Source organism: Armigeres subalbatus, chromosome 3 (genome assembly GCF_024139115.2).
Source record: "Armigeres subalbatus isolate Guangzhou_Male chromosome 3, GZ_Asu_2, whole genome shotgun sequence".
NCBI classification, from domain to species: Eukaryota; Metazoa; Arthropoda; class Insecta; order Diptera; family Culicidae; genus Armigeres; species Armigeres subalbatus.
The window spans coordinates 190,279,179-190,567,536 of NC_085141.1; the positions used below are offsets into that span (position 1 = coordinate 190,279,179).

The 288,358-nt window shown below is 40.8% G+C and overlaps 4 protein-coding genes and 1 non-coding gene across 9 annotated transcripts; all 5 read right to left on the bottom strand.

Moving 5' to 3' along the window:
- Window positions 1–2,072: 2,072 nt before the first annotated feature.
- Window positions 2,073–2,145, bottom strand: Trnak-cuu (transfer RNA lysine (anticodon CUU)). The gene has a single exon. It is a non-coding gene; the product is annotated as a tRNA-Lys (tRNA).
- A 76,150-nt stretch (window positions 2,146–78,295) lies between these two features.
- On the bottom strand, window positions 78,296–201,600 carry LOC134219910 (uncharacterized). Of its 5 annotated transcripts, none has more exons than XM_062698811.1 (8): window positions 200,836–201,600; window positions 130,070–130,392; window positions 111,758–112,117; window positions 111,482–111,681; window positions 110,466–110,679; window positions 98,729–99,047; window positions 95,891–96,015; window positions 78,296–79,732 (listed from the first exon to the last, which is right to left on the bottom strand). In XM_062698811.1, exons 2-8 carry the CDS (start codon window positions 130,149–130,151, stop codon window positions 79,620–79,622), a joined length of 1,413 nt encoding a protein of 470 aa, XP_062554795.1. In that variant the 5' UTR covers window positions 130,152–130,392; window positions 200,836–201,600; the 3' UTR covers window positions 78,296–79,619. The 5 variants fall into 5 exon arrangements, with proteins under 5 accessions (XP_062554795.1, XP_062554792.1, XP_062554796.1 ...); XM_062698808.1 differs by having other exon boundaries at window positions 130,070–130,659; XM_062698812.1 differs by having other exon boundaries at window positions 200,832–201,600.
- Window positions 183,922–185,019, bottom strand: LOC134222193 (uncharacterized). Its single transcript, XM_062701336.1, has one exon. The coding sequence runs from the start codon at window positions 185,017–185,019 to the stop codon at window positions 183,922–183,924; it is 1,098 nt and encodes a 365-aa protein (XP_062557320.1).
- Window positions 201,601–233,869: 32,269 nt separating the features above from the next.
- Window positions 233,870–236,992, bottom strand: LOC134222194 (uncharacterized). Its single transcript, XM_062701337.1, has one exon. The coding sequence runs from the start codon at window positions 236,990–236,992 to the stop codon at window positions 233,870–233,872; it is 3,123 nt and encodes a 1,040-aa protein (XP_062557321.1).
- On the bottom strand, window positions 236,989–239,211 carry LOC134222195 (uncharacterized). The gene has a single exon (XM_062701339.1). It carries the CDS (start codon window positions 239,209–239,211, stop codon window positions 236,989–236,991), a length of 2,223 nt encoding a protein of 740 aa, XP_062557323.1.
- Window positions 239,212–288,358: the final 49,147 nt, after the last annotated feature.

Sequence of the window (288,358 nt, forward strand, 5' to 3'; positions counted from 1 at the left end):
CCATCTTGTCGACAGTGTAGGCATCTCGCTGGCATGTTGCATTGCTGATATCCTTGTTCGTCATGATTCTTTCCACACGTGTCACATCTCTGCCTTGATCGGCAGTTGTTGGTGCGATGGTTGTACCGAAGGCAATTCTGACAGAACACTGCCTTACTGATGAACGGCCTTACTAGGTTTGTACAGCAGAACATACGAATTTCTGTGGGCAGTTGGTTGCTGCGGAATGTAACGCTAATCCTAGCCGTTGGAATCTTTCGCTCGTTTTCGTATCTGTGCAGCCGTGCTACACCCATAACTGGCACTTTGCAGGTTATGTTGTCGAGTATTTCTTCTGTTGTCATTTCAACCGGGACGCCAGTGACCACTCCCGAGACTGTCAGGAAATGTTTTGGGATGTATGCCTTGAAGTTCTGCGCTAGAAGAGATTTGTCTGCCTGGATTTTGTTAGCTGTTTGCGGATTCTTCACTAGTACCAGCACTTTGTTTTTTCCCATCGGTTTGAGGTTAAGTACGTTCGCCTTGTACTCCTTGGTTTTCACAAGCGCTTTGCCTAAAGCGAGTTTGTTGATGTGTGTGTCCTCTCTCGCCTCGTTCAGCTGAACGACCACGCGATATGGTCCTGTGTCCGTTTCTTCGTATTCGTAAGTCAGCCATTTTCTTTCGTCTCCTCTTTTCGATTTTCCGCCACCCGGATCCGGGTTCTCCGGCTCCGCCATTTCTCCAATCTTCCTACTTTCCTCTAGATTTTTTTTTCACTCTACTGATTAAAAATGTTTAGCCACCGAGCAAAGAGCAAAAATTTTCACGACCTTCGCTATCAGAAGTTAAGAAATTTTTTTTTCTTCCAAAACACGTGTGTCTTCGTCGGCATACTTCGACTGAATGGAACGCAGGTTCGTGGTTGCAAACAATCCCATTTGATTTTGCCGTGACAGCTGCTCGTGGTTGCAAACAAACCGAGTAAAAGTGTGAGTGAAATGTGCGTGTACGTACACGATCGCTGAAAGCCTAATTGATTGGCAAGTGTCGCGAAACACACAGAGGTGTGTATGCTCCTGCTGAAGGTGAGTTTCTTTGGTGAGTGGTAGGTATTACACGGAGAACCTCAGAAACTCATTAATGAGTAAAATTTCACTCATTTCGAAGAATAAGTGGATCTCCTCATTTAAAGAGTAAACATGCTTTTACTCATTAATGAGTAAACACCATATACGTCAAAAAATGTGGAATATTTACCCGCTTTTGAGAATGAAATAATGTGCAAAAGTGGGTAAAAAACCCCCACTTTTGAAAAAAAAATCGTGCAGCTTAAAATATTCTTTTCAATTGCAATGGAATGAATAATTTCCAGGAGTAAATCAAATTGAATCGTACATTTATTTAAATATTGTTCCATTGATACAGTAGGTTTGGATTTAGCAACTCATACATTTTTATAAAAATATTTTTTAACCTAACTATTTGAAAAAAAGATGATCGAAACGGGTCGTCTATTTCGTTGGATAAGCTGTGAATTGATGTACCAATCAGCATGTGGATCCGCATAGATGATAAGTCGATTTACATGCTAGACTCTGGGCGTGCTCCTAGGGCGTGCTCCGTGTGGTCTTTCTAGAAGCTGCTGCAGCTGCTCTGATCCTGAAAGGGTAGATTTTTTTGTTTAAAAACAACAATATTCAACTATACCACATTTTTACTTACTTGATTCTAGCTTTATACACTGTTGTCCTTGTTTAGTTTTCCGCTAGGTTTTCTGTTTATTATATATTAAATAAAAATGTTCCGCAGTATCAAGTTTGAAATAAAACTGCACAAGTATTTTTTCACCCATTTAAGTGTTTTAAATACCCCGTTTAAAACGAAAACTTCATTCTTGAAATGAGTATTTTTTTACTCATTCTAAGTTGTCAAAATTTCCCCATTTTTTGACGTCTTCATACTACAACTTGAAATGAGTACTTTTTTACTCATTAATGAGTTTTCGAGTTTCACCGTGTACGGTCAGAAGAGTAATTGACCCTGTAATTGTCTCGTTTCCTAGCTCCGGTAGCTAGCGGGTAACAATTTGGCGCCCAACGTGGGGCCCGAACCCACGACCCTGAGATTAAGAGTCTCATGCTCTACCGATTGAGCTAGCCGCGCGTGTTTCCGTTTCCGTGTAAGGGAGACCACGAATCACAAGTTCATACACTATCTCTTCACGTTCGAGATGATGTAGTAATAAATTTTGGTATAATAAATCGAATTCAACGTCCATCGCGATTTATGGATCGATTAGACCGTTCTCAACTTCGAAAAATAAACTCTTCGTTTGGAGGACGAAGAAAACTAAACAGGACTCTGTTTTTGCTCCTCCTGGAAGGGTGGGGGTGGTAATGTAAAAGAATTTAAATTTTAGCTGGGCGCCAAATTGTTAGAACCGTCAAATTCCAAAAATTTGGAAAGTTCAATTTGGAACCACTGGTTACAATATTTAGGCATTTCTCATCCAAATTCACATGTACCAAATGTATATACCAAAATAATCGTCAGCTAATAAATTTTCCGAAACTGACCTCAGGTTGAAGATCGGCCACACCTACATCCTGTAATCATCAGAGGAAGGATCGTCAGTTGACCACTTTTATATTGACGAAAATTGCACACGAATATCGCGAATGAACGGTTTTATTGCTGTTTTTTTTCTTAAAATGTACCCAATACTATTTCAGTGATGACGAATCATGAATGCAGACAATATTTCTACAAATGTTCTAGGTTCTCCAAACCATTCCGGATTTTAGAGCCCTGGCCTACCGGGTTGTCGTGTTTTTGGAGAGTACAGTAAAACAGCGTGTTTTCTCTTCGACCGACTATAACAGAATGACGTTTTATTTCATCGTATCAAGGTACATTGATCATAACAGGTAGGACAAAGTTATAGAGACTAATATAATAATAGATTGGCGATCTAACTACTAGTAGATCATAACATCTCTTCCTCCCTAACAACTGTTCTTAAACAGATACATAGTCGTAAACATACAGTACATGTTAGTGAGTTAGTGACATCATTACAGATTGAGCCTGTTTGGTGGCTTCCTTACTCTGGTTGATTTTCTTGTTTCTTGGCCAGCAGTGTCTGTTACTAGTCTAGGCTCTTCCAAAACCGGGTTGTCGTGATTTATCTTGGTGATAGGGCTTTGAGGGATTTCACTAGATGGAACTGGACCAGCTAAGGGCATATGGGGTGTGGAAAGCGAAGGTTCACTTGATTGCTCAATAGCATTTCGGTTTTGTACCAGCGGTACGTTTTCATACGCGGAACTACGCTTAGGTAAACCATCAAACAGCTGAGTTTTGACTAAGGGACCTATTCGAAGCTGATCAACATGCCGCTTCCACAACCTTCCGTCATCAAGCTCGACCATATAGTGTAACTTACCAACGCGCTCGGTCACAACACCAAAACGCCATTTTTCCGCAGATAGAAAGTCTCTTGCCGCCACCCTATCGTTTACCTCGAATGAACGAACTGCTATCTCTTCCCCACGGGTAGAAGAGCCATCTCCTTTCGTCGGAATCATCAAATCAATGCGTGACCTGATCTGCCTACCGAACACTAACATAGACGGACTGCGACCGGTTGAAGGGTGAACAGTTCGCCTGTATGCCATCAAGATATTCTGTAATTCCGTTGAGATTTCTGAGCGAGAACAACGCAAGGTTTTGATCTTGTCTTTGAACGTTTGGACATATCTCTCAGCTTGTCCGTTTGTTGCTGGGTGGTATGGAGCACCCATTTTATGGACGATTCCGTTTCTTTTCAAGAACATCTGGAACATATCGGATGTAAACTGGGATCCTCTATCCGTGACAAGAACGGACGGTAAACCGAATGTGGCAAAAAATTCTCGCAAACGGTTGATAGTAGTATCTGTTGAAATATCTGGGATTATTTTCACCTCTGGCCATTTACTGTATGCATCAACAATAATCAGAAAAAAACAACCCATAAACGGCCCGGCAAAATCCGCGTGAATCCGTTGAAATGGCCCTGATGGTCGCTCCCAACAATGTACAGGAACTCTCGCTGGATCAGTTCTTGTTCTTGCGCAATCCGGGCAATCGCGGGCCATATCCATGATGTCCCGATCAACGGTTTCCCACCAGCAATAAGACCTAGCGAGAGACTTCATGCGAGAAACTCCGAAGTGTCCGAAGTGCAGCTCTTGCAAAACCCGCGTCCGAAGTGTTTCTGGAATATACACTCGAATTCCTTTCATCAAACAGCCGCTTTGTAGTGTAAATTCGGTTTGATCGATGCCGAATCTGTCACGACCCTCCACGCATCTTCCGGATTTCAACCCTTGAAGTAGGTTCTTTACGCTTTTATCGTTGCTAGTGTGTTCTTCCAACTCCTCTATATTTATGGGTAAAGTTTCTATCTGTTCGAGTTCCAACACATCAACTTCTTCTACCATTTCTCGGATACTTATTCAAAAGGACGTATGTGATTTTGTAAACAAAGTTTCAAACGTCGATTAGTCCAATCTGATGGCATTCCCACGCAAACAAATACCACCAACAGGTAGCCGAAGGCTGCCCCTGCCTGTATGTTGTGATGATTTGCGTGGGAGTGCCATCAGATTGGACTAATCGACGTTTGAAACTTTGTTTACAAAATCACATACGTCCTTTTGGATAAGTACCCAAGATTTTATTATTGACGACTTCCGAAATCGGTAAACGAGACATTCCATCAGCATTAGCATGATGTTTGGACGGCCGGTATCGAATTTCAAAATCAAACGACTCTAGAAAAACTGCGTAGTGTTGCATGCGTAATGCAGACAGCGTTGGAAGACCTTTATCTGGTGAGAAAATCTGGGTAACCGGTTTGTTATCCGTAACAAGTACAAATTTCCGACCAAACAAATATTGGTGGAATTTTTTTACGCCGTATATAATCGCGTAAGCCTCTTTGTCGACCTGAGTGTAGTTCTGTTGAGTAGTGTTCAACGTTTGGGAAGCGTACTGAAGTGGATGCTCATTTCCGTCAGGGTAGATGTGACTTAGGACGGCCCCAACCCCATACGGTGATGCATCGGTTGCTAGCACGAGAGGAAGCGTTGTATCATAGTGTACCAGAACACGATCTGATTGCATCTCCGCTTTGACCCAGTTGAAAGCCAATTCGCATTTGTTATCCCAAATAAACGGTGTCTTATCTTTTAACAGATTATTGATAGGATATATCCGAGTGCTAAGATTCGGCAAGAACCTCCCATAGTAGTTTACAAGTCCGAGAAAGGCACGAACTTGTTCACGATTTTCAGGATGAGGCATTTCCTGAATGGCAGCTACTTTTTGCTTCGTTTTGTGAATACCGCGACGGTCAACGGCATATCCACAATATTCAATAGTGTCCGCAAAGAATTCACATTTAGAAACGTTCACCCGCATGTTATGCTCGTTGAATCTACGTAAAACCTCCCGCAGACGTTCCAGGTGGGTAGCAGCATCAGGACCAGTAACTTTGACGTCATCCAGAAAAACCGAGACTCCAGGAATACCTTGTAGTATTTGGGATATCTCGCGTTGAAATATAGCAGGCGCAGACGCCACACCATACATCAGCCTAGTAGGTTGAAACAAACCTAGATGCGTGTTGAGGGTAAGCACTTGTTGGTCCTCTTCGCGAACGCCCATTTGCAAATACGCTTGCGCTAAATCTAATTTTGAAAATTTCTCTCCTCCAGCCATATTTGAAAAAAGTTCGTCGATTGTGGGTAGAGGATGCTCGTCGACTAACAGGTTTTTATTTACCGTTAGCTTATAATGAATCGCCTGCTTTGAGCGTAATTACAGCGGCACACTAGGAGTTAACTTTCTGAAATCAGTATGGCGAAAGGCATCTAAGGTTCGATTTCTCAAAATTAAGCACCTTCATCGAAAAAATATTTGGTAGGCGTAGTAGCAGACACCTTCCTACATAACCGGTACCAAATAGTTTTTCATGAAAAGTTCCTAATTTTGAGAAAACCCGCGTTAGATGTCTTTCGCCATACAAATTTCTTGCGGTTAACTTACGCTGGCTATTTGCGCATATACGATAGCGCCTGGAAGTGGAAGCGGCGAGTAGCAAATCAGCCACTGCCAATAATTCATTGCCACACAGACGCACTTTATTTCCAGACTTCATAACAGGAACCACAGGTGTGCCCCAGTTGCTGTGATTGACTTTAACTAGCACTCCTGATTGCACCATATCGTTTATCTCCCGCTCAACGACGTCGCGAATAGCAAAGGGTAATGGACGAGCTTTAAGAAACACAGGCTTACAGTTTTCTTTCATAGTAATGGAAGCTTCAACCCCTGTTATCTTACCAATTGATTCACTGAAAACCGAAGAAAACTCATCCAACAACAAATTTAAAGCACTGGGGAAAGGAGAACGTTCAACATTATTGACATTGGAGACAGATGTACCCATGATATCATTCCAACTCAATGAATCGACTGATATCAGCGTGCTTACAGTGGCACACTAGGAGTTAACTTCCTGAAATCAGTATGGCGAAAGGCATCTAAGGTTCGATTTCTCAAAATTAAGCACTTTAATCGAAAAAATATTTGGTAGGCATAGTAGCGGACACCATCCCTCATAACCGATACCAAATAGTTTTTCATGAAAAGTTCCTAACTTTGAGAAAACCAGCGTTAGATGTCTTTCGCCATACAAATTTCTGGCGGTTAACTCTTGCTGGCTATTTTGTGCATATACTATAGCGCCTGGATGTGGCTGCGGCGAGTAGAAAATCAGCCACTGCCAATAATTCATTGCAACGATCGCATCCACTCGCGCCCAAGAAGAGGGTGTCGATCTGTACTAACGACGAACAACCGCATAGACTTATTTGTTCCTTTGTACGAAACATTGACTGAAACCGTTGCATACACTTCGATTACATTCCCACAGTAACTGCGAAGCTCCATAGATGTCTTCGAAGTGGGAGATCATGAAAACATTTGATTTTATCACCAAGACTCATCAACGACACCGGCGAGCCACTGTCAACCTCAAATTTAATTGGCACATCATTGAGCTTAAGTTCAAGGAAAATCTTTGACAGCGAATTGTCATGTCCCCCCTCTAACTTACATACATCGATCATGCAGATTTCATTTACTTCAATGTTATCAGAGTACTCATCCTGTTCATGTTCTTCGACCATATTGGTATTGAACTTCGGATACTTGTTTGCAATCAAATTTCGTTTCACTGCAGGGGCATTATTAGATGTAAAACTGAGACACACACGCTTCAAGTGTCCTTTCTTTTTGCAGTAACTGCAAACTGTATTTCTATGAACACAAACATTAGCCAAATGTGTCTCACTTCCACACCTAAAACAAGATCTGTTAGTAGTATTAGTTACCTTTACGTCAGCAGTACCAGCGGTTATCTGGTTTGAAGAAGCGTGTCGTTTCGATTTCCTTTCGTCCATCAGATTTACGTCCTGCATCCGTCGGTTAATCACATCGGCTCCTTCACCTGATGCCTCCATCGACAAAGAAATTTCCTTGGCTTTCTCAAATGTCAAATCTCGCTCTTCGATCAGCCGCGTTCAAATCCGCTGATTCCGCACTCCGAATACTAATTGATTCCGTAAAGCTTTCGTAAGATAGGTCCCGAACTTGCAATGTTTCGCTTCTCGTTGTAGGGCGGTGATAAATTCCGGAATAGTTTCTCCTTCACGTTGATTTCTGGACCGGAATCTCCATAGTTCAACCATCTCCAGTGGTTCGGGATCAAAATAGTTGTCCAGCGTAGCCACAATTTCGTCGTATGATTTTGTTTCCGGCTCGGTAGGAGAAAGATGATCGCAAAGCAGGTTATATGTATCCGATCCCATGTAGTACAGCAACATATTCTTCTTATTGGCATCCGGCACACCGAAAATTTGCATCGCACTCTCGAGGCGCTTTACCCAGCGGCACCATTTCGATTTATGTTTTTCGTATGGTTCGAACGCGAAGGTGGGTGGCACAGCAGGGGCAGTATCGTCATCCGAATCCGGCATTTTCTGTAGTCTTCTCTCTCAGCAGCAGTACACCAGCAAAACTTTCACAAAACTTCAGCAGTCAACAGCACTTCCTCCTTCTTCCGCAAGTGAACCAGCAAATAGCACGACACTCTTCCAGTGTATGGTAGCAAACAGCAGAGATGTTTTCACGTAGTATTGGTAGAAGCAGCAATGATTTCACATCAGTCCACACCTTCTTTGTATTAGTAGCAGCAAATCATAACCTCTTTCGTCTTCCGCATTTGTCGAACAGAATTGCGAACTGATCGGCTCGTAGCGCTAGCGTTCCTCCCTTCAATGGGTTGTATCCCATCCGACTCGTCGCCAACTGTCGTGTTTTTGGAGAGTACAGTAAACAGCGTGTTTTCTCTTCGACCGACTATAACAGAATGACGTTTTATTCCATCGTATCAAGATACATTGATCATAACAGGTAGGACAAAGTTATAGAGACTAATATAATAATAGATTGGCGATCTAACTACTAGTAGATCATAACACGGGTCAATTACGCTTGGTACGAAACCAATAGCAACCTATGGTGCCCGTACAGGCCCTTGAAGTGCATGCGCATGATTAATGATTAAGATGTGTCCCAACCGGATGTTCTAAGATCTCCAAATCATTCTGGAGTCCAGACGAATTGCTCTACCAAGATTACTGGGCTCGATATCAAGCCAATAACAACCCATACAGGCCCTTAGAGGTCATACGCATGATTCGCGATCTATCTATGTCCGAACCGGATGTTCTAAGTTCTTCAAATATTCTGGAGTTCAGACGAATTAGTTTGCCAAGACAACTAGGCTCGATATCAATCCAATAACAACTTATACAGGCCCTTAGAGGCCATATGTATTATTTACGGTCTAGATATGTCTAACCCGGATGTTCTAAGTTCTCCAAATCACTCTGGAGCTCAGACCATCTGGTCTACCAAGGCAACTGGGCTCAATACATAGCCAATAGCAATCCATGATGTTCATATAGCCGCCTTGACACCATGCGCATGATTTACGATTCATATATGTTCAAATCGGATATTCTAAGCTCTTCAAATCATTCTAGAATTCAAACCAATTGATCTATCATATCAACTGTGCTCGGTACAAAACCAATAGCAACTTATGGTTCGAAATATTTTAAATCACTCAAGAGTTCAGATGAATCGATCTTCAAAGTCAACACGGCGTAAAACCGATAGCAACCCGCCGTATTCAGGCTACTATCGGCCATGCTTGCAATTTACAATCTTGGTTCGTCTAAATATGATGTTTTGAGCTCTCAGGTTATCGTATGGGAACATATCTAAATTGTGTGTTGCTATCGGCTCTGTACCTAGTGTTATTACCATGGTGGACTAACTGGCCTTAACTTCAAAGATTTGGAGAACTTGGAACGTCGAATTCGGTTATTTTTAAACCATAAACCTGGCAGATAATAATCAGGGACCTGATTGATAAGGCGATATCGATTTTGTACCGAGCGTAGTTGACATGCTAAACAAATCGTTTTTGCACATATTTGAATCGTAAATCGCATGACTGCTGAAAGCCTGTATGAACATCATGGATTATCTTTGATTTTGTAGCCCAATTGACTTAGTAGACCAACTGATCCGAGCTCCAGACTGATTTGAAAAACTTAGAATATCTGATTTGTACATGTCCAAAGTGTAAATTCTGCGCATGCCCTCTAAGGGTTCATGGGGACAGCATGGTTTGCTACTGGTTTTAAACCGAGCCTAGTTTGCTTGAAAGATCTATTGGTTTAAGCTCCACAATGATTTGGAGAACTTCGAACCTTCAATTTGGACATAACAAAATCGCAAATCATGCGCATGGCTTCCACAGTGAGACATATTCAAATCGTAAATCCTGTCCTGCGTGGAGAATATGATTTGCTATTGATTTTATACCGATCACAGATGACTTGGTAGATCATTTTGTCTGAACTCCAGAATTATTTGGAAAAGCTAAGGTATCCTGTTCGGACATATCTAAATCGTTAGTCGCATGACCTCCAAGGCACTGTATGGATATATTGTATGGGGAAGTCATGGCCTCCACTTAGGATCTTATGAGACATCATATACGATCTTGTGTTGACTGGGTATTGGATTTATATCATGCCCACTCATCTTGGTAGACCAATTTGCTCAAAATCCAGAATGACTCTCCATTAGAACATCCGGTTTTGACACATCTAAACCGCAAATCATACACATGGCCTGTCATGGCCACATGGCCTAGAGGTCTGTTTGGACACAATAGTTTGCTATTGACTTTGTAACGAGGTCACGTTGCATTGGTAGATCAATTTGTCTGAACTCAAGAATGATTTGGACAAATTAGAACATCCGGTTTGGACATATCTAGATCTAGATACCTAAGATTTACTCTTGGCCACCGGAGATGTTCCGGGTTTTCCGAGGGTATGTTAAAAAAGCATTTTTTTCTGCTTGTCATTTTATGTGACTTTAACTACCATCATATTCTATGTTTTCCCCAGAAACTAGAACTTATATGCTGACCAATGCTGGCTGCAGATCGAAAATCCGTTAGAGATATAACCATTTTCGTGAAAACGTTACGGGATTGACCATACACCCTGAGCAAATGTCATTTTCGCAGAACACCCAGAACCTGTTACAAATTGACCAGAGAGTCTATCAGTCCTCACAATGTATTTTTTTAAAGATGCTATATTCATCGTCTTGGGAAAACATGAATTTTGACACCCATATATCCATGGTTCTAGATGGTGCCAAAACCGGCCCCTCCTGGAAGGCCCTTGGAACCTGCTATAAAGGTGGCAGTGGACACTATCATTCTGGAAATGTTTTTGCAATCATCGTCTCGCAAAGCCATGAAGTTAGATAGTCATATTTGCATTATTCCGATCTGTTATCATCTCATCATGTTCCAGGAACCGTTTTTACGGAAATGACCATTTCTCTGCTTAGTTTTGATGGATTTTCGATCTACACCCACCATTGGTCGGCATATTAGTTCTAGTTTTTGGAGAAAGCATAACACATGATGAAAGTAAACGTCATATGAAATGACAAGCAGTTGAAAAAATGCATCTTGAACATACCCTCGAAAAACCCCAAATATCTCTGGTGGTCAATGGCCAATCTGAGGTTTTGCATGGGGTCAGTATACTAGAAGAGTTTCTGCGTCCGAAGGTCTTGGTTTCATCAAAATCGGATCATTCTACGCAAAGTTATGCTGATTTCAACTTCGACAAAATTTTGCCTATCTCAACCTTTTTTGTCTAACCCCTGTATCTAGATCTTAAATTATGGGTTGCTATTGATTTCGTTGGGGCCCTCCTTAGCCGTGTGGTAAGACGCGCGGCTACAAAGCAATACCATGCTGAGGGTGACTGGGTTCGATTCCCGGTGCCGGTCTAGGCAATTTTCGGATTGGAAATTGTCTCGACTTCTCGACATGATATACGAATGCAAAAATGGTAGCCTAGCTGAGAAACCTCGCAGTTAATAACTGTGGAAGTGCTTAATGGACACTAAGCTGCGAGGCGGCTCTTTCCCAGTCAGTGTGGGGATGTAATGCCAAGAAGAAGATTGATTTCGTACCATGCGTAATTGACCAGGTAAACCAGGGCTCTAAAATCCAGAATGGTTTGGAGAACCTAGAACATCTGTAGAAATATTGTCTGCATTCATGATTCATCATCACTCAAATTGTATTGGGTACATTTTGAGAAAAAACAGCAATAAAATCGTTCATTCGTGCGCAATTTTCGTCCATATAAAAGTAGCCAACTGACGATCCTTCCTCCGACGATTACAGGATGTAGGTGTGGCCAATCAGTTTCGGAAAATTTATGAGCTTACGATTATTTTGGTATATAAACATGCGAATTTGCCTGAGAAATGCCTGAAATATTGCTAAGTCAAATCCGAGTAAATATGACCCGAACACCGTACGTGTAACTTTTTTTGGAGCCCTTCAGGAACGTCATACAAAATAGGTCAACGTTCCGGAACATAGTTTTCCATGAAAAAGGAAAAGTGAAAAAGTTTCAGACCTTCACATTGTTGCGTTAAAATGTTACAATTAGAAAATGCGATTCGGGTCATATTGACCCGAACACATTAGGAAGGTTAATAATTTATTATTTATTTCATCTTTGGTTCAAAACCACACAGACTACAGTATCTTAATCCTGTTTTTGAAGACAAGCTTACTAACTAATATCAATATCAATATTATTATAAAATTCCTCAGCAAACGTGCTGGGAATTTTCTCCTACCCCGGGCAATCTGAATGCCAAAGGGGATTAGGCTCTGTGAATCTCATTCGACGGTTAACTTAAAATCCTATAATAGCCTTTCCAACGGGGCCCTCCTTAGCCGTGCGGTAAGACAAGACTACTTGCTACAAAGCAAGACCATGCCGAGGGTGGCTGGGTTCGATTCCCGGTGCCGGTCTAGGCACTTTTCGGATTGGAAATTGTCTCGACTTCTAGGCATTCCCTAGGCATAAAAGTATCATCGTGCTAGCCTCATGATATACGAATGCAAAAATGGTAACCTGGCTTAGAAACCTCGCAGTTAATAACTGTGGAAGTCAGGGGTCTGCGAAGCGGCCATGTTTCTGATGCCAGCATCAAAATCATCGATTAATTTAATACGAAGGCGTAATCATAGTCGTCGAAAACCTGCCATTGAAAATATGTTTTAAATATCATAATATTTTGGGGAAGTAGTACGCTTGGTGCCGATTGAAATATGAAAATTTATTAAAGGTATCAATGTTCTTGATGAAATACACCTCGCATTCATACTTTTGATTAACTTACAATGTGCAGAAATACTTCAAATACTTCATACGGTGCAACATCGACTGTTGTTTCATCCTGGAGTATGTACCATCTCGTCCGTGTCCACCGTTCCCATAACGGTCAAAAATAACTCAAGAGATTTATGCTGCAGACTATTCAATTAAGCATCTTGTTTTTTTTCTGATTTCAATGCCAGAATAGTTAAATATGATTAGGAAATAAATCAGTCTGTGAAATTTACAAATTGAAGACGATGCTCAAATAAATAAATAAATAAAAATAAATTTTAGATTTTTGATAATTCTCATATTTCAAATAATTTTCATTTCATTAATCCAACGAACGGTCACGATTGAAGCTAATATTTCACGTAAATTTATTTGACCGTTGATGACAATGCATTCAAGCGCAAAAGGCCATCACACCACATCCGAAAACGTAAGATGTGTGCGTATTTCGCAAGTTAGAATACGTTGGGGTTATGATATGTTCTTTTAATCACTTGACTGCGTATATACATAGCACGTGTTTCCAGATGAACAAATTGATATTAAATTTGCGAAAAGGAATCCACGTGCCTCGGTGTTACACGTACCCCCGACCTCCTACTTGAGTCACACCGGGACACGTGGATTCTTTTTCGCAAATTTCACATCAGTTTGTACGACGGAAAACGCGTGCTGTATTTAAGAGCAGTCAAGCAATAAAGACATCATGATAAGTTACACGGCCAAACAGCCAATAGAAAAAAATATTGATTTGTTTTTGTTACGTCTTTAAACTTAGTACTTTTCTTCTTTTAATCGTAAGATTGAGTACTAACTTCGCGTTAACAAAACTTCAGTGATTTGAACATAAACCGTTCCGATATTTCAATAACGACCTGTATTAGCTAGAAAGATATGGCTGCATAAATTGAAATGGAATGTTGGGCTTAGAGAAGAGTCAAGGAATTCAGATGTACTAGTAATGATAAAAGTATGGCCAGAAAGCATGGCTTGGAGCTTGTGGTGCTGTGACTGATGAATTATGTTTTATGAAATGCTGCGTATATAACGTATTAAGACATTCTGGACGTCGTAGATATGCACTTCGGTATGATAAAGCGTTCTCTCGTGGCGATAGATGCATCAAATATGGTTTAATTATCTGTGTTTTGTGTCAGTAGCTATACACATTTCTATCCTCGGATTTGTATTAAAGGTAGTATATCAAAAAATCATGTATCTTCAACTCCGAACGGGGCTTCTCTTCCGTCGGCAGCAGCCAGTTAATATCCGTAGGAGAACGTAAATGAATAACGCTCTGTCCCGTTAATTCGAAAATATGCGATTTTCTACACAGTCGACAAAAGCCATAAACACATTTCATCAGAGTGTCATGAAAAAAGAATCTCGAAAACCGGGGATCGTAAGTTGCCGCACAGGCATTGGAAGAGTGGTGCTATACATTTATTACCACGCATCCCTGTAGGCATGACCATAACCACTGGCAATCTGGTTAAGCTTGGAACGGAGCTTCAAAAGCATTGTGAAGAAAATTCGGTAAGTGTGTGGAAAATGTGTTGTGTATCTTTTATGAAAATTTAATCTCATGCGAACGCTGTTTAAGATCGGGAAGGGAATTGAATGGTGGTATTCGGAGGAAATGGGTTTCTCAGTAAAAAAAGATAATACGTAATGGAGTTGATGCATCCCGGAGATATTGGATATTACTTTTATCAATAAGTTTGGTAGAGAAACGTATTTTTGCCACGTAAACGGCTGGTTACGTTCCGTTGGTTTTGGGCGGTTTCACATATCAGATTTCATTTACCCATCAAAAGTTGCTATAGTTATTTTTTGCATTGCCGCATGAGGTTTTGCCTTTTTCGTGTTTTATGGCATTCTCATTATAATTACATATATTTTTCATTTTTGTTCATTAATTATCCTTAAAATAAACAAAAAAACTGGAATTGCGGCAATGCATTAAAATGAATGCAAATAAATGTAATGGGCTTTTATCCATTGACTTGAATGATTATGTGACACTTAACGATGACGGTATGATGACGATCCTGGAAGCACGCACGCCAGGCATTTTCCAGCATTGGATTTTCAAGAAATCGTGGTTGAAACTGTCCGACTGAAAAACATCAAAGCCTCTACAGTTGAATTACAATCAGGACTCGGGAGAGCTATATAAACATGATGGTTAGGCACTGGCAGGGTGCTGCACTGGGCTATAACCAAGATTTGGGAAATAATATTCTGCCGCATGAGTAGATGAAAGGTGTCGTGTCACATGTAAAAACCCAATCAGAACCATTTTTCATCGGATTACTGTCCGACATCCTGGCTACGTGCCTGGCCCACCGCAGTCTTTGAATAGGTTGTCTATTTTACAACGGGCTTAGTTTCATGTTCTTGAAAAATAATCTTTTTCAGACAAAAACGAATATTTTTGATTGTTGGTCACAATCTGCAAACCTATCGCGACCTGTAGATATCCCTATCTTTACAGTAAACAATTTATTTTGCATCTGATTCTATTATAAATCTCCAACAAAATATGTTATTTTTGTGATAAAAATGAAACAAAAATTGTAAGCTTTTTGTTTCAAGTAGAGTATTTTTTTAAATAATAATTTAGATGGTTTAACAACATCCTGCAACAGAAGAATAGCCTGTTATAGAAGAATAGCATAATAACACGTTGCTATAATCTTCATATGTCCTTCTAGTCAGGTACCAATTAATACAACCACCTGATTGTAGCTTTGAACATACGTATTTCAACCTAACTTAACTCGTACTTCACTCGAATAAGTTTGACATCGACCTTTTGATTATTGAAACCTCGATATACTCGTTGTCAAAAGTGCCTAGTTTTGAAAATAAATTCGTATTCTTGTCCCACACAAACTCCATGCAGACAAATACAGACATCTTGCTGAGATTGATACAGACTTATAAAAATTATATCTGGCATTCCTGAGTACTAAAATTTCTCATTTCAGTGAGAGATGTCACGCGATGTGTACGTATCTGCTCTTCTCATTCTCTACAGAAACGCGAAGGATAAAATGCATGGTACAAAAATCTCAATGAGCTAGACTTTACTAAGGTGGCGCAGATCAGCACTGCGCGCCACTAGTTATCTCTTTTATTCTACCGCTGTTGCACAAGAACAACATGAGAATAAAAGAGACAACTAGTGGCACGTAGTGCTGATCTAGACCTGTGCGCCGCCGCCGCCAGTGGTTTTAATCGCGCCGCCGATGCCGACGATTTCGGGTCGGCGCGCCGCCGATCATAATTTTGCCACGCCGGTGACTAATCGCAATAAAAAAAATCAATTAACTTAAGTCCAGTCGAGCCAAGCACGAGACACTGTTTACGGTTTAATAATTGAGGTCGAAATACGTATCTGTGAAGAAATACAGCGTGGTAGAGTTAATTGGAATAGTGCTAAACTAGTCTTATGACAGTTCATAAATGTTAAGGTGGATCTCGTCAAAATTCTATTTCAAATCTACCTCAAGCGATGGTGTCTCTAAGTCGGTGTAGTGACATACATTGTCTTGGTTAACTAATAGGTTGGTTGAATAGTTTGAAAGTTTGAATGAGGCTTTATCTAGTATAACAGCGGTTCTCAACCTGGGGTACATGTACCTCTGGGGGTACCTTCACTGGCCCTAGGGGGTACCTCTAACACAAATTAGTAATGGCGGACGAATTACAATTCCAATCGAAATGTATAGATAAAGTTTTGATAATTGTGTATTTTTTTATTCCAAAACTTGGCCTGAAAGCCTCTTTTGAAGAGGCCTGAAACCCTATTTTCAAGAGGCCTGAAAGCCTTTTTTAAAGAGGCCTGAAAGCCTCCTTTCAAGAGGCCTGGAAGCCTCCTTTCAAGAGGCCTGGAAGCCTCCTTTCAAGAGGCCTGGAAGCCTCCTTTCAAGAGGCCTGGAAGCCTCCTTTCAAGAGGCCTGGAAGCCTCCTTTCAAGAGGCCTGGAAGCCTCCTTTCAAGAGGCCTGGAAGCCTCCTTTCAAGAGGCCTGGAAGCCTCCTTTCAAGAGGCCTGGAAGCCTCCTTTCAAGAGGCCTGGAAGCCTCCTTTCAAGAGGCCTGGAAGCCTCCTTTCAAGAGGCCTGGAAGCCTCCTTTCAAGAGGCCTGGAAGCCTCCTTTCAAGAGGCCTGGAAGCCTCCTTTCAAGAGGCCTGGAAGCCTCCTTTCAAGAGGCCTGGAAGCCTCCTTTCAAGAGGCCTGGAAGCCTCCTTTCAAGAGGCCTGGAAGCCTCCTTTCAAGAGGCCTGGAAGCCTCCTTTCAAGAGGCCTGGAAGCCTCCTTTCAAGAGGCCTGGAAGCCTCCTTTCAAGAGGCCTGGAAGCCTCCTTTCAAGAGGCCTGGAAGCCTCCTTTCAAGAGGCCTGGAAGCCTCCTTTCAAGAGGCCTGGAAGCCTCCTTTCAAGAGGCCTGGAAGCCTCCTTTCAAGAGGCCTGGAAGCCTCCTTTCAAGAGGCCTGGAAGCCTCCTTTCAAGAGGCCTGGAAGCCTCCTTTCAAGAGGCCTGGAAGCCTCCTTTCAAGAGGCCTGGAAGCCTCCTTTCAAGAGGCCTGGAAGCCTCCTTTCAAGAGGCCTGGAAGCCTCCTTTCAAGAGGCCTGGAAGCCTCCTTTCAAGAGGCCTGGAAGCCTCCTTTCAAGAGGCCTGGAAGCCTCCTTTCAAGAGGCCTGGAAGCCTCCTTTCAAGAGGCCTGGAACCTCCTTTCAAGAGGCCTGGAAGCCTCCTTTCAAGAGGCCTGGAAGCCTCCTTTCAAGAGGCCTGGAAGCCTCCTTTCAAGAGGCCTGGAAGCCTCCTTTCAAGAGGCCTGGAAGCCTCCTTTCAAGAGGCCTGGAAGCCTCCTTTCAAGAGGCCTGGAAGCCTCCTTTCAAGAGGCCTGGAAGCCTCCTTTCAAGAGGCCTGGAAGCCTCCTTTCAAGAGGCCTGGAAGCCTCCTTTCAAGAGGCCTGGAAGCCTCCTTTCAAGAGGCCTGGAAGCCTCCTTTCAAGAGGCCTGGAAGCCTCCTTTCAAGAGGCCTGGAAGCCTCCTTTCAAGAGGCCTGGAAGCCTCCTTTCAAGAGGCCTGGAAGCCTCCTTTCAAGAGGCCTGGAAGCCTCCTTTCAAGAGGCCTGGAAGCCTCCTTTCAAGAGGCCTGGAAGCCTCCTTTCAAGAGGCCTGGAAGCCTCCTTTCAAGAGGCCTGGAAGCCTCCTTTCAAGAGGCCTGGAAGCCTCCTTTCAAGAGGCCTGGAAGCCTCCTTTCAAGAGGCCTGGAAGCCTCCTTTCAAGAGGCCTGGAAGCCTCCTTTCAAGAGGCCTGGAAGCCTCCTTTCAAGAGGCCTGGAAGCCTCCTTTCAAGAGGCCTGGAAGCCTCCTTTCAAGAGGCCTGGAAGCCTCCTTTCAAGAGGCCTGGAAGCCTCCTTTCAAGAGGCCTGGAAGCCTCCTTTCAAGAGGCCTGGAAGCCTCCTTTCAAGAGGCCTGGAAGCCTCCTTTCAAGAGGCCTGGAAGCCTCCTTTCAAGAGGCCTGGAAGCCTCCTTTCAAGAGGCCTGGAAGCCTCCTTTCAAGAGGCCTGGAAGCCTCCTTTCAAGAGGCCTGGAAGCCTCCTTTCAAGAGGCCTGGAAGCCTCCTTTCAAGAGGCCTGGAAGCCTCCTTTCAAGAGGCCTGGAAGCCTCCTTTCAAGAGGCCTGGAAGCCTCCTTTCAAGAGGCCTGGAAGCCTCCTTTCAAGAGGCCTGGAAGCCTCCTTTCAAGAGGCCTGGAAGCCTCCTTTCAAGAGGCCTGGAAGCCTCCTTTCAAGAGGCCTGGAAGCCTCCTTTCAAGAGCCCACGAAGCCTCCTTTCAAATGCCCTTGAAGCCTCATTTCAAGAGGCCTTGAAGCCTCCTTTCAAGAGGCCTGGAAGCCTCCTTTCAAGAGGCCTGGAAGCCTCCTTTCAAGAGGCCTGGAAGCCTCCTTTCAAGAGGCCTGGAAGCCTCCTTTCAAGAGGCCTGGAAGCCTCCTTTCAAGAGGCCTGGAAGCCTCCTTTCAAGAGGCCTGGAAGCCTCCTTTCAAGAGGCCTGGAAGCCTCCTTTCAAGAGGCCTGGAAGCCTCCTTTCAAGAGGCCTGGAAGCCTCCTTTCAAGAGGCCTGGAAGCCTCCTTTCAAGAGGCCTGGAAGCCTCCTTTCAAGAGGCCTGGAAGCCTCCTTTCAAGAGGCCTGGAAGCCTCCTTTCAAGAGGCCTGGAAGCCTCCTTTCAAGAGGCCTGGAAGCCTCCTTTCAAGAGGCCTGGAAGCCTCCTTTCAAGAGGCCTGGACGCCTCCTTTCAAGAGGCCTGGAAGCCTCCTTTCAAGAGGCCTGGAAGCCTCCTTTCAAGAGGCCTGGAAGCCTCCTTTCAAGAGGCCTGGAAGCCTCCTTTCAAGAGGCCTGGAAGCCTCCTTTCAAGAGGCCTGGAAGCCTCCTTTCAAGAGGCCTGGAAGCCTCCTTTCAAGAGGCCTGGAAGCCTCCTTTCAAGAGGCCTGGAAGCCTCCTTTCAAGAGGCCTGGAAGCCTCCTTTCAAGAGGCCTGGAAGCCTCCTTTCAAGAGGCCTGGAAGCCTCCTTTCAAGAGGCCTGGAAGCCTCCTTTCAAGAGGCCTGGAAGCCTCCTTTCAAGAGGCCTGGAAGCCTCCTTTCAAGAGGCCTGGAAGCCTCCTTTCAAGAGGCCTGGAAGCCTCCTTTCAAGAGGCCTGGAAGCCTCCTTTCAAGAGGCCTGGAAGCCTCCTTTCAAGAGGCCTGGAAGCCTCCTTTCAAGAGGCCTGGAAGCCTCCTTTCAAGAGGCCTGGAAGCCTCCTTTCAAGAGGCCTGGAAGCCTCCTTTCAAGAGGCCTGGAAGCCTCCTTTCAAGAGGCCTGGAAGCCTCCTTTCAAGAGGCCTGGAAGCCTCCTTTCAAGAGGCCTGGAAGCCTCCTTTCAAGAGGCCTGGAAGCCTCCTTTCAAGAGGCCTGGAAGCCTCCTTTCAAGAGGCCTGGAAGCCTCCTTTCAAGAGGCCTGGAAGCCTCCTTTCAAGAGGCCTGGAAGCCTCCTTTCAAGAGGCCTGGAAGCCTCCTTTCAAGAGGCCTGGAAGCCTCCTTTCAAGAGGCCTGGAAGCCTCCTTTCAAGAGGCCTGGAAGCCTCCTTTCAAGAGGCCTGGAAGCCTCCTTTCAAGAGGCCTGGAAGCCTCCTTTCAAGAGGCCTGGAAGCCTCCTTTCAAGAGGCCTGGAAGCCTCCTTTCAAGAGGCCTGGAAGCCTCCTTTCAAGAGGCCTGGAAGCCTCCTTTCAAGAGGCCTGGAAGCCTCCTTTCAAGAGGCCTGGAAGCCTCCTTTCAAGAGGCCTGGAAGCCTCCTTTCAAGAGGCCTGGAAGCCTCCTTTCAAGAGGCCTGGAAGCCTCCTTTCAAGAGGCCTGGAAGCCTCCTTTCAAGAGGCCTGGAAGCCTCCTTTCAAGAGGCCTGGAAGCCTCCTTTCAAGAGGCCTGGAAGCCTCCTTTCAAGAGGCCTGGAAGCCTCCTTTCAAGAGGCCTGGAAGCCTCCTTTCAAGAGGCCTGGAAGCATCCTTTCAAGAGGCCTGGAAGCATCCTTTCAAGAGGCCTGGAAGCATCCTTTCAAGAGGCCTGGAAGCCTCCTTTCAAGAGGCCTGGAAGCCTCCTTTCAAGAGGCCTGGAAGCCTCCTTTCAAGAGGCCTGGAAGCCTCCTTTCAAGAGGCCTGGAAGCCTCCTTTCAAGAGGCCTGGAAGCCTCCTTTCAAGAGGCCTGGAAGCCTCCTTTCAAGAGGCCTGGAAGCCTCCTTTCAAGAGGCCTGGAAGCCTCCTTTCAAGAGGCCTGGAAGCCTCCTTTCAAGAGGCCTGGAAGCCTCCTTTCAAGAGGCCTGGAAGCCTCCTTTCAAGAGGCCTGGAAGCCTCCTTTCAAGAGGCCTGGAAGCCTCCTTTCAAGAGGCCTGGAAGCCTCCTTTCAAGAGGCCTGGAAGCCTCCTTTCAAGAGGCCTGGAAGCCTCCTTTCAAGAGGCCTGGAAGCCTCCTTTCAAGAGGCCTGGAAGCCTCCTTTCAAGAGGCCTGGAAGCCTCCTTTCAAGAGGCCTGGAAGCCTCCTTTCAAGAGGCCTGGAAGCCTCCTTTCAAGAGGCCTGGAAGCCTCCTTTCAAGAGGCCTGGAAGCCTCCTTTCAAGAGGCCTGGAAGCCTCCTTTCAAGAGGCCTGGAAGCCTCCTTTCAAGAGGCCTGGGAGCCTCCTTTCAAGAGGCCTGGGAGCCTCCTTTCAAGAGGCCTGGGAGCCTCCTTTCAAGAGGCCTGGGAGCCTCCTTTCAAGAGGCCTGGGAGCCTCCTTTCAAGAGGCCTGGGAGCCTCCTTTCAAGAGGCCTGGGAGCCTCCTTTCAAGAGGCCTGGGGCCTCCTTTCAAGAGGCCTGGGAGCCTCCTTTCAAGAGGCCTGGGAGCCTCCTTTCAAGAGGCCTGGGAGCCTCCTTTCAAGAGGCCTGGGAGCCTCCTTTCAAGAGGCCTGGGAGCCTCCTTTCAAGAGGCCTGGGAGCCTCCTTTCAAGAGGCCTGGGAGCCTCCTTTCAAGAGGCCTGGGAGCCTCCTTTCAAGAGGCCTGGGAGCCTCCTTTCAAGAGGCCTGGGAGCCTCCTTTCAAGAGGCCTGGGAGCCTCCTTTCAAGAGGCCTGGGAGCCTCCTTTCAAGAGGCCTGGGAGCCTCCTTTCAAGAGGCCTGGGAGCCTCCTTTCAAGAGGCCTGGGAGCCTCCTTTCAAGAGGCCTGTGGGTCTCCTTTTAAGAGGCCTGGGAGCCTCCTTTCAAGAGGCCTGGAAGCCTCCTTTCAAGAGGCCTGGAAGCCTCCTTTCAAGAGGCCTGGAAGCCTCCTTTTATGAGGCCTGGAAGTCTCCAAGAAACCTGGAAGCCTCCTTTCAAGAGGCCTGGAAGTCTCCTTTCAAGAGGCCTGGAAGTCTCCTTTCAATAGGCCTGGAAGTCTCCTTTCAAGAGGCCTGGAAGTCTCCTTTCAAGAGGCCTGGAAGTCTCCTTTCAAGAGGCCTGGAAGCCTCCTTTCAAGAGCCTGGAAGCCTCCTTTCAAGAGCCTGGAAGTCTCCTTTCAAGAGGCCTGGAAGCCTCCTTTCAAGAGGCCTGGAAGCCTCCTTTCAAGAGGTCTGGAAGCCTCCTTTCAAGAGGTCTGGAAGCCTCCTTTCAAGAGGCCGAGAAGTCTTCTTCCAAGAGGCCTGGAAGTCTCCTTTCAAGAGGCTCGGAAAGTTCCTTCCAAAAAGCTCGAAAGCATATTTGGAAGCCTCCCTTCAAAATGCTCGGAATTCTACTTTCAAGAGGCTTGGTAGCGTATTTTCAAGAGGCCTGAGCGTTCTTTCAAGATGCAAAGGAAGCTTCCTTTTAAGTGGCTCGAGAGCCGCCATTGAAGAGGCTAGGAAGCCTCTCTACAAGAGGCCCGGAAGCCTGTTTTCGGAAGGCTCCTTTCAAAACACTCGGAAGTCTGCTTTCAAGAAGCCCGGAAGCCTCGTTTTAAGAGGCCTGGAAGACTCCTTCCAAGAGGTTCGAAAGGCTCCTTTTAAGAGGGTCGGATGCCTTCTTTCAAAAAGCTTGCTACTCAAAAGCTACTTTTAAAAGGCTGGGAAGGCTCCTTTTAGGAATGTTCGTAAGGCTTCTTTCAAAAAGCTCGGAAGGCACCTTTCAAGTGGCTTGAAAGGTTCCTTTCAAAAAGCTCGGAAAGCTCCTTTCAAGAGGATCAGAAGCCTCCCTTCGAGAAACTCGGAATTCTACCTTCAAGAGGCTCGGAAGCGTCCTTCCAATATGCAAAGCCTCTCTACAAGAGGCACAGAAGCCTCTTATCAAGAGGCGCGGAAGCCTACTTTCAAAAGATTCAGAATGTCCTTTCAAGAGGCGCGGAAGTCTCGCTTCACAGGGCTCGTAATTATTTTTTAAGATGCTAAAGAGGGGGTACCTCAATTAATGAAAAACTTCGAAGGGGTACCTCTCAAGAAAAAGGTTGAGAACCGCTGTAGTATAATAATACATAAATTGTTTAACTGGTCTATGGAATGCGTTAAGCCAAGGCCTCATTTAGTCGGGCACCTATTAGTTTAAAACTTGTAGGTGACTCGCAAAATGGATTTGTTACGGGGCCTGGATATATGCCCAAAGCTTCCCCATTTTTAAAGGATCTGGCATTGCATTGGTGCAGGAAAATCATTGCAGTTTAGAAATTCTAAGTCAAGTTTTTTTTTATTTCTTTATTAAAGTGATTTTTAAACTCAGTCAAGTTGCACATTAGTTATTTTGACATTTTTTTAAATTTATTTAAATCAACTTATTTAATCAGTTTTCTTTGTTTTAAGATTTGTGCTATTAGGACAGTTGGCTTACAAGGCAAACTGATTTAGCAAAATAATTAAATCCCAACTGTGAATCCTTTTCGATTTTTTTGTTCCAACTCCCGAGTAAGTAATTTATATTTTGAAATCAATTTCTGAATATAACTGACAAAACCACTTGGTGAGTATCAGCAAATCTTCTTCTTCTTCTCCTTCTTGTTCTTCTTCTTCTTCTTCTCCGATGGCTCTACATTCCAACTGGAACTTGGCCTGCTTTTCAACTATTATTCTATTAGCATTTCCTCATATACTAATTGAAAGCTTTTTTATGCCCGCCATTGCATAAGTATGTATCTTGTGTGGCAAGTACAATTGATACACTATGCCCAGGGTGTCGAGAATGTTTCCAACCCGAAAACATCCTAGACAAGACCGAGAATCGATCGCCATCTCTGGATTGGCAATCCTACGCCTTTGCTCGCAAGGCTACTGGAGACCCCAAATATTGCTGAGCAAATATTACGAGCATCAGTTAAAAACGCTTCTTATTTTCTTATTCACAGCCATTGTAACCCAGAACTAAGGCGTTGTCGCCTCGCTGCAAAGTATTTAGTCAAATTATTTAGTTAGAACGTCAGGTATCTTCAAACATCACGAAAATTTAATTTAATTTTATTGTCTTGAAAAGCCTTATTGTGAAATTTCAGGAATTTCTGCGAATATTCGAGGAAGTATCGTTTAAACATTCATTTATGAATTCCTTCGAAAAATACTCCAGAAATTAGTTTGGAAATAAATCATGGAATTTATTTGATAATTCTTCCAGCTATCCTTCGAAAAGTTTCTTTTAAAAAACATTAGAAGATTATTTTAGGAATTCTTCCTAATTTTTTTGGGTATTCCTTCGGAGATTCCTTACAAAAGAATTTAAGAATTTTCAATACGAATTTCTTTAGTAAATTGCTTAAGGAATGCTTTCGGATTTTGTTCCACGAATTCCTACAATCTCCTTCTGAGACTTTGAGGAATTCCTTTAGAAGTTTCTTCAGCAATTCCTGCGAAAAGTTCTTAAGAAATTTCTTTAAAAAAATCCATTCGTTCTTTTGAGAATTTTTTCGGATTTTTTTTGAGAATTTCTTCGGAAATTTTCCCTTTTGAAATTGTTTGGGCGTTTATTTCATGAATCGCTGGAAAAAAATTCTTCTAGATATCCATAAGAAATTCATTCAAAATTTGCCTAAGGAATTTCTTCAGAACTTCTTCCAGCAATTCCCTTTAAACATTCTCCGGGATTTTTCCCGGAACTTCCTGCAGGAATTTCTTCGAAAATGCCTTCATCTTTCCGAAAGTATTTGTTTGTTTGTTGTTTATTTTTGTATTTTTTAGAAAATTCAATAAGTAACTACATCGCAAACAACTTATTTTTCAATAAATTTCAAAGGATTTCCTGGAAGATCTTCCGAATAAAAAATCTGGAGAAATCTCCGAAGGAAATCTCGGAGGTTTTTCGAATAATCTTTTAAAGAAGTCCCTGGAGAATATCCGAAGGAATTCCGGGCGGTATTTTTTTATTATTAAAGAAATAAAATTCTGGAGGATTTCCCAAATAAATTATTGGATGCGTTATTTAGGAAATTTGTGTTGGGCTTAGTGCAGGAATTTCCAAATAAACTTTTGAAAGTATTTCCAAAAGAGAACCTGAATGGATGTTCGAAAATAATTCCTAAAGGAACTTCTAAAAGAGTTTTTGAAGGTAAAATACTTCCCTAAGGAATTCCTAAAGGAATTTCCAGAGGAAACGATAAAGGTACTTTTGGAGCATTTTATGATGCAATTTCCGAAGGAATTTTCAAAGGAAATTACGAAGAAATTCCTAATAGAAATTCCTTATAGAATGCCTACTGGTTTTTCTAATGTAATTCCTAGGTTTCTTCAAGAATTCCTTTGAATTTTTTTTCCAGTAATTTATTCGCAATTTCCTCCAGAGATTCCTTTGAAGATTCGTCCAGGAATTCCCTAGGAAATTGCCTCAAAAAGTTCTACTAAACCTCCTCAGTAAACGAATTCCAGAAAGTTCTTCGGATATTCCTTAAAATTCACCTCAGGAATAATGTCAGAATTTCCTCCACGTAAACCTTTGTTTAAGAAAACCTTAGGAAATTCGTTAAGGTTCGTTCTTTTGGAAATACCTTTGAAAATTTCAAAGGAAATTGCTTTAGGAATTGCTTCATAAAATCCTTTAGGAATTGTTTCGTAATTCCCTTAGAAATTCTTTCGGATATTTCGGATATTCCTTTTGAAATATCGACGGAAAATATTTTAGAATTCCTCTAAAAATTCCTTCAGAAATTCATTTACAGATTGCTTCGGAAATATGTTTAGTCTTTGAAAGTTTGCTTAAAAATTTCTTCGGAAATTAATACGGAGGATTATTTTAGGAATTCTTTCAGATTTTTTAGAAAAAAAAAAAAACGTTGGAAATTTTACAGAAATTCCTCTAGGGGTTTCCTAACAAGTTCTTTGACAACTTTTCCTGAAATTCCCATAGAAATTCTTTCAGAACTACCTTAAACAATTCCTTAAGAATTTCTACGGGAAATCCTTTGAAAATTCTTTGGTAACTTTAGGAAGAAGTTCTTGGACATTTCCCTCAATAATTCCGTCACAACATTCTCCATTTCTTATGATTTTTTGTCGGGAATCTCTTCAGAAATTAATTCAAAGAAATTTCTTCGGAAATTGCTTTTGGGAACCATTCCGAAATTCTTCTAGGAATTCCCTAGAACATTTTTTCGAAATTTTCTGAAAAGATTCTTTCGGATTTTTCTGTGGGAATTCCTTCGGTTCCTCAATGTAAACTGTTTTTAAAATCGGTGCTACCGGGAAAAATTATAAAATACCTATACATATAATAAGCAAGACCTGCGTGCCCAAACCTTTGTTATGACGAATAAACGAGTCTACATTTAGCAAGCAAACATGCTAGTTCGGTTTAGTATTTTCTTAGTGTGATTTGTGGGAAGTCAGTGGTGAGATCAATAATGAAGTTGGCCAAGTTCGGATGAAGTATTTTCAGTTCTTTCGAAAATTATTTCAAAAATTTTGCCAGAAATGTCTTTATAAACTCTTTTCGATATTCCCTCGGAAAGTCCTTTCTGAACCTTTTCGAAGATTTTTTTCGCAATTTCTTCGGAAATTGTTTAAGGAATTCTCTCGGAAACTATTTCATTCCTTTATGAATTTACGAATGCAATCCTGAAAGAATATTCTATGGTTTTACTAAAGGAATTTCCCAACGACAACCTTAATGGCTTTTGAAAAAATGTCTATATGAGTTTTCACAGAATTTCTTATAGGGTTCTACAAAGGAATTTCTAATGAAACTTAGAAAAAAATCGTAGTTTCTTCCAGAAATCCCTTTAAGAACTGCACCAATAATTTTTATGGCATATTTTACCAACTTTTGAGGAAAATATTCAATTTAGTTGGTCATCATGCCCCAGTCTACAGCCACAGCTCATTTTAGTTATGTTGATCATCTATTGTGATTTGTGCACACATGAACGCGAGGTGGGGAGTAAACTGTCCATTGTGGATGTCATTAGTGGATTCCATCGTGAATCTCCTTCCACAGGGTCACAGCAGGTGAAGGAAGTAGCACTGCAAATTCTCTAAACATACTAGATATGGAGCCGCTCAAACATTGCTCAATTGTATATGTAACTCAAAGAATTTTTCTGAAATTTAGATATATTGAGAAGTAAATCGACTGGAGTTAGCCAAAATACTGAATTGAGAAAACTTTAAAAAAAAAATAACAAATTAGTCCTATGACACCGAAGTCTAATTCTCAATACTGCTCAAGGGTTACGAAAAGTGAAGCAAGATTCGTTGTTAAATTTTGATTCTTAAAAATCAGAGAATAATAAAATAGTCATTGGCGTAACTACGGGGGGGCTGGGGGGGGCTATAGCCCCACCTAGGATCTGGCTAGCCCCCCCTAGAAAATTTGTGACTTTGTATAAGTATTGCTCATATCTAGTCCACTGATTATATACGGGGGAAATGCAGAGAAAGGATTGTCTTCATTATCCAATCCCTCTCTTCGAAACACTACAGCAAGTTGAATCTATTCGCTCAAGTTTTTGAACTTCGAGCAATTGTTTTAAGGCTTGCTCACGACAAAATCAGGACCCCTCAAAACACGTTATAGCTTTTAAAATACCAAAGGAAATACCTTATCAATAAGTGAATTAAAATATATTATTTGTTAGTCTTACAAGTACTTAATGGATAATGGACAATTCCTTGAGATATTCAAGTTTTTCCAAGGTTTTGTAAGTAATTGTTATCTAAATCGAGCGTATGATCTTAACATTCCTAACTAATACCAATCCTAAAAGCTGCAGTGCATTTTAATTATCACTGTAGGCTTCTTGAGGAAGGTTCGGTAAAACTCTTAGATTTCAAGTAGAGGTAACTAAAAGTTGAATAAGAAAGAACTTTGTATTCTTTCTGATGGATTTTAGAACTCCGCATGCTTCTTAATTCTCTAAACTCCTATTGTCACTGCAGCAATGAAACCAGTGAAAATGTCTCAGTAGGCGTGAAACAGACCTACTGAGAGAAAAGATGTGTTAAATGTTCCTATGTGTTAACAAATGCTGTTATAAGTTAATTTGAAAACTAAATTGAAAATTAACGACCAATAAGTTGTAATGGGATGTAAAACTGGTTTTTTTACACCATCCTAGAAGTTATACTAACAGAAAAGAAAGGTTAGTTTGTTGTGGTCAGATCGCCGCTTGAAAGCTCGTAGGAATTACCAGGCCACTGAATTAAAAGCTGGCGAAAGGAGTTTCATTAACTAATTTATCCAATATTTAATTTATAATGTATTCTAGGTTCGAAGCAAATCAAAAACTCCTTTAAAAATCAGGATCGTGCTTGCCTCGGGCTGAAAGTCTCGATAATAAAAACAAAAAGGATCGTACTTCACATTATATTTACGGCGAGCGCAACACCTATAGTTTTCTGAACCTATCAAGGATTTTTTGAATCCTACGACATTTATGGTTTTTAAAAACAGGGCTGAGCGTCGATGAACATCGTTTGAAATACTTAAGTCGTCCATTGATATCTGGTAGGCCAACTTGCGAACAATATACATTAGTTGAATCGAGCGAAAATGGTAAACTTTCTGTGTTAGGTGTGATAAAATAGAAAAGTTTAACAAAAAGGTAGCCCCCCCTAGAATTTTTCATTAGTTACGCCAATGAAAATAGTTTTAATTTAAATAGCATTTTGAGATCAGGTACTTATTAGTGTCGCTGGTAATTTACGAAGTATGGAATGTGGTGTTTGATGATCGACAAACACAGAATATTACAATTTTATTCCACTGAAGTCGATTTTTATACGGGCGATTCGTACGGTGTGAATCAAAACCGCGTGAATTAAAAAATCCGCGTTTAATTGATTTTTTTAGCCATTAATTTTTTCCTCCACGCTAGTTCACGCCACCGCAGCCAACGGCGCGCCGCCGTGACGCCGCCGCCGCCGGGGCAAAAGTGACCACTACGCCGCCGTTGCCGATTATATGACCGACGCACAGGTCTAATCTGCGCCACCTTAGTAAAGTCTAGTCCCTTGCAAAAATCTAACACATTTTTATTCCGTGACAGGGCACGAAGGTGTGCAATCTCAGCTTTATTGTTTATTATTATGTGGTAATTTTCAACTCGGTGAATTAAAGGAATTCGAAAATATGTAATGTCGAAACATTCATTGTTCATACTAGTCATTGTTCTTTGCATATATCTACTAAAATAATTTATAAATTTTAATTTTCATCCTTCCATGAAGGCTTTTCAAGCGAAATTAATCAAAGAGCCCACAATTCTTTAATTTGGTCGCCAGAGATAGAACAAGGCGCTTTGTTCTCTGTCTTATGACGATCACGACTTTTTCAGTTATGATTGCAAGAGTCACTCGTTATGCTAGAATCGAATTCACTTTCATGCACATTTGTGAATCTCAATATTAGAAACGCCAATAATGATGTTTATCACTCCTACGAATTTAATAAGCTGCTACCAAGGTTCTCGGAAAATGTATCGTTTGCTGTAAAATGAAGGCATTCAAATGTGCTTTCAATGAGTGATTTTCATTTTGAACGATATCCCATTCTGTAAACAGTTTAGACATGAGATTTTGTTTTCGCCGAGCATACTACAACCGTGATACGATACCAAACATTAATTTGAATGGAGCTTGAATCCTTTAGGAGGTTTTGTGTGCCACACTGACTGCATGGTGCTGTTTGGGCCGATGCTTGGGACATTTTATCAGTAACAAGCGCCCGGATTGCATACGAAACCAGATCTTGTAAAAGTAAACATTTGCCCTGTAGGATATTGTTGTGCTTTGCAAATTGATCAGACATTCGAGTGCTACTGTCCGTCCGGACGGAAAACTCATCTGGAGAAGAAAGCTCAGTGTGATGCAACAGCTGTACAAATGGTTCGCATGGATATCGGACCGTACAACGGTACATACATGAAATCCTTGCCCTGGGTAAGCCTCAGCAATGTCCCATTAATTTGAATACTTCGAATTGCCCATCACCGATGCAGGGACTAATGCATGATTATTGCGTGACACCACACGAGGACGGTTCAATAGGATGGTCCCGCCTTTTGTGCGCGCATACGGGCAGCTTTTCTGGAAACTGTCGTACGGTGTGGTAACGTTGGACACTTTGACGAATTGACGATTGAAATGAGAAAGGCATCGTCACCGCTAGGTGGAATCATCTTAAGTTTAAATAATAGCTTAGAGACCTCATGTTCCGGATTTAGATTTGCTGTCAAATAAGGCTAATAAGTGAAACAATGTGTGAGGAATAGCTTGAGAATCGACGCACAGAATAATGAGAAATTCAAAACAACTAGCAATCGACGAACATGGTCTCTAAGAGGGACCAGTAAAGAATCGTCCTTAATTTCCGGCTGAGGGGAAAGCGTCGAGCTTAAAATATTCATCTTCATGAAGCAACTTCGGTCCGAAATTTGACAAACATCGCATGAATATTCAAAACATAGAATGACATAGTCAGACGACTACTCCACGAACTCATTCATTCGACTGTCACTGAGTGTGTTTACTATGTACAGAAAAAAACATAATTAGCATTGTTTATGTTGATGTTTACCGTTGAAAGTGCCTCGCGGATGAAAATCGGATTCAGTCCTATGTGATAAATCATTTTACTCATTTGAAACGTGTTCAGATTTCAGATAGGGTAACCGGCGGTAATGTTGGCCCTGGATGTAACATTGGCTCATAACGCAAATAAATCAATATTTCAGCGATAATAAGGGAGATATTAACCACTGCTTATTTAGAAAAGTGTATCAAACATATAGCTGCTTCATAACTCTAGATTTATACACTTCTTAAACTATTAAAAGCAATTATCTAGCGTGAAAAATCACTTTGACTCGGTTTTTTAGCAGCCATGTTTCGTCGACTTATGCAGGCTGGCTGTGCTAGAGTTTTCCATTTGCCAAATAAAAGAGTTTTCTGAATGAACATACCTGCTTTCGCACATCAGATGAATGGATAACAACCACACTATGGCAGCTATCATTTTTATTTCACAATTTCCATTAGTATAGCGACATAATTAACCAAAACTTTTTTGGACAATACTGGGGGCAACCGTAGCTAAATGGTGGCATGCGCTTTCGATTTGTAGCACTACGCTAGTATAGGTGAAACTCTAAAATCAAAACATTCTCACCAATAACCCGTACTGGAGAAAATAACCGAAAGCTGCAGATAGAATATCCGATGCTTGCGATTAGGTTGCTGAGAATTTTTGTAAAAATAGATTAATCCACTCAACCGTTAAGTTTCTTTCGCAAAATACATAACGCTAAACTATTGTCAACCCACACCCAGCCCCTAGTAACGCTTCATATATGGTAGAGTTCCAAAATTTATAAAGTCCTTAACGCTCAGACAAGTACCCTCCCACAACCTAAAACGTCGTGTAGTTTGTTAATGGGCCCTCATGATGCTTTTCTCGAATCACGATATAATCTTTCATTCATATAAGCTTTCATTCGCAGAACATACCAAAAATAATTGCCTTCCTTACGGCTTCCAAACACGATTCAAGCAAAAGCGATTCAAGCATCAACCTTTCGAGGTTCGATGCACAATTTTCTTCATAATTTTGCAAATAAATTATTCAATTAGTGTATGAATATTTAGTTTTATCATCTTTCGCACGAATCCTACAAACATTTTCTCACTTAATAACGGAAAGATACAATGTATCGTATGTTTCATTAGATAAACTTTCAACGTCATTTCATGTGAATAATTTCAAGTCAAATTACTTGATAAATACCTTCATCATAATTTAGATCTATTATTGCTTGCAAAAAGTATTTTGATCTGTACAATGATACCGAAAAAGTATTCTTTCAACTCGGGAAGTTGAAACACGTGAGAGTTTTGAGAGGATTCACAACAGCTGATCAATATAGAGAGGAGTGGAATTAAACGCACGTACCAATCATGAAACTTCAATGCAGGCAGAGCTAAAAACAAGCATCCAATAGGGACACGGCAGGTATTTCCGTCCTTCGTCGTAGGGGCTAAAACCAAAGAAAGCAACGTACATTTGCTAGAACTCCACTATAGTAGAACGTTTCTCCTGAGCTTACGATTTGGTACGTATGAGTTTTACAAAAAAGCGTCTTTTGTATTGGTTTTCGAGACTATGACGAACAGACGAAAATACCTGCCGTGTCCCTAATTGTATTTATGAATAATTGTGTAATAATATCAGGTAGTTGGCACAGTTATAACTGTTTATGCACAGTACAAAGCAAGGAATTGCCTAGAATAAGTTTTACAATTGGCTTTCTTCAGTAGTGCGTTGTGTATCATCCCCACCTAAAGCATTGTTTACGTTTTAGAAAAAAGTTTCTTTGAGAGTATCGCGAGAGAAAGAGCAACACAACTTCCATGGTTTCAACTAGCAGTAAATCTCAAAAATATGCGGCAGCCAATAATTAACGTATGTAATTTCTTTGAAGGCACAACATGAGGGCTAGAACATGTAGCCTTTCCACAATTGCAGTTTTTAATACAGTTTTCATTTTTCTAAACTTCTTCACTTGCAAATATGGTAAATATTTGGGAAATAAATGATATTGTCTGTTTCCTTGGTAACAAAACGCGCCGGCCATTTTTTAGGCACTATCAAAATCGTCGCCAACATCTTTATTCTAAAATTATGTTAGTTTTATTAGAAAATAATGTCAATCTGCATTAAAAACAGGGCTCAATTTTGGGAAATAATGTGATTATTAAGTATATAAAATTTTGTTCACAGTTGATTTGACAGATCTTATGGCCATTTCTGCTGGCGACGATTTTGGCGTCAATTTGTTTTGCGACGATTTCAAATCGTCGCGGCCGATAAGGTGGGAAATTGATAATACATATAATAGTATTTTCGTTAGCAGTCCTTGGTAATCGTGCTATTGGGGGAATCGAAAACGCACTAGTATTTTACATGCAACCCATTAGAATTCACGCTCAATAGGATGATTTGATTTTCTCTATTTGTTTGCATTCTGCCTTTATTCAACGCAAGCAAAATGACTGGTACTATGAACAGCAACCCATCTTTATCTTTCGTATGTTCGAAATCAATAATCACTCGTCCCAAGTGGGCTGAAAAATTATCCACATGGTAGGGACACGGATGCCGATATTTTGGCCATTTCTCTCGAGACTTTCGCTGGTTTAAATGAGATATTGCGGACATTCATCGTCGTTTTTTGCTATTTGGCATAAAAACCAAATGTAAGCAAGCCGGCTGGTGGAATAATTCTGGTTGGAAATGCAATATATGAAGATTTATAGCGATAAATGTGCTCAGCCGTAGCATAATGGGCCAAGGTTTGAGCCGTTACCCCTAATTTATCAATTTGTAAAATGTGCATAAATATCCAATGACTAATATTCAACTGAATATTGACTGTCCAGAGCCGACTATGAATGTGTCGGAAGTGAACTGACAAATGAAGGAAAATGGACTTCACCAAAAAATTTCGATTATTTCACACTCTGGCCAAGCGTGCAAAACAGTACTCGTTCTTTGTGAATCGTGAGGAATCTGGCGACCGGCATAAGGGTCGCCTAGTGTGGAAAACACGTTCATCACTGTAGTGAAGTGAAGTGAAAAGTGAAATCCCGGATTCTTGAGGAATCCTAGTTACTAAGTATTTTTAAAAAGTGAGTCCATATCACGATCCCCATATGTTAGAAAAAATAGAGCAAAACGTCGAGTGTCAATCAACTTTTTTTTGCACATTTATAGGGTAAATCCGGGTGAGATGCCGCGTCGGTATAGATGCCGCACTTCAGAGATCTGGTAGAAGGAACTTGATTTATTAGCACAAATGTACGTGAGAGTGTGTCTTTTGTAGCAAAAACAATAACGTAAGTAGTAATGGCTCCTTCTTATCAGTCAAAAAAGTAATATGATGGCTATACACTTTCATTTATGTGGCAGATGCCGTAAAATTTCTAACGCTATTTTTAAAGAAGATTTTTTGTACGGTTTTGCGAAAATTCTTATGAATCCACATGTCTATTTCATTATGTGAATCCTCTTAAAAGCTTGTAGGTTGTGTTTGTAAGTGGTTTACGTTTCTGAAGATTTTTTCAATTTGAGAGGGTGCAAAAAAAAAAATTCTTCTAAAAATGGCTATGTCCAAACTGCCTAGGATATTTGTTCTTTTCTTAGTAACATGCTCCAAAATTAATGATATTTGCACAAGGGGCGATTTCGACTTAATCTCCGTCATTTTTTTATTGCTTTCATGCCCACTCACTATTGAAAATATCACAATATTGAGAAATATTTGCGTTTAATCCTTCTATTTCAATTGTTATTAATATGGGCACTAGAGTGATTCAAATTTTGACTTTTTTGCTCCCCTATGCTTAAACGATGGCATTTGATATTTTAATAATCGTCCTAAATTTTTAGTTAATTTGGATGTAATTTGACTGAACACAAGCAATTCGAAGCTTGTATGAAAATTACTATGAAAACAGCAACTTTTGCGAAAAACCGTTCCCCATCAGTGCCCATTAAGCTCTAAAAATGTATGAATACGTTAGCAATATGGGAAATTTAACAAGGGAAAATGTCGTCTTTGTTGCTAAACGATTTAATGCTGGCAACAAAAGTTATTATAGGGAAATACTGAATCGTGGGAAATTCAATTTAACTCGTAAAAGAATAACATCAATATCAATTTTTGTTTTCTTTATAATTTTTCTCCCAAAAGTCAGATTGCTTCGCAACAGCATCTGACTTTCAGCTAAGGATCTATTCTATGATAGCGATGCGATAAATATATTCAAATAGATTCTGGGATGCTTCACGAAACGATCCTTTACATAAGTGGCAATTCTAATAGTAATTTTCATATAACCTTCAAATAATATAACCAACATCTTTATTCTAAAATTATGTTAGTTTTATTAGAAAATAATGTCAATCTGCATTAAAAACAGGGCTCTATTTTGGGAAATAATGTGATTATTAAGTATATAAAATTTTGTTCACAGTTGATTTGACAGATCTTATGGCCATTTCTGCTGGCGACGATTTTGGCGTCAATTTGTTTTGCGACGATTTCAAATCGTCGCGGCCGATAAGGTGGGAAATTAATAATACATATAATAGTATTTTCGTTAGCATGTTCTTGGTAATCGTGCTATTGGGGGAATCGAAAACGCACTAGTATTTTACATGCAACCCATTAGAATTCACGCTCAATAGGATGATTTGATTTTCTCTATTTGTTTGCATGCTGCCTTTATTCAACGCAAGCAAAATGACTGGTACTATGAACAGCAACCCATCTTTATCTTTGCACAATCAAATTACATCCAAATCAGCTAAAAATTTGGGAGGACTATCAAAATAGCTAAAACAATCGTTTAAGCACAGGGGAGCGAAAAAGTCAAAATTTGAATCACTCTAATGGGCACATGTTATGAAACGAAAGCAGATACGAAACAAAACTAGGAATAGAAGAACAATGCTCCGAAGAATGTAAGGCCATCTTATAATGTTAGACAAGTTGAAAAAACCTCGTGGATATATAAAAAGGCAATATGTGCAATTTTTGCTGATTTGTGTGATTGATTGTGAGAGAAAACCAATAAAATAAAAGCCAATTATTAAATAATATCCTCGACTGTGTATTAAAAGGTTCTTTGTTACCAGCAAAATATTCGAAAAAACCCTGATTAATTCAAGCGTGTTTTGGGCATAAAAAATAGTATTTTAGCCATAACTTCTGATCCTATAGTCCGATATGGCCAATTTTCAATAGCAAACAATGGAACAAGATTTCCCGTCGAATGGAACCTGTTGCAAGTAATGCTAAGTTCCAAAAAGTGTGTCTACAAAATTTATACACATATACACATACACACACATACATATGCACATGCAGACATCACCTCAGTTCGTCGAGCTGAGTCGATTGATATATAACACTATGGGTCTCTGGGACTCCTATCAATTTTTGGAGTTATCATATAGCCTTTCGGTACAACTTTGTTGTACGAGAAAGGCAAAAATGATGTACGTTTTCAATACTTTTATTACTACTTTACATATTTTATTGACATTTTCCGGAAATTGTACTTGGTTCCAAAAGTTAAAGAAAATCATGTCTTTTACAAAACTATGAACTATCAATCGAACCGAAATACGAGAGCTGGTTAAGGTGCAAGAAGGTGGCAAATGGAAGAAATTTTTGAATGATTTACCACCAATGGTGTGTCACCTATCTCTTACAGTCTTCCGAAAAAAATCGATTCCTCCTTAATTTAGAGCAAATCTACCATATTCCATAACATGCATTACTAGGTTAACTACCAATTTCAATCTCGTGCAGTGCTGAAAAAGTTAATTACAAACCTGCAGTAGGTAATACAGCAATTCTTGAGCTGTATCTTGTTTCAACTTACCGACATGAAACAAATCAACTTTGCCATAAATCAATGTTTGGAAAACAGTCAGTCAGTTTAAATTATGTCCTTTTTGTCATAATAAATCTTGAAAACTAGCCCAATCTGGGTCTCCAGAATCCAGTCACATTCAGCGTGATCTACTTTGTAGCAATTCATTTTTTCGCTGAATCAGGAATGTTCATGATGCAAGACGCAGTATGATAATCTTAGTTTCTGAATTAAAAGCCCAAGTAACTTCATTTTTAAAAGATTTATCAAAAATCAACACTTCTATCATTATTTGGGGTACAAAAAAAATATCAGAATTGGACACCTAGTATCCTAGTAATATCCTTTTAATCCCTGGAATTTCGAACAGAATTCCAAAGTTTCACTTACGAGTCCCATATTCTCAAAATATTGTCTGATACTCATAAAAATAATAATTTCGAAAATTTACAACAATTTTGAACGTTTGTTTTTATTTTACAATGGCATAATATTCACATTGAGGCATTTCCGAAAAGCAGCTCAGTGCTTATTAGACTATTCTATGGTTATTAACCCCGATGTTTCGAAGCCAATCGATTGTTTTGACATGCATATCTTGAGGCTAACACGTTGAAATGGAACTCTTATGCCTAGGAAAGTCAAAAAAGAACTTCCTAACCCAGATCGGGATTTGTACCCAGCCGACTTCGCCGTGGTCTTGCAGCGAAAGACTAATATTTTCAGGAAGTTTGATGCAAGATCGACTGTAACTTTTATATTTAACGTTACGGCTACGCAGTCTTTTTTATGGAAACGGGTTTATTTATTTCCGAACGTTTCAACACGGGGTTTGTGTCATTCTCAGTGGGTAATTATTAGTGTCGTTTCACGTCGAAGGTTTTTTCTGAACTGTTTTATGTTGGTACATTATTACGGTACACTACAAATCGTGATTTAACAGTACTGGTCAATGTACCTAAAGCATTTTTATTTTTCAACGAGGTTTTTGGAGCTACGTCAATCAACAGAGGAACGAGACTGGTCTACCTACAGTCATGTTCATGGGAAGCAACGAATGTTCATCTCCAGAAGGAATTTGCGATTTGTTTCTAAGTAATTTTTCGAGTGTTTTTACGCAAGAATCACTTGGTTTCAGCCATCTTTCCAAAGCCGCCATTTTCATTCGACCGCGTCCTCTAGTAGGTGAGGTGACCATCCTTTAGTTGAACCGGTGCCAGTGAAAGTGGTACATAAACCATTTTTGTCGATTATGTGTTTTTTTACACCAACGGAATCAGTTAGCAAATATCTAGTAAGGGAATAACGAAAAACTGTTTTTTGACCACTAAATCTGGAGATATGCACTTTTAATTTCTGGTATATGTCACAATGGCAATTTCGTTGCCAGGAAAAGTGGTACATGTACAGCTCTGCCCACTAAAATCAGCTTATTGAAAAGAAAATATGACAATATGGATGTTGGGAATAATAGAGTGCATCAAATTTTTATTGTTCAGATTTAAGACTTACCGGATTCTCCCCTTTTCTCGGTAAGGCCTCATTATGATTACTCAGTGTTACTCAGAAATAATTCATAGACTGAGGTCGCTTTTTACGCGTTATTTTTTTTTTTTGGGTATTTATGGCATTTGAATTTGAAAGAGTGAACTCTACGAAAAAATCCACTAAAAGTCGAAGGAAAAACAGCGTTTGGCATAATGGCCGTTTGGCATAATAATAATGATGCATCGGATTTTACGAGCGATTTATTTACTTTGTTTTCACCCCGAACAGACTGAACACTTAAACACCTAGCATGAGACAGCGCCAGTGTTGGGAAATGTACAGTAAAACACTGTGATTATGCGAATGTTTACATTTTATCCGGTCAAATTTCACGCACCACACAAACCGAAACAGTTTTCCAAAAAAAAATGTACGCCTCATTATGACATTTTTTTACCGATGAGGCAAACTGTTTGTATGTTCCTGCCTGCTGCTGCGTGAGAGTCGAGCCGTCGGTGCAGTCAGCAGATTTCTTGTTTCGGTTCGTGCGCAGCGCAAACAGAACAGAATCGAGTTTAATTGCCTGTGGCGCAAAGCCTAGAAAGAATGCTAGCCGTTGGTACTAATTCATTAGTTCTAATCTTTAAAATGAGCAAGTAGTAAAGAAATAATCATTTACCACCAAAAACGGTCATACGTCGTGAAATGAGCGTACAGAAACATTAATTGTGGGGAGAGAAAATAATAAAATCATATGCTGACTGTCGTCTGCTTGGTCGTGGCTGCTGCTGCGGCTGCCGTGTTTTTGTTTTTCTTTTACTTCGTGGCAGATTGAATGATAAAAAGAAATGTCAACCGTTCCCGTCCCTGGCACAGCGGACACATAAGACACAGTGGACCAGTGGAGAATTTTTCGATCTCGAAAAGTGTCCTCCTTACCGGGGCGGGAATCAAACCCACACGCCATAGCAAATGCGCCTAGACGATTGACGTCGCTATTCGCACGGTCACGAAGCCCACAAACCCCCTCTTTTGTAACTTGCCTTGCATAAGAGGAAAAATACCAAAGGAGTATTGCCAAAAAATAATAAACAAAATACTTCAGGCATAACACACTCTTTTATTATAATACCAAACGCATAACAAATTATTATTCGTTTGCTATTAAAATGCCTAAGCATGTTATGCCTGAAGTATTTTGCATAAAAAGTTTTGGTATTATTTTTAAGGTATTTTTCCTCTTCCTCTTCCTCTTCCTCATACCAACTTCTGTTATCGAGGTCGTCACTCCTGCTCGGGACCATATGGACAATAGGTTATAACAGGAGGCATGATTATACCACGTGACAAAAGAAGAATAAAGATATGGAAATTATGGGTTAACAGGAAAACTGTTCTATTGTGCATTTTCCCTTTTAATAGGAAAAAGATTCATATTCTTTTGAAGGTTATGACAAATATTTTTTAAGAATAATCACGTTGTCGCGCTCTTCTAAAACGCTCATATAAACAGATTCATTTCATTTTTTTAGTTAACATCTAAACAGATAACACTGAATCAACAATTTGACGCCACAATGCACGGTTCGAGGCCGCATCTCTCCATCCTCGGATACGCCCCACGCTCGCCAAGTCGTTTTGCACCTGGTCTGCCCATCTCGCTCGCTGCGCTCCACGCCGTCTCGTACCTGCCGGATCGGAAGCGAACACCATCTTTGCAGGGTTGCTGCCCGGCATTCTTGCAACATGTCCTGCCCATCGCACCCTTCCGGCTTTAGCTACCTTCTGGATACTGGGTTCGCCGTAGAGTTGGGCGAGCTCATGGTTCATTCTTCGCCGCCACACACCATCTTCTTGCACACCGCCAAAGATGGTCCTAAGCACCCGTCTCTCGAATACTCCGAGTGCTTGCAAGTCCTCCTCGAGCATTGTCCATGTTTCATGTCCGTAGAGGACAACCGGTCTTATAAGCGTCTTGTACATGACACATTTGGTGCGGTGGCGAATCTTTTTCGACCGCAATTTCTTCTGGAGCCCGTAGTAGGCCCGACTTCCACAGATGATGCGCCTTCGTATTTCACGACTAACGTTGTTGTCAGCCGTTAGCAAGGATCCGAGGTAGACGAATTCCTCGACCACCTCAAAGGTATCCTCGTCTATCGTAACACTGCTTCCCAAGCGGGCCCTGTCGCGCTCGGTTCCGCCCACAAGCATGTACTTTGTCTTTGACGCATTCACCACCAGTCCAACTTTTATTGCTTCACGTTTCAGGCGGGTGTACAGTTCTGCCACCTTTGCAAATGTGCGGCCGACAATGTCCATGTCATCCGCGAAGCAAATAAATTGACTGGATCTGTTGAAAATCGTACCCCGGCTGTTACACCCGGCTCTCCGCATGACACCTTCTAGCGCAATGTTGAACAACAGGCACGAAAGTCCATCACATTATCTTAGTCCCCGGCGCGATTCGAACGAACTGGAGTGTTCGCCCGAAATCTTCACACAGTTTTGCACACCATCCACCGTTGCTTTGATCAGTCTGGTAAGCTTCCCAGGGAAGCTGTTCTCGTCCATAATTTTCCATAGCTCCACGCGGTCTATACTGTCGTATGCCGCCTTGAAATCAACGAACAGATGGTGCGTTGGGACCTGGTATTCACGGGATTTTTGAAGGATTTGCCGTACAGTAAAGATCTGGTCCGTTGTCGAGCGGCCGTCAACGAAGCCGGCTTGATAACTTCCCACGAACTCGTTCACTAATGGTGACAGACGACGGAAGATGATCTGGGATATCACTTTGTAGGCGGCATTAAGGATGGTGATCGCTCGAAAGTTCTCACACTCCAATTTGTCGCCTTTCTTGTAGATGGGGCATATAACCCCTTCCTTCCACTCCTCCGGTAGCTGTTCGGTTTCCCAGATTCTAACTATCAGTTTGTGCAGGCAAGTGGCCAGCTTTTCCGGGCCCATCTTGATGAGCTCAGCTCCGATACCATCCTTACCAGCTGCTTTATTGGTCTTTAGCTGTTGAATGGCATCCTTAACTTCCCTCAAGGTGGGGGCTGATTGACTTCCATCGTCCGCTGAACTGACGTAGTCATCTCCTCCGCTGTCTTGACTTTCACTGCCTGTACTCTCAGCGCCATTCAGATGTTCCTCGTAGTGCTGCTTCCACCTTTCGATCACCACACGTTCGTCCGTCAAGATGCTCCCATCCTTATCCCTGCACATTTCGGCTCGCGGCACGAAGCCTTTGCGGGATGCGTTGAGCTTCTGATAGAACTTGCGTGTATCTTGAGAACGGCACAGCTGTTCCATCTCCTCGCACTCCGCTTCTTCCAGGCGGCGTTTCTTCTCCTGAAAAAGGCGGGTCTGCTGCCTCCGCTTCCGTCTATAACGTTCCACGTTCTGCCGGGTACCTTGCTGCAGCGCGACCGCCCGCGCTGCGTCCTTCTCCTCCAGAATCTGTCTGCACTCTTCGTCGAACCAATCGTTCCGTCGACTTCGACCCATATACCCGACGTTGTTCTCCGCTGCGTCGTTAATGGCTGCTTTGACTGTATTCCAGCAGTCCTCAAGAGGGGCCCCATCGAGCTCACCCTCTTCCGGCAACGCTGCCTCGTACTGCGCGTATGCAGTGGCGACATCAGGTTGCTTCAGTTGCTCTAGGTCGTACCGCGGCGGTCGTCGGTACCGAACATTGTTGATGACGGATAGTTTTGGGCGCAGTTTAACCATCACCAGATAGTGGTCAGAGTCGATGTTAGCGCCACGATATGTCCTGACGTCGATAATGTCGGAGAAGTGCCGTCCATCAATCAGAACGTGGTCGATTTGTGATTCTGTCTGCAGTGGTGATCTCCAGGTGTACCGATACGGGAGGCTGTGTTGGAAGTAGGTGCTGCGAATGGCCATATTCTTGGAGGCGGCGAAATCAATTAGTCGTAGGCCGTTTTCGTTCGTCAGCCGGTGAGCGCTGAACTTTCCAATAGTCGGTCTAAACTCCTCCTCTTGGCCAACCTGAGCGTTCAAATCTCCTATGATGATTTTGACGTCGTGGCTTGGGCAGCTGTCGTACTCACGTTCCAGCTGCGCGTAGAATGCGTCCTTATCATCATCAGTGCTTCCGGAGTGTGGGCTATGGACGTTGATTATGCTGAAGTTGAAGAACCGGCCTCATATAAACAGATATTACTTCTGAATATGTATCAAGATAAATCTATTGGTAATTTACTATTATGGAGCTCCGGGCTATTTGTTCTCTTTCTAGAGAGGACTCATACATGTTTTCAAATAAAGAATCATAAAAAGGGAAAACACTTGGTTTCTAATACTTGAGCACGCGCCCTGTTGTATTTTGTAAAACATTAATGAAAAACATCGTTCGCAATACACAGCACGAGCGAGCGATACACAGCACGTTCCAGGACCACACGCGTGCTGAAGGTAAAATGCAATCATATTCTATCTTGCAATATGCCGGGCAAATGCATTCTTCGAAAGAAGGGAGCATACATTCTCTTGCCTTAAAACAAGCAAATGCCTGAATCGAAGGAAGAAACCATATCCTCTCTTACATTTTGCCGGACAAATGCACCATTTGGAAGAAATGATCATATCATCACATACCGAACGATTGTCTCGATCACATACCGAACGAACGATCTCTTGACTTTTGCATTCTTTGGTAGAATTTTAATTGGAAATTGCCTTAAGAGCGAGCAAAGCCAAAATATAAAGAATGAACCATATCCTCTCTTGCCTTCTGCCGAGCAAATGCATCCTTTGGAAAAATTGATCTCTTGCATTAAATCCGAGCAAATGCCTGAATTCAATGAAAAAGACATATCTTGCTTCTTGCCATATGACATTACGCCAATCGACCTTTATGCCAAACGGCATTATGTCAATTCCTTTATGCAAAATGACCCACCACCGACCGAGAGATTGATAAAATCGAACCGTGTAAAAAGCGACACTGCAAATAATTTTCTCGTAGCATCCGCGTAGCATCTCGTAGCACCAAATCGCGAAATATTTACCTGATCTGCATTAAAACTTCCCTGTATTTTGAGTCAAAGTTAAGGACATTTATTTCAAAATGTTTTATCCAGATGAGATAATTTTGTAATTATAGGCAAATTGATATTCTCAAAATGGTTTATTTTTTTGCAAAATTGCGCATAACTTCCTACTGTACAAGTTCTATTCTACATCTGCAATGTCGTTTTAATTGTTCTACTTGTCCGATCTTTAAAAAAATAGCAAGAAATAGATAATTAAGCAAGTAGTAGTAGTGCAACGTAAGTAGTTAAACCTCCAAGGGGCCATCCACAAAGTACGACACGCCTCTAGGGGGGAGCGAGGTTCAGAGCAGCGCGACGATCAATACAAACATTTTAGAGGTTCGTTACGAAAAGGGTGACAAAGGGGGAGGTGGGTTGAAAATCGCCAATTTTTGCATGACGTACTTTATGGATCTTACCCAGTGACGGGAAATGTTATATCGATGTCATGGGACTAACTTGCTAATAACTTTTCCCACAATTCATTTACAATTATGTTTTCCTTATAAACATGTAGCCCTTAAAGGACCCGAAAACTTTTTCTAACAGGTAATTTCTCTAAATATGATATTGGAGGCGTGAGAGCCGAATTAGTGTCGAATGGCATTAATGTCATGACATTCCGTGACATTTTTTAAATCTTGCTCTCATGGCTCTCACTTTGTATTTAGAACAATGATCTGTTCGACAAAGTTCTAGGACCCTTTAAGTACTACATGTCAATCAAAGTCCGAACCGTAAATGACTTTTGAAAAAAGTTATTAAGAAATTAGTAATAGAAATGCCATGACATTTTTTTTGACATTTCCCATCACTGATCTTACCCAACAGGATGTATCAAGTTTAACATTACCTATTTATTTTTCAGTTGACTAGCGGTTTTATGAAGATTACCAATAGAAGTTCAAACTTGAAGTTTCAATCTTGTTATCTTATTGAAGCTGTAATTCATCATTTGAAATTTGAATTTTTAAATTTTCTAATTGATGAACCTTGGAGAATACAGAGGGAAATGTGTTACATATTCAAAACTTCAACATCGCGTTTAAACTTTAAAATCGTTTACCAATTATTTCCTGAAGCCACCAACCATAATATAGAGAAACATTATAATTTGTGTACGTGCATCACGTAATTAGTATCTGTTTAGAGTTTTCGGAAGTCTGCTTGAATATTCAGGTGGAATTTACGTACATAATCGTATAAATCCCAGTGTACAGCGACTCAACCTTTTCAGACCACGCCAGGACGTGCCCTGGTGAAGCCTTTTCAACAAAGGAAATTCTTGGTGGAGGACTCCAACTAAGTAATGGAGTGCATGGTTCCAATTATTCTCTTCGTCAGCATTTCCTCCATCGTAAAATTTTGAAATTGATTCGTAAACATTTGTTCGAGTTATGTTTCCGGTCGGCGAAAAAGAGAGCATCAACGGGGAAATGCTGCAGGGCTGCCATTTTGTTTTAGATAGGCTTCATTGTTCTTTTTTCGGTATACTTGCGCAAATCATTCGCAGGAGCTCTTGGGATGCTTAATACAAGTTGCCATACAAACGCTTGCAAACTTGAAAAATTATTCAATTACCAGATGTGATGAAATTTGTCCAACAGATTTAGTCACTAGAAGTTGATGCACCAATCTAGTATATTGTATATGTTCCCCCAAACACACACGACGCGATTCGCTTGGTGACTGCGATTCTGTCACCGTCGGTATGGAAGCGTGAATGGAACAATACCTTCAGCGACCCAACGATAGAATCGCAGAGACTAGCTGTCGCCTTCGCTTAGGTATGAGGGAGCCTTAGGCCTGGGGGAGCCTTAAAATGTACCATGCGTCTCCATATGCTCGTATGCTTATGACCTGCTTATGACTATTCTTACCTTTCCTGCCGCCTGGGAGGGCAATGTTCTCTTGAAAAACACATATGATATTATCCAAATAGTCCAGGAAAATTCAAAATTGATGGTCACTACTTTGTAACCAAATAATCTCGGAATTTATCAAATCAATCAATTTGGGCTAGTCAGTCACCAGTCACTTTTTGAGGTCGTGAACTACAAATGCAGTTTATAAGCATCACGAATACTGTACATTTATTTCAATTTTGTCTTTTAGTGTTATATGTTATATTTTGTAGTACACATTGCTCAAAATAATTAAATAGTTTGTTGGGGTTTTGGTCACCGTGAATTTGTATATGCTTTGTTTGTTGATTTTTCTTGGTGATAAAAGACACGCACATAATTGTTTTTTTTGATAACGTTTCGGCTTACTCGGATCACACTGGTGGTATGTGTACGTTTTTGAATATCTGATGATGGCTGAAAGGAGTTAGCCGAAACGTTATCAAAAAACGAATTATGTGTGTGTTTTTATCACCGAGAAAAATCAACAAACCAAGCATATAATTAAATAGTTTCGATATATAACCAACATAAGAGATAAGAATGCAAATGAAATATCCCGATTTAAATTGTTGGCTTATAATAATGCATCTTGTAGAAGCACGTAGACAAATATAAAATTGAAATATATTTTTGCTCAGCGCTGCTGTATCAAAAGCACTTCATACCACGGTCCATTTATTTCGCGAGGCCTACGAATACTCTGATTCACACCAATGCAGTGCCATCCTGGCCAATGTATGAAAATACTTATTATTGTAATGGTGCAGCTGTTCGTCAGGCTCGATGTGTTTATTTGTGCGGCTTTGGAACGGTAAGTATAAATTTGCATTTTGGCTATTGAATTAGTTCTATGATGCTTACTGTTCAAGTTCGCTGTAGCATTTCCTTTGCGTCGGTTCATATTATCAGATGGGTTTAGAATAGTTGTGCATAGCATTTCGCTGTTTTGCTTACTGGCTCTCAAGCTCGTTTTTGCGGGACAGTCTGCAAGGCGAAAGACAAAACCATTCAAATAAGAATTATAAAATTCAAGTAACATTTTCGGTTTAATAATAGTTTTGAAAACCGTTGTTTGCTTCAGAAGACTTATCTTAAACCAGTTTAAAGTTAAAATGTTACTGAAGAATTATGTTCTCTTATCGGTTAGCACCGATTTTCACTTCCTTGGTTCAATCTCACCCCACAGAACCCTGCAGACGGCATAGGATTTTTTTTTGCAAATACCTGATCAACTTGGAAGTGTACTAACCGTTCGTACATATTGCTTGAATGGAAACAGCATTTTCTTATTCGTAATCTGTACACTTTTCTCCATACTATATTATGTCGTGCTTGGAATACAAATTATATTGGATAATCTAAACAAAATTTTCCTAACACGTCTTGTGGCTAGTGCTAATCTTTAGAATTACTGAAAATCCGATCAAGATCGGTGTAAAAACACAAAATAAGTGGGTGTACGCCAAAACGCTTCTCCCACATGGGCACGACAAACAAAAATCCCGCTATCGCTCACGTCGGTGTATTCTGTTGTTTTGGTGAAAAATCTGTTTTGGGGGCATGCGTCGGGCCGTAATGGCCCACTGACACATAAATACCTATAATTAAAAGATTATCACATTCCTTCGCGAAAACCCACTTTCTTCAGCAAATCATATCTAATTTGTTATGTACACTCAATGAGCCAAACGATGTTTGGTTGGATATCGGATCTTATACCCTACATACATAATTGCCTCAAGCTTGCGGCTCAAATGCTAAACCAAACAGGCAAAAACTCTGGCATAGAATGGCAATCTAATTAGTCCTGGTTTCATTCGTCTTCAATTCGTAGGAAATCTCCGTATGAGAATCAACCTGCGGCAGTCATTGCTCCCTAGCTCTTTGGTAAGTTGCGAGCGATGCATTCGGTTTCTGCCGTTGTTGTTATGACGAGCGATGGAGCCAAAATAGTCAGTGTTATGGAAACACGTTTTTGCCTAATGGAACACGTTTCGTACAGAACAAATGCGAAACAATTCGGTTTTATGCCATGATGATGATTATGTGATTTCACAGGGTGGAAAATGTGTGGAATGGCAAATTTCTGGAAAATTCATCTCACTTGAAGTTTAATTTTTGTGGAACGATGTGGGAATACGACATTATCCATGCATGTTTGGTGGTTTAATTTGTATCTTCGAATCAATTTAATTAGATTATTTGAGTAGAAGTTCCAGTCTTTCCATTGGCATTGGCACACAATGACATTGTTTAGAGCGAATACAAGTTTTGTGCACGTGCTGTTGAACATTGCTTAATGAAGCATCAACATTTCATTTTATGGGACAATCTTGTCCAAAATCGCATGTTTGTTCCATATGAATAGGAAATCCAGCAAAGATAGGACTGTTATGCCATCATAAGCAGTATACCTACTTTAGTTCAACACTAATTAATTATCAAATTTTACTTTCAATAGATGTACAAAATCAAATCTATTTCTGTCGCCGATACAAGGTTCCAAGACATCTATTACACGCTGAAAGATTCACGGGGTCCTGCCATGAAAGATGTCTTAATGCGAGCCTGATTAATAGTTCTTGGGCACGCTCGATTATCAGATTCCTTGTTACGTAGATTGGTGCTTAGCCCATACAATAGATGAGCTTTAAAATATTAGCTCTAAGAGTGAACAATACATTGCCTTCAGAAAGTGTGGATCGGTGAATTCCTTTTCAATTTTAGTCACAAAGCCAACTTGAAGATTATCCTTGGAAATAATCGACGAAAAATGGTAGCGAAAGCTACCTTCTTGAGGCAGTTAATGTTGTTGTAGTTGAATATTATCCTATTCTACCAAAGATGGAATGTAATCATAGCACATTTTGAAACACTGATCACAAGCCTGTTTTCTTGACACCAGAGAGCGGACATATGATTCAGCATGTTTAAATGAGATCATTTGTCAATGCAACGCACTACCATGTTTATTTCTAGATTACACGCATGAAAGATTACAAATTTATTAGATTGTTAGATTAAAATGTTACATAACAATTGTAAGTTCCTAGCTATTCAGTTCAACATATGACAAACAATAACGACATAATGAACGTGAGGCATTCAAATCGTCCATAGCTCCATTTTAAGGTTTAGCATTAACCTCTGGTATTCGGATGACTATCGATTGACTCCTCAGGAGTCACTCAAACTGTTGCATTGCTAAAACCTAAATTAATAATAAATTAATTAATTAACATTAGACCGTTACAAATATTCAATTAACATTATGTCCTATTAGTCTCCGGAAGCTCAGGGGGGGGGGGGGGGTTATAATAAAAAAAATAAAGAAAAATAAATAAATAACTATAAAAATAAATATAAATAAATGTTTTGAAAATTCTCCAAATTATCCAAATTTTATTTTCTCGCCCCCTTCAAAATATTATTTTTTGGCAAAACAATCAGAAGGGGGGGGGGGGCACAATATTTTTTAAATATTTGTAAATGTCTTAATTAATTATTAAATCATATGGCCTGATAGAAGGCCTGGAGCTTCATAATGCTATTTACCAATAGATGCAGCTTGACAAATAGAAGTGATGTCTACATGTATGAACGTTTTGGGAGAGGGCCAAAATAAGATTTCTTCTTCTTTAAAAAAAACTTACTATAACGCATGAGAGAATATGAATTCCTTGCATAATAAAAGGGAGAAATAGTCAAATTTTTGGTGCATACCCTCACATGGCATGAAAACAAGCCACCAATGTCAAATTAATGTAATGTTGATTTATCTTGCTGGTAGGTGTGTCAACATTTAAAATGTTCCCGTCCGTACAGGAAGCTTCTTTATTCTTAATTTGCCATGCATCCAATTGTTCATATGATAACAACAACGCAACTGAATGGCTCGACAAATCTTACTTATTAATCACAGCTAAAATAACAATTATGCCAAACGGGGTACAATCGTTAAGTGATCATTGTTGCCGTAATTTTCCGATGGTGTCTTGCCGGGACGTAGAGTCGTGGCCTCTCGAGGCTGTTGACCAGCCATTGGAAAATTCGGAAAATTATTTTATTAACTCGTTATTACAGGACGGGGATAGAATCCAACCGAACTGATGCTGCTGTTGCGTGGGGAAAACGCTGACCCACTGGTGTGACCGTCCGTCACCGCGAACGACCGAAGAATGAGCCGTGGTGCTAATATACCACAGCTGAAATGCTCTCGCTTCTGTGGGAGGAAGAAGACCCGTCCGACCTACTGCTGGTGTTGTGTGGAAGTGTTGACCCACTGGCTACGAAGTTATTATTATTGTTATCTTTATTAGTGAGGTTTTCGACCCTGGGCCGGTACACCTCGTAAGCTACGAAGTGTTCAGACCGCATCGTGCTTTCGTGCTGTGCGGTTCTTTCTCTCGTTGCGGAAGGAAGTTTTTAATACTACCCGAAGCTATTTTAATTTCAACGGTGCTTCTTAGCGCTATTTGTACCCACTGATCCCGTTACGATCTTTGCAAGGACCCGTGCCTTCGTTTTACGTTGGACCCGTTTGCGGAAGTAAAATTCCGACAAGCGGTGGTAATCCTGCAGGTACACTGTTCTGGGAAAAACCTCTTAGAAGGTCACGTCTACACGCTCAGCAATGAGCATTAATAAAAACAAGAGGAAGGAGTAGTCTCTGAATTCTCCACTTCCTTTTAAGAAATAAAGTTTCAAGACCGTCCAGCCAAAGCGCGGAAAAAATAGAAGGAAGCTGGAGACTTCAGATATTCCTTCAAATTCTAACATTGGAAATAATTCCTCCCCAATCGAACTGAGCAATCAGTTCGATTTGATTAATGATGAAATTGAGCAAATCGAATATACCTCTAGCCCAGGTGATTCGATTCATGCGAAAAAGCAAAGGATTCCGCCAATTGTGGTATCTGTTGCCGAGTTTTCTGGCTTCCGGAATGAGATTTTGAGTAACCTTCAGGGGATCAAGGTTTCATTTCAGATTGCTAGGAAGGGTGACTGCCGCGTTTTGCCGGGATCCTTTGATGATCGCAAACGTCTTCTTCAGTATTTAACTGAGAAGCGCCATAAATTCTTCACATACGACGACAAAACTGAACGATTGTTCAAAGTCGTCTTGAAAGGTCTCCCCAGTGATGATAAATCACTGGATGAGATTAAAATTGAAATTTCTCAATTACTTGGATTTTCACCAGTCCAAGTAATTAAGATGAAAAAGAAATCCCACTCTGGTACTTCCCAGAGGGGCATTTCTCAAGAATTTTATTTAGTTCATTTTAACAAAAGTGAACTAAATAATATGAAAAGTTTGGAAAAGGCCTGTATTATGTCCCATGTCCGTGTTACATGGGAACATTTCCGCAGGCCTGGGGAAATTTCCAAAACCCCACCCAGTGCCGTAAGTGCCAAAAGTGGGGTCATGGAACCAAACATTGTCACATGGATGCTAAATGCATGATTTGTGGTGGAACCTCTCACGCCAAGGACGCATGTCCTGTGAGAGAAGATTCCAATAAATTTAAATGTGCAAATTGTGGGGGCAATCATAAATCCAATTTCTGGGAATGCCCTTCACGCAAAAAAGTTTTGAATTCCCGTGCAAAATTGATGACGGGAAATTCAAATCGGATCCCAGATTCGACGGGTAGAAATTTTTCAAACGCTCAAATTTCGAAACCGGTTACCGGTCGAGCAATTCATACCCACCACAATTCACAAACAAATTTTGCCGCTCGTCAACGGGTAGCAAGCACTTCAGTAAATTCCAATTTTTCCAATGTACCTACGTATGCAAACATCGCTGCTGGTAGACAAAATTTCTCTTCTCAAAATGAGGTTTATACCCATGTCCCAACGGAAAATAACGCTCATGTTGCCGATTCAGGTAGCATGACTGCTTCCGATTTTGATTTTTTAACTGAACAATTGCATCACATGATTGATGCAATGTTCAAAGCAAATACCATACCAGAAGCTGTTCAGGTTGGTATAAAGTACACACAAAAAATTGTTATTGGACTCCGTTTCAATGGATCTAAATAATTGTGTGAAAGTTCTAAATTGGAATGCCCGCTCTCTAAAGGGTAAGGAAGATGAATTATTCAACTTCCTAACAGTTCATAATGTGCATATTGCCATTATAACTGAAACCTATCTAAAACCAGGACTCTCCATTAAACGAGATCGAAATTATTTTATCTACAGAAATGATCGTCTTGACAGCGCCTGTGGTGGGGTCGCCATTGTCATCAATAGACGTATCAAACATAAATTATTTTCTTCGTTTGAAACCAAAGTTTTTGAAACCTTGGGAGTTTCTGTTGAAACAAATTTTGGTCAATTTTCCTTCATTGCAGCCTATTTGCCTTTTCAATGCAATGGGCAGCAAAAGAATTTGTTGAAAGCTGATCTTCAAATTCTGACTCGCAACAAATCAAAATTCTTCGTAATTGGTGACTTCAATGCCAAACACCGTTCATGGAATAATGCTCAAAGCAATTCCAACGGCAACATTTTATTTGAAGATTGTTCTGCGGGATATTATACTATTCAATATCCCAGTGGCCCAACTTGTTTTTCATCCACTCGAAATCCTTCGACAATTGATTTGGTTTTAACGGATTCAAGTCAGCTGTGTGGCCAATTGGTAACTCATGCTGACTTTGACTCTGATCACCTTCCTGTGACATTTGAAATCTCACAAGAAGCCATTTATAATCCAATCAGCTCTACTTTCAATTATCATAGGGCTGATTGGGATTTATATAAAACGTATATCGATAGGAATTTTGATGTTAATATTCCTCTCGATACCAAAAGTGATATTGATAATGCTCTCGTATCTTTGACAAATTTAATTGTCAAAGCCAGAGGCATTGCAATTCCGAAATGTGAAATTAAATTCAACTCCATTATTATTGACGACGATCTTCAGCTACTGATCCGTCTTAAAAATGTGAGAAGAAGGCAATACCAAAGAACTCGCGATCCCGCGTTGAAAGTTATTTGGCGAGATTTGCAAAATGAAATTAAAAAACGTTTCGCTATTCTGAGAAATACCAACTTTGAGAATAATGTCTCGAAGTTGGATCCCAGTTCGAAACCCTTTTGGAAATTAACGAAAATTCTTAAAAAACCTCAAAAGCCAATTCCAGCGCTTAAAGAGGGAAATAACATTTTATTAACAAATGGCGAAAAGGCTCAAAAACTTGCTCAGCAGTTCGAGAGTGCCCATAATTTTAGTCTAGGTCTCACTAGTCCAATTGAGGATCAGGTTACACGAAGCTTCGAAGACATTCTCGATCAAGATAATGTTTTGACCCTTCGTTGGGAACTAATTTGGATGAAGTGAGATCTATTACTAGAAAATTTAAAAATATGAAAGCCCAGGTGATGATGGTATTTTCTACATACTTATCAAAAACTTCCTGAGAGCTCTTTATCCTTTTTGGTTAATTTATTTAACAAATGTTTTCAATTGGCATACTTTCCAGATAAATGGAAAAACGCCAAAGTTGTTCCAATTTTGAAGCCGGACAAAAATCCAGCTGAGGCTTCTAGTTATCGCCCAATCAGTTTGCTTTCTTCAATAAGCAAACTGTTTGAAAAGATTATTTTAAATAGAATGATGGTTCATATTAATGACAATTCTATTTTTGCTGATGAGCAATTTGGTTTTCGCCATGGGCATTCAACCACTCATCAGTTAGTAAGAGTTACGAACTTAATTCGGCTCAACAAATCTGAAGGATATTCGACTGGAGTTGCTCTTCTTGATATAGAGAAAGCATTTGACAGTGTGTGGCATGAAGGTTTGATTGTAAAATTGATGAATTTAAATTTTCCTCTGTACATTATTAAACTGATCCAAAATTATTTATCAGATCGCTCACTGCAGGTAAACTATCAGAATTCTAAATCTGATAGATTACCTGTAAGGGCTGGTGTCCCCCAAGGCAGCATACTGGGGCCCATTTTGTATGACATTTTTACTTCTGACTTACCTGATTTACCACCAGGGTGTCAAAAATCTTTGTTTGCAGATGACACGGGCCTTTCAGCCAAAGGGCGAAGCCTTCGTGTCATTTGTAGTAGATTGCAAAAAATTTGGATATTTTCTCCACTTACTTGCAAAATGGAAAATTTCCCGAATGCTTCCAAAACTCAGCTTATAATTTTCCCACATAAGCCGAGAGCTTCTTATTTGAAACCTTCTAGCAGACATATTGTCACTATGAATGGGGTTCCAATTAATTGGTCTAGCGAAGCTAAATATTTAGGACTTCTGCTAGATCAAAAATTAACTTTTAAAAATCACATTGAAGGCCTTCAAGCCAAATGTAACAAATATATTAAGTGTCTATATCCACTTATAAACAGAAAATCAAAACTTTGTCTTAAGAACAAACTTTTGATTTACAAACAAATTTTTAGACCTGCCATGTTGTATGTAGAGATGGGCAAAACAGCTCATTGCAGTGATTGGATCTGATCCGTTCAGCTCATTGAAAAGAGTCAGCTCCTTGGATCAGCTCATCAGTTTTTTAATGCTACATATAATAAAACATAATTGTTAATATTATTATTTTAATTATTGTTCAAAAATTTGAAAAATTTATGTCATTCATTAATTTATTCATTCATTCATCATTCATCTATTTACCTTTCTTTGAATTTTTTAAAATGTTTAGCTACAGTGAGGTAATAATTTCTATTGAAAAACCGACAATTTTAAACTAATAACATTTAATACGCTTTTTCTGACCATCTAGTTTTGAAGTCTAGGAGAACCATAACATTTATTTCTATACAAAAACTAACTCAACATTATTTTCTATTCATAATTCTAAGTTGCATTTTATTGATAACGTTTCTCAAATCGTTAATTTAAATAATTCAGTCCCTAGTCTCTGATATGTATATGAACCATATCACGTGTCATAAGTTTTCTCTTCATACTGGGTGCAGTAAATCAATGCCTTGTTTGCGCGCGCTTCTAACCCTTCTAACCATGCGTAGTTGACATTTTCATACAAGCGAGCCCATTCATCTATATTGGTTCCCGAAATGCGAGAGAAATAAAAACAAGAGAGTAAAAAATACAGAGCACGGTGCTACAAACAAACCGAGTGCACATGTAGCAGTATGCTGGCGGGAAAACCCGTCGCAAGCAAAAGATCCGCTCCGTGCAAGACACAGCACCCAGCTCGGTTCGTTTGAACCACACGGTTCGCTCGCTAGAATCGGTCGCGACTGATCCGGATCGAGATCCGTGTCGCACGGATCTGAGCTAGTGGCGCAGCTCTCGCTTCCATGTCACAGCAATTTCGAGCTGGACGACGACATGAGCGGAACTGAGAGTTGTTCGGATCTTCGGATCTTTTGCTTAGTACGGTTCGTTCGCTACCGCACTACTAGGTATCTTTTGTGTTTCCGTTCGTAGCGCCGAGTATGTGGGTATGGGTTAAGAAATAGGCGGCAAGCTAGATTATTTTTGCTTGTGTGTTTCTTATTCCTCTCTGCAGCAGAAATGATTTCTGTTGCTTTGCTAGATGGTTCTGTCGCTTGGCTTGATGGTGCTTGAGGTGCAAATAATAAACGATCAGCACGTGCGCGGTACTGGACTGGAATGCTCATACAAGCTCGCTTGTGTTGTGTACCGCGAGCATGGTATTTTCGTTTGTGCTGTACAAAATACAACAGCGCGCGTACTCGAGTGCGTACGCTCGAGGGAGTTTCTCTAGGCGCGTGTTTGACAATGATTTCATCAATTTAAAGTGAGCTGCTGAGCTGGGCTTCTTTAAAAAAGATCCATGGCTCATCAGCTCAATGTAAGGAAGCGAATCTTTGGAACAGCTCCTGAGCGGAGCGCCCACCTCTAGTTGTATGCTGTGCCAATATGGACTAGTTGCTGCAATACCAGGAAGAAGGCACTTCAGAGGATTCAAAATAAAATTCTGAAAATGATTCTGAAGTTGCCTCCGTGGTATAGTACCAATGAACTTCATAGAATTTCTAATATTGAGACATTGCAACAAATGTCCAACAAAATAATTTCCAATTTTAGACAAAAATCGTTGCAATCTTCTATTGCAACGATTAGCTCCTTGTACCCTTAGTATAAATTAGGTTAAGTTTAGTTTAAGTAGAAAACATTGTAATTCCTACATGGTTTAATTCAACCAGAGGAAAAATTCTAACTGCCAGAGGCAATTGAAATGTATTAATAATAACTAAAAATATAACATAGCAAATAAGGATGATAGTGTTAAGAAAACACGGAACACCTAGTCTAAGAGATGAATGCATGTATTAGATAATTAGCAAATAAAATTAGTTAAAAAAAAAAAAAAAAAAAAAAAAAGCTACGAAGTGTTTGTCACAGCGTTCGTTGAGTGAATTTCGCAGAATGGTGATACTCTTAGTTTAATATCTACAATTTAGTATGTAAGGCTCCGCCCATTTTGAAGAGTATTGCGCAATTCCGTTAGAAGGCGATTTTTTTTTCGATGCAAGCGAACAAGGTTGTTAAAGAAAATGGAATTCTCATTCAATGGGTACAAATTAATTCAGTGCATAACGGTTTATTGGTTTTTTAGTTACATTATCTTTATTTATTAATTTTTTCTTCTTTAAATATCCACCGCCCGTTATTACTACAATTGTCGATACAAACGAGCTTTCATTAATATCATTGGCGTAACTACAGGGAGCTAGAGGGGGCTATAGCCCCACCTAGGACCAAATTAGCCCCCCCTAGAATTGTGGTCTTTTTCCATTAATATTGCTCATATCTAGCTCTCTGTTCACATGAAGGCGTAATTGTAATCAATGGATTCTCTCCATCATCTCTCTACGAGCTAGTTGAATTTATTTTATTAAGTTTTTAATTTTGAACAATTATTATGTTTTGCAATAAAAATTCTGAAAACGAAGGATATTAGGCTCCCTTGATTATCCAGCACCAGAAATCATTACTTAAGGAGGTATGAGTAGGAACAGTTATTTTGAGCTGATTCAATGCTAATTAATAAATAATAGAAGTAACAGATTGAAAAAAAAAACCTACACCATTTCTGAGATTTTGATTGAATGATGAAAATTCAAGGAAAATACTGAATCTTAATATTTATTCAAACTACGTAAATTTTTTGGCACATTGTCTTAAATAGATTCAAAGAGACATGGGATGTTTAGATCACCGATTTTTTTTAGTAAATTCTGATTTCTAATGAATTTTTGCAGCAAATGATCAATCCTTTAATATTTTTAAGTTATTTTCAGAATTAATGCTTGGCGACTGTGGATACATAACGGAGCGTGTAATTTTCGGTTGTTACAGTCTTGTAACGCAGCAAAAATAAGTTTATTTATGCATCTGACGGTTCCGGTAATTTATTTTACTTTTCTCTAGGATTAGATGTACAAAAAAATCTTCCAATCCTTGAAAAGGGTAAAATAAATTATCGAAATCGTCGGATGCTGAAATGAACTCGTTTTTGCCGCGTTACAAAACTGCAACAGCCAAAAACTACACGTTTTGGGAGTGTTTTTTACTAACTAAACGTGTGATCTTTAGCTTTCTGACATGGTCCCAAAAGATGCATGGCCTTTTTAAAAGGATTAGCCCCAAAGACATCCCCAGAGATTTCAAGGAGAGGCAACCTAAATTTAAATGTGGAAGAACTTGTAATTCTTTCAGATGAATTTATTGCTAAGTTCCTTCAAAACGTACCAAAGTTTTCTAGAGCCCTAAGACATCTCTAGATTTTTAAGGTCAGCGCTGAACCTCGATGAACATTATTTGTAATGTTCAAGTCGTCAATAGATCTGTTGAAATAGCTGAAGGTCAGTTTGCAAACAGTATAGGGCAACTGTCCTATTTTGGACCCCTAGAGGAAATGCATCCCAATACATGCTTATATCTATTGAAATACAGGTTCGATATGGGCGAAAATGACACCATTTCAAAGATGAAAGTCTTATTTATGAAATAGAAATTCGAAATGAGCTTCAGTTATTGATAAATCAGTGAAATTTGCCATTTTCTGAAATAAAAATATTCTTCGTTTTGGACAGTGCAACATATTTTGGACCCCCAAATGTACACATTTTGGACACCCCCAATTTTGTCTCTTCAAAATCGAATTTCTAATTTACCCTGGTCAATTAAGTCGAAGCCGAGTCTTATCTTTCGATTGGCATGCATCAATGAGAAGATTCCTGCTTTTTAAATTCACAATTTCGACAAAAATTTATTATTGTGTACGAGATTTTCAGTGATGTATACTTTTAAGCGTAATGCAACGTACACACCAGTCAAGCAGTTTGACGAACATTGACTCCGCCCCCAAGAAAACGCTTCGGTTGCTGCTTTGTTTGAACGTGTGAAGTTCAAAGTTTGAAGTTGTTCGAACAACTATTTGACAGTTGGCGGCTCGGTTGGAAAAAATTAAAACGGTTTGATTTTGGTTTGAGTTGTCGGGGGTGGAGTCAAGGTTCGCCGAACATATTTGAGCATTTGTAGTGAAGTTGCTCAAACCCCCATATATTTTTCGATGGTTGGTGCTCAAGTTGGCGTTTCGGTCGTTCGGGTGTGATATTGTTGGTCGAATAAATTGATTGTTCGTGCCGCTGTTGGTAAAACTTGATGGATGTTTGAATAAACGAGAGGTGGAGTCAATGTTGGTCAAACTGCTTGACCGTGTGTACGTTCCATAACGCATTGTAACGCTTGCCGTCTTGAACAAAATAATTTCCCCAAAATTTCATCTAAATATCGCTTTTTCGCACGGGAAACCAGTGAAATAGATGCTGAACCAGAGCGTTAATGAATAAAGCTTCCAATAAATGATTAAATTTGTTATGATTAAATCATTTAACCCTGTGATTAAAGATTATGATTGATGATTAATCAGTTGTCAATAATGATTAATGATTAAGATTAACGATTAAATACCTTTTTGACAATGATTAACGATTATGATTAATGAATAACAAATTTTGGGAATGAATAACGATTAACGATTATGATTAAATATCAACACAATATGTCTATGAATAATGATTAATTATCCATATGATTACGATTAATACTTATGATTAATCAAATTTAATGATTTGCATAGTGATCAATAATCAAGAAACCACGCACACTGAAAAAATAAGAAATATTACGTACAAAGAAAACATTTTCAGATTTTAGTTTCAGCATTTTTTCAAAGGTACTTTCAAAGGTATGATTATGAATAATGATTAATGAATAAACACGATGAATATTGTGATTAAGATTGACGATTAATGATTAAACGCTGCAAAATTATGAATATGAATAACGATCAATGATTAAATGTAAAAGTATCTGATTAATGATTAGTGAATAATGATTAATTCTCATTTTTGGGTGATTATGATTAATGAATAATAAATAAATATCCCATTATTCATTAATCATGATTAAATCTATGATTAATCACTAATGCTCTGTGCTGAACAATGTTATATTCCTGAAGCCAATGGGGGAATTAGCAGCGGCATTGTTTTTAGTACAGAAATCAGATAAATGTCGCCAGGAGGGTCCAAAATGTGTAGGGGTTCAAATCAAGTTGGTTACCCTACATTATTTGGGTCGACTTTTTTTTATGTTTATGAAATTTGAAAAAAAAAAGTTAGCCCCCCCTAGAATTTTTCGTTAGTTACGCCAATGATTAATATATTTACGGATTTAAGGCTATTTAATTTATTGTAGGAGTTGTCCTGTCGCGTGTGTATGAGGAAACCAGCCAATTTGTGCAATGATCCGCATGTTTGTTTCCCTTAAACATGTGTTTGATTTTGGTATGTCTACATCTCAAATTACTTTTTAAATATTAAATATTTTGTTGTTTAGGCATTCTCATTACGACTTTTTTCATTAGATTAATGAAATAACAAATAAGTCCCTCCTTAGCCGTGCGGTAAGACGCGCAGGCTACAAAGCAAGACCACACTGAGGGTAGCTGGGTTCGATTCCCGGCGTCGGTCTAGGCAATTTTCGGTTTGAAATTTGTTTCGACTTCCCTGGGCATAAAAGTATCATCGTGTTAGCCTCATGATATACGAATGCAAAAGTGGTATCTTGGCTTAGAAACTCCGCAGTTAGTAACTGTGGTTAATGAACACTAAGCTGCGAGGCGGCTCTTTTCCAGTGAGGGATGTAATGCCAATAAGAAGAAGTATAAGAAGAAATAAATAAATTTTTTAGCGGTCGTCGGTTTACTTTCGCTTAACTTGGTTTGATGAACTTCACTAAAAGTCGTTTTGCTCGACTATTCATTTCATTTATTTAGTTTACATCTAAACAGATAACACTGAATCAACAATTTGACGCCACAATGCACGGTTCGAGACCGCATCTCTCCATCCTCGAATGCGCCCCACGCTCGCCAAGTCGTTTTGCACCTGGTCTGCTCACCTCGTTCGCTGTGCTCCACGCCGTCTCGTACTGGCCGGATCAGAAGTGAACACCACCTTTGCAGGGATGCTGTCCGGCATTCTTGCAATATACCCTGCCCATCGTTCCCTTCCGGCTTAAGCTACTTTCTGGATACTGGGATCGCCGTAGCGCTGGGCAAGCTCGTGGTTCATTCTTCGCCGCCACACACCGTTTTCTTGCACTCCGCCAGAGATGGTCCTAAGCACCGTCTCTCGAATACTCCGAGTGCTTGCAAGTCCTCCTCGAGCATTGTACATGTTTCATGTCCGTAGAGGACTACCGGTATTTTTAGCGTCTTGTACATGACACATTTGGTGCGGTGCACATAGGAGTAAATGAGGTAAATTCCTGGTCATAATGATTTAGTGCTTTCATTGATGTTATTTACAATTGTATGAAGTATAACTAATGTTACTAATTGATTCTGATCATTTTTGTCGACAGTTGATTCTTAGCTTGATTAAGGGTATATGGTATGTATTTTAAATTGGCGATCTATATAAAAAACACCAAACATCAATAGTTTTGAGTATAACTTGTTGGATAACATATTTTATTATTAGTATATCATTACTCGTTATAATACATAATGAAATTATGGATTTCTTGGCGATTCCTATGTGCTACAAACAAATACCATTGAGAACCTAACTTTTTATTAAAACTAGTATAACTATGGAGTTCGGACGAGTTCGGATGAGCTCTTGACAGCAATGGAAGCGTGGAAAAGCTATCTTTCATTCTGTTCTGGTGTCATAATTTGAATCTATTTGAGAGAAATTATTAGCGTGTCTTAACAAGTGTTTAAAATATGCTTAGAGTGCATATACAACTTAAATAAACTTACATATTATTTCATTATGTGATCTAACATACCTCAAACTAGAAAGCCCACGTTGAAAAGTCCATCAAAATAGTAAATAACGCTGCAAATAACTCATTTTATGAGCATATTGTAATGGAGAAAAACACCACCAATTTTATTTCAAAAACAACAAACGTTCATCGACTATCTTTCATATAGACCAATGTAGACTTCTTTTGCCCTTAAACCCCCTCATAGTTATTCTACAAGCTATATATTATGAAATGGAGCTATATTTGTTTCGGTTTATTCAATTTCATAAATTTGGTTTATGGCCAGGTACTGACTATAATTACTCCTTAGTGCGGTGGTGAATCTTTTTTGACCGCTGTTTCTTCTGGAGCCACAGATGATGTGCCTCCCACAGATGATGCGCCTTCGTATTTCACGATCAACATTGTTATCAGCCGTTAGCAAGGATCCAAGGTAGACGAATTCATCGATTTCACCTTGAAGGTATCCCCGTCTATCGTAACACTACTTCCCAGGCGGGCCCTGTTGCGCTCGATTCCGCCCACAAGCATGTACTTTGTCTTCCATGCATTCACCACCACTTTTGCAAATGTTCGGCCGACAATGCCCATGTCATCCGCGAAACAAATAAATTGACTGGATCTGTTGAAAATCGTACCCGGCTGTTACACCCGGCTCTCCGCATGACACCTTCTAGCGCATAGTTGTACAACAGGTACATCACCTTGTCCTAGTCCCCGGTGCGATTCGAACGAACTAGAGTGTTCTTAACACAGTTTTGCACACCATCCACCGTTGCTTTGATCAGTCTGGTAGGCTTCCCAGGGAAGCTGTTCTCGTCCATAATTTTCCATAGCTCTTCGTGATATATACTGCCGTATGCCGCCTTGAAATCAACGAACAGATGGTGCGTTGGGACCTGGTATTTACAGCATTTTTGAAAAGTTTGCCGTACAGTAAAGATCTGGTCCGTTGTCGAGCGTCCGTCAACGAAGCCGGCTTGATAACTTCCCACGATCTCATTCACTAATGGCGACCGACGACGGAAGATGATCTGGGATACCATTTTGTAGGCGGCATTAAAGATGGCGAACGCTCGAAAGCTCTCACACTCCAGCTTGTTGCCTTTCTTGTAGATAAGGCATATAACCCCTTCCTTCCAATTCTCCGCTAGCTGTTCAGTTCCCCAGATTCTGACTATCAATTCGTGCAGGCAAGTGGCCCCTCAAGGTGGGGGTTGGTTGGTTTCTATCGTCCGCTGAACTGACGTAGTCATCTCCTCCGCTGCCTTAACTTTCACTGCCTGTACTTTCAGTGCCATTTAAATATTCCTCGTAGTCAGGGCCGGATTCAGCCGGAAGGGGGCCCCCAAAAAGTACAAAAAGGTTGGTTTTAGTACATAAGACTTGTGGGGGCCCGGGCCACAGGGCCCCCCTTAATCCAGGTCTGCTCGTAGTGCTGCTTCCACCTTTCGATCACCACACGTCCGTCCGTCAAGATGCTCCCATCCTTATCCCTGCATATTTCGGCTCGCGGCACGAAGCCTTTGCGGGATGCGTTGAGCTTCTGATAGAACTTGCGTGTTTCTTAAGAACGGCACAGCTGTTCCATCTCATCGCACTCCACTTCTTCCAGGCGGCGTTTCTGCTCCTGAAAAAGGCGGGTTTGCTGTCTCTGCTTTCGCCTATAACGTTCCACGTTCTGCCGGGTACCTTGCTGCAGCGTGACCGCCCGCGCTGCGTCCTTCTCTTCCACAATCTGTCTGCACTCTTCGTCGAACCAAACGTTCCGTCGACTTCGTCCCACATACCCGACGTTGTTATCCGCTGCGTAGTTAATGACTACTTGAACTGTATTCCAGACATCAGGTTGCTTCAGTCACTCGACCGCGGCGGTCGTCGGTACCGAACATTGTTAATGACGGATAGTTTTGGGTGCCGTTTAACCATCACCAGATAGTGGTCAGAGTCGATGTTAGTGCCACGATATATCCTGACGTCGATAATATCGGAGAAGTGCCGTCCATCAATCAGAACGTAGTCGATTTGCGATTCTGTCTGCAGTGGTAATCTCCAGGTGCACCGATACGGGAGGCTGTGTTGGAAGTAGGTGCTGCGAATGGCCATATTCTTGGAGGTGGCGAAATCAATTAGTCGTAGGCCGTTTTCGTTGGTCAGCCGGTGATTGCTGAACTTCCCAATAGGCGGTCTAAACTCCTCCTCTTGGCTAACCTGAGCGTGCAAATCTCCTATGATGATTTAGACGTCGTGCAAGTCGGGAAGCTGTCGTACTCACGTTCCAGCTGAGCGTAGAATGCGTCTTTATCATCATCAGTGCTTCCGGAGTGTAGGCTATGGACGTTGATTATGTTGATGTTGAAGAACCGGCCTTTGATCCTCAACCTGCACATTCCTTCATTGATCGGCCACCACCCGATCACGCGCCTTTGCATATCGCCCATCACTATGAAAGCTGTTCCCAGCTCGTGTGTGGTGCCGCAGCTCTGGTAGGTGGTATGATTACCTCTAAACGTTCGCACCATTGATCCCTTCCAACAAACCTCCTGCAGCGCTACGATGCCGAATCCATGGTCCGATCTGTACTCTCTTGTTGATTATTCGTTGCGTATGTTTTTTTAAAGGCTGGCTTGCATGGCCTGACACCAAACCCCCTAAATTTCCGATGGACCATTCCTTCTTATTCCCGGTGGACCATGGTGCAAAGTTTTACTTAGAGTCCCTCGCTGGCACTCGGACGATGAACAGCCGCCCCTATCATGGAGAATAAACGCTGTTGTGAGCCGGTCCTGACATGGAGAACATACGCCTAGTAAGATTTGCACCTCCGGAGAGGAGCGAACCCTCCCTTCCCTGACAGCATACTACCATAGTTCCCACCGGGGTTGGTTACCCGATGTTCCCTAAGGTTGCTCGTATCTCGGCCAGCACCACGAGGAGGTAGGGTTAGGAGTTGCTGGGTAAGAGGCTAAGCACCGCGAGATGGGGTCTATTTTATTCCTCTAGGTACGCGAAGTACCAATGGTACGCTTTACCCAGCATTTGCCGTGCCATGACTAAGTCGACCCTAAATTCCATGTGATATTCAAAATCATTTTTCCTAGAGAAGCACATTTTGCAGTCAGTCATGTAAACGAATAAAATAAAGAGTTGGGACCTGTATATTCATGTTAATAAATAACAACCGCACACGGTTACTTAAGTATAAGCTAAATTTAGCCGAGTATAGCATACAAGTGGCCTAGAAGTAGGCAACTTATCATAACAGTTAAATTAAACAATCATACATTTGTTTTATTTAGAGAATATGAATGCTCTCGAAAATAACAGAATGTTGCATGAGAGTTATTGTAGATAGCATGCGTGTTTCGCTTTCTTCTCTAAAGCCTAGTATCGTTGATGGGTTAAGACTTTGGCTCCTCTGGTTTTTGCTCGATCATCGGTGATCCATCTTCTTGTACGCAGATTATTCTCGCTGGTGACAATTAAGGCACATCTTGATGGCGGTCCATTGATCTTCCCCGATGCTACCTTCCAGAATATCTGCAGCAGGAATCTCCAGTTTTTTCTTCTTTATTTAAGTGATTTTTTAATTCGAGTCTCCACTTCTTCCACGAGGACCGACAAATCCGCACAATGCACGGGCGTATTGCACCTATGATGAGGTGATGTTCAGACACGATATCGGCACGAGGGAGATTGCTATGGTACCTTTCATGCCGCTTGTGTTGGGATTTCGGAGACAAGTGTCTGCTGCTTGAATAAAAATGTTATATGGTTGTGTGATTGTTGCCTCTCCATATTCCACGTTCGCCAGCGCAAACAAATCAACACGGCTCGGCTTTCTATTGCTGCTGAACTGGACGAAATCAAAGCAAAAATTTCAGCGTTATCGGAATTGTTTGCATCTATGGATTTCATCGAAACTAGTCCAGAACCCATTCATTCCACCCCGATACATCCGATAAATCACCATGAAGGGCACGTGCTGAAACTAGCCACCGTACATTGCAAGCATCTCTTACTCATTCGACCACCAATTCAATATGTGAAGGAAATTTTTCCTTGTTTTTATCAAATGTGCATGGACAAGTGACAGAGCGCGAGATTAGTGATTTGGTATCACAAACGCTCGGAGCTCAAGCTGATTCTTTGATTAACGTCAGAAAATTAGTTCCGAGATGAAAGTCGTGTGATGAAATTGACTACGTATCGTTTAAAGTAACATTAAGTGAAAAGTACAAACAAAAAGCACTGCAGTCTCAAACGTGGCCATATGAACTGAAATTTCGCGAGTTTGTCGAACTGCCAAAAAAAACATGGAAGCCAATTTGAACGAATAATGCTATGTGTAACTATTTTTTCAAACTATTTTAATGATCGTAATGATTAATGTTGTAATCTAATGGTTCGAATGGTCGGATCCGATCTTCGCATTGGAGTCACCCGCATTGAAGTCTTGCAGATTCGCAGCATCGGTTGGCATATAACTTAGGATTATAGTTAGGTTTCGGACCCGTGATCTGAGTCTGGAAACAAGGAATCCTACTGCACAATGCCCGGGGGGGGGGGGGGTGTTCACATCGTCAACCAGAGTATATCACTATTTGTCCCGATGGCCTTCTGTGTTCTCCAAATTTGGCCAACGGACTTCACTCAGCTCCAGGATCTCAAGCTTCATACAGCTTGCCTCATTGACAAGTTGTGAAGTTGTGCCAATTGAGCCGGCAGATTCTCGTATTAGGTTTCCTATCCACTGGGAAGAGGCTGCCAGGTTAGATATAGCTTTTGGGGGATAGCATATCACATTCAGCCGCTGGATGCCAAAACAGACGCTGTTGGAACCGCTCCTTGACAAACATACGCTCAATCAGTCGGTTCAATACTGTTTAAGGCTACACTGCCAGATAAATACGCAACACTTAACTGGTGGTGAATTGTCATCGGAAGACCCGTGGAAGCGTAAGTATTGGAACTTGTAAGGACCAGAGCTATGTTAGGTGCTTTTTCTCGGATGTCAACTCACTGTTTCGTAGCCCATTTGCACCTCAGGAGAGAAGCAATCCACCTTTTCCAGTCAGCAAACGACCGTTGTTCCCACTGTGATTGGTTACCCGTTCTTCCACAAGGCAGCTCGTATCTTGACCACCACCACTTCTTCTTTTCTTTCAATGGCTCTACTTTCCAACTGGGACTTGACCTGCTTTTGAAATGTATTCTATTAGCATTTCCTCAGTTATTAAATTAAATGGGTTCTACCTTTTATTCTTTCAGGTGCACGAATTACACATGACCTACCGGTGTACACATTACCTAGTAAATAGTAACTGGATAGTTCGAAAGCTATTGTAATCAATCACCACAATAAAAATTAATACTTAATACATTGATTTTGTTCTAAAAATGAAAACGTCTTAAAACGATTGTAGGAAAATTATCCGGGAACCTATTCTCTGAATAAGAGTTGATCCGATGTTATGTTTCAAGAAATTGTATTTTCAGGCAAATACTCTTTTCGGGAAATGATAACAGGGTATTGTAATTTTCGCGAAATTATTATTTTTGGGCAATTGCTGTTTTTGAGGAAATGGCGCTTTCTTAGAAAATGTCATTTTTGGGGAAATACAATTTTAGAGGACGGGTTACCTATATTTGGAGAAATTTTCAATTAGGGAATTGCACAATCCTAAAGAATTTGGTATAATTAAAAGAATGGGGAATTTAAATTGTACATAACGTCCATTAAGCCTATCGTACATTATGCCTAACGTCCGTTATGTTTAACATGCATTGTGCCTAACGTCCATTATGCTCAGCCACAATGGCAGAAGATGATTCTGATTCAAGTGGTGAATGTGCTTTCTTCATAAACAAAATGCGTCATTGCGGACTAAGGTAATGATAAATGTGATCCCTTCTGTGGACTTTTGCTCAGAATAAGGCAATGATGTCTGATAAGAAAACTATTTAGAGCTTTTAGTGGAATGTCTTCACTTGTTCTAAGACGAGCTCGTACTATCCCATTGAATTCCACCACTTGATAACTTTATCAGATACGTATTTCGACCTCAACAGTAAAGCCTTACTGTTGAGGTCGAAATATGTATCTGTTAAAGTTATCAAATGGTGGAATTGAATGGCTTAGTACGAACTCGTCTTATGGCAAGCAATTTTATCTTTTATTCCTTAATAGAAAAGCATTTCCGTGGAATAAGCAATTAGTGAATGTGATCCCTTTTTTATTAAAAGTACGCATTCACGCGGAATAGGACAACCGATGATGGGGCTCCTTCTGTGGAAGTGCCCGGAAAAAGTTAATGGTACATATAATTTCATCGTAGAAAACATTAGTCCGTATTAGGGAGATGTGGGTGTAGATTTTCTGATATTTTCATTTCGGATTTTATACATGCCACGTTTTTAATTCTATGTTTTTGCGTTTTTTGCATGACAAAGTTGAACCAAAAGGCTATCATTTTTTTTAAATCTTTATTTATGTGATACTAGAAGACCCGACGAACTTCAATTCGCTTAAAATTGATCTATTCTCTGATTAGTTCTCAAGGTATGCAGAAATGTCTGTTTCATTTGTATGGGAAACCCCTTTCCAAAGGGGGGAGGGGTTTTGAACCATCTTAAGAACCTTCCCCGGCACCAAAAACCTCTGCATAATTTTTTTTTACGCCGATCGGTAGTCCGAGTCTATAAGGGTCAAACAAACACACGAAAGGCTATCATTTGCTTTCGACAGGGGAAAAACCTATTCATCACTAATGAATTTGATAACGGTCGGCCATTGTGTTTATAAATTATGAAGAAAATGGTGTTTCAAACCAAAACGGTTGGTGTCTTGCCTGAATGTGAGAAAGACAGTGTTCCTACTAAGTGACTTAATTTGTCCTCATACATCCAGTTTTCCAGTTCCTTGTAAACCATATATCGAAAACTGGAATGATTATATTTTGGCTGTTACGCTGTTTTCAAATGTTGATCTCGAAATTGCTAAATTTTATTACCGATCAGTCATACCACTTTTGGTAAAGCTTATCAATCACAGAAATTCTTTGTACGATATGTTTGCCATACAAATGAGTAAATGAAAATAAAACGATTGAGTTCGTTTTCAGCCGGCAGGCTGTAGCAGGTTGAACAGGCCGGAAAGTCATTCACATTTGGGGTATCAATCAATACACAACCTTGAAAGTGACTTCAAAAACAATCAACAGAGCGCGAATCGAATCAAATAGCTATCAATCATCGAAAAAAAGGCGTAGAAGCAAAGTCAGAAGCCAAAAAGAGAGACGAAACAATGCTGCAGAAGTGTGATTGAAATCTCGGAAAAATGGGGGAAAAACATTCAGGTTGAATCTATCATTTACTCGACAGGCATTGAAATGAACGCCGGAAAATACTTTTTACATGGAAAAGTGCTCACCATGATGCTGGTGGCATTGCTGGAAGGACGGAAACGTAATTAGATTGTGATTCTATAATCAGCAGCATCTACTGAAAAAAGCGCAAAAAATATTTCCCAGAAACGGGATCCTCCTGTTCGGCGTCAGCCAAGATATGTCCGATTCATACAACTGGAAACGCAGCGTTTTCCGTGAAGGTTTTCCACAGATAGAAGCGATGAAAACGTGAGAAGCATTACAACTTGAACATGTGGGTGAAAGGCGAATCAAGTCGAATCAAAGAGTTTACAACTGGAATTTTTAATTTTACTGATGAAATGAACATGCATGAGCTGCAAATAAGTAAATGTGAAGTCTGAGCGGGGGAAGCATTACATGGTAACATTGTGATTCTTAATGTCAAGTACAGCTTTGTTCAGGAAGTGTAGAGTTAATAATTATTTTCCCTTTTCCTGGAAAACTGTCAACTGCGAATAATTGTTTCAGAGATGATGTATACCAAGAATATTTGTTTCGGCTTATTAATGTCACTTTTGGACAGGTTATTGGATACGAAAATAGGAGATAGGAATAGATTTATATCATGCAGTGATATGATATTAGATATTAGTAGTATTATTATTGGCAGTATTATTAACAAAGGCAAACACTTGGTTAAGGTTGTTGTTATAATATGTGTAATTTATAACAAAAGATAACTAATTTTGTTGTTATTCTTTTGGAGAAAATGCCGAAACAAATTTTCATTATTTATTCATATCACCGGTTACAACTGTGCACTGTGAAAAGCCGTAGCGTAGAATCTAACCGTTCTTTGCGAAACATTTCCTATTTAAAATGTGCAATATTTTTCATTTTGTTCTCTAAATGAAAAATATTGCACATTTTAAGTAGGAAATGTTTTGGATCTTACCTAAAAGAAGTAAGATTAAAAGGTTTTGTGGTTCACTGCAGTGTTCGGATCAATATGATCTGTATCGCACCTTTAAATTGCAATAATATTTTATGTATGAATTTGAACGTTTGAATTTTCTAGACATTTCCTATTTCGATGATTTTGAACGTTGACCTACTTCATACAATTATTCTGGAGGCTCTATGAAATAAGAGAGGAATAATTAAATGAATGTTTTCCATTGAAAATCGATTATTCGTTGTGAAATTATTCCACGAAAACATTAATTTTTGTCAGCATTGCAATGCCTGCTATCGTGGTGTCGTTTATTTTACTGCTCGAAGGAATTAATGGCAGAAATCCCGTTTCTGGTGAGAAGCAATTCAAGGAGCAACATGCTGAAAATGCTGGAGATATCTGCTGTAAAACAATTTGAAACGGAATGATTTAGGCTTTGCAATGATTAACAGCACTCGATCCTACCAAATGAATGAACGATAAAAAATTACAGCAAATGAATAAAATAAGCAAGCCAATTGAGTAACGACTACGTTTCAGCACAGATGCCCACCTTGCCGGTGGTGTTCGATAGAGTAATTGCGCGAAAGTGGCAGCAATCCTGCGTATCGCTCTTTTACGTAGGACACATGACGCCTTATCCTATTCCATCTACTTCTGTGGAACCGTCTCTCGCAATTTCAGTAATTACTTAGTGTAACGTTCTGGGATTTGACTTTTGAATTTACGCCCACTTGTACTAAATGAAGTTATTTTACGTAAAAAATAGAAGGTAAATTGAGCACGGCTATTGAAGCAACAAGCAACATGCGATGGGTCAATTTGACCGATGCAGAAGTGGACGATTCATTTGGCAAATAGAGACGCACTCCAATGACTTGCAAGCGGGCCGCCAATCAAATCGATGGCAAATAAATCTAAAGCAAAGGCACTCGTTCTGTTGAATTCTAGTAACCATCCCGGAGCAACAGTGCCAGCTCGAATGATGAGCAGGCGGATGACACCGCCCTTTGTTTGTCGAAGCAAAGGTCGAAGAACAGTTGTGCAGCTTCCGCCACCGCTAGCAGTTATTTTCAAACACATTTAGGAAAAGCTTGTGTGAAATGAACTTTACCTAATTGAAATGTGTCCTATATACGTCATCCAACTAGAACGTAAAACGGTTTTATTCATCTGTTAATGTTAAAGCAGTACCCGCATTTAACCTGAACTTAATTCTTCACACGTAGCAGAGCAGAAGCATTTACATCGTCTTGCATCATTCGACGGGCAGTTATAAATGGTTTTGCGCCTGAACCCGCCTCCGAACCGCCCGCTGTAATCGTAATCCAGCTACATTTGTATGCTGTCTGTAAAAACGGAACCATTATTCATCATAAATATTTAATGGCTATTTGATACAATAATGACCGCTTCATGCCATCCCACTGGCACTGTAAAGAGCATCAACAAAAAACCAGCCCCCACCACCCACGCCTTATCACGGCCATAACATTGGCAAACACCTTCCATAACGACGGACATCCGACTCGTCTGTTTCTCTCCCTCTCATCATCTCAGCTGAAGCACAGACGGAATCGGCATCCATTTATTGGATATACGACATAAATGATGTTTGCCGATAGAACTGATAACAATGATTTAGTTCTATTGACCGAACACCGGCCATAGCCTTCTGACCGAGGCAAACGGTGCCATTCAGGCTTGCACCGTGTGGGACTTCCATTCTTGTTGTCATAATTTCACGTTCAACTTCGTGTTGTGTATCACTCGGATCGGATAGTAAATCTGCTAATGATGTCGCACTTTGCATCGACCATCAGCGATTGTACCGGAGGCTCACTACGGAAGCATGAATCAATATACGACGAGTGTGCGAATCGTTGCTAGAGGTCAGTAATTTTCACTACGGTAATAATTAGCGTTTAATGGGACTGTTGGGTTGTGTTGCATTTGACCGAAAACTAATGGCTAGAATATATTTGCTATAATATATATTCTGCGCAACAGTAAATAATAATAATATATACTCATTTGAAATCGACACCCCAGTTTTGATGATTTGTAAAGTTCTGTGAGTCTCCAGTTAGCCTTGCGAGCAAACGCGTAGGATTGCCAATCCGGAGATGGCGAGTTCGGTTCTCGCTCCGGTCTAGGATGTTTTCGGATTGGAAACATTCTCGACTCCCTGGGCATAGTGTATCGATTGTACTTGCCACACAAGATACATACTCATGCAATGGCGCCAAGATCCAGTGGGAATGTAGAGCCATTGAAGAAGAAAATTCTATGACTTTCTATTGTATGAAAGATTGTTACAATAAGAACTTGTAATTGACGCCGTCTCTAGAGGAAGTCTACCATCGAGATCATGTTTTACGCATTCGTTCTAATAAAAGACATATTCAAGTATTTCAAGCAGATGGTGCATTAAAAGCTAAATAATTTGCTCATTGATTCTGACCCATTTGTTACAAGAACTGTATCTAGAAGCTGCGTTGCTTTATGGTGTCTTTGACATTTAATTACAAAAATGCTGTGCGCTACTGTTAGACTGTTAGACAAGAGGTTCTGCACCATGCGTTTCATCTGTTCCAATGTAATCTTGGTACCAGTGTTGGTTACCAATCAGAAAATGTAATTTTCTGTGAAAATCTGACAATCGGCTTTCGGGAAAATGTCCTACGACCATATGGGAGCATAACGAAAGTTAGAAGCAGACTGTAATCAAATACTTGTTGATAGCTATTAACTTATAGTCGCAGCCTCCATATTTCATCACTACACCCAAATAGTGACTGGAAAATTTTCTAGCAATAGGTACCGTTAGAATCAATTTGACGAATTAAGCAAAGCTCGTCTGATTTTTGAACTCAAATGTTCAAAAGAGTCTCTCTTTGATCACTTTCTCTTTCGATTATTACAAAGTCAGTCTTAAAGTACTTGCATTTACATTGAGGTTTTAAGCAGTGATCTGTAGAAAATATGTTTGTCTAGCGAGCTGAGATGAAAATATTGCAACAAATGTAAAACTAGCCCAGATATTAGCGAAAGAGAGCATAATAAAAATAAACTTCACATTTGGACATATGACGTTGCAAAAACATTTGCTTAGTTTTCATATAAAAATCCTAAATCGCAAAAAAATCGACACTAGTTTATGTGACAGATGTTAATGAGACAGTTAATCAGTTAATGACAGACTAGTTAATGAGACAGTATTTCGCGTCGAATGCCATTTTTTGCGAGAATATCGGTTAAAGATTAGTGCCCGAGAAATTATTGAATTTTTTAAACGATGTTTTGGTGTAAAATTGTATTTTGGCAATAGCCTCTAAAACCATTGTCCTAGCTAGCTAATTTTCAATAGGAAACAATAAGATAGGATTCTGCGTCGTATGCAACGCCATATGTTGCGAGTAAATCGGTTGAATTCAATTGCCCGAAAATTAAGTGAGTTTTGTAACGAATTTTTGGTAAAAAAATGTATTTTGGCCATAACCTCTGAGCCCATGGTCCTAGCTGGCCAATTTTTAATAGGAAACATTGGACAAAAATCCCCGTCACTTAGGAGAATTCCTTCGAAATTTTTTAGAAAAAAATCTCCTAAGTGAATTTCGGAAGATTTCCTGAAACAATTTCCGTAGTTTTTACCGAAGAATTTTCCGTAAGAATTCCGACCAAATTACCAAAATAATTTTCAAGGGAATTTTCTCGAAAGGAATTTCCAAAGAAATCTTGGAAGGAATTTCAAAAGAAATTCTCAGGACGCAAGTATTCTTCAAGGATTTTGAAAATGTTTTCCTATAGGAAGTTTTGAAGAAATATCTTGATGAATTTCCAAAAGAATAGCAGGATCTATCCCGAAGTAATATCCTGAGAATTTACCGAAAGAATCCCTGAAGGCAGTTCCGAAGTATTGTCAAAGAAATTCCTGGAGGAAATTCTTGATGAGTTTCTAAAAGAATTCTTAGATAAATTCTTGAAGGAATTTTCGAAAGAATTACTTAAGGAATTTTTTAAAGTATTTCTAAATTCATTAGCGGAGAATTTTTGAAGGAATTCCTTGATGGGAGGGAAGAAATTCACGATGGAACTCTTGAAGGTACGCCTGAAAAAAAATCTAGAAGACTAACCGAATTAATTCACGAGGGTATTTTTTACGAACAAATATTTGGATGATTTTCTGAACGAACTTTTTAATAAATTTATGAAATATCACCTGGATCAATACTGGAGAAATCTCCGAAGCAACTCCTGTAGTAAATTCCCAAGTAAATCTTGAGAACATCCGAAAAATTATGGTGATGGATCGACTGCAATCCTGTTATTTTTGGGTTTTATTGGCAAGTCTTAATTTCAGTTACAACGCAGGGTTTTGTTTTATTACTGTCCGTATTTTCAAAGGAATTCCCGGAGAAATTCCTGACAGAATTCCCGAAGGCATGCTTTCAGATATCCCTTGCAGGAGTTTCTGGAGTAATCTGCTACGAAGGGCTTGGTGGTCATATGGCTACCGCTTCTGCCTCATACGCAGGAAGTCGTGGGTTCAATCCCAGGCCCGTTCCATTCCTTCTACTTTGCATTTTTTCATATATTTCTTATGTTCTAGTTATCGCTAGAACTGAAAATGAGCTTTCATACCGTTTCCAACTTCTATCCCTATACAACTTGATTAGTTCTAGCAGGTAACTGTTAGAACTCGAAATGAGCATAAAAGCTCGGTTTAGCATCCAATTAAGAATATACACCACCTTTCCATTACTATCACATTGGCAACCCGTTAACCAAGGCGAATCTCTACGAGTGACTGCATCATCAATTCCTTCCCATCCCCGATGACCGTGAGGACGTGGCCAGCGCCGTTATCGACCATTCAAAATTCTTAGAGCTCTTGAATTGTGCTTTGTGATTGAGGTTAGAGAGCAAATCCCATGCTTCCATCTATTGGTTCCCTGTGTAATTGCGATTGTTCTGGTCGATCGCGGAGTAGCAACTACGAAATGCACGGTTACCATGCTCATGCTCATCTACGAAGGAATTCCTGTAGAAATCTGGAAACTTATATGAAAATTCCAATATGTATTTGTTTGGAAATTCGATTGGAAATTCTTTCGCGAATTCCTTCACCAAATCCTTCAGAAATTCATTTAAAAAACATTGTTTAAAATCTGTTTAGATTGTTCTTCGGAAATTCCTTCTAAAATACATTTGGAAATTCCTCCAGGAATTTTTTCTAAAATTGCACCAGAAAATACTCAAGAATTTATTTCGGGAAGTCCTCCAGGGACAATTTATTAAATCCCCCTGTAGTTCATTTGAATATTCCTCTAGGGATTCTTTCGTGGAAACTTCTGATAGGCATTTGCAAATTTCTCCAAAAATTCCCTTTAGTAAAACAATGTAAAATTGCTTTCAAAATTTCTGCAGGCATCATTATGGAAATTTTGCTGAAACAATTCACCCGAAGAAAAAGAAAAAAAAAGTTAACCTAAAAGAATTTTCGAAATATTTTTTGAAAGAATTCTCGAAGGAATCCCCAAAATAATATCCAAATGCAATTTACGAGGGATTCATAATAAAAATTCCAAAGGATTCTGTAAACAGATTCCGGAAAAAATGCAAAAATTATATTTCGTTAGTATTTCAAAAGGAATCTCCGAAGGCCTAAAGGAATTTCTATAAGAATAGCTATAAAAAATCCGGAGGAATGACCGAAAGAATACCTAAAAGAATTTTTAAATGAATTTCTAGAGGAAACTCTAAAGAAACTCCTGAGGAAAATTTCGAAGGAATTTTCTTTCTACAGTTTCCAAAAGAATTTCCTGAGAAAGTACTGGCAGAATTCTTAAAATATATTCCGAAGAGAGTCCTAAATCGGTTTTAGAAGAAATTCTTAAAGGGATTTCGGAAGGATTTCTTCTAAAGAAATTTTCGAAGGTATTCCTTAAATAATTACCGTGGGTGTTGTTACTGAACAAAATCCTTAAAAAAAATCGATAGGTAATTTCCGAATGAATTTTTGATTTATTTTTTTTGAAATTTCTTCTTTGAATTTTCGAAGGAATATTATGAAGAATTTCTAATAGAATTTCTGGATTTATTTTCGATGTAATTTCCAGAGGATTTTTGGAAGAAATCCCAAGAAAATATAAAAAAATCTTGGGAGAATGTCTTAAGAAATTCTTGCAGAAATTTAAAAATCACGGAAATTTCTTCAGGTTTTAATTTGGAAATTTCGTTCGAAAATTCCTTTACGATTTTCCTCAGAAATTCCTTTGGAAATTTTCTCAAAAATCATTTTGAAAAAATCTTCGGAATTATACCTAACAATAAGTATAATGAGAGGCCCTCCTTAGCCGTGCGGTGAGACGCGCGGCTACAAAGCAAGATCATGCTGAGGGTGGCTGGGTTCGATTCCCGGTGCCGGTCTAGGCAATTTTCGGATTGGAAATTGTCTCGACTTCCCTGGGCATAAAAGTATCATCGTGCTAGCCTCATGATATACGAATGCAAAAATGGTAACCTGGCTTAGAAACCTCGCAGTTAATAACTGTGGAAGTGCTTAATGAACACTAAGCTGCGAGGCGGCTCTGTCCCAGTGTGGGGATGTAATGCCAATAAGAAGAAGAAGAACCTAACAATAATCCCTCTGAAATTTTCTTTAGGAATTCCTCGGAAAGTCAAAATTATTTTCGGAAATACCTTTCCTAAGAAGTTCCTTCGGCAATTCATCCAAAGATTATTTCGAGACTACTTTCACAAATTCTTTTTGGATTTCTTCCGAAATTCCTTTAGAAATTCTTCCGCAAATTCATTTAAGATTCCTTTAAAATACCTACGAGAATTGTTTCAGCAAAACCTTCCTAAATTTCTTTAGGAGAAATCCTTTCGTGAATTTCTTTACGAATTCATTTGGATTTTGCTTTAGGAATTCCTGCCAAAATTGAACTAGGATCTCCTTAAACTTTTTTTGATGAGTTGCATCAGCAATTATTTCCAGATTTTATTGAATAAATTCTTCCAATTCCTTAAGTAACCCCTTCCGAAAATCTAGAAAAAAAATCTTGGAATTCCCTGGATATTTTTCTTGGCAATTGCTTTAGAATTTTTTTCAAGGAATTCTTTCAACTCGTTTAGTTATCGATCAGCTCAACCCTTCATCGAAATTATGGTTTGTCCAGTGAAAAGCAATGATTAATGGATTTTCTTCTGGATGGTGAATGTGATCCCTTCTTTAAAAATAGAAGTTTTCCCGGAATAACGAAACGAAAATTATCCATGGTCAAATTATCCATCTTGATGTCCTTCTTACGGAGCCATGTGTCCAAAACTCGAATGTCAATATCACTTTCAATTACATCGGAAACAACAAATTTTCAACAAACAAAAAAATTCTGATTTGGAACTTAACATATGAATACATCGAATGCCGGATAAAACAAACCAATCATCCCTTCATAAGCTTTTAAGCAGTGGATAACTTAGTTTCGAAACAGACCTTACAATTAAATTTTAGGGAAAATTTGATTTGATGGGTCACGTGCCCCATCGTGCCCCAGCTTAGCTCTGCCAGTGGTCTATATGCTCAGGGAGTCAAGTTTCTTGCCCGTAATAACATATTCTAGACTAGATCTGGAATCGAACTCGCTGTTTTCACGTCGTTGAATTTAAAATTATTTGCGGTGGAATTGATATTCTAATGAATAATTGTTGGACTCGCTAATATAATTGGAAATCTTATTTTGAAGCAGACGTGCCATATTTCGCATCATACTTTCGATGGATTTGCTACTTTTTCGCAAGAAACCTTACTGTATTTAAATTTGACAACGGCAATTTGGCAATGTGTCTAAAAGTATTTTACTTCAAACGTAAAAATAAAATGCAATGTCAATGACACTTTTTATGTTCAATTAATGGTTCGTCGAATTAAAGTGGATATTTTCCAATAACCATGAAAAAATAGATTGAAAGAACCGTCACCAACATTACTTGCACATTTTATTGTCGTCATAATTGGTCCGCCTGAAGTAAAAGCCGAAGCAATATAAAAACCTCCTGTCGCGACCAGACCAACCAAAGCTCCTCATCGGAGCTAATGCTGCTACCTCCGAACGACAATTTAAGTAGAGAGCAGTTCTACCCGCTCTCTGACTTAATCGTCATCGGGAACTGCTACCTCCGGCGACATTTCGACCAGCAAGGGCGGTGCCACCCGCTTACCCGCTGCCTACCAATGCCACCGGGAACACGGACCTACTCCTGTAGGTCCTCCGCCGCTTGGACCTACTCCTGTAGGTCCTGGTCCAGGAATGGGCACTACGCTATGGTAGTCTCCGCCCAGGTGTACGTCCCACCTTCGATGCGTTCCAACACATCGGTCAAAAATTCGAAACATTCTTGCCTGTTTTACTCATATCTATGGGCATATGAGACATGGTCCACTAGTGATGAGTTAACACTCCATTCGTGCCATTCATACCTTGTTGCCATGTCTTACCATTAATGCCTTCAAGCTCATTAGTTGCAATATAATTGCCTACATTTTGGCGAATTGTCAGCAATACGCACTGAGCTTTCATAACTTGGTTACATCGCATGTTCAAGAATTTGTGATATGCAAAGATGTATAACATTAAAATAATATTGAATTTTGCTTAACTTTAATTTCTTAATATTTTTTAAATAACCTCATTGCTACTACTACACCTCCCACCTGCAATTACCTTCCCTTTCTGTCAACTCAATATTTGATCTTACCGTCAACCATAGGAAAGCATCTTTTTATCGAAAATTCGGGAAATCTTCTAACCTGTTCCTCAGGGGGCTCTCACTCCGGTTGTGGTTTGTTTGATGTAGCGCTCGGTTAGGTATTTCAACACACCAAGCCGTCTTCCAAACGACGTGACCGAAATGTGCCGACAGTTTGCTGCCTACTCCACTGATGATAATTTACCTTTTCTATGAAGTCTACCATCCACCTAACGGTAGAGCACGAGCCAGCAGCCCTTCTGCCCGGAATTTCCGTTGCCCTTCGCCAAGCTGACTCCCGCCAGGTCTTTTCTGGAACGTTCCCCGGTTTACGATGGTTCCGAGAAAGTCATTAGCAGAGAATGAGTCTGATTTTTCGTTATAACTGAACAAACTTGAGTGGACTTGAAAGCGGCGGGATACCCTCTTGAGTGACAGAACTCACTCGCAATGTGTTGTCACGAAGTGTGTTCTACAATGGTGCTACTGCTCTGATCATGAAATTTTGCTGCGTAGAATAGATGATGAATAAATTAATAAAATTTTGTACTTGACGATGTGAATACCTATATTAGAATATTGAAATAGACAGATAACAATTCTGCATGAGAACCTACCAAAACCTGTATAAGCGAGTTGGATGAGAATTATTTATTTAGTCTACTAAGTTCGTGGACACGGTGTATGCACTTACTGTTTTACATCACTCCACTAAATAATCCAGAAATAGTAAATATATTATGCATCGCCATTATGCTGAAGCTCAAACCGTCAAATGATACAAACCAAAAATTGTCCCTATTTAAAGCCTTTAGAACCAATTGCTGCACTTGAGGGTTGCGTTTGCAATCGTCATCAATTCAATACCTAATTGCTTTCGCTTTAAATTTATTGTAAATAAAAATATTTCTTTCTTTGTGCAATGCTTACATTGAAGTCTCAATTTTTGACACGAAATGTACTTACCGGTGATTGACGAGGCGCGATGAACAACGGGCAAGGTGGAAACCATGAAGCGTGAGCAAAATTGGATTCTGATCAGAACAAATAAATAACGAACCGGGTCGGGTCGGGTGCACTGCAAAGGGGAAATTTCCGTCCAGCATACGAGATCCGCCAAGTTTATTTTTTGTTACCGGGGGAGGTTCGGAGCAAAGATGAGAAAACCAATTTTACGCTTCTTCATATACGTGGTACGAGATGTCTCAGTTCTCTTTTCGTATATTTTGCTGTTGTTTCCATTTTCTGGTTTAGTGGTACAATTTTTCATTCAGTTTTTTTTTTGTATTTTTGTTACCTTTTTCGAACATTGATTTTCAGTAGATACAGTTGGTTTTCGTCAAAGTGTTTGTTGGGCTTTGGGGATGTTGTGTATATATATAGAGTTGGTAGTAATGACTTTGAAGATATATTTACCTACTTCTAACACTGTTTTTCTGTCGGTTCCATTCGTAATGCTCGCTCCGATAAAATTGATGAGGTTACATCAATTTCCAAATTCACTATAGATGGACTAGAAGCTGAACATTTCATTCGCTTTATATAGACTTTTTGACTCGGAACATCTTTTTCAACGGCGTACGTGTATTTACATAATCCTTAATAAACGTTTAACAATTCGTTAAAATTCAATCCCTAGAAAATAATGTACATTTTGATTTTGTATTCCTTTTTGATTGGTTTTACTTGCTGTAATGTGCGAACGTGAATAGTCGTCTTTGTCCCGCATTTGCATTTCTCGTTAGGAAGTTGTGGTGGGAAGGAAGACAGGAAGGAATATACTCTGGGTGCGGATTTATGGCTGGGAAGGAATAGAACGGCCTTAGCGTTTCTCAATCGAAATCTGAACGTGATTGACCAACAAAAATGTGAGCTTAGAGTTCGCCAATTTATATGAAATAATTGTAGATGAGCAGATCTTCCTGTATATTGTGCGTATACAAACCCATAAATTCGAAACGTGCCGAAAACGCCAATGATTGCACGAGCAAGTCCCAAAAGATATTCAACCAGATTAATCAATTTCATTGCATGTTCCGATAATAACCATTATTTGTTCGTTCAACAAACTGTTATAAATCCGCGAGTCATACTAAATGAGAAACGCTGTTTTGCCTCAGTAGTATGGCAATGATGCTGAAAACGTCGATTAAAAGAGCTTTCACTGGGGATGATATCGGTCAAGTCGTGCTGGAGATGAAAAATGATACATAAATCATGACTTTTGGGTTTCATTCTGTTCGGTTTTTATCATCACTGGAGGCGCTTCATTATTCTCGTCGCAGCCTTTCCTAATCGGATTCTAGTTGAAAATTCCGCTGATTGTGGCCATCTGCTGGAGAGTGACCGACGTTGATGTCGGATGTCGGTCAGCAATCAGCGAATCGGACAGACAGTGACTTTGCTGCCGGCAAAATGATTAATCTTGATGGTTGCGCCTTTTGAGAAGTGATTGATATATTGTCGCTGGACTGGATGCGGGTTATGTCGGGAACATTACGTATAGGATATGTGCAGTTCAATCCAGCAAATGACACAGTAGAAGACAAGTGCCGTGATAGTTCGCCTTCTGTCCGAACCGTTGTGTTGAACCGCAGCCGGAGTTTCACCTGAATTTTTCAAATTAAATTTGTATTAGCACTCTTAAATCGTGTTAGACGCTGTGAGTCGATGAAAATGGTCATGCATGTAGGTGTATATAATGGTACGGAATCTGCACCCCGAGCAAGAATAGCTTCCAATAATTTACAAAATCGATAACATAATGTGATTGTGTCGGTAACAACACAAGTTAAAATTTGAACCTAATTCAAATTGTTTAATGTACCGTATCTTCCTCTCATAGCTTTAATATTCAACTTATTATAATATATTTAATACAAGATAAATGTACATACAATCTTCTATATAATACAAATAAAATGGTCTGTGTTCGTATCCGCATAATACAAAAACGGCTAGATGGTTTTTATCATTCCTTCAGCAGTTATATTCGTTACAGTTTCCGCCGGGTTTATATGATATGGTTTATCGAAAATCATTACTAAAGTTGAGTAAACCGTGAAAAACTAAAATAAAGATTCGTATGGGAATTTCGCATGGGCATTTACGCCTACTGTGCAGGACAACGTCTGCCGGGTCGACTAGTTTATTATATAGGGCACTGCACGGAAACATCTCTTTCTCCTTCGTTCCTCATAAGTTTTGACGTTTACTGGCCTTGTTGTTTTCTAATTTCTTTGCAGCGAAAAAGAGACAAAGCCGTCCGTGCAGTGCCCTATACGTTATTATACATACTTACAAGTTATATAAATAAAAGAAATGAAAAGTAGACGTGCTTTTATCTTTCATGATTATTTTCAGTAGCGAGCACGCACGTTTAGAATAAAAAATCGATGAAATTGCTGCTTTTTTTCGACGGTAAATAAAACAAATTAAGAAGAAGGGTGAAAAGTGAAAAACAATATTATCCAGACCCAGGGATTGAATTCAAAAGAGAATGAAAAAGTCTCTCACCTATTATCTCTGTATTCATATACGATATGTCGCATACCGTGAGATATTTTTTCGTAAGCTGTCATAATAAAGCCCTGAATTTCTTTTAAAAAGCTCCAAACGCGGGGAGCATTGTTTCTGATGAAGCATTTAACTTGTTCTACAAAGCTTTGTGGATCCTAACACGAAATGAGCGAAAACAAAGATCATGTTCGACCCACTAAGTGGATAATGTCGGTGACGTACCATATATCAATCAGAACGTAGTCGATTTGTCATTTTGTCTGCAGTGGTCTACCGATACGAAAGGCTGTATTGTAAATAAATGCTGCAAATGCTCATGTTCTTGAATGGGGCGAAATCAATTCCGTTTTCGTTCGTCTGAACTTTCCAATGGTCGGTATGGAATACTTTGCCTGGCCAACCTGAGCGTAGAATGCCACCTTATCATCATCAGTGCTTCCGGAGAGGGGGCTGTGGACGTTGATTATGCTAATGTTGAAGAACCGGCATTTGATCCTCAACCTGGACATTCTCTTATTGATCGGCTACCACCCGATCACGCGTCTCTGCATGTCGCCCATCACTACGAAAGCTGATCTAAGCTTGTGTGTGTTGCCGCATCTCTGGTAGATGGTACGATTATCTTTAAGTGTTCGCACCATTCCCACAAAACCAGAATGCATGCTATGCGCACAAATTTCATCGTATACCAATCTCGAAAACGCTTTTTACATACAAAAGTGAAGACGATACATAAACATAAACATAAACATAAACATAAACATAAACATAAACATAAACATAAACATAAACATAAACATAAACATAAACATAAACATAAACATAAACATAAACATAAACATAAACATAAACATAAACATAAACATAAACATAAATATAAACATAAACATAAACATAAACATAAATATAAACATAAATATAAACATAAACATAAACATAAAATATAAATATAAACATAAATATAAACATAAACATAAATATAAATATAAACATAAACATAAACATAACATAAACATAAAATAAACATCAACATAAACATAAACATAAACCTAAACATCAACATAAACATAAACATAAACATAAACATAAACATAAACATAAACATAAACATAAACATAAACATAAACATAAACATAAACATAAACATAAACATAAACATAAACATAAACATAAACATAAACATAAACATAAACATAAACATAAACATAAACATAAACATAAACATAAACATAAACATCACAAACAATGTCCAATAATGGACTCCTGACCAATAGTGGACCCTCCAGCCATATTTACATTATTACATCAATTTTACAAAAAATTCCATCGGGGAGCCTACCTTACATTTAGAAGTATGCGCCGGTATGATATTTGGCAGCGGCGGCGTTGGTCAGAAATTTGGTCAGCGGCGGCGCACAGTGATGCCACTTCCGGAGGAATTCCAGGAGGAACTACCGGAGGAATTCCTGGAGGAACTTCCGGAGGAATTCCTGGAGAAACCTCTGGAAGAATTCCAGGAGGAACTTCCGGAGGAATTCCAGGAGGAACTTCCGGAGGAATTCAAGGAGGAACTTCTGGAGGAATTCCAGGAGGAACTTCCGGAGGAATTCCAGGAGGAACTACCGGAGGAATTCCTGGAGGAACTTCCGGAGGAATTCCTGGAGAAACCTCTGGAAGAATTCCAGGAGGAACTTCCGGAGGAATTCCAGGAGGAACTTCCGGAGGAATTCCAGGAGGAACTTCCTGAGGAATTCCAGGAGGAACTTCCGGAGGAATTCCAGGAGGAACTTCCGGAGGAATTCCAGGAGGAACTTCCGGAGGAATTCCAGGAGGAACTTCCGAAGGAATTCTTGGAGGAACTTCCGGAAAAATTCCTGGGGGAACTTCCGGAGGAATTTCTGGAGGAACTTTCGGAGGAATTTCTGGAGGAACTTCCGGAGGAATTCCTGGAGGAACTTTCGGAGGAATTCCTGGAGAAACTTCCGGAAGATTTTTTGGAGAAATTTTCGGAGGAATTCCTGAAGGAATATACGGAAGAATTACAGAAGGAACTTCCAGAGGAATTCCTGTAGAAATATCCAGAGGAATTCCTGTAGAAATATCCGGAAGAATTCCTGAAGGAATATCCGGAGGAATGCCTGGAGGAATATCCTGAGGAATTCCTGGAGCAATATCCGGAGGAATTCCTGGAGGAATATCCGGAGGAATTCCTGGAGGAATATCCGGAGGAATTCCTGGAGGAATATCCGGAGGAATTCCTGGAGGCAAGGATGTTAACGATCATTCAGTAATATGCGTTCGATTATTTAGTAGTTTGTCAATAACACATTGCAGAAGGTGAATTTCAAAATATGTTGTATGGTGGACTTCTAGTGCGAAGGTTTTTCTACGACTTTGCCTAATGGTTCGTTATTAGAATTCAACTAATAATGGAGTTGGAGCGCTAGTTGCAGTAACTAAAACTGAATGATTGGAGTTTTGTTATCATTTAGTCTAAGTTACTGAAACTATAGCTATAACTCCGTTACTAGTTGAATTTAAACAACGAACCATTAGGAAGAGTTGTAGAAAAACCTTCGCATTAAAAGTCCACCATACAACATATTTTGAAATTCAGCTTCTGGAATATGTTATTGACAAACTACTAAATGATCGAACGCAAAATACTGAATGATCGTTAACATCCTTGCCTGGAGGGATATCCTGAGGAATTCTTTGAGGGATATTCGGAGGAGTTCCTGGAGGAATATCCGGAGAAATTCCTGGAGGAATATTTGGAGGAATTCCTGGAGGAATATCCGGAGGAATTCCTGGAGGAATATCCGGAGGAAATCCTGGAGGAATATCCGGAGGAATTCCTGGAGGAATATCCGGAAGAATTCCTGGAGGAACTTCCGGAGGAATTCCTTGAGGAATATCCGGAGGAATTCCTGGAGCAATATCCGAAGGAATTCCTGGAGAAATATCCGAAGGCATTCCTGGAAGAATATCCGGAGGAATTCTTGGAGGGTTTTACGGAGGAATGCCTGGAGGATTTTATGGAGGAATTCCTGGAGGAATGGAGCAATTCCTGTGGAACCATTGGATGGAATTATTTGAGGAAGGGAGCAATTCCTGGGGAAATATTGAAAGGAAAACCTTGAGGAATATCCGGAGAAACTCCTTTAGAAATTTCGGGAGAAATTTCTGGAACAATAATCAACGCAATTCCTGAAGCAACCCAGACAACCACACATCGCATAAGAATGTACGAATAAAATCGTTTACCGATCCAAATTTCATCAAAATCGCGTTGTGGTGCGAAGCTCATCAGTTTATTTATAAACTTTCCCGCACAGTAGGCTAAATGAAATCGGATTATCTGTCAAACAGAGTTTGTTATCACAAACTACATCGCAATGTATAACGAACAAACTCGTATAAAAATCGTGCATATCGCATACACTGCCGTGCAACGTTAGATAAGAAATACACATATATCGCCTCCACTTTTGAACGCAAAAAGCGTTTTCGCGACTGGTAAGCGATGAAATTTGTGTGCATAGGCATCGCATAACAGAAAAACAATTTTATTATGCATGCATTCTGGTTGTCTGGGAATATTCCTAAGCAATATCTGGAGGTGTATTCGGAGGAATTCCCGGAGGATTATACGGAGGAGTTTCTTAGGAGTTCCTGTAGAAATATTAAGAAGAAAGCGTGGAGGAATTCCTGGAGGAATGTTCGAATGAGTTCCTGTAGGAGTTCTGGAAGAATCCCGGAGGAAGGTTTAGAGGAATATCCGGAAAATTGTCAGAGGAATTCTTGGAGGGATATTCAAAGGAATTCCTCCAGGAGTTCCTCTAAAACTCTTCCTGGAATTTCTCTGGAATTTCCTCAAGGAATTCTCCAGGTTCCTTCTGGAATTCTTCCGGAGATTTCTTCTGGATTTCCTCCAGAAGTTCCTTCTAGAATTCCGCCGGAAGTTCTTTCACGAATTTCTCCGGAAGTTTATTTTGAAATTTTTGCTGAAGTTCGTTTCGGAATTCCTTCGAATGTTTCTTCTGGAATTCCTCCGGAAGTTCCATCTGAAATTTCCTTCGGAAGTTCCTTTTTGCATACCGTTGGAAGTTACTTCTGGAATATCTTTGGAAGATCCTTCTGGTATTTATCCGGAAGTTCCTCTTGGAACTTCTCCGAAAGTTCTTTCTAGAACTCCCCCGAAAGTTTTTTTTTTCAGGATTCCTGCGGAAGGTGCTTCGGAAAATCCGAAGTTCTTCCAGGAATCCCTCTGAAAGTTCCATTAGGAATTCTTGGTAGACCAATTGATACTAACTCCAACACAGTTTGGAAATTTTTGAACTTATGGTTTAGATGAGGAGGTGCGAATCATATACGCAAGCTTTACGGACGTGTATGGACATGACTGGTCAATGTCAGATTTTTATCGAGCGTAGTTGACCTGTTAAACCAATTGTTCCAAACTTCATAATAGTTTGGACAACCTAGAACAGCTGGTTTGGGTATAACTGAAACGAAATTTGTAAGCGTGGTGTCTATGGACATGTATTAACATGAATGATTGATATCATGTTTGTATCGAGCGCAGTTGACCTTGTAGACCGATTGATTCCAGAACATTTTGAGTAACAATACCGGACAATACTAAATACTCATCCTACTTGGTTGGCATGTGTACAAAAATACATGTGTGAGAGTTAGTTCTGAAAATGTATTGCGAGAGTTCAGCTGGTACCTGGTGCTGGGAATTTGGTTTCATCAGTACCCGCTAAGCTGCGGAGGACGACGGAGGTCCTTCGTAGCTTAGTAGGGAAAGCACATTTCTAGCGTACTGGGGTCGTGGGATCGAACCCCACCGTGGGGGAATTTCCTCTCTCATACCATTACCGAACTAAATCTATCACATGTTGTACATATGCATAATCGAGTTTCAGACATAGTAATCTTAATGTTGTCAGATTTGTACTGAGCGCAGTTGACCTGGTAGACCAATTAATCCAAACTCCAGAACAGTTTGGAGAACCTAGAACATCTGGTTGGGGTATAACTGAGTTGAAAAATGTACACGTGGGCTCTTCGGATGTGTGTGGACACGACTTGTCAATTTCATATTGCTATCGAGCTCAGTTGACTTGGTACTCCAAACTCCTAAATAGTTTGAAGATCCTAGAACATCTGATTTAGGAAAAACTGAGTAGAATATCATTCCCCTGGCCTCTACTGACGTACATGGACATGACGGGTTTCTGTAGTTTCCATCGTCAACATTTGCATATCATCTTTCATTAGTATAGAGTTCATTTTGGAGTCGCTAGGGATGTCCAGAAGAAACATTTTGTTGACACATAGTATAGTCAATGCTAGAATAGTGTTATAAAACATTTTTTAAATCTGTAAGTTCCGACTTACTATATTTTGAAAAAAAAAAACATCCTTACTCACTCCCCTCTAAGAAAAAAATTAGCATCCTCAGAAACCTATCTCACCAGTATGATGAAACTAGATGAGATAGGCAAGACATCCGTTAAAGAATTGTGGAAATCGGTCAAAAGACGCTTGTGATACAGCTGTTTGAAAATTTAGTTCCCACGATTTTCTGATCACAGTATTCGGCGTGTTAATGCTTATGTTCACTTCAAGAATGCTATGAAGAAAAATGCTATTTGCGTAGATTTGCGCAGAACAATCATCATATCTCCGAAAAGCTGAATAAATAAGCTTTGAAATAAGCCCAATTCGGCATGCGTGCGATTGCGTGCTCATAGTTAAAAATCATGTTGAACAACATCATTTCTTCACCATACATGTTACAAGCAAATTTAAAAAAACATCTTGATTTGCCAATGGAAATTTTTAAATTTCTTCTACACAGAAATGTTCGGAATATCCACGGAAAGTTCTTGTTGAGTTTCTATTGCATATTTTTCCAAAATAACACATTTTTTTTAATAATTGCAGAAGAGTGCGGCTAGTAGAATGGGTGTTTTAACTTTGGCTTGTTCAGTCTAAAATAATTAAGACAGTTAGTTGGCCATGGTCATAGTTAAAACAGAAAATTCTTCAGAATATCCGTGAGATACTTAATGGAGTTTTCAAAGGAAATTCTCTGAAATTTCCCGGAATTTCTTGAGTATTTCCGGAATTTCTGAAAATGTCAATTACTGAAAGGATAATATGGTCAAAAATGTATACCCATTTGGCCAAATGACGTTAACGACGAAATGGACTTATTGTTAAAAGATCATTGAACGAAATTTCGTAATCTTTCTACTTGGTAACTCGATTTAAGTCAAAAGTCATCTAGCCAAATCCCATGAGGCCGAATTGAACGTATATTCGAAACTGTTATCAGGACGAAAATGAATTGTTCTTAAATGAGTTTGGCCGAAAGCGACATATAGCCGAATGGAACATTCGACCGAACTGGTGATTCGGCCGAAAAAAAAGCACCGTCACCAAAATAACAGTGCAATACAAATGAGTGAAACAGAATACATAACTGAAAAAATATTTTAAGCTCTTTAAGCGATACATATTCTAGATTACTTCTACTCGCGAAAGTAAAACAAATAGTGTATTCGATAAAACTTTTCCTAAAATCTATTTCATAACAATCTCAATACCTCTCAATCTGCAACAATAACAACGTTCATTTTACTCATGTTTTGACAGTTCTAAATGCTCGATTGGCTCACAATGGACGTTTTCGCATATCTCTCATTATAGGATCTCTAGGTAGGACAGTTCATTAAGCATAAAGAGCCACTTGGCCCGAAAATGTCTTTTCTGCAAAACAACAATTTTGACCAAACAGCATTTTCTGCCAAATGACCTATTCGGTTAAATAACTTCGTAGCAAAATGATCAATTCAGCCTAACGACCCTTTTCGCAGAAAATGCCATTCGCCCGGAATGGTTGTTTGGTAGAGAGGACATTTTGGGCCAAATGACCATTCTTACCAAATTACATTTTCAGTCAAATGACCTGTTAGGGCAAGCAACTTTTTCGGACAATTTACCAGTTTGGACGAATGATCCTTTCGGCTGTACTTCAGGCCAAACTACATTTTCGACCTGATAACAGTTTCAGATAAACGTTCAGTTCGGCTCGGCTCAATGGAATTTGGCTAGATGACTTTTGGCTTAAAGGCCAGTATCGACTGGTTACGGAATTTTGTTCAATTGTCATTTGACAAAAAGGCCATTTCGCCAAACGAGTGGCCATTTTTGACCATATTATCCATTCAGTAATTAACATTTGGCCGTATACCAAATAACATTTTCAGCCAGACGACTTGATAGAGCAAACGGCTTTTTTGGGCCAATTTACCAATTCTGCTGTCTGGTGCTTTCGGCCAATCCAATTTCTCAAGACAATGCAAAGATTTTCCAGTAGAAGTCTGCAGAAGATCCTTAAAAATTTCGAGTTGATTTTATTTTGATTTTTGATTTTTCGAGTACATTTTTATTTTGAAATTTTAATTTTAAACAATTGTCTGTGAAAACTTTGAAGAATTCAAGAAAATTTCTAGTGAAAATTCCAGGGAGTCTCCCACGGATATTCCAAAGTAATTTTCAGAAAGAAAGATATTCTTCGTTTTGGTCAGTGCAATATATTTTGGACCCCCAAATATCCACATTTTGGACACCCCTAATTTAGTCTCTCCAAAGTAGAATTTATAATTCACCCTGGTCAATTGAGTCGAAGCAAAGTCTTATCTTTCGATTGGCATGCATCAATGAGAAGATTCCTGCGTTTTAAATTCACAATTTCAACAAAAACTGATTGTGTGCGTTCTGAGATTTTCAGTGATGTATAGAGCGTAGCGCATTGTAACTCTTACCTTCTTAAACTAAATAATTTCTTCAAAATTTCATCAAACATCGCTAATTTCGCACGGGAAACCAGTGAAACGAATGCTGAACAATATTATTTTCCTGGAGGAATCGGCAGCGGCATTGTTTTTAGTTCAGAAATGAAGAAAATGTCGCCAAGAGGGTCCAAAATGTGTGGGGGTCCAAACCAAGTTGGTTACCCTAGCAGTCTTAATTCATCTAGATTGAGAATGTTAACGTGAAGCATTTTTTCTTCCAGTCACTCCAGTTCCTACAATTATGAAGGCTTTACTGTATACATTTTTAAGAGTACTCAACAGGAACTTTCCGCGGATATTCCGAATATTTTTCTGTAGAAACTTGTCTCATGGAAAATCCGAAGATTTTTTCGCTGAAACTCCAAACAATTTCCCTTGGGAAATCCAAAGAGCTCCACTTGATAATTCCAAAGCAATCTCGAAACTTCAAAGTAGCTCCAGTGGAAAATCTGAGTATATTTTCTGAGGAAGATGCTTCCGGCGAAATTCAAAAGATTCTTCCATTAAATTGAAAATATCCAAAATGACCAATTCAGCCGAATGACACTATCGGCCGAATGTCTATTTCGGTGCTTTCTGCCAAACGACCATTTCGGCCAACGGGCATATTCGGTCAATTGAGCTAGTCGGTCAACCGTTATTTTCAAGCAAATTAACGAATAAATGACATTTTCAAACCAATAATTTTAGGCTACTTAGTCTTCTACCAAATGGTTTATTTGGTCAAACGTTATATTCAGCCAAACAACTTCCAGCCTTGTGGTCTTCGACCAATTGGCATCCTGCCGAACAACCCTTTTTCGTTCAAAAATTCAATTTCAACGAGATATTCTTTGGATTTTTACGGGAAATCCTTCGCCATTTCTACACTTTTTTTTTAAGTTTTTACGGAAAGTTTTTCTAAACTGAAATAAGCAATTGTATGGAGTTTTCAAGAAAATGATTGTTTTTTTTCCGACAATTTTCCGGTAGTTTCAACTTGATGTTGTAAGGATCAATCAGGAAACACTACGAAAATTCCATTGAAGCTTGGGCATTTCCACTGAAAATTCTGTGGCCTCCTTCAAATTTGAATTGGCGTGAAAAATTATAGATGAGCGGCGTGACAAATTTTAAACGGCGGCGCGATGGCGGCGCACACCTCTACTTACATTCTGATGATATAATTACATGAATTGCAAATGTTATGGATAGTAAAAATAGATAATTTTTTACAATTTTGTTAAAAATGAACACGAGAGTGTCCATTATAGAAATATTTTGGGGGTCCATAATAGGAAAGAAGAATATCCTGAAATGGAGCATGAAAATCAAATGGAGTGTCGAGTATAGGGATGCAATTTCCTATTATGGACCCCTGAGGGGTCTACTATAGGGAAAATCCAGCGAGACTTTGAAAAACTTAATTGTAACGAATAACGTCGTGTTAGGGGGTCCCGTAGCGTAGTTGGCTACACGTTCGCCTTATAAGCGAACGAATATTTTTTTTTTTTTTTAAGAAGCGCAGTCTGTACGGTGGCGTTTTGGGGAACGCGCCTCACCGATACGGCTGCCTGATGACGACTGACAAAACTGTTCTTCTCGGAGGCACTCCTCCAACGTACTTCAATTAATGGCAACCGAACAAAGCAACGATCACTGGACCCACCACATGGACAAAATGAACACAATGGACACACGGTGATATGGACTGGAAACGACAACGATGACGAGTATTGACATCTAAAAATAGATTCTGCGTGGATTCTGTAGAGTAGAGTACCACCACAGTAGATCACGTGGTCGGTGGATCAACCTCCGTAATGGAGGCAGTTATTGAAGAATAAACATGTTTTGTGACCCCTTCTTGGCATATGTTTATTTTTCATGTAGTTCTTTTTGTTGTCGTGAGTTCCAGGTAATCTACGAACTCCATACAGTCAAGGTCTTCGGAACAATCTCCGTAATTAAGGCGTTTATCGAAGAATAAACAAGTTGCGTAACCCCTTCTTGATATATGTTTGTATTTCATGTAGTTCTTGTTGTTGTCGTGAATTCCAGGTAGTCTACAAGCTCCATACAGTCAAGATCTTCAGATCAATCTCCGTAATGGAGGCAGTTATCGAAGAATAAACAAGTTGCGTGACTCTTTCTTGGTATATGTGTGTATTCCAAGAAGTTCTTGTTGTTGTCGAGGACTCCAGGTAGTCTACGAACTCCATAGAGTCAAGGTCTGGGGATCGACCTCGGTAACGTAGGCAGCGTTTGCAGAATAAACAAGTTTTGTGACCCCTTCTTGATATATGTTTGTATTCCAAGTAGTTCTCGTTGGCTCCAGGTAGTCTACGAACTCCATAGATTCAAGTTCGGTGGATCAACCTCCGTAATGGAGGCAGTTATTGAAGAATAAACAAGTTGTGTGACCCCTTCTTGGTATATGTTTGTATTTCATGTAGTTCTTGTTGTTGTCGTGAGTTTCAGGTAGTCTACGAACTCCATACAGTCAAGATCTTCGGATCTATCTCCGTAATGGAGGCAGTTATCGAAGAATAAACAAGTAGCGTGACCCTTTCTTGGTATATGTTTGTATTCCAAGCAGTTCTTGTTGTTGTCGTGGGCTCCAGGTAGTCTACGAACTCCATAGAGTCAAGGTTGGTGGATCAACCTCCGTAACGGATGCAGTTATTGAAGAACAACTGGGAGGGACGGAAGGTAGCGGTTTTCCTTCAATACCTTTTCCGAAATTAATCTATCACATGTTGTGCATATGCATAATCGAGTTTCAGACATAGTAATTAATTTCCACTCCGGGTGGCTCAATACCCGAAACATATGTTGCCTTGAGCTCCAGGTAGTCTATGAAATAGAGTCAAGGTCGATGGTCCTTAACCTCCTTAATGGAGGCAGTTATTTGAAAATAAACAAGTTGTGAGACCCCTTCTTGGTATATGTTTGTATTTTAAGTAGTTATTTTCATTGTCGTGAGCTTCGTAATGAAGACAAGGCAAAATACGTGAATGGAATTCGTATTTTTTGTCGAAGAGACTTTCAAACTTATTAACAGGTTCTCATAAATGATTCATAATAAGCTACAGGCAGTGAAAGTTATTTCATGAAAATCTTTATTGTTTGCGGCAAATTGGGTCGAAAACGTGATAAAATCGGGTTAGGTAAAATCAGGAGTAGACAAAATCTGAGAGTGACAAAATCGGGTCAACCACATCTGAGTGAATGTACGCACCAAAGATCAATGATGACATGTTATAATGCACATTGTGAAACAATTGATGTAACGATGAGTAAAACTAATCTAAAAAAAGTGTTCTTCTCTAGACAAGTTAGGTAATGACTGAAGTACACATAGACTAGATAATAAGAATTTATTGTACAAAGTATAACTGGTCTACATTTGATTGACGGCAAATAAATAAATAAATCCTAGTACAGTAGCCGTTCAATAACTGCAAAATGTTTACTTTTGAGTTATCGAATGCCGTTCGATAACTGCAACGCACTCTAGACGTCAAACGGTTGTCAATCGCCGTCAGATGCAATAAAAGTGCATCTAAATGTGCAGCGCAAGGCAGCTGTCATTGTCAACTGTCGCAACTATCGAATTGCAGTTAAAAAGCATTGCAGTTATCGAACGTCTGCTGTAGTTTTTGTTTTTGCCATGGTACTAGGTAGTCTATGAACTCCATATAGGAATGATCTGTTCGGAGACGAGCCAGCCTCGGGCTGAAAGTCTCCCTAATAAAGACATAAACAAAAAATAATGATCTGCAAATCAACCCACGAACGGAAGGCTATTGGTATATGTTTGCATTTCAAGTAGTTCAAGTTGTTGTCATTAGCTCTGGGCAGTTATTGAAGAATAAACAAGATGTGAAACCTCATCTTGTTATATTAGCATTCCAAGTAGTTATTGTTGTCTTGTTGTTGTTGGTTCCAGGTAGTATACAAACTTCATTCATATCACTAATATGAAGTTGTCTATCCTTTGTAAATGCAAAATGTAAATAAATTGGAACGATACAACTTCATGCCGAGAACGTGAGGGAAAAAACGGGCTGATATCGCAAAGATCATGTACCATATTAAAATAAGATTAAGGACACTCCTCACGGAATCCAAGTTTCAAAGTGCTCGCGTTTTCGGGGGCACACCAATCGATACGGAGGCGGCGCACAACTGTCATTTTTGTTGGTTTAGCTTTGCTGCGTCGCAGCATGCGTGAAATAATAAAAATGACAGTTGTGCGTTGCTTCCGTATCGAGTGGTGTGTCCCCGAAAACGCGAGCACTTTGAAACTTGGATTCCGTAAGGAGTGACCTTAAAGACCCTCTAGATATTCGTGTAAGCCTAGAAGTCTTACTCCATAAATTTCTAGGATGACCATTAGCATATGCCATGAACGCATTTCATTCATTGACCCCAAAGGCATGTACCAAATTTAAAACAGGCTGATATATCTCTGGTGTTCATCCTAATGCCTTACTTCCGGGTTTTCTTGGATGACCATGAACATTTGAAATGGGTGCATTCTATTCTACATACCATAAAAGGCATGTATAACTATTCAAATAGGCCGAAAGAACTCTGGTTACGCGTGAAGTTCTTGAGGCTTGTTCAAATGTTCTCTTAGATACCCATGAACATATGCAATGAAAGCGGTATATTCTATGTACCACAAATGGCATATGCCACTTTCGAAACAATCCGAAAAGTATCTGGTTACGTGTGAAGATCCTGAGGCCTATTCTAGCATTTTTTTTTGAAGGCCATAAACATATGCAATGGACGTATTCTATTCTATGTACCACAAAGGACATGTACCACTTCTGAAACAAGCCAAAAGATCTCTGGGTACCCATGCAGATTTAAAGGCCTATTCCAGGGTTTTCTTGGATGACCATGAATCTATGCAATGGACGCAATCTATTCTATGTACCATAAAGGGCATGTAACAGTTTTGAAAAAAAAATCTGAGAGATCTTTTGTTACGCGTGTAGATCTTAAGGCCTTGTCCAGGATTTTCATGGATGACCATCAACATATGCAATGAAAGCGCTCTTTTCTATGTACCACAAAGGGCATGCACCACTTTTGAAACAATCTAAAAGATCTCTGGTTACGCGTGTAGACCTGAAGGCCTTTTCCAGGGTTTTCTTGGATGACCATGAACATATGCAATGAAGGCGCCAAAGGACTTATCCGAGAGATGTCTTCGATAGCGCAGAACATATGTAGTGATCACATTTGATTTCAAGATGCGCAAAGAGCATGTACCACTTTTGAGACAAGTCCATAGACCCATGGTTACGAGTGTAGATCTTAAGGCCTTACTCCAGAGATTTCTTGGATGACTCGGAACATATACTGTGAACGCATTCTATGCTAAGTACCACAAAGAGAATGTATCGTATTTGAATTTACATAATAGGCCTTTGGTTACGTGAGTAGATCTTTAGGCTTTACTCCTGAGATTTCTCGGATGACTAAGACCTCATTTCAGGGATTTTTGCATTACCCGAAGCATATACTGTGAACACCTTCAATTCTAAGAAGCGCAAAGAGCTTGTAGCATATTTGAAACTGGTTGAATGGCCTTTGGTTACGCGTGTAGACTCTTAAGCCTTACTTCAAAGATTTCTTGTATAACCATGGGTATAAGCTGTAAACCTTGACAATGGGCAAAAAGTATATGAGTTGCTGTTTCCAAAACTGTCAAAATTATCCAAATCGGTTGAAAATTGTTGAAGTTATGAGAATATCAATTTATGGGAACACGGGTACCCTGTCGGCCATCCACGTGTGTTTTTTTTGTTGGCCGCATAAGGGTTAAGAACACAGAGTGCCTACCAAATAAATATACGAATAAAAAATAAAAAAAACGTCGTATTTTTGAGTGTTTTGTGTATGTATCTAGGGTCTTCAGCAGCCTTGCGAGCACCCTGAGCATAGTGTATACATTGTACTTGCCACACAAGATATGTACATACTCATAGAATGGCGGGCATAGAAAATCTTTCAATCAATAACTGACGAAATGTTAATAGAATAATTGTTAAAAACCAGGCCTAGTTCCAGTTGGAATGTACAGCTAATGAAGAAGATGTATGTACCATGAAGAGGAGATGCAGAACTGGATATTAGATATCACGCGAATTTAACATGTTGAAAATTTCCACTCTTTATGGCAGGAAGAGCAAAATTCCGCTACTAAGGGGTCCACCATTGGGCATTTTACCCTAGACATTTTTTGAGGAGTTTTCGTCTCATTTCTTGAAGTGTAATTAAATGAGTGCACGTTTGATCGTGTTATTGCTCATTACGAATGTAGTTTGCGAGATGTAGAAAAAGGACCAATTTACTTGTTGAAACCTAGTTGCAGCTTGATAATTTGATTTCCCCTGTCCCTCGTCATGGAGCAGGAGGAAAATTAAATGTCAAAGCCAGATCAGAAAAACTCTTGAGTATCGCTTCTAGCCACCTTAAAGTTCAGCTGATATAACGAGATAACGGGATGTATTCTCGACAGGAACCAGATTATGCCCCAGGCCCAAGCCAATGAAAGCCATTGCCATTATCCACTTGCTTACTCAAAACCCTAACGCTGCAGTTAGTTTAAAAAAATAAAATGTAAATTTGCCGTTTAAAAAGCGTGTGTTGGAGCGTAATACTAAGAGTTTAAGGTCACTCCTGACGGAATCCAAGTTCAAAGTGCTCGCGTTTTCGTGAGCACACCACTCGATACGGAGGCGTCGCACATCTGTCATTTTTGTTGATTTAGCTTTGCTGCGTCGCAGCATGCGTGGAATATTAAAAATGACAGTTGTGCGTTTCTTCCGTATCGAGTGGTGTGCCCCCGAAAACGCGAGCACTTTGAAACTTGGATTCCGTCAGGAGTGACCTTAAAAGTTCAGCAGGTTACTGTTGCGTTAGCTCATAAAAGAGTAAATTTCAAAACGTTAATTATTTTACCTTAACATACAACAGAGAGAGAGAGTGATGTTGTCTTCATTTTGACTGGAGGTCTTGTTGTGTTTTTAATTATTAGCAAATCTGTAGCGACTTACAATTTATCAAAATCGGTAAAAATGAAATTCTTGTTCTGCTAAGTGCGTTCTCACTTCCTATCTTGTGCGTCGTAAATGATTTTATGCTTTGCTTCATCAATCTTGTTACTTTGTTATCATTAAAATTTTAGTAACCTTCACTTTTATCGGTTCGCTTTCTTGCTCGGGTGTACGCTGTTCCCAATCCAATGACATCCCCACCGGATTTTGGCTTTCGTGAATCACAAAACCGCATTAGGGCCGATGTCGCATTGAACGAGGGGGGTTTATTTCCTGTGAGTGTGAAAATAACACTAATAGATACAAGTTCACCTACCGTTCAGCACTTGGATCTGTGCGGATGTCGTCTGCTTGTCGGCCACGGTGCAAGTGTAGATACCGCTGTGAGCTCGCTCCGCCTGTATTATGGACAGCCTGCTGTGGAACCATTGTTTCGAAAGGCTGCAAATGATTTGAGTATTTCAATTTAGCACTCGGCAGAAGGGACAATAGGTTTGCGAATTGAATTATCGTAATGGTGTTCGCAGTTTTGCAGGGTCTACCGAAATTGCTATCATCGTCGTTCGTTCACATTCGGAGGATACGCCATGCGACTCTTCGGAACCAGAAATCCGCAACATTAGAGCAAACCGTAGTCATGCTGGCAGATTAATTCGGTGAGTTTGACACACCCAAGCCATAAATTTGTTCTATTGGTTCAATGCTACTGTGTTGCATTTAGAAATGAATAACGTCGTTACTTTTAAATGGGGAAATCTGCACAATGTATTCACTTTGGTGTGATGTTTTAGAGTAGTCACATCCAGACGGATCACAATCTTGTTTCCTCAATTATTTTATGACATACCGGCTGTAGCTTTTCACACTATCATAATAATCAACCGGTTTTGTTTTATACTTTCGACCTACTTTCTCATTATTGTTTTATGGTTTCGCTATCTGAATCATGCCTTACCTGTCTCACCGACTTTGTCATCTTTGAACTAATTACACTTCCATAATTATTATTATAATTAATTGGTCAAAGAACAGTCTTGCTCCGTTGATCTTTTCTCAGTAGCAGTTAATCGATTCAACTAAGTTTGTTATAATTCAATGTAATATTGATTATAAGTAGGTACTCTGGAACCGTGAATTTTGATATCCTTAAATCATTCAAAAGTAGTAATTGATTACAAACAAAATTTGTCCGATTAATCGTGTACCACAGTCTAGCAACAAAAAAAATCACAGAAGGTAAATTTTCAATACAAATATGCATCCTCAAACCAAAATCTATGATGAGTCTATATATGATTAGCCGATAGCTTACCTGCTGAACCGTCAAGACATGCTGCCCCTGTGCCTTCGAAATTGCTTGTTGTTGTTTGGCTCCCTATCCACAAGAAGGCATTCATATAATGGGGGAGGCTCGACGTTCCCACTAACTAAACTATCAGCTTGGAGACCTCTACTCTCCGGAGAAAAATCACGAAGCTTTTCCTGAGCCTGTTCTACCAGTCAGTGGAAAGGTGGAAAAGGCAGAAACTAGTGCTTTTGCCGAAGTCTGGGAAACCATCAGGTGACCGTTTAGCTTATAGGCTTTTTCGTCTAATCAAAAGGACTGGACGGTTTTTAGAGGGGATCATCTTCCACAGGATGACTCCGTATTCTGCGGGTATGGATGGCTTGTCAAGTAATCAATTTGATTGTCGGTGGATTTATCGCCTTCTCAGAAAGGGTAATTTTGCCATTTTGGAAAATTTGTATGCAGAGGTTTTTGGGGTCGGGGAAGGTTCTTAAGATGGTTCGATACCCCTCCCCGTTTTGGAAAGGGGGGCTGTCATACAAATTGAACACCAATTACTTCATAACTCGAGACTAATCAGAGGATTAATGAATTTTAAGCGAAACGAAGTTCTTCGGGTCTGCTAGTGATTAATAAATCTTTGGAAAAAGAAAAATAAATACATATTTTGATCCTAAAAAATCATATTTATGCAGTTTTTAACGTGATGGGGGTCCATAATTTTGGTAATATGATCCAAAAACTGTATGGATTAATTGATATAGTTTTAATGTCCGTCTTTTCAAGTATTATGGATCATATGTCGAATGTTATGGATCATATCACCAGAATTATGGATTATATTTCCAAAATTGTGGATCATCATCACGTTGAAAACTGCGCAAATTTTATTTTTTTTGGTTCAAAATATAGTTTTTTTTACGATCAATTTTCAGAGATTTATGAATTATTTGTAATGCGTTCATAGGAAAATAGCAGGAACTCTCTATCATGTGAAACTGGACATATTATCATATCATCCTATTACTTGCGGGGTATCCCGAACTATTCTATGGGTTTATGGCTGCGTTTTACAAAACAATCAGGTCTTATTAATGGATTTCTCTTCATTTTTTAGTGGATTTTTTTTTCACATTTTATGGTACAAAATATGGGCTGCCATTGGATTGAGCAGGGAAATGTAATACGGTGGGCTACTTGCTCATGTCTGTATCGTTAAACGAGGAACTATTTGTTATGTGTTCGCTGTTTAAAATTCACTCTCACATACTTAATGCTAATGGGATGGTTAACCATTGAGTAAAACCAATGCATGTAATTTCATGGTTATCAGCTCTGCCAATCGTTGAGGTTGTAATGCTGCTATCGTAGAGCCACTATATTCCTAAGTACGTAAGAACATTATAATGTACAAAATATAGTTCGATTAAACCCGAATGGAAAGTCTGAATAACAAACCTTTTTGCCTTTCTCGTTTCAAAATTAATTTTTCTTGATCACCGTTGCATAGAAAAGAGCAATAAATATCGTTTAGATAAGCACAAGTGATTGTACGATTTGATTGCTAGTTTACGAGAATTGCAGCTAATCAAAAGTCCCATTACAGAGTCCCTATATTTCTATAATTAAATACATTTTCTGAGCGCTTGTACTAACTGTTATCGTTCCGTTAAAGAGTAGGAAGCACAACATATTGATTACCTGTTGTATCCCACTGTGGCGTCAAGTCGTTCGGACGAAACTATTATAGAGTCACGTATCACATCCGGGCGATAGAGCCGGAAAATGAACCCATTGATAGCGAATTTCGAAGACCACTAAGCAGAAAGCATGCACGACATGGTTTTTCCAAAGTGTAAGTTTTACCTTGAGCTCAGCTTGATATCCTTCGGTAGTGCGACGCCATCTTTTTTCCAAACGACGTTCTGCGGCAACGATTGCCTGCTCTTATCTTTATTGTTATTGCTAGTTGTCGCTGCCTCGTTGAGGAGCTTAGTGTTAGTCGTTCCCGTTCCGGGTGGCATCAGCTGAAGCGTGTTGGCCGATGCTGGCGGTGGCGCTTTGGTCGGCAGTGTTGCCAAATACGATAACGACACCTGACATGATATATCGATTGTGCTACCTAATTTATAGTACCGATCGTAAAATTCGTACCCCATCTCGTCCACGATCCGGATTGCTGGCTCTGCGGAGTATAAATCAAGACGTGAGAGAACAATGATAAAGATTGATTTATTTGGAAATCTCAAATTGTCTCAAATGTTACAACTAGAGAACCGCTTAGAGCAGATTACGAGATGAAAATTAATTTGATCCACGTTAACGACAAACAATTGACTGCGGATAAACGGCTTCCGACTGGATAAACATCTTCTGTTGGTTGTCTCTTATCGGCGCATAGACGTATTATTGCCCATAAATAACACTCCTCTTAGCGTAGTAAGTTGTTACGCTCAATTGCGTTAATTCTTCACAATAAATCTAGTGGAAAATATGTTTCACGAAAGGTGGTGTGTCGTGATACACAGTGACAGGATCCTTGAATCTGGCTTATCTATTTTTTATTGTTCAATTAATTTTCCTACATACCTACATACATGAGAGTATGAAAAAGAAAGAATCCATAAAAATAATTTTTGAAGAAATTCCTTAGAAAATTTTCAAAGCTGAGGAGAATTCCCGAAGGGATCCGTAAATGAATTTCTAAAGGAGTTTTTAGAGATTTTTTGGACGAATTCTGAAGCTATTGCCTATGCTATGCTATTCTGAAACAATTTCCAAGGGAACTCCTAAAACATTTTCCGGACATATTTCAAAAGGAATTTGCGAAGGGTTTTCAGAAGGTATATCTAAGAATTACTTCAAAAATACCATTAGGCATTTCCTCTGAAATTTTATTAGAATTTTTTTCATAAATTCCTTTGAGAATTCCTCTGGAAATTCCTTCAGAAATTTCTTTATGGATTTTCTTAGGAATTCTTTTGGGAAGTATTTTAGAAATACCTTGTAAAACTCTTTAAGCAGTTGCAAAGGATTTTTTTCGAAAGTCTATTAATTCTCTCTTTTAAAATACCTTCGAACATTAATTTGGAATTTCCTGCACAAAACCCTCCAGGATTTTTTTTTCAAAAAAACCTCCCAAAATTAATTTGAGAACTCTTCAGGATTTTTATTTCTTGAATAATCTAAAAAATCTGGCAAGAATTCCTTCGGATATTTCTCCAGGGATATCTTTAAAAGTTTCATTGAAAAGCCTACGAGATTCCTTCGCAGCTTTCTTCAAAAATTCTTTCCGAATTTCTTCCGGGAAATCTTTTTTTCGGAAGAATAAAACAAAAAAAAACATCAAACACTGATAAGAAAATTATTTTGAGCTTTTTAGTGGAATGTCTTCACTTGTCCTAAGACGAGTTTATACCATCCCATTGAATTCCACCACTTAATTGTATCTTGACAGATACGTATTTCGACCTCAACAGTAAGGCCGTCTTCAGTGTCTCGTACTTGACTCGACTTAAGTCGAGTAAAGTACGAGACACTGAAGACGGCCTTACTGTTGAGGTCGAAATACGTATCTGTCAAGATACAATTAAGTGGTGGAATTCAATGGGATGGTATAAACTCGTCTTAGGACAAGTGATCAAACACTGAAAAAATCGAAGGTACCGCCATCGGGGGTGATAATGGCTCTAGGGAGTGAGAATGGGTCATCGCTCACACCGGCAGTCTGGAGATCGTAGAGCAAAATCGTTCAAAAAGGTCTTCTTGCCTTCACATGCATTCAATCTATTCTACAAGCATTCTTAGTAGTTGAAACATTCTCACCCCCATTTGACCCATTGTCACATCCCAAGAAGGGATTTTCGAAAAAAGTTCTAGAAGAATTCCCGGAGAATATTTTAAAGGAACTGCTCGGGCAGCAGGGACTATGTCCAAGGGCTAGATGATCCCTCCCCAGGCCACCTGCGAGTTGTGGGCTTGCCTAGGATGTGGTGGGGTTAGACAGTGGGCCCTGTTAAATTCCTTTAAAAGCTGCAGGTATCCGCAAGTAGGCTCCACCAAAGCGATATTGTGCCGCTCAAAGCGCACAAGCCCAAGTCCTGGTGTCAGGTGGGACACAAAACAGACCTGACACGACGGCCCTCCGACGAGACTGGAGGTTTGCGCAGGCCCAATAAGCCGCCTGGAAAACCAACAATTACGAACAATATAAGAGATAATGCGACTCGATATAATCAGCAAAGACCTAGGCGACGAATGGATCACGATTGGAAGCTTGGAACATGGAACTGCAAGTCGCTAGGTTTCGCAGGTTGCGACAGGATGATTTACGATGAATTACATCCCCGCAACTTCGACGTCGTGGCGCTATAGGAGATTTGCTGGACAGGACAGAAAGTGTGGAAAAGCGGGCATCGAGCGGGCACCTTCTACCAAAGCATTGGCACCACCAACGAGCTGGGAATAAGCTTCATAGTGCTGGGCAAGATGCGTCAACGTGTGATTGGGTGGCAGCCAATCTACGCAAGCATGTGTAAGCTGAGGATAAAAGGCCGTTTCTTCAACTATAGCATTATCAACGTGCACTGCCCACACGAAAAAAGACCAGACGTCCAGAAAGAAGCGTTCTACGCACAGCTGGAGCAGACACATGATAGATGCACACTGTGGGACGTCAAAATCGTCATCGGCGACATGAACGCACAGGTAGGAATGCAGGAAATGTATAGACCAATCATCGGACCGGATAGTCTGCACACCGTATCGAATGACAACGGCCAACGATGCATAAACTTCGCAGCCTCCCGCGGAATGGTAGTCCGAAGCATATTCTTTCCCCGCAAAAATATCCACAAGGCCACATGGAGATCACCTAACCAAGAAACGGAAAATCAAATCGACCACGTTCTAATCGACGGTAAATTCTTCTCCGACATCACGAACGTCAGCACACACCGCAGTGAATCCGACCACTACCTCGTTGCAGTATGCCTGCGCTCAAAACTCTCAACGGTGTACAACACGTGTCGAAGTCGAACGCCGCGGCTTAACATTGGGTGGCTTCAAGACGGTAGATTAGCCCAAGAATACGCGCAGCAGCTGAAAGTAGCACTCCCAACGGAAGAGCAGCTAGGCGCAGCGTCTCTTGAAGATGTCTGGAGACATATTCGATCCACAATTGGTAGCACCGCAACCGCTGCACTTGGCACGGTACCCCGGATCAGAGAAACGACTGGTATGGCGGAGAATGTGAGGAGTTAGTGGAAGAGAAGAATGCAGCATAGACTAGATTGCTGCAAAACCGCACGAGGGCGAACGAGGCACGATATAAACGGGCGCGGAACAGACAAAACTCGATTTTCTGGAGGAAAAAGCGCCAGCAGGAAGATCGAGACCGTGAAGAAATGGAGCAACTGTACCGCGCTAATAACACACGGAAATTCTATGAGAAGTTGAACCGTTCACGTGCCACGTGCCATAGCCTGATATGTGTAAGGACATAAACGGGAACTTTCTTATGGACGACCGTGAGGTAATCCAAAGGTGGCAGCAGCACTACGAAGAACACCTGAATGGCGATGTGGCAGACGAAGATGGCGGTATGGTGATGAACCTGGGAGAACGAGCGCAGGACATAATTTTACCGGCTCCGGATCTCCAGGAAATCCAGGAGGATATTGGCCGGCAGGAGAACAACAAAGCCCCTGGGGTTGACCAACTACCAGGAGAGCTATTTAAAAACGGTGGTGGGGCACTGGCTAGAGCGCTGCACTGGGTCATTACCAATATTTGGGAGGAGGAAGTTTTGCCCCAGGAGTGGATGGAAGGTGTCGTGAGTCCCATCTACAAAAAGGACGATAAGCTGGATTGTAGCAACTACCGCGCCATCACATTGTTGAACGCCGCCTACAAGGTACTCTCCCAAATTTTATGCCGTCGACTAGCACCAATTGCAAAGGAGTTCGTGCGGCAGTACCAGGCGGGTTGTATGGGCGAACGCTCCACCACGGACCAGGTGTTCGCCATACGCCAAGTACTTCAGACATGCCGCGAATCCAGCGTGCCCACACATCATCTATTCATCGACTCAAAGCCGCATATGATACAATCGATCGAGACCAGCTATGGCAGCTAATGCAAGAACACGGATTTCCGGATAAACTGACACGGTTGATCAAAGCGACGATGGATCGGGTGATGTGCGTAGTTCGAGTTTCAGGGGCATTCTCGAGTCCCTTCGAAACCCGCAGAGGGTTACGGCAAGGTGATGGTCTTTCGTGTTTGCTATTCAACATCGCTTTGGAAGGGGTAATACGAAGAGCAGGGATTAACACGAGTGGTACAATTTTCAATAAGTCCGTCCAGCTATTTGGTTTCGCCGACGACATAGATATTATGGCACGTAACTTTGAGAAGATGGAGGAAGCCTACATCAGACTGAAGAGGAAGCTAAGCGGATCGGACTAGTCATCAACACGTCGAAGACGAAGTACATGATAGGAAGAGGTTCAAGAGAAGACAATGTGAGCCACCCACCGCGAGTTTGCATCGGTGGTGACGAAATCGAGGTGGTAGAAGAATTTGTGTACTTGGGCTCACTGGTGACTGCCGAAAATGACACCAGCAGAGAAATTCGGAGACGCATAGTGGCTGGAAATCGTACGTACTTTGGACTCCGCAAGACGCTCCGATCGAATAGAGTTCGCCGCCGTACCAAACTGACAATCTACAAAACGCTCATTAGACCGGTGGTCCTCTACGGACACGAGACCTGGACGATGCTCGTGGAGGACCAACGCGCACTTGGAGTTTTCGAAAGGAAAGTGCTGCGTACCATCTATGGTGGGGTGCAGATGGCGGACGGTACGTGGAGGAGGCGAATGAACCACGAATTGCATCAGCTGTTGGGAGAACCATCCATCGTTCACACCGCGAAAATCAGACGACTGCGATGGGCCGGGCACGTAGCCAGAATGTCGGACAGTAACCCGGTGAAAATGGTTCTCGACAACGATCCGACGGGCACAAGAAGGCGAGGTGCGCAGCGGGCAAGGTGGATCGATCAGGTGGAAGATGACTTGCGGACCCTCCGTAGACTGCGTGGTTGGCGACGTGTAGCCATGGACCGAGCCGAATGGAGGAGACTCTTATATACCGCACAGGCCACTTCGGCCTTAGTCTGAATAAATAATAAATAATACAATTCCTCGCCGAACGCAACTTGTTGCAAGCAAATCGGATGGACATAAGTGCCAAAAAAAATGATTTTGTGTTGTAATAATGAAATTAGTATTTTGGCCATAACTTCTGATCCCATTGTCCGACCAATTTTCAATAAGAAACAATGGAACAGGATTTTGTTTTGAAACAGATTGTTGCGAGCGAGTCGGTTGAGGATAAGTCCAAAAAACCCAGATCAATCCACCTAGCGTTGGTGGTGCCTTTCTCGCGCATTAAAAAAATATGAAAAACATATAAGAGAGGTCGAAATAGCACTTTAGCGGGATAGATTTTACTTTTTCCATCAATTTATATGCATTTGTGGTCAATTGAATGCATTGCTGCAATCCTTGAAAAAAAATTTTTACGTTTTTGAAAAAAAATTCAAAAAATTCAACAATGTTTTTTCAATAACTTTGGAACGCAATGACCGATCGGGCCAGTTTTCAATAGGAAACACTAGACCGCAATCCGGGTCGATTGCAATCTGTTGCGAGCAAATCGGATAATGCTAAGTATTAAAAACTGTGTCTCACAGTTTTGTACACACACACACAAACATAAATCACCTCAATTCGTCGAGCTGAGTCGATTTGTATATAACATTATGGGTCTCCGAGCCTTCTATAAAAAGTTCGGTTTTGGAGTGATCTTATAGCCTTTACGTATACTTTGTATACGAGAAAGGCAAAAATGAGTGATGCATTTTTCGTATGAAAAAAAAATGTATTTTGGCCATTGCTTATGAGCCCATAGTCCTATCCGGCCAAATTTCAATAGCAAAGCAATGGGACAATGTTCCGCATCGAATGCAACCTGTTGCGAGATAATCGGTTGACAAAAAGTGATTAAAAAGACTTTTTTCCGTGTTTTGTATGGAGTGGCATCACTGTGCGTCGTGGCGCTGCAGGAGACTTGCAGGACAGGACAGAAAGTGTGAAAAAGCGGGCATCGAGCGGGCGACCTTCTACCAAAGCATTGGCACCACCAACGAGCTGGGAACCAGCTTAATAGTTCTGGGTAAGATGTGTCAACGTGTGATTGGGTGGCAGCCAATCAACGCAAGGATGTGCAAGCTGAGGATAAAAGGCCGTTTCTTCAACTATAGCATTATCAACGTGCCCTGCCCACACGAAGGGAGGCCCGACGTCGACAAAGAGCGTTCTACGCACCGCTGGAGCAGACACATGATGGATGCACACTGCGAGACGTCAAAATCGTCATCGGCGACATGAACGCACAGGTGGGAAGGGAGGAACTGTATATACCAATCATCGGACCGGATAGTCTGCAAACCTTATCGAATGATAACTGCCAACGATGCATAAACTTCACAGCTCCCCGCGGAATGGTAGTGCGAAGCACCTTCTTTCCCCGCAAAAATATCCAAAAGGCCACATGGAGATCACCTAACCAAGAAATGGAAAACCAAATCGACCACGTTCTAATCGACAGTAAATTCTTCTCCGACATCTGCGCAGTGTGAATATTGAATCCGACCACTACCTCGTTGCAGTATGCCTGCGCTCAAAACTCTCGACGGTGTACAACACGCGTCGAAGTCGAACGCCGCGGCTAAACATTGGGCGGCTACAAGACGGTAGACTAGCCCAAGGATACGCGCAGCAGCTGAAAATGGCACTCTCAACGGAAGAGCAGTTAGGCGCAGCGTCTCTTGAAGATGTCTGGCGAGATATTCGATCCGCACTTGGCACGGTACCCCCGAATCAGAGAAACGACTGGTATGACGGCGAATGTGAGAAGAATGCAACATAGGCGAGATTGGTGCAAAACCGCACGAGTCCGAACGAGGTACGATATAAACGGGCGCGGAACAGACAAAACTCGATTTTCTGGAGGAAAAATATATTTGACCGGCTCCGGATCTCCAGGAAATCCAAGAGGATATTGGCCGGCAGAAGAACAACAAAGCCCCTGGGGTTGACAAACTACCAGTAGAGCTATTTAAATACGGTGGTGGGGCACTGGCTAGAGCGCTGCACTGGGTCATTACCAATATTTGGGAGGAGGAAGTTTTGCCCCAGGAGTGGATGGAAGGTGTTGTGAGTCCCATCTACAAAAAGGGCGATATGCTGGATTGTAGCAACTACCGCGCCATCACATTGTTGAACGCCGCCTACAAGCTACTCTCCCAAATTTTATGCCGTCGACTAGCACCAATTGCAAAGGTGTTCGTGGGGCAGTACCAAGCGGGTTTTATGGGCGAACGCTCCAGCACGGACCAGGTGTTCGCTATACGCCAAGTACTGTAGACATGCCGCGAATACAACGTGCCCACACATCATCTATTCATCGACTTCAAAGCCGCATATGATACAATCGATCCGGACCAGCTATGGCAGCTAATGCACGAACACGGATTTCCGGAAAAACTGGCACGGTTGATCAAAGCGACGATGGATCGGGTGATGTACGTAGTTCGAGTTTCAGGGGCATTCTCGAGACCCTTCGAAACGCGCAGAGGGTTACAGCAAGGTGATGGTTTTTCGTGTCTGCTATTCAACATCGCTTTGGAAAGGATAATTCGAAGAGCAGGGATTGACACGAGTGGTACAATTTTCAATAAGTCCTTCCTGACGAAATCGAGGTGGTAGAAAAAATTATGTACTTGGCTCACTGATGACTGCCGAAAATGATACCAGCAAAGAAATTCGGAGACGCATAGTGGCTGGAAATCGTACGTACTTTGGACTCCGCAAGACGCTCCGATCGAATAAATAGAGTTCGCCGCCGTACCAAACTGACAATCTACAAATCGCCCATTAGACCGGTAGTCCTCTACGGACACGAGATCTGGACGATGCTCGTGGAGGACCAACGCGCACTTGGAGTTTTCGAAAGGAAAGTGCTGCGTACCATCTATGGTGGGATGCAGATGGCGGACGGTACGTGGAGGAGGCGAATGAACCACGAGTTGCATCAGCTGTTGGGAGAACCATCCATCGTTCACACCGCGAAAATCGGACGACTGCGGTGGGCCGGGCACGTAGCCAGAATGTCGGACAGTAATCCGGTTAAAATGGTTCTCGACAACGATCCGACGGGCACAAGAAGGCGAGGTGCGCAGCGGGCAAGGTGGACCGATCAGGTGAAAGATTACTTGCGGGCCCTCCGTAGACTGCGTGGTTGGCGACGTGTAGCCGTGGACCGAGCCGAATGGAGCAAACTCTTATATACCGCACAGGCCACTTCGGCCTTAGTCTGAATGAATATATGAAAGTTTTTTTTTCTGAAAGTTTTTTTTTTGAAAGCAATTTTCTGAGAATTTTCTAAGATTTTTTTAAAGACGCTTTTTGGAGGAATAACTGAATGAATTTGCAAGGAAATATACCAAGTGGTTTTGTCATTCATATTAAAAAAAATGATTTTAAAACAAAAAAATAAGTTGGTCTGGACAAAAAACTGATTGTTTTTAATGTTATGAAAACTCATATGTGAATATGTACGTTATGTGGAAGATATTGATTTGGAAAATGTATTGGAGGTAACCACTTTCCCTTCGATGGGACTCGAACCCATGACCCTACAGTACGCTAGACTGGTGCTTTAACCAACTAAGCTACGAAGGACCTCCGTCGGCCTTCGCAACCTAGCGGCTACTGAACGAGCTCGAGATTCCCAAATTGGACGCATAGTCAAATCACTCGCAATCCATTTCTCAAGCCAATACTTCCACATGTGTATTGTACACGTCCACATTAGAGGAGCGTGAGTATTTATAGTGAGTTTACTAAACTGATTGATTGTTTTTAGTAAATAAAAAGTAAATTCCTGGAATTCCTGAACTGCAATGATTTGCCTACACCAATGCCAGATACTATAAAAATGGGAGCGCTTAGGGCATGTGCTCAAGCCTTCACAAAAGCTTAAGTACCACAACAAACATAATTTGCGACTCACCTACAGACTAAGGTGCCCGACTGAACGAGGCTTTGGACGAATGAGGCTTTAGACGAAATTCTATGATCAGTTAAATTTTTATGTGTTATTCTTCTTCACGAACTAATCAAATCACCCTTTTCATTAACCAAGACAACGTATGTCACCACACTGTCTAAGAGACACCATCAATTGAGATAGATTTGAAATTGAATTCTGACGAGAACCAATTTGGTTCTCCACGTTGTATTGTTTTAAAGATACGTGTTTCGTCCTCTAACTTTTCGTTCAGTGCCTCGTGCTTTACTCGACTCGATTCAAGTTGATTGTTTTTTTTATCGCGATTAGTCATCGCGACCCAAAATCGTCGGCGACGGCGGTGGCGTGAGTAAAACCACCGGCGGCAGCGGCGCACAGGTCTAGCACTGATATCGAAAAGGCGGAGATGATTAAGTGACGCAGTTCGAAATATTACTTGTATGTGCAATCCCTCAACATTGGCAACCGCTACCAATTCAACTCTTGTGACTAATGTCGAGGTAGCACATAGGTGCATTGCAGCCAGCATTTCGAAACAGGTAGTAGCGAAGCTCTGCTGTTGGAAAACTCATGGAGACAAAACTGTTGGAAATGCCGCCGCTGCTGTGTGGAGACGCGTGGTACATTATAAGCTTTGCGAAGACGTTCTGCCTTCCAAAATCGATAGGGGAAGAGGCCCCAAAACGCCCCCCCGATGCAAAACGCCTTTTGTGGTTTCCGTCATATTTACCGTCATTAAGATAGCCGTAAGAGAACTAGATCTAAAATTATGTAGGTTTAGCGAAAAAAGTTTCAAAATAGTGTATGGGAAGGTCGGAAAAACCGAAAATTTCCACATTTTGAAGAAACATCTAACATTTTGGCGAGGCAAAACGCCCTAGTGGCGCTAACCTACAATGTACTTGCGTCTCCACGCACTATCCATACCAGAATGCTGATTCGCCGACGCATGGTACTTTGTTCCCTAGTAGTTGCCAGCTAAAAGGCGTTTTGCCTCATGAGTTTTCCGGCAACAGAATATCACCACTTTTTTTAAATGTGAATATTATCAATATGATTGAGATTTTTGACAATTTTTGAATGGCATCAACTAGCTATCTTGTTTAACTGTTGCATAATGTAAAAATACCCATGAATAGCGTTACAAATAAGACAATAAATCAGTGTTTGCTTAGCTAGGGCATTTTGCCCCCCCTTCCCCTAGTTGTTTATCCATATGTTGAAAATGGCAATCACTAGGGTTCGTTCACAAATTACGTAACGCTGAATTCAGATATTATGTAGCCCACCATCCCCTACATAACACATTTTGTAAGTGTAGAGTGAAATCCGGCTGTAGACAAGCGGGAACTTGCTGAGCACTTTATGCCATTTGACAGTTCACTACATGTGGCTGTCGACACTTTGCCCGATTGGTTTGATTGCTAATGATGTGACTATCAGTTGTGATTTGGTTTGGAGCAATTGAATATTTCTGGCTTATCTTTTCAAAAGGACCCAAGTAACATTTTTTCATGAATTAATTTGTATATCGCAGTCAACAGGCCAATAAGAAAGCATTTGATCGCAGTACTCAAATTCATTCATGAAAAAATGATTTTGAAAAGTTAAGCGAGATTTACTTTATATAGTAAATGGCACGTGCTGTTTCACTGCCACACAGCAAGTAAGATTTTTTTTTGTTCGTATGAACCATAACGCAAGACCGTGTATGAACTCCCTTCCTCCCCATCCAGCGTTTCGTAATTTGTGAAAGCCCTCCTAGAGAATCACTTGATAGGAGAGGGTCCCAAATTTAGGGGATTGGGATCAAGAATCAATTACAAAACACTCGCATTACATTTAAAAAAGGCATCAATGTTCTTCGAACACTAATTTCACAAAAATCAAAAAATTGTTTTCCAAAACGAATGTAAAGTTAGCTTAAGTGATCCAAATTAAGCTAGTCGCAAAGGTTTACATTAGCAATTATGCTGTACCAATTCCTATATGGTGTCGCTTAATATGAAATATTCAATTGTTTTGTGTTTTTTTTTTCGAAAGAAGCCTGCCACTGTGCGACAGGATAAGCGCGTCGCTTGATCATTCATCTTTAGGGCAAATTTTCGCTTCACGTGCAATACCCATCTGAAGACTCGCAATAAATCCTTTGGTTTCCGTGGTTTCTGCATACTTTTCCCTACCATTTTTCTGTTCCTTTATACCAGTAGATTAATGCCGCTTTTCGCCCACCCCATTATGTGCCTTCGTTTTTGTATTCATTCAGTGTGGCGAAAACGCCCAGAACGGTGAAGCTAGACAATTTTTCAAACGAACGCAAATGAAAGACAGCCGATGAGAATGGAGCAATCGTGCCAACAAGGCCCTATTGTCGCAGCTGCCGATTGTGTGGCAACGCCTTTTGTGTCCGCCGTGTTGGCACCCAGCTGGCGAGGATACATACCCAGCACTGTGAGATTGGTGGCGAATACCCTGGGCGGATGTGTGGATACTTGACACATGTACAAGCCACCGTCGTCATTCTTGATTGGGTTGATATGTAGGCGCCAATTATTCGGGTACTGAAATTTAACCCTTATCCGTGGATCGCCGCTGTATGTGTTGTTGCCTACCGTTAGCAGGGATACCTTATCGGTTGTCCTTCGGATCCACATCACCTGGGGGTCAAGCCCGAGCGAAAAAAGGTCGTGATTGGAAAAGAAGATGAGACAAATGTTAGAATTCAGTTTGGGAAAGTTTGGGTTAATCAAAAGCCAGGATTGATGGCGACGATTTACAGCCTTGATAAAATGTGCTTCGTAATTACACATGTAGGGCAGCATACTCAAATTCCGTGACGATAAATTGGAAAGCTTTGGATCCCTTCCTAATTATCTCATTTTTTGTTTTACGAAAGAATTGAGCATGATTTGTTTAGGATCGAAAATACAATATGTGAGCAGTGCGATACCCAAGATGAACAGATGTTTCTCTGAAATCGATGAAGATTCATTATGTCAAAGTCTCCGTGTTAATTGAAAAAAAAAAAATAAAACCAGTATGAGGATTAATGGTTTACATTATTTCATAGGAAAGCTATTTCGGTAGCACAACGATGTATGGCCTAGATATCTTTCACTCGATTGCATTCCACTTAAATCCTTTTTTTTGCTTCCTACATCATTAGTAACACACATATATTCACTATGTACAGTAAACAAGCTATTTTATCTGTATACTGAGGGATGTACGCTGTAGATCGGAATAAGTGGTGCTACAAGAATAGACTTCCATTCTTATCGTTGGAAATTCTCAGCATTTGCGTACAGCGAAGGACGAAGAGTTATGCAGATACGAGCTGCACTTCAGAAATGCGATTTTCGATAGCGCTTGCCACAACGAGCACGTTCCACCAAGGCATAAATCTAATCATGTACAAAATGGGAAATTAGAGAAAGATTTCCCGATAACCCAACTTACCGTTTTGTCCTTAAGCATTCCTACCCTACAGTTGAGAATTGCTTCCGTTGACAAATGGTAGCCCACTTGCAGTGCACCGGAAGTCACGTTGAGTGGTTCCTCGAAAAATGGACCCCAATGTCGCTCGTGATGATGCTTGGACTGATAAGGCATCGAATGAATAATCCTATGTCGAATATCTGGTAAAGTAGGTACAAGTACTGCAATAATAAATCACCAAATTAGATGCTGGGGAGAGCGTTCAGAAGCACCCGCTTCGACAGCCATCAATCTTACATGGTCGAAAAGTTGTGTACTTTATGCTATAGTTGGTTTTGTATTGATCCATCGATGGTTGTGCCACAGTTGCAGTGACTCTCGGTAGCTCTGCAGTGGTGCTCCGTTGATCGGCTGCAGGTGTGGACTGCAATAGTGCGGCTGCCTCGTGCTGTTGAGGTGTAGAGGACCTTTCCTGGTGCTGCTCAAAGGAGGATGTCACCGTGTCTGTCGTTGTCACATTTAGCAAAATCTTCGACGCCGACGACGACGATGGCACCGACGGTGTCGACAATTTGCTATTGGAAGTGATTTGTTTAGAATATGGTACGTATTCTGTTGTTGTAGGATGTTCGGTTAACATGGTTTGTTCTCTCATATCTGAAATCACGAAAAGAGGAAACATCATGTTCAGTTGTCACGTAACATCCAATTCTGAAATTGTACATCTGACTGGTGGTGAAGGATAGTGAGAACTGTTCTTTGTGTGGGCTTCATCCTGTGCAAACTGAGTTCCGTGAACAAAATTGACTTGGCGAGTTTTGAACGAAGGATGCATTTTTTTGCAAAGATATTAGTTTCAATCCAGTACGTGACTCCGTTCAAAATTGAACGAACGTTCATTCATTCAGGATTGTTAAGAGTGTAATTCTGTCAATGCGGTACTATGTGGTTCTCCACCATAACAAAATTAAAAAAAAAAAATCATCAGTGTTCTTTTAGTTTGAACCAGGGGTATACGCAAAGACGTAACGTGGGGCCTTTTGCGAGATCTTTTTTGGGCGCCCCTTACTTACTCAAAAAATAAATGACCAGTATTTTATCTTACTGTGTTATAAAAACTTAGATGTGAATATGTACATTATGTGGAAGATTTTGAGTTGAAAGATGTACTTTCCTTCAACGGACTCAAGGAATCAATATTTGAGCACCGCCTAACAATATAACCTTTGCCATCAACAGAGTTTGTTATTAACAAAAGCACCTAGCGACAAACCTTTATCAGATCCTGCACACAATATGACAAGAACCATTTGCCTTGCATGCTCTGATATTTCCGAAAATACGATTCTAATTTTGTAATCATTGTTTGATTCTCGAATATTTCCATAAAAGCAAAAACTATGATAGCATAAAACCGAAATTTGCTCTAGAAATAATGCAAAATAACGGGATGAAAAGTTAGCAGCAAGATTGTCTTCTTTTTTGTTGTTGACAAAATTTTTCGGATCTATGTCATTATTATCTCCGATGAAAACAAAGCTTTGTCGTTGGTTCTCTTTTGTCGCTTGTTTCACATGCGTATTCCAAAAAAAAAGATTCCCTGATGGGACTCGAACCCACGACCCTCAGTACGCTAGACTGATGCTTTTAACCAACTGAGCTACGAAGGACTTAGCGGCTACTGAATGAGCCCGAGATTCCCAAATCGTTTTGAGATTGACAACCAATTGCATATATTCATATGATTGTTAGTTCATATGTCACATTCACTGAATTTCACGACAAAAATATTCTTCTTCTGTGGCTCTACATTCCAACTGAAACTTCGCTAGCTTCTCAACTTGATATCCTATTAGGATTTCCTCAGTTATTAATTGAAAGTATTTCTATGCCCAGTATGAGTATGTAACACATTCCGGCGCGGCATTACAAGGTTTTAACGTACTTTCAAATGGTTTTTTGAAGAAAACTTACATAAAGCATCAGGAAACATATACAATATGTATCGAATAGATCAGCGTTTCTCAACCTTCAAGCTTTTACATTCATCGAGGTACCCCCTTTTTTGGCGGTGAATGCAAATAAGCATAACACATAAGCAGGAACGGCAATGGTTGACATTTCTTTTTACCATTTATTCTTCCATGCAATAACAGAAAAACAAAACCACGGCAGCCGTGGTTTGTATTTCTGTAATTGCATGAAAGAATAACTGAAAAATGTCACGATGTCGCGTACATTTTTTTGGAAAACTGTTTCGGCTTATTTGGTGCATGAAATTTGAATGTAAATATTCGCATAATCAGAGTGTTTTAATGTACATTCCCCAACACTGCACATAAGTATGAAACACGGACCAGGAAACAAACAGGATATATGGCACCTCAAAAAGTTGTATGCAATTTTCGCTGTTTGGGAAGCTTTTAAGATGAAATTGGGTTTATACATACTTTGAGGACTTTCGAAATTTTTTCTTGAAATAGCCTTCCGAGCCTTTTGGAAAAAAGTTTACAAAGCTCTTAGAAGGAGGTTTCTGAGCATTTTGGAAGGATGCTTCTGAGTTATTTGAAAAGAACTTCCACGTCTCTTGAAAGAAGGCTTCCGATTCTCTTGAAAGGAGGCTCCCGAGCCTCTTAAAATGAGGATTCGGATCCTTTTGAAAGGAGGCTTCTGACATCTTGAAAGGAGGCTTTCGAGCCTCATGAAATGGGGCTTCTAAGCCTCTTGAAAGAAGGCTTCCGAGCCTCTTGGAAGGTGGCTTCCGAGCCTCTTGGAAGGTGACTTCCGAGCTTCTTGGATGCGATAATGGATAATAAGATGCTCAGGTGGAGGCCATGTACGAATATATTGTATGGGGAAGTACCTATATCGCCTCCACTTTCGTATCGTATATAACATTATAAACGATCTTGACTGGGCACTTGAAAGGAGGCTTTACAGCCACTCGAAAGGAAGATTACGAGCTGCATGAAAGCCTTTTGCAAAGAAACTATTAAACAGTAAGTGGATCAGCCGGTCGTCGAAATTTAGTTTTGCTTTGTGCGGAAGTAGTTTGTAGTAGCTATCGGGCAAGTAAGTACAAAGTAATGCGCGTCCGTTCGGTCGTCCAAAACGTTTCTCCTCCGTTTTCATATGCCACCGGGCGTGCATGGTTTAACATTTTCTCGTGGCGAAACAGCGAATTAGTGTTATTCTCCATCCCATAGATCGCATCACTCACCGAAGTAAATCCAGATAAATTATCCTTTGTAACTAAAACGATATTCTATCCCAAGACAATCGTGGAGATGCAGAGGTATACTCGGTCTCTAGTAGCAACGAGAGTCGGACTAACAATCATTTCCTTTCCCATATGACCATAAGAATGTGACCGGCACCGTTATTGACTTTAGATGTTTGATTTTGTGTTCTGTTCTCATTTATTTTGTTCTCTGTACAATTTCGCAAGTTCAGTCAATCACAGAGTTGCAAATACGAATTGTGCGGTCATAATGCTCATGCTCATGCTCATGCACACACCAAAATTCGAATATTAAACTCAAACGTAAAATCTGTGTTGTTATTCGTCAGTGGAGGTGGGTGTTGGTCGGCCACACATTACGAAAGAGTGGAGATGAAATCTAGAAGCAAGCGCTGGACTGGAATCGAGCAGGACATCTCAGCAGAGGCAGACCCAAGAACTCGTGACGGCGTAGCCTCAGCAAGTAATAAAGGAAGTCGACAGGAATCTGACATGGGTCCATGTCAAGGCTAAAGCAAGCAGCCATCCCATTTTATTTGGAATCTTTTTGCCTTTCGCGTATACAAAGTATACGTAAAGTCTATAAGATCACTCCAAAACCGAATTTTTGATAGAAGGCTCGGAGACCCATAGTGTTATATATTAATCGATTCAGCTCGACGAATTGAGGTGATGTCTGTATGTGTGTATGTATGTATGTATGTATGTATGTGTGTGTACAAAAAAATGTGAGACACACTTTTTGCACTTAGCCTTATCCGATTGACTTGCAACAGGTTGCATCCGACGCGGAATTCTTCCTAATTTTTTGCTATTGATAATTGGCCCAATCGGCCATTGTGTTCCAGAGTTATTGAAAGAATATTGTTTTTTTCCCCATTTTTTCCAGCAACTCCTTGGGAAAAAAATTCAAAATCAATTAATTTTTCAAAAGCTGCTGCAATGCTTTCAATTAAATGCAAATAAGTGTGAATTGATGGAAATAACTGAATCTATCTCCCTAAAGTGCAATTTTGACTTGAGGGGGTTAGAAGCAGAGGGGTGTAAGTGACATTTCGGTCAAAATTGAGTTGGCTACAGCAAAAATGCATTGATCCTCGAGCTTTGTGGCAATGTGTTGATATAGTTTGTACCATGTTTATAAAAAATGTAAAAATTCATAGAAAATTATTAATTTTTTGACTTCCATATAATTTGTATCAAGCGAAAAAATATTGAAAAACTTTGCCCCCGTTTTTCTCAAAATTAACTTTTTGTCACTTACACCCCTTTGCGTTTGACCCCATCACTTCTCTTATGTGATTTTCTTGATACTATTATGTATTTTCTTGTTTTATAGTACACGAGAAAGGCACCATAACCGCTTGGTGGATTATTCTGGGTTTTACAAGATAATTTGACTCTAAATTAGGGCTACATGTTCGCCTTACAAGCACATAGTCATGGGTTCGATTCCCAGTTCCTCCACCAAACCCTCGTCAGTCGCCGGATCCGCAGCCCATATGATGGCGTTTTGGGGGGGTTGGGGACAAAAGGTCGAAAGGCAAAAGGTCGAAAGGACAAAAGGTCGAAAGACAAAAAGTCGAAAGACAAAAGGTCGAAGGGACAAATGGTCGAAAAGGACAAAAGGTCGAAAGAGACAAAAGGTTGAAAGGACAAAACGTCGAACGGGACAAAAGGTCGAAACGGACAGAACGTCGAACGGGACAAAAGGTCGAAAGAAACTAAAGATCAATAAGATCAAAAGGTCGAAATAGACAAGGAACTGAAACGAAGAGAGTCAATCTAGCACCAGAGTTGCCCTACACAGTTAGCAAAAACTCTGCTCTTTTATGTTTTACAAGTTTTAACAATTAAATAAAATTTGTTCAGTGAGTACAACTAATAGATGGATGTTGAGTTTTCTATATGTCACTTCGATCTGTCAAAATGGTCCACGCCGCACATCAAATACACCGGCGTATATTACATGCCGGTGTATTTCCAATCAGTGCGCTTGCGTGGCTGCGGAGTGCACTATTTTGACAAATCGAAGTGACATTTAGAAAACATAGATTTTCATCTATTATTTGCACTCATTGGAAGAATTTCATTTAATTGGTAAAAATAGTTTAGAATAAAAGAGCAACTTTTTTGCCAACTGTGCGCAATACAAGTTTTATTCATTTCCTTAATCAACAATCTTTTTGTCTCTAATAGAACTATCTTGATATTCATAATATTGTTTCATAATAATTACTCCTTCTTTGAAATTTGCTCATTCTTTAACTTTGATTGATGTGATGAGTATTGTTGGCGAACTCACGCCAGCGCGCCTCTATCATTGCGGTATCTACAACAAACCGACGCAAGTACCCCTCACCAGAGTCATCGGTAGGTATCGGAACGAGTTAGAATGTAATGCGATGACAGCCTACTCGAGGACATCGGTGAGTTTGTTTAGTCAGTAAGGAGATAAGAAAGATCGAGAAAAAGGCAAACGATAGATTATGAACTATACATGCACGTTTAACCGCACAAGTGAATTTCTGCGATAGCAATCTTTTTATTATATACATCGTGAATTCGAGGGCTTAAATTATATAAAAGGTAAAAACTTATTACTTATATTATATTGAATCTGTCTTAAGTAAATTATATTAGCTAGGAGCACCAGTGAGTTAACAGTACACTATTCTTAACCTAATTCACGTCCTGAACCTACGACGTAAACAGGTAATTCTAACTAAATCTAAGGAATTACATGCAATACCTATATGCCCTAATATGTTATAGTACGGAATAGTAGTACGAATAGTTGAGCTGGACGAGTTACGCGAGATTCAATTCTAGACTATATTGCGACAGACTGGACAAATACGCTAAAACGGGACTAAACGTAAGTCTAAACATTTTCATGTATTGGCACAGAGCATAGATTAAATTGAATTATTGAAGTGTACATGCAACTATCAATCGGTTATTGACATACAAACCTATTTGTATGATCTTTCAGGAAAATAATAATCCCTCCAAACGTAAACTCTACGCGCCGGTCGTTTCATTTCGGGGTTATTATTTCGGAAACTACCCTATCTGTTGGCAACTTCCAACAAATTATTATTTTCGTTTATATACGGAAAACGTAGTCATGTCGAGTCGCAATCTACGGTCGAAGCGGTCGGAAAAGACGGTCAATGTGGCTGGTGGGAAGAAAAGTGCAAATAGTGGTGTGCAAGTGGTGGTCACGGGTGGTCCTGAAAAATCTCATTCCGGGCATATTTGCCAATGGTGCAGTGAAGAGGATTCGGACGAGATGGTACGGTGTGACGTTTGTTTGATGTGGAACCATTTTCAATGCGTGGGAGTTACGCAGCAGATTAAGGATTTTTCTTGGAGTTGTTCCAAATGCGAAACAGCAAAAGGCGTTCAGGAAACTAGTCCAACTGCAAACGATTCTCGGGGTGGCGGTGAAAAGCAGTCCCTCAAACCAAAGCCGTTGCAAGAACCGGCAGAACATCAGCAGATTCAGTTGGAGAAGATGAGCACAACACCACATTCTTTAGCAGTGCAAGAATTGAACCAGCCGAGTGAAGAGTTCATAACTTCGCGTCAATGGGTTGTGAGCAAAAGCAGACAACCGTCCATAAGTGTTTCAAAAGTTCCGTCTATTGCGTCGACTCGTTCATCTCAGGCTCTTGCCAAGCTACAATTGAAGAAGCTGGAAGAATTGCGGAACATCGAGCGCCGTGAATCCGAACAGCAACGGGCAATTGCCGCAGAAGACGCGAAGAAGGAAAAAGAGTTCCTGGAACAGAAATACCAGTTGCTGGAACAAGCAATTAGTGAAAACGGATCGTGCAAAGAAGATTCCACGAGCAGAACGGAGAAGTGGGTAGCAGCTGCAAGTGTACATCGTTCAAAGCTCGTCGAACCTGACGAACGAGCCAATCCTAACAGGCGTTCGTCAAAAATCTATCTCGAGAACCCAGCTATTGTGAGGAATGGAAGCAATCGTTCATCGCTACTAGAGCCAAACCCTCCAGATCCATTTTTAGCACCGGAATCAATGTTATCATATCATGTGAATTTACCAAACGCTAGCAGACAGTCTGCCATCGGATCACTTAATCATGCTCTGAATGCATGTCAGCTACAACCGTCTGCAACATCAGAACCTCTACGTCAAGTTCTGGCGGCATCATTCTCTAATTCCGATGATCAGGCAGGTGCATTTGGGTTCGCTCCATCGTTGCATTCACCACGAGGTAACTCAATTCCCCATGTATCAGGGCGAGATCCGAGGCATCGTGTTTCGCAGAATATGTCAGTTCCAGCATACCAGCGGTTCGCAGTCAACTCCAGCCGACAACAGGGTCACCAACAGAATCAACCCTTTTCGTCTACTGTGCGCTGTAGTGGTGTCAACGAACAAGAGGAAGAAGATGATCCATGCATGATAACTCGAAAACAGCTTGCCGCACGACAAGCCATCACAAAGGAGTTACCAATATTCTCCGGAAACCCGGAGGAATGGCCTCTGTTTATCTCCACGTTCAACAGCACAACAGCTATGTGTGGATTCACAAACGAGGAGAACAACGTTCGTTTGCAACGAAGTCTAAAGGGTCGAGCGTATGAAGCTGTAAGAAGCAGATTACTACACCCGTCAAACGTCAACGGAGTTATGTCTACACTTAAAATGTTGTTCGGGCAACCAGAGGTAATTGTGCATTCTATGATGTCGAAAATAAATGCTTTCCCTGCGCTGAGGGAGGACAAACTAGAGACACTCGTGGACTTCGCCGTTAGTGTTGAAAACTTCTGCGCAACAGTAGACGCATGTGGATTAGAGGAATACTTTTACAACATAACATTCCTACACCAACTCGTCCACAAGCTTCCGCCATCCATGAAGTTGAGCTGGGCGCAATACAGGCGATCCCTTCCGGTGGTCAATCTCCCATCCTTCAGTAACTGGCTGTACTCTCTAGCGGAGGCAGCCAGCGCCATCACCATTCCGAACATTGTTGCTGAATCCAAACCAGCACGTAGCGAAATACATGCGGTAAAAAAGGGAAGCTCATTCATCAATACCCACTCTGAAGAAACTTCTTCAGTTAATCGTTCAACAGCGTCGTCAGCAAACGCGAAAAATGTAATTAAAAGCTGCCAAGTATGCAAAGGAAGCTGCAAGTCGATTGCAAAATGCAGGCGTTTCCTGGAATTTTCGCGCGATTCTCGCTGGGCAACCGTGCGAGATCTAAGCTTGTGCCGCCGATGTCTTCGTCAACATAGGGGATTATGTCAAGCGAAACTATGCGGGAAAAATGGCTGTGAGCTGAAGCATCACGAACTGTTGCACAACGAAAATAAGGCAGTGTCAACGCCGATAGATAGCACTGCTAGCGACACTTTCAAACCTTCGTCGCTACAGCGGCAAGATGCAGCTTCAACAACGGCTCCAAATTCAGCTGACCACGAATGCCACACCCACCAAGTGTCTTCCAGTGAGGTGTTATTTCGCTATTTACCAATAGTGTTGCATGGGAAACATCGTTCGATCCATACTTTCGCTTTCCTAGATGACGGGTCGGAGCTTACACTGTTGGATAGCTCATTAGCGGATGAGTTGCAGTTGGAAGGAGACACCATGCCGTTATGTCTTCATTGGACAGGAGGAACCAAGCGTCGAGAAGAAGGGTCAAGAAGCGTCAAACTTCAGGTGTCTGCAAAGCACAACAGCGCTGTGAAATATACCATGTACGGTGTGCGAACTGTAGCAGAACTGCTTCTTCCACAACAGACACTCGATTTTCAAGAATTATGTGATCTTTATCCGCACTTCAAGGGTCTGCCGATCAATTCCTATCAATACGTTCGACCAAGGATTCTAATAGGAATGAAGGATCAACATCTCACCTTAGTGCAGAAATGTCGTGAAGGAGCTCAGCATCAACCTATTGCCGTCAAGACAAGATTGGGATGGACCGTCTGCGGAGGAGTAAATCAAGTGAACGCTGAGAACAACGAGCCCTCAGTTTTTCATGTATGTGCTTGCGATTCAACGAAGGACGAGGATCTACAGAAGGCTATGAAGGAGTATTTTGCCGTAGACAGCTTGGGAATAGCACAGTCAAAAAAAACTCTGTTATCCACTGAAGATGAGCGATCACAATTTCTGCTTGAATCCCGAACCGTACTCAAGGAAGGCCGCTACGAGATTTGCCTCCTATGGCGCCATGACAATGTCCGCTTACGAGATAGTTACGGAATGGCTTTTCGTCGATTACAGTGTCTCAAAAGAAGAATGGAAAACATCCAGAACTAGCAGATTCACTTTACCAAAAAGTCGTCGATTTGGTCTCGAAGGGATATGCCAGAAGAATGAGCAAGGAAGAACTGAATCAAACCTTCCTGAAGGTGTGGTATCTACCAATATTTCCTGTCACAAATGTTAACCAGCTTGGGAAAATATGCATGGTGTGGAATGCTGCAGCTACTTCTCACGGAGTTTCGTTAAACTCAGCTTTGCTTAAAGGTCCCGATCAGCTCTGCGTACTATTCGACATACTGGTGCAGTTCCGCGAATGCAGGGTAGCTCTAACCGGAGATGTGCGTGAGATGTTTCTGCAAATTCTCATGTGCCCAGAGGATCAGCAATGCCAACGCTTTCTGTGGTATGATCAAGATGGAAATCTGTCCGTATACTTGCTTCAAGTAATGACGTTTGGTGCCTGCTGCTCTCCAAGCAGCGCTCAGTTTGTAAAGAATTTAAACGCTGAACGCTTCAGTAGAGATTATCCAACAGCCGCCGAAGTAATACAGAAACGCCACTACGTGGATGATATGCTCGTCAGCGTTGCAACAGAAGAAGAAGCTATTCAACTAGCTGAACAAGTTAAACTAGTGCACAAGCAAGGCGGATTCGAGATCCGCAATTGGATCAGCAATTCAAAGAAAGTCGTACAAGCATTACAAGAAGTTCCAACGAAGGAGAAAAATCTGGATCTTTCTCCAGAGATATCCACTGAGAAAGTACTGGGAATGTGGTGGTGCACCGATTCAGATACCTTCACCTATAAGGTAGGGTGGACCCGCTACGGTCGAGCACTGCTAGAAGGCCTGCAACATCCAACGAAAAGAGAAATGCTGCGAATCCTCATGTCCATGTTCGTTCCGCTTGGGTTAATTTCTATGTTCCTCATGTACCTCAAAACTCTTCTTCAAGACGTCTGGCGCACTGGGATTGGCTGGGATGATACAATTGACGATGTTTTGTTCGAAAAATGTCAGACTTGGTTGCAGGTTCTTCCACAAGTTGAACAAATAAGCATTCCTCGGTGCTATCATAGTTGCCGCACAGCGAACATTCAAGACGTCCAGCTGCACACGTTTGTAGACGCTAGTGAGTGCGGAATGGCTGCTGCTTGCTACTTGCGTTTCAGTGAAGACAATATTGTGCAATGTAGTTTAGTTGCTGCGAAAACCAGAGTGGCACCACTAAAGTTCCTTTCAATTCCTAGATTGGAACTTCAAGCAGCGTTGATTGGATCTCGACTATCTCGGTCCATTTCTGCCGCAATCTCAATCCAGATTTCTCGTCGAGTGTACTGGACGGACTCGCAAGACGTATTACACTGGATCAAATCTGATCACAGACGATATTCGCAATTTGTGGCGTTCTGCGTTAGCGAGATTCTCGACACAACTGAGATGAACGAATGGAGATATGTTCCCACCAACTTCAATGTGGCTGATGAAGGCACGAAATGGAAAGGTCTGCCGGATTTGAAGCCTCAAGCACGGTGGTTCAATGGGCCAAAATTCCTCTATCTGACAGAGAATTCTTGGCCGCTCTGGTTGAAAGATCCAAACACTGCTGACTTGGAGCTTCGTCCAAGTGTAATGTCGCATTTCACCGCACCTGATCCTGTAGTACGAGTAAATGAATTCTCCTGTTGGAATCGGTTGATCAGAGTTGTAGCTTTCGTACAAAGATTTCCCAGTAACTGTAAGTTGAAGAGCTTAAAACATCCTATCATAAGCGGACTTCTTTCCAGCCGCGAGATAGGTTCCTCCGAATCATACTTACTGCGCCAGGCTCAACTCGAGGGCTATCCGGATGAGATAGCTCTTCTCCAAAGATCGTTGCAGAAACAAGAGTTGTCTAGGACACCTATACCTACAACAAGCTCATTGCACCAAAAAACACCATGGCTGGACCAAAACGGTGTTCTCCGAATGCGTGGCCGTATCGCCAATTGTGACTACGTAACCGAAGATGCAAAGCACCCCATAATTCTTCCCCGTGACCACCCTACCACTAAATTAATTATCGTGCACTTCCACCGAAAATACCACCACCAAAACAATGAGATCATTATCAATGAGATCCGCCAGAAGTACAGTGTTCCAAAACTTCGTATGGTTTACAACAAAATACGTAACGACTGTCAACGCTGCAAAAACATTCGGGCCACTCCTCACGTTCCAATGATGGCCGACCTACCCACTGCCCGACTGGACGCCTTCACACGCCCCTTTACCCATACCGGTGTTGTTTTTTTCGGGCCATACGAAATAGTTGTCGGCCGCCGATCTGAGAAACGGTGGGGAATGTTAGCAACTTGCCTCACTGTACGCGCGATACACATTGAAGTTGTCCACTCCCTCACCACCGGTTCGTGCGTAATGGCTCTGCGAAACTTTATTTCGCGGAGAGGAAAGCCGAGGGCCTTTTATAGCGACCGAGGTACAAATTTTATCGGAGCGAACAGAGAGATCAAGGAAGCGGAGCATTTGGTGAACCAGAATGAACTAATGAAGGAGTTTATCGACGCAGAAACCAGCTGGAATTTCATACCACCAGCTTCACCTCACGCCAGCTGGGAGCGATTGATCGGCTGCGTAAAAAATAATTTGATGGAAGTCTTACCGGGGAGCAAGTTATCAGATGAAGTTTTACGAAACCTGTTGACTGAGGTGGAGAATACTGGCAACTCCCGCCCGCTAACGCATGTTGCTATAGACGACCACTCAGCTCCTGCCTCAACCCCCAACAATTTCTTGCTTGGGTCCTCCAATGGTTCAAAACCAATTAGCATTCTCGACGACGGTGGTACAGCACTTCGACAGTGTTGGCGGCTGTCTCAGGTTCAAGCTAACCAGTTCTGGAAACGGTGGATCCGAGATTATCTGCCGGAAATAACCCGCCGCACAAAGTGGTTTATCGATACGAAACCAATAGAGGAAGATGATGTAGTGGTGATCGTGGACTTCAAATTACCTAGAAACTGTTGGCCAAAAGGCAGGGTTATCTGCACACATCCAGGACGTGATGGTCAACCCCGTTCAGCTACCGTAAGAACATCAACTGGAATCTACGAGCGTCCTGTAGCCAAGTTAGCCATCTTAGACGTACGGCGCGAAAAGGAGTAAGCTGGCCAGGAGGCCATCGTACCTGGGGGGAGTTTTGGCGAACTCACGCCAGCGCGCCTCTATCATTGCGGTATCTACAACAAACCGACGCAAATACCCCTCACCAGAGTCATCGGTAGGTATCGGAACGAGTTAGAATGTAATACGATGACAGCCTACTCGAGGACATCGGTGAGTTTGTTTAGTCAGTAAGGAGATAAGAAAGATCGAGAAAAAGGCAAACGATAGATTATGAACTATACATGCACGTTTAACCGCACAAGTGAATTTCTGCGATAGCAATCTTTTTATTATATACATCGTGAATTCGAGGGCTTAAATTATATAAAAGGTAAAAACTTATTACTTATATTATATTGAATCTGTCTTAAGTAAATTATATTAGCTAGGAGCACCAGTGAGTTAACAGTACACTATTCTTAACCTAATTCACGTCCTGAACCTACGACGTAAACAGGTAATTCTAACTAAATCTAAGGAATTACATGCAATACCTATATGCCCTAATATGTTATAGTACGGAATAGTAGTACGAATAGTTGAGCTGGACGAGTTACGCGAGATTCAATTCTAGACTATATTGCGACAGACTGGACAAATACGCTAAAACGGGACTAAACGTAAGTCTAAACATTTTCATGTATTGGCACAGAGCATAGATTAAATTGAATTATTGAAGTGTACATGCAACTATCAATCGGTTATTGACATACAAACCTATTTGTATGACCTTTCAGAAAAATAATAATCCCTCCAAACGTAAACTCTACGCGCCGGTCGTTTCATTTCGGGGTTATTATTTCGGAAACTACCCTATCTGTTGGCAACTTCCAACAAGTATGTTATTTCTACTTGAAGTGAAATGCATTTTATAAATTATTTCGGAATACACCTAACTTGTTCTTGATCGACCTTTTGTCCCTTTCGACCTTTTGTCCTGTCGACCTTTTGTCCTTTTCGACCTTTTGTGCCTTTCCACCATTTGTCCTTTCGACCTTTTGTCCCTTTCGACCTTTTGTCTTTTCGACCTTTTGTCCTTTCGACATTTTGTCTTTTCGACCTTTTGTCTTTCGGCCTTTTGTCCTTTCGACCTTTTGTCTTTCAACCTTTTGTCATAGATTCTTTTGGGGTACGCGCCTTACCGTATCTAAAGTAAAAGCTACTATTAGGCCAAAGCGTTTTGATCAAGGTAGATCTTTGTCTGCATAATGCGGATTTGCATGAGAGCATAACTCTGCCTATGGCTTAGCGCTTAGGCTATTCTTTAGTGACGTCTATTATGTCTAACAACGTATACCATAAATTCTCTTTCTATAACACGAATTAGTCCAGTAAATGACTTCTTCTGTAATATGATGGAAGTGGAAAACTATCACGATAAAAATAGTTGAAAAAGTTGCCTATTACATTTTTTTTGCATTTTTTTAGATCCAAATTTCCGTGTGCTTTATTACGGAGAAATGCGAATTAAGATGGAATAAGTACTTATTCGGGTTTCAAAATGGTGAGTTGACATCACGGAAGGAGCGTCCAACATAGCTCTGGTTCCTACAAGCTCCGACGTCACGCTTCAACGTTGCGTACTCGTAGGGTGCCAATGAAAATGACATTTTAGAATTTCAACGACATTCCTCACAAGTTTCATTACCCCAAAATATGACCCCATGCTCAATCTAACATTTGAGCTCAATCTAACATGATTTAGGGATGCTCAAAATTAATCAAACAATTTTTTTCTAATGATATGGAAATGCTAATATCATCTTCCAAACTTGGACGTACATGTTCATGATAGCATTAGAGGCGAAAGTATAGAATTGATAGTTCCGTTAGGATACGGCAGGCATGAAGAATGTTTTTATAGAAGTCGATTTGAAAGCGAGCGGAGGGCAATATTCGTGATGGCACATATCGCACGACCTTCCTTCTGCCAAGCTCCCGTATGAAGGGGGAGGGAAGAATATCAGTGTGGAGGCTGATATATCTCCACTGGCAAAAGGAATGTGGTTTGACTTGCTCATATGCCATCGCGTGCGGAAGGATTTGCTATCGACGAGTACTGTCTCCAAATTTCTAATATGACATCAGCATTCAGTCGAATAGGATTTTTATTGCACAGTTCTGTTTTCTCATTTTTTTCTCTCTCTCTTTTTGATGCTAAAGGACTCAAAATGCATGAAACTTTGAGAATTATTTTTTTGAAAAAAATCGACTGTTTTGGGACTTCGAAAAAAAATCTTATGGCGAAAACAATTTTTCATCGAATTTAAAAACCGGACGTTACGCAAACATTTCCTTAGCCCTAAAATATGCCCCTATGCAAAATTTGAGCTCCATCGGACATGATTTAGGGGTGCTCAAAATCTTGCTATCAAAATTTTGAATTTTTTGTTACTTTGAAAACTTTTGAGATCAGATTTACGGAGAAAATTATCAGATTGCTAAGCAATGTTTATTACACTGAGGTTTATTTTTACGCGGTTATTATTACGCGGTACCGCATGAATTCAAAACACACCGTGTAAAATCAAGAAACTGATAATGTAGAAACACGATTTACGTCATTGCGGAACTTTACCAATTTCCCTATTACCAATCACTTGATTAATTTGTTTTCCTTTTCATACAGCTATCAATGCTTATGTTGTTATTTGCGCACTTTGTTTAGCAGTTTTTTTCTCAGCTGGCAAATGAAACATGAACTTACGACTTACGACGGCAAATTAGATTACTTGAGAAACAATGGTAAATATTCCCCAACAAACAGAATATCGTATATACTATCCTCCATTTTATGAAAAATAATAATAATAAACAGTGCGAGTGCTTTCTCTTCTAAAGTTCAAATAAATACTGGTAATGGGAAATCTTGGATTGTAAAAAAAAAAGTTTTGATTAATTTTGAGCACCCCTAAATCATGTCCGATTTAGCTCATATTTTGCATAGGGTTTTTTTTTTAAACGATTGCGTATCATCCGGTGTTACAATTAGAAGAAAAAACAATTTCATCGCCTGAAAAAATTTCCAAGTCCCAAAAATGTTCTAAGAGAAAAATCGATTTAAAAAAAAAAATCTGAGATACCATCAGATCGGGACGTTTCATGCATTTTTAAGTCATTTGGTATCAAAACCATTTGATACATTCGGGTCAATTGCCTATTCGGGTAAATTACAATACAATTAAACAATTTTACAAGTAAAAACAATTTTTGCATTCCTCGTATGCACAAAACATATACAAGGACAAACAGACAATAGCTCAGTTCGTCGAGCTGATTGTATATAAGACTATGGGCCAAGTCTCCTACAAAAAGTTTGAATATGGAAGGAATGATAGCCTTTTGATACAACTTTTGGAATGAGAAAGAAAAAAATATTTCATATCTGGCAAACTGCTGCCGTAAAAAATATACATATTTGTGTGCATTTTATAAAGGTTCACAGGAGTCTTCTAGTGAGCAAATGTAAGCTATTACCAATTCTTTATCCGCGTATACGCACGGCGGAGTATCCCACTGGATAACAAATAAATTCTATGCATTCATTTTCTAATTCGAGTTGGCTCAATACCATACAATCACGCTGATAAGTCAATATGAAGCATAATCACATAATTCTTAAGTGAAATAAGGTTTTAAACGAAAAATCACACCATTTCTATATTTTTATATACTTACTAATATAAAACTGAATAGATTGATCAGAATCGGGGACACACGTTCCACGATGTTTTGCATTGAAAGCGGCACAAATGCTGGGGTATTGCCTTAATGCCAATGGTATATAAACGGGAACGAGGCGATTTATCACAGACTGTACTTCTTCTCTTATTATAACTCAATTGGTTGCAAAGCAGTTATTTGACTTTGAAAAGTGAAATTGAAATTACATACATAATGTAAAACCAATTTAATAAAAATTCCGCGGAAAAAAAATTAAAGTTTCGTTTCGGAAAATTTCGAATGAAATAGACCCTGATTTCGTATCGTTTCGAATTCTCGAAAGTAAATCTATATTTCGTTTCGTTTCGAATCAACATAGGCATTTTAAATTTCGTTTCGTTTCGTTAGGAAAAAGTGTGTTATCGCATACTCTTAGTGCCAGCATAACTTCTGAACCCATTAACCAAATTTGGAATACATATTCTTTGTCCTAGGGAGGTGATTATAGTCCTGGGGAGGGGGAGTCGTTGGAAAGATGGTGGGTGTGCGGGGAGGTCTTATTGTTTAGCCATCGATCAATTCAGTGTAACTTCTGAGCCCCTGAGACCGAAATCAATCAAATTTGATATTTTTTCCCTGATCTAAGGAAACGATTTTAGTGGTGATGGAAGGGTCATTGAAGAAGGGGAGGATGTGGGGGAGGCGTATTGTTTAAGAGTTATCGAACACTTCAGTATATCTTCTGAGCCCCTTGACAGATTTTTCCAATTTCGGAACGCATATTAGATATGCTTAGAAGACGATTATATAAGGCGTGGTAGGTCATTGGAAAAAGGGAGAGGTGTGTGAGTGGTGTAGAGTGCGAGATTATGCCTAAGTATGTTAAGCATCATAATTAGACATAATGTTCGTTAGGTATAATGGACGTTACGCATAATTTTAATTCCTTATATCTCAGTTCATGCATGGTAATTTGAGATTGTACAATTCCCCGAATACTAATTGCCCTCTACAAATAACATAACATTACAAGCAGGGCCGGATTTATGGGGTGGCCGGGGGGGGGGGGGGCATGGCCCCGGGCCATCACAAATTTTATGTACCAAAACCAACCTTTTTTGTACATTTTGGGGCCCCCACATACCGTCGGCCCCGGGGCCCCCTTCCGGCTAAATCCGGTCCTGATTACAAGCATTACAAGGGAACCTCCTTAGCCGGGTTAGATGCGCGGCTACAAAGCAAGACCATGCTGAGGGTGGCTGTGCTCGATTCCTTGTGCCGGTCTAGGCAATTTTCGGATTGGGAATCGCCACTTCCCTGGGCATAAAAGTTTCATCGTGTTAGCCTCATGATATACGAATGCAGAAATAATTACTTGGCTTAGAAACTTCGCAGCTCGCACTGTGGAAGTGCTCAGTTGCGAAGCGGCAATATCCCAGTGGGGGATGTAATGCCAAAGAAGAAGAAGGCTAGCAATCCTCTACACCATAAAGTTTTCCCGAAATAGTATTTGTAGAAAATAAGAATACCGAGTGAACAGTTTTCCCCCTTTTCTAGAATATAACAAAAATTACTGAATAAATGTTTTTAAAAACTGCCTGTTTTCAAATGATGAAGTATCAATAAAAAACACACAATTATCCTGTTGACCGATTGTAACATAAATTGCGAATCAAACAGGCAATTCCGGGCAACTCCGGATGCATACAGCTAGTCTACGTTAAGTTACTTCTACGCAAATACATTACTGCCATAATTTGAAAAAGTGACGTATGCGCCAAATTATACAACATACTAGTTTTCCATTTGTCTGTTAAATAGCACGATGAGTACTACTCGTTAACACCATTTTCGGAAAATGGTTAAAACTTCACTTTTCCAGATTACGGCAGATTACTGATAAAATTTCCTTGAGAAAAGGTCGATAATACTTTTGGAAGTTCTTTACCAAAGCTGCACTCAGACCAAATATATAGTAAAGGTTTTTCGTTGAAGTGTCTTTGATTTTTCGATTTCCTCACTACTTAGTAAACCTTAAGAAGGACAAAGTAATATTGATGAAATGTATGCTAAATTAGATTGAATGTATGCACAAAAATAAATCAGGAATAATCATACTACTCTGATGGGAAAACGACGATCTTGCACAGCTGATGGAAATATATATCAGGTCATTCCCACTTCCTCATCCCAATGGTAAAACACAAACAACGTTTCTCACTATCACGGCGGTTATGATTGAGTTAAATTATGATGAAACGATCAAGAGCTCATCGCGTACTTACCTATCATCGTCGTGAGCAGAAAGACAATAGTCGCGAAAGCGACATTGTTACATTGATGATGCAAGCAGTACGACGATGTCATCACAAAATATTTTCCCTCTTCTACATTTTCCGCTAGAAGTTGAATTTATCACAATCTCTCATGGCACATATTTCACAATGAAAAAAAGTTTTCACTGCCACATCACTCGTCGTATCTTCTCAGCTTCAGTAGCATCCGATCCCGGCAATGGAACTTTCCTTCTTGGCATCTTTCGAATTTGCCTGTCATCATTGTGGCACTCGTTCTTCACTTCCCGACGACTGGCGTTCGACTTCACTTACTGTAATTGAATTTAGTATCTATACAGCTCATTTTTCTTGGTAACCATGCACTTTCCCCTTTCCCATGGCTAGCCTGCATGGCATCTTGAGTAATATTTATTGTTCTTTATGATCCACTACACTGAATTTTGCTGGAGCTTCATTTCGTTCTCTTCTGCACGTAGCACCACTTTTCGCTGAGTCTTTGGTCCGAGGTGGCGTGGTTCACGTCCTTCGTACTGACGGTTCATCCATATCATTTCCGTTTCCCGTGGGTGGGCGCGAATCTATAAGCATTGACGTGACGTTATGATTTAATCTACGAATAGCATCGTGAGGAGCGGGAAGTCGAGTTGAACCGCTTCCGGGCTGACAAAGGCAATTTATGAAATGCGGGGCATTGTGAAATAGAAATGCTTAACCGAGAGGAATAATCCGGTGAAGCTTCATTGTGAATCATAAGCGGCTTAAACGATGGCATTCGTCAACTGTCCCCGACGGATTGTGTCTTATAATTGACATTACAATAAAAACGGATAAAGAAATAAGAATAGGGTTTTTTGGAATTATGTTATGAGTATCTTGAATTCCTACACAAGCAGGAATTTGGTTGACATGTTGGTGTGCTTCTCGAAAAATTGGTTATGATTTTCAATTGATATTAAATTAGACTAGGGTAAGGAGTCAAGTAGCACACAAACTTATGTATCAAAGAATATATGAGTTGATGCAGCCAAATCAGATTGAAGTGTGCTACTTGAGTAAGTTAACGAGTCAAAGCTAGCAATCACCAAAGGATTTTTTTTTTAAATTTCCTTCCTCAATGACTTCCATAGCTTTACTTTCCACTAGAGCTATGCTTGCCTTTCCATGGAGAGTTCTCTGATTAGGAACTGATGGGTTGCATTTGCCCAATATTGGAAGGCTCTCCAATATTAAGGCCGGAGGGAACAGCATGTCAACCTCCACCACTAGCTAGCTGGCAAGTTATCTTAAATATTTTGAACTCAAAATAATCCAATTAACCATTAGCATGTAAGGACTGTATCGAAAATAAGTTATCCACTTTCAAAGTGTTACTACTCTGAAGCTCATGAAGGTATTGGCCCTGCATTCGATGTATTCATATTTAAGTTTCAAATCGGAATTTGTTTGTTTGTTGAAAATTTGTTGTTTCCGACGTATCGCAAATTGAAAGTGATATTGAGATTCGAGTTTTGGACACATGGCTCCGTAAGAAGGGCATCGAGATGGATAATCTGACCAAGCGTTTCGCTATCCACCCCCAAAGGTAAAAATTCATGGTCAACAAGCTTGCGGAATACTACACGTTGGCTAACATGTAGAGAAAGGAAGAAAATTAAAATCAAGTGACCGGAATTTGGACCAGAATGTAATCATTTTATAAAACGAGGCAATTTTATGACGATTTAACCAGGAAGTGACCAGGAAGAAAAATGCTTGAATAAATGTTGGAATAGTGCGATATTTATTCAGTATTATATTTTTTAATAAAACTTCACAGACATAATGAACATATATTGCTGAACAAATTCTAATAAATTTTTAAAATCCATCCGATTTTATTCGAATAAAATAATGTTGATAACTTATTCTCGATACAGTCCTTAGTTGAATCTTGGTGGTTATTATTTTGGGATCCGCTGTTCAGTTGGTTTCCCCTCCGGCGACTAGGTTGTGAGTGACGTAGTGTCGCCGGTTTAGCTACTTCCTCTCCCTCTCCGCCTGGAACTTATCCAAAGTAATCTGAACAGACCCAATCCTTCCAAAAAGCCTATATTGCCGCCCACCCGATTTTTTTAGTAATTTAGTTATTTGTTAATCGGCTTATCAGTCAGTTCTACTCAAAGTATGAGGGAGTAGATGATCGAAAGGTAATTGAAAATCAACAGATTGAAAGCCGTTCGCTAGGGCGCGAACAAGTATACTCAATCCAGTTGAAACCCGAAATTGGGTGCTAGCGAAGTTGAATTTTTTTGACAATCCGTACGTTAAACCTAACTTCGGAAGTGTTGCGCTGAATAACGCTTCGCGGTATGAAAACAGCGCACCCCTTCCGAAGTTAGGTTTAACGTACGGATTGTGAGAAAAATCCAACTTCGCTATCCCCCAATTATGGTTTTCAACTCGATTGAGAATATAAAAGGGAGGCATGGAGACCATCTATTAAGCAGCACAACAATCGAAGCGTGAATCGTCTTGCCTAACGTCCTGTTTGTGGACGGCTTTGTTAGTAGTATGGAAACCACCGTTCCAAGACATGCTATTCATTCATTTCAATCACGGTCGTAAAATCTGTTTCAATTACTAATTAATAAACTATCCGAAAGTAAAAGTAAAAAGTAAAAGTCGATAACCTCAACTTAATGGATGGCGGCAATCAGTTGCATACTGCCCTCTAAGTGTGTGAGACAAAACCGAGCGCTATTACAATCAGACCGAATAACCATACGCTAGCAATATGAGCAGTAATAGCAGTCATCGGCTGATAAACAAACACACTAGAGGCATTCCACGAAGACATGCCAGTCGATCCTGAGCAACCATTTCGAAAATATCTGAAACTTTGCCCAGTTTTTCAATTTCATCTAAATCGTCATTTTTCGATATCAAATTTTCATATTGTGTCACATATAACTTTTCAAAAAGGTGTATGTGAAAATGATTCAAAAATATTAAAAAACTGCACAGCGAAAACGAAATGTTCGATTGTTATGATTTTTTCAGCCAAGTTAGACAGCTAAATGGCGATTCTTAAGAAAATGTACACCGTAAAAAAGTTTTTTTAGCGTTAAAAAATATCATTTTTGTCACAAAAACTCAAATATCGCAAAACGAAGGAATATTTTACGAACGTAACGGTCCATTATATTAGCTATCTACCATAAAAATTTAGTGATGGTAAACTAATAAACAAAAAAGTTACGACATTTCAAACATTTCACAATTTTTACACTTAGTAAAAAAAAATCCGTGTAATTATTTCGAGAATCACAGTTTCATGCTGATTTTATTGTTAAGGGATTTGCGTGATTTAAACATTTTTTTTCATGATATTTTGATTAGTTAGTTAGAGGAATGCATCTACTAAATGTGAACGTCAAGTGTAGTAGGGTAGTAGCACTGCGGTCAAGTTCCGGTATGTCTTCACCGACAGATAGTTTTCTTCGATATTCATCAGGTAGCTTCGACCATGCCAAATAATGCCGATGGCGCTTTTTCTGTTGTGTTAAAATTTATGTTCCCAAGTCCCTTCCCCGAGCTCATAGACATCTTGGGCCCAGTGGATTGCATGCAGTCAGCAGAAGATAAACGATAAGAATCTAAAGGAGATGGTAGCTCAACACTACGAATACCATGATCAGATTCGTAAGAAAATTAAAATTCAAAACACAACGGGTCTGACAGATTTTCAAAATTATTTTATAGACTTTTATCCATCTCATGTAGTTTCATAATACTGGTATTTTGCCTTTTCAGGGGTGCTCAGTTTTTCCCTGAAATGCCGTGAGCCAGGACACTGGTCATGTAATATTGAGTAGGCACATTTACGTGGTGTGTTACGGGGTAAGTTCCATCATGGTCACATTGCCAACTACAGACAAATCCTGAACCGCTACACTGGGGATATAGATACTTCTGAGCAGTGTGTAGCGTTGTAAATCTGTTTATATTATCAGGAGCACTTCAGTGAAGCTAATAATATGACGTCCCCTAACCCTTAATCCTACGGTATCAAACGACCCGTGCCAAGGGGATCCCAAGTAGCACACGCAACATCTTCCTAAAAGCACCTTGATTCTATTCAGTTTCATTAAAGGCATTGGAAAAACATCAAAGCACGAAAAAGTTGCATCAAAAACGTTCGAATTGTGATCAATGTTTCATTAAAATTGCAATGCAGTACGTGTTTGACATTTGGAAACAAACAAAGAAAGAATACTGCACTTCATGTTGCAAACACGAGACAAAATTATTAAGTTGCATATTTTTAACCATGTAACTTCGATGCGTCTTTCAAAATTTAATTAAGAAAAGTCGAGTCAAGTACAAGACACTGAAGACGGCCTTACTGTTGAGGTCGAAATACGTATCTGTCGAGATACAATTAAGTAGTGGAATTCAATGGGATTGTACAAACTCGTTTTATGACAAGTGAAAATTTAATTGTTTGTTTAAATTAAGTTGCAGATAAGCTGAATGTGTCTTCATGTTAAATTTGGCACGGTTCGGGGAAGGGTCATTTGGCCGAAACCCATTCGGCCGAAAGCCATTTGGCCGAATGCCACTAGGCCGAACAGACCATTAGGCCGAAACCCATCTGGCCGAAAGTCATTTGGCCGAAAGGGTCGTTTGGCCGAAAGGGTTGTTTGGTCGAAAGGGTCATTTGGCCGAAAGTCATTTGGCCGAAAGGGTCACTAGGCCGAATGGGTCGTTTGGCCGAATGGGTTGTTTGGCCGAAAGGATCGTTTGGCCGAAAGGGTCGTTTGGCCGAATGGGTCATTTGGCCGAAAAGGTCGTTTGACCGAAATGAACGTTTGGCCGATTGGGTCGTTTGGCCGAAAGGACCGTTTGGCTGAATGGGTCATTTGGCCGAAATGGTCATTGGGCCGAAAGGGTCGTTTGGGCGAAAGAATCGTTTGGCCGAAATGGTCGTTTGGCCGAATGGGTCATTTGGCCGAATGGGTCGTTTGGCCGAAAAGGTCATTAGGCCGAAAGGGTCATTTGGCCGAAAGGGTCGTTTGACCGAAAGGGTCGTTTGGCCGAAAGGATCATTTAGCCGAAAGGATCATTTGGGCAAAAGGGTCATTCGGCCGAAAGGGTAATTTGGTCGAAAGGGTCGTTTGGCCGAAAGGGTCATTTGGCCGAATAGGACATATAGCTGAATAGTTCATTTGAAAAGTGAGAATTAGCAATGAGAAGAGAGACGTCTTACTTCTCACTCTTCATTTTTTTTTCTCACTGTAAGAAGTGAGAAGCGCGAAATTAGTAGTGAGATGTCTCACTACTCACTTCGCGCTTCTCACTTTTTACAGCGTGAAGTGATGAATGAGGAGTGAGAAGTGAGACGTCTCACTTCTCACTCCTCATTTATCACCTCTCGATGTAAAAAGTGAGTAGTGAGAAGTTGGGAGAGAGACGTCTTATTACCCAATTTTACATCGATAAGTGAGAAGTGAGACGTCTCATTTCTCACTCTTCATTCATAACTTCACGCTGTAGAAAGTGAGAAGCGCGAAGTGATTGGTGAGACGTCTCACTACTCACTTTGCGCATCTCTTTTTTTTACAGCGAAAAGTGATAAATAAGGAGTGAGAAGTGAGACGTCTCACTTCTCACTCCTCATTTATCACTTTTCGCTGCAAAAAAAGAGAAGCGCAAAGTGAGTAGTGAGACGTCTCACTAATCACTTCGCACCACTCACTTTTCACAGTGAGAAGCGAGAAATGAGGAGTGAGAGGTGAGACGTCTCACCTCTCACTCCTCATTTATCACTTCTCGCTGTAAAAAGTGAGAAGCGCAAAGTGAGTATTGAGACGTCTAACTTCTCACTCCTCATTTCTCGCTTCTCACTGTGAAAAGTGAGTAGTGAGACGTATCACTACTCACTTTTCACAATGAGAAGTGAGAAATGAGAAAAAAGAAGTGGGAAGTGAGACGTCTTACTTCTCTTTCTTAATTTTTTTCTTCTCACAAAAAAAAAGTGAAAAGCGCGACGTGAGTACTGAGACGTCTCACTTCTCACTCCTCATTTCTCGCTTCTCACTATGAAAAGTGAGTAGCGAGACGTCTCACTACTCACTTTTTCACAATGAGAAGTGAGAAATGAGAAAAAAGAAGTGGGAAGTGAGACGTCTTACTTCTCTTTCTTCATTTTTCTCTTCTCACTATAAAAAGTGAAAAGCGCGACGTGAGTAGTGAGACGTCTCCCTACTCACTTTGTGTTTCTTACTTTTGACAGCGAGAAGTGATAAATGAGGAGTGAGAAATGAGACGTCTGCGAAGTTGGTAGTGAGACGTCTCACTACTCATTTCGCGCTTCTCACTTTTTACAGTGTGAAGATTAATTTCGGCCAAATGACCCATTCGGCTAAATGACCCTTTCGACCTAATGACCCTTTCGACCAAACGAGCCTTTCGGCCAAATGACCCTTTCGGCCAAACGACCCATTCGGCCAAATGACACATTCGTCCAAACGACCCATTCGGCCATACGACCCTTTCGGCCAAACGACCCATTCGGCCAAACGACCTATTCGGCCAAACGCCCATTCGGCCAAACGACCCATTCGGCCAAACGACCCTTTCGGCAAAACGACCGATTCGGCCAAATGACCCATTCGGCCAAACGACTCATTCGGCCTAATGACCCTTTCGGCCAAACGACCCATTCGGCCAAATGACTTTCGGCCTAATGAACCTTTCGGCCAAACGACCCTTTCGGCCAAATGACCCACTCTGCCAAATGACTTTCGGCCTAATGGTCTGTTCGGCCAAATGGTATATTCGGCCAAGCAACTTTCGGCCTAGTGGCATTCGGCCAAATGGCTTTCGGCCGAATGGGTTTCGGCCAAATGACCCTTCCCCGCATCGTTCAACGTTTTGACAACTCACATTTTTTTCTGTGATGGTGCAATCAAGTAACAGGAAACCCGAGTACAAAGCTTCATAATCGTATGGTTTTTATTGTGATTCAACATGCAGTCCCTTCGAAGTGTTGAATGGTGCTGTGGTAGAGTGAAGGACTATCAGTGTGGCGTCGAAATCCAGGATACCGCGTTTCGGTTGCGAAAAGGTTATGCTGGGATGCAGGTTGCCTCATATCAGGTACCTCTGGCTGACGCCAAGAGGGTACTGGATAAGGCCAAGCCGAAGGTGGGTTGGTCGGTATGCTCGGTGAGTGCAAACCAACAACTTCAGGCTTGTTTCAAGTGCTTTGATTACGGACATAAGTCATATGACTTCAAAGGTCCTGATCGTAGTCGGCTTTGCGTAGGTATGGAGCTGCAGGTCACAAGGCTCACACCTGCCAGGCCGCACCGAGGTGTTTGATCTGTGCTCCTGGCACAGACAACAAACCCCTATCCGGTGGGCAGGCCTTTTCGGCCTCCAGACGGGCTCGGACATGCAAGTAGCTCAGCTAAATTTCAACCACTGCGATGCAGCGCAAGCGCTGCTACAACAGTCGGTACGCAGAATAAGACTGATGTTGCATTGCTGTCCGACCCGTACCGTATCCCAGCTAAAAATAGCAGTTGGTTTTCGGATAAGTCCAGAATAGTGACCATCTGGACTTGCGGGAGGTACCCCATCCAGGAGTGTCATCTCCTGATGATGAGGGTTTTGTTATAACAAAGGTAAACGGAGTTTACTTTTGCAGCCGCTACTGTCCTCCAAGATGGATCATAGAGCAGTATACTAGGGTGTTGGATAATCTTGTAGCGAGACTAACTGGTCTTAAACCATTAGTTGTGGCAGGTGACTTCAACGCGTGGGCAGTGGATTGGGCCTCTCGGTTCGCTAACGCTAGAAGTCATATCCTGCTAAGGTCTCTAGCGGTACTGAACGTAGTCCTGCTGAACGAGGGTCAAGCTTCAACGTTCAGAGGACCGAATGGCGAGTGATGATGATGGTCCCGCCACATACCCCTACAAAGGTTTGAGCTAGACGATTTATCTTTAAGATAATTAATTGAATGATATAATAACAATTTAATCAGATTTGCAAAAACAAAACGATCTGATTACCATCACAGATATGAATTACTTAACTTTTCATTACTATCCAGCAAAAAAGGTAAATTAAGAAAAAAACTGTTGTTTTCATCTACAGATTCTCATAAGCATCGGTAGTGATACTTCGAGTTTATACTAAAATGCAAAACTTGTGATACCTCTCGCACAGATTTCAAAAGTTCCACCAAGAATCGCGTTTCATGTTTATACAAGACCACGTTTATCACTCGTAAGCATCAGTAAAATTAATAATTTAAGTCGTCAACAAAACTAAAACTTGTGTTACCGCTCCGTCGATATCAAAAGTTTCGGTATCAACCACGGGAACAAAACTCTACCAGGTAGCCCATTACTAATCCGAAGAATCATTCAAACAGTTGAAAATGCGCAAGACTGTACATAAATTTTAAAAATCATCCATATCTGCTTTGCGCGCGCGAGACTCAAACTTTTGTAGACTACACAAAAAAAGGTCAAATTACAATTACGTCAATATATATAAAATCCATCATCATCATCGAGGCGAACAAAACAGTTTATCAGTGCCTCAATAAATAAAAAATACAATTGTCCAAACAAACAATCCGTAGGTCAAACTTCGTCAAAATACAAAATTTATTGAATTATAAAAAGTCAACTAAGTAGCTGCTTAAAAGGCAGCTTTTACGTGTGAAACACAAAGTCTCTTAAACTGTGATAGTGTAGTTGCACGTTTGATATGTGTAGGCATCGAATTGAAATAATTGATACCTTTAAAAACAAAGAATTTTGTGAAGCTCCATGCAAAAAGTACGGTGTTCTTATATCTTCCGCGTTTCTAGTGTTATATCTATGAATGTCACTTCCTCTTTCAATTCGATCACACAAATATCGTGGCAGCAATCCGTTAATTACTTTAAAAATGAACACCATTGTCAAATACACAATTCTTTGCTTCACCGAGAGCCACTGCAAAGCATCCAAAATCAAACGCATAATCTTATTCTGCAAACGCTGCAATCTCGATATTTGTGTCTGATTTGCTAAAAACAAAATGGAAGGACAAAAGTCCAAGTGAGGAGAGATGATTGATTTGTACAACTGTATTTTGCTAGCAATATTTAATTCGTTTTTCAGTCGACAGAGGATTCCATACTTCTTGGCTATTTTCTTGATGACATTGTCAATGTGTTGGTCAAATTTCAATTTATCATCAATAATCACGCCAAGATATTTAATTTCCGTACGCGATCAAGTGTCTCGTCATCAATTTTCACAGAGACATTATCTATTGAACGATTTCGCGAAATAATCATATACTTTGTTTTACTAATATTCAATTTCAACTGTTTGTACTTCAACCATCTACTTAAAGAATGCAAATCTTCATTCAAGCGTTCAATCGCATCTTCTAAGTCTCTAGCTGCAATGAATAACACAGTATCGTCTGCAAATAAGTTTATATCACAAAAACGTAAAACCCGTCGCATGTCATTTATGTACATAATAAACAAAAGGGGCCCCAATACACTTCCCTGTGGCACTCATGCATCCATGTGGACTGCGCGGGATGGACGGTGGAGCCTGAATGGAGGGTTCTGCTAGGGACCATCAGGAAATACGTTTATGGTCAGCTATACCCCCAACAAAACCACGAGGCGGATCAGTAAAGCTGATCTAGGATGGCGTACCTACTCAGAACTGCTGGAAGAATCACTACGGTGGGAAAATCGGACTCTAGGCCTTAGTGGGGATGAGTTATTTGATGTCCTAACACGAGCATGTGACTAGAACCAACAGCACACTTCCTGAGAAATCTCCGGAGATATTAGCCAGGATCGTTAAAGGTTTGTTCCCGAAGCATGACTCATCGGACTGGCCCGCCACACAGTACGATCCAGTGAACGTGTCGTTAGTGACTAACGATGAGCTTATCGCCGTTGCAAAAAAACTTAAGCTAAATAAAGCACCAGCTCCGGATTGTATTCCTAACCTGGTCCTTAAGCTCGCGATTCTTGCCGCTCCAGATATGTTCAGGAGCTACCTTTACCGTTACCTGGACGAAGGTCGTTGGAAACGGCAGAAGTTGGTGCTATTGCTATCCCCGGGAGAGCCTTCGGCATACAGACCAATTTGCCTACTCGACACAGCTGGTAAGTTGTTAGAGAGGATGATCCTGAATATATTGACGGACTATAAGGAGTGTGCTGGTGGCTTATCAAGCAACCAGTATGGGTTCCGTAAAGGCCGTTCTACCATCGAAGCAATTCGGTCGGTAACGGAAACGGTTAAGATATCGCGTGGTTTGAATAGGAGAGGTATTAGGTACTGTGCATTGATTACACTAGATGTAAAGAATGCATTTAACAACGCTAGCTGGGTGGCTATAGCTGATTCTCAGGAATAGTTTAGAAAACTTTCATGAAAAAATCCGTGTCATTTCCTTTTGGAATAGTAGTGAACTATTATTTATTTATTTTCTCAGGCTTAGGTCGGAGTAAAGTATTATTCTAGAAAACGATAGATGGAGACGGATGGTGTTTCAGACCTCCAAAATGAAGTGTGGTGGGTTGTGTGTCAGCGAAAATAGTTTGTAACCAAAATATCCGAGGCACCTTTCGATAGGCGCCCTCCATTGTGGTTCAACCAAAGAGGGAAACAGGATATTTTTGGTCCGATCTGGCTATCCGATGCTTCTTCTACCGCATTGTGAGTATTCCGCTCACTAAAGCAGCGTCAGGTTTGCAACACTGCGATATCGAGCCACGATACGGGTATTGACCGGACTCGTTGCTCTTGATTTCCTCATCTTTCTTGTCGATCCACTCGCGTTCTTTCACTTCGAAGACCACTTCACTCAAATTATTATCCCATTCCTCACACTACTGTTGTCTCTACTGGGCGCCCTCCCCAACTAGGGAGGTGAGTGAAGGGTGAGTAGTATCATATTCTTACTCTTCCAACCCGGGGTCCACCCGCGTCAGGTTGCGATCCAGCACAAACGCTAACCTTTTTGGACTTCACTGACAATTTACTTTCTCCAAATTGTCTTCGGCCTGTATGGGCAGGAACAAATGGCAGAAAATCCGGTTCTCCGGTTAAAATAAAAGTACACCACGAAACAATAATTTCTTACACGGACTGTTTGAAATTACAGAAAAAAAAACCGACGGTTAAAATTGAAATGATACAACACCATATGAGTTAAAATTAAACAAAACAAGAGCGTTGCAGTAAAAGATCTTGTCGCGTCAAGATCTAACGAGTAATTTAACGTTGTCAATATCTTAAGAGGAACATTAAGCATTGTTTATATCTAGTTAATTGGAAAATAATACTAATGTTAATCATCATTAAATATTTCATCGTTTGTCAAGTATCGCCTCGTTTCCAAAATTATGAGTAGGTATGTGATCTATAGACGTGAATCGCAAATGAAATCCTAGTCATCTGTGATTAAAATCTCTTGAATTTCAATCCAACGAAGCAAGCTATTGGACCAACCAGGGAAAATAATTGAAAATTCCACGCAATGCTTGCTGCTGGTAGGAAAACCATTTGGGGCACAAATCCCCCAATTTGGGGACTAAATTCCTTTCAATTAATTCCGTTGGGAATATTTTGTATGCATAAGCAATCACAGCGAGCAGTCGGCATCGGTTTTCCATTTCCTTATTGCCCATAACAACAAACCGCTCGAATGACATCAAAAGAATTTCCGCAAATCAGCTCGAGTGTTTTCCAGTTGAATAGGTAGTTCGGTAGCCAGGAATCATACCAGGACGTATGCATTTAATCAGAAGTGCACTTTCCGGAACAATACGTCCTGTCACAACAAAAGGGCAACAACTCGTCTCGGAAAGTACCTACCTGATGTAACAACGGACGGAACACTTGTCGTAAAATCCTCGTCAAGGTTCATCACCGTGCGAGTAGAGCGGAGGGGCCACAAGATTGAGCCGCATGACACACCCGTGACCCAGCCACCCGATCCGTCTGAGGACAATGGAGCAAATGAAATTTAACGCATTGCATTGTGTTTGCGGGTCAGAGCTCAACCCAAAGGCCAATGTGAAAATGAATATTCCGGTGGATCCACAGGGAAAGCATCATAACAAAGGTATCATACCCATCCTATCCCCAGGCATCGGGAGCCGGGCAATGGCGTAGCTAAGAAAAAAACCGCACCTCTATTCTAGGGTCAAAAGTTGTCATACATATTGCTTTATCTGAACGACATTTCGAATTTAATATTGGAAACTTTCCACCCAGGGAAATGTCGGGCTACGTCACTGTTTGGAACACTACAAACATATGTATATATTGTTAACGTGTTCCCGCGGTATGACAAAGGAAGGTAACTTCTATCCCCTCAACTGACATACAGCGACTGTACCAGCGCGCTGAATAACCTACAAAGAACCACAACACACTTTCTAGAATGGTCCAGCTTGACAAAAAATGGCGAGACAGTTTTGTGGAATATGAATATGGACATATAAAATTGGAAGCAAAGATAAAAGTTGATTTGATTGAATCTGAATTATATAATTTGCAAAAATCGCCCGAGATAAATGCAGTCACAATGATTAACACTATTTTGGGAGTGAAGTTATTGCTTCTGAAGATTATTGATCCACGGTGGCCGCCGGATAGTCCTATGTTAGATCCTCCCGAAGGTCTGGTAATTCTTAAAGTTCGTTCTGTCTATCGCATTAGCGGATGATGCATTATTGATGTTATATTACCAGGCTTCGGATTAATTACTCACGCTCCAACGCTTTTTCTGCAAATCCATTTTATCCGGAGAACCTACAGTGCGTTTAATTATGGCTCATGTAATTGTGCGAAAAGTTGCTATTATCCATCCCGTGTTTTGCGAAAATCAAATCTCGCGCTTAGTATCATAAGGGCATAACAGCATTGATCGATTTATCTTCATCGATTTTTTCCATTAATAACTCAACTGTTTTAAAAGTTTCAACAATGATTGTTGCTTCTGGTGCAAACTGCAACTATCCTTTATCACCCCGAACCATACAATCTAAGGTAAACTATCAATGTAGCGAGTCTCAATAGTTTACCTTAGATTGTATGGTTCGGGGTGATAAAAGATAGTTGCAGTTTGCACCAGATGCAACAATCATTGTTGAAACTTTTAAAACAGTTGAGTTATTAATGGAAAAAATCGATGGTGAGTAATCGATCAATACAGTTACGTCCCTATAATTTTAAGCGTGAGTAATGTTGTTCATTTTTAGTTGTTTGGTTTCCATGATGAGTAGAGCAGTAACTTTCAAACAGATAACTTTGTCAGTCATAGCAGTGATCCGTCACCACAGAGCAGCCATCAATTAGCAAGAGTGGCTGAAAGATTCCAGACCTCCAGTCATTTGACAGTTTATTGTTCCTGGCAATTGTTAGATCGAGAACCGTGAAAACCTTGATTTACTTTTTAAGCAATCTTCACAAATGGATTAATTTCGAATCAGTCTAATGTACATGATGCTGCACATGTTATACGTAGTCTCAGTTCTCATGTGGCAAATTTTGCTTCATGATGAATTCTCTAGTATCAAAGCATGGCCCGTGCAGACACAACAAAAAAGAAAACTGTAGGCAAAGGCAGCCATTCTGGTGACAGTAAACCAGTTTGAGCACATGCAAACGTGGAAAATTAAAACTGAAATATAATTTATATTACCGGCACGACGTGAGTGAATTCCCAATCCCGGAAGGCAACGCAAGAGCATCACCCGGAACTCCCTAACCGGCCGCTGTTTTTGTGGGTGATAAAATATACAACTTTTTAGCACGACACGCAGTTTTCCGTTGAGAGAAAAAGCGTAATAAACTCATTACCCATTGCCCTTTTTCTGTGCTGCTGGTCAACTGCCCACCACTGGGCAGAGAAGAATGCCCCTTTTTATTGACTTTTCGGAAGGTTTCCTGTCGCCAGGATTAATTAACCACAGAAAAGCTGCAACGATTCCTGCGAATCCATTGTTGCCCAAAGTAATGGACTTAAACATTTTAGAAACAATAAGCATTCCTGGTATAGGAAACTCACTTAAGAAATACTGGGGAGACCTTCCGAGAAACTGAACAAATTTTCCTGCATTATTCAAAACGGAGAACCTCTTGGCTAAAAGGGTTAGAGCTCTTGAATAAAAAACATTTCTTATTAAATCGCTCAAGACTACCCTGAATGCTCTTCGGCTAGAAATTATTTCTTGTTTTGCTTTGCTTGATTGGAAACAATAATCCTTAAGTAAGAATGCATGTCAGAAATCGAGAGATTTTTTTTTCTTTTTAGTAGAGATTATTCCAATTTTCAAACGACAAGCCCCACTACTCTATGAGAAAGATATCACTTGTCTAGTATTTCCAAACAGGGGTCTCCCGTAGCCTTGCAAATTGATATAATTCTACACCGAAAAAAGCTCTTGAAAAACTTGTTGTGGTTCAGTTCAATCAAAGTTAATTGCCTATGTTCCGGGTGTTAAACCACCCGACTTGGACATTAATTTAGGGTAAACTGGGGTAATATGCACCCCCGGGCAAAACGATCTTTTGGCATTTTTAGCGGCGTTTCAGGAATATTTTCAAGAATGTTTACTACTGAGTTGGTAGTTCGAGATCCGAACTACATGCTCTGTAGTAAATACTATCGAAAAACTGCCGAAAAAGTACTCAAAAATGCCAAAGGGTCGTTTTGCCCCGGGTGTGCATATTACCCCAGTTTCCCCTACAATGTTCTGAAAACTCAGATGTGACAGATTATGTACACTATGTGGAAGATTTTGATTTGAAAATTGTATTGGAGGTAACCCCTTTCCCTTCATGGTTACCTCCAATACATTTTTCAAATCAAAATCTTCCGCATAATGTACATATTTACATCTGAGTTTTCAGCACATTGTAAATTGTTGTGGTTGTTTTCTGCTTTTTAGATTCGGACGTTTATCGTTGTTATCTGAAGCATGAGCATGAGCATTATGACCGCACAATTCGTAGTTGCTGCTCCGTGATTGACTAGAACTTGCGAAATTGTACAGAGAACACAACGAATGGAATGGAGAACACAATGAACAAATATTTAGAGTCAATAACGGCGCCGGCCACGTCCTTACGGTCATATAGGAATGGAAGGATTGTTAGTCCGACTCTCGTTGCTACTAGAGACCGAGTATACCTCTGCATCTCCACGATTGCCTTGGAATAGGATATCGTTTCAGTTACAAAGGATAATTTATCTGGATTCACTTTGGTAAGCGATGCGATTTATGGGATGGGAAATAACACGCCCGGTGGCATATAAAAACTGAGGAGATTCGCGTTTTAGACGACCGTACGGAAGTGCTGCACTCTGTACTCACTTGATCGATGGCTACAGCAAACTATTGAAGAACGCGCTTTTTTCGACCGCGCACGAAATGCGCATAAGCCACCGAACACAAGATAGATATTTTATGTCTTTCCCGCCGCCTAAAACACGCACTGCACTTACTTGTTCGATGGCTAGGGGAGACTGGGGAGACTTGATCCCCTTTTCAGATTTTCGATGTATCACAGCCAAAAATAAATAAACATACGCGATTTCCACACAGACTCTCTAAGAAATATAGTATTTAACTTTATTGTTGTATGACAGTCCTTGAATTTGTTATTGGTACACAATCGATTTTTTGGAGTGCCGTCAAAAATCAACTTTTAAAATATTCGGGGGAAATTGATCCCTTTCCAAGAACTTGCTTTGGTAAAATTAGAAAGGTGTCCTCGCGTACATTTTTTTGGAAAACTGTTTCGGCTTGTTTGTTTGGTGCATGAAATTTGACTGGATAATACGTGAATATTCACATACTCAGAATGTTTTAATGCACATTTCCCAACACTGGCTGTGCGTATACATGAACGATTTTTGTTTTTGAATTCGACGTCACATGCAATTTTAAAATTTGGGGAGACTTGATCCCCTTACTAGGATATCTACGCAATACTTATTTTTTCCTACCAACACTTCATCAAATCTGTCAAATGTACAAAAAATTAGAAGCCTGACAACAGATTTACATTTTTTTAAGTTTTTTCGCCAAATTTTTGTATGGGTGACTAATGGGGGATCATGTGTCCTCATATTGAGGCAATAACTTCAAATCCAAATATCCTAAAACTTTGATGGAATGTTGACATTTTCATTAGTACAGATCATTAAGCATATATATATGGCTTTGTTCTGTGAGAAAACGAAAGCATTTAGTCATTGTTATGAAAAGTTGTTCAAATTTTGCGTGGCCAATAGAAAAATCTTTAGGAAGATCGAAACATTCAAACCGCCCTGCAGAATAAATAAGATTGTCAATCCAAAAAATAACTCATCACATAAAGGTCATTTGTCTAGAGCATCTATACTAAAAAATTCACTAGAACAAAACTACTTTTGTTCTTGATCAAACAGGGGATGATCAAGTCTCCCCGGGAATAAAGTCTCCCCACCTACCCCTCCTTTTTTTTCTTCCTAAACAATGGAGGGCGAATCTGCTCAACAGACATCCTGGGTTGACCAGGAAGTGCGGGGTTAGGGATCACCGAGGGAGGCATGACTACATTCCCGACCCGCTAAACCGTTTCCATTGCCGCCAAGCCCATAGTCCCTTCGGTACAACCAGAAAGTAATGATTCAAAGGGGGGCACCCTCGAGGTTAGCTGCGTGTCCTTGCAGCATCGAACATCGTAACTCGCTTTTTTAGAAGAACACCATGGTATCGTGCCAGCGCGTTGCCGGCTTTCCAGTTGGCCTTACCACGCCCTATGTCCTCGGAAGGTGGGCAGGGTCGACTTCGCGCCTGCTTCCCTCTGCACGACTGGTATCAAGAATGATGATGCCGCGTGCACCCCAAATTGACCTTTCTGCGATATGGCCTATTCGCCAGCACACAGAGGGACTTGCCGACGCGGTGCCTACGCCTGCCCCAGCCTTGACGAGGACCCCTTTCCGTCCTCGGGCTCGGAACCCGCCCGGTTGACCGACGCCGCGAAAGCGACGATACCATGTTGTTCTTCGCGCGGCCACTTGTTCGGTAAAAGGATCGAGTTCGACCACAGAGCATGACCACCGGTATGACCCATGAAGCCGACTCCGATCCCTTGGACCACCTTTTATTTGCGCCTGAACTAGCCATCCTTAAGTCCACGCGCCACCTTCTATGTAGCTCCGAGACGATTTGGGCGATAGCCGATAAAACGGCGTTCCAGCCAACTTCATCTTTACACATCCTCCGAACTAGGTTGTCCGGTGTAGTGTCCAGACCAGATGTGGCAAGCATGTGGTCACGCATTGCGCGAAAACGTGAGCACAGGAACAACACGTGTTCCGCCGTTTCCTCTAAACCTGCGCACACCAAACACTCGGGCGAGGCCGAGCAAGCCAGCTGCGTTACCTGCATTTTGATTTTGCAGCACGCTTAAACGCCGGGCACATCGAACCCCCCATGGGGTGCTTGCTTTTCACAGCTTTGCTGGAACAAATCAAACAATTGGGAGGGTTCGTGCAGCATTGTGCCTTATGTCCCTCTAATCTGCAGCGTCGGCAGAGATTGCTTCTGTCAGGGCCTTTGCAGTCCCATTGCTTGTGCCCCGGTTCCAGGCACTTGAAGCAAACTTCGGGTTGCTCGTATATGCGCACAGGGCATACCGACCATCCCACTTTGACGCTCCCTAACTTGACTACCTTGGAGGCGTCCGCTGCAGATAGCCGAACCAATGTTACCTGCGTCCCTGCCGGACCTTTCCGTAGCCGAACGGCTGCGGTGGGCGTCTCCACTTCACACTGTCGCCACAGTGCCGTGACGAGCTCTTCGACTTCGGTGATCTCGTCCAGGTCTTTAACCCTTAGATTCACCTCCGTCGTGAGTGCCCTCACCTTGACCGTCTCGCCTAGAACTTCCTCCGCCAACTTCTTGTAGGCGGCGCCCTTTTGCGAGACGCCCCGCTTCAGCTGGAGGATCATCTCGCCCATCCGGGTACATCTTATTCGACGTACGTCGGCGCCGAGTTCACCGAGCTTGACGTCACTCCTCATCGCCTTCAAGACGTCCGAGTACTTAGCCTCGTCCGCCGTGATGACTAGGGCATCGCCCCTGGAGTGATTGGCGCCTACACTAGACTTCTTGCTACTCTCATTCGCCTGGGCCTTCTTTTCGGCCCTTGACGTCTTCGGTTTCCTCTTGTTCTTGACCAGGGTCCAGGAGGCGTCATCCCCCTCTATTTCCCTGGTCTGGTGCGGCTGAGAACTTTCAGCCTGCCGTAACCCCTTGCCACCGTCTTTCCTGAGTGGACGGACCTTTCCAGGTCCTTCCTCTCCCGGTTTTGGAGGTACCTGGCCGGGGTTCAGCTTCCCAGCCCCACTACCCTTGTTCGGGGTAGTAACCCTCCGCATTTTGGAGCGGCCCCCAGGTAGCTCATCCCCTGGAGACTGTCTCCCCCGTTTTTGTGTCTGCTCCGTTGGAACAGTCACCCCCGACGTACCCGCAAATACTTGAGCCTCAGTCTGGGTAGACTTTGGCACCACCGTCTTCGCTGGCACGCCTTCGGTCGATTCGACCTTGCCCGAGTCCGCGAATCCTTGGTCCTCAGTCTGGGTAGACTCCACCGATTTCACGGGTTTACACTTGGCCGTCCCGACCACCCTCTCCAGCTTGGCGTCCAGCATCGACTTTCGAAGTTTTTGCAAGCTCCTCTTGAGGTCCTTGCTGATATTATGCTTCGATGACGCAAAGTCGATGATGGCGTCCAGCTGTTCCGTCGCCGCCTCGAAGGCCGAAAGCCCATCGCGTTTGCGGTTCATCGCCTCCACAAGCCATGGGCCGTCAATAACCCCTACCGGCGTTTTTCTAGCCGAGAGGAAGGTTGAGTGACCCACGCTGGCGCTGCGCACTGAGCTGGCGACTATTGCCTCTGGCCTCCTAGGCGGAGACCTGAACAACCCACCTCTTGCGAAGGGGTTGTCGCCCACACTACTACCACTAATTGAAGAATTGACTTGGTTTTCCATTTTGGTCCCACGAGTTGCTCGGGAAAAGAGGTCCACCACGTCAGAGCCCAGCATGACGCGGTAAGGGACAATTACTGTAGAGGGTGCCCAGGTACCCCACAGGCTCCGTTAAAGGACTAGCTCATTATTTCACCCCCCTGGCCATGCATCCCCTCGGCACGGGTCGCTTGACGCCTTGGGATTAGGGGTTAGGGACGATGGTCCCGGTCTAACTCGCAGTGGCCATGGGGAGGGGTCGTCAAGCCCTTGGACAAAGTCCCACCTACCCCTACTGTGGATATACAACAGTAAACCACATGTAACGATTGGGCAAATCAAGCATCCGAAAGACATTCAATTTGCGTAAAAAAGCTAATCGAGGTGGAGGGTGGTACTCGGATTCTGATGGTTTTTTCGCAATCGTGACCTTAAGGTAGTATTGTTGTGTAGGGGTTATCACGCTTGTATAGAGAATAGAAAGTTTGAGTACCTCCAAGACACCAGCCCTTACCAGTTTAACCGGCACAGTCCGAAATATGAATCTTTGTAAGAAACCGAACAATATCATGTGGACTGTTTGAGTTTGAAGCAAGATTCACAGAAACTAGAGCCTTAAGCTTTGGATTAAATTGTGTTTCAGTATAAATAATCAAAGCTTTTTGCACGAAACCGCAAATCTACGCATTTTTGGGTTTATTTCACCAAAACCCGCTCTTTCGTGGAAAAGTCAAAAGTATGTTAAAATGCAAAAACTGCCGGTGGATACTTTGCCTCATTGACTCTCGTGTTAAATTTTAACCCTCCAGTACACCTAACCGGTGATTGTTAGATATGTTAACAATTATGTATAAGAACCTACCAAAACCTGTATAAGAACTGGGTGTATGGCACGGCAAATTCTGGGTGAAGCGTACTTCGTGTACCTGAAAGAATAAAATAGATCCCATCTCGCGGTCCTTAGCCTCTTACCCAGCAACTCTTATCCCTACCTCCTTGTGGCGCTGGCTGGGATACGAGCAACCTTAGGGAAGATCGGGTAACAAACCCTCGTCCGAGTGCCAGCGATGGAAATTGTGCACCTTGGTCCACCGGAAATAAGGAGGAATGACCGTCCGGACATTTAGGGGGTTTGGTGTCAGGACTTGCAAGCCAGCCATTAAAAAAACTCACGCAACGAATAATCAACAAGAGAGTATGGACCAGAACAATCCGCGAAGACAACTACGACGAAAAGACACTAGCGATTGGAAACTTGATTCGTGGAACTGCAAATCTCTCAACTTCATCGGGAGCACACGCATACTCGCCGATATGCTAAAGGACCGTGGATTCGGCATCGTAGCGCTACAGGAGGTTTGCTGGAAGGAATCAATGGTGCGAACGTTTAGAGGTAATCTTACCATCTACCAGAGCTTTCATAGAACATAGAACAGCTTTCATAGTGATGGGCGATACGCAAAAGCGAATGATCGAGTGGTGACCGATCGATGAGATAATGAGCAGGTTGAGGATCAAAGGCCGGTTCTTCAACTTCAGCATAATCAACATCCATAGCCCACACTCCGGAAGAACTAATGATAAAAACACAAAGGTGCAGCCCAATTGGGTTGTACTTAGCTATACGAAATGGATGGTATTTGCCATTATGATTTGTGTCTCTTTATTGACATTCAACAAACTGCTCTGAGGTCAACTGAATAAAGAAGCCGAATATTAGCTCCCAGTTGGATGGACTTTGAGTCTCCAACCGTGGAAAAGGGATTAACGCCACTCATCGGCCGCATCTCCGCTGAAGCCACTCGACTGGCTTTTAGTGGAGAACATCACAATCCTAGACGACACCATCCTCATAAATGTTCGAATTAAATCAGAAATAAACAGAATCGGAAGTGGTGCAAAACCAAACGCAAATAAACGGTTTTAGCCCGCGATGGAAGCGTACGTGTATCGTTTTCTATGGCGCCGGTGGCAAAATAAGAGGAACTTCAAGAATTAATTACACACAGTCCTTTTCAGGACTTAAACTATTTATCCAAGAAGAGGTATTGACCGTTGGGAAAAATCTTCATCCAGACAAACAGACTTAAGTTTTCGAATTTATCCGTTTAAACGACAATGACGATTCTGTGAACGGTACTTAATTTTTAATAATGCGCCATTTCAAACACTATCCAAGTAACAATCTCCATGCTTGTTGGATTTATTCAATTCTTATAGAGGATTTAAGACAGCAGTCACCATAGCTAGTAAATTCGCTGAAAAAGCTTAAGCTTGAGCTTGAGCTTGAGCTTGATTGACTGCTCGTAGTTGCTACTCCATTATGACCAGATCAGCTGTTCTTGTACAGGGAACCAACAGATGTTTGCTTGGGACTAGCTCACATCTTCAATGTACAAGTACTGGTGATCTCATTTGTTAGGTCATACTGGCACCTGCAGGGGCAGCAGGGACAGCAGGGACAGCATGATGTCCAAGGGCTTGACGACCCCTCCCCAGCTGTCTGCGAGTCAGGGAGAACTGCCTAGGGCGTGGTGGGATTTAGCAGTGGGCTCTGCTAAAATCCCTCCCAAAAAACCACAAGTGCCCGTAAGCGGACTCTATCAAAGCGACTGTGTGCCGCTTCAAAAGCACAAGCCCAGGGAGGGAGTGCCAACTGGCATGTGGAGTGTCCCTACTTCGGTAGGGTAGTGCGTGAGCTGCTTCGGCAGGGAGTGAGTGATCTGTTTGTGCTGAGGCAGGAGTGTCATAGCGAGTCGCCGCCGCTATGGCAGCCTCGAAGCGCAGCAGAAGTCTGAGTATGGACTGCACATGCTAAGGTAAGAGTGTCGTAGCGTTGCTACCGCTATCGACACCTCGAGGCATGGCAGTGGAGTGTTAGAGTGAGTTGGGGAGTGTCCCTACTTCGGTAGGGTAGCGCGTGAGCTGCTTCGGCAGGGAGTGAGTGATCTGGTTGTGCTGAGGCAGGAGTGTCATAGCGCGTCACCGCTATTGTCACCTCGAAGCGCAGCAGAAGTCTGAGTATGGACTGCACATGCTGAGGTAGGAGTCGAGGGACCTATCGACACCTCGAGGCATGGCAGTGGAGTGTTAGAGTGAGCACCCGAAAAGGGTCACATGGAGCGAATGGTCTTTGGAGAAGCTGCTTCGGCGGCAGGGTAGCAGTGGGTTGTACCCACACACCTACAGTTGTGCACATGTGGTGCATGGGGAGTGTCCCTGCTTCGGCAGGGTAGCGTGTGGTCTGCTTCGGCAGTGGTGTGATTGATCTGCTCGTGCTGAGGCAGGAGTGTCGTAGCGCAATATCTGTAGGCCCAGGCAGTTACCGCTATTGACACCTCGAGGCATGGCAGCGGAGCGTCCGGGAGAGCATCCAAGTAAGACTCAAATGGAGTGAATGGTGTGCGAGCACCCAAGTCAGTCTCGCGTGGGACGAGTGCCTGTGTGAGCGATAATGAGCGAGTACGCTTAGTACTGCCGTCCCCCCAGAAGTAGTACTGCGAGGTAGTTCCTGGGGGAAACGATGGTGGAGCCCAAGGGAGTTTAGTCGGTATTACCGGTACGGTCGAGTCCGACACTCCAGTACACTTCCGTGTGGTAGTTTGGCAACTACAATGCACGTGTACTGGGTTAGTGTGTAAATGCATTCTCCCTTGTAAAAAAAAAAAAAAAAAATACTGGCACCTGCCACGTCAGAATGCAAGTCAATGTAGGGAAGGGAAGGAAATGATGATGTAATCACTCGCCCACTGTAAGCCGAATATACCTCTGCACTTGCCACGAGATCATACGGAATTTTATTGGATTTTTTTGGGTTAGGCTCGAGAGGCAGAGGTCCGTCTTGGTTAACGAGCTGCCAATGTGATAGATAGGAGAAAGCAACTGATGGAATTTCTAATTGGATGTTTGGAAACGCGCTTTTTATAGTTCATTTCCAAATTCTAGCAGATTACTGTTAGAATATTCAATTTGAAGGTATAGGAATTGAGCTGGAAACGGTATGGAAGTCCATTTCCAGTTCTAGCGATTGCTAGAACATGAGAAATATAGAGAAAGATACAAAGTAGGAGAATGGAACGGACCTGGGATTGAACCCACGACCTTCTGCGTATGAGGCAGTAACAGTAGCCATATGACTACCAAGCCCGTAAATTCGCTGAAAAGCTTAAAACGCCAAAAGCCGATTGATCTTATGAGCAGCTTTACGGTTGTAATGAAGAACGTAATAAGTACTATTTTCAATACTCGATCAAATTCAAATTTTTTGGTTGTAATGTGGTCAAATGAATCACCACAATAAGAATATTTACATTGCAAAGAAAAAAAAATTCTGTTTGAAATCTATGATGGCCACATTGAAAAAGGAGACGCAATTTTAAGTCGGTGGAATTTACCACTGAAATTCATGATTAGACGGTGTTTTCTTCGCGAAAAACACGTTTTGGCTATTGATTTGAATATTTGGGTGGAATTTTAATGGATTAACTGAAGATTTACGATATTGGTGCAAAATCGGGAGGACATACTCCACGATGAATTCTTTTGAAAGTGGCACAAATGCTGGGGTATTACTTTATCGCCAATGGTATATAAACGGAAATGCGACAATTTATCGCAGACTGCTTCTACTGTTACTACAACTTTAGTGGTCGCAACGCAGTTATTTGAATTCGCATGCGGTACAACCAATATAAAAATTCCGCGGAAAAAAATTCAAATGGACCTTGATTTCGTATCGTTTCGAAGTCTCGATAGTAAATCTATATTTCGTTTCGTTTCGTGTCGAATCAACATAGACATTTTAAATTTCGTTTCGTTTCGTTTCGTTAGGAAAAAGTGTGTTATCGCATACCCTTAGCATTTAGTAGGTTAACTTGAATTACGAATCGGAGAAAGTCGATATTATTATTTTCGGCCACCTGATTCCCTATAGTGCAGCCCCAATCTTAAAGGAAGTTAAGGATACCATCCAACAGCTAAAGAACAATAAAGCAGCTGGTAAGGATGGTATCGGCGCAGAGCTCATCAAGATGGGCCCGGAAAAGCTGGTCACTTACCTGCACACAATGATTGTCAGAATCTAGGAAACTAAACAGCTAACGAAGGAGTGAAAGGAAGAAGTTATATGCCCCATCTACAAAAAAGGCGACAAGCTGGAGAGTGAGAACTTTCGAGCGATCACCATCCTCAATGCCAAATACAAGTTAATATTTCAGATCATCATAGCTGGGGTACGCTTTTCAACAGATCCAGTCAATTCATTTGTTTCGCGGATGACATGAACTTTGTCGGCCGAATATTTGCAAAGGTAGTGGAACTATACACGCGCCTGAAACGTAAAACCACAAAAGTTGGGCTGGTGGTGAATGCATCGAAGACAAAGTACATGCTTGTGGGCGGAATCGGTTCCTTACTAACGGCTGATAATAATGTTAGTCGTGAAATACGAAGGCGTATCATCTGTTGAAGTCGGTCTCCAAAAGAAACTGCGGTTAAAAAATATTCACCACCGCACCAAATGCGTCATGTACAAAACGCCCATGAGATCGGTGGTCCTCTACGGACATGAAACTTGGACGATGCTCGAGAAGGACTTGCAGCACTCGGAGTATTCGAGAGATTTGTGCTTAGGACCATCGTTGACGGTGTGCAAGGAGATGGTTTGTGGTGGCGAAGGATGAACCACGAGCTCGCCCAGCTCTGTGGCGTACCCATTATCCAGAAGGTAGCTGAAGCCGGAAGGGTACGATGGACAGGACATGTTGCAAGAATGCCGGACAGCAACGCTACAAAGATGTTGTTCGCTTCTGGTCCGCCGCAGCGAGTGAGCTGGGCTGACCAGGTACCGAACGAATTGGCGAGCGTAGGGCGTATTCGAGGATGGAGAGATGCGACCTTGAACCGTGTATTGTGGCGTCAAATTGTTCATTCAGTGTTATCTGTTTAGATGTAAGCTAAATAAATGAATGAATATGCAAAAAATGCTAGATTCTTATACAAAAATATATACAATGTTGCAAGATTTTCTTACAATATTTGTTTGTGAGCTTACATTTTTTTGATAAATAATATAACATTTTCGCAGAAGCCCAGTTCTTATATAGGTTTTGGTAGGTTCTGATACAGAATTATTAGAAAATCTAACAGTCGCTTGTCAGATGTAGGCTTCATCAACTTAAATTTATTTATTCTTACTCAAATTTGAGGAAGAACTGAAAAATGAAACATCACAAGTTGATGATGACATCATTCAAGCATCCGTAACATGAATTTGCACGTTAATCTCCAACTGCAACTTAATGGCACGAGAGAGTGGCAAACAAAGCACAATGTGTTGTTTTTAAAATATTTTCACCTCACGGAAACAATGGCGAACGATATGGTGGTTCACCTTGCATCACGTTTAAGCTGATGTTATCCATCACTTTGATAGCACTCCACCGGTGCAGATAGTAGCTATGCTATCGGAAAGCAAAAAACGTATCCATTATGCCACATCTATTTATCAAACCGTTGTTGCTGCGACGTCAACCAGCGGTGGATACGTCGACAAGTGCAAAACAGGACGAGAAACGATACGTCCCTCGTGCCGCCTGCCGTCGTTGGAAAAATCGGTTCCTCACAAAGCGACAATTTGCCGCCTCCAGCTGGTCCCAGCGTGTAAAACTGGAATCATCCATAAATATTTCGCTGTCATAAATTTTCTTTCGATTCCGTAGAAAGCTCCGAAGAGCTAGATGCTGCCATGTTCTCTGGGCGGAAATGCTTTCACTGTTTTGCCTTGGCTTCCGGGAAAATATTGCAATCATGTTTCGTTTTCGGGATACCATCGTCAGCTCCTGCAGTGGCGGCATCAGCAGCCAGCATTCTTGGGGCCGCCCCACAGAGCCCACATCGTCGTCCGCGGCGACATCCCGTGGTTTACACAAAAACTTTTTTGTTAGATGCACACACGTTTAATAATGATAAATTGCCAGAATAAAGGGAAATTTATATCACGGCATCTTTGACAGTTTGTGCAATACCGAGGCAAATTCTATTCTTGAACAATTGCCAAAACCAAAGTCCCCGTGCAACTTTTATTCTGCTTGTTCGACATGTCATCAGTTTGGTAGTTAAATGAAGAAAACTTTTGTTTCCACAGAAATTTCACCTGTGCACATCAATAGACAATCAATGCAAGCAAAAAAGATAATTTTGCACTATGAACATGGTGCGTTACTCATTCAAATTTATGGATAAGGGTGGAACTGTTCATACGTCTATCAGCAGATTAAAAAGGACACGATTTTGTCATTCGCCATAAAATTGATTGTTTATGGAGATTGAAACGTAACTCATGATCATCCCTTTGTAAGACCACTAGGCTACGTGACTTACCCGGCCAAATCCTTGGGGTGAAAATGAAAAAAAAAATCGTCCACTTTGCGGGGACCATGCTTTCTTGTACAATAAAAAAATATCACTGATGTAGTATGGGGACAGGCTCCATGATTGGAACAAAATTCAAAACCCTATAAAAAATAAGTAATTGAGAAAATCATTTACATAAGAAATTCAAAAATTATCAACAAAGATATCATGGTCGAGAAAATTTTGAAATATAAATTTTCCATGGGTCAGGAAAAGCATTTTTTATGTGGACTGTATGGGCCTCCTATCATCATTTCATTTCTTCGGCACTCTTTCCGTAAATAGCAAACAAGGACGCAACCGTCAGTTGAAACTTTCCAAACAACTGCTTGAAATATAGTTCAATCCAGAGTGCTACCTACGTGCCATTCCGTTTGTTATCGCTACCAGTGCCAGAAATAACAATAACTCCTCCGCACTTAACGTGGGGTATTTATCAATGGATATGCTTTCTATGTTTAGATACGGCAGCCAGGACGGCGCCCGTAACATGATACTGCGGGAAATTCTCTCGCGAAGGAAGGTGTTGAATCATGCAAACAAGAATAACTTTTTAAGGTAAATCACGTTTCACGACCCATCCGCCGGAAAATTTCTCGCGTTGCTGCTGCACTTGCGAAAGGGGGTTTCAAAACATTGCAAGATACTTCCATTCTCGCTGCCGGCATTCTTTCCGCTCTGCTAAGTGGAAAGTTTTGGAAACCGTTTCCGATAAGGACGAACGTGGAGTTTTCCCCTTGGTTTGTTTTCAGTGGGTTCGAAGAGAATCTTCTCGATCTGATCAATCATTGCGTAGGGTGGAAGTGGTTTCCACAGGCTTGTTTTTATTATAAACGGACTTTTTTTTCTGTAAATATCCTGAATATCATCAATCATCAAAATGATATATTCCGAGATTGTTATTTCCAATTTAAACCTGTGCGCCGTCGTTTTTAAAAATGAATCCACACGCCACCATATAAAAACCAGGGCGCTCATGAATAAAACTAAATGAATGATCAAACTTATTATGATTAAATCATTTAGCTCCAGGATTGAAAATTATGATTAATAAATAATTCGTTTTTGACAATGAATAATGATTATGTTTAACGATTCAAATTATTTTTTGTCAATGATTAACGATTATCTATAAAAATGAATTTCTGTCTGTCTGACCCTTATAAACTCAGAAACTACTGAAGGAAAGTTGTATGCAAAGGTTTTTAGGGTCGGGGAAAGTTCTTAAGATGGTTCGAGACCCTTCCCCTCTTTGGAAAGGAAGGCTCATATACAAATGAAACACCAATTTCTTCAAAGCTCGAGCATTAATCAAGCAAAAGGAAACAAATCTGGGAAGTGGAGGTTTTGGAAAGGAAGATATGTTTCTGTGGTGATTCGAAACTGATACGATTCAAACCATACAAATGAAGCAAAAATTTCTGCATAGCTCGAAAAATAATCAAAGAATAAATCAATTATAGGTGAAACGAATTTCGTCGGGTCTGCTAATGATTAATGATTGACACAATATGTGTATGAATGATGATTAATGATCGATAAGATTAATGACTAATGATTATGAATAATCAACTTGAATGATTTGCATGGTGATCAATTATCAGTTAATGTTTAGCAAAGGCTTCAAAATTGGGTCATTAAAAGGAATGGAGGTTATTTAATTATTATAAAAAAATAATGAATAAAAGCGATGTACGCAAAACAATTATGAATAAGATTAGTGATTAAAGATTTAATGTAAATTTCTATGATTAACGTTTAGTGAATAATGATTAAATCTTATTTTTGTATTATTATGAATGACTCGTTATTCATTAATCATGATTAATCATTAATGCTCTGATGAAAACTAACCACGCAGGCGAATTGTTTTTGTAAGGTACACTGGGGGAAGTGGAAAAAGGGGGTAAGTGTAAGAATCGACTCGAAAAATTGGAATTGTACATACTTTACAGTTTTTACCACATCATAACATTATGCAAGAATATACTTTGATGCTCACACTAATACTATGTTGAAATTTGTATAATACATACACTAACACGGTTAACGCTTGAACTGTAATTTTAGGTTTCGCGAAAAAACACAAAACCAGCCCTCCTCTAGCTATTACGAGAATTCCTTGAGGATCTATTCCGTTAAGGTAATGAAATTAATCCACAAAAGATACTCAGAGCAATTATCGTATTGATTTTAGTAATATGTAACTACTCATCACTATTGAATGTCAAGGTAACATGGGTTTTCCACTTACCCCATCCCACTAGAGTAAGTGGAAAAACAACTCCTAATTTTAAAATCTATTTCCATACATTTCAAGCGACCAAAATGGTAAGAATTACCGCACAGTTGGTGCAAAATTGACTGTTTTTGATAGTCCATTTTGATTGAACGCATATAAATCATTTAAACTGGTTTTACACTAATTCAAACATGCACTATCCATTTTTCCTTTTCCACTTCCCCCAGTGTACCTTACTACGCCGATGGCTATAAAAGGACTATTAACACAACGAATACCGTGATAAAATTACTAACGCGGACTACCGTGATCAGAAAATCATGGGAACTAAAGTTTCAAACAGCTGGTTCTCAGCCCTCTTTTGACCGATTTTCACAATTCTTTTACGGATGTCTTACCCATCTCTTCTAGTTTCACCATACTGGTGAGTTATGTTTCAAGGAATGCTCATTTTTCCCTAGAGGGGCGTGAGTAAGGATGGTTTTTCCAAAATATTGTAAAATTTTCTTTACATGATATATTTCAGTGTGAACAACACTTACAGGTTCCAAAAATGTTTTATAATTGACTATACTATATGTGAACAATATGTTTCTTCTAGACATCCCTAGCAACTCCAAAACGACCTCTATAACTTATGAGAGATGATATACAAATTTTGCCGAAAAAAATCAACGAAAACCCGTGCCATTGGAAACCCGTCATGTCCATGCCAGTTCGTAAAGGTCATATGTACCATATTTCACTCAGCTTTGCCTAAACCAGATGTTCTCGGTTCTCCAAATTGTTCTGGAGTTTTGATAAATTGGTCTACCAAGTCAACTGCGCTCGATAGCTATCCGAAATCAACCAGTCACGTCCATACAAGTCCGTAGAGCCTACGCGTATGACTGGCAGCTCAGATATACCCAAACCAGATGTTCTAGGATCTCCAAATTGTTCTGGAGTTTTGATAAATTGGTCTACCAATTCAACTGCGCTCGATAGCTATCCGAAATCGACCAGTCACGTCCATACAAGTCCGTAGAGCCTACGCGTATGACTTGCAGCTCAGATATACCCAAACCAGATGTTCTAGGCTTTCCAACGAGTTCTGGAGTTTGGATCAAATGGTCTACCATGACAACTACGCTCGATAGCTATCCGAAATCTACCAGTCATGTCCATACAAACCCGTAAAGCCCACGCGTATGATTAACAGGTCAGATATACCCGAATCAGATGTTCTAGTTTCTCCAAACTGTTCTGGAGTTTGGATCAATTGGTCTACCAAGTAAACTGCGCTCGATAGCTATCCGAAATCGACCTGTCATGTCCATACAAGCCCGTGGAGCCCACGCGTATGATTTGCAGCTCAGATATACCCATACCACATGTTCTAGGTTCTCCAAACTGTTCTAAAGTTTGAATAAATTTGTCTACCAGATTAACCAGATCATAACGGAGGAATTCAGAAGGATTTTCAGGGTCAATTCTGTAGGAACTTTCTTCAGAATTCCAGAAAAAAAATCCGGATAAATTCCGCAAGAAACTTGTGGAAGTATTCCAGGAGAAAGTTTAGGAATAATTTTAGAAGAAACTTTCGGAGTAATTCCTGTAGGAACTTCCAGAGGACCTCCTGGCGGAAATTCCAGAGGAATTCCTGGAAGAACTCTTAAGGAATTCTTGAAGGAACTTCCAGAGGAATTCCTGGAGAAACTCCCGGACGGCTTCCAGGAGGAACTTCCGGAGGAATTTCTGGAGGAATTCCTGGAGGAATTAACGGATGAAATCCTGGAGAAACTTCCGGAAGAATTCCTGGAGAAGCTTCTGGAGGAATTCTTGAAGGAGTTTTTGGAGGAATTCCTGGGGGAACTTCCGGAGAATTCCTGGGGAAACTTCCAGAAGAACTCCTGGGGGAATTTCCGGAGGAATTCCTGGGGGAATTTCTGGAGGAATTCCTGGAGGAACTTCCAGAGGAATTCCTGGAGGGACTTCCAGAGGAACTTCCAGAGGAATTCAGGAGGATCTTCCGCAGGAACTTCGAGAAGAATTCTCGGAAAAACTACCGGAGGAATTTCTGGAGGAATGCGCGACCAATTGATCCAAACTTCAGAACAGTTGAAAAACCTAGAACATTAGGTTCGGGTATTACAGAATTTCAAATCATACACGTGTGCGGTTGACCTGGTAGACCAATTGATTCAAAGTCCACAATAGTTTTGAGAACCGAGAATATCTGGTTTGATAAAAACTGAGTGGAATATCAAACGTACGGGCTCTACGGACTTGTATGGCCATGACAGGTTGATCTCAGATAGCTATCGAGTGCAGTTAATCTTCCAGAAGACTTCCTGGAGGAACTTTCGGAGGAATTTCTGGAGGACTTTCCGGAGATATTTTTGGAGGAACTTCCGGAGACATTCCTGGAGGAAATTCCGGTTTTTAATTTTGACACTTTAATGCCTAACCTACATAGTTTTGGTCTAGTTTTATTACGGCCTTGCAAGAGTTCAGTGCAAGATTTCTCTTGTTTCGGAATTTCAAATCAGACACGTGTGCGGTTGACCTGGTAGACCAATTGATTCAAAGTCCACAATAGTTTTGAGAACCGAGAATATCTGGTTTGATAAAAACTGAGTGGAATATCAAACGTACGGGCTCTACGGACTTGTATGGCCATGACAGGTTGATCTCAGATAGCTATCGAGTGCAGTTGACCTGGTAGACCAATTGATCCAAACTCCAGATCAGATTGGAGAGCCTAGAGTGTCTGGTGTGCGTATATCTAACTTTCAAATCTTACGCGTGGAATCTTCGGTTTTGAATGGACTTGACTTATTGATTTAAAATAGTTGTCGCGCGCAGCTGACTTGGTAGAACAATTGATCCAAATTCCAGAACAGTTTGGAAAATATAGAACATCTTGTTAGGATATAACTGAATCGCATAACATACGCGTAGGCTCTTCTGACTTGTATGGACATGACTGGTCGATTTCGGAGAGCTGTCGAGCACAGTTGACCTGGTAGACCAAATAATTCAAACTCCAGAACAGATTGTAGAGCCTGGAACATCTGGTTTGGGTATATCTGAGCTGCAAATCATACTCGTGGGCTCTAAAGACTTGTATGGGCCTGTCTGGTCGATTTCAGATAGCTATCGAGTGTAGTTGACCTGGTAGACCAATTGATCCAAATTCCAGAGCACATAGGAGATCCTAGAACATCTGGTTCGGATGTATCTGAGCTGTAAATCATACGCGTGGGCTCTACGGGCTTGTATGGACATGACTGGTCGATTTCGGATAGCTATCGAGCGCAGTTGACTTGGTAGACCAATTGATCCAAACTCCAGAACGTTGATCCTGTATGTGTTGTTCACACTGAAATGTGTCATGTAAAGAAAATTTTACAATATTTTAGAACAACCATCCTTACTCACGCCCCTCTAGGGAAAAAAATGAGCATCCCTAGAACATAACTCACCAGTATGGTGAAAATAATTGTGAAAATCGGTCAAAAGACGGCTGAGTACCAGCTGTTTGAAAATTTAGTTCCCATTATTTTCTGATCACGGTATTCGGCGTGTTAAAGTCAAGGGGACGACAAGCAACTCCATTTTTGTCACATCTTATCTGAGTCACCAATTGAAATGCATTACGCATCCAAAATATACAATTCCGTGGGTGAAAATGAAGTAAAACGAGAAAATGAAGCATAGACAGTGCCTTGTGCAAGTAGCATTCTGAAGATTAAAGCAAATAAGTTGAAAATTTTTACGTTTAAAGCATGGAACGGAGTGCAAAATAGTTTCGATTTGTAATTCGTTGATTTTTTCATGATTGCATCATGTTGCATTATTGAGTGGTATGGGCGTTGTGCCTCACATTCCCCTATAAAAAACGTAAACATTGACAATTTGCTTGCATACAATTACAAAATAAATCGGCATTGGGGTAATTTAACACTGGGATCAGGGTTTGAATCTAAATGAGAATGAGAAAATCTCTCACTTATCATGTCTCACTTATCATGTTTCCAACTTGTATACAAGTGCGATAGTTTTGTTTTCATGGCTTGTTATGATTCGAAGAGGTTTTTGCCTCTTTTTTATTGTTGTTCGTTATCTATCGAGAGCGATTTCTGCAAACCCTGACTGGGGTATAAATTTATCCAACAATTAAAATCATAGGGGAAGGAGGGGCAATATGCCCTAATTAAGCAAATACTGCTTTAATGTCTTAGCTGTAATGATTTTCTTTGGTATTTTTACCTTATGCAACAGTTAAACAATATAGCTAGCTGATGCCATTTAAAACTTGTAGAAAATCTCAATCATATTGATAATACATTTGAAAAAAAGTGGTGATATTTCGTTGCCGGAAAACTCATGAGGCAATACGTCTTCTAGCTGGCAGCTCTTTGGGAACAAAGCACCACGCATCGGCGGATCAGCATTCTGGTATGGACAGTGCATGGAGATGCGCAGTACATTGTTGGTTAGCCCCCCTAGGGTGTTTTGCCTCGCCGAAATGTTAGATGTTTGGAAAATTTCGGTTTTCCAACCTTCCTATTTTTAATTTTGACACTTTTATGCCTAACCTACATAGTTTTGGTCTAGTTTTATTACGGCCTTGCAAGAGTTCAGTGCAAGATTTCTCTTGTTTCTTAACTTAAAAAAAAAGACATCAACACCGTCTTCGACCAGAGGTCGTACAGACTGAACATTTAACACCTAGCATGATACAACGGATCACGAAAAGTTTTCTCCTTACCCCCGCCCCGGTCGAACCCACACTTCCGGAGGAATCCCTGGAAGAATTAACGGAGGAAATTCTGGAGGAATTTCTGGAGGTATCTCCGGAGGAAATGCTGAAGGAACTTCCTGAAGAATTGCTGAAGAAACTTCCGGAGGGATTGCTGAAGGAACTTCCGGAGGAATTGCTGAAGGAGCTTCCGGGGGAATTGCTGAAGGAACTTCCGGAGGAATTACTGAAGGAACTCTCGGAGGAATTCTTGGAGGAACATCGGGAAGAATTCCTGGAAGAACTTCGGGAGGAATTCTTGGAAGAACTTTGGGAGGAATTGTAGATGAATCTTCCAGAAGACTTCCTGGAGGAACTTTCGGAGGAATTTCTGGAGGACTTTCCGGAGATATTTTTGGAGGAACTTCCGGAGACATTCCTGGAGGAAATTCCGGTTTTTAATTTTGACACTTTAATGCCTAACCTACATAGTTTTGGTCTAGTTTTATTACGGCCTTGCAAGAGTTCAGTGCAAGATTTCTCTTGTTTCGGACAGCAGAACGATCGCGCGATCGGCCGAAATATTGTGTTCTGCATTGCGCGGCCGGTAATAAAGTTAATCAGTTCAGTGCGTGATTTCTCGTGTTTCAGATTCTCCAGTAAGCAGAGCAATCGGCCGGTTGTCGAAATTAAGTTTTGCTTTGTGCGAAAAGCAAAACGATCGGCCGGTCACCGAAATTTTGTTCTACTTTGTGCGAGTGAGTAAGTTAATCAGAAAGTGAAAATTTAGTTCGCATCCGATAATTAAAATATTTAGCGTTTTTTAATTGCTTTTGTTTTAAATCAAACTACACGCTATACATGGCAGACCATTTACCAAAACGAACCAAGCCACACTCCCTAACCCATATATACAACATCCCAGTGATTTCTCGTGGAAGTGCAGATGACTCGTCGGCTTCCATCAAAGCGAGTATCACGTCATCATTTTCCTACCTATTCCTTAATTGACCTGCATTCGGACACGGCCGGCGCTGGTATTGCTTATTTTTGGGTCACCAGTTCTTACACATTGAAGATGATGTTAGTCCCAAACTTCATCTATTGGTTCTCTGTGTAATTACAGCTGGCCTGGCAATAACGGAGTAGCAACCGTGGGCGGTTAATCATGCTCATACTAGTTTTATTACGGCCATGCCAAATACGGTAAATATAAGGGAATACCCAAAAGGGACGTTTTGGGGCCTCTTCCCCTACAGACAAACCTGTTAAAAACCATTGTGAAAAAAAATGGGCGTCTGTGCCATTGTTAAATCAGTAGGATGATAGTTAAGGTGAAGGTCAGTTGAGTACCCAATATTTTTTTTTTAAGTATTGGTGCAATAAAAAACATTCGTTTACTGCAATTGTATTGGTGTCGTATTTATTGCAAAATAGATTATCAGTAGGGTGGACCAATAAATATGCAATCCCTGGTGAACTCTGCGATAATTTCTTTAGATTTTTTTTTCGGGCTAGAATCGCGAATGATGTTAAGTCTTTACTTCAAACTAGTGACTCATTCAAAAAAGTGAAGTTTGACAAACATCCCAGCAATATTTCAATTGCTGTATCTGTATGAATGAAAAATGTATGAAAACTTGGTATCACTGAACTTCAGTTTTTCTCACAGCGTAATTAAAACCAAGTTTTCAAACACTTTCCCGCACAGGAAACATTTTGCATTCGAAATATTGATTGGATGCTTGTTAAACTTGAGTCACTTATTTGAAGTAGAAACCTAATATCATTTGTGATTCGCGCCCAAAAAAATCCAAAAAATTGGAAAATTAATTAAGCTATGCGAAAAAGTGCAGTGATATTCGCGAAGAGATATCAAATCGGCACGAAACTACTGATTTATCCCAAAATTTGAGCCGTAGTGCATAGGATCAAATAAAGTGATATGTTCATTATGATGGAAAGGTAGTTCATAAGCTATGAAATTGAACAGGCTAGTAATTTGAATATTGACCTTTTATTCGACGCTATTCGTAGCATTTGAATGTTGATTGGGGAGTTGTGGTGGAGACAGGAGATCCGTTAGCGGACGGGTGCCATACTGACTGCCTTCGTTGCAGTCAGTATGGCACCCGCGCACTAACGGGTCCATCACCTTTGTATGAATTTGCTTCCCGTCATAATGAACATATTACTTCATTTGATCCTATGTGCTTCGGCTAAAATTTTGGAATAAATCAGCAGACTCCTGCCAATTTGATATCCCTCCGCGACTATTACTGAATTTCGCTTTTTCAGCGCAATTAAAATCAAGTTTTCAATCACTTTCCCGCACCGGAAACATTCTGCACTGAAAATATTGATGGGATTTGAAACTTCACTTTTTTGAATGAGTCATTTGTGTGAAGTAAAAACTTAATATCATTCGAGATTCGTGCCCGAAAAAAATCCAAAAAATTGATCGCAGAGCGAATGTAAACAGCAGTACCGGTAGCAGCAAACTAATAATTAGGGTGGTTAAAAAAAAAAACAGATTTTGCTTCACCACGCTCAGTTGATTCTGTTCCAGATTTTGGGTGCCCTCCAATTGTTTGGGCTGGTTTTGATAGGGGCTAATTGGCCGTTTCAGGTGTGTATGAATGTTGCTATGGAGTGGGGAGCTTTAAGGTGGTTATACAACAAAGCCACAAATCGGCCATCTTGGAAACCACGTGCTTTTTCTAGTGATTTTTCAAGAGCACAAATTGAGAGAACCACAACGTCCATGGGGATGGAACATCCGTAGATCGTTTGCTTACTTATGCTAAACAATCGACTTTAATTTCAGCATTGTACGAAAATTATTACGCTAGATTTGAACTTTTGATAATAGGAGTAGAAAACCGTGTGGTGAATTTAAAATTCACCACATGGCTTGATTGTATAATCACCTTAATGTTCCATTTACTGACTGTGGCGCTTTCCATTGGGCGCAGGCAAGTGGAGAGCCTATATAACTAGCGATTATATTCAAGCACTTTAACTCAACAGGGATCGCATAATGATCGGTTTTCCAATAATTATTGATCAATTTGATTCCAGGTTGCGCATCTTTTTCGAAATTTTTGCGAAAAGTTGCGAAATTTTTCTTCAGGAATTCGTCTCGACAATTCGAAGAGTTGCTCTTAGAACGACTTAGGAAATTCGTACTAGAATTTCTTTCGGTACAAATATTTTCCAGAATTTGTTTGCCAATTCCACAAGACTTTTATGTTGAAAATAATTATGGAATTTTCTTAGAAAATATTACTATTAATTTGTATTAAAATCCTATTCTATATAATTTTCTATTAAATTCCTCCAGGAAGTCCATTGGGAAATCCACCAGAATTTCTTAATGAAATTACCTCAAGATTTGTTAAGAACGAGTCAAGTCGAGTCAAGTACGAGACACTGAAGCCTTACCGTTGAGGTCGAAATACGTATCTGTCAAGATACAATTAAGTGGTGGAATTTCAATGGGATTGCAAAAACTCGTCTTATGACAAGTACCTCAAGAAGTTAATCAAAAAAATCTTTCAAGGGTTCAAACCAGGAGAACCTTTGCGAATTTCTTCAGCATTTTTTTTTTCAATAAATCCTCCTGAAATTGTTTCAGAATCAGGGTTGTAAATTTTCGGCAGCACTGGATGAAGGTGATGTTTTTTTATATCATGTTTTTATTTTCTTCCTGCTTTGAAATCAATCTCAAATTCCCGGAGTGGCAGAAAAGTAAACAACAGAACTCACATCACCCACTGCGCCGCGAAGATGAAATTTACCACAGCAAAATGTACACATTCATCCAGCAAATTGAAAAAAATCACCACGCGTTTAAATGGGCCACTCACAGTCATACGGTAAGGCGCGAACTGAGCAGCCTGTCAGAGCGACTTGTGAGTGGCTGAATGCGAAATTGAACTGTCGGTGTTGGAAATGATTTTTCGGCTGCACCCAGTCGCACTCACCACGGCGGCGATGAAGGCGACTGCAGATTATACTGAGATCCATGTTTTTCACTGCATTGACTGTGAAATATTTCTACCCTGTTCAGAATACCTCTTGGGAACTTTTATTTATTGTTATTCCCACACAAATTTCTTCGACAATTATTCCTGAAAAATAAACTATATGGAGCACTTCCTTGAGGATTTTTTTTTGTAGAATGGGTTAAAAAACATTTATTTCCGGTACTAAAACAACGGCATTTAGCTACGATTCGAAGCATACACCACTGGAAATCTCAAAACGTATACAATAAGTTCATGTCTAAATTGTGAATCTAAAACGCAGGAATCTTCTCATTAATGAATGCAAATTGAAAGATAAGAATTTGCTACGTTGACTGACCAGCGTTAATTGAAAATTCGACTTTGATCATTCGGAATTAAGGGTGCCCAACATGTGAACATTTGGTGGTACAAAATATGTTGCGATTCGTCAACAACTGATGCACATCTCACATTTATATTTCATAAATAAGACTTCCATCTATGTAATTGCGCTTGTATCAAACGGACAAAAAAAGATTCACCCCTGCACCAAATGTGTCACGTACAAAGCGCTTATAAGACCGGTAGGCCTCTAAGGACATGAAACGTGGACAATGCTCGAGAAGGACTTGCAAGCACTCAGAGTATTTGAGAGACGGGTGCTTAGGACCATCTTTGGCGGTGTGTGGTGACGAAGGATGAATCACGAGCTCGCCCAGCTCTATGGCGAACCCAGCATCCAGAAAGTAGCTATAGTCGGAAGGGTACGATGGGCAGGGGATGTCGCAAGAATGCCCGACAGTAACTCTGCAAAGATGGTGTTTGCTTCCGATCTGGCAGGTACGAGACGGCGTGGAGCGCAGCAAGCGAGGTGCGAGGACTAGGTCCAGAACGACTTGGCGAGCGTGGGACACATTCGAGTATGGAGAGATGCGGCGTCGAACTGTGTATTGTGACGTCAAATTGTTGATTCAGTATTATATCTTTAGATGTAAGCCAAATAAATAAATAATAAACCGGATGAATTTCCTTAGGAATTTTCGAGTGCTGATATTCTGATGTTCATTCGCGGAGAAGCTTCCGGAGGATTTCCTGGAGGAACTTTCGGAAGAATATGTAGAGGAAGGAATTTCCGGAGGTTTCCGGAGAGGTTATCCCTTTCAACTCGGTGGATCAAAGGAATATGATTAATTTATTGACTAGTCGTTATTTTTTTCATATATCTAATCAAATAATTTTGAAATTATTTGTAAAAATAAAAGACACTCCATCTTTTCATGACTGCTTTGCGAAATGCGGAATTGATATGATTACTTAAGCACAAAAGCACAAAAATCTTACTGTGACATCAAATCGAAAACTATTCTTACTATCGATGAGAGCAAATCGAAAACTAATTTTTATGTTGTTTCCATAGCAAAATAAGTACTCAGTTTGATGTCCGATCATACGATTTTAGAAATCTACAGCAAAATAGGATGAAAATATGCTGATTCATATTTGAAAGCAAGTTATGATTCCAATTTGATGTCGGAATCAAAATATGTTTTCTATATGCTCTGAGAGCATTGCTCTCATTATGATTTCAGACTTTGCTCGGCAGAGCTACCACTCCTCATACCTTGTAGGAGAAGAGGCCTAAAAACGCCCCCGGGGCAAAACACCTTTTGGGTATTCACTCTTATTTACCGTATTTGCCATGGCCGTTATAAAACTAGACAAAAAATTATGAACGTTGGACAACAAAGTGCCAAAAGATAATATTGGATGGTTAGCAAACCCGCAATTCAGCTGGAATTGCCTGTTTTGCGAATGTCATTGATATAAGAACATGTTATTAATAATGGAACAGATTCCCTACCTTGCCTGTGCAAAAAAAAATCATCTGCAGAGGATACCAGCATGAGCTTTTCATCGATTATGCAGAGGGAAAAACGCCGTCAATCCGTTTGTTATGACGTGTACCACATAACATATAGGCATCATTGCAGTGAAATATGGTCCTCCCAGGATTTTGAAACGCTAGCGAACCTAGCGGTGGAAGTCAAGCTTTACTGAACAACGCGCATAAGATAGAGCAGCATCGCATGCTTTGTCGTCTCTTTCTTTCGCCTTGGATACACGGGAGAGCCGTTCGTCGATTTTTGATACACGAAAAGCCTACTTTGAAACTTGCCGTTTGTTCTATGATTCCTATCTGTTTTGTGCGTGTACCTTATTGCAAACGGGTGACGTACTGTACTGTAACGTATTTGTTACAACGCATCAGAAGCATCGCATTGTTCAAAGAAATAGCGTTCATACATGGCATATGCTAAGATTTTTTCTCACAGATTTTTTAAAAAGACACCCACTGATTTTATCATTCTGACTGATGATAAAACCACAGACAAGCAGACGTAACAGCTTGAACATTTTTCTGAAAAATCCATCGACCAACTCCTCTACCACCATCTTGCGAGCATGTTACACGAAACAATGTTTCGTATGACATTGTCACCAGAAGGCGCTGGAGTGAAATGTCAAACTCGAAGGATTACGATACCAGCGCCTCTAGTTGTGAAACGCACAATCAATCACATTCAAAATGATCGTTGAAGTCATGGTCGATGGTAATTTCTCTAGTGTTACGTCTGTTTGTCTGTGATAAAACTATCGAAAAGGTAAATTTATTAGGTATTTACAAAGCAAGTGTTCAAGCACAGCAATATCGGCCCTTCTGGCAACGCGGTTAAGATCCACAATTAGCAGTCGATAGCGATCTCCCTTTATCATGTGGTCATCTGATTCCCTTCCTTATCACTGCTATCAGGTAGAGCAATAGGAGAGATCGTCTCTCATTCGTCTGGAGAAACTCTCCACTGAGCCTCGGTATCACTGTCGATACCGGGCAGTTGTTAGTTATCATCCAACAGTGCGCGAGTTTGCATCGAAATATAATTTGTTCTCCAAACCGTATCGAGCAATAAATCGTTGTCCTGTCGTTTACAAGTATAATAAACCAGTAGTGTTTTCCATAGCTCGCGACTTTTAATTTGGAATGACGAAATTCCATATAGTGTCCGAAGGTTATTATCGCGATCCCGGTCCGGACAGTGAACAGCAAGTTTAATCTATTTTGTGATTCAATGTTGAATGCTACCGCAGTGTTTGCAATTATTCTTTTATTTTCTCTTTTCAAAATAATGACACCCCATTTTCCAAGGGAGATACATTGAGCGAAATAGAAAAAAGCACCAGCACAATTTTTTTTATTAATATTTTTTTTTTTAATTATGGACAGATGATGGAAGCACATTCTGTTTCCCTATTTTTCAGTGCATAAAATTGATATTAATGTGGGTCATTTACATTTATACTAGAAAATTTATGAAAAAAGGTACGAAATAAAAATAGCACCACTTAAGTTTTGCCTTTCTCGTATACTAAGTATACGGTAAAGGCTATATGATCGCTCCAAAAACAAACTTTTTATAGAAGGCCCGGAGACCCATAGTGTTACATACCAATCGACTCAGTTCGACGAATTGAGGTGATGTCTGTGTGTGTGTGTGTGTGTATGTGTGTGTGTGCGCAAAACTACTCAAAAAATGTCACTCATTTTTCGGGCACTTATCCGCAACCGATTTGCTCGCAACAAGTTGCATTCGACGCAGAATCCTGTCCCATTGTTTCCTATTTGAAATTGGCCAGATCGGACTATGGGATCAAAAGTTATGGCCAAAATACAAATTCATATGAAAAAATCGAGTAAAAAATGTCACCCATTTTTCGGGCACTTATCTTCAACCGATTTGCTTGCAACAAGTTGCATTCGACGCAGAATCCTATACCATTGTTTTCTATTTGAAATTGGCCAGATCGGACTATGGGATCGAAAGTTATGACCAAAATACAAATTCATGCAAAAAAATCGCGTAAAAATATGTCACTCATTTTTCGGGCACTTATCCTCAACCGATTTGCTTGCAACAAATTGCATTCGACGCAGAATCCTGTACCATTGTTTCCTATTTGAAGTTGGCCAGGTCGGACTATGGGATCGAAAGTTATGGCCAAAATACAAATTCATGCGAAAAAATCGCGTAAAAAATGTCACTCTTTTTTCGGGTACTTATCCTTAACCGATTTGCTCGCAACAAATTGCATTCGACGCAGAATCTTGTCCCATTGTTTCCTATTTGAAATTGGCTAGATCGGACTATGGTATCGAAAGTTATGACCAAAATACAAATTCATACGAAAAAAATCGCGTAAGAAATGTCACTCATTTTTCGGGCACTTATCCTCAACCGATTTGCTCGCAACAAGTTGCATTCGACGCAGAATCCTGTCCCATTGTTTCCTATTTGAAATTGGCCAAATCGGACTATGGGATCGAAAATTATACCATTTTTGCCTTTCTCGTATACTAAGTATACGGTAAAGGCTATATGATCGCTCCAAAAACAAACTTTTTATAGAAGGCCCGATCATACGATTTTAGAAATCTACAGCAAAATAGGATGAAAATATGCTGATTCATATTTGAAAGCAAGTTATGATTCCAATTTGATGTCGGAATCAAAATATGTTTTCTATATGCTCTGAGAGCATTGCTCTCATTATGATTTCAGACTTTGCTCGGCAGAGCTACCACTCCTCATACCTTGTAGGAGAAGAGGCCTAAAAACGCCCCCGGGGCAAAACACCTTTTGGGTATTCACTCTTATTTACCGTATTTGCCATGGCCGTTATAAAACTAGACAAAAAATTATGAACGTTGGACAACAAAGTGCCAAAAGATAATATTGCAACAAGTTGCATTCGACGCAGAATCCTATACCATTGTTTTCTATTTGAAAATGGCCAGATCGGACTATGGGATCGAAAGTTATGACCAAAATACAAATTCATGCAAAAAAATCGCGTAAAAATATGTCACTCATTTTTCGGGCACTTATCCTCAACCGATTTGCTTGCAACAAATTGCATTCGACGCAGAATCCTGTACCATTGTTTCCTATTTGAAGTTGGCCAGGTCGGACTATGGGATCGAAAGTTATGGCCAAAATACAAATTCATGCGAAAAAATCGCGTAAAAAATGTCACTCTTTTTTCGGGTACTTATCCTTAACCGATTTGCTCGCAACAAATTGCATTCGACGCAGAATCTTGTCCCATTGTTTCCTATTTGAAATTGGCTAGATCGGACTATGGTATCGAAAGTTATGACCAAAATACAAACTCATACGAAAAAAATCGCGTAAGAAATGTCACTCATTTTTCGGGCACTTATCCTCAACCGATTTGCTCGCAACAAGTTGCATTCGACGCAGAATCCTGTCCCATTGTTTCCTATTTGAAATTGGCCAAATCGGACTATGGGATCGAAAATTATACCATTTTTGCCTTTCTCGTATACTAAGTATACGGTAAAGGCTATATGATCGCTCCAAAAACAAACTTTTTATAGAAGGCCCGGAGACCCATAGTGTTATATACCAATCGACTCAGTTCGACGAATTGAGGTGATGTCTGTGTGTGTGTGTGTGTGTGTGTGTGTGTGTGTGTGTGTGTGTGTGTGTGTGTGTGTGTGTGTGTGTGTGTGTGTGTGTGTGTGTGTGTGTGTGTGTGTATGTGTGTGTGTGTGTGTGTGTGTGTGTGCGCAAAACTACTCAAAAAATGTCACTTATTTTTCGGGCACTTATCCTAAACCGATTTGCTCGCAACAAAATGCATTCGACGCAGAATCCTGTCCCATTGTTTCTTATTTGAAATTGGCCAGATCGGACTATGGGATCGAGAGTTATGGCCAAAATACAAATTCATACGAAAAAATCGCGTTAAAAATGTCACTCAGTTTTCGGGCACTTATTCTTAACCGATTCGCTCACAACAAGTTGTATTCGACGCAGAATGCTCTCCCATTTTTTCCTATCGAAAATTGGCCCGGTCGGACTATGGGATCGGAAGTTAAGGCCAAAATACAAATTTATACGTAAAAATCGCGTGAAAAATGTCACTCATTTTTCGGGCACTTATCCTCAACCGATTTGCTCGCATTAAGTTGCATTCGACGCAGAATCCTGTCCCATTGTTTCGTATTTGAAATTGGCCAGATCTGACTATGGGATCGAGAGTTATGGCCAAAATACAAAATCATGCGAAAAAAATTGTGTAATAAATGTCACTCATTTTTCGGGCACTTATCCTCAACCGATTTGCTCGCAACAAGTTGCATTCGACGCAGAATCCTGTTCCATTGTTTCTTATTTGAAATTGGCCAGATCGGACTATAGGATCAAAAGTTATGGCGAAAATACAAAATCATACGAAAAAATCGCGTAAAAAATTTCACTCATTTTTCGGGCACTTATTCTTAACCGCTTTGCTCACAACAAGTTGCATTCGACGCAGAATCCTGTACCATTATTTTCTATTGAATATTGGCTAGGTCGGACTATGGGATCGGAAGTTTTGGCCAAAATACAAATTTATACGTAAAAAATGTCACTCATTTTTCAGGCACTTATCCTCAACCGATTTACTCGCAACAAATTGCATTCGACGCAGAATCCTTTCCCATTGTTTCCTATTGAAAATTGGACAGGTCGGACTATGGGATCGGAAGTTATGACCAAAATACCTTTTTTTAATATAAAAATCACAAAAAATGTCACCTATTTTTCGGACACCTAACCTTAATCGATTCACACGCAACAATTTGCAGTCGACGCAGAATCCTGTTCCATTGTTTCCTATTGGCTAGATCGGACTATGGGATCGGAAGTTATGGCCGAAACACCATTTTTGCCTTTTTATACGAAAAGGTTGTATGTTCGATCCAAAACCAAACTTTTACAGAAGGCCTGGAGACCCATAGTGTTATATACCAATCGACTCAGCTCGACGAACTGAGATGATGTCTCTATGTATGTGTGCGCGCACCAAAAGTGCGAAAAGTTTAGCTCACTTTTTTGGAACTTATCCTCAATCGATTTAATTCCAACAAGTTTCATTCGCTGCTGACTTTTAATGAACTTTCCCTCAACCGATTTACTCACAACAAATTGCATTAGACGCGGAATCCTGTTCTATTATTTTCTATTGAAAGTTGGCCAGATTGAACTATTACCTTAGAAATTATGGCCAAAATACTTTTTTGCCTTTCTTGTGCAACAAAGTTGTACCGAAAGGCTATAATTTCTTTCCGAAAACGAGCTATCGGATGCTTTCACACTGATACACTTTCCAAGCAACCAGAAGTTCGGATAAAAAGGGCTATTTTGGCTTAATCAGCTCTCATTTTAAGTAATTTTTTGTATGTAACGGAACTTTAAGTGAACTTTAAAGTTCCGTTAAGGATGCTTGGAACTTGATGTGAACCATAGTGAACCAATTAGTTCGGTTAAGAGTAAATTTAAGTAAAATTTGAACTTCTGGTTGCTTGGGTTCCCTCCCTCTTCATACGGGAGTTTGGCAGAAAGACGGTCATGAGATTTATATCATAACAAATATTGCCCTCTGCTCGCTTGATGGGAATGACATTTTCGTTTTCTTTTTGTGTAGTCGGAGCTTCAGTTCAACTAACATCCAAAAGTGATATCCTTAAAATATATGACTGGGTAAAATAAAACAGGGGTATGTACGTCAAAAAGATTGGAAAAGGAAACAAAAATGTCGAAATTCTGAAATGCTGAAAACCGAACCGAGGTCTTGCGACAATCGCATTTTTTCGCATTTCCGGATGTTGCATCTGCATCGTGAGTAGTGCGCAACTGTGCCATAGTCGGGCACCACTCGCGATGCAGTTGCGACATCCGGGAATGGGACAAAATATGATTTTCGGTTTTCAACTGGATCTACAATATCTTTGCCATAAATAATCTGATTTTCATAGAAAGAACAAAGAAATTTGTCTTTTTTACTCCTAGCTACTAGCTCATCTATTTTCAAGCACACACATTTTACGAAGGTCGAGAAAGGCATCATCACCGCTAGGTGGATTAATCTGGGTTTTTCTTCAATGTTTGGTAATATTTAAGAAAAAACCATTTTGAACATTAAGGCGAATAAATGATACATTAAAAAGTAAAAAAAAAAGTAAAAAAATCTTGCGACATGTGCCGATAGTTTTCTAACGGAGCTTTCGAATACAAATTAATAAATTATCACTATGAACGAAAGGAACTATGATGAATATATGTTTAGTGAGATGGAAAACGGAACAGTTTTCTTATTATGTAAGCCACCTTAAACCAGAATTAAAAAGGTAACTTCTTCAATAAACATCGTAGTTCATGGAATTTCAGAGGCACTGAATATATATTATACTGCAAAGTGGCATGTCTCCATCATAGAACATCTAACCAGTAAAAACAAAGAAAATAAATCAGGAAATCCTATAAAATTCCTCGACAGCAAAACTGAGAGCATCGGAATGCCGTTCATATATTCAACTCAAAACCGTTGGATTCCAAACCAGGCATGCTTGGGCGAATTTGAATTTATGGTGTTCGGCATCAACATGCATCACACGGAACGTTACTCCACCATTCCGTAGAGGTTTAACCAAGCTGTTTCAATCTGCACGCACTCATCAACCGGAGATGTATATCTTTCACTATCACGAACGATTCCGATTGGAGCTTGTTCCCAATCTTTGGTGATTCAAATTGATACCCTTGTCAGTAACATCTGTGAGTAAAGGACTCTGGGAGATGTAGTTCTTACAGGACAAATATTTCTATCCTGCCGCATCGAAGCGTGTTGCATAGTTGAATAAGTTTTGGTAAATTTGGTCAAATTGTTGATGTGTCTAATATTCACAAAGGATACTTTTCAAATATTGGCAACTGGTTTGATTTTGCATTTAAATATCATCTGCTAAAAAGCAGTTTTGCAGTCAACTTGATAATATTAACTAGGCAAAATGCCTTCTGCACATAGGATTATCTTGATCATTCATTACTCATAAAAATTAAGTAAAACATGCTTAGTAGTAATTTCCATAATGTCAATGCAGCTTATGTGAGAGGTTTCGGCACTTCAACGAGCAGCATTATCCACAGTGCGAAGTCGACCGGCATAAGCCGCATATACGTGAGGTGAAAGCAAACCAGAAGAGCACCTGCAAAAAGGGTTGGCCATGTCTTGTTGAATCGATGATGTGTCGGCACAAATGAGAGCAAAAAATGATTTGATATTCGTAGAAAAAAAAATGTGCACACTAACTAAGATGAAGGAAGATCGGTTCGCAAATGGTTCGACACTAGCAAGCTCGATAACATATGGTGCCCTTCCACTCTATACATTCGATATGATTGTGCAATAAAATATCTGTTAGAATTTGTCATAGAAGTTACACTTGTGGAGGACACTGGTGAATGGTTTTTAATATCGTTGAGAATTATTACATCGTTCCATCATTTTTACTCAATTGAATAACTTTTCATAGTTTTACTTGTCTTTTTCACTTTTATTGCTTTATCCTGGTCACTCAAAGTGATGATACCGTTAATGTTAAAATTCTTTGTGTGATGTCTATCTGTCGTACGTTTTTGCTACACTAAGATGGATTCAAAAAAATGTATTGCTTTTTCTTCCAGCCATGCGCTAAGATTTGCGTCTACAAAGCAAAACCACAGACGAAACACTAGATAAATCACCATCGGCTATGATTTTGAATTGGATGAATTGCGCGTTTCACAACTAGAGGCGCAGGCGTCATAATCCATCGAATTTGACATTTCACTCCAGCGCCTTTTACTCGCAAGGTAATGTTAGAGTAGTTGAGTGAAGGTTTTTTTTAGAAAAATGTTCAAGCTGTTACGTCTGTTTGTCTGTGGCAAAACCACGCTGAAGGTAGCTGGATACGATTCCTGATCCGTTTTAAAATATTTTTAGGTTGATTATTTTTCCGACTTCTCTGGGCATAAAAGGCATGTTAGGCCCATGAATCACGATATACGAATGCAAAAATGGTAACTTGGCAAAGAAACCTCGTATTCATAACTGTGGAAGTGCTGAATGGATACTAAGCTGCGAGGCAGCAATGTCCCCTTGGGAGGTGCAATGCCAATAAGAAAAATAAGAAAGGAGAAAACTAGGATAAGATGTGCCAAATAAATTCGGCAGCTCTGGTGATTGCCTCGTCAGAGCGATCGGCTAGACAAAAAACAAGGCAGTCGCAACTGAGCTGGCTGGGAAACCCTGAATAATCCACTTAGCGGTGTTGGTACATTTCTCGCGCTTAAGATGTACAAATAAATATAAGTACGTATTTTCAAGCGTTTTTTGCGTATAATGAATAGTATTCTGTCTATAACTTCTGAGCCGATAGTTCGATTTGACAAATTACCAATAGCAAACAATGGGACCGGATTCTTCGTCGAATCGATTATGTTACAAGTAAATCTGCCAATGCTAAGTTCAAAAAAGAGTGTCAAAATAATAAATCCCAAAGAGAGGAAACTGTTCGGCACTTTATCTCATTGCTCCCATGTTCATCCCATCAAAAACAAAGCATTGATTTGTTTCTTATTTTTGTTTTTTTTAGCAGTGAGCACGCATGAAAGCAAAAAGAGTAACGAGATTGGTTCTGTATTTCTTTTTCTTGCGATGAGATGAATATATGTTCAGTGAGATGGAAAACGGAACAGATTCCCTACGTATTTTTCGTGTACAACAACGGGTCAACGACGAATCCCCAATAAATTTCGGATGAGTTTGTGACTATGCAATGGGATTTGAAACAGTTCACTCATTTGTTTATTATTTCACTTTCCATATAAAATTTGCTTTTGTCAAATATTGGTCAAGCAATTTGTTGATCCCGGGCCTATGAAAGTTTCGAAGAAAAATTCAAATCAAATTCCAAGTAATAGGGTAGTATTGTGATAAGTGTGTAAACTCTGTCGTTTGGATATGGCTCAGAAAAGTTGTTGAAGAAATAACAAAACATTTAGAACGGCAATGGTTGATCCGTTGATGCCCTACTTGGAATCGGATCTTTATTTGTTTTACGATTCTATCAATAGCATACTTTCCCATATAAATCACGGTGTTTACCCAGAATCATCGTTTACATTCAGAATTAATGATCTCAATGATTCATGTAATGATTTTGGGTTCGTTTTTCTTCATCCCCGAACAGTTTGTATAGCAGTGGGAATTGGCACTTTCGACCGAGAAGGGGATAAAAACCGAACGAGCATGTCGGTACACCCTTACTTTCCAGTTCTACGAAGAGCAAACAAGTGGCCCATAAGAAACGGGATATGAGAAAAAGCTCTTAGTAATACCTTACCGCCCACCCCGGGGTAAACCATATTGGTTTTCACATGACCTTCGTGTTGGTTCACTGTACGCACAATGATTCATTCCGGCATGGAGAAGGTTTCGTGAAATACCCACGTTCAATAGAATTATGCTTGATTTTTCTATTCTTCATTGATACCGAAGCAATCGAAACGGTAAAATGATTCCACCTAGGGATCCCTTTCGCAATTCAACAATCCGTCATTCATTGAAGAATTACGACTGACGTAATACATGTTTCGCAAGTTGGGAGTAAGAATTGGGCGTCAATAATGTTTGACGACATAGTGTGTCCCGACAAAAATTTCAACATACGTACTTTTCATGTATATTTACTCACAAATGAAACTAACTGCGATAGGCAATTGCGATCAATAATGATTGTGAAAATTATGCATAAGCATGCATTAGCAAATTTTGAGAAGGTCAGTAACATGAGTTTGAAGTTATAAAATATCAAAATAAAAGGGAAGAATTAGTTTTAAAACAACAGAAGCACTGAGTAAACTTTAAAAATAGATAGTATTGATGGAGCAGAGGTTCAAACAAACTGAATTTGAAATTTAAAATCCAAGTCTAATAAATGAATTCGCCCTTACAACTTAGTTTGAACGTTTTTGGACAGATAGGAGAGATCTAGAGAGGTAAGATATAAAGAACATCAAGGATCGTCTCAAATTGAACGTAACTCGTTCGAAGTTCTTCTCGAGTAAGTCTCCCAATAATGATTATAGTTTCATCGTCGGTGAAATGTATTTCTTATTTTCTTTGAAGAACAAGCATCCTACTAATAGGTAAATGCTTCCATATGAATGACGCATAAGCCGTTTTTACTTAACGAGAGACCCGATAAGCTGACAAGATACAAAATAATGCTATCATTGATGCGTGCTACTTTGTCTGTAGAGAAAATATAAGCCATTTGCAGTCAGCTAGCTCTTTATTCATTGAGAGCTTATATCAGTATTGCAAAAACTAATGCGTTCTTGTACTGAAAAGGGCAGCCCTTACTTTGCACCGTTCAATGTGCAAAAACGATCCATAAAAAAATGAAAAACGATCCATAAATAACATCCGAATGTTTCATGAAACGCTACCATAAATCCATCAAATAGTTCGGGAGACTCCTTAAAGAATATTTTTATGATCCTTAATTCTTTGAAAAATGATCCATAAAAACTATATTTTGATCCATAAATTTTTTGCCTTATAAGCAAGAGTTCGTTGGTAACATCCCAGGCTCGTCTCATTCCTGCTTTGTATTGCTATTTTTCTATCCTTTATGCCTATTATCGAATTTCACACCAAAATTTTTACTTCAAAAGGCTTGGAGACCTACACAGCAAAAAATATTTAAATTTCAACGACATGTAAACAGGCCCAGTCGTAAAAACACAGTAATTGAATTTGTTATTTGATTGGAATATCCATCGAAATCAATGCACATATTAAGAGCATTGAAAAAGATATAAATTAATACGAATCATCATTCATTTTTCAATTGATGTATAAAACTTTAACTTTACACGATCGTTTAAACTTAATTTTAGATGTACTTAGATGCTTCAAACATGTGCATCAAAATAAACATGAATTTACACAAAAATTCTAACTGTGTAGACCCCATCTCGCGGTCCTTAGCCGGGATACGGTGCTGGCCGGGATACGAGCAACCTTAGGGAAGGTCGGGTAACCAACCCCGGTGGGAACTATGGTCGTATGCTGACAGCGAAGGGGGGGGGGGTTTGCTCCTCTCCGGAGGTGTAAATCTGATCGAGCGTCTGTTCTCCACTCTAACACGGCTCACAACCGCGTTTGTTCCCCATGTTAGGGGCGGCTGATCATCGTCCGAGTGCCAGCGAAGGACTCTAAACAAAACTGTGCACATCATGCTGCATCGTGTCGGCATCGAGAAGGCAGCCCCTGCAACGCGATGTAGGTAGCGCAACCCTGGTAAGGTAACCTACCGAAGATTCTACAGTTACCAAGAAAGGCAAAAGTAGAGCAAACAGATTGATTGAACGGCAACAGACACGGCAACGAATAAAGGACAACGATTGGAAAGTCGGATCTTGGAACGTGAGAACTTTGAATGAACCCGCACGTGTTGGGCTCCTGGCTCGTGAGCTGTAGAGTGTGGCAGCAATCCAGGAAATACGGTGGCCCAGAACTGGAGAACGTGAGTTCCGGGCGGTGGATGCCATCGCGAACACTTCATTCAAGTACCACATCTACCACATCTAGCGGTGGTGACAGAGCAGAAGGAGGAGTTGGCTTCATGGTGATCGGGAAGCAGATTAAGCTTGTTATCCGGTGGAAGCCGGTAAGCGATCGCATTTGCGTTTTGAGAATGAAGAGCAAATTCTTCAACTATAGCCTGATCATCATCTATGCCCCAACGAACGATAAGCCTGATGACGTGAAGGATGAGTCCTATGAGAGCCTTGATAAAGATTTCGGAGAGTGCCCAACACAAGATGTAAAGATTGTCATCGGGGATGCAAATGCGCAGATCGGAAGAGAAAGTTTCTTTCGCCCTGTCATTGGTACGGAAAGCCTTCATTCCGCTACCAACGATAATGGTCTGTGCCTTGTAACCTTTGCTGCTGCTAGAAGGATGGTAACAAGCTAAGCAGTACCTACTTAAGCACGTAAGAATATCCGCAAACACACCTGGCAACATCCGAGTGGAGACACTTGCTCACAGATAGACCACGTGCTGGTCGACGGACGTCATTTCTCGGATTTGGGGAATTTGCTGACAGACAAGACTATATAGTGGCCATATGGCGGCAGCCAGGTGGAAGGAGCACTTCGAAGATTTGTTGAACGGTGAAAAGGAAGGTGAATTAAGGAGCAGGATGGCCATAGTCGGCGACGGTCAAGCTGTGGAACCACCAACGCTGGACGAGGTTAAGAAGGCTGTAAACGAACTAAACAACAGTAAAGCTGCAGGGAAGAACGAGATCCCGGTCGAGCTTTTCAAACACGGAAGTGAGCAGCTGCATCAATCAATCCACCACATTATGCAGAAAATATGGGAGGATAAAGAACTGCCTGCCGATTGTTTGGTTGTAGAGGTGTGCGCCGGTCCGAAAATCGGCGGCGGCGGCGTTTGCCAGAATTTTGGTCGGTGGCAGCAGCGTTTTCGGCGTCACGCCGAAAGCCATTTTAGCCAGCGGTGACGGCTGTGTGAATCGGCGTGGAGCAATTTTTCAGGATTTCAAGACTGCAACTTCGTTCTTCGAAATTTACACAGAAAATTCTTCAAATTTTCCGCAGGAGATTGTTCAGAATGTGGGTATTAACATAAAAATTGGATTTCAATGGCAAATTGTTCGAAATTTTCATAAGAAGTTCATTGGACATAAAATGATTTCTATGGAAAATTCTTCGGAATTTGACGAAATTTTAACCAAAATTATTCAGAACTTTACGCAAATTTTTATTTTTTTAAATAAAAAAAAACCTTTCGGTATTTCAACGAAAAGAATAGGGTTTTTGAAGGAATTTCTTTGTATTGTTTAAAAGAAATTCATGAGGAATTCAATAGAAAAATATGTTAAAAAAAGAGGAAGAGTCGTTTGTCCGAAAATCATTTGGCAAAAGCCATTTAGCTGAATAATATGTTAAGTTGAAAATCATAAAGCTGAATTGTATTTGACCAAATTGAACGTTTGGGCAAAACGGTTATGCAACTGAAAACAGATTGGCCAAAGCGACATACGGCCGAATTAGTAATTTGGCCGAACAAGCACTCTTCTCCACGTCGTTTGGCTGAAACGGTCGTTTAGCCGAATAGGTTATAAGGCCGAAAATGTCGTTCAATAGAAATGATTATTTGATAGAAAATTTTTCAACATATAGCATAATTAATAACTGAAAAAGTTTTAAGACATATTCAGCCTATCATAATTAAATGGGTGGAAGACGAATGAGATTTTTTTCACTTCTGCGAAATATTCCTGTGTGGCAGTGAAATCGCACTTGTTGATAATTATGAAAAGGCAAAATCTAATTGATTTGAAAGCAAAGTAAGCTTGATATGGACGACAATGGAGAGTTACCAAAAACCCAATCAAAGCAAACGTGATACTTTGCTAGCAGTCAACGACATGTGGTCAACCATCACGGACTAGAGTGACAGTTTTCCAGCAGACTTCCGCTTTTTTTTTTTCGTTTGTCGGGTGAAGATCACTGCGTCCAGATTTTAGGACTATTGTGATATACCCTTTTGCTGTGAAATACGCAAGTTATCTCAGTAACATGTTTGTCACTGAGATACCTTGGTATCGACTGAACTCAAGACCATCTATTATTGATGAATAGAGATCCTGAGTTACAGTATGTGACTCCCCCATTCTGGCGAGACTAGCTTTATGAAGCCAACCACGTCCTTGGGGGATAAGATCCATATGTCAGCAGGCCCTAAAAGGGCTTGCTGAGAACTTTGAACCTACGTTGGGTGAGTGCACTGCAATAGCAGAGGATGTGTTCTGATGTTTCTCTCTCCTCGTCACAGAAGCGGCAATTTGAGGTTTGGATTGCTCCGATCTTTTGTAGATGGTATCTGCAGGGGCAGTGTCCAGTTATTAGACCGGTGTAGATGTTGAGATCCCTTTTGTTGAGACCTAATAGTTGTTGGGTTTTCTTGGGGTTAATCGTTACGAGCCTGTTAGGGCAGGATCGTGGCTTCCGGCGGGTTTTGGGGTCACACACACGGATTGTTCGGACACTATCCACAACGGTCACTTTCGGAGAAAACTGGGCACCACAAAATTCACCTTTATGTATTCAAGGCACTTTATTCCTTACGGTTTGGCGGTTCAACTTTAACTGATAACTTTATTAGAATACATCGCTTTTTTAACCCTACGTTGTGAAACATATCATAATTCAAAAGGCTATAAAACTGAAATATTTCCTCATTGCTATAATGCTGGCAGTCATTGCTGCCAGTATACCTAGAGCACACCTTCTTTTAAGGCAACGATTGACTTTGGGAACTGTCATCGCCGCCACCTGAAATTCTACAATTTCATTCATGATATTATACTACTACTACCTACTAGCTTACTACTATGAATTCCAATTATAGATTGTTTACATTTAAGATATTTTTAGTTTTTTCCTCAAATGGCAGCATACATATCTTCGTAATCGGACGGCGGATGATTCCTTTGCTGGTATGGAGATCAACGACTCGGACGAGACCATCTGGACCTTCGATGCTGTTGACAATTCTGGCAAGAGGCCACTTCACTGGAGCTAGGAATTCATCAGCGACGACTACCATCCTACCAGGCTGGACTGCAGAGTTTGGAACGATGTGCTTGTTCTCCTTCTGTAGTTCCTGCAAATATTCGGTCTTCCACTGGTGCCAGAACTGTTGAACTCGGTGCTGCAGGGCATGGTAATGATCCAATCGGCTGATCGGAATGTGGCTGACATCGGTATCGGGAAGTGCAGAAAATGTTGTTCCGATAAGGAAATGGGCTGGAGTGAGGACGGCCAAGTCATTGGGATCCTCCGTAAGCGGTGTTAATGGACGCGAATTCATTGCACTCTCAATCTGGGTCAACACGGTTGATAGGTCCTCGAAGCAGAGTTTTGCATTGCCGAGCGTCAGCAAATACAAATGTTTTTTCGCTACCTTAACGGCAGCCTCCCACAATCCACCAAAATGTGGGGCCTTCGGTGGGGTCATGTGCCACTGAATTTCTTGGTTTGCGCAAAATGTGGTAATTGTTCCGTATACTTTCTCTCGTTGCAGAAGCTGATACAGTTCGTGAAGCTCATTGCGGGCTCCTTCGAAGTTCTTTCCGTTATCGGAATGTATGTGCGACGGACATCCACGGCGAGCGATGAACCTCCGCAGAGCGGTGAGGAATGCAGCAGTTGACAGGTCACTCACCAACTCCAGGTGCACCGCTTTGGTAACGAAGCAGACGAAAACGCTGATATAAGCCTTGGTTGGTACTGCACGCTTGTGGATGGGTTTGATATAGACTGGTCCAGCGTAATCAATCCCAGTGATGGAGAATGGCCTGCTGACTGTGATTCTCTGCTGCGGTAACTGGCCGGTTTGCTGCTGGAGGGGAACGGGCGAGGCACGAACGCAACGGAAGCAATTTCGTACGATGCTGTTGAGTAGTCTTCTTCCTTGTATTGGCCAATAGTCTTGGCGCATTGATGCTAGTGTGACGCGGCCGCCACCGTGTAGAAGTTTGAGGTGGTAATGTGTGGCAATTAACCGTGTAAGTGGATGGGAATTAGGTAGAAGGATGGGATGTTTGGTCAAGTATGGCTGATCGGATAGACGCAATCTTCCTCCAACTCTGAGAACTCCTGCTGATCGATGAATGGACACAGAAGGCGCAAGTTGGAATGTTTGGATACGGCTTTCCCCTTCCCCAAGTACCTTATTTCTTCTGTGAACGCATCAGCTTGGGCCAACTTGATGAGTTTCATACGGGCTTCGGACATTTCTTCAACGGTTATCGGGTGCAGGATTGCTTCGGAATCGGAATATGACGTTGATGCGTTTCTGCGACGACAAGCTTTGATAAAGCGCAGACAGAAAGCGGTTACTCGAATCAACCGATTATATGACACGGAGGTGCCAAAAACTTCGTTGACTTCTGGCCTGTTTTGGATCGCCGCCACCATTCTGCGTCGTTCGAGGATGTCTTCGGATGTGCTACTTTGTTGCGTCAGAATTGGCCACTCAATCTCGGGTGCTCCTAACCAAGATGGTCCATGATGCCACAGGGCGCTGCCAAGGAAATCATCAACCCTCATTCCTCTTGTAAGAAGGTCCGCCGGGTTCTCTTTTCCTGCGACATGGTGCCAACTGGATCCTTGCGTCGCGGTTTGGATCTCGGAAACTCTATTGGCGATAAAGGTGTTCCAAGTGTAGGGGGGTGATCGTAGCCATTCGAGTGTCACAGTAGAGTCCGACCAGAAGTGGGATTCTGATATAGGCATGTCTAAAGCTAGACGAACTTTATTATGCAGCCGTGTAGCGAGAACAGCTGCGGATAATTCCAGCCGGGGAATAGAAATGCGTTTTAAAGGGGAAACTTTAGATTTTGATGCTATCAATTCTACATTTGATTTCCCTTCGAAGTTGGTGGATCGAGCATAAACGCAAGCGCCATAAGCTTGCTGGGATGCATCTGCAAACGTGTGCAGCTGCACAGTGGAATTCGGCAAAATGCATAACGGTTAACACGGTAGGTAGTGATCTTCGGTAAGTCTATGCAGTAGTTCTCCCATTTGATTCGTATGGTGTCGGGTACCTCGTCGTCCCATCCGCAGGGTTGTAACCAAAGCTCCTGTAACAACATTTTTGCTCGTATGACGACAGGTGCTGTGAGCCCAAGAGGATCGAAATGTTTTGAGACGGCTGAAAGAATGGATCGCTTTGTGGGAAAGCCATCACCGGAGACTATAGTAGATTCGAAAAGCAACTGATCCGGGCCGGGTTCCCAACAGACACCCAGTGCCTTGATGGTCTCGCAATGATTAAACTTCAGTGTTGATTGGGTTCCGATTTGTGATGGTGCGAGGCCTTCCAACACGATTGGATTGTTCGATGCCCACTTTCTTAACTGGAATCCTCCTCTGCCAAGCAGCTCATCCAGCTCCTCACGGGTTTGTATTGCCTCCTCCTCTGTGTTCGCTCCCTCTATGTAGTCGTCCACATAGAAATATTTCCTCAGAGCAGGTCCACCGAGTAGGTAGGTATCACCGTCGTCCGCAGCAAGCTGTTGTAGAGTGCGTGTGGCCAGAAACGATGACGGTGCGAGTCCGTATGTGACTGTCTGCAGCTCATAAGGCTTGTACGCGACAAAATCTGGACACCTTCAAACACGTATAACTTTTGAAATAGCTCATCAACGAGTGAAATATTTCGTAGATTGATGAATCTATGTCTGTACTTTCTGAAAATATATTTCTTATGAGTGGTACAAGTACGTAGTGAATAATGGCGTCGAAGGAATTGCAGGTTCGGAGAGAATTGTGTGCAGTCGCAATTGAAATTCGGGTCTCTCGATCCAGAAAATGTCTAAAAACATTTTGTTTTCATGTGAACACTGCTCAAAGCGTTTTAAAATTTGTCGATGCTTGTTCGACAATATCTAAAACGTCAGAGATTGGAACAAAAACGGATTTTATGAGCCACCAGAAGGATACGAGCTCGAAACAAATTCTACTGAGGATGCCAGATCATTCGGCACGTATTATTTCTTAGAAAATTCAAATGTCACCAAATTTCGTGCATACATCGAAGCATCGATAAGGAATGAAGCCATTTGAAGTGAAAAACGTACCGAATTAAACCAACAGCAGTTTATGTTGATTCTTAAAGTTATGTGTCCAGATTTTGTCGCGAACAAGCCTTATGTGGCCACTGGCTCATTCGGATTGAATCGCCAGAGAATTCGCTGTAGGGAAGTGTCCTCAGGATGCAGCAATACTTGGCGGTACATTTTTGCAATGTCCGCGACTAATGCGATGGGATACTTTCTGAATCGAAGGACGAGGGTCAGAAGTTCGTCTTGGACAATTGGGCCTACTTGAAGGGCATCGTTAAGGGAGTAACCGGTGGATGTTTTGGCAGATCCGTCAAACACCACCCGTACTTTGGTAGTGGTACTGGCTTCTTTTAGTACGGCATGATGAGGCAAATAGTGGACCTGAGGGGGATCGGCTTCGGTCGGCGGGACAAACCTCATATGGCCAAGTTCCAAGTACTCAGCTAAAAATGTGTGGTATTCGTCTTTCAAACGGGGTTCTTTGCTCAGCCGTTTTTCGAGGCTATGGAAACGACGAAGGGCAGAAGATTTCGACTCACCAAGCATGTGATCGAAATTGATATGACGAGGCAAACGGACGATATACTTTCCCTCTGCTGTGCGGGAGACGCTGGAAACGTAGTGAGATTCACACTGCTGTTCTTCCATCGAGTAACTTTGCTTGTTGTCAACTTCTTCGATGCGCCAGAAGCGCTCCAGTGCTTCATGGAGAGGATCGGAAAGTGAAACGTGACATACTACGGGGGGCGAACTGACGAGCATTTGGTTTTTTTCCGGAAACGATCCAACCGAATACGCTTTCGATGAGAATGGGACCATTTTCCATCTCGATTCGGCCACCGGGGTTCACGTAGGAGAAAAAGTGTTCAGCTCCAAGAAGCATGTCGATGGCACCGGTTTTGTGGAAAGACGGGTCCGCAAGAGGTAGGTTTTTGGGTGCATGCCAATCATTCGTCGGAGAGGATATTACGGGCAAATCGATTGTAATACGGGGCATAACGAGAAAGCCAAGGTTGATCTCAAAATCAGAGTGTCTCGATCGGATAGTGGTAGTGACGGAGTGATTTGCACTAGAGGAAGACTCACCGACACCAAACACAGGGACGCTTATTTTATTCCGTTTCAACCGCAAAAGTTGGCATAGTCTATCACTGATAATATTGGATTGTGAGCCATTGTCCAATAATGCTCGCGCTGGATGCTCTCGTCCGTGGCAATCAACAACCATCAGCACGACCGTCGACAGCAAAACATTAGCGTTTGATATTTGTGATGAGTTGGTAGTCTGAGCAGTGACAGCATTCATCGATGGGGGTGTTCGTTTGTTGTTTACTACTGTGTCTTGTCTGATGAAGGGCTTAGGTGTGTAGGTAGTTGAAGGCACGGTGCGTAATGTTGCGGATGGATGATCGTTCTCGAGTGGGTGGTAGCCTGGGTGAAGCAGTGAATGGTGTCGCCTTTTGCAATGACGGCAAGAGAATTTCGATTGACAATTGCGAGCAAGGTGGTCTTGGCGAAAACAATTATGGCAGAGGTGTTGGTCATTCACAACTTTCAGTCGATCGGGAAGGGACATTTTTTCGAACCGTGGGCATTGGAAGAGCGGATGATGTTGATCGCAGGAGTGGCATTTTCGATGAGTAGTTTCAGCTGCAGCATGCGAAACGGTTTTATGGAACGATGATCGTCGAAACATAATGGGTTGATTGCTAGGTGTTGGATGTGCTTGATGGTTTACGGACATTGATTCCAATACACGAATGCGACGTTGGAGAAACTCGATCAGACAAGAATAATCGGGTTTTTCAGCGGTTGTAGCAAAGTCCTCCCAAGCTTTCAGTGTCGCGTCGTCGAGTCGAAGACACAATAAATGCTCCTACATAGTACTCCATCCATCGATTGGTTCACCTAGCTGTCGAAGGGTTTTCGTGTGGCGCTCGTACTCGTCGACTACCGAATGTAATGCAGCGGCGGATTCTTTCTTCATACTGGGGCAGTCGAGAAGGGCTTGTAGGTGGCGTTTCTTGAGGAGATAGTCGTTGGCGTAGCGGGAAACTAGGGTTTGCCAAGCGATGGCATAATTGGCAGAGCTGATGCTGATCGATTCGACTAGTTGTGCTGCTTCTCCTTTCAGGGCAGCACGGAGATAATGGAATTTTTGGATGTCATGAACCTCGGGGTTGGAATGGATAAGAGCAACGAATGTGTCGTGGAATGGGAGCCAATGGTTAAAATCTCCATCGAACTCCGGCAGAGAAATTGTTGGCAGCTTGATTCCGGAAAGCCCGGAGGGTGGTATTTGGGGGATTGCGCTTGTCGAAGGTACATTGGGGAGGTAAGATTGGAGGGTAGCTTTTACTTGGAAGTAACGGGTTTCATAATTGGAGCGAAAAGACAGGTTTTGTGCCATACCTTCCTTAGTTAGCTCCATATCCTCGAGCTGGGTTTGCACGTCATCCAGTCCCATCCACACGGTATCAAGATTCTCTAGACGGAGCTTCACCTGGCCTCGATCCCGTTCCGCCTCGTATTTCTCGATGAATTGTTCTGCTCTCCCCAGGGAAGCGGTGAGCGTAGTTCGGCGATTGATGAGCTGTTGTCTCTTACGTTCGTCCGCCATTGTGGAGTAGGGATGATCGTCGCGTGCACTAGATTGGACGACACAGAGAAAGACCCGGTAGAGCCGGACAAACGGAGTAGAGAACTTGGAGCGTTACTAACCTTCTCAAGGCTAGGTTTAGGCCTTGGATTTCAATTCAAAAAACAGCAACGGCTATCCAGACGGGTACAGCGGATCATCGGGCGATTCTACGGAAGCGGCTACTAATGACGTCGTCTCTTGCTAGCTATTGTTGGATAACAATATACGGACACTACTTCTGCAGCTCCACACCGGATAGGAAGGACCGGAAAAAATCGGAAAAATCTCAAAGCACCCGCGGAAAGTCTCTGCGCACCTCGGAATAATACGTACCGAGTGCCTAATAAGATTAGGCCTTGTATTTAATGAAACAAGCGGGAACGCTGGAGAAGCTTCTCGTTGGCGCGGGAGCACAATAGGATCCAGGAAGATGGCGATTTTATGAATGCCGCTGGGCAGACAATAGTGCGGAATGATGGCGTCAGATAGCGTCGAAGTCCGAAATGCGATGACGGATTTTTCAGCCGTATCCTGGTCACGGCACCAAGATGTTAGGGCAGGATCGTGGCTTCCGGCGGGTTTTGGGGTCACACACACGAATTGTTCGGACACTATCCACAACGGTCACTTTCGGAGAAAACTGGGCACCACAAAATTCACCTTTATGTATTCAAGGCACTTTATTCCTTACGGTTTGGCGGTTCAACTTTAACTGATAACTTTATTAGAATACATCGCTTTTTTAACCCTACGTTGTGAAACATATCATAATTCAAAAGGCTATAAAACTGAAATATTTCCTCATTGCTATAATGCTGGCAGTCATTGCTGCCAGTATACCTAGAGCACACCTTCTTTTAAGGCAACGATTGACTTTGGGAACTGTCAGAGCCTTTTGGATTGGCTCGTATGGGGAAGTGCATTCCAGTTTGATGTGATTTGACTGACCATATATTTGTTCAGTTCCATTTTTACAGAGCAGTCTGAGATCCCGCAGAAGGGCTCAGGGCCAATGAACCTTTCATTAGATCCATTCCTGGCTAGCTCATCAGCAATCTCGTTTCCCTTTAGACCCGTATGTCCTGGGATCCAATATAGGTAGACTCGATTGCGTATGGATAAGTTTTTCAAAGCCAGAATGCATTCCCACACTAGCTTTGAGTTACAAGTGTAGTTATTAAGCGACTTAAGTGCCGCTTGGCTGTCAGAGAAAATACATATTTTTGCAAATCTATACTTTCTCCTCAGGCATAATAACACGCATTCTAATATTGCATATATTTCCGCCTGAAATACTGTGGGCCACTGTCCTAAGTGGACAGAAATTTTTGTTGTAGGGCCATAGATTCCGGATCCTGTCAGACTTCCGCTTGCCTAGCAGCATGATAATTTCCACAGATCTCATCAGCATCTGAGAAAAATTAAGTATTCCAACCGGAATCCAGAAGAATTATCACTGGATTCCTTTCGGTATCTTTAAGGGATACCCTCGAGAATCTGTGGAATCTGGTTTCGTAATTCATGGAGGATTTGTTTCAGAATCTTTTTTTAACTTGCTTCGGAATTCCTCCGAAGTCGTTCGAAGATTTCTTTCGAAATCGTTCGGAGATTTGCTTTCCTTGATTTGCATTCTTGACAATTTTTTTCAGAATACTTCGACGATATGCTTCGGAATCATTCGACAATTCGCTTCGGAATACATCGACGGTTTACTTCAGAATTCCAAGAAGATGAATTTTGGACTCCCTCGACGAATTACGGGCGGAAATTCGTTAACATTGCCATTTGGCATACAAAAGAAGGATCAAGACTCTGATCCCTGCAGGCTTGGAGATACTCGGCCATTTCGTTTGCGGAGCGGTCGGTGAACAGAACGTATCGATAGTAGTGTCACAGTTTTTTAGAAAGTGGTGAGAAATGGTGATAAAGTTATGTAAAGTTTCTTCATAGTTACATATTTATTATACTCTCTAATTAGGAAACCTTTGAAGTTACTGAAACCAATTCGCTAAATTAGAATAGTTAATCGTTCTGCCTGAATTAAGTGGAAAGTTTCGATAAGGTATGTTTGAAAAGAAATTGAATCGTGACAATCGTTAATATGGTTTCCAATGAACAGCAAGCCTGTTCAACAGGCGGCAAGTCTGGGACGAGGGCTTGGTACCTCCAGCCGCGACCGAAACCCGCAACGTTAAGTGCGAGCGACCGAAACCCGCAACGAAACAGACGGGAGCCAAACCGAACGACCGACCGACACGCGGCGCGGCCGCCGTGTCACGTAGTGTCCATCACCATACACTACGAGCCCATGCAACATTCGAACGACGCCAGTAGTTGCCAGTCTACAGTTTTCCGCTCTCTGGCGGAGACCGAAGCACTAAGCCCGGCCAATATCGCCCAGCACACATGCTGCCAATTCATCGTCTCACAGCATAATGAACCCTGCGCGCAGGTACGTTGTTAAGTGTAAGTGTAATGGCCATTCACTTTGAGAAACGTTATTGAAGGAGAGTTAAGAATGAACCCTGGTAGGAAGCTAAATTGATAGAGAGAAGAAAGACAAATTTTGGAGAGTAGTACGGTAGAATGAAGATGATGGAAGAATAAATTATGTAATCGTTAGAAAAGAATTTTACGTTTCATTATAACCGCATCCATGCTTCGCATCTCGGGGTTTTTCTTTGTTGCTTACCTGAAGTTTCCGCTTCGAAAAACTGAATATTTGCAATCCTGCGTTTCCTTTTTCCGGTCGTGAGAATTACAATGGTTACAAATTACTTGGTTACAAAATCCCACCGCCCCACTACACTTAGACGCAAAGCAATACGCTATCAATTTGAGTCGTTGTAGCAATCATCGGCTGGTAAACAAACATTCTTCGATACTATGAGCTACAGCAGAAAGAATATGCTGAGAAAAAAGAATATAGATGAGTGTGATTGATACACAATTACCTCAGGTGGTTGGATGGTTGGACCGTATTTATCATATTACCACTAAGAGATGGTAAATAGTTTGAGGATTTTTGAAAACAAGCTCAAACTAGAGAAAATAGATAAAGGGGCTAGAGACCCCTTAGGCATTGGGGCTAGTTACGCAAAATGCGGAAAAATCTACTGAAATTTCAATAAATCGTTCAAATTTCAACGGAAAATTCTGCGGACCTCTTTAATTTTGAATAAGCGTGGAAAATTGTAGACCACCGGCGTAACAAATTTTAAACAGCGGCGCGTAGATGCAAAAATGCCGGCGGCGGTGGCGTGCCAAAAACTGTCGTTGGCAGCGCACAGCTCTAGTTGGATGACCTCATATGCCCAATCTATAAGAAGGGGCACAGACTAGAGTGTGCCAATTACAGAGGGATCACCCTTCTGAACTCGGCGTACAAAATCCTGTCGCGTATCCTGTTTAACAGACTGAGACCGCTTGAGGAGTCCTTCGTTGGCGGTTTTCAGGCAGGTTTTCGACGGATCAGATGTATAGCCTGCGGATGATCCTTGATAAATTCCAGGAGTACAACTTGCAGACTCACCATCTGTTCATTGATTTCAAAGCAGCGTACGATTCAGTGAAGAGAAATTAGCTGTGGCAGATAGTGTCCGAACATGGTTTTCCGGCGAAACTGATTAGACTGATACGTGCAACGCTGGATGGCTCGAAATCAAGTATTCGGATTGCAGACGAAGTGTCAACCTCGTTTGTGACCATAGACGGATTGAAGCAGGGTGATGCACTTATGAATTTATTGTTCAACATTGCACTCGAAGGCGCTATTAGGAGATCTGGCGTGCAGAGGAACGGCACTATCATCATACGGTCACATATGCTCCTGGGTTTTGCGGACAACATCGACCTTACTGGAATCGATCGCAGAGCAGTAGTGGAGGCTTTTGTCCCACTGAAGAGGGAGACGGCGAGGATAGGCTTAGGATAGGTACATGGTAGCAGGTAGAGATAGGGGAAGACCTAGTGGTGTTGTGCAGAGGTAGTGCTTGATGGGGATGTGTTTGAATTTGTTGAAGATTTTTTTTATCTTGGAACGCTAGTGACATGTGACAATGACGTTTCCCGTGAATGGAAATGACGTATTGCTACTGAAAATAGGGCCTTTTACGGATTACGTAACCAATTTAGGTCCCACAACATGCAGACGGAAACGAAATTTGCTCTATACAAAACTCTGATTCTGCCGGTGGCCCTTTATGGACATGAAGCATGGACATTAAAAGAGGCGGACCGGAGAGCTTTCGGGGTTTTCGAGCGAAAAGTGCTGCGTACAATACTCGGAGGGAAACTAGAAAATGGTGTGTGGCGCAGACGCATGAATCATGAGCTATATCAAGTATACAAAGAAGAAAATATTGTGAATCGTATAAAATACGGCAGACTTCAGTGGGCTGGTCACTTAGTGCGAATGTTGGAAGAAAGAATAGCGAAAACAATATTCAACAGAGAACCAGATAGGGGCCAGCGACTTCGTGGAAGGCCACGAACACTGGCTGCACGCGGTGGAATCGGACCTGGGGACCCTGAACGTTCGGGGAAACTGGAGGAACATCGCCCAAGACCGACGATTATGGAGCTCTACAATACGCCAGGCATAGGTGTATCGACGCTGTAGCCAACCAGGTATCCAGGTAGGTTGATCCCATAGCCTTAAGGACACCCCTCACGGAATCCAAATTCAAAAGTACTCGCGTTTTCAAGGGAACACCACTTATGACGGGAGCAGCGCACAACTGTCATTTTTATTATTTCAGCTTTGCTGCGCCGCAGCATGCGTGAAATAGTGAAAATAACAGTAATGTGTTACTTCCGTATCGAGTGGTGTGCCTTTGAGTAAGTGTTCTCAATATATATACTTGGTACATGAGAATGGCAAAAATCTAAATGTTAAAATAGTTATGAAACATAATTATTAAATCTTAACATGCTAATCAACACCGTGACTGAGTTGAAGGAGCAGTGTGGCTTCTGTACATATGCTCAACATATGGAATCAAATACTTTTGTTGTGACATAACGTTCATTTGAAAGGCTCATATGCGTTAATGTTTTTCTAAACACACTAAGTTTTTGTTTCTCGAGCTCGGCAAAATTGGGCACCGCTGTAGCTCAGTAAATTTCAGAACTGAACTTCGGCAGAAAATTTGGTTTATTACTGACTTTCAGCAAAATATTTACCGTATCTCGGCAAATGAAACGTCACTTTTACTGAGATCTCGGTAAAAATCGTGTTTGCTGAAACTCGGCGATGCCCACCTCGGGAAAATAAACAAAAAATGCTGAGATCTCGGGGAAAATTTTTAAGTGTGTACATTTTTCACGATTAATGAATCGAGTACTAATCGAGTTACAAGTAGTCTAGTCGACAAGGTGAATAAGTCAGCTTACATGTAAATCTATTATTTCTCGTGTTTGTGATTTACAGAAGTTATCATTTAAAAGAACGGGCTTGGTGGTCATATGGCTATCCCTTCTACTTCGTACACAGGAGCTTGTGGATTCAATTCAAGGCTGGTTCCATTCTTTCACTTTGTATCTTGGCATATAGGTATTTCTGAAGTTCCTAGCAATCGTTAGAAATAAAATGTGCTTCATACCGTTTCCATCTTTTATTATTTACCTATACCCTGCTGCATCTAATAGAGAATATCATCATTTCGTTCCTATTGCATATATTAATCAAGAAGAACTTCTGTCGCAGAACCTAAGACCCGAAATTGCAAAAAAAATTCCGCATGAACTCGTGGCAAGTGGTTTCCTTCCCATCCCCGATAGACTGTAAGGACGTGATCAGCGCCGGAAATGTTGATATCAGTGAAATATTTTTAAGGCTGGTCTGCATACATTTTTGGTATCTTTCATCATTATAATATGTAATTCACCTTTTTACCAATATATCATGCAATATCGCATACCCTCACAAACCCTCGCATACTCTCACATCACAAACCATTGATCACGATTTAGCTAAGAAAAGCTAAAATAATTGAAACTAAGAGTGCTGAGGTCGTACTTGTCCGTACACAGGTTAGTGAATTTTGCCAGTGATCATCACTCCAATGACGACTTGGACAAGAACATGGGCAAGAACAACGGAAGCATTAGGTCCGGACGGTTCCGATGGACGTGTTGAGCCGCGAGAATGGTTACATTCACTGACGGCTGAATGAGAAAGAGGAGAAACGTGGTTGGTGTAAAATTAGATGCTGGAACCGGCACACCAAAAATGCGACAATTTTAAAAATGTGACAAATTTTGTAATAAACATTGTTAGTTTTGGATTAAGTATAAATAATGTGAGCTGCGATTGTCTTCTTCAAGTTGAGTGAAGTACGAGAAACTAAAGACGGTCTTACAGTTGAGGTCAATATACGTATCTGTAAAAATGTGGTAGAATTGAATGGAGCAGTACTAAACTCGTATTATGCCAGGTGAAGACATTACACTAAGAGAGCCTAATAGTTTTCTTAGATATATAATTTTCACACATACAAGCATCATTTCTCAATTTCGTTGACTTAGTATTACAATAATATTCTGATTTCATCACCCCCTGGAGAATTTTGGGGTGATAAAATAGGACATGCGACAAAACAAAAAATCACCTCGGCCCAAAAACTTCTAGCCGCACCGTGCTGCCAAAAAACCAGGAGCTTTTTAAAGTGCAAAAATTATCCTTCATCGTTAAAATACATATTCATTTTAATCAAAACGCTCATGTTATTATCTATGATACTGCCATTCGTCATTTTATTTCATCTTTCCAGAAATCAAGAAGTCTATTTTTCGATCTTTGAATCAGAATGAAGAATATTCCGAACTATCGGTTTTCCATCTCTGAAGACAGCATAAATCCCAAACTAGCTGGTGTTGGAGAAAGGTCCTCCTTCATCCAGGACTTGCGAATTGAAACTTGGTGAGAGAATTCCATTATATATTATATATATTTACCAAATTATATTGAAACCGTATGATTATTACCAAAAAACAAAACCATCAGGGCACGCGATTGGATTTGGATAGGAAGAGTGGAATCGCCAACTTCCTGTTGTTAACATCTCGTGGATAAAGGGCGGGCTCTTCTCCCCATCTATTGGGTCAATCTGGGAAACGAGGGCTAGGCTATATTATTCTACTGTACTTGCTTAACGACTGTATGATATTTAGCTTTATGGTTTTTCTTTCAGCCTTGGCAGTCTGTAAAAGCAGCAAAAACGAGTTTGCCTTTACATCCGACGGTTTCGGTTTTATATTAAACCTTTTTCAAGGAATCTAAAAAATATTTCAAATAATAACTTTTGTCGGTTCAGCACCCTAATTCTACCACTTACAGAGGCTCGCTTTTTTGTTAAAACATGGACATGTTCCATATACGTTCGTCTGGTTAATCAAAATGGCGCCCACCCCGGCTTTAAAGATAGTTTAATTTTAGTCTTTTCTATGAAAAATTGCTATTGTCAGATTTTCTGGATATGATATACTGCGCGGCGTTTGTAATGTTCCCAAATGGGTACTTGCACAAAACTTCACGCGGCGAATGACTGTCGAAAGGTACGGCCGCGCCAAACGATACACCGCAATGCTATTCTCCCATAAGAATCAAGTAAACGGGGTGAAGAAAGCGCGGCGGTACCTTTCATGAAGGGTTCGCCGCGTGCAATTTTGAGAAAATCAGTCAATATCTCCTACTAGTCTACTCACTGTGATCGCCACTGAACTGTAATTTTATCTCGATTTTTGCTATCGATATTTTTATGTTTTTGTTGTATCGCCTACACTTTCTTCTCGACACCTACGTGTTTCTGCGTAACATCAATGTTTGTGTGGAAACTTTGTGGTCATTAGCAATTTTAGTAGGTGTAATTTTTATGGTGGTGGTTGTGTTAGCATGTGTTGTTTGTAAGTGTTGTTGTGTTGTTTACAATTTGGTTGATTTCTGTTTCACATTCATTTCTTGTTTTTTTGGATTTTACCCATCTCTTGGAGAATGCCAGCATAGATTACATGGAGACCATCTGTGTCTGTTCGTTTGTTTACAGTGTTCTTGTGGTTTGTTATGTGACACATTTCCAGAAATTGTAGTGTTTGTGTTGTGTTAGCTCTATCTAATATTTTGACTTTGTTTAGATCGAAGCGGTGATCTTCAGTGATACTGTGTTTCATTAGCGCCGTTTTTTTTTTTTTTTTTTGCTAATGACCACAAAGTTTCCACACAAACATTGATGTTACGCAGAAACACGTAGTGTCGAGAAGAAAGTATAGGCGATACAACAAAAACATAAAAATACCGATAGCAAAAATTGAGATAAAATTACAGTTCAGTGGCGATCACAGTGACCCCAAAATTATCGACACAGCAGCAGTGAGTAGACTAGTAGGAGATAGCAATTTTTCATAGAAAAGACTAAAATTAAACTATCTTTAAAGCCGGGGTGGGCGCCATTTTGATTAACCAGACGAACGTATATGGAACATGTCCATGTTTTAACAAAAAAGCGAGCCTCTGTAAGTGGTAGAATTAGGGTGCTGAACCGACAAAAGTTATTATTTGAAATATTTTTTAGATTCCTTGAAAAAGGTTTAATATAAAACCGAAACCGTCGGATGTAAAGGCAAACTCGTTTTTGCTGCTTTTACAGACTGCCAAGGCTGAAAGAAAAACCATAAAGCTATATTATTGTATGTACTAACTTTCTTCTGGAAGGAGATTCTCTATTCATCCCGTGGATTCGCATAAGTGTCTCTGCTTATGGAACCACCCCACCCATTTTTGGCCCTTCATACAGGAGTTTGATGAAATAAAAACAATAATATAATCATGATCAAATCGTTTGTCAGATATGGCCAGTGCTATCGGCAGGTGCCTTGTTACAATAGATGGTAGTATCATCATCATCATCATAAAATAGGACATGCGACAAAATAGGATTTTTTTATATTTTCGATTTTTTTTTAAATTTATTTCACAAATATGAAACAGTTCTAACAGGTAACTGTTAGAATTCGAAATGAGCGAAAAATCTCGTTTCCGCATCCAATTAAAACCACCCTTTCATAACTACCACATTGGCAACCAGTTAACCGCGACGAACCTGTGCCGTAGAACCTTAAGCGCCAGATTCCAATAAAATTCCGCATGAACTCGGGGCGAGTGCAGAGGTGTTCTCGGCTTGCAGTGGGTGAGTGATTGCATCATCGATTCCTTCCCATCCCCGATAGACCATGAGGACGTGGCCAGCCGTTATCGATCATCCCATGGCAAATCCCATGCTTCCATCCAGTAGTAGTCGGAGTAGCAACTACGTAATGCACGGTCATCATGCTCATGCTCATGCTCATTTCACAAATATGAAACAGTTTATGCCTTGTAGATGCAAAATACGTGAATAGTATTTGTAATTTCTTGTCAAAAAGGCTTACAAAGTTCTTGAGGTAATTTTAGTATAGAAAAGGGGCCGGTCCTAAATAATAATCATTTTTTATACAAAGAGAGTAAAGAATTTGTTCATTAAAAAACTAAAGTAGACACTTGAATGTGTACTTGAGTTAAGAGAGTTTTAGAGAGAGAAAAGAGGCGTTTCCGGAATTTGCCAATAGCTGATCACGAATGTTGTGCAAGGGAATGTTCAGGGAGCATCCATAAAAGAATGCAAAGTTTCGTAATGTAGGGAAGCTCAATTTAGCATATAAATTGTATACAGAGATGATAGATGTGAGACTTTTTCATTCTCTATCGAATCCAATCCTTGATCTTTACAAATAAAAATTGAATGAGGTTTTTTTTTGTCACGATTTAACTCACGAACACATTGACCGATGTGGAATATGTTTGTACTGTTAACTTCATCTAAAAGCCAGACAAATTTTTCGTTTTTACTAAGTATATGAGAAAACCACTTGTCATAAGACGAGTTTGTACAATCGTATTTCGACCTCAACAGTAACAGTCAAGTACGAGACACTGAAGACGACCTTAATGTTGAGGTCTAAATACGTATCTATCAAGGTACAATTAAGTGGTGGAATTGAATGGGATTATACAAACTCGTCTTATGACAAGTGAAGTCATTCCACTAAAAAGCTCAACATAATTTTTTCAACATACAAGAAAGGGAAAATCGAGATAACAGAGTCACTATCGCCTTTCAGTACAACTTTTTTTTGAGACACGAATGTCACTTTAGTGGTAAAGTGTCACTAATAAAGTATAATAATAAAATAATAATAGTACAACTTTGTTTTACAGGCTTCATGCTGCAAGGCTTGTAAAAATCAACCTGCCTTTAAATATTTCAAAACATAATTGAAAAAAAATGTTGTGCGCTCTGACTTGGTGTGGGCAGGATTGTATAAACGCAAAAACTCACAAACAGCTATGTGTTTTGAATTCCACGAAGTACCTCATTTCCTAATTTTAATTTCGTTCTCAATGCTTATCTTCCAACATGTGTGGGTGGCTTGAGCTCTTTTATGAGAAGATAAAATCACGAATTGCTTACGACCTGTTAAACTCCTCACAAGGTGTTGTTTTAATGACTAACCTAAGATTGTCGGCAATAGAATGCAGGGGACTTTATTTACGATTCTAACAGCCATTTCTACTCTGAAACAACTATGCGGTGAATTACAGACAGATAAAAGCTTCCTACAACTCTATCTTCATCAAAATTTATCATCCCTCACCTATTAAAATATATCACCCCTACCGAAATATATCACATAGTCCGACCTTACTTGACGCCAACCATGGTGTATGTGAAGAATGTTCGAGGTACACCTTAATGGAACAAACCATTATTGATTTATGGCACCTTGAGTGCGATAATCATTACTCTCCTGCAATAACTCCGTTGGATCATAAAAAGATGCGGGCTGCCAAGGAGGGGAAAATTATTGCTAATATGCTGCTCCGGTGCTCATGTTCAGTTCGCTTCACCGTTCCTCTATCGATAAGAAGGCGCTGTGCCTTGCCTCACATTTCACACGTTCATGTCGTACGTCGTTTGAGTGATAAATTCATTAACGTCACCGTACCTACATTTCTAGGTATATGCCAAGTGGTTCCATTCCATATCCTCGTTAACACGTCAGTTTCTCTTCACAAGGACGGTATAGAGTGTAGTAACATGATTCGCGGTTGCACCGTCGGTGTTGGCTTCGAACCACTCAAACCGTTGCGTCGTTACGGTCCTGTCCCCCGCAACAGGATGGTTATGCCTACACAAAACAGGATGCTTCACACGCCACCCACCATGGCAAACTGCTCATTCTCACAACCTAAATCACCAGTTTGCGTTTATGACAATTAGCACTCGTACGCGAATCGTACATATAAATTCATTTGGACATCCACCGACAATAGCACTCTTTCCGCCCAGCCAGACACAAGTGGAGGTCGGTTCCTAGGCGGCGATGATATCTTCCATTATCCACTTGAATCGTTCCACGGACGACGGCGGAAACACGAGTAAGTTGTGTTTTAATTCAATAATCCAATTTCATTCCGGTGTATCCAAACGGCACAAGTAACGATAACGACCCGAGCACACCACGTGTTGTGTGGAGGCTCATTTCGCTTAGCTCGTAAAAGCATTCAGTGGACGGGACCACTAATCACACTTCGTTGATTCTTCCGCGTGGGAACCTAAGGCCCAGCGGGAATCTCGCCTAAAAGCACTGCCTCTCTATGTGGTTAACGACTCTATCCGTGTGCGATCTCTGCGATTGGACTTTTATTTCTCGCTTAAGGCATTGGAGTTTGTTCCTTGGGCGAGCTTTCACCTCGAACCGTCTATTCACAAGAACGTACCGAAACCAACTAAACGTACACCATACCATCATCAGCATCCAAGCTGAGGATGTTGTCACAGTTGCTCTCATCTACGCTAGATCTTCGTGGAGTTTGCGCGCTGACCCGCAGCTTCCGATGTCAGATTCATCCTAAGAATCTTATCTCGTGAGATTCGCCTATTCCTTCTAAATTGCAATGCATTTAGGTCATTAGGCCTGGAGGAGAGACAATGAGAACGAAAGCGTTGGAGAAACAAAATGAGCATCGCAGATTGTGATTGTAACACGGTGTCAGTCAGGATGTCAGTGATACGTTTGGCTGGCATGCTCATCATCACCCACGTTTTGTTTTTCTCCGTACTGGCCAGCCGTCGTCAGGGCCGTGACGACAACACAGCTGGGAGTTGGTGGGGTGGTAAACTGGCAGAACGTCCACTCCTTGGGTGGTGGGATGGGCGTTACAACTTGCATGATGCCATGTGACTTCGAAAACATTAAAACGCGAAACACGGCACACTGACTGCCGGAGAGGACCGAAGCGAGCGGCAATGCAGTTTGTTGCTACATTCTGCTGCTGTCAACGGCTGTGCTGCTGCTGTTGTGAAAAATGGAGAATGTGGCCGAAGCAATAATTAATTTTGCTATTAATTTGCGTGGGTCAATTTATGGTTCCCGTTGATGTAGTTTTTCGAGGTTCACACCGTGGTAATCTCCATAATTACTGTTCTCCAGGGAAATGTTTGTATCCTTTAATTAAAGTTGGGAGGACTAGACTAGGAAGCTATAGACAAATTGTCGCTCAGACTAGGCAAAGCTCAAACTGCTTGCTGGAATTTTGATAAGGTAAGCGAAAACCGGGTGACGTTCGGTAATCGATTTTGACTATTATCCGTAGGAGGCGATTTCTAGTCGGTTGGAAAATGTGCTCAAAACAGTTTAATTTTCGTTGTAATTTTGTTTAAATATTTCAGTTTGTGCAGCATTTTAATTGAAAATTAAACACTCCGAATATGAGTGGTGAGGTATAAGAACATATTAACTAACTATCAAGAGTGCAGACAGATTTTGAAGGAGAAGAACGCAGTGTGCGCTGCAGAAAGTGACATTTTTTTAACTTTAATTTTTTAGCTTTTGTTCATAATTTTCCATTATAAGTATTTGGTCGTCACACGCTATGTTTAAAGGCAACTATTATGCAAAGTTAATGCACCTCGGATGTTAAGCCGTTAGATCATAGTTTTTGACCTCTAGTTTAAGGATCTGCATCGATTAAAATATTTCATCGGTGAAATTTTGACTTTTTTACTATTTAAGGTAATATTTTTAACCTAAAACCTTTTCTGATTTAAAAAAAAATGAAACAAGTTCAAATCCAACCAGTGCTTTTTCTTCCTGATGCTTTAAGAAACATTTTCATATAAAAACATTTTTCATATGATGGAATTAGTAGAAGTTATATTAAGATTACTGCCAGTCTCAAAAGTTCTTACGGTTTATTATGAATAGATCTGTAGCCTTCCTTAGCCGTGCGGTAAGATGCGCTGCTACACTGCAAGACCATGCTAAAAGTGGCTGGGTTCGATTCCCGGTCTTGTCTAGGAAATATTCTCACCTTCCCTGGGCATAAAGTATCATCGTAGCCTATCGTATCGTAGATATACGAATGCGAAAATTGTAGCTTGGACTAGAAACCTCGCAGTTAATAACTATGGAAGTGCTAAATGAACACTAAGCTCCGATGCGGCATATGTCAGAGTGGTTGATGTAATTCCAATAAGAAGAAATATTAATAAACTTAAGAACATAATATCACTCTTTAACATTTCAAATCAAAAAAAAATTAAAACTACGAACTAGTTCAAGGTAGTATTCATGTATGTTCTGTATTTCTAACTTGATTGAACCTCAATGGACGTCTGCATTATGTGACCACTGTTATATGCTCCCACCGTGGATAACAGTTTACTTGCATACTGTGCGTGGTTATCTGGCATTTTGTAGTTTTGGTAGATAGTATAAAAGTTTCTGTGGATGGCTTCCGTTGTTTGCTCCGTATACTTTGTAAGACCTCCCTGTGATACGCTCTATTCAAGAACATGGAATTTCAAAATAAGAAATTTTTCGATGATTGGTAGCCCGGCTGCTATCCAACTGTAACAGAAAGCTCTTATGGCGTCTGAATAGAAGTCCAACAATGTTACACTAAAACAGCAATCAACTACCTGTGGTAGACTCTCCAATACCTTGTAATAACTATTGCATTATTTTCCTTTCAAAACACCCCGTTAAAAAAAAGACTTCGGCAGTAACGCCCAGTGAAATCAAGTTGAGCGTAATGAGTTGCGTTGACCTTTGATGTCCAGACTTCAGATTTGTCTGGATGGTTTTTTTTGCTGCAGGGCCGAAGATTTGGTAGACCAGTCGCACCAGCTAATGTAGCGCTGGAGGAGGGTTTTTGTCTAAAATTGTGTCATAGTCTCCTCCTTCCAGAAAATGATTATGAACATTGAACACAATTAAAATATAATTCCTTGGCCTATACAGCGTTAAATTCTGTTGCTATGGTAACAAGTGGTGCAGGGTTGCTGTTTTTTTTAATAAACACGTATGAGATATGCAGTTACATAAGAATTCGCTATGGAAAATGAAATAAATGTTCGGTGTCAACAGTATTTTTAGTATAATTTCTGCTACTTTGATCATATGAAAATTGTTTTTATATGAAAATTTTCCTTGAAGTGTCAGGAAAAAAATGTGGTGCCTGGATTTTATATAACATGCTTCAAAAAATTAAAAAAAAATCAGAATAGATTTTTAGGTTGAAAATATCTCCTTAAATGGTAAAAAAGTCAAATTTTCACCGATGAAATATTTCCATCGACACGGATCCTTAAACTAGAGGTCAAAAACTATGACCTAACGGCTTAACATCCGAGGTGCATTAACTTTGCATAATAGTTGCCTTTACCCGGGCAGAAGCTATGAACAGAATAACAAAACATGATATGGTTTTGATTGATATAAGAGATAAAAGAACAGGCAACAATATCAAAAATTTACACCGAAATATCATTTAAATATCAAGATATGCTATGGATAAGAACAAACTAATGGCACATGATATTCATCACTTATTACAAATAGCATAAGTTGATCTCCTTATGATATTTTAGTGCAAAATATTGATATTGTCGTGTGATCTTTTATCTCTTATATCAATCATGTCAATATCTCATTTTGCTATCTTATCAATATTTGATATTATTGAGCTGTTTTCGTCTACTCGGGTAAACATAGCGTGCGTCAGCTCTTCATGATCAATCTTCACTGACATTATAAGTCTATAGGAACTTTGAAGTTTTCATATGAGAGGCTACTTTATGTTATCCTTTTATGAGAATTGTTTTTTGTTTAACCTTACATTCACAATTTTATAATCTAATCTACCTATTTACACTACACTGGAAGAGGAAGGATCTATTTTGGGCTTCCGCATGGGGATGACTTTTGCTGACTTCCAAAACGATGGGAAGTAGCTGAAACGGAGACACTGAAGATCAGCGAAAGTGCTCGAAAAACGAAGCACTCATGTGTTCAAGTTATAGTTTCAGGATGCTGGATTTTAGAAGCCCTTGTTTTTGAATTTTGGCTATTTTACAGAACAGCTTAGCACAGTCTGAGAGATCGCAGATCATATTGGAGAAATCATTATTTCTAAGGTCCACCATTCTGGCCTCATGCCATGACGCTCAACAACGAATCGTGGGCATGTAAATATCATATGCTCCACCGACTCCATCACGTCCATGCATTCTGGGCACCCCGCAGATTCTTCGAACCCGAACCTATGAATCGTTTGTTTAACCCGTAAATGCCTAGGACGATATTTTAGTTTCGAAAAAACCTCTGAAGGATTGTGGTGAAGTTGCTCTAGATAAATGAAAATTTGATTTGAACCAACAGTAACCCAACAGAATCTATGACAAAAGGTCGAAGGACAAAAGGTCGAAAGACAAAAGGTCGAAGGACAAAATGTCGAATGGACAAAATGTCGAAGGGACAAAAGGTCGACGGGACAAAAGGTCGAATGTACAAAAGGTCGACGGGTCAAAATGTCGAAAGGACAAAAGGTCGAAGGGACAAAAGGTCGAAATTACAAAATTGGTTAAAACTGAAAAGCCATAGTGTTGAGAACAGTAGTTTATTTCAAAGGAAAACTATGATGTAAGTACCGTCATCGGGGGTGACACTTGGTCAAATAAGGGTCAGGTTGGCCCATGTTTTCAACAAATTCAGTACAAGAAAAATGTAATATAAGATACCTTTTTGAGCGATTCAGATAGCCGACCTACAGACTGTTCGTGAGAACGATGGCCCAATCTTGACTTGAACCCACAACCTCAAATTTCTACACAAAACTCTACCACCAATATGCAATATGCATAAGCACATTCATTCAGTTATTTAGTTTACATCTAAACAGAAACCACTGAATCAACAATTTGACGCCACAATACACGAGTTAATTATTCGAGAAGACGGAGCTCTTTTTTAAAAAAAAAACTTAAACGTCTAACTACATTCACTGTTCACACCCAACTGATTTATTATCATCAACTTAACTACATTACAAGTATGCTGAGTCTGCACTGCATCGGTAGGTACAGGTTCGAAGATCGCCCTCGATATCGTTCGCCTGCTTCTGCTGATGCGCCTTGATGTTGCCAACTCCAAAATGTTGACACCGATGGAATTCCACAAAGTCCGGTCGGCAACGACGTTAACTCACAGTTCGAGGCCGCATCTCTCCATCCTCGAATGCGCCCCACGCTCGCCAAGTCGTTTTACACTTGGTCTGCTCACCTCGCTCGCTGTGCTCCACGCCGTCTCGTACCTGCCGGATCGGAAGCGAACACCATCTTTGCAGGGTAGTTGTCTGAAATTCTTGCAACATGCCCTGCCCATCGTACCCTTCCGGCTTTAGCTACCTTATGGATACTGGGTTCGCCGTAGAGCTGTGCTAGCTCGTGGTTCATTCTTCGCCGCCATACACCGTCTTTTTGTACACCGCCAAAGAACCTGTCTCTCGAATACTCCGAGTGCTTGCATATGCACAATCATGATTATTTCCTGGAACACTAATGCAGGATCGTTCATGCTGAGTACCATGAGAGAGATTTTTTCGTTAATGTTGTACAAAATACAACATCACGCATGTTTGAGTGTTAATTAACATGATTCGTACGGTTGAATCACCGAATAATGTGCATAATGTAATCTGTTATGTACGGCTTAAGGCCAGTCTTTGTGTACATGCTTCAGTGTTTATTTCTTTTTTAAAACCAATAACAACGTCACGTTGAATTATAACCAATAACATCCCCATCTAATACATGATGATGAGTGGAAAATGAATTTATACAAGACACACATTTATACAAGAGACTGACAATCTTCTGATTCTCCATGATCAACATCGGAATGTAATGTATAGGAATGTATAGGAAGTCGCGTTGGCGAGATAATTAATTATACGACACTGAATCAAAGATAACAAAACCAACGCATTTCACTCAAACATGCACTCGAAGCGACACGTGTTACAAGAGCACGATCTAACAAGTATTAATTTTTCAGTTCTCTTCCCGAGAACTAATCAAAATCATACAATGCTCACCCTGACTGCTGAATATTCTCTGTAAATTGGTTAAAGAACAGCCCATGAAATAAAGAAGGAGAAATCTCTGGGAAATGTAATAAGCTAGATTTTATTTTCAGAAAAATGTTTTCAAACTTGTCGTATATTTAGTATTTTTCATGTATACAGAATTATAGATTTTTAAATTTTGTCCATTCGACTTTTTGTCCCTTCGACCTTTTGTCTCGTCGACGTTTTGTCCCCTCGACCTTTTGTCCTTTCGACCTTTTGTCCCTTCGACCTTTTGTCCCTTCGACCTTTTGTCCGTCGACCTTTTGTCCTTCGACCTTTTGTCTTTCGACATTCTGTCCCAAAGCCAACCCAACATGCCCAACATGTACGTATCAGTTTGGAAGATGATATTAGCATTTCCATATCATCATAATATGGTTATTTGCAATCGATTTGAATTTGAGCAATTTTGTTGTAATCAAACCTATTTTTTAGATGGGATATCACATAGCGGACCGAAAGCTTAGATCCTAACAATGGTTTTCATGTATTAATATCTACAATTGGTCGATTTTGTGGCGTGAATTGAATACTGAGAAAGTCGTTAGGCGTTCCATAACCGTGGGGGTAGTGTAAGATTATTCTAAGGTTCAATCAAAGTTGATCCCCCATATTCCGGGGATTAAACCACCCGACTGGGACGGTAATTTCCAATGTTCTGAAAACTCATATGTGAATATGTACATTTTGTGGAAGATAGTGATTTGAAAAATGTATTGGATGTACCCACTTTCCCTTCGATGGGAACCCATGACCCTCAGTATGCTAAGCACCAGTCTAGCGTACTGACTGTCGTGGGTTCGACTCCCATCGAAGGGTAAATTGTGTCCTCCAATACATTTTTCAAATCAATATCTTCCACATAATGATCATATTCACATATGAGTTTTCAGAGCATTTTTCTAAATTTTTGGATCACTGCATCGGCATATGTCATTTAGGGTTGAGCTAAAACCGATATTTTTGAGATACTTTTTACCTACTATTTTCTGGCGATTAGATTTTATCTTTTTTGTGCATAGAAAGCGTGAAATCATGATGCTGGTTATCAGCCACTGCTTCAGATTTATTAAATAGAATCGAAATACTCCTTGGTATCAAAAATCTATTAAATATTCTGTGTGCTGCCACATAAGCATAGGTTGCAAGGTTTGCTCGTAGAGGAAGTCATATTTATCTCATTAGAGCATTTGAACCCTTCCGTAGATTAGTGGAAAGATGTGCGGTGAACATTCATCCGACTTCCCTGGGCATAGAAGTAATCGTGCATGCTACCTAATATATGAATGCGCAAAAAGTTACTTTGCTTGGAAACCTCGCAGTTAATAACTTATGAATTGTCTAATAAATACTAAGCTTCTGGACAGCAATGCCTTAGATGTGTGGTGCATTGCCAGTAAACAGGAAAGAGCGTACTCGTGGTAAGAAAAAGGTGGTCGGAGAAAAACAATGCGATGATTGCATCAGATTATGCCCCTCTTCTGATTCCACCGCCACTGCTCGTCTATTTTCTTACGGAATTGGCACTGTCCAAAAATGTCTCCATAAAAAGTGTTTCGTATCGTAAAAGCATGCTACAGCATGACACCATTAAATGCCTGAAGATGCTAACCAAACGAGCACGAAGCTCATGAACCTGTACGAATATTGCCTTCACTTTGTCGGTTCATGATTCCTTTTATGATCCCGAATATAACGACGACGACTGTAAAACTGTAAAAATGCAGTGTTTTTATGATGAAAATATTTCTTCTTATACAATTTTAGTATTTGTTTAACTATACTAACCCTAGTCACACAATTCATAAAAATAGTATCGATATATTACGAATAGGGGTTTTGATTTTGTGACAATCCTTGAAATAACAGAGAGAAAACTTGCTATAGGTTGTGGGGAAGCCTGTACCAAAAATCGCTAAAAACTATGCTGCACCCGTATTGCATCTACCCATTGCTCTTCTGTAGAGGGATAAATGAATACAATTCTTGGCATGCCAACATCAAGCAATGAAGCATTCGTTATGATCCTCTGCACACGAGGGAATAAACGACTGGCATCATGCACACAAGTGGTATACTGGTGACTATAATCTTGGCAGTGAAGGTTATGTTTCACGCTCATAGTTAAAATTTATAGAAATCTAAAAAATTAATGAACAGCTTGCGAGCACCCTGCAACATATTGCCGTTACCATACGACATCATAACAGATGCTTTCCGTTGACAGCAGAACGCAGAGCAATACCGGTACGACATCGCGAGAGTTATTCAGCTTTTCTCGAGGCCAAAACGAAAGCTCTCGTTAGAGCCATTTTTTCCTCATGTCAAACGACACACGATGCTCGCTTAGAACATTACTCCATTTGGCGTTCTCGACGAGTGTGTCTGCCTGCATTTGCTTGCTTAGGAATTCGTGGCACTCGCTGGGAGCATGATGTGCCTGACTTCACAAATGCCCGCTAAAGGCGAGAAGCCGGAAATCGTGAAACCGGAACGCTTTGAACATAATAATTTTTCTGCTTTCATCATTCTCACCAGGGCATGGAGTGGATGAAGGTGTCAGACATTCGAAGGCGAACTCTATATCTACCTCCGGTTCATGATACGAAATGGAACGGGAGAATTGCAAAGCGAATTTATTACTCCGATATAGAAGATTTGATTGGCGGTTAGTGAAGTTGCAGCATGCTGCCATTTTATATTAGAGATGCAATTCCTTTCCCATGCAACGAATCGAGTAATTGATGAGTTGGTTTACTACCGCATTTTGCCTATTATCTTTATCGAGCCAAGCAATTTGCCCAAGACCAAGAACTGTTTATACGCTTAGAAATTCTGCTATTTACCTGTTCAAGCGAGGAAAAAACATTTTCAGACTGAATCTTTTAATATTATCAGATTGGCATCTGTTTGAACTGCGTACGTTCTTTGTTACCATGCTTATCAACCGTAACTTTTCGGGGGACAAATATCTCTACGTAACTTTTACGTTTATTATGGAGGATGTTGAGAAAAAAGGGAGGTTTACAATGGCATTTTAGAAATCAATAATTTTCATTTTTTTCTTCATTCTTTTAAAAAGTGCAATACAAAATGTACTGGAAAACAAATTAAAACAAGAAACAAGAAACAAGAAACAAGAAACAAGAAACAAGAAACAAAAAACAAGAAACAAGAAACAAGAAACAAGAAACAAGAAACAAGAAACAAGAAACAAGAAACAAGAAACAAGAAACAAGAAACAAGAAACAAGAAACAAGAAACAAGAGAAACAAGAAACAAGAAACAAGAAACAAGAAACAAGAAACAAGAAACAAGAAACAAGAAACAAGAAACAAGAAACAAGAAACAAGAAACAAGAAACAAGAAACAAGAAACAAGAAACAAGAAACAAGAAACAAGAAACAAGAAACAAGAAACAAGAAACAAGAAACAAGAAACAAGAAACAAGAAACAAGAAACAAGAAACAAGAAACAAGAAACAAGAAACAAGAAACAAGAAACAAGAAACAAGAAACAAGAAACAAGAAACAAGAAACAAGAAACAAGAAACAAGAAACAAGAAACAAGAAACAAGAAACAAGAAACAAGAAACAAGAAACAAGAAACAAGAAACAAGAAACAAGAAACAAGAAACAAGAAACAAGAAACAAGAAACAAGAAACAAGAAACAAGAAACAAGAAACAAGAAACAAGAAACAAGAAACAAGAAACAAGAAACAAGAAACAAGAAACAAGAAACAAGAAACAAGAAACAAGAAACAAGAAACAAGAAACAAGAAACAAGAAACAAGAAACAAGAAACAAGAAACAAGAAACAAGAAACAAGAAACAAGAAACAAGAAACAAGAAACAAGAAACAAGAAACAAGAAACAAGAAACAAGAAACAAGAAACAAGAAACAAGAAACAAGAAACAAGAAACAAGAAACAAGAAACAAGAAACAAGAAACAAGAAACAAGAAACAAGAAACAAGAAACAAGAAACAAGAAACAAGAAACAAGAAACAAGAAACAAGAAACAAGAAACAAGAAACAAGAAACAAGAAACAAGAAACAAGAAACAAGAAACAAGAAACAAGAAACAAGAAACAAGAAACAAGAAACAAGAAACAAGAAACAAGAAACAAGAAACAAGAAACAAGAAACAAGAAACAAGAAACAAGAAACAAGAAACAAGAAACAAGAAACAAGAAACAAGAAACAAGAAACAAGAAACAAGAAACAAGAAACAAGAAACAAGAAACAAGAAACAAGAAACAAGAAACAAGAAACAAGAAACAAGAAACAAGAAACAAGAAACAAGAAACAAGAAACAAGAAACAAGAAACAAGAAACAAGAAACAAGAAACAAGAAACAAGAAACAAGAAACAAGAAACAAGAAACAAGAAACAAGAAACAAGAAACAAGAAACAAGAAACAAGAAACAAGAAACAAGAAACAAGAAACAAGAAACAAGAAACAAGAAACAAGAAACAAGAAACAAGAAACAAGAAACAAGAAACAAGAAACAAGAAACAAGAAACAAGAAACAAGAAACAAGAAACAAGAAACAAGAAACAAGAAACAAGAAACAAGAAACAAGAAACAAGAAACAAGAAACAAGAAACAAGAAACAAGAAACAAGAAACAAGAAACAAGAAACAAGAAACAAGAAACAAGAAACAAGAAACAAGAAACAAGAAACAAGAAACAAGAAACAAGAAACAAGAAACAAGAAACAAGAAACAAGAACAAGAAACAAGAAACAAGAAACAAGAAACAAGAAACAAGAAACAAGAAACAAGAAACAAGAAACAAGAAACAAGAAACAAGAAACAAGAAACAAGAAACAAGAAACAAGAAACAAGAAACAAGAAACAAGAAACAAGAAACAAGAAACAAGAAACAAGAAACAAGAAACAAGAAACAAGAAACAAGAAACAAGAAACAAGAAACAAGAAACAAGAAACAAGAAACAAGAAACAAGAAACAAGAAACAAGAAACAAGAAACAAGAAACAAGAAACAAGAAACAAGAAACAAGAAACAAGAAACAAGAAACAAGAAACAAGAAACAAGAAACAAGAAACAAGAAACAAGAAACAAGAAACAAGAAACAAGAAACAAGAAACAAGAAACAAGAAACAAGAAACAAGAAACAAGAAACAAGAAACAAGACACAAGAAACAAGAAACAAGAAACAAGAAACAAGAAACAAGAAACAAGAAACAAGAAACAAGAAACAAGAAACAAGAAACAAGAAACAAGAAACAAGAAACAAGAAACAAGAAACAAGAAACAAGAAACAAGAAACAAGAAACAAGAAACAAGAAACAAGAAACAAGAAACAAGAAACAAGAAACAAGAAACAAGAAACAAGAAAAATAAATAAAACAAATAAAAAAAAAAAAAAAAATAAAAATAAGAAACGCCACCGTTTGGGCTGCACCTCCGACGACCGACAAGGGCTTGGTGGAGGGCTGGGAATCGAACCCACGGCCGTCCGCTTATAAGGCGAACGTGTAGCCAACTACGCTACGGGACCCCACTAAAACATTGTGAATTTTTAGTAAATGATGTTATTAAATCTATTGTTAATCAAACATAAGTTTTAATGACAGAACACAAAACACAGAAGAATTCATTATGAAAAACGATGAAAAACAATGTAAGTAACTTAAAAGTAAGGCGAATTCATGTATTAAATACAATGTTGTTTTAGGCTGAAACTTACTCCGCCAAACACGAGTTTGCCTAAAGAGGTTGTCCAAGGTCTGTCCCGTAGCAATCCAAAATTTATTCTTCAATGTTGATTATGTTTCAATGTCATATAATGAAAATACTATTGAATTCTATTGACGATAGCAGTCCTGATAAATAGCAAATATTTGTTGTGCTCCTATATCCGACAAGTATTTGTGACTTATTAAGACTGCTATTGCCGAGATATTTCAATCTTGATGGTACACACGGCGTGTTCAGTAGAACAATATTATCCCAAAAAAATGAGCATGGCTAAAATTTCAACTACGTGAAAATATAGCTTCTTATCTTTCATTTCCTGGGTATTTTAAAAAAATCTACCGGGGGGTCCCGAACAACTTTTTTTTCCTTTCCAAATGGAACCTGCATTCTAATCTAATACCAGCTGCCAGTCACGAGTCCCTCACGAGTTGACTCGTCATTTATTTTTTTAAACTATTTTTCATGAATTAAATGCAAGGAATGAATATTCTTCATGTTCTTTTATTTTAAACCTAATTTAAAAGGCTCAAATATGGAAAAGCATGACGGAGCCAAAATTATTAAGTTCAACATTTGGCTAGCAAACATACTGCTTCGCAAGGGTTGAACCCACTAATATTTTTAACAGTGTTGGTTTAGTTTCAATTTTATACTTTTTGGATTTAAATGAAAATTAGCGAAATTCGTAGAAATTATTCCAGATAATTGAGAAATTTCAAATTGATTGTTTGAGCTCAAAAAACGACAGGATTCCGACATTCAAGACATAACGATTTCTGAAAACCTAATGATTTTTTATAACATTTCCAAGATAATATAAAACTATTTTAACCTACCGAGATAAGCATGCCAAGACCATGCTGCAGGTGGCTGAGTTGTATTCCCGGTTCGGTCTAGGAAATGTTTAGGTTGGACATTTCCTCGGCATTTCTATGTGGGATGGTTTTATAAAGATATTTTTGGTTTTGAAAATAAGGAATACATTTTATTCTATGGAGTTTTTATAAATATTAACGGGGCTTAATAATAAGTAAAGCTTTTTTAAATTACGCTTCTGATCATTGTTGAGCTAGATTTTTTCCACTAGATCAGCGGTTCTCAACCTGGGGTACATGTACCCCTGGGGGTACCTTCGCTGCCCCCAGGGGGTACCTCGGGCAAAAATCCGTAATGGCGGACGTATTACAGTTCCAATCAAAACTAATTTATAAAGTTTTGGTACTTGTGCATTTTTTTTATTTCATAACTTTGTCTTTAGCTTGTAAATAATATGCATGGCGATCAATAAATCAAAATCAATTGAATCCTGCCTTCAACAATCAGTGTATGACAGGCTGTGGAACAAAAGATCAAAAGGACAAAATTTCAAATTAAAAAATTAAAAAAAACTCTTTAATGCAATCTACCTGATCGAAACAAAATGTTGAATAATATGTTAACAATATGCTTCTGAACTAAATCTAGAGTCTAAAGGTTCGGAGGCCTCCGTTTGAAAGGCATGAAGGCTTTTTTTCGAATAGCTCGGTTACCACGTTCCAAGTAGCTCGGAAGCATTCACAGAAAAAAATATGTTGTTGTTTTAAATGTATTTTCATGCACATATTTGGAGTATGAAAATGAGCGTATTGTTGTTTTCAATCGAAATACATTATACAAGAATAACTAAAGTTCTTGCTTGTAAAATCCAGTCAAACTTAATTGAATATCCATTGCAATTTAACACGTCGTTGAAATTTCAAAACTATTTGCTATGTTCTTTCAAGCAGATCGGAAGATTCCTATCAAGATACTCGGAAGCCTCATTTCAAGAGGTTCGAAGGACTCCTTTCCTGAGGTTCGGAAGACTTCTTTCAAGAGGGTTTAAAGCCTTTTTTCAAAAGGTTTAAAAGATTATTTTCAAGAGGTCCGGAAGCCTCCTTTCAAGAGGCCCGGAAGCCTCCTTTCAAGAGGCCCGGAAGCCTCCTTTCAAGAGGCCCGGAAGCCTCCTTTCAAGAGGCCCGGAAGCCTCCTTTCAAGAGGCCCAGAAGCCTCCTTTCAAGAGGCCCGGAAGCCTCCTTTCAAGAGGCCCGGAAGCCTCCTTTCAAGAGGCCCGGAAGCCTCCTTTCAAGAGGCCCGGAAGCCTCCTTTCAAGAGGCCCGGAAGCCTCCTTTCAAGAGGCCCGGAAGCCTCCTTTCAAGAGGCCCGGAAGCCTCCTTTCATGAGGCCCGGAAGCCTCCTTTCAAGAGGCCCGGAAGCCTCCTATCAAGAGGCCCGGAAGCCTCCTTTCAAGAGGCTCGGAAGCCTCCTTTCAAGAGGCCCGGAAGCCTCCTTTCAAGAGGCACGAAGCCTCCTTACAAGAAGCCCGTAAGCCTTCTTTCAAGAGGCTGGGAAGCCTCCCATCAAGAAGCTAGGAATTCTTCTTTCAAGAGACTTTCAAGACATTCAAGAGAAGCGTCCTTTCAACATTCTAGGAAGTTTCCTTTTAAGTGGCTCAAAATCCGCCATTAAAGAGCCTCGGAAGTCCCCTATCAAGAGGCGCGGAATCAAATTTTTAATAGATTCGGAAACTCTTTTCAAGAGGTTCCAAAACCCCCTTCCAAGAGGTTCGGCAACCTCCCTTCAAAAGGGCTCGGAATTAGTCTACTTTAAAGAAGCTCAGAGGCGTCCTTTCAAGATATTCAGAAGCCTCATTTTAAGCAGCTGAAAAGCTGCCTTTAAAAAGCCTCGGAACCCTCCCTTCAAGAGGTTCAGAAACCTTCCTTCAAGAGGCTCGGAAGCCTATTTTCAAGATATTCGGAAGCTTGATGTATAAACTTATTTTAATTGGAAAGTTTCACGGAATAATGAAAATCTCTTACATGGGGAGTGGGGGGTTGAAAAACCCAGAAAAAAGGCTTACGTAATTAGTGTATGGCCCCTTAGTTTTCAGGTCCATTTTTTAAGGATCTCGTGGGTTACGCTTATTTTCATTTACAGAAGAAAAATAGGGGGTACCTCAATTAATGCAAAAGTTCAAAGGGATACCTCTCAAGAAAAAGGTTGAGAACCGCTGCACTAGATAGATGAATAAAAGTAAAGCTCATCGATTACTTCAAAGTCTGGTGGTTGTACCAAGAGTCATGTAAATAAGTGTCTTTTTAGAAGAAGATGCATTTGATGCATAGGGCAGGAGATTGATTTTCGTTTACTGGTTAACTTTTCTGAACTCTTAGGCAATTTAGATTTTATTAGAGTCATCCCTTCAGCACGATTTTTGTGTCTAAAAATTCAGACTCTTCTCCAAAAACTTCTAAAACTACCCTGGTTCTGATCGTCCAGGTTTTGTGTTTGCGTTTCATGTTGGTGGTATTCGGCTTGACCAAATAATTGAACGTTATTGAAAGTGATTGCCAAAAGCAAAATAGCAATAATGCGACAACACAATGAAAAGTGGACTAATTTTTAAATTGGTAATGAATTTCGAGTGAAAATAATCGTTTCGAATGAGTATTTCTCCAAGCTCACGCAGTGCAATATCATAGAAAGTTGCATGTTTGCCACAACATTTGTAGTAAAATGAATTCGCTTGTCTGGATGAATCACTAGTTCTCATCAACTAAATATGCATCGCAGCGATATGATCTCTAGGACAAAATACAGTACATATTTTCAAGTTTTTTTTATACCCATGTCACTTTTTGTTGAAATCAGAAGAGATTTTATTTTAAACTAAAAGCTAGATATTTACTTCCATTTTTGCCTTTATTGTGCACTTAGCATGACTCATTTTTGCGATCATCTGTTTACCGTATAACAATTGAAATCTGATTTCTATTTGAATGAGGTATTAAGGATTTCTATGAGCATGTTGGATAGTTTTTAGTGATAAATTGAAGTTACACAATCAAAAATACGACAGAAAAAAAGTGTAAAAAGTGAATTATGTGTATTAGGGTGGCTCAAATTAGTATCGGAAAAACTTTTTTCAATTTTTTTGATGGGCCGCCCTCTTATTTGGTTCTATTTGATGCCCTGATGCTCTGGACAAAATTTCAGCCAAATCGGTCAACGTTTGGGCGGTGCTAAACTCGTTGGAAGTTTATATGGAAAAATGTATGCAGAAACATCCCAAAACAGTGAATTGCAGTTGGACGGCACAACTTACGGTCAAGAACCATGATACTTATTCAGTTCTTGTAGAATTAAATACAGAATGTTATGCAGAAAACCGCGAGAAGATTTGAGTTTGCCCGGCTAAGTTATTAGCATTTCTCTGAAGCGGGGTTTGAGCAAATTTCGTTTCTTTTACCTTTGAAAAGAAATAAATTCACCCCTACTACACTCCAGTAAAATGCTAATATCTTTGCCTAATAAACTCTAATCTTCTCGCGGTTTTCAGCATAACATTCTGTATTTAATTCTACAAGAACTGAATGAGTATCATGGTTCTTGATCGTAAATTGTGCCGCCCAACTGCAAATCACTGTTTTTGGATGTTTCTGCATACATTTTTCTATATAAACTTCCAACGAGTTTAGCACCGACCAAACGTTGACCGATTTGGCTGAAATTTTGTCCAGAGCATCAGGGCATCAAATAGAACCAAATAAGAGGGCGGCCCATCAAAAAAATTGAAAAAGTGTTTTTTGAGCCACCTTAATGTGTATCTACATTACTTCTCCTTCTTCGTTTTGGCATTACATTCCCCACTAAGACATTGCCGCCTCACAGTTGAGTGTTCAATCAGCACTTCCACAGTTATTAACTGCGAGGTTTCTAAGCCAAGTTACCATTTTTTACCATCAAATTTACCACCAAAGTTTCAATTTTGGTATATATTTGGGAAAGAATTGGGTGTATATGTGCATAAGATGACGATGCAGAGCATAATCTCCATCCAAGCCTTTCTTAGCTGTTTGCAGGGGATAACATAAATATATCGAGTTCGGCTTCGTCATGCACTTTGACGCTTGAGCTCCAACAAACTATTAATTTAGACTATAACTTGGTAATTTCGGTACCCCTGAGTTTATATACGATTATTGGAATAAAAAAATCCAGGAATCTAATTTTAAATGGGACGCGATAAATAATAATCCTTGGTCTTCCAACTACAAAGATCCGTTTCAGGGAGAAAAAAAAAGTTGTTCGAGACAGACCGCATCATGCTTTCGTGCTGTGCGGTTCTTTCTCTCTTTGCCGAAGGAAGTTTTTAATACTACCCGAAGCTATTTTAATTTCAACGGTGCTTCTTAGCGCTATTTGTACCCACTGATCCCGTTACGATCTTTGCAAGGACCCGTGCCTTCGTTTTACGTTGGACCCGTTTGCGGAAGTAAAATTCCGACAAGCGGTGGTAATCCTGCAGGGACACCGTTCTGGGAAAAAACCTCTTAGAAGGTCACGTCTCCACGCTCAGCAATGAGTATTAACAAAAACAAGAGGAAGGGGAGTCTCTGAATTCTCCACTTCCTTCAAAGAAACAAGGTTTCAAGACCGTCCTGCCAAAGCGCGGAAAAATAGAAGGAAGCTGGAGAATTCAGATATTCCTTCTAACTCTAATATCGGAAATAATTCTTCTCAAATCGAACTGAGCAATCAGTTCGATTTGATTAATGATGAAATTGAGCAAATCGAATATACCTCTAGCCCAGGTGATTCAATTCATGCGAAAAAGCAAAGGATTCCGCCAATTGTGGTATCTGTTGCCGAGTTTTCTGGCTTCCGGAATGAGATTTTGAGTAACCTTCAGGGGATCAAGGTTTCATTTCAGATTGCTAGGAAGGGTGACTGCCGCGTTTTGCCGGGATCCTTTGACGATCGCAAACGTCTTCTTCAGTATTTAACTGAGAAGCGCCATAAATTCTTCACATACGACGACAAAACTGAGCGATTGTTCAAAGTCGTCTTGAAAGGTCTCCCCAGTGATGACAAATCACTGGATGAGATTAAAATTGAAATTTCTCAATTACTTGGATTTTCACCAGTCCAAGTAATTAAGATGAAAAAGAAATCCCATTCTGGTACTACCCAGAGAGGCATTTCTCAAGAATTTTATTTAGTTCATTTTAACAAAAGTGAACTAAATAATATGAAAAGTTTGGAAAAGGCCTGTATTATGTCTCATGTCCGTGTTACATGGGAACATTTCCGCAGGCCTGGGGGAAATTTCCAAAACCCTACCCAGTGCCGTAAGTGCCAAAAGTGGGGTCATGGAACCAAACATTGTCACATGGATGCTAAATGCATGATTTGTGGTGGAACCTCTCACGCCAAGGACGCATGTCCTGTGAGAGAAGATTCCAATAAATTTAAGTGCGCAAACTGTGGGGCAATCATAAATCCAATTTCTGGGAATGCCCTTCACGCAAAAAGTTTTGAATTCCCGTGCAAAATTGATGACGGGAAATTCCAATCGGATCCCAGATTCGACGGGTAGTAATTTTCAAACGCTCAAATTTCGAAACCGGTTACCGGTCGAGCAATTAATACCCACCACAATTCACAAACAAATTTTGCCGCTCGTCAACGGGTAGCAAGCACTTCAGTAAATTCCAATTTTCCAATGTACCTACGTATGCAAACATCGCTGCTGGTAGACCAAATTTCTCTTCTCAAAATGAGGTTTATACCCATGTCCCAACGGAAAATAACGGTCATGTTGCCGATTCAGGTAGCATGACAGCTTCCGACTTTGATTTTTTAACTGAACAATTGCATCACATGATTGATGCAATGTTCAAAGCAAATACCATACCAGAAGCTGTTCAGGTTGGTATAAAGTACACACAAAAAATTGTTATCGGACTCCGTTTCAATGGATCCAAATAATTGTGTGAAAGTTCTAAATTGGAATGCCCGCTCTCTAAAGGGTAAGGAAGATGAATTATTCAACTTCCTTTCAGTTCATAATGTGCATATTGCCATTATAACTGAAACGTATTTAAAACCAGGACTCTCCATTAAAAGAGATCCAAACTATTTTATCTACAGAAATGATCGTCTTGACAGCGCCTGTGCTGGGGTCGCCATTGTCATTAATAGACGTATCAAACATAAATTATTTTCTTCGTTTGAAACCAAAGTTTTTGAAACCTTGGGAGTTTCTGTTGAAACAAATTTTGGACAATTTTCCTCCATTGCAGCCTACTTGCCTTTTCAATGCAATGGGCAGCAAAAGAATTTGTTGAAAGCTGATCTTCAAATTCTGACTCGCAACAAATCAAAATTCTTCGTAATTGGTGACTTCAATGCCACCGTTCATGGAATAATGCTCAAAGCAATTCCAATGGTAAAATCTTATTTGAATATTGTTCTGCGGGATATTATACTATTCAATATCCCAATGGACCAACTTGTTTTTCTTCCAGTCGAAATCCTTCTACAATTGATTTAGTTTTAACGGATTCAAGTCAGCTGTGTGACCAATTGGTAACTCATGCTGACTTTGACTCTGATCACCTTCCTGTGACATTTGAAATCTCACAAGAAGCCATTTATAATCCAATCAGCTCTACTTTTAATTATCATAGAGCTGATTGGGATTTATATAAAACGTATATCGATAGGAATTTTGATGTTGATATTCCTCTCGATACCAAAAGTGATATTGATAATGCTCTCGTATCTTTGACAAATTTAATTGTCGAAGCCAAAGGGCATTGCAATTCCGAAATGTGAAGTTAAATTCAACTCCATTATTATTGACGACGATCTTCAGCTACTGATCCGTCTTAAAAATGTGAGAAGAAGGCAATACCAAAGAACTCGCGATCCCGCGTTGAAAGTTATTTGGCGAGATTTGCAAAATGAAATTAAAAAACGTTTCGCTATTCTGAGAAATACCAACTTTGAGAATAATGTCTCGAAGTTGGATCCCAGTTCGAAACCCTTTTGGAAATTAACGAAAATTCTTAAAAAACCTCATAAGCCAATTCCAGCGCTTAAAGAAGGAAACAAAATTTTATTAACAAATGGCGAAAAGGCTCAAAAACTTGCTCAGCAGTTCGAGAGTGCCCATAATTTTAGTCTAGGTCTCACTAGTCCAATTGAGGATCAGGTTACACGGAGCTTCGAAGACATTCTCAATCAAGAGAATGTTTTTGACCCTTCGTTGGGAACCAATTTGGATGAAGTGAGATCTATTACTAGAAAATTTTAAAATATGAAAGCCCCGGGTGATGATGGTATTTTCTTCATACTTATCAAAAAACTTCCTGAGAGCTCTTTATCCTTCCCAGATAAATGGAAAAACGCCAAAGTTGTTCCAATTTTGAAGCCGGACAAAAATCCAGCTGAGGCTTCTAGTTATCGCCCAATCAGTTTGCTTTCTTCAATAAGCAAACTGTTTGAAAAGATTATTTTAAATAGAATGATGGTTCATATTAATGACAATTCTATTTTTTGCTGATGAGCAATTTGGTTTTCGCCATGGGCATTCAACCACTCATCAGTTATTAAGAGTTACGAACTTAATTCGGCTCAACAAATCTGAAGGATATTCGACTGGAGTTGCTCTTCTTGATATAGAGAAAGCATTTGACAGTGTTTGGCATGAAGGTTTGATTGTAAAATTGATGAATTTTAATTTTCCTCTGTACATCCTTAAACTGATCCAAAATTATTTATCAGATCGCTCACTGCAGGTAAACTATCAGAATACTAAATCTGATAGACTACCTGTAAGGGCTAGTGTCCCCAAGGCAGCATACTGGGGCCCATATTGTATAACATTTTACTTCTGACTTACCTGATTTACCACCAGGGTGTCAAAAATCTTTGTTTGCTGATGACACGGGCCTTTCCGCTAAAGGGCGCAGCCTCCGTATCGTATTACAAAAAGTTTGGATATTTTTTCCACTGACTTGCAAAAATGGAAAATTTCCTCGAATGCTTCCAAAACTCAGCTTATAATTTTCCCACATAAGCCGAGAGCTTCTTATTTGAAACCTTCTAGCAGACATATTGTCACTATGAATGGGGTTCCAATTAATTGGTCTAGCGAAGCTAAATATTTAGGACTTCTGCTAGATCGAAAACTAACTTTTTAAAATCACATTGAAGGCCTTCAAGCCAAATGTAACAAATATATTAAGTGCCTATATCCACTTATAAACAGAAAATCAAAACTTTGTTTTAAGAACAAACTTTTGATTTACAAACAAATTTTTAGACCTGCCATGTTGTATGCTGTGCCAATATGGGCTAGTTGCTGCAATACCAGAAAGAAGGCACTCCAGAGGATTCAAAATAAAATTTTTAAAATGATTCTGAAGTTGCCTCCGTGGTATAGTACCAATGAACTTCATAGAATTTCTAATATTGAGACTTTGCAACAAATGTCCAACAAAATAATTTCCAATTTTAGATAAAATCGTTGCAATCTTCTATTGCAACGATTAACTCCTTGTACCCTTAGTATAAAATAGGTTAAGTTTAGTTTAAGTTGAAAACATTGTAATTCCTACATGGTTCAATTCAACCAGAGGAAAAAATTCTAACTGCCAGAGGCAATTGAAATGTATTAATAATAACTAAAAGCGTAACATAGCAAATAAGGATGATAGTGTTAAGAAAACACGGAACACCTAGTCTAAGAGATGAATGCATGTATTAGATAATTAGCAAATAAAATTAGTTAAAAAAAAAAAAAAAAAAAAAGTTGTTCGAGACCCCTCGGTAGATTTTTTTCAAATATTCACGAAATGAAAGCTTAAGAGCTATATTTTCACGTAGTGAAAGTTTTGGCGATGCTCATTTTTTTGTCATAAAGGTCCCCCATACACACGCCGTGATACAACTTCCGTCATCAACCTCCGGATCATAAAAATAACTTCAAATTAATTCGCATAGCATATTGCAGGTGTTTCCGAATTAGGAAGAATCAAATTTTGTTTAGAATAGTCATGTATTAGTTTCGCGAAAACTTGAGTTCTAAAATGCCTGTGAAACATGATCAACTCAGTTAAGTTTTTGGTTAGTTTATTTTGGTTTATAGTTCATAATGACGTGTCCAAGATTAATTCTCTACGAAATGATCAAAAAGAACAGCTACATCATCGAAAGTTTTCTTTTCAAGGAAATGTTCACCACAACGGAGATAACAAAAAATATGTGTTGCAACATGCTTGGAAAACTTTTCCAACCACTTAATAAACTTCGTGTTCAATAAACAGTGGATAAATTTGCCTCGTAACAAGTAAAGGAAAAATCTTATTTCTTGTTGCTTTTCGATACCAAGAAGCATGAGCCAAACTGGAGTTTAAAATTTCGTACTTGCTGTGTTCTGTCGTTTGGAACATTACTTATAGAGGCAATAAAGAATGGAAATACAGCAGCATCACAGACTGCAGCTTGCATCTGCCACAGAGGAGCCATTCATTAAATCATTTCCTTCTTACTATTCGTAGCTTCCTGTGGAGTGCAGGCAGAGACTATTCATCATTGTATTTAGAGTTGACATTGAATCAATAAAATGCAGAAATAAAATTGCGCTGAAATCAACAAAGAACATTCCATTTGTTTATTATTCGTTTATTATACTTCATCTTGACTACTCAAACCATCATTTTACTAAAAGTAGGAAGGATTCTTATGCCAATCATGAAAAATGATAGAAAAAAGCTTTCATCACATAATGGGGAGCGGAAAAGCACTTCATTGAACAGATTCTCCCCCTCAGTGGTCGTCAAATTGCAGCCCATAATGAGCACACTGGTTCTCTTTTCTGAAATTCCTTTTTTGAAATAATTTCCAGCGAAATAAGACAGAATGTGTAACGCAGGCGTGGTATACAGACAGTGAAAAAAGTACGTGTTAGTCATAAGAAAAAGAAAAGCGTCTAGCATATGTAAATGCTGGTTAACTATGCCCTTGCCTTGCGCTATGTACCAAGCTAAGCTCCAAGCGTCCCGTACAGTCCGCTACGGTGGGGATCACTGCGCTACTCCCAAACGCCCGAAGAAGAAAAATGTTTGTGGGACAAGCTTCGAATAAATTGACTTGCATCGCCCACAGGGCCAGGATGAAAAACTAAATAAACCAAAATATGAGTGATTTATTATCAACAGACGCCAGCAGACCACATCCGCTTCACGCGCCGGCAGAACCCTTTACACTTGGGCTGACTCACGCATGCATGCCGGGGCTTTGGGCTGCGGCCTGGGCCGAACCGAAAATCGTCCAATTTTATGTGCTGGTGAAAATTTTCGACGTACTGAGCTGGACCGGGATTGAACGTAGGATAAAACGTGAAATAGGATACCGCGATAGAGCTGCTAGCTGGTCGCGTTTCCGAGTGAACTAGTTTCGTCGTGGTGAGAGCCCCATGAAAATAAAAAGTTGGAGCTGCTCGAACCAAGGCTCACGCTGTGGACAGCATCCTAGCGGAGGTTTTCGCATTTATCGTTATCATGCCAGCGACACGACCGAAAAAGGTGAACCTCAAAATCCTGGAGGATGTCGCGTTAAACCATTCTATGAATATAAAGCAAGGCACTGCCACTGCCGTTCTCGGGCTGCTTTCCTCCGTTTAAGTGGCTTGATATTCATACAGATTTCTATAGTTTGCGCTGTTGTTGCGAGATAAAATCATAATTAAATTGATGAGCAAAACAGTCTCCATGGTCGTCAGCGAGTAAAGTATAATGAAAGTGCTCATCTCATGGGAGGAAGTACTTCAAACGTGAAATTAAGGGATTGTGGGATTGAGGCAATAATTATAGCATGCTTAGTTATAACGTGAAATACGAACCAAATTAATGCGATCAAGTTGTTTTTCTTATCTAGGTAGATTATTTAACCATATTCTCAAAATTTATCCGTAGTCAATGCTGCTTGCTCCTGCATCCGATATATAGAGAAAGTTATTGAAACCGCTTTGCTGGATATTCTGCCTTATTGTATTCGTATTCTGCAAATATAATAAAATGATTTATAAACCCATTGTTCACGGTTGTCTGGTGTAAGAGAACTGGTTATTGGAGCTGTTTGATTAATGAACGCGCTTTGCAATTTGAAGCAGGCCTATTCACAAATAACATAACGGTTAAGGGACTGAGAGATGATTCTCAGAGCGCCACAGCTCATACAAATTGAAAGCTTTATTCTGTGTTTCTTTCCATGAATTTTCAGATCTGACGTTTTTCCAATAATAAAACTTTGAGTTTCTTAAAGATATTGCAAATATTTTAATTAATGAAGTGGTAGTGTTATCTAAGAATAGTGTTACGGATTGATGGCTCCAGTTAATGTTCCAGTGGGAAAAGATCACCATACAGGTGACCCCTGATTCTTGGTGTGAGGCGGCACAATTCAGACCAATTTAGTTGCAGTAACTCATATATGACTGAATATGGTCGTATATGAGTTATAGAAACTCGTTTACAACATGTGTGCTGATCGGGTATGCGTACCGTGCCTATGAATGAAAAAGCGGTCTGATAAAAACGTGACCGGGCTACGAAATAATTAGTAGACACCTGGGAAGGCGATAAACATAGTTCTGGTCCTCGCAAGTTTCAATTCTCACGCTGCCACGGGTCTCCCGATGACAATTGACCGCCAGTTGAGGGTTGCGTACTTGGGAGGTAGTGTAGCCTGGGCACTGTTGCCCTTTTGACATCAGCTAGAGTGAGATTGTGCGTCCTGTGGGGTCTGCCTAGGATCTGGTGGGGTTTAACAGTGGGCTCTATTGAACTTCTATAAAAAGTTGCATGTATCCACAAAAGCTGGCCCTATCAAAGCTACCGTGTGCCGCTCACAGCCTAATCCTTGTGTGAAGGGACTTTATTCAGACCTACACAGAAAGAAAAAATGAAAAATAATCGACGCGTAAATAATAAAGACGTGGAAAATTACACTATTCTAGGCGTACATGAATCTTTTCCAACAAGTTCGCCCTAAATGTATGCAATTTACATAGCATTATGGCACTTATTCGTATAAAAAGTGTCATAATTCAATACAAATTGCATACATTCAGATGATAATATCGTTTAAATTTACGCTCTTTTTGGCATTCCCTTTATGTGCATTACTTTCGTGTAAATTTCAACAACTTTTTCTATCTGTGTACATGAGCGACTGTTCCCCTTGTTAGGTGCGGCCCAAAACAGTGTCTGACCCACAGCTGACGGTTGAACGAGAAATGCGGTTTCACTTCAGCTATCCCTAATATGGCAGCCCCACCACGTGACTAGCTATCGCAGTTCTGGTAAGTCGGCATACCAAAAAACCAACAATCAACCCCGTTATCAAACATATAGGATTGAACATTTGGAAAAGGACACGGAAACTAATTGGATACTCGATACATGAAACGTTGGAACTTCGAGAGCTGCAACAGGTGGAGGTGAAGGTTGCAACAGTTCAGAAGCTACGATGACGACGAACAGGAGAACGAGAATTCCGCGCAGTTGATCCAATTGCGTGTACCTCATTCAAGTGTCACATCTACCACAGTGGCGGCGAGATGACAGAGCATGGAGTTGGTTCCGTATTGGTAAGCAGGTAAGCAGCGTCGAATCATTAGATGGGAGCTGGAAATTGATTGCATCTATGTGTTGAGAATTAAGGGCAAGTTCTTCAACTACAGCTTGATCAATGTATACGCATCAACCAACGACAAGCCCGATTATGTGAAGGACTGGTTCTATGAGCGTCTAAACCTACGGGGAATGCCCAAAACACGACGTGAAAATCATTATCGGCGATGCAAATGAACAGGTTGGAAGGGAAGTGTTCTTTCGTCCAGTCATTGGAAAGGAGAAGCTCCACGCAACTACCAATGACAGGCTAATCCTATTTGCGTCAGCCAGAGGAATGGCTATCAGATATGTAGCACATTTTTATATGTCTTTATTATCGAGACTTTCAGCCCGAGGCTGGCTCGTCTCGTATGTAGCACATATTTTGTTTGCTAGAATATTCGAAAGCCCACCTGGAGACACCCAAATGACGATACGTCTTCTCAAATCGATGATGTTTTGGTCGACGGTCGGCATTCCTCAGACGTCATTGATATGAGGACCTTTCAAGGCCCAAATATAAACTCTATGTAAATGTACGTAAGATTCGGGCAAAGCTGTCCAGCATCACCGGTTCTATACGTGAGAGAAGTATGCGGCTAAACATACAGAAACTGTCGGGCGAGGGCGTTGCGGAGCAGTTCGCTCATAAGCTCGATGAAAGTATTGAAGGACATCCAACTGGACAAAATTTGAACGCATTGTGGCATCAAGTCCATAAGGCGGTCAGAGATACCTGTTGCATCTACACGCCAAAATAGAGAACGATATGAAGAACTTGGAGCAGCTGAGGAAACCTTCACCGGCGTAAGAAACGGGGATATGACGAAAAAGTACTCTCGGAGGCAGAGGGAAGCTTTGCCATAACTACGCGTGGAACTTCTACAAAAAGATCACCAACATGCACAGAAAAGCGCACCATAATCAACAAGTCTTACATGCTCCTTGGTTCTGCGGATGACATTGACATCATTGATGTAGATCGTAAAGCAGTGGAAAAGGCTTTCGTGTCTTTTAATCGGGAGATTGAAAGAATAGGGCTGATCATAAACTCTGTCAGAACTAAGTATCTAGTGGCTGGCAGAGAACGTGGCAGTCCAAATGGTGTTGGAAATGGATGGGATGCGATTCAAGACGTTAGCCGCGAGATAAAAAGACGTGTAGTTGCTGCATGTAGGACTTTCTCCGTTTTTTTAGCCAGTTAGAGTCTCACACCTTACAGACACAGATAAAACTAGCTTTGTATACATCGTTGGTTCGTCCATTCGCCCTGTATGGCAATGAAGCTTGGACGTTAAAAGATGTAGACATCGGCAGGCTGATAAAATACGGCAGATCTTAGTTGGCTGGACATGTAGGGCGTATGTCGGCAGAAAAACTAGCAAAAATGATGTTTAGGAGAGAACCTGTAAGAGGACTTCGGGTACATGGATGCATTCGACGAAGTTGTGCGTGCGGCCAGTATAGTGGAAGACTGGCTTAGTGGCCTAAGAATTAGCTCTTTGGAATATGAGACTTCATTTGGTTTTGCTCCGGACAACATGGAGTATATGATCATCATAGATATGGGTATAGGTAGGTAGGTAATAAGAACCTGACCGTCAACGAAGCCTGTGAAGCACAAGGGCGCCCTTCAACAACCCTTTCTGCATTTCTGCGTTGAACTCTTGCCTGAAAATGAGCTTGCTGACCCATTCCACTGTCATGCCATTCAGAGTGATATTACAATCCTCGGGTGGAACATGCTTGGGAGAATTTGGATGGGGGAAGATGATGACCTGTGTCTTTGCCGCGTTGATACAAATCTTCCAGTTCCCTAGCAGCACACAAGTTCCACATAGGTTACTGTAACTCATATGTGCGTATTCAGTCACAATCAAGTTGCCACTAGCGCTCTGATCAATCTACCTTTGTAGACAAGAGAGGTGTCATCTGCAAACAGTTCAGTCTTTCGTGTTTGTTATGTACAGGCCGATGACGGCGTGGATTCCAGACCGACTTTGCCGAGTGGGGAATCCGGGCTCAGGATCATATAGTGGCCTTCATACATATCGTTGTTGCACATGGTGCCGCTTTGACTGCCGCGACCGAAGTTTGAGTATGGACTCTGCTGAGACAGGAGTGTCATAGCGTATTATCTGTAGGCCCAGGCAGCTACCCTAGTAGCAAAGTTCAAATCGACTTGGTTGCAGCAACTCTAGTATAACTGGATTTGGTCGTATGTGAGTCACAGTGACTGATATCCCAAGCAGCACAAGTCTAATGAAACTGGTTACAGCAACCTAATTGTGACTAAAACGGGTCACACATAAGCTACTGTGATCTATGTACAACATGTGTGCTGCTCGGGATGTGACAAATGTGCTACTTGGGTACCGCTATTGACACCTCGAGGCATGGCAGTGGAGTGTGAACACACAAATAAGCCTCACATAGAGCGAGACCTCTGGAGTGTCTGCTTCGGTGGCAGGGTGACAGTGGGTTGTACCCACACACCTGTAGCTTGGAATGCGAAGGCCTTTAACGGAGCCTGTGGGGTGCCTGGGCACTCTCCACAGTAATTGTCCCTTACCGCGTCATGCTGGGCTCTGGCGTGTGGACCTCTTTTCTCGAGCAACTCGTGGGACCAAAATGGGAAACCAAGTCAATTCTTAAATTAGTGGTAGTAATGTAGGTGACAACCCCTTCGCAAGAGGTGGGTTGTTCAGGTCTCCGCCGAGGAGGCCAGAGGCAATAGTCGGCAGCTCGGTGCGCAGCGCCAGCGTGGGTCACTTAACCTTCTCCTCGGCTACGCTGGTAGAGGTTATGGACGGCCCATGGCTTGTGGGGACGATGAACCGCAAACGCGATGGGCTTTCGGCCTTCGAGGTGGCGACGGAACAGATGGACGCCATCATCGGCATGCGTCATCGAAGCATAATATCAGTAAGGACCTCAAGAGGAGCTAGCTGACACTTCGAAAGTCGATGTTGGACGCCAAGCTGGAGAGGGCGGTCGGGACGGCCAAGTGTAAACCCGTGAAATCCGTGGAGTCGAGGTCTACCCAGACTGCAGCCCAAGGGTTCGCGGACTTGGGCAAGGTCGAATCGACCGAGAGCGTGCCAGCGAAGACGGTGGTGCCAAAGTCTACCCTGACTGAGGCTCAAGTATTCGCGGGCACGTCGGGGGTGACTGCTCCAACGGAGCAGACACAAAAACGGGGGAGACAGTCTCCAGGGGATGAGCTTCCTGGGGGCCGCTCCAAAACGCGGAGGGTTACTACCCCGAACAAGGGTCGTGGGGCTGGGAAGCTGAACCCCGGCCAGGTACCTCCAAAACCGGGGGAGGAACGATCTGGAAAGGTCCGTCCACCCAGGAAAGACGGTGGTAAGGGGTTACGGCAGGCTGAGAGCTCTCAGCCGCACCAGACCAGGGAAATAGAGGGGGATGACGCCTCATGGACCCTGGTCAAGAACAAGAGGAAACCGAAGACGTCAAGGGCCGAAAAGAAGACCCAGGCTAATGAGGGTGGAAAGAAGTCTAGGGTAGGCGCCAATCGCTCCAGGGGCAATGCCCTAGTCATCAAAACGGACGAGGCTAAGTACTCGGACGTCTTGAAGGCGATGAGGAGTGATGCCAAGCTCGGTGAACTCGGCGCCGACGTACGTCGAATAAGACGTACCCGGATGGGCGAGATGATCCTCGAGCTGAAGCGGGGCGTCTCGCAAAAGGGCGCCGCCTACAAGAAGTTGGCGTAGAAAGTCCTAGGCGAGACGGTCAAGGTGAGGGCACTCACGACGGAGGTGAATCTAAGGGTTAAAGGCCTGGACGAGATCACCGAAGTCGAAGAGCTCGTCACGGCACTGCGGCGACAGTGCGAAGTGGAGGTGTCCACCGCAGCCGTTCGGCTACGGAAAGGTCCGGCAGGGACGCGGGTAGCATTGGTTCGGCTATCTGCAGCGGATGCCTCTAAGGTAGTCAAGTTAGGGAGCGTCAAGATGGGATGGTCGGTGTGCCCTGTGGGCATATACGAGCAACCCGAAGTTTGCTTCAAGTGCCTGGAACCGGGGCACAAGTAATGGGACTGTACAGGCCCTGACAGAAGCAAGCTCTGACGACGCTGTGGATAGGAGGGACATAACCCAGTCAACGCAAAATCGTATATGATGCAACATAAGATGCTAAAGTGGAGGCGATATACGTACATATTGTATGGGAAAGTACCTATATGGCCTCCACTTTAGCATCTTATATGACATCATATACGATCTTGTGTTGACTGGGAAGGCGCAATGCTGCATGAACCCTCCCAATTTTTTGATTTGTTCCAGCAAAGCTGTGAACAGCAAGCACCCCATGGGGGGTTCGAAATGCCCGGCGTTTAAGCGTGCTGCAAAATCACAGTGCAGGTAACGCAGCTGGCTTGCTCTGCCTCGCCCGATTGTTTGGTGTGCGCAGGTTTAGAGGAAACGGCAGAACACGTGTTGTTTGTGTGTCCACGTTTTCGCGCAATGCGTGACCACATGCTTGCCACATGTGGTCTGGACACTACCCCGGACAACCTAGTTCGGAGGATTTATCGGCTTTATCGGCTATCATCCAAATCGTCTAGGAGCTACACAGAAGGTGGCGCGTGGACTCAAGGATGGCTAGTTCAGGCGCAAATAAGAGGTGGTCCAAGGGCTCCGAGTCAGCTTCATGGGTCATACCGGTGGTGTATCGTCGAGTGATATTCGGACCCTACGTTGTGCTATTTTTGTCACCAAATTTCACTTTAAACGCACGCCTTTAATTTGCCAATTTGAATTTATTTGTCGCGAGAAAACTACAAACTTTGTTCCGAGCTCAACAGCCTATTTAAAATTTATTTACGTAATAGATTTATTGCACGGACGACCAAACTATACTCACTACATAAAGATTAACCTATGCTCCCGAACCCCTATGCTGGCTGGTGCTGTCTGTACTGGAGAGCACGCTTGTATTGGTGCAAACACTCTATTCAAAATGTCAGTGAGGGGGTTCGGTTCACTATCTCTAGCAAAATTTACACCGCATTCTATATAAACCACGGTGCCCCGGTAGACCGTTATTATAAAATAAAAATGTCCATCAAAACCAAGTACAGGGCTCGATTCCTGTGGTAATTCTGCACCTCTGGACCAATTTTTAAAAAAATCCCTAGGAGGAATCTCGAGAAATCTTGATTTGAAGTTTTTAGTTAAGAAATTTCAAAATAATCCATTTAAGAATCCAAAAATATCACCAAAAACCCTGATTAATCCACCTGTCTTTCAATTCTTTCTGTACCTGCCGGTTGGAAGTAACCACAAGCTTTGCAGGGTTGCTGTCCGGCATTCTTGAAATATGCCCTGCCCATCGTACCCTTCCAGCTTTAGCTACCTTCTGGGTACTGGGTTCGCCGTAGAGCTGGGCGAGCTCTTGTTTCATCCTTCGCTGCCACACACCATTATCTTGCACAACGCCAAAGATGGCCCTAAGCACGCGTTGCCGTTATTAGAACTATAAATACTTACAACTGACTTATCTTACCAAACTGACTTAAGTATGTTTTTGTATGGCTAACTTGCTCGAGTTTAGTATAAGTGTTACTTTCAATGTTTAATAGAATGAAAGGTGAAAATTAATTTTAATTCAGTGTTTATGTTTATAATGGAGAGAAGTACGACCAGAGTTCGTGTAGAATAATAGTAGTTAAAGCTGTTATACTCGATCACAGCACTTATTAACCGATCTTTGCTGCCAAATCTCGTCAAAGTTCTAATCAACGGACTAGAAAAATCGTGTTTGATATGTAAGCGAAAACAAAAGATATTTTAGTTACTAGATAAAGATTGTCGCTTCGGTTCCCTTTGTTCTGCTGTCCGGAACATGTTGGGTACCAAGCTGTCAAATCGTATGGATTTTCCTTCTTTGACCTTTGGTACCTCTACAGAACTCTGAAACATGATAATTCAAGATATGGTACTTTGACGTGAATGGAAGCTGCGGCTTTTTCCAGCTGCTAGCAAAGTCATCAATTGCTTCCTCAAAACCATGCTCGAGTTTCAAAGAGCTGTATCTTGCGAACACTTTTTTGAAATCATTCAGAACCTGCTGATTGAAATATTAATTTTGAAAATTTCTTAATGTTTAAGCAGAGTAATGACGTAATCCGAATGATCGGGATTCTAGTGAACTCTATGCAATTTGTTGATGCCTCATCTGTACTTGGATCACCCATAAATTTACTCAACATGGCGCTTCTCGAGCAACTTTAAAATCGTATTAACAATTCCGAACTAGATGTGTAGTGACGGAGATAAGCAAAGATTCATTTTGTTTCTTTATTACAGTGTTTATAAAAGTTAAAAAATTGAATATTTTATCTTCGTCGTAACCGAAAACCCAAAAGAATATGCACAAAGCTTGTAATTTTTTTCTTTCTCTTGTGCATTTTTTCTGATGTTTTCCTTGGTTCTCGAGAGCTCATTCTATATCCCGAGTTCACTCTTGAAAATCGTAGCTTTTCCTTACCGCCATCTTTGGAGTCATTACCAGTCCGATGATCCTTTTGCGGGGAAATTTTAGAATATGATAAAGGTCCGTCAGTTCATCTGACGAAGATCTAACCTGTTATATAATGCTAAACAACTACACTACTTTAAACAAATCTTTAAGCTATTTGTTTTTTCATCATTTTTTTCCGTACTCCAATCTTTACTTCTGATGCTCGAATACATTTGTGAATACAATAAAAAAATACAAACTTTAATCTGAATGGCATTCAACAAAGAATCTGCAGCCTGCACGTGAATTTATGAATGGTTCTGAACGAGAGGTAGCATTCTTGAAGATAGACGGCTTCAAGCCATACAAAAAACATACCTAAGTCAGTTTGGTGAGCTTAATCAGTTGTAAAAATTTATAATTGTAATAAAGGCAACAAATGCAAACTGGTTGAAAACAACTTGAACCACTTTTTGGACGGCTTTGAAGGTATTTTAGGGATATTATTGAATTAAAATATAGATTCTTTTGAAATTTCTTAATTAAAAACTTCAAATCAAGGTTTTCTCGAGATTCCTCCTAGGGATTTTTTTTAAAAATTGGTCCAGAGGTGCAGAATTACCACAGGAATCGAGCCCTGTACTTGGTTTTGATGGACATTTTTATTTCATAATAACGGTCTACCGGGGCACCGTGTAAACGTATCGGATGCAACATACCCGCCGCCTTGAAATAATTGATTCAACACACTACTACTATGAAAACATTAATCTAGGAACAATTTGGCTGCTATTGACATTTGTTTACAACTTGAACTTCAAAACTACTCCTAACACATAACAATAATTTTATAGGTATTCTTCTAGATGTGGATCACAATTTAGTCGCTGCTGTTGGATCTGGCCTTGATTCGTTGCTTATTGGGCATTCCTCTACGTCATTGGTGGCATTGGAAAACGGCAACAAACAAATTTTGGCAGTCGGACACTTGATTACTCCTCTAGCTGTTCGAAGTGAAACGACGCGGACGATGTTATCTTTTCCTGGATGAACAGTTGTTATTCGTGCAAGAGGCCAACGGAGAGGAGGCTGCAGTTCGTCCACTACGATGACCATTCGTCCAGGAGAAATTTCGTCGTTTCGGCTGCGAAGTTTGGAATCGCGCTGTAGCTCTTGCAGATATTCATTTCGCCATCGAATCCAGAATTGCTGCACGTGCATTTGAAGCTGCTGGTAGTGGCTGAGGCGATTTTCCGGAATACTGGTGACGTTTGGGTCGGGCAAGGCTGAAGCTGAAGTCCCTATTAAAAAGTGCGCTGGAGTCAGGATGTCAAAATCCTCTGGATCGTCGGTAACAGGAAGTAGCGGACGCGAGTTCATTATCGACTCTATTTGTGTAAGCACCGTGGACATATCTTCAAAGGACAACCTGCTGGACCCAAGCTGACGGAACAAATGTTTTTTGGCAACTTTGACAGCCGCCTCCCATAACCCACCGAAATGAGGGGCCTTCGGGGGAGTGAGATGCCACTGAATTCCTTGTTCGGCACAAACGTTTTGGATCTTGTCCTGCTCACCGCTGTTTCGTAGCATTCGGTACAGTTCTATGAGTTCATTTTTGGCACCCTCAAATTTTTTCCCGTTATCAGAATGCAGGTGGGAAGGGATTCCACGATGTGCGATGAAACGACGCAAAGCCTTCAGAAACCCGTTAGTAGACAAGTCGCTGGCAAGTTCTATATGCACATTCTTCGTGGTGAAGCATACGAAAATACAGATGTAAGCTTTCATCGGGGTTGCACGGTGATGGGTCGGCTTAAGATAGACAGGACCAGCGTAGTCTACCCCAGTGATTTCGAAAGGTCTTCCTGGAATTACTCTTTGCGCTGGCAACTGGCCTATTTGTTGCTCGACGAATTGTGGATTTAGCCGTGTACAACGAAAGCAATTACGAGTAATGCTTCTGACCAGCCGACGGCCATTCAGAGGCCAGAACTCTCGACGAATTGTGGCCAGCAGATGACGCCCGCCGCCGTGAAGGAGTTTAATGTGGGTGTATTCGGCTATTAGACGAGTTAGTGGGTGATTGGCAGCAAGTAGGGCAGGGTGTTTCGCGTGGTAGGGCAATTGGGACAATTTTAGTCTACCTCCGACTCTCAACACTCTCTCGGAATCTAGGAACGGGTTTAATAAGCGAAGTGCTGATTTTTTCGATACGGATTTTCCACTTTCCAGTTCCCGAATTTCATCATGAAAGGCGTCTTCTTGAGCTAAGCGAGTGAGGCGTATTTTTGCTTCCCCTAGATGACCAACAGTTAATGACATGCTGGATGTAACGTCGAATGGAGTTGAAGAGTTGGTTCTTGCTTGAAGTTTCGTTCTGATGTTAGCAATGAATCGCAAACAGTAGCCGATGACGTATAGCATACGAGTGTAAGAATTGTAGCGCAAGAAGAAAGGATTGATTGTGTCTCGCATTTGTGTTGTTGCAGCAACTTGGCGAATTTCGAGCCTCTCCTCGGGAACACCTGGCAGCACAAGCACAGGCCAGTTTTTGTTCGTAAGCGATAACCAACTGGGCCCATCGATCCAACAGTCGGAGCCCAAAAGTCCTTCAACCGTTACTCCACGGGATACTAAATCAGCCGGATTAGAGTTTCCATGAACGTGGCGCCATTGACAACAGTGTGTATAGTGTTGCACTTCGGCCACCCTATTGCCCACGAACGTCTTCCAAACATTTGGAGGGGATTTGAGCCAATGAAGAGTAACCGTAGAGTCCGTCCAGAAGTATGATGATTCGATTTCAAGATTTAAGGAGCGCTTTACGTGGTCGTGGAGATGGGCACCAAGGACAGCAGCACATAATTCCAACCTTGCGATGCTTAAACGTTTCAGGGGAGCGACCCTAGATTTGGAAACTAATAATTGTACCCTGATGCTTCCATTGGTTTCTTCGCTTCGTGCGTAAACGCATGCTCCATAGGCGTCCTCAGAGGCATCGGAGAAAGTGTGGAGCTGCACCTGCGATCTAGGTAGAAACGCGTATCTTTGTACACGGAAAGCGGCTATTTTAGGTAGGTCTTGCCAGTAAGTGTTCCATTTTGTCTGTATGATTTCAGGCACTGGATCGTCCCATCCGCATGAAAGCACCCAAAGTTGTTGCATATGGATTTTTGCTGATACTACCACCGGTGAAATAAGTCCCATCGGATCGAAAAGTTTGGCTATGGTTGATAGTATTAACCGCTTAGTCCATGGGCCATTGATGGGCTCAATTTGTGAGTCAAAACGAAGGAAATCATTCTTGGGTTCCCAGCTAATTCCCAGCGTTTTGACTGTTTCATCCGGACCGAATTGCAGAGGAGATTGCGTCCCTATTTGATCAGCATTCAAACCGTGAAGTACCTCAAGATGATTCGATGTCCATTTCCGCAACTCGAAGCCACCTTTTTTTAGTAGCTCAGATAACTCGTTCCTTAAACGTATGGCCTCTTCTACCGATGGAGCTCCGCCGATGAAGTCATCCACATAAAAGTTTCTTTCGAGAGCCGGTCCTCCGAGGGAATAAGTTGAGCCTTCGTCCTTTGCTAGCTGCTTCAGTGTACGGGTGGCCAGGAAGGCAGAGGGTGCTAGTCCGTATGTTACAGTGAGCAGCTCGTATGACTGAACTGGATTGCTTGGCGAGAACCGATAAAGGATTCTTTGCAATGGTGTATGTTCGGGTTGGACCAAAACCTGCCTGTACATTTTAGCGATTTCAGCTACGAGAGCTACCGGATACGTCCGAAAACGAAGAATGAGTGTGAGCAGATTATCCTGCACTATCGGACCAACACAAAGAGCTTCATTAAGAGAGCTGCCAGACGATGTCATGGAAGAGCCATCAAAGACGACTCTGACTTTGGTTGTCGTGCTGGAGTCCTTAATCACGGGATGGTGAGGCAGGTAGTATACCGATGAAGCTTGTTTGTCGTACTCACTAATCAGTTTCATGTGACCAAGGAGAGATATTCTTCCATGAATCTGCCATACTCTACTTTGAGTTCTGGTTTTCTAGCGAGGCGCCGTTCTAGTAGCTGGTACCGATGGAAGGCTGGTCCTTTTGAATCCCCTAGCTTGGTGATGAGCTCTTCTTTGAGAGGTAAGCGAACCACATAGCGTCCTTGTTGATTACGTGTGGTGGTGGATTGGTAGAGATTTTCGCAGAATCTTTCCTCTACTGAAAGGGTATCATTTGTTGACAAGCTTTCAGTCATCCAGAATCTCTCAATGCTCTGTTCTAGGGAAACCATAGAAACTACGTTCGATTGAAGTATTTCATCCACATCTGACTCGTCAGCTGCTCTGATAGAGGAAGCGGACCCAGCAACAACCCATCCAAAGACACTGTCGACGAGCAAAGGAAGCCGATCTTCGATTTGTAACCGAGCAGCAGTTGGGAAAAGAGAGTGGAAGTGCTTGGCGCCTAGCACTAAGTCTATCGGTTGGCTTCGATTGAAGGTTGGATCCGCGAGTGTAATATCCTTGGGGAGTTTCCAACCCATCCGAGAGACGTCTTGGGCAGGAAGGTTGGCAGTCACTTTACTCATAACGAGGAAACTAACGTCACAGCAGAAATCAGTCGTACGGGATCTTACTTGTGTTCTTACTGATTCGCGAACAGGTTTTGACAGTTGTCCTGCACCCATGATTATGATATTAACACGATTGCGTCTAATGCGTAGCAGCTGGGCCATGCGCTCGGTGATTAGATTGGGCTGGGATGCACTATCTAACAAAGCACGAGCAGGGTGCTCCTGTCCAAAGGCGTCCACCAGATTAACGATGACGGTCATCAAGAAAACATTTTCCGTAGGCTGGTTGACAGGCATAACGCTCTCGACACGAGGAATGATCTCAGCCGTTGCTGCTGCGGTTTGTTCAACCGAATCGTTTTGTGGAATGGTCGATGTACGATTGACAACCACTGGTGTTGTGGAATTGTTGGATGAATGCTCTTCCGATGGACTTGTGTGCAAGAGCGAGTGATGACGTCTGTTGCAGTGTTTACAATTGAAATTTGACGAGCAGTCACGTGCAATATGGTTTGCGCATAAGCAGTTAATACATAGCCTGTACGCGTTGACTACATTCAATCGTTCAGAGACAGATGACCGATAGAACTTCTGACATCTTAGCAGCGGATGCTGCTGACCACAAGCTGGACACCTTCCATTGGCGGTTGCGGTGGACGAATACGAAGAGAGTCTTTGATGATTGTGGAATCGTTTGACGTTCGGCGGCTGCACGGTTGTGTTAGAATTTGAATGGTGATGGTTGACCGATATTGATTCCAGCACACGAATCCTCCGTTGAAGAAACTCGATGAGACACGTATAATTCGGGTTGTCAACTGTCGATGCATGATCCTCCCATGCCTTGAGAGAGTCATCGTGTAGACGTGTACATAGTAGATGCTCTAGTATCGCACCCCAGCTATCAGTAGGTTCTCCCAATTGGTGCAAAATTTTCGTATGCCGTTCAAAGTCGTCGACCAAACTGTGTAAAGTAGCGGCTGTTTCCCTTTTGACGGGGGGAATATCGAATAACGCCTGAAGATGCCTCTTCTTTAGAAGGTACTCGTTAGCATAACGGCCAGTTAGTGTATTCCACGCCAGATTGTAGTTAGCCGACGAGATTGGAATCGACTCAACTAACTGCGCAGCTTCTCCCCTCAAAGCTGCCCTCAAGTAATGGAATTTTTGTATTTCAGGAAGGTCGGGATTGTTGTGGATTAGAGCGACGTATGTATCGTGGAATGGTAACCATTGCTCATAGTCACCATCGAATTCGGGAAGAGAAATCGTAGGTAAACGTATTCCAGAGAGAGACGAGGTGGAGAGAGGGGGCTGAGGAACTTGCGCGTTGGTGATTGGAGAGACGGGTAGTTTAGAAATTAAGTCTCCTTTAATTCTAAATAACCGTGGTTCGAAATCCGCACGCGTTGCAGCATGCTGTACCCTACCTTCGCTTGTCGCTTCAGAATCTTCAAGTTGACCCTGCACCTGCTCCAGAGACTTCCACATTGAGTCGAGATACTCCAACCGTAATCGAACTTGTGACTGGTCCCGTTGTTCGTCGTAAGCTTCAAGAAATGCCTCTGCCCGACCCAAAGCAGCAATCATGGTATCTCTTCTCGACAGCAACTGAGGCTTCTGTAGTGCGTTCTCCATCGTGTCACCAACGATGGAATCCGATGACGTGAGTTCTGCGGTTCTGTGGAAGTACACACCAGAGTAGCTCGGGAAGGAAAAGTAGATCACTTGGACAGGTACTCACCTGGTCCAAGGCAATTCGTGCCTTGTACAATTAAAGGAGCTGGAACTATAGGACCGCGATAGCCGCGAATGAATAGCGCAACAGCGTGGACATGTAGCGTGGCTACTGATTATACCAATCTTCAACGATGGCAAACCTTGGGAACGATCGTCAGATGAGTTCAACGGCTGCTGATGCTGTGAGCTTCACGAATCGGTTTCGATGCAATGGCTGGATCGCAGGAACAATTCTCGGACAAAGAAAGAACAGAATCTAAAGCGTACCCGTGGGGTTATCGATTTAGTTTGGACAGGAACTAACCTTCGGCCAGAAGGTATCAGGCCTTGTATAATTAAATATCCTTCGTCCGTAAAGATGGCTGGAAAAAAAACGCGGTTAAATCTACTATGAACAGCAGACAATAGTGATCGTAATGGCGGATTCCAGAAGTATCCTGGTCACGGCACCAGGTGGTCATGCCCTGTGGTCGAACTCGATCCTTTTATCGAACAAGTGGCCGCGCGAAGAACAATATGTTATCGTCACTTTCGCGGCGTCGGTCAACCGGGCGGGTTCCGAGCCTGAGGAAAGGGTTCCTCGTCAAGGCTGGGGCAGGCGTAGGGGCCTCATTGCTCCTCACTTTTCGATAGCTCTCTCGTATGACAGTTTGCATGATTTGCTCATTTTGAGTCGAGATGTGCAATTCCACCCCTGTTTTCGCGGTGGATTAGATATCTCGCAAGAAGAAGAAGCGGGAGCAGCCCAAGTGTACACGTGCCGCAGCCGAGACACTCACCACTGACAACATCGCGCTGAGAGCAGGCTTTTCTTCAGCGACGGACAGGTCATTTTTATGATTAGTGCCAATCAGACATCATGCACGCGTACAAAAAAGGATGAGATTGAGCAACGACTGCTACGCGCACATAAAATTTAGCGCGCGCGAGTCTCACGAAGCTTGTGTACCTCACATTAACATTGGTGAGTCGCATTGAGACATCTCAATGCGATCAGCTCATGCGCTGTTTGCCATGGCAAACCTTTGCAAACAACAGCGGAGATGCGTAAAACAGCTTGGGCGGGAAATTTTCATTCAATAATATCGTCGCCTAAGTAACGCCAGCTATGGATTTCTAGCGCATGAGATGAGTCTCATGAGACGTACATTGAGACACGCTCACTTAGTTATTTCATGCGCGCGCTAGGTTCTCTCGTCGCACTGAATCGGTGCTACGTGAGCTTTTGTAGCTCATGGCACACTGTCTCATCCATGTATACACGAGAATTAAGAGACTCTGGTGCCAATCCTTGACTACGGAAATACACCAAACGAGGTTACATAAACAATATCGCGCCCTAAAGGTTTTAAAATATTTGAAATCAGAGGTCAGTGAAGAAAAACGAATGAATAGAAGTACATGAAATCACTAACCCTTTCAGTCCTGAAATATATTTCTATGCCGTCCAGTCAAGTTATTTTTATCGAGAAGAGAAAGGCGACAACCGAATTTTCATTTAATTTGGATGCGATATTTTTAATTCCCCATCGACTAACCCGTCTAATGATTGAGTTTAGAGAGACATTTTAAAATTTCAAAGTGAGGCAAATCATAAACAAATTATTTTTAAATATATCTGAAGAACTGATCTAAAGTGCTGACTCTTTCAATGAGCTGAACGGATCAGATCCGCCCACTGCAATTGGCTGTTTTGCCCACCTCTAAAAAAGGCTACAGTAAGTTAAAATCAGTCTCTAAAACGTACTCTGACTAACAAAACAAATAAATGTATAGCTTTGAATTCACTTCCATCGGATCGCAAGGACGAGTTTGTTTCAAAGAACCTCCGAAATCAATAACCATTTCAAACAGAGTTAAAGAGCTACCCTGCCTTTCATATTGTTACCGAATACGATAACAATAAATATTGACACAGCTGAATGAATCGCTCTTATCCTGTGTGACTGCGCATGAAGTACCCATAAGGCGGAATACCCAGGTAAATTGTCATCTTTTTGGGTATTCCGTTTTCATAGTGTAAAAACTAACGCGACGCTTTAACCCAACCCAGCCAGGCGAGAATAAGGGCGAATATCAAAGAGCCAGTGGAAGATCCGGGCTCAATCGAAAAGAGGGAGAAGGAAAGGATGAAAAACGGGGAGTTCGTTCGAGGACGTTGAAAAGTACGGACGTAGCAGATCGCGAAGGGTGTAAAATCGGGCGGAGAAAGTGAACCCCGGTCGAAAGTATGGAGGAGAGTATTAAGGAGACTTTCAGCCCTAGGCTGGCTCGTCTCCAACCGGTCGAAAGTAGGATTGATAATCCGGGCTCGGTTTCAGTGCAACCAAGAAGCCCCCCCCCCTTTCCTAGCTGGCAAAATCGAGAAGCATCCGACATAACCTGGACGATTAGCTTCTACCCGTCCACGACCAAGGAAATATTATGCAATCCAGGCGCCACGTGCCACCTCTCGGTGCATTTTGAGTGCTGTATTCGCGTGTGCTCCGAACTGTGTAATCAGGCCACCTCTAGCTGATTTCCCACCCTGTTCACGAGCCTGCCAGGGAATTCAGCTCTACCCGCAAGCGTATTCACCGGCTATAGTAATGGTCGTACTCATCGAGTGAGTGAAAATTCGGTCGTCTACTGGTCGATATCGAGTTCCCCTCAGATCCTGCTAAACATCGGACGGATATTTCAGCACCACCTAGCGAATCACCTTGATAGTCGTGAACCCCGTCTAACCCCTCGCCCGCTACACGATCCATTCCGGCTAGAGCTGCCCGTTTATCGTCTCCGGCCATGGAATCTATCTGCCGATACATCGTTCCTGGCATGAGACCAAGTCAAGATTCTGCCGAGCCTCCAACCTATCCCAAATTCGAACCCCATACTAAACGGACACCGAAAGTCTTATCACCGGACCACTCGCCCGGCGGATCTCTGCCCAACCGCAAGGTAGGGAAAAGCAACGATCGGCCGCAACGGTACTAACATGAAACTAACCACTAAAATAAGAAAAATAAATGATGAGAACCCATTTAAAATAAATGAGTAAAATGTATCTTGTACTTAAATTAATTACCCGCTTCCCCGGCATGCAATTGCGCCGATAGCTTTGTTATATTGTCCCCCGCTTCTCCCTGTTTCATGTCAATGTGTCCCTCAAGCAGACCTATAGCCGGCCCTGAGAAGTAAATCCCGTGGTGAGCTAGTTTGGGACGTTAGGACGTCCACTGCATAGACGGCTGGACGTCATCAGCAGTTACAATATCATAGAGCATAATGGACAGCAATGCATTGCGGAACCGTTGGGTGCAGAGGTGAATGTCAAAGCGAAGTCAAAAAGGGGAAACAGATAATCTTGCCCTGCCTACAAGGATAATTCTAAATCATTGCGAAACCGCACCGCAACTGTTATAGCAACCAACAATAGAATCGATGATGTGTGACGTCGAGATAATTGCAGAGCTGTACCAGGTTCCCTCTGATACTGACAGCTGGGTAACAGATAGAATAGGAATGGTTGCGAAAGTTATGGGCAAAATCCTTATCCAAGAAGTGGTAGATATTTCATTCGAAAGCTTCGTGGTTGCCAAAATCAATGGAATCTTCATAAGAGGAAACGTGGAGCAGCTTAGCCAGATACTGAAGTAGTTAACCGGCAAGCTGATTGGCTGCAGGGTAATAGTCATAAACGGTAACTTTAATGCCTGGGCTGTGGAGTGGGGCAATACAGTACAACACAAGAGGATATATCCGGCAGGAAGCTCTTGCGAAGTTGGATCTATGATAGCGAAATGAAGGCTCCATGAGTACATTTCGGAAAGACGAGAGGGAGTCCATCATTGACATCACGTTCTGCATTTCTTCGCTAGAGAGTAAGCGACCTCCACAAAAAAACCTCCTCGTTGAGGCACTTCAACCATATAGTAGCGCCGAGAAAGTTTATGAGGCCGAGTCAGTGGCATAGCCACGGGGGTGGTTTTGGACATTATCCCCCCCCCCCAGAGACAACATTTTCAGAAGAAATATTTTTTTCGAACCCTCTCAAATTAAAAGAATGTTCAGAAAACCCCCCCAAACAAATTTTCTGGCTACGCCACTGGGCCGAACTAACAAGAATGTTGGTAACGGCTTGTGCCACTGCAGTGCCGCGAAAACTGGAGCCGAGGAGCAATGAAAGTCCAGCTTACTGGTGAAATGGAGCACTATGTCGCATGTCGCTGAAGATCGACACTAATTTTACGTAAGAGTTTCAGTAGGATTTTTTCATGGGATTTTTGTAATATTTCCTAGGTAATTCTCGGAGAAGTTTAGGAGGAGTTCCTTATATCCTGGAAGAATTTTCATAGTTACTGGATGAATTTCTGATGAATGCTTGGAGGATTTTTCGGGCGAATGTACGGAAGAACTTCGAACGAATTTCTGGCAGAACTCATTGACGAAGATCGGCGAATTTACGGAGGAATTGGATTCCTTGAGGATTTTATTTTTATTTTTTATCTTTATTAAGAAGGCTTTCAGCCCTTGGCTGGCCTTCCTCCGGGATGCCTTGAGAAATTAAATTTCAGGAGTAATCTTGAAGAAGTTTTCCCGAGAAGCACAAATCAGACTGATTTGGTTGTAACAACTCATATATTACTTGGTTGAGTCATATATTAATTGGTCAATTTCTAAGGTTTTTCAATAGAAGTACCACGTTGTTACAGATAAAAGACAGTTGGGTAGATGAGGATGAAATTTGGGTTGTACATTGAAAATAATTATATCGTAGATACATTTTTGATGATATCCAGGACATATAGTTGAAGCATGTAGGTTGAAGAGATGTTATGCCAACCTACTGCTGATCATTGAAATTTCCGTCATTGGGATATCCTATTCAATTGTATATCAGATGCTGGTCAGATAAAAAAAAACACGGTATAAGAAGTGTTACCTCTAAGATAGGTCCCAATCTTGCATTTGCTTCGTTTTTATTTTTCTTCGCATATTTACCTGCAATTGCTGATAATTGTTTTCTACACTTAGTTTAAAATAATATAAATCCTATTCCCTCATCCTATGATACCAATTAAAAAGAAATTGAATTCAAAAAAAAAATAAATTTGAATTCAAATCTTTATCCTATACCGTAATACCCCTTGGTATCAACAAGAAAAAGTCCCTCCATTCCTACCGATATGCCCGTGAGCACTACCTCGCATCATACCAACTGCTGAGAGATGATGTCCATAAGCAATGGACAATAGGCCAAAATCCGGCATGCCCAGTAGAGGGTATAAAAGGGAGGTTGGAGCAGGATTCGGTAGTTCGCATCAAGTAGTTCGCGTTTTAACTCGCTTCGATTTTCTCCGCAGGAACAAAAAGTCAATCCAGTTTCCGTGCCGCGAGTGGTGTTAGTGGTGAACAAGAAATCCACTTAACCCAGTTACCATAGAGTGACCAGTGATTTTCCAGTCAAAAAGTGCCCGTACACGACCAGTTACCGTGTAACCTGGGACGAAGCATTCCGTGACTCCGTGACAACCCTGTGAGTGAAGCCCCTTTGGTGAAATCGTGAGCCGTCGAAGAACGGTCACCCTATTATCGTCGCTGGTGCTGTCAGTCCAGCTCCGAACCCAAGATCGACATTGAAGAAGGTGCAACCCTATCATTGGGACTATTCGGTCGACGTGACAACCCTATCGTCGTATGGTAGCCAACCGGTACCGGTAAGGTGAAATATCGGTGCATTTCCTAACCCCCAACTGTACATTCCCGTTCCATAAATAAACCTAACCTTAAAATTGAAATTTACTAGCACATTTATTTACAACGCGAGTCCCTATTCTCTTTCTCTCTCTAATTGTTTGTTCGGAGATTTTGCGGAACAAGTGTGGGAAGTGAGTCCTCTAGAAAATAATTCTCCCGGATAGACCCTGAGAGGGCTAAATTGTAAATAGTACTGTAAATATTTTATTCTTAAAATTAAGTGAAGTGAATTTTCTTTAAATTAGTTAGCAATTACCTATTGAATTCTAACAGAAGGACAGTCTGTTCTCTAATGATAGTGGTTTCATTTATATACAAATACAAATTGTATATTTATTTATTTCAGAGCAGGGAAAAGCTCTCTTGTGTTGAATTTACTAAACTCTCACTCAAGAGAGCGCAAAACCATGATATGCTTCCTTTTTTTATACCAACCCATTGTTGCATTACTTTGACGTCGATTATCAAACCGAGTGAATTGGCTTTCCAGTTAGGGACTGTTAAATACGTAACGCTGTAAAGAGCATTTAGATCAATCAAATCGTTCATACAAAAAGTATTACCGAGGGTGGGAGAGATTTCAAAGTTAATATTAACTTTGTGTAATGTAATTTGTAGACGGGACCTAAATAAATATGAAAGTGCAAACAAATGGTCTAACTAACATTCATTGCTTCTCCCCACGTTAGCTTGGCTCGATTCTGTCGGAAAAGGTTCTTAACTTTCCGGGACTCGCATGGCCATGGATCGCTCACGCAGTCCCACCTCTGTTCTGAACGACAAGCGTACTTTTTTCGAAGGTGTGGTTCTTTTTACAACGGTGCGAGTCTCCGAGAAGGTTAAAATTGCTTCATCGTTCAAGTGTAGGTGTTTTAGCAAGCAATGTAAGCATTTGTTTTCAGCTTGCTAACCTTTAAAATAATCATACACCAAAACCATCGGTAAACACCTCCGCTTCGTTTCACAGGTGAGCGGAAAATGCTGGATAAACATTTTAGCAATATTGCATTACCGCCTCGAGGATCATTTTCCGCTCGTGAAAAAAAAACACCGAGTGATGTATAAAATCTTCAACCGGATGTTCATTCATATTTATACAGTTGAGAACTTGCTTCTATAACCAGAAGGCAGGGAGCTTCGTCTGTAAAACAAACTTACTGAAGTCCCCAGAGCATAGCACGATGGAGGAATTAATCGAAAATTCGCTTTACCAAGATAGTCAACAAGTGTAGCTGCCATAATTAAATGGGGAAAGCTGTGTTTCAATCAGAGCACAGATTGGAGTATCAAACATTCGTGTTTGGGCGGAGACGGAATGTACATAAATTTTCCGGATTGTATAAATATTTATCTCAGATGGGTCGAATCGCTGCAAACTGGGCGGGTTGAATGATACAACCTACCCAAAATTTCGATAATCTAGGAATTGTCTTGGTTCGACAGTATTTCAAATTGATTGTTGAAAGATCGTCTTTTCATTGGTTATGGAAAAAAGTGTTGGTGGAAATATTTTGACAAATGATAATTTGAAAAATCGCCATTATCTTAAACCATGGTTATGAAGAGCTACAGTTCAAGTAAGGTAGTCCGGGTCAAGTGAAAATACGGGGTAAGTGGGTACTGTGGCTGGGGAAGAATCGATGAACGTTTAATGGTAACAATGTTCTAGAAAGATGAAGAAGAACTATCAACGAATTCCCCCGACACAAAAATATTTGAAATCAAAACCATTTTAGGCATCATACTAATGCTCTTGCTTGATCATGATTTTAAACTACTGGGAAAAGCTATAACTTTTATTTTAATTCAATGGCCGTTTTTAAAATTATCATTGATGTGGAAAGTGAATATTTTCAGCAATTAAATAGTTGTGTGGCATCGAACATGATTTGAAAGATTTAATTAGAGCAAAAATCTGCAATCTTCACTTGTCCTTGAGTTTTAACATACATGGGGCAAGTGGGACATATTTGAACCACATTAAAGATAACAACGATAAAGCCATTTTAACACCTCTACACTTCAACAACGAAAGCATATAATCTTCTTATCTTTATCTTCTTATCTTAGCTTCATATCCGTAAGGCCATTACTAGTATCAGAGTTTTACACATAGCAAACTTTGTCTCTGTCTTCATGTAGAAGGACCTAAGCTGGTTTCGTAATCCGTAGAAGACCCGTCGAAGATCGTAGAAGACATGTCACAAGCGTTGCAAAGATAGTTAATTCTTCAGCAACTTCAAACACATACCCATCAAGCACTATCTCAATACCAAGACCACTAGGTCTACCTCTATCTCTACCCGCAACCATGTACTTTGTCTTGGTAGACTTGATGGTTAAGCCGATCCTTGCCGTCTCCTTCTTCAGTGGGACTAAAGCCTCCACTACTACCCTGCCATCGATTTCAAATAGATCGACTTCGTCCGCAAATCCTAGGAACATATGTACGTCAGATATCCTAATCACCTTATCAAGTGCAATATTAAACAATAAACTCAAAAGTGCATCACCCTACGCAATCCTTCTAATGTCACAAACGAGGTTGACACTTCGTCTGCAGTCCGAATGATAGATTTCGATCCAGCGTTGCACGTATCAGCCTTACCAATTTCGCTGGAAAGCCATTTTCAGACACTATCTCTATAACTTATTTATTTTCACTGAATCGTACGCTGCTTTGAAATCAATGAAAATATGGTGAGTCTGCAAGTTATACTCATGGAATGTATCAAGAATCATTCGCAGGCTAGACGCCGGTTCCGTCGTTGATCGGCTCTCACCTGCCTGGTATTCGCTGTTGAAGGACTACTTAAGCAGTCTCAGTCTGTTAAACAGAATACGTGACAGGATTTTGAACGCGATCAGAAGGGTAATCCCTCTGCTATTGGCACACTCTAGTTTGTGCCCCTTCCAAGTGTAGCATACTCAATCTTGTTGATTAATTTATTCATCTCGAAATTCATCTGAAACAACTTCAACATGTTTGGATCAGACCTCACATGTACATTTCATTTAACAAGTCATAAATTGCAATTGGATACAACTGCCTTTAGCAACATTACACTCAAGTGCATGTGTAGTCAAATTTATTAACAGACCTACTTTCGTAGCGACCTCCTTTGAATTTATTACATGCACATGTTTTCCTTACTTGAACCATAATATGTTTTGGACACTTTTAAACAAAAGCTCAAATTACCATCCAATTCAAGCTACGTGTTCTCATTCTTTCTTGACATACATTCTATGTTATGAGCAGTCATCAATATGCCACCCTAGTAGAAAAGGCATATGTTGTTTTCAAAACATATGTCGCATGGATAGCCAACTCGAAAGTGATTGGTTCAAATAGAATTTGTTATGTACATACACGCACCTCCATAATTATATTGTAGTGTAGAAATGTAATAATTGTGTAGAGTTTAAGTTTCAATTGTACAAATCTGAAATCTGAAATATAGTCCTAGAGTAACAGTCAAACTGGAAAGTTCATCAAATATCACGTGCTCCCTAACCCCAAGTACCAGCGTATTATATGGCGACGAGTGACTTTCGGACGTGCAATGTTCGGACTTTAAAAAACAGTGATAGTAAAAAAGTGCTAAGTGCATTAGTGAAAACATTTTCTTAAAATGCAGTAAATGAGATGCAAATAAAATGGGCAAAGGAGCATCTAAAGAAGAAAGTGCTAAAACTATCGGCGATCAAACAGTCACCATAGTTGAAAATCAGGAAGTTCATACAGGCTTCCACGAAGACCATAGTGCGAAGTTGAATATCATTTTGTGCTTATTAATTATCCAAACTCTTTGGATAATAATTAAAAATAATGGTGAAGTTGGCTAAGAAAATGATGGTAAAAGCCGCCAAAAGGCTGTACTTGCGCAAACAGTATAGAGCGCGGAGTGAAAATTATTGCGCCCCAGTTGACACAGTTCTCAATAAACAAAAACAATTAACAGTGAGATGCGACGGTGCAGTGCATGGACACAAAAAAAGTAACTGCTTTTTACACATGGCTCCTACTAAATAACTGTGCGTAACCTTTGTACATGCATTGGCGAAAGAAGAATCAAAACAAACACTAATTGATGATGAAGTGACCCACCGAGTGACGATACAAGTGAAAAAAAAAAATGCATATTTCTGCCTTTGGTGCGAAGTGAACAACGAAAATAAACATTCAACTGCAGGCGAGACCACTGTCGGCGGGAGTCGGCAGGCGGGTTTTCTGAAGGAAGAGGAGAAAGGTGACGGAGGAACGTAACAGCTTATGAATGCAACAAGGAGCACCAGCGTAAAATAATGTAAGTCAGCTGATGGATTTCAATTACATGATAAACATAATTGTGGAATATCTATTCTTATTGAAGTGTTAGATTATTGTGGAATATCTATTATGATTGATTTTTCTTATGTTATCAAAAATTTCTGAGCCTTGTAAATTAAATTAAATCGCAAAATGGAAACAAAAATGAACGGATCCGCCAGAGTTGTGGCAGAGCTAAATAATTGGCACAATGTTGATTATGTGCGCGCCTTAGAAGTTGATAGGAAAAACAATGAATTAAGGATAAATGGTACATTTGATAAGGAATTATTTGCTGAAATTTCATATATGAGTGAAAAATGGCAACCAGAATTTACTAAGGAATCTAAAAATACCCCTAGAACTTGGAAGGAATTAGTAAAATTAGAATAAGCATATCAACTTAATTGAGATCTTAACAATCAATGAATCAATTGCGCGAAATTGAGCAATTAATTTCTAAAGAGCATTTAAATTTGCAGAAAAGTAAATACAGAGCAAGATCATTGGAGAATATTTTGAATAAAAAGGAAAATTTGAATCAAAATATTGAACGTTATAGAAAAATCCTGAAAAGTTATGAACATAGAATTAGTGCAAAAGAGTGGAATTCAGAAGTTGAAACTTATTCTGCGGTAAAATTGAGATACAATCAATGCATTACATTACTGGATACTAGTGAAGTAATTTTGAATGATGGTCAGACAGAAACAATTCAGGAAGACGACCAAAATAAATTTTCATTAGAAGGTTTAAAGCAACCTAAAGTTAAAATTAGGGTAAAACTATTGCTAAAATAATTATTTGGTACTCCAGAGTGAAACATAATCGTATACTAAACATGGCTATGGATATAAAAACAGCTTCCGAGCTAGCGACGCTAATTCCATCATACAATGGGAACGTCGAGGGAGTAAAATCTTTTACTGATGCGGTAGCATTGGTCAAAACAATTATACCAGCTGGACAAAAGGAGGCTGCAATTAAAATAATATTAACTAAATTAAGTGGCAAGGCGCGAAACCTCTTCGTGGCCGTACCACTGGAATTCGATGAGATAATCGATAAAATTAAATCAGAATGTTCTGATAAAAGTAATTCAGATTTAGCGCAATCAAGTCTGAAAAATTTGAAACTCAAAAATATCGATGACCTACAGAACTTTACAAAACAAATAGAATTTCTTTCTGACAAGCTGACTGGAGCTTATATCAGAGAAGAAATTCCTGCTGACGTAACAAAGAAAATGGCTATTAAACTTGCCATACAGACCATGGCAAGGGAATCTTATAGCAGCGAAACAAAAATGATGCTGAAAATAGGAAATTTGACACCCTGAAGGATGCAATCAATGTCTTGATTGAGAATGTTCCCGATGCAACTCAAACTTCTGCAATTCTGCAAACCAAAAATATACAAACTCGTAAATTTGATACCATTCCAAGAAATTTTAGACCGAATTTCTCGCGAGATGCATATTCTAACCGAAATCAATCGTATGATCGAACACGGTTTTCCAGAACTTTCAATAATAGACAACCAAACAGAAGTTTTAATCCCACTCCAAATCAAAGAAATAGAAATATCCATTTCCGAAATAGAGATGTTGGTTACAATCGTTTTCAGAATTTTGGAAACCATAACAGCAACAGATTCTCTCGTGTTTATTTCTCTAATTTAAACCCACAAGTTGGAAATGTTACAACTTATCAAGACAATACATTCGAAATGCAAACAGCTAACCAATCTGTAAATCGTTCTATTCATCCGAGCCAAGCCACCCAAACGTATGCGCAAGTTGTGCAAAACCAGCAACCCCAACAAACGTAACAACATTTTTAGACCGGCGAATGTAAATACAAATAGGAATAAAATGCAAATGACCGTCTTTACCATTAATTTAAACGCATCAAATTTCATAACAGCTGAGGTTCACATGGCAAATCGCAAGTGTACTTTTATAATCGATTGTGGAGCTGACGTATCGCTCTTTAAAGCTGACAAAATTAATCCAACACAAATTATTGATACAGCAGTTAAAACAAGGTTAACGGGTATAACCAGTGGAACTGTTTATACACTAGCAACTACGGTAACTGACCTACATTTTGAACATGGTTTATCAATACGGCATACCTTTCATGTGGTGCCTAGCAACTTTCCTATTGCGACAGATGGCATTTTAGGAAGAGATTTTCTAACCAATAATAAATGCATAATTGATTATGAAACATGGTTATTACATTTTAATGTTGGTAATATAAAAATTTCAATTCCAATTGAGGATAACGTAAACAATGGATTTATTCTGCCTAACAGAAGTGAAGTAATTCGAAAAATTTCAAATTTGCATATTCAAGACGATGTGGTGGTACATTCACAAGAAATTCTACCAGGAATTTTTTGTGGAAATACTATCATATCGCCAGAAATGCCATATGTAAAATTTATAAATACTACTGATAATCCGGTATATATTTCAAATTTATCATTTAATCCAATTTTAGAACCACTGAAGGATTATTGCATAATGAAATATTCCAAAAATAAACAAGTTTTTACAGAGAGAGTACAGAATATTTTGAAGGAGTTAGATGTCTGCAATTTACCAGAAAGTTCACAGAAAAATTTCAATAAACTCATTACAGATTATGCAGATATATTCTGTTTACCAGAGGAAAAGTTAACTACCAATAATTTTTATTCACAGAACATTATGTTAAACGATGCTGTTCCAACGTATATACCCAATTACAAGACAATACATGCTCAGCATGATGAAATACAAAGTCAAGTGAAGAAGATGCTTCAAAATAAAACTATTGAACCATCTGTGTCATCTTACAATTCACCCATACTTTTGGTCCCGAAAAAATCAGATAATGGAGAAAAGAAGTGGCGTTTAGTTGTTGATTTCAGACAACTTAACAAAAAAATAATGGCTGATAAATTCCCATTACCAAGAATTGATACGATTCTTGATCAACTTGGTAGAGCGAAGTATTTTACAACTTTAGATTTGATGTCTGGATTTCATCAAATTCCTTTGGAAAATGATTCCAGAAAATATACTGCTTTTTCAACACAGTCTGGTCATTATCAGTTTACGCGACTACCGTTTGGATTGAATGTAAGTCCAAATAGTTTCCAGCGTATGATGACAATAGCTATGGCTGGATTATCTCCCGAATGTGCTTTTGTATACATCGATGATATTGTAGTCATCGGTTGTTCAATCAAACACCATTTATCAAATTTAGAAACAGTTTTTAATCGTTTAAGAAAATACAATCTTAAACTTAATGTAAAGAAGTGCAAATTTTTCCGCTCTGAAGTAACATATTTAGGGCATCACATAACTGATAAAGGTATTTTACCTGACAGTTCTAAATTCGATGTAATCATAAATTACCCAACACCTACGAACGCAGATGAAGTTCGAAGATTTGTGGCATTTTGTAATTACTATCGTAAATTTGTTCCGCATTTTGCGACTATAGCACAACCTTTAAATAAGCTTTTAAGGAAAAATATTCAATTTAAATGGACTTCAGAATGTGAAACAGCATTTAATAGTTTGAGAAATTATCTAATATCTCCAACAATTCTCCAATACCCAGATTTTTCAAATGAATTTATACTTACAACAGACGCTTTCAGACGTTGGATGTGGAGCAGTCTTATCCCAGAAGTTTGGAAATGAAGATTTACCCATTGCATTTGCAAGTAAATCATTTACCCAAGGTGAAAAGAATAAACCTGTTATACTTAAGGAATTAACTGCCATACACTGGGCTATAAACTATTTTAAAGCGTATTTGTATGGACGTCAATTCAGAGTAAGAACAGATCATAGACCACTTGTTTACTTGTTTGGAATGAAAAATCCTACTTCAAAATTAACAAGAATGCGTATTGATTTAGAAGATTACAATTATGTAGTAGAATACATTAAAGGGAAAAATAATACTGGTGCAGATGCATTATCAAGAATTATAATTTCATCTGATGACTTAAAAGAGACAGTGTTCTAGTAGTTAACACTAGATCAATGACTCGAAATAAACAAAATTCTAATGTAAAACACAATGATAACAACGGATCTTTACATTTACCAGAATGTAATCAAAAGATTGATCACCTTTTGACTTATGTTACTGAGAACCCAACTGAGACAAAACGATTATGGAAACTTCGTGTACACGTTGATAATAAAATATGGACTTTTATTATGGAAAATAGAGCAAAGAAAATTATTGTAGCACACGTGAAACAAAGAAATGAAAGTGGAAGTCAAATTCTTGAATTTGTTCTTCCAATACTTGAAAATAATGCAAAATTGTTGAATATTAAAGAAATGGCAATATCATTACTAGAAGATATATTCAAATACATACCCTTGAATTCGTTCAAGACTGTAGTAAATCAAGCGTTAAAAAGCATGCGCATTATAATCTATCAACCGCCAAAGTTTCTTACTGATTTAAATGAAATTCAGTCAATTTTAGAAAATTATCATAATACACCCACAGGAGGACACATAGGACAACATCGCTTGTACCTTAAAGTTCGTGAAAAGTATACCTGGAGAGATATGAAAGGTTCGATTTCTAGATTCGTAAGGGCCTGCGAATCGTGTAAAAAGAACAAAACAATAAGACACACAAAAGAAAAATGGTGATTACCACAACACCATCTTCACCATTTGAAGTTATATCTATAGATACTGTAGGACCTTTACCTATAAGTATTAAGGGAAACAGATATGCCATAAGCATACAATGTGACCTTACAAAATATATAGTTTTAATTCCTATACCGACTAAAGAAGCAACCGTTATTGCTAAGGCTTTAGTAGAAAATTTTATACTTATTTATGGTACATTTTTGATTTAAAATCCGACCAAGGAACAGAATACAAGAATGAAGTTCTTGACCGAATTTGTAAATTATTAGGTATAAAACAAACATTTGCAACAGCTTATCATCCACAGACAATTGGATCATTAGAGAGGAATCATAGATGCTTAAACGAGTATCTAAGATCTTTCATTAATGATCAGAAAGATGATTGGGATAACTGGATGAAGTTTTATTCTTTTACATATAATACTACTCCTCATACTGACCATGGTTTTACACCTTATGAGTTAGTTTTGGAAGAAAATGCAGTTTACCTAATGAAATTCACAAACTTGGAATAGAACCCGTATATAATATCAATGAATACTACTATGAATTGAAATATAAACTACAAAAATCTAACGAAATCGCAAAAAGAATTTAAATAAACACAAAATATCCCGAACGAATAAATATGAACCAATTAGCAACCCAATCCATATTCAAATAAATGATAGAGTATATTTAACGAATGAAAATAGAAGTAAACTAGATGCAAAATATATTGGACCATTTAAAGTGATTGACATAACAGGAACAAATTGTACAATTCAAGATATGGCGTCAAATAAAACAATGGTAGTGCATAAAAATAGATTGATAAAATAATAAGAAATATAATATATATATATTTTTCCCAATATTCAATCGGTATTCGGTAAGTAAAATGAAGAAAAAAAAATGAGATAGGTATAATCTTAGGTATATTCTATAAAGCTTAAAATTCAATTCGATCTAAATTAAATTTTTTTTTGTAAAGGTGTGTGTATAATATACGAATGATTTCTCTTCGTTACATCATTCTCTTTAAGAGGGAAGGTGTAGCATACTCAATCTTGTTGATTAATTTATTCATCTCGAAATTCATCTGAAACAACTTCAAAATGTTTGGATCAGACCTCACATGTACATTTCATTTAACAAGTCATAAATTGCAATTGGATACAACTGCCTTTAGCAACATTACACTCAAGTGCATGTGTAGTCAAATTTATTAACAGACCTACTTTCGTAGCGACCTCCTTTGAATTTATTACATGCACATGTTTTCCTTACTTGAACCATAATATGTTTTGGACACTTTTAAACAAAAGCTCAAATTACCATCCAATTCAAGCTACGTGTTCTCATTCTTTCTTGACATACATTCTATGTTATGAGCAGTCATCAATATGCCACCGGAGTAGAAAAGGCATATGTTGTTTTCAAAACATATGTCGCATGGATAGCCAACTCGAAAGTGATTGGTTCAAATAGAATTTGTTATGTACATACACGCACCTCCCATAATTATATTGTAGTGTAGAAATGTAATAATTGTGTAGAGTTTAAGTTTCAATTGTACAAATCTGAAATCTGAAATATAGTCCTAGAGTAACAGTCAAACTGGAAAGTTCATCAAATATCACGTGCTCCCTAACCCCAAGTACCAGCGTATTATACAAGTTTGAGAAGCTCGACTGGGGTCTCGTCCTTCCTATTAGCTTAACTGTTTTCAGCTCATTCAAAGCCTTTGAACCCTCGTCCCGCGTTGGCGGTCTTGTCTGTAAGCGAATTCTCCTCTCGGTCATACTGCTTCTGACAGCAGTTTTCGCGTTCGTCAATCGATGGCACTCCCCATCGAACCAACAATTTCTTTGGCGTTGCTTTGCAGTGCGTAACACTTCATGCGCTGTTGTGGATATTTGTCCACAATTTGTTGACGTTGCCAGACCCGTTAGCATCTCCTATCCGCTCGTCTAGCTTCTGACAGTACTGTTCAGCAAACCCTTCGATTGCCAAGCGCTGGATATTGAAATGCATGGGTCTGTTATTTCGTGAATTCGTAACGTAGGATAGTTGCGTCCGATTTTTTGCAACTATATGGATAGTGTGTGCCTCTGAAGGACCTACATTGTAACAGGATACTTACCACCGAACTCAAACTCTACGGAACGAAACAAAACGATACTAACCAAAGCTTTCGATACGTCTGGTCCGTGGATACCCTGTACGACGGATTCGGGACTAGCAAAGGAGTGGATCTTTACCGCAACATAAACGGAACTTGAGCTCACCAATGCTGCTCTGCTAGTGCGGACAAAGCTGACCAAAACCCTAAAATAAGTCGGTAATCACGTAATCCGCTTAAGCGCCAACACGCCTTTCAGCGTGATGCGGACACGCACGTTCAAAGTTTACCCGAACTAACTCACCCAGGGCGGGTCTAACGATCGCGGAACCAATCCCAAAAACTCCCAAACCAAATCAATTGACGTCACCGGTTGTTTACAAATGGTGTACAACTAATTAGATTATATAACAGCAGAATACGGTGGTGTATTGTGCAATGGGGTTAGTTGTGTGTGGGTACAATTTTGAGATTTCTTATCTAATAATTGGTCTGACCTTATTTAGCAACCTAGGTTGCTTACTGCTGCTGCTGCCGGATTGCGCTACGCTGGCCGGTGGACGAAGGTGGCGTGTGATGACCCGTTGGATGCGACGGGGTCGCTGCAGGGCGCCGTGGTGGTGGGTTTGGGAACCACTGTCGAGGTTTATTGCGACGAGATCGCCTTAGCGGGAAATGGTTGAATGGCCCGTCGGTTTGGGAACCACTGCCGTGGTCACATGTGGCGGACTCGCTGTTCTGTGGCTCAGCGATTGGCCGGTCGGTCTGAGAACCGCTGGCAGATTCGACGGAATCGATGGAGAATCGTGGCACTTCACTCTTCGCATTGCACAATGGGTTTGTAGCGGGGCTAGCGTGACAACGCCGGTGAAGGAACGCGCCGGGTGGGCACGTGGGAACTGATGTGCTACTCGCTGGATTCACTGGTTCTGGGCAATTACTGGGGCCCTTACGAAGCAACACGACGCTACTCGCTGCTGCGGTTTGCACAGCACACGTGCGATCGCCAACGGACTTGGCAATGGCCGGCCGTAAGCTTGACGAAGCGACAATGTCGGAAATCGGCCACGGAACACCTGTCCGAAATAAAAACCTTCTTGCGAAGGCTTTGGTCTTTTGACCAAAACACCTTGAATTAGCACTTGTCACTATGACCATTACTAATATAAATTACCTTCAGTAATCAAAAAACTGGCTAACTAACGAAATAATCTTCAACTCTAACTGATCTCTAACTGTCTCACTTGCTGGTCGCTTTTGAAATGGCAGAGATTTAACTATCATCTGCCCAGTATCATTTATCACAAAAGGATGTAATCGCGCTTTTGTGATTTATTTATACAATTAATCAATTTGGGAGAAATCTGGAGAGGCTTGAGCATAGAAATAAAATTATTGCTAACGCTTCGCGTGGTGTTGGTTTTTGTCCGGGCTAGATCGCAGTCGGACTAAAAAACATTACAAAAATGTAACGCCTTCTAGGCCTGCCCAAATTATGAAGCGTTTGAAGCTGCAGCTTCGAAACACTCTTAAGTTTCGTCACGCGAGCGGTTACAACATTTATAACGTCCAAGATATGCCGTCCATCGATCAGTACTTGGTCCATCTATGAGCAAGTTTTTCCCCTCGGGCGTTGCCAGGTGTGTCTGCGGATATTCTTATGTGAAAAATAGTTACTGATGATGATTATGAAGCCTTTGAAGCTGCAGTTTCGAAACACTCTTAAGTTTCGTCACGCGAGCGGTTACAACATTTATAACGTCCAAGATATGCCGTCCATCGATCAGTACTTGGTCCATCTATGAGCAAGTTTTTCCCCTCGGGCGTTGCCAGGTGTGTCTGCGGATATTCTTATGTGAAACAAGCAACAGAGAATGCCATAAGTCTCAGGTTATTATCGTTGGAAACGGAAGTTCCACAGATATTAACCACGAGGCTGATTTTGTACCCAGGAAAGTCCAGTAATTACCGACTCTAAAATTTCTAACATTGGACCGGGAATTGAAAGCAGTCCCCTTCAGCATGGTCTTGCTTTGTAGTCGCGCGTCTTATCGCACGTATAAGAAAAGCCCTATATAAAGGATTTTACGCCATTTCTGGTAAATACTGGAAAGTCTTTTTTCCTGGAAGAATTTTGGCGTACACATGATTATTATTTTTTTGACGTAAACTACGTCTAAGGGGAAGACTCGGATACAGGGTGACAAATGAAAATTTCCAAATTCGAGACCGTCACGAAATCATGTAAGATTTTGAACTTTAATAGCGCCTTTATCTTCCGATGGATTTTTGAGATTTATATATCAATCGATTCGGAAATTCTCTACCAATTTGTCAATTATATTAAAACTTTGGGAAATGAATATTAAAATAGGGTATCGGATCATTTTGGCAGCACCCCCTTTTCTTGTCCGCAAGAGTCTCGTTTCGGCCGTCGCCGTTCAGTGCGGTTGGCTTTTGGACTCTCCTTTTTGTGCGGTGTTTCGCACAAAAATTAGAACAATGGAGCCGGACCAGTGACCGCGGTCGAAACAAATGTAACAAAAATACGTAATGTAGTGCATGGTGTATAAAAAGTGATCCAGATAGGGGAATGTTTGTGCAGGCATGAGACGATCAATTGTTATCTATGCCAATGCCCTTGCTAGTAATGCAATCAATTTATATTAAAAAACGACTTTGGAAAATGCATTTGCAAACTGAAAACTAATAAGGCCGTTACACATCTTCTATATAATAAAAATGGAATGGTCTGTGTTCGTATCCGCATAACTCGAAAAAAGGCTGAACGGATTTTCTTCATTCCTTCAGCAGTTACATTCGTTATAGTTTCCGACGGGTTTATATGATATTTCCCAATGTGAAAGCAATAAGCAAAGTTTAATAAATCGTAAAAAACTAAAACAAAGATTCGTATGAGAATTTCGCATGGGCAGTTCATAACACGCATTTACGCCTACTATGCAGGACAACGTCTGCCGGGTCGACACGGCAGACGTTGTCCTGCATAGTAGGCGAAAAATGCGCGTTCTGAACTGCCCATGCGAAATTTCCATACGATTCATAATTTTAGTTTTTCACGATTTACTCAACATACTAATGATTTTCGACTGAGGAAATATCATATAAACCCGTCGGAAACTATAATGAATGTAACTGCTGAAGGAATGAATAAAATCCATCCAGCCATTTTCGAGTTATGCGGATACGAAACAGACCATTTAATTTTTATTATATAGAAGATTATGGTCTCCGAAAAGTCAAGGGGGAGGGGGTAATCTTTTTCTTCTTCTACTGAATCGAGCGGCATGAAAATTTGAATGCAGAGGTTTTTGGGGCCGAGGAAAGTTCTTAAGATGGTTAGAGACCCCTCTCCTCTTTGAAACCTGGCTCCTATACAAATGAAACACCAATTTCATCATAACTCGAGATCAAGCAAATGGAAACAAATCTGGCGTGTGGAGGTTTTGGAAGAGAAGATATGTTTCTGTGGTGGTTTGCAACGCCTCCCCCTTCTGGAAAGAGGGGCTCCCATGCAAATGAACCAAAAATTTCTGCATAACTCGAGAATTAATCAGAGAATAAATCAATTTTAAGCGAAGCAAAGTTCGACGGGTCTGCTAGTAAAAAATAAATATTAAAATGAAAAAAAAAATAAATAAAAAAAACTCATCGGATTTGTTAAAGAATGTTTTGAAAGTTTTCAAAATTTACCGGAAATTTTTTTTTGTTGCCCCTCAAGTTGTTATTTTTGAGCAAAACAATTCGAAGGGGGGGGGGGGAGGTAAGACATATTAAAACATAATATTTATATCGGCCTAATAATATTTTGTCCAATTAAATGCGCGCCTGAATCAGAAGGATTTAAGTTTGATTCAGGAAGTGTGAATGCACTTAAGATATTTTTATAATACGTGGGTGCGAAAATGCGGTACTTATTGTACACGACAAAAGCTTCGGAACGCATACGTTCTTAAAACGGGCTATATGAGATACAATAGAGCTATCAACTTCTTGATCCCTGATTCAGAAGTCTTGCAATGATATTAATAAAATGTTTGCACGAATATTTTATCCATAATGACACTCAGTGTTGGTAGAATCATACTCAAATCTGAATCATCGAGGTTTCATGCACGAGCTAACTCGCCTGCGATTCTGTAGGGAAGCATCGCGCTTGAGTTTCTCGGCCAGAATCCCATCGCTTCGCTCACTCATCGAAAAAAGATTTCGTTCTAAAAAGCGTCAAAACGTAATCGAGGCGTATGTTTTATTTATATATAATTATTAGCCATTGTTTTAGACGAAAAATAGTTAATTCAATACATTCAACAATGAAGAACACGTAAATATCATGCAATGTTGCAAATTGCGATTCAAATCATGAGCAAATCTCTCGGCCATGATTCTGATGGGATTTGAATCACGCATGGTTTGAATCGCCGATGAGATTTGAGATTTTGAGATTTTACCAACACTGGTGACACTGCCAGACAGTAGGAGTTAGAATGTAATAACACACACACTATCTTTTCCCGTCCGCAACGTTTACTACTCGCGCGCACCACAACCAAATTAATTGGGTTTTGGTACATGATTGACATTTTATGATTTCTAGTGATGCACGAAAAACAAGATATGCCTATGATTGGAATGTTTCTGAATAATAAATGTTGCAAACGGAAAAGAGGATGCTTCCCTAGGGCTTCTTCTATTGAAATATTTCATCAAATGTTTCAAAACCCAAATGTAGGCAATTCGGATCCAAGAAAGGCATCATTACCACTGAGGACTAAATTTGGGTTTTCATAGTAAATTTTTTAAACAATTGTCGTTTCCAACAATTTTCATATCTTAAGACGCTAGTTTTGTTCGAAACCAGTGACATAAGTAATCAAATGAATTTTCTAAAAACATTCATGCATGATGGCACTACAATCCTCAATGGCCAAAACTGCCTTACGTAGTTTACGTTGGGCGGTTGTGTCTTGTACTTAACCCTTCTGATTTTTTTTTGGGAAACGACTGTGGGGTTTAATCATAGATCATTAATTAACGGCTACGCAGTCTCATATGATTAAAACGAGTTTTTATTCGTCCGACGTTTCGACATGGGATTAGTGTCTTCTTCAGGGGAAGAATGATCAAACAACATTCTTCCCCTGAAGAAGACACTAATCCCGTGTCGAAACGTCGGACGAGTAAAAACTCGTTTTAATCATATGAGCCTGCGTAGCCGTTAATTAATGATCTATAATTAAATTTCAAAGTAATTATTCAAATTGGTGGATCACGTGCCCCAATGTTCCCCAGCTTAGCTCCACCAGCGATTGAATTACTGTTCACAATAAGCTTATAAAAATGCGCTACCCAGAAAGCAAAATACATCTTGCTTGATTCGAATGAGGTACCGATTGTTTACTTCGATGCAATTCAATTCCAGTTGGCAGCAGCTGCAAAAAGTATAGACAACACCTTCCTACCACCAAGTTTACGGTTCTCGTCATTGAGTGGCGATCCGGCGTTTCTATCTGTTGCATCAAACCTACTACTCTATGTTTTGATATTTTCAGCATGGAATAATAATAGTCATGGAGCCCTCCTTAGCCGTGCGGTAAGACGCGCAGCTACAAAGCAAGACCATGCTGAGGGTGGCTGGGTTCGAGTCCCAGTGCCGGTCTAGGCAATTTTCGGATTGGAAAATGTATCGTATCATCGTGTTAGCCTCATGATATACGAATGCAAAAATGGTAACCTGGCTTAGAAACCTCGCAGTTAATAACTGTGGAAGTGCTTAATGAACACTAAGCTGCGAGTTGGCTCTGTCCCAGTACGGGGATGTAATGCCAATAAGAAGAAGAAGAAGAAATAATTATAGTAGAAAGGGCACAAAATCTATAGAATTACACAAATTTATCGAAAATAGAGACGTTCTAGAGGAAGCAATGATGAGAAATAAAGTATAAGATGAAAAAAATCTCCTACACTTAGTTTGCACTGATTAATGGTTTCATAGTACATATGTAATGTACTTTCGATTTTACTACTACTGAATCAACGCCATCTCTTTCATGTAAGGAGCTGCACATATATTACGTAAGCACTTATGGGGGGAGGGGGGTTCGGTCAATATCTTACGCTCTATATAAATAAAAATTATTTGTATGAAAAAAAATCTTACATGTGGGGAGGGGCGATTGAAAAACCCAGAAAAATTGCTTGCGTAATAAGTGTACGACCCCTAATGTACCTGGTACCGTAACTGGTACCCTATTCTTATGGTCTAATATTGAGATAGATACCCACTTGACCAAACACTCCTTATGATTGCTAGTGTTGTGAATGCTTAGCTAGTGAGATAACTATACCAATCAATACGTAGGTAATTGATTAAATCGAACTGCCACTAGACTCGTCAGAGGCAATGCTTCTGCATGTGTTCGCTAGGTCAACAAGCAATCATGAAAGTTCATCGTAGGGACAAGATTTAATTAGAACTTAATCTGCACCTTTATCGAGCATTTGTAGTATCTGAGATCAAGGTTCAGATTCATTAGCTCTTGTAGTACGTGACTAGCAGTAGGAATAATTCCTTAGCAAGTTAGTATGTCTTAGTAAGCAAGTTAGTATGTTTATTCAGGTATACAGAAATACAGAATTTTGGATCTGATAAATAACATATTTTGAGTGGAACGATATTTGAATTTCAAAATTATAAAATAAAAAAAACTAATTTGTGTTCATGTATGCAAAATTTGAGAACAGCTTGTTAGTGGTAAAGCACCCGTCTAGCGTACTGGGAAGTGTGAGTTCGGTTCCCAACGGTAGGTAGTGGATATTTTTGCATTTTTCATAAATATTATCCTCCTCAAAACACATGTTTTTGGCTCTAAGTACATATTGTTTTCCACAGGATGATGATGCCTGATTTTCATTCATCAGAAAAAAAAACCGAAGGCCCGAGAAGACTAATTGCTATAATGGAACATTTTTCTGAATAAAAAAACTACAGAGGAGATTATTTATTGATATGATTGATTCCTCGTTCACATTAAATCAAGCGTAAAGTTGAGTAGCACAATTAATAAATTAATGATTATTTATTTTTTTAAATTTTGCATGAAGGCATAAAAGCAATTATCAAAGCGCTTCCTGCCGATCGCCGATGCGAAATGAAAAAAGTAGCTAGAATAAAAACCAATACTAGACCAAAGTCATTTAATCACAGTAGATTATTTGTAGTCTTATGTACGAGTACGTTTTAGCTACCAAGCAAATAAATTTCACAATAATGATATTTCCACCGTATTGGTTTTAATCTGCCTGACAATTTTGCATAAAATCACAACCTTCTTAATTTGACAGATTTTGAGATATCTTATTTATTGTTTAATGTTGAGCTATCAACAAACGGATAAATTCCAAATTTATGAGTTTTTCACTGTAATGGTTTTCATCGTTCTAACAACGTTCATTCCATCTTTCAATTACTCAGTGACTGAGTAAAATTGTATTGCCGTCACTTTTTTTCCTCGGAAATTTTACTAAGTTTCCGTTAAAAGCGGGACTACTCATAACAATGAAACTAAGTAAAAAATCCGCAAGAAGAAAAGAGATAGCAATACAATTTTACTCAAACACTTAGTAGATGAAAGCTAGCGTGTTGTGGAACATCACAACTCTAAATTTGAACTGAAATTGAAATTGAGATTCCAAGATTTCTAATTCTAGTGGTTATCTGGTGAGCTTATTAAAATTCTATGCCATCTAATAAAAGATTTTTTGTTTATATTGCGCTTTTTGCACTTTATAAGAGTTTTGCGAGATTTTTTTTCTCACAGTCATCTTTTTCTCACACTCAGTACACTGAAAAAGATTTAATTTTCCATGTATAATATTTGTGTGTGTGCTCAATCTGAAAACAAATAGACGTCAAATCATGGCGGGCATCAAGGGCCTCGTACGCCTGTCACTGGAGAACAAAGCTCGTGTACTCTGCATCGAAGCTTAGAACCGGTGTTAGGGCGCAATCGTTAATGCGAACATTTTTATGTTCGGTTAGTTACTGCAAATAAATTCTTTTTCGAGTCCCTATAATCAAGCAGGTATCTCATACCACATCATTATAATGCTGCATGATTGAGTGTTTAATTTTGTTAAAATATCGAAAACAAAAGTGTGCATAAAAATTGCCTCGCCATAACAAAAAAGTGGTAGAGAATTAACACTATTGTTTACAGTTCAGAACCAAATCCAGATGTCGCACATGTTGGGGTAGGGATTCAGTGCTCCGCCTTCTCCCCCTGGCGGGAATCTATTTAGTGTACACGATTACATGTGACTAACGAGTAATGGGTTATAATTGGGTAAATTTCAGTAACAAAAATCGATCAACCCGAAATGAGAGTAAGTGTGAGAAAAAGAAGCGGGCAAATCACAATCTACACATAACTCTTCAAATTGGTGAAATCGGCAATAGTTTTAAATGATCATTTCCTATGGCTTACCAAAGAGCTACACTTTACTAAGGTGGCGCAATTCAGCGCTGCATGCCACTAGTTCTCTCTTTTACTCTCCCACTGATCTTATGCAATGCAATTTTTTTTGTTCGGTATGAACCACTGCGTCCATTTCATTGAACTTTTGTAGTATACCCGTGTCATTTGTTTAGTGCATGTCTTTCTGCTCCATTTCTATTAAGAAGAAATGAAAAAGTCGTTTTTATTCAGATATTTCTCAAACTTAATGTAAGGCCTCTTTAGATTAAGGTACCGCTATTTATACCCTTCGAGAAACGGCTTATACCAACTCTCAAAGGCGCGCCCCTCAATCAGTTTCGGCTCATCAATAAGTGAGATAATACTGATTTTGACCATGCATCGGTACTGTAGTTCAAACATATTTTTGCTTCTTCTTATGAGTTCCGAATTCGTTTTTGTACAGAGATCTGATCTCATTGCGTTTGACATTTCTGAATCTCGTCTTAGCCTCATGATATACGAATGCAAAAATGGTAGCTTGGCTTAGAAACCTCGCAATTAATAACTGTGGGAGTGCTTAATAAACACTAAGCTGCACAGCAAATAATTTTGAAAATTCAACGACGTGTAAAATTGCAGTTTATTCCATCAAACGAATAAACATTAGATATTCAATAAAATTTAATTGAATTTTACAAGCAAGCACCGTTTAAATTTATTTCGATTTAAAAGAATAGTGAGATCGATTGAATGTTACGTTTATTTGCATGCTCCAAATATGTGCATGAAAATGCATTTAAAATCACAACAAATTTTTATCTGTGTGTGAGGCGGCTCTGTCCCAGTGTGGGGATGTAATGCCAATAAGAAGAAGAAGATACTCATCCGACCATCACTCATAAGTATTACAAGAATAGTAAGAACTAGAGCACAGTGTGGTAGATCTTTATCCGTAATGCAGCACGAAAAAGTGTCTACCAAGCATTACAGGCTCCGTTAACTGCCTGGCTAATTGTTTCACCCCAGGCCATTCATCCCCTCGGCACGGGTCGCCTGACACCTTGGGATTCGGGGTTAGGGACGTCATATTGTCAGCTTCAGTTTTGTACCGAGCCTGGCGATATGACCGGATTTACACCGTTACGCACTACTTCAGAGTATCCATATCCCAGCGTAACGGGAAATGCAATGCACATAGTGACATCACGTCGAGCAAAAAAATGCTGTATCACAGAGGTAACAATCACTTTATCATGCATTTAATGATTCTAGGAATAATAATCGTTTGGTGTATGATAGAAATTTAATTATGAATAGTTTGACATTTTTCATCTGTATCATAAAATTATAAAAGCGCTATTACTTGAAGAATTATCAGATACTGAATAATATTACCGGTTCGATGAATGGTTCATTTCTATTCGGGATGTATCTTTCACTACCATGCACAGAAAGAAATTATGAAAAATAAACAGCACGTAAAACGCTACGCTGAAATTGTCCTCTTGCTAACAAGATTGCTTACAATTTGTATGCAATATTGACCGTTCACGTCAAATAATGTATACATTTAGGCTATATCCCGTGTGGAATCAAGGTAATAATGGCGTTCCATTTATGTGCATGATTTTTAGCGTATGTTCCAGTGAATTTTTCTATCTGTGTGTTGTAGCATGAAGCAATCCTTCTCGGTTTCGACTCGAACTAACTTAAAGTGATTAACACAATTTTGTGTTCTGTTCACACAAATCGTGCCTCTTCATGGTTAAAAAAAAGTACCTAATATTAAATACTTTTCACTCAAAAAAAAAAACGAAAATTAAGTAAATTTTTCTAGAAATTAAGTAAAATATACTTAAAACTATCGCCATTGGGTCTGGGTATGGAGTCGAGCAAAATCGTTCAAAAAGGTCTCTTATATTTTGTTCTTCTTGCCCTCAGATACATTCAATCTATTCTACAAGCATTCTAAGTAGTTGAAATATTGAACCATTCTCACCCCAATTTGACCCATTGCCACCCCCGACGACCGACGGTAAGTAAAATATACTTATTTAAAAAAAAAAACTAATCAAAAGTTAGGTTAGTTTTACTTAACTTTTGTAAACATGAGATTACTTAACGTTGAGTTCCCAAACTTAACTGCCGTTGTTGAGTGGTTTTGCTCTTTATTTTATGAAAACAATGGAAGCAGTATAGCATAGCATAGTTACGGTGTACTTCGTAGATTGGACACTAGTGATACTCATGTTTTGCTTTTCTCGTATACAAAGTATACGTAAAGGCTATATGTTCGCTCCAAAAACGAACTTTTTATAGGAGGCCCGGAGACCCATAGTGTTGTATACCGATCGACTCAGCTCAACGAATTGGAGTGATGTCTGTGTGTGCGTATGTGTGTGTATGTGTGTGTGTGCGCAAAAAGTCTAGCTCACTTTTTGGGCACTTATTCTAAACCGATTTGCTCGCAACAAGTTGCATTCGACGCAGAGTCCTGTCCCATTATTTATCCGATCGGACTATGGTCTTAGAAGTTATGACCAAAATTCTTTTTGCCTTTTTCGTCTACAAAGTATACTTAAAGGCTATATGTTCGCTCCAAAAACGAACTTTTTATAGGAGGCCCGTAGACCCATAGTGTTATATACCGATCGACTCAGCTCGACGAATTGAAGTGATGTCTGTGTGTGCGCAAAATAATCTCACTGATTTTTCAGGCACTTATCCTTGACCATTTCATTTCTTAGGCACTTATCCTTAACAGATTTGCTCGTATCAAGTTGCATTCGACGAGGAATCTTGTCCCATTGTTTCGTTTCAAAAACCGGCCCAATCGGACTATGGGCTTCGGAGTTATGGCCAGTTTTAACAAGAAAAATTCTTACTCTCTATTTAGTCACTTACTCTCTACCGATTTGCTCGCAACATTCGACGCAGAATCATGTCCCATTGTTTCCTATTAAAAAATGGCTGGATCGGACTATGGGCTCAGAAGTTATGACCAAAATACTTTTTTTCATACCAAAAGTGCGAAGAAATTACTCACTCGCAAGAAACGAGAAAGGCACTATCACCGCTAGGTGGATTAATCTGGGTTTTTCTTTTGAAATCGCCATCCAGACTGCTTTCAGAAATCATGGTGGGTGTGGTCCTTAATTTCAATCTAAGGCAAAAATCACAAAAGCATGAGGATTACTACTCCTGGCCACGCCCATCTTCACCGTAACTTGGGAGGGGGAAATGTTGATGTAGTACTTACTTAATGAGAGGCTCCCGACTCAGCGACACCCTCATAAGTACTACGGAGTTGGATAATGAGGAAGGTATTCGTTGGGTCAGGATTTGCCTGTAGCTGGCAATGCGACCATAAAAATAAGCAAAAAAAAAACCTTTTTGAACGCGCGGCGCACCCTTGCAATCGGTTACAAAGGTAGCAATGCAATAAGTTCTGCATTATATGTAAACATTACCGATTCAAAGTAAAAAAAAATTAAAAAAAAAAGGAAAAAAAAAGAGATGGAGAGAGAGAGAGAGAGAGACCGAACGCGCGGCGCATGGGGATGACTTTAGTTGTACCGATCGGTTGCAAAGGTGGTCATGCAATAAGTTCTGCATTATATGTAAACATTACCGATTCAATGTAAACTATCGTACCATACCAAAATAAATAATGAAAAAAAGGGGGATAACTTTAATTGTACCGATTACCAAAAAAAAAAAAAACTTTTATGGTCCGATCACCGAAAACACGCAAAGGCGAAAAATAAAAAAAAAACACTTTTATGCGTTATATTACCATCACCATCCCACACATATATTTTCATCAGACTCCACGAAAACCTGTTAACAACAGAGCAAAACATAAGAAGAATAAAAAGTGACACATCATTCAAAACAAAATTCGAAAATACGCTACATGAACACCGAGCCTTTTTGTTTTGCGTCATTTTGTGTCGACATCAAAACAGTTGTCAGTTACCAAACTCAACGAGCGCTGCTTTGACCTTCACAAGTGAATTGCGTTCCAAATTTTAGAATGGCGTTCAGAGATAGTTTCCGACTAGTTTGCCGTGAAGTCGGCGAGTACAACCTGTGGGTTCAGTCTATCCCGGGAGACGGTAGTTGTCTTTTTGGTAGCCTTGTGCATCAGGTTTTTGTGATTCATCCTGTGGAGAAAGGCTTTTTGTTTGTTGCGTCATGCATGCGAGAGTCTATAGTGGATCATCTTCGAAGAAATTTTTCCCGGTACTGGGAATATCTAGTGCCGATCGCTAAAGACTTCGTCAAAGATGGTTATGTGGACATATATGATCGTGTCTGGAGATATTTAGAACTTCTATCGGACAACCGATTTTGGGGCGGATAAGAATGTTTGTCTGTTGCCTGTGAGCTGTATGACATTATAATTACCGTCTGGGATGAGCGTTCCGGTCGTTTCATGGAGTACTTTGGCGGGTCTCCTATGGCAAAGAAAGTTGCGATATGTTTCTCTGGTGTGCACTATGACAGTGTTTTGTTTGCGTCTCACACCAGTTTTTGCGACGCCAACGTGTCAATCAACATCCCGAGGACCAGTGATATGATTAGAGTTGAACCATTCTACGGGGATGTATCCGTTTACCAGTCTTTCCTACATCAGTTGAGAATAAGACAGGACGACAGTGAAATAACAATTCTTCGTTCGCTGCTTCATGGGTATAATGGCCGTTTCCCTGGTGCAGAAACAGGTAAGTTTTGTGATTGGTCTTGGTTCATAGATATTCAGAAGTTTTGGTTCTACGTGTTATAGGTCAATGTAGTTTGGATCGACCCAGTATTGAAGACACCATTTACCTAAATCTTCACACTCTTGCATTGCTTTTCGGTGCCTGCATCACGGTGTACATAGGAGACGCAAATGAGAAACTCATGCTACCCGTTCCTGCTGGTGCTGCATTACATGTCTCTATTTACATACGAGATCATGAAGCTCTCATGAGTGGCAGCGTTCTGCGTGTTGCCGACCCGCTTCCTGTTTTAGAGAAGGCTATGATTGCAGATTGTTCTTCAGGTCAACCTAGGTCTGATGAGTTTTCCATGTCCAAATCGGATTCTTTGGAAGCTCCTGCTCCTACGAATTAGAGGGTCTTGTTCGGGAAATCCCGGAATATCCCGGGATGTAATGCATCCCGGATCCCGGGATTTTTCATGCAAATCCCGGGATTTCCCGAAAATAAAAAATACATGATAAAAAAAATATTTAAGATAAATTAATGAATGTATGTTCTGCATAATTGCACCGATTCTAGTTTGTTAGCCCATCGGCTTTTATTTTTCCGCATGTCTTATGCACACCCATACATACAAACATACACAAACAAGCAATCACAGATATCTTCTCAATTCGTCGAGAGAGTGATGAGTAACAATATAGGTCTCCTAGCCTTCTGACTATTTTGTTTTTGGAGCGAACATACAGCTGATGAAAATAAGGAATCAACTTTCCAGATTTCACAATAATCAAAGCGCCATCCGATGTGCGATCAACTGCGGCTACGAAATTGTATTCAATGTCACAACTCGTTAACAGCTGTTCCACGGATTGCCGACTGCTGCCGAAGTTGTCCCAAGTTGTCGCACCTCGCTATTAATGACGTTCTTCATCGAAGTCCCCCAAGTCCAAGACGATTATGTCGGAATAAAAATGTTCAGATAATGATGACGACGATTGTTTCAACGACATCAATGGTAGTGAAAAATCAGATGACGAACTCAATTCGTTCTCATTTGGTAATATCTGAACTTATATTATATTGATTTTCTTAACCAATTGTTGAATTTAATTCAGATTATATAAAACCGATTTTGGAGAAACTTTCAAACGAATCCGAAACATTTTTCGAATTTCAGAGGAAGGATGAAAACCGGTTTAGGGAACAACTTCAACTCGTTCAGGATGTTCTGAAAACTAGTGAACTGTGAAATCGCTCCATAAGATTAAAGTATGTACATAATCAAAAATTATCTGGATCTGGTTCAATCGATATTCGACGCTCCCCAGCCTGTTGGGGTGATATCGGAGGCGCTGAAGGGTCGTGACGTAATGTTGTTGACTAGACTTTTTGCTATCTGAACTGAATAGCCAGCAAAACCCTTTCACTTCGAAATTGCACGATGCAATTCTATAACGAGTAGATGAGCGTCGAGACATCAAGAGATGAGATGGCTTCAAAGTAAAGAAAGGTAATTTTCGAATTCTGCTTTCGATCGCTTCCCGTCACTAGCTGATTAAGTTTGTTTAAGTTCCGATCCACACATCATTTTCTGAATCTGACGAGAACAATGCTTTATCTCCAAAGAAGAGTTGTAAGCTATGGACCAAAAACAGAGAAATGCGTCGTAGCTTGAATAATTTCATCAATAAGGAGCATGCTCTGTTTGAAGTAACTGATGAACTAGTATCGAGCTGGAGAAGGTTTTCATGGCATTGAAGTCCATTAAAACAACTTCGATTGATATATCCAACCAGCGACTGTTAGATTTTCATACACTTCTGTATAGAACTTACCAAAACCTGTATAAGAACTGGGCATATGCAACATTATTAGATTCTTATACAATATAAGATTACAAACAAAAATTGTAAGAAAAGCTTGCGAAATTGTAAGGTTCATATAATATTTATAAAAGAATCTAGCGTTTTCGCATATGCCCAGTTCTCATATAGGTTTTGGTAGGATCTTATACAGAATTGTTTGAAAATCTACCAATCACCGGTTGAGCGAGCGTGTGTTCTCTGATTTTAATTCTGAAATAACTAATAAGAATTATTTATTGTCGGATTCAAGCATCAACGCCTTAACATTTATTAAACCGGATTGCAAGCGAGTAGACAAGGGGCGAATCGTTAGTAAATTGACCTGATACATATTTTACCATTCTTAAAAATGTAATAAATATATGAAATTGAAATTTGCAAGTATTTTTAATTTTATCCCGGGATCCCGGGATATCCCGGGATAACGAAAAATTTAATCCCGGATCCCGGGATTTTTTATAGTCCGGGAAACAAGACCCTCTACTACGAATACGCCAGATATAGCACAAGATCTTGAGAACACCTCCTTTCCCGCTCTTCGTGATAATGTATCGCCGATCTCCTTTCCCGATGATCCTAGTTTGTCGTGTGTTGGCAAAGATGTACAACATTTGTCAGTATGTTCAGCTCCTGTAGTCCCCGCTGGATCGTTCACTTCTACCACTTCTTCTTTGGACCGAGCTAGTGTAGCTCCAGATGTTGTAGTGCAATCAGCTACAGACTGCTAACTGAAGATGGCCAACTGGAATGTATCAGGCTGTCGTTCACGCGAAAAGCGAAACGGAATCGATGAGTATCTTCATCGCGAAGGTATTGGAATCGCTTTCCTTCAGGAGGCCAATATCAATGCTGCTAGATCAGAAACAACAAATTATATTTGGTTGACTGGTAGTACTTGCAGGAACCAGAAACGCAATTTGGCCGTTCTTGTATCCAAGTGGTATAATATCACTGTTAGTGATGTTAAATGTCAAGGAGCTTGTATCCTGACAGCTAGCGTCAGGTACACGATTGGTCATACCACTCAACATTTAATAGTCGCCAACGTTCATGCGCCGAATATTTATTTTATGAAAACAATGGATAACCTAAGACTACCTGCAAAACAACTCCTTTCTTGATTCCTTTCACTCAAATCCTTCCTTGCGTGGAAGAAGCCAAAAGTAAGTAAAAGGCAGAAAAATCCGGTGAGTTCTTTGATGTTTTCACTGATGACACTGACTGATATTTTCACTCAACCGGAACAATGATAAAAAAAAAATGGATTCTTCCACGGAGCATCACATGTTGAGTTGATGCAGATGCAGCTATCTTTGTGTTTAATACTGCCCCTATTCAATTTTGGCATCAAAACCATTGAATTTTGTAAATATTTTATTTTTTATTTCTTATAGACCGCGTAAACCTCAAAACCCGCATAAAAACTTGTCAAACACCTAAACCGTCGTAAAAAAATGTAAAAAAATCCAGAAAAAAACGCTTAGATTTCAAAATTCGCCTAAAAATCGTCACAGTGTGTCTAGTGTCAAAATAAGTGAATGATATCAGCAGAACATTTCGTTTATTACTAATTTTCAGCAAAATATTTGGCGTATCTCAGCAACCGAAACGTCACTTTTACTGAGTATTCGGCAAAAATCATGTTTTCTAAAATTCGGCGGTGCCCACCTCGGGAAAATAAACAAAAAATGCTGAGATCTCGGCGAAAAATTAGTGTGCAGCATAAATCTTACTATCATGTTCCGAACATGTTGCCAAAATCGAATGGGGTAGGGGAAACTGGACACACATGATACCCACTTTTTATTTCGGATATTTCTCCATGTAATATGCTTAAATTACAATTATTAAATCTTAAGCTTAGATTACAATATTAAGATGGACTTGATGAACAATTTAATTAGTAAGTCAAAAACATCATTGGAAGAAATTATTTTTTCATAGAAGTTATAAAAAAATCGATTTTTCTAAAAGACAGAAAATTTGACCTTTTCAAAACTTGCGGGAGACTTGATCCCCATATCGGGGGGAATTGATCCCTTAATGAGCTGCACATATTTAGGTTCTTTCAAGTCTGATGAAAGGTCAAATTAGTTCATTTTCAAATTCTAACAATTCTTTATAGTCTAACGTAAAAACAGTCATGCAAAAATTAAAAATATTGTTGGTATTTAGTTAGGCAAGTATTTTGGTTTTCGCTCGAATAGTCAATTATCCACTAAGTTGACATGCTGATGATTATTTATGTAATCAATCCACTCCACAGAAAGGCAGTGGTCATATTATGACAACCATGATCTTTCCAAAGTATCTCTCCGCGTGGCTGATACAGTTATGATACCAAAACTGGATGATCGATACATAAATATTAAATATATCTTTGTTGTTTTTAAATCGAATTATCCTGTTTTCAATTTTAAAAACTAGCCGCACTTCAAAACCCATCGCCAGTGGTAAATATCCCAGAGTGCGGTAGGATTAGTCTATCTTTAAATGTTCTTTCGGAAGACAGACAGGAAGACTTGCGACAAAATACGATGCACTCATCGTTAATAGAGAAAGTACAATTGAATAGTAGATCTAACAGTACTGATTTTACACCCGGTGATTTTTTGAGTATTTTCAAAACTTCATTTAATCTTAGATTGAACATTATGTTAACTAATTATTCATATTTAATAAAACTAATCAAAGTTAAGTATGTTTAACTACACTTTGTTCTAGGTAATGAGAAAAGGCTATTGACAAATTCACAATACGCGTGTGCTTGAATGATTAAATTGAAGGAAGTAAATGAATTTATTTAAACTTTTAAACCAGAAAAGAATTATAACAGATCAATTAGTTGCATGTAATACAATAATATGCAAATGCAATGGAATACAACAAACGCCTTAATATATGCAATATCGGGATCAAGTGTGTCCAAACTGTGGGGGATCAAGTGTGTCCATGTTGAGTATTTATCTTGGTTTATTTCTCCATTCAATGTGAAATGAGCAATAATCAATTTGATGAGCTTATTCAATTCTGCAATAATAAAACTACGTCCAGTAAAAATTTGACACGTTTTGGTTGGATATATTCAAAGTTATTAAACTTTTTATCTTTGCAGAAAAAAAGAATTGAGAACGCTAAAATAATAAAACCTTTCTAAAACCCATATACATAAAGGAACTAACATCAAATGTTACTCAGATTCTATTATCTGTCTAACGGATATGTTTACACATATCAGTGGTATGATTTTTTTTTAGGTTTCGAGAAAACAGGGGGGGTCATGTGTCCCCGGGGATCACGTGTGTCCAGTTTCCCCTATGTATCTTATTTGACTACGCTATCATGGTACGTATCTGTCATTAGCATTGCATTGGTGTATTGAACTGTCATTAGCATTGCAACATATGCAGCTAATGCGCAACCCAAGATTTCCATTATCATTAGAGACAATCGATTCAGAATCAAAAGAAAAGGGTCACCATAATGGTTGACTCTAGCTAACTTTATCCTACGGTTTCAGCATATGATATCACGCAAAAATGTTTCAAGCTCAACCTTTCAACCGCCCTCAGGGAATAACAACACACGTGCTCTTACTGATGTTCATCGACAAACTAACCTTCTCCGCCTGTTGTCGCCACTTTGTTGGTGCTCGTTGGTTTCGATCCCACATTTTTTATACCGGGTAGAATTTCCAATCATACAAGTAGGATGAAACTAACTTACGCGCACTTCTAAATATGTGGCTGTGGATGATAGTTAGTTTAGAAGTTTGAGTGGTTGCAACTGCGGTGTAGTTTGCTGCAGTTGCTCAGATAATTCATAGATGAATACTTTAGCTTAAGATTCGGTTTCCATCGCCATTGTGTATTACAATGCTCATGTTTTTGTAATATCGGCCACCGGCACGGTTCATATCAGAACCCAGATCGATTCAGGAAAAAGGAGGGGTGCACAATTTATGGAACGATTGTGCACACGTTATAATAAATACATCAAAATAAAAGATAATGATTTTTCCGAAATGTTCATATTTATAACGATGTGGTATAATAATTCATATGTACACACAAAGAACAAATCTTACAATTATTGTATAAAATCTTAGCATATATATTTCTGCGATGTTTTAATACAAGAAATTTAACCTTTTTGTACAGATACTGTATTAAAATAATACAAAATTGTAAGATTTCAAAACAATGGTTGTATAATAATCATCCGAAACTAAATATGTAAAAAAAAATTAAAGTTTCTGTAAGGTCCTTATGCAGACCTGTATTAAAAACTGTTATCCGCTGGATACAATTTTATTTTATTTTGGAAATAATAGAAAAAAATGTTATACAATATATTGCGCTAAGTATCATAAGGTTGATCAATTTCTTTCGATATTTACTTTTGATTTTATGGTTTAACATGATAAAGGATGTTTTGCCTTTATATTGCATTTCATGGTTGTAACTTCTAATCCAATTCCGTTATCAATGAAAGCGAAAAATTGATTTAGTTTTTTCTTGATAACAAATCTAATTCAATCACAACAATGGGCCACCTGCCTAATATTCCTGACCCGAATACCATATCAACCACACAATTGTCCTCCTGAACTTGTTGAACCGCTTGCTCCACGAAGCGTGATTGTCGATATCGGCAGATAGCGAATACATTCGGCTTAACCGAGAAGGACAAGTCAATTCCACTGCACAACGGTAGGCGCCTATAACAACCTCAGGCCTAATAATGGATGATGCATTTGCCTACCGGGAACCCATCTTCCGTCATTGTGATGTGAAACGGTAATCCACTTTTCAAGTGCGTCCTAGCGTAAACTCTAATCCCTTCGTAAGTATCCGGCATTGTTATTCATCACAGGGGCGACATGTCTTGGCAATGTCCTTTCGCTCATGAGTGGGATCTACCGTTGCCGGAACAGGATTATAACAATTGCGCATAAATGCTTTAGCATTCCGTTCGTATTTCGCCGGGATGAATATCATATCATCATCGGAGCTGAAAATCGACATCCCGTATTCAAACTGATTGCGAATTCAGTTGCTTGCATCGTGTTGCCTCCCGAAACTATCAGACTCCGTGTTTATCATTCTACGTATACTGGCTTTGAAAAGATGCACAGTGGGACAGTTTTTCGGAAGTTAGATGTCGCAAAATTATGTATTTATGTGAACTGACTTTTTTATAAAGTGGAGTACTACGCTCGAGACTTTTCATGCAGCAGGGATCAACTATGTTGCAACGTCAAGTTGAAGATTTTTCTTATTGGCAGTATTGCAGCTATACTGTATACTGAACGTATACTGAACAGTATACTGAACATTTTTTCAGTATGCATTAGGACCGGGTCACAATGAAAATTGCCAAAACGAAGCGATTATTCGGGTCTACCTTCGTATCTATTAACTAAAGAGCGTCTACTGCGTTTCAGTTTACGCAGGTGATTAGTTGTCCGTTGGGGCTTCAACGACGGACAATGGCTTAGGATCTTTCTACCAGAGCTGTGCAGTGTGCAATATCAAGATGATCTTTGTACATTTAATTAATTAATTTATTTATTTTGTTATTTGAGGTTATGGCTTTCAGTTTTCTTATGCTCAAAAACGGGTTTTACGTTTTTATCCGACGTCCGTTTATCAGCCCGTATGAACAGGGCTATTCAATTTAATTCAATTGTATGAGATTTGTGCGAATGTAATAAGAAGATTGTTATGAAGTTGCTCTGAATACATGAAATTTTTATGTGCATGATACATGAACCTATAGTAATCCAACATGTTCCTATAGATCTCTAGAGCTCTTGTGAATGCTTCATCTTCCTAATAAGTCCAAGGCAGGTTCTCCAAATTGTCCGAGAGTTGAGTTCAAGTGTTCTACTAGGTCAACTACGTCTGGTGTCAAACCGATAGCAACCCAGTTCCATGAACATTTTGGTTTTATGCTGGTTTCAAAGCTTCTTCTTCTTCTTATTGGCATTACATCCCCACACAGAGCCGCCTCGCTGCTTAGTGTTCATTAAGCACTTCCACAGTTATTAACTGCGAGCTTTCTAAGCCAAGTTACCATTTTTCCATTCGTATTATCATGAGGCTAGCACGATGATACTTTTATGCCCAGGGAAGTCGAGACAATTTCCAATCCGAAAATTGGTTAGACCGACACCGAGAATCGAGCCCAGCCACTCTCAGCATGGTCTTGCTTTCTAGCCGCGCCTCTTACCGCACGGCTAAGGAGGGCCCCAGTTTCAAATCTATCTTGAAGAATAAATCGTGGTTTTCGTGTTGACCAACGTTTGTCGTGGCCACAACGACATCTAAGTTCCATTATTGTCCATTAAGAAAATTATTACTTGAAAAAAATGGTGTTGCATAATTCTAAATTGTTTGTTTAAGCCTAATTGTCTAGTTCCCTTTCGTTCTTGTGTTGAGTTCTACTGAGACCAATCCGTAGATATATACGACCCTGAGGATTCGCGTTGAGACAAGGCAGACTAAAGAGGCATTGTGCGCCAACACCGCAGACTGACGTTGGATTTGGATCAGCAGCTTCGGGCTAGGCTGGCTGGTCCCCTTCTGGAACTAAGCATCACTCCCGAGGTTCCAAATCGTATCACATTTTCAAACGAGCTTCACAGTTCGATTGTATCGATCGGTCGTTTCAAATATTGTTACATAATGCTCCATATAATTTTCCGCTTTTTATAGATTTCAAGCAAATTACCACTACCGATACTCCCCATTTGTTAAAACAAAATCAGCAAGATCTGCGGTGACATTTCATGACAACTATAGTCAGGTCTGTACGGACATTCATAGTTTTTTAATCTGCATCTCCCCGCCAAGGATGAACATAGGGGCCGTGCGATGAAGTACAGGAACAGTAAACCTATATAGTACTTTCTAGGATTAGTAATATACCTTTTGCGTTTTGATCGAACTGAACTGCATGGAATCCAAAACATGAAATAAGTTTCGCAAAAAATGTAAAGCGCAGAATCAAATCTCATTGTATCCCACTGTGCATCCAAAACCTTGCATGCCAGCTTCGAATAGTTAGTTGGCGGTGATGCTCTTCGGAGAACAATGGAAAAACTTGTGTACCTTGTCAAATCTAACATGAAATTCGCTGGGGAAATATTTACCAAAACCGAGAGTGTGCGTAAGCGAGACGCGGGTTCCGCAAACACTTGTACCATAAACTGATATAGTGAACGATGAAGGCAGACTGTTGAACGTTGGCCTCGCACAGTCGGCTCCGTACCTCAAATACGTGTTGGTTGAACAATGTGTGCACATTCCCTCCGAATCCGCGCGTGCTAGGATAGTTGCCGCTGCTTCAGGATCTCCATAAGGAGTACTTTAGCAATTGTATTTGCTTTCGGATTTCAATAATGTGTGCATAGTATAATATAATCTTGTAATAAACGGATTATTGTGTTTTGAACAGCGAGCACGTTAATGTTGACCTCCCTGAAACGGGATGGAAATATCAGTTGATGTTAATTTTCAAGCTACCTCAACAAGAGTGCATTCATAAAACTTACTTAATCCATGCAACACTAATTTCAATCCAAAAGGACGATTTTCCGAAAAGTTCTCGTTACCGAACGGAAATACTTCAAACGTACCGTAACAATCGGTTTCTTCTGGTTCGATGAGCTTCGTTTTAGCTACCGGGCTGCTGCAGCATCAGCGCCTAATCAACTTCTCAACAGTTGGGTGGATTGTTTTGAACACTCGCAAGGCATAGATGGAAAAGAAAAGTTTTTGGCCTTGACGAAGTTTACGGAGGCTGTTTTTTTGCCGTTCGTTAGGATGGCAACATACGGTCTGTTTCCAACCTAATTTAATCCAAATTGGAAAACGGTGAAAAGTCGCAAAGCGTTGAGCAAAGTATCTCGGCTTCTTTGGTTGTGTTTAAGATTTTTAATCAAACATGTGCTTTTGGATTCTAAGCCGAAGATGATTAAAAAAAACTTCAACATCTGAGATGAGAAGGATGCGAGGCAAACATCTTTTACGATGTGATAATATTGAAATTAAAAAGATTCCAGTTTATTAATAGAATACTCAAAATATCACCTTGCCATGAATAAATGGAAGGCTTTGAATTAATTATGAACATTATTATATAGCGGTACACCAACAGCCGAGTTCAGAGCTTTTCCTTTTCTTGTAGACATTCACCCGCTAATTGCGATCTGAGATATTGCAATAAGTAATTGGCTAAACTATTTACTCTACTGAGTATTTTTGATGCCCTTCCGCATTTATAAGAAACAATGTATTGAAGTCATCCTCATTGTATGTCGCATTTCTTGTTTGATCAAATATTTGTTCAGTTTCATTACTATAAAAAAAAATCATCTACAAGTAACATTTTTGGTTTCATATCGGTCTTGAAGATCAAGTTTTTCTCTTCAAAACTGCTTCAAGATTAGCATGAAACCTGTATGTTACCTGGATATGTTCGTAGGATATGTTACATTAAGAAGTTTCCAATGTATTGAAGTTCGAAACACTCGATTTCACGATCAAAATGAAATAACTTTTAATCCTTTTAATTTAAAAGATCAGTCTTTTTTATAAATCCTTCCAGAAGTGAATTAGAAATTTTCTTCTTGCCAAAACGTTAAACAATGTTATATTTTCAGTGAAGGTGTAGAAAGTTCCATTACAGAAAACTTTGAAGAGTATAGCGAAGCTCTATCTGATCAAAGTGTTGAGTTATGAAGCGATTTTCCAGAGGACACCTTGAAAACAACTATTTGAATATAACCTTTTAAGAAGATTTTTTACATTTTTATGATCTTCTCCAAAGATGTTTAATATGTTGGGATAACAAAAAACATATTTGCTGAAGATAGTAACCTTTATCTCAGTTCTCAGTTCTCACTTTCCTCATCTCACTTCTTACTTCTCACTTCTTACATGCCATTTTTCACTTCTCGCATCTCACTACTCATTTCTCGCTTCCCATTTCGCACTTCTCACTTCTTATTTCACATTTCACACTTCACACTTCCCACAGATCACGTTTCAATTCCCACACGCCTCTTCTCACATATCACTTTTTTATTCTCTTTCCACTCTACGACTTCTTAATTCTACTCTTCACTATAAGTCAGTGGTTCTAAACCTTTTTCTTGAGAGGTACCCCTTCAAACTCATGCTTTCATTGAGGTACCCCCTATTTTATTTATGAATAAGCGTGAAATAGATATATCGAACCACAAAATAAAATTGTCTGAAGTTCTTTCGTGAAACTTTTCTATTCGAATTGATTTTATATATCAAGCTTCTCACAAGAGGTCTTTTGAAGGCGTCCTAGCCTCTTGAAAGGAAGCTTCCGAGCCTCTTGAAAGGAAGCTTCCGAGCCTCTTGAAAGGAGGCTTCCGAGCCTCTTGAAAGGAGGCTTCCGAGCCTCTTGAAAGGAGGCTTCCGAGCCTCTTGAAAGGAGGCTTCTGAGCCTCTTGAAAGGAGGCTTCTGAGCCTCTTGAAAGGAGGCTTCGAGCCTCTTGAAAGGAGGCTTCTGAGCCTCTTGAAAGGAGGCTCTGAGCCTCTTGAAAGGAGGCTTCTGAGCCTCTTGAAAGGAGGCTTCCAGCCTCTTGAAAGGAGGCTCTGAGCCTCTTGAAAGGAGGCTTCTGAGCCTCTTGAAAGGAGGCTTGAGCCTCTTGAAAGGAGGCTTGAGCTCTTGAAAGGAGGCTTCCTGAGCCTCTTGAAAGGAGGCTTCTGAGCCTCTTGAAAGGAGGCTTCTGAGCCTCTTGAAAGGAGGCTTGAGCTCTTGAAAGGAGGCTTGAGCCTCTTGAAAGGAGGCTTCCGAGCCTCTTGAAAGGAGGCTCTGAGCCTCTTGAAAGGAGGCTTGGAGCCTCTTGAAAGGAGGCTTCTGAGCCTCTTGAAAGGAGGCCTGAGCCTCTTGAAAGGAGGCTTCCGAGCCTCTTGAAAGGAGGCTTCTGAGCCTCTTGAAAGGAGGCTTCCTGAGCCTCTTGAAAGGAGGCTTCTGAGCCTCTTGAAAGGAGGCTTCTGAGCCTCTTGAAAGGAGGCTTCTGAGCCTCTTGAAAGGAGGCCTGAGCCTCTTGAAAGGAGGCTTCTGAGCCTCTTGAAAGGAGGCTTCTGAGCCTCTTGAAAGGAGGCTTCTGAGGCCTCTTGAAAGGAGGCTTGAGCCTCTTGAAAGGAGGCTTGAGCCTCTTGAAAGGAGGCTTCTGAGCCTCTTGAAAGGAGGCTTCTGAGCCTCTTGAAAGGAGGCTCTGAGCCTCTTGAAAGGAGGCTGAGCCTCTTGAAAGGAGGCTGGCCTCTTGAAAGGAGGCTTGAGCCTCTTGAAAGGAGGCTTCCTGAGCCTCTTGAAGGAGGCATCCAGGCCTCTTGAAAGGAGGTTTCCGAGCCTCTTGAAAGGAGGCTTCCGAGCATCTTGAATGGACGCTTCTCAGCATTTTGAAACGAGGTTTCCGAGCCTCTTGAAAGGAGGCTTCCGAGCCTCTTGAAAGGAGGCTTCCGTGCCTCTTGAAAGGAGGCTTCCGAGCCTCTTGAAAGGAGGCTTCCGAGCCTCTTGAAAGGAGGCTTCCGAGCCTCTTGAAAGGAGGTTTCCGAGCCTCTTGAAAGGAGGCTTCCGAGTTTCTTGAAACAAGGCTGCCGAGCTTCTTGAAAGGAGGCTTCCGAGCATCTTGAATGGACGCTTCTCAGCATTTTGAAACGAGGCTTCCGAGCCTCTTGAAAGGAGGCTTCCGTGCCTCTTGAAAGGAGGCTTCCGAGCCTCTTGAAAGGAGGCTTCCGAGCCTCTTGAAAGGAGGCTTCCGAGCCTCTTGAAAGGAGGCTTCCGAGCCTCTTGAAAGGAGGCTTCCGAGCCTCTTGAAAGGAGGCTTCCAGCCTCTTGGAAGGAGGCTTGAGGCCTCTTGAAAGGAGGCTTCTGAGCCTCTTGAAAGGAGGCTTCTGAGCCTCTTGAAAGGAGGCTTCAGCCTCTTGAAAGGAGGCTTCCTGAGCCTCTTGAAAGGAGGCTTCTGAGCCTCTTGAAAGGAGGCTTCCTGAGCCTCTTGAAAGGAGGCTTCTGAGCCTCTTGAAAGGAGGCTCTGAGCCTCTTGAAAGGAGGCTTCTGAGCCTCTTGAAAGGAGGCTTCTGAGCCTCTTGAAAGGAGGCTTGAGCCTCTTGAAAGGAGGCTTCCTGAGCCTTCTTGAAAGGAGGCTTCTGAGCCTCTTGAAAGGAGGCTTCTGAGCCTCTTGAAAGGAGGCTTCTGAGCCTCTTGAAAGGAGGCTTCCGAGCCTCTTGAAAGGAGGCTTCTGAGCCTCTTGAAAGGAGGCTTCCTGAGCCTCTTGAAAGGAGGCTTCTGAGCCTTTGAGGCTTCCAGAAACTCTTGAAAGGAGGCTTCCTGAGCCTCTTGAAAGGAGGCTTCTGAGCCTCTTGAAAGAAGGCTTCCTGAGCCTCTTGAAAGGAGGCTTCTGAGCCACTTGAAAGTAGACTTCTGAGCCTCTTGAAAGAAGGATTCTGAGCCTCTTGAAAGGAGGCTTCCTGAGCCTCTTGAAAGGAGGCTTCCTGAGCCTCTTGAAAGGAGGCTTCCTGAGCCTCTTGAAAGGAGGCTTCCTGAGCCTCTTGAAAGGAGGCTTCCTGAGCCTCTTGAAAGGAGGCTTCCTGAGCCTCTTGAAAGGAGGCTTCCGAGCCTCTTGAAAGGAGGCTTCCGAGCCTCTTGAAAGGAGGCTTCCGAGCCTCTTGAAAGGAGGCTTCCGAGCCTCTTGAAAGGAGGCTTCTGAGCCTCTTGAAAGGAGGCTTCAGGCCTCTTGAAAGGAGGCTTCCTGAGCCTCTTGAAAGGAGGCTTGAGCCTCTTGAAAGGAGGCTTCTGAGCCTCTTGAAAGGAGGCCTGAGCCTCTTGAAAGGAGGCTTCCGAGCCTCTTGAAAGGAGGTTTCCGAGCCTCTTGAAAGGAGGCTTCCGAGCATCTTGAATGGACGCTTCTCAGCATTTTGAAACGAGGCTTCCGAGCCTCTTGAAAGGAGGCTTCCGAGCCTCTTGAAAGGAGGCTTCCGAGCCTCTTGAAAGGAGGTTTCCGAGCCTCTTGAAAGGAGGCTTCCGAGCATCTTGAATGGACGCTTCTCAGCATTTTGAAACGAGGCTTCCGAGCCTCTTGAAAGGAGGCTTCCGAGCCTCTTGAAAGGAGGCTTCCGAGCCTCTTGAAAGGAGGCTTCCGTGCCTCTTGAAAGGAGGCTTCCGAGCCTCTTGAAAGGAGGCTTGGGAGCCTCTTGAAAAGAGGCTTCCGAGCCTCTTGAAAGGAGGCTTCCGAGCCTCTTGAAAGGAGGCTTCCGAGCCTCTTGAAAGGAGGCTTCCGAGCCTCTTGAAAGGAGGCTTCCGAGCCTCTTGAAAGGAGGCTTGAGCCTCTTGAAAGGAGGCTTCCTGAGCCTCTTGAAAGGAGGCTTCTGAGCCTCTTGAAAGGAGGCTTGAGCCTCTTGAAAGGAGGCTTCCGAGCCTCTTGAAAGGAGGCTTGAGCCTCTTGAAAGGAGGCTTCTGAGCCTCTTGAAAGGAGGCCTGAGCCTCTTGAAAGGAGGCTCTGAGGCCTCTTGAAAGGAGGCTTCCTGAGCCTCTTGAAAGGAGGCTTCCAGCTCTCTTGAAAGGAGGCTTCTGAGCCTCTTGAAAGGAGGCTTGAGCCTCTTGAAAGGAGGCTTCCTGAGTTCTTGAAAGGAGGCTTCTGAGCCTCTTGAAAGGAGGCTTCTGAGCCTCTTGAAAGGAGGCTTCTGAGCCTCTTGAAAGGAGGCTTCCTGAGCCTCTTGAAAGGAGGCTTCTGAGCCTCTTGAAAGGAGGCTTCCGAGCCTCTTGAAAGGAGGCTCTGAGCCTCTTGAAAGGAGGCTTCTGAGCCTCTTGAAAGGAGGCTTCCAGGCCTCTTGAAAGGAGGCTTCCAGGCCTCTTGAAAGGAGGCTTCCTGAGCCTCTTGAAAGGAGGCTTCTGAGCCTCTTGAAAGGAGGCTTCCTGAGCCTCTTGAAAGGAGGCTTCTGAGCCTCTTGAAAGGAGGCTTCCTGAGCCTCTTGAAAGGAGGCTTCTGAGCCTCTTGAAAGGAGGCTTCCTGAGCCTCTTGAAAGGAGGCCTGAGCCTCTTGAAAGGAGGCTTCTGAGCCTCTTGAAAGGAGGCTTCCTGAGCCTCTTGAAAGGAGGCTTCCGAGCCTCTTGAAAGGAGGCTTGAGCCTCTTGAAGGAGGCTTGAGCTCTTGAAAGGAGGCTTCCTGAGCTCTTGAAAGGAGGCTCTGAGCTCTTGAAAGGAGGCTTCCTGAGCCTCTTGAAAGGAGGCCTGAGCCTCTTGAAAGGAGGCTTCTGAGCCTCTTGAAAGGAGGCTTGAGCCTCTTGAAAGGAGGCTTCCGAGCCTCTTGAAAGGAGGCTTCCTGAGCCTCTTGAAAGGAGGCTTCTGAGCTCTTGAAAGGAGGCTTCTGAGCCTCTTGAAAGGAGGCTCTGAGCTCTTGAAAGGAGGCTTCTGAGCCTCTTGAAAGGAGGCTTCTGAGCCTCTTGAAAGGAGGCCTGAGCTCTTGAAAGGAGGCTTCTGAGCCTCTTGAAAGGAGGCTTCTGAGCCTCTTGAAAGGAGGCTTCTGAGGCCTCTTGAAAGGAGGCTTCTGAGCCTCTTGAAAGGAGGCTTCCGGGCCTCTTGAAAGGAGGCTTGAGCCTCTTGAAAGGAGGCTTCTGAGCCTCTTGAAAGGAGGCTTGAGCCTCTTGAAAGGAGGCTTGAGCCTCTTGAAAGGAGGCTTGAGCCTCTTGAAAGGAGGCTTCTGAGCCTCTTGAAAGGAGGCTTCTGAGCCTCTTGAAAGGAGGCTTCTGAGCCTCTTGAAAGGAGGCTTCTGAGCCTCTTGAAAGGAGGCTTGAGCCTCTTGAAAGGAGGCTTCCGAGCCTCTTGAAAGGAGGCTTCCGAGCCTCTTGAAAGGAGGCTTCTGAGCCTCTTGAAAGGAGGCTTCCTGAGCCTCTTGAAAGGAGGCTCTGAGCCTCTTGAAAGGAGGCTTGAGCCTCTTGAAAGGAGGCTTCTGAGCCTCTTGAAAGGAGGCTTCTGAGCCTCTTGAAAGGAGGCTTCCTGAGCCTCTTGAAAGGAGGCTTCCTGAGCCTCTTGAAAGGAGGCTTCTGAGCCTCTTGAAAGGAGGCTTCTGAGCCTCTTGAAAGGAGGCTTCCGAGCCTCTTGAAAGGAGGCTTCTGAGCCTCTTGAAAGGAGGCTTCCAGCCTCTTGAAAGGAGGCTTCCAGGCCTCTTGAAAGGAGGCTTCCGAGCCTTTGAGGCTTCCTGAACCTCTTGAAAGAAGGCTTCCGAACCTCTTGAAAGGAGGCTTCCGAGGCTCTTGACAGGAAGCTTCCTAGCCTCTTGTCAGGAGGTTTCCGAGCCTCTTGACAGAAGGCATCCGAGCCTCTTGAAAGAAGGTTTCCAGGCCTCTTGAAAGGAGGCTTTCGAGCCTCTTGAAAGGAGGCTTTCGAGCCTCTTGAAAGGAGGCTTTCGAGCCTCTTGAAAGGAGGCTTTCGAGCCTCTTGAAAGGAGGCTTCCGAGTTTCTTGAAACAAGGCTGCCGAGCCTCTTGAAAGGAGGCTTCCGAGCATCTTGAATGGACGCTTCTCAGCATTTTGAAACGAGGCTTCCGAGCCTCTTGAAAGGAGGCTTCCGAGCCTCTTGAAAGGAGGCTTCCGAGCCTCTTGAAAGGAGGCTTCCGAGCCTCTTGAAAGGAGGCTTCCGAGCCTCTTGAAAGGAGGCTTCCGAGCCTCTTGAAAGGAGGCTTCCGAGCCTCTTGAAAGGAGGCTTTCGAGCCTCTTGAAAGGAGGCTTCCGAGTTTCTTGAAACAAGGCTGCCGAGCCTCTTGAAAGGAGGCTTCCGAGCATCTTGAATGGACGCTTCTCAGCATTTTGAAACGAGGTCTCTTAAAAAATTCCAAATCTCTTGAAGAGAAGCTTCTCAGCCTCTTGAAATGAAGCTTGCGTCTCTCTTGAAAAGAGGCTACCGAGATAAAAAAGCTTTTGAGTCTCTTGAAAGGGTATTTCCGAGCTTTTTGAAACAAGTCTTCCAAGCCTCTTAAAAAAGGCTTCCAAGTCCCTTGAAAGCAGAATCCCGAGGAATCCTTGAAACGAGGTATTCGAATTTCTTGAACGGAGGCTCCCAACCTCTTGAAACGGGGCTTCCCAGCAGGAGGTTTCCGAGCCTATTAACAGGAGGCTTCCGAGATTCTTGAAATAAGATTTACGAGCTGCTTGGGTAGATGCGTCTCGAAAGGAGGCATCCGAGCTTTTTGCAACGAAGCTATTGAGCTTTTCGGAAAAAAGGCCTTCATATTTCTTAGCTGGAGGTTTCCGAACCCTTTAGGTTTTTGTTCAGTATTTTGTCTCGATCAGGTAGATTACATTGCAGATTTTTTTCAATTTGTTCATTGGACGTTTTGTTCTTTTGATCTTTTGCCCCACAACCCTTGATACACTGTACTGCCTACGATGGAATGGATTCAAAAGTCTTTGATTAACTGATCGCTATGCATATTATGTACAATACAAAATTTTGGAATAAAAAATTTTAAAACTGTATCAATAAGTTTTTATTGGAATTGTAATACATCCGCCATTACGTATTTTTGTTCGAGGTACCCCCTGGGGCCAGCGAAGGTACCCCCAGGGGTACATGTACCCCAGGTTGAGAACCGCTGCTATAAGTGATCTGAGGTAATTTTTTTTAAGAATTCGACCAAACGGCATTTGCTAATGGCCTGATATCAAATTTTACTATCTTAAAATTGTGAAAAAATAATCAGTGTCAGGAAAGATTATCAAAGAGCAAAATAGTGAATTCAAACGTGTAAATATTGCGAAACACGTTTTCCAATAAAAAAATATATTAACACCTCACAACTTTCTTTTCTAATAAATTATTTAAGAAATTCTTTAGGAAATGGCTCCGGGTATTTCTTCCAAATTTTCTTCAGGGACTCCTCCGGAAATGAATTCAGAAATTAAAAACCCTGATTAATCCACCTAGCGGTGATGGTGCCTTTCTCGTGCATTATAAAAATAGTATTTTGGCCATTACTCTTGAGCCCATAGTCCGATCTGGACTACGTTTTCAATAGGAAACAATGGGAGAGTATCCTGCGTCGAATGCAACTTGTTGCGAGTAAATCGGTTGAGGATAAGTACCTGAAAAATGAGTGACATTTTTTTTTTGGACGGGTGCGCACAGACACACACACACAGGCATCACCTCAATTCGTCGAGCTGAGTCGATCGGTATATAACACTATGGGTCTCCGGGCCTTCTATAAAAAGTTTGTTTTTGGAGCGATCTTATAGCCTTTACCGTATACTTAGTATACGAGAAAGGCAAAAAGGAAATCTAAGAATTGCTATGTACTTTTTTTTGATACTTTAATTTTACTTTACTTAAATTCCTGAACCAAGAAGGATGTTTGCTTTTTGCAGTGTTTACGTGGGGACCGGTGCTCCAAATTGGGAGAGACGCGGTTGCGTAAGTAAGTTAAACGGAGAAGAATCGAAATTGTTTGCGTGTCTTGAGTACCGCAATGGGCAATGCATGGCGTGTTTGGAGGACCGCCAAGAAAATATGAAATGATTGGCGAGTTTTGAGGACCGCAATGGCGAGTTTGGAGGACCGCCAAGAAAAGATGAATTGTTTTGCGAGTTTTGAGGACCGCAATGGCGTGTTTGGAGGACCGCCAAGAAAAGATGAAATGATTGGCGAGTTTTGAGGACCGCAATGGCGAGTTTAGAGGACCGCCAAGAAAAAGATGAATTGTTTTACGAGTTTTGAGGACCGCCAAGAAAAGATGAAATGATTGGCGAGGTTTGAGGGCCGCAATGGCGAGTTTGGAGGACCGCCAAGAAAAGATTGAATTGTTTTGCGAGTTTTGAGGACCGCAATGGCGTGTTTGGAGGACCGCCAAGAGAAGATGAAATGATTGGCGAGCTTTGAGGACCGCAATGGCGAGTTTGGAGGACCGCCAAGAAAAGATGAATTGTTTTGCGAGTTTTGAGGACCGCAATGGCGTGTTTGGAGGACCGCCAAGAAAAGATGAAATGATTGGCGAGTTTTGAGGACCGCAATGGCGAGTTTGGAGGACCGCCAAGGAAAAGATGAATTGTTTTGCGAGTTTTGAGGACCGCAATGGCGTGTTTGGAGGACCGCCAAGAAAAGATGAAATGA

What these genes read in the sequence shown, in the direction of transcription:
- LOC134219910 (XM_062698811.1), bottom strand. Translation starts at nt 130,151, where the DNA reads ATGACATCGTCGTACTGCTTGCATCATCAATGTAACAATGTCGCTTTC. An exon ending in GAATGCTTAAGGACAAAACG is followed by an intron (nt 110,680 to 111,481) that starts GTAAGTTGGGTT and finishes CTTGACCCCCAG; the next exon opens with GTGATGTGGATCCGAAGGAC. An exon ending in CACCAATCTCACAGTGCTGG is followed by an intron (nt 99,048 to 110,465) that starts GTATGTATCCTC and finishes TATACTCCGCAG; the next exon opens with AGCCAGCAATCCGGATCGTG.
- LOC134222193 (XM_062701336.1), bottom strand. Translation starts at nt 185,019, where the DNA reads ATGCGCCAAGACTATTGGCCAATACAAGGAAGAAGACTACTCAACAGC.
- LOC134222194 (XM_062701337.1), bottom strand. Translation starts at nt 236,992, where the DNA reads ATGAAACTGATTAGTGAGTACGACAAACAAGCTTCATCGGTATACTAC.
- LOC134222195 (XM_062701339.1), bottom strand. Translation starts at nt 239,211, where the DNA reads ATGGAGAACGCACTACAGAAGCCTCAGTTGCTGTCGAGAAGAGATACC.